At 38.6% G+C, this 239,047-nt stretch overlaps 14 protein-coding genes and 1 long non-coding RNA gene across 23 annotated transcripts; 7 read left to right on the top strand and 8 right to left on the bottom strand.

Moving 5' to 3' along the window:
• Positions 1 to 15,174: 15,174 nt before the first annotated feature.
• Positions 15,175 to 16,528, top strand: LOC122660863 (the record flags this gene model as incomplete). The annotated part of the gene is made up of 3 exons (XM_043856117.1): positions 15,175 to 15,359; positions 15,662 to 16,174; positions 16,496 to 16,528. Coding segments are annotated over exons 1-3 (708 nt in total), but the record flags the coding sequence as incomplete, so codon positions are not given.
• Positions 16,529 to 20,792: 4,264 nt separating this feature from the next.
• On the top strand, positions 20,793 to 33,508 carry LOC122663276. Its single transcript, XM_043858960.1, has 4 exons — positions 20,793 to 20,987; positions 21,075 to 21,573; positions 32,386 to 32,392; positions 33,487 to 33,508. The coding sequence occupies exons 1-4, from the start codon at positions 20,826 to 20,828 to the stop codon at positions 33,506 to 33,508; spliced, it is 690 nt and encodes a 229-aa protein (XP_043714895.1). The 5' UTR covers positions 20,793 to 20,825.
• Positions 23,505 to 25,433, bottom strand: LOC122660860 (salicylic acid-binding protein 2-like). Its single transcript, XM_043856113.1, has 3 exons — positions 24,942 to 25,433; positions 24,734 to 24,853; positions 23,505 to 24,049 (listed from the first exon to the last, which is right to left on the bottom strand). The coding sequence occupies exons 1-3, from the start codon at positions 25,416 to 25,418 to the stop codon at positions 23,669 to 23,671; spliced, it is 978 nt and encodes a 325-aa protein (XP_043712048.1). The 5' UTR covers positions 25,419 to 25,433; the 3' UTR covers positions 23,505 to 23,668.
• Positions 33,509 to 33,562: 54 nt separating the features above from the next.
• LOC122660861 (salicylic acid-binding protein 2-like) lies at positions 33,563 to 35,806 on the bottom strand. The gene is made up of 3 exons (XM_043856114.1): positions 35,277 to 35,806; positions 35,019 to 35,138; positions 33,563 to 34,010 (listed from the first exon to the last, which is right to left on the bottom strand). The coding sequence occupies exons 1-3, from the start codon at positions 35,766 to 35,768 to the stop codon at positions 33,639 to 33,641; spliced, it is 984 nt and encodes a 327-aa protein (XP_043712049.1). The 5' UTR covers positions 35,769 to 35,806; the 3' UTR covers positions 33,563 to 33,638.
• A 2,695-nt stretch (positions 35,807 to 38,501) lies between these two features.
• On the bottom strand, positions 38,502 to 42,566 carry LOC122663277 (protein ACCELERATED CELL DEATH 6-like). Its single transcript, XM_043858961.1, has 3 exons — positions 41,978 to 42,566; positions 40,246 to 40,799; positions 38,502 to 39,128 (listed from the first exon to the last, which is right to left on the bottom strand). Exons 1-3 carry the CDS (start codon positions 42,564 to 42,566, stop codon positions 38,502 to 38,504), a joined length of 1,770 nt encoding a protein of 589 aa, XP_043714896.1.
• Positions 42,567 to 47,757: 5,191 nt separating this feature from the next.
• On the top strand, positions 47,758 to 49,769 carry LOC122660865. The gene is made up of 2 exons (XR_006332795.1): positions 47,758 to 47,889; positions 49,369 to 49,769. It is a non-coding gene; the product is annotated as an uncharacterized LOC122660865 (long non-coding RNA).
• Positions 49,770 to 53,194: 3,425 nt separating this feature from the next.
• Positions 53,195 to 78,016, bottom strand: LOC122660864 (cytochrome b-c1 complex subunit 8-2, mitochondrial-like). The gene is made up of 4 exons (XM_043856118.1): positions 78,009 to 78,016; positions 68,465 to 68,475; positions 56,910 to 57,098; positions 53,195 to 53,390 (listed from the first exon to the last, which is right to left on the bottom strand). The coding sequence occupies exons 1-4, from the start codon at positions 78,012 to 78,014 to the stop codon at positions 53,342 to 53,344; spliced, it is 255 nt and encodes an 84-aa protein (XP_043712053.1). The 5' UTR covers positions 78,015 to 78,016; the 3' UTR covers positions 53,195 to 53,341.
• Positions 78,017 to 79,557: 1,541 nt separating this feature from the next.
• LOC122660862 (myb-related protein 308-like) lies at positions 79,558 to 81,099 on the bottom strand. 2 transcript variants are annotated; one of them, XM_043856116.1, is made up of 4 exons: positions 80,616 to 81,099; positions 80,378 to 80,507; positions 79,946 to 80,267; positions 79,558 to 79,915 (listed from the first exon to the last, which is right to left on the bottom strand). In XM_043856116.1, the coding sequence occupies exons 1-4, from the start codon at positions 80,746 to 80,748 to the stop codon at positions 79,658 to 79,660; spliced, it is 843 nt and encodes a 280-aa protein (XP_043712051.1). In that variant the 5' UTR covers positions 80,749 to 81,099; the 3' UTR covers positions 79,558 to 79,657. The 2 variants fall into 2 exon arrangements, with proteins under 2 accessions (XP_043712051.1, XP_043712050.1); XM_043856115.1 differs by having other exon boundaries at positions 79,558 to 80,267; positions 80,616 to 81,095.
• Positions 81,100 to 87,366: 6,267 nt separating this feature from the next.
• LOC122660859 (zinc finger transcription factor YY1-like) lies at positions 87,367 to 114,449 on the bottom strand. The gene is made up of 6 exons (XM_043856111.1): positions 114,242 to 114,449; positions 113,575 to 113,633; positions 103,623 to 103,822; positions 90,464 to 90,553; positions 88,703 to 88,846; positions 87,367 to 88,114 (listed from the first exon to the last, which is right to left on the bottom strand). Exons 1-6 carry the CDS (start codon positions 114,325 to 114,327, stop codon positions 87,581 to 87,583), a joined length of 1,113 nt encoding a protein of 370 aa, XP_043712046.1. The 5' UTR covers positions 114,328 to 114,449; the 3' UTR covers positions 87,367 to 87,580.
• Positions 114,450 to 119,685: 5,236 nt separating this feature from the next.
• On the bottom strand, positions 119,686 to 182,722 carry LOC122660856 (DEAD-box ATP-dependent RNA helicase FANCM). Of its 3 annotated transcripts, XM_043856108.1 has the most exons (24): positions 182,546 to 182,722; positions 182,015 to 182,348; positions 181,654 to 181,797; positions 179,159 to 179,241; positions 178,908 to 179,022; positions 174,711 to 174,802; positions 174,537 to 174,591; positions 174,335 to 174,456; positions 174,121 to 174,234; positions 161,665 to 161,858; positions 161,169 to 161,299; positions 152,205 to 152,265; positions 152,021 to 152,091; positions 146,243 to 146,292; positions 146,003 to 146,168; positions 145,693 to 145,820; positions 145,256 to 145,588; positions 145,097 to 145,169; positions 139,329 to 140,606; positions 139,001 to 139,055; positions 138,701 to 138,847; positions 135,534 to 136,142; positions 126,866 to 126,870; positions 119,686 to 119,699 (listed from the first exon to the last, which is right to left on the bottom strand). In XM_043856108.1, exons 1-22 carry the CDS (start codon positions 182,591 to 182,593, stop codon positions 135,542 to 135,544), a joined length of 4,395 nt encoding a protein of 1,464 aa, XP_043712043.1. In that variant the 5' UTR covers positions 182,594 to 182,722; the 3' UTR covers positions 119,686 to 119,699; positions 126,866 to 126,870; positions 135,534 to 135,541. The 3 variants fall into 3 exon arrangements, with proteins under 3 accessions (XP_043712043.1, XP_043712042.1, XP_043712044.1); XM_043856107.1 differs by lacking the exons at positions 119,686 to 119,699; positions 126,866 to 126,870 and having other exon boundaries at positions 135,046 to 136,142; XM_043856109.1 differs by lacking the exons at positions 119,686 to 119,699; positions 126,866 to 126,870; positions 178,908 to 179,022; positions 182,015 to 182,348; positions 182,546 to 182,722 and having other exon boundaries at positions 135,046 to 136,142; positions 181,654 to 181,783.
• Positions 121,844 to 127,127, top strand: LOC122660858. Its single transcript, XM_043856110.1, has 5 exons — positions 121,844 to 122,834; positions 123,393 to 123,854; positions 124,039 to 124,416; positions 124,502 to 124,569; positions 126,904 to 127,127. Exons 1-5 carry the CDS (start codon positions 122,157 to 122,159, stop codon positions 127,115 to 127,117), a joined length of 1,800 nt encoding a protein of 599 aa, XP_043712045.1. The 5' UTR covers positions 121,844 to 122,156; the 3' UTR covers positions 127,118 to 127,127.
• On the bottom strand, positions 128,262 to 131,542 carry LOC122663278 (cytochrome P450 89A2-like). Its single transcript, XM_043858962.1, has 2 exons — positions 131,090 to 131,542; positions 128,262 to 129,324 (listed from the first exon to the last, which is right to left on the bottom strand). Exons 1-2 carry the CDS (start codon positions 131,515 to 131,517, stop codon positions 128,262 to 128,264), a joined length of 1,491 nt encoding a protein of 496 aa, XP_043714897.1. The 5' UTR covers positions 131,518 to 131,542.
• Positions 182,723 to 187,533: 4,811 nt separating the features above from the next.
• On the top strand, positions 187,534 to 197,682 carry LOC122661056. Its single transcript, XM_043856368.1, has 2 exons — positions 187,534 to 187,711; positions 197,446 to 197,682. The coding sequence occupies exons 1-2, from the start codon at positions 187,639 to 187,641 to the stop codon at positions 197,658 to 197,660; spliced, it is 288 nt and encodes a 95-aa protein (XP_043712303.1). The 5' UTR covers positions 187,534 to 187,638; the 3' UTR covers positions 197,661 to 197,682.
• Positions 197,683 to 205,269: 7,587 nt separating this feature from the next.
• On the top strand, positions 205,270 to 214,704 carry LOC122660929. Its single transcript, XM_043856187.1, has 2 exons — positions 205,270 to 205,430; positions 214,300 to 214,704. Exons 1-2 carry the CDS (start codon positions 205,358 to 205,360, stop codon positions 214,512 to 214,514), a joined length of 288 nt encoding a protein of 95 aa, XP_043712122.1. The 5' UTR covers positions 205,270 to 205,357; the 3' UTR covers positions 214,515 to 214,704.
• An 11,384-nt stretch (positions 214,705 to 226,088) lies between these two features.
• LOC122662482 (transcription factor TCP8-like) lies at positions 226,089 to 228,441 on the top strand. Of its 6 annotated transcripts, none has more exons than XM_043858127.1 (2): positions 226,089 to 227,947; positions 228,021 to 228,441. In XM_043858127.1, the coding sequence occupies exon 1, from the start codon at positions 226,412 to 226,414 to the stop codon at positions 227,903 to 227,905; it is 1,494 nt and encodes a 497-aa protein (XP_043714062.1). In that variant the 5' UTR covers positions 226,089 to 226,411; the 3' UTR covers positions 227,906 to 227,947; positions 228,021 to 228,441. The 6 variants fall into 6 exon arrangements, with proteins under 6 accessions (XP_043714062.1, XP_043714061.1, XP_043714059.1 ...); XM_043858126.1 differs by having other exon boundaries at positions 226,089 to 227,942; positions 228,016 to 228,441; XM_043858124.1 differs by having other exon boundaries at positions 226,089 to 227,928; positions 228,101 to 228,441.
• The last annotated feature ends 10,606 nt before the right edge of the window (positions 228,442 to 239,047 follow it).

A 239,047-nucleotide genomic window follows, 5' to 3' on the forward strand; every position in this document is an offset into this window, starting at 1 on the left:
TCACGGGTCTTCTCCAGGATGCGAACCGCCAAGTCCGAAGAAGTCAAGACGCTAGGAATGAAAGCCAACTTACTCCTAAGGTCACCAACAGAAATAGAAGCTTTGGAGGCCCTACGACCCCTACTAGGGGTGGAATCTCCAGAAACCTCCTCCTCCCCTTCACTTCCAACAGGAGAAGGCAAAGAAGAAAAAGTATCCGCGGGGGAAGAAGACTCCTCAAGGGATCCAACCACGACCGCAGTCAGATCAGAGTCATTAGGTGATGACATGGATAAAATAATGAAGCAGACTAGCTACTTGCTCAGAGCAACGATCTCCCAGACAAGAAGCCAGCAAGAAAAATGAAATGAAGACCACCTGCAAAGTATAAACAGCAGATCCATCACAGACAAGAAGAAGGGGAGTGGACAAGCATGAGGGTCCATCACACCCACGCCGTGGCCACCATAGGCGCGGCCTCACACCCACAGCACAGCCCATCCCAGCGCAGCCTACACACCGCAGCGGCGGCCACCCAGCGCGCCTCACGCAGCGGTGACCCAGCGGCCTCACGCCCACAGTGCGGCCACCCAGCGCGGCCTCACCTAGGCGCAGCCCTGCATAAAGAAAAAAAAAGAAAAAAGAAAGAGAAGGGGTCCGAACTTACCTCAAGGGGAAGGCGATCGCACTGGGAGGCAGGCACACGATGACGTGGCCACACCACTGGGGCACGATCAAGTAACAGAGATCACAAGAGGGAAGGCACTCAAGCCAAGCACCACTCAAGCTTTCCAAGCAAACCAAGGCACCAAGAAAACACAACCCCAACACAAGGACCCAAAATCAAGCAAAATGGATACTAGTGGAGGTGACCCAAAAACAAGCACATGGTGGGCACCAAAGAGAAGACAAAAGATAAAAAGGGGGAATTAAAGGAGAGCAAAAGGGGAGACAAAAAGTAAGAAAGAGAAATGAGAAGTGAAAGGAGAAGGGAGAGGAAGGAACATATACCTACAAAAAACAAAAAGAAAAAGTGTAGGAGGTAAGGTTTGAACCCCCAACCTCTCCTACCTCATTAGTGGATTTACGGGCAAACCCCACAGGAAAGTCTATTCGCAGCGGACCCCTCACTATGCAAAGACACCTACTCTCTTGGACATCCTATCCCAAGAGAGTGGGGGGCAAATGATACATCCAATATTCACCGGGCCAATCAATGGCTGCCACGTGTCACAGACTACCCGCTCCATAGCTAAGGGGAACGAACCGGGGTCCCAGCACCACTCGGGGGCGCAGCCACCACTCGGGCGCGGCCCCGCATCAGAGCGCGGCCTCCTCACCCAGGCGCGGCCTCACCCAGGCACGACCTCCTCACCAGGGCGCGGCCTCACCCAGGCCTCCTCACCAAGGCGCGGCCTCCTCACCCAGGCGCGGCCTCCTCACCAGGGCGCGGCCTCACCCAGGCGCGGCCTCCTCACCCAGGCGTGGCCTCCTCACCAGGGAGCGGCCTCACCCAGGCCGCGGCCTCCTCACCAGGGTGCGGCCACCACTTGGGCGCGGCCTCACCTAGGCGCAGCCACACATCCAGGCGCAGCCTCACCCAGGCGTGGCCTGCACCCAGGCACAACATCGTGGGCACGTGAGGTGGGGGCCACCCATCTCCGATCCGATCGTATCGCTAAGACTCATGTCAATACCAGGACTCTAGACCGCCGCTTAGAGGTCACGTCATCCAGACGGATTCAAGCACCAAGGACGCTATCACCACACGCAGGTATCTATCCACTAAGGATCCTGATGCCACCAGGACACTCCCTCCCACGGGGAGATGGCCAATCAGGATAGAGCCCGTTACCCAGGGCCTCTATCCACTCAACGGCACAATCGTCAATCAAACGGGGACTCTCCACACCGCCATATGCTACTATAAAAGGCAAAGGTACACAACCCCATAGGGGACATCTAATCTCATATTGAATAATCACTATTCATCTATTTGCGCCAGGAGATCTAACTTTGGCATCGGAGAGCCCTAGGCCGGGACCACACCGGTTCTCTCTGTTGACCCCTTGGTCCACTTGCAGGTGACGGCACTCGCAGGACCGCTCGACGATTTCTTGACGCAACAGGAATATATTAATTTAATTGTATACAGGGTTTTAAAACATGGAACCAGAGATGGAATGGATCATTTTTTGATTTCGATCGAGATCACATTGGAATCGGATCGAAATTGATCTGAATCGATGCTCCAGAACACTAGAATTGATCCTCAGATCGAAAAACAGAGAAGTTTCTACAGTTTTGCATGTGAATCGGCCTTCTTTCGAACGATTCCAATCCGAATTCGTCTTTCAAAATTTCTAGAGTTTTTGTTCTTTTGCTTTGGATAATTGGATATAGTAATTTGATAATGCCTTGTATCTAGGCAACGGTGTAAACATGTAAATTTAAAACTAAAATTCTTTTTTTTTTTTGGATAAGAAAACTAACATTCTAAGGATCTAATTTTCTGTTACGGACCAATGGTGCTTCCCGACCTTACTCTTCAGTATACACTGTATTATACTAATATAGTTTTTCCATGCCTATTGTTGCTTTCTCTTAGCATTATGATCACTTAAATTTTTGTACTAAACAACTTATGACCTGCAAGAAAAGCTCAACTTAGTTCTTGTGGCAGATGGGACAACTTCAAGAGCCACTGTATACCTTCCCTATGCCCGACGAGTGTAGGAGCACCCCATGTGGGTGCCAGTTCTCAAGCCAAAGACGTGTGGATGGACCATCATCGATACTGGATGTGATCTCAATTATTTTTATCTACTTCATTTCCTGCCTGGATAAAGTTCTGTGATCACAACCCTCACAAGATGATTATCACCATCTACTTCTACATTGAAAAGGAATCGGGGCACTCATGACGGTCCATATTGATTCTTTTTTGAGAAACATATGAATTGATATCATTTACATTTGAAAATTTCTAAACAACCGGGTCGTCTTGGTTTGATTTTTTACTAGTTACATGTTATTTATGGGCAAGAGAATGATAACCGATCATGTAGCCTACACTAGTGAGGGGGGCTGATAAGAGCGCATGCAAGACCTGAAGACCATTTAAGTGAATGAGATTTTTTAGTTCATTGAGAGCTGAATGGTAATTTCGTGTGATCCTGTCTAGGCACAAGGGACACATGACCGGTTAATGTTCTTTTCATTATTTTTATTGAATGTATCTAACTACTCAAGTTGCCCATCCCCACCTTTCAATGTGGATAAAATTTGAGGCAGTTTGGAGATCGTGTAAGAGGGGGAGAAAAAAATTAAACCATTATTATGCTCACGCCAAATCTCATGTCAAGGATTTAAACCACGTAACAAAGGGAAAATAGGGGTTTTCGATTTTTCCGCACCTCAGAGACTATAACCTTGGTGTTTTTGTGTTCGTATATGTTTAGTGATCTCCAAGACGAGCATTTTGCAACTTCGAATGACCAAAATGGCCCTACCAAAATAAAGGAATTATGGTAAGAAAAAAAATAAAAAACGTTTGGTTAATGGCTGAGTTTGAAATAGAATCTGGGCGATGGTGTACATATGTGCGTGCAGTACTGTATCAACACTTGATTGGTAGAGCGCCAGTGCATCGTATGTCGCAGCAGCATCCATTGGATTAAGATCTCTGGATTACGCATTAAATTGCGACAGTAAGATGTGTCAGAATGTTAGCGCATATCGTCCTTTATCGGGACCGTCCGACCTGGATCTTGTGATGATACTAATTTTAACAACTAACACGGTCAAAACACGTTTCTTATTTTGATTCGTCATATCAGTATGACAACTTGTAGGCCTTCCGATTTGCAGGGAGAGAGTGGAAACTGTCTCAGTCATCAGTCTTCTTTGATTGGCTCTCGCGATCGTGGATTCTATAAGATTGATCAAAGTGGAATCTTCCAAGTCGTGCATGGTGCTCTACTCAACACTTAAGCAAGATCATGGGGTGTACGATTGACAAGATTTTTAGCTGACCGACATCACTGTTCCATCACGGGACACACAAAGCTAGAAGATGACGGAGAAATAGTATCTTCAAACGGCCTTCATGCATGGTCGTCCTACTAGATCAGGACATGACTTAGTGAAGCATGATGCACCCGTTCTTTGTCTACCCAACCAACCAGAGGCTACGTGATGGAATCTTTTCTGTCATCTATTAGGCTACTTAAGCATGCCTTCACTTCTGTTGTCAGATGGGAATATTCTCTGTTTGATATCCATTGCATGGTTCATATAAAGTCTGACCCGGTCAACAGGTTACTCTGGTGTATGATAAAACACAATTTTCTCAGTCATCCCATCCTACCATAGAGCTTGAAATGATATCTAGGCCATATCTCACTCCTCCAATCGAATATTTGGATGTGGTTTGTAGTGCCGCGCTTGTGACGAGAATAAATATCACTCAACAGATCCAAAATCATTCAAATGTTCTAGATTGCATCTGAGAATTCCAAAATCTCTCCCATTTGCTTCTAAATTGTGCGACTGCACAGAAATTACGATATTTTCATCATCTGGCGTCAAAATGAGGCGCTTCCAATTGCATTAGAACCGTGACTCGACCCTCTACATTTCTCATGTGGATTTCTCCGCTTAGTTCTGACACTGTGCCTCAAAAAAATGCCGACAAATACATTGCCAGTATGTGATCTTATGAAACTGGCACTTTTACTATACTGGGCCTGCATTTGCTATGCCAGTACACTGCCCAACGCTGTAAAACAATAAGATTTACCATTCCACTAGTTTGAGAGTTCCACCACAATGGCTTGACTTGACTTGACTTGACAAAATGACCAAAATGCCCATGTTTAATGCTCAAATGCCCCAATTGATTATCTGTCTTCCCAAACACCTCCAGGACTAATGTGGATAAAATTTGAGAAGAAAAACATTATTTTATGGTTATGCCAAATCTCATGACAGCCAATCCCGTTAAATTTTTGAGAGTTAAGCTAAAAAGTTGACCTAACTCCTTAGCATTGTCTGCTGGTCTGAGAGCTGTCTCTCATTATTTAGATTAGAAACTAACCATAAGTTTCCATGTCTATTAATCTTGCTTAATTTCCCTTATTAGCATTAAGCGCATTTTTTTTTTGATGAAACAACAAAATGTAATCACACAAATCACACATCAATCCCAAAAGGTTAACCGACTTTTGGGACCGTGGAATGATGGACATATACAACACACACACCACATACACTCGATGCGGGACAAAACCTACACATCCCCTTTTTTTTGATGAAACAACAAAATATAATCACACAAACCACACACCAATCCCAAAAGGTGAACACACCTGTCCTCTAATTCATCCAATGAAAGGGAATGAAAATTGGATCCTCCTGGTGAGCCATGGTAGTGGAACTATACCTGCCCTCTTCTCCTCTTCTCTTTCTTCTTCCCATTTCCTTTTTACTTTCTCTTATACAACAGATCACATAAAACATACAATGCAAACATCCGTGCCCTCATTCCATCTTCCAAGAGCACCAAGAATGCAAGCTAGGGCATTAACAAGTCAAGGATTCAAAGCACATAACAAAAGGAAAATAGGGGTTTTTTTTCTTTTTCCGATTGTTCCGCACCTCAGAGGCTACAACCTAGGTATTTTATGTTGACAGTGTTTAGTGCTCTCCAAAACGAGCATTTTGCAATTTGGAACGGCCAAAACGGCTACCAAAATGAAGGAGTGGTCAAAACAAGTTCGGTTAATGATAGGGCTCAAAATGGAATCTGGATGATGGTATACACATGTGCGTGTAGTACCGGATTGACACTTGATTGGGTAGAGTGCTAGTGAATCGTACGTCGTAGCAGCATCCGTTGGATTGAGATCTCGGGATTACGCATTAAATCGCGACCGTGAGATGTATTAGAATGTCAATGCATATCACCCTTGATTGGGATGGCTGATCTGGATCTCGTGATGATGATGATTTTAACGACTGACGCAGTCAGAATATGTTTCACATTTTGATTGGTTACATCAGTACGACAACCTGTAGGCCATCCGATTTGGAGGGAGAGAGCGAGAAACTGTCTCAGCCATCGATCTTCTTCGATTGGCACTTGTGATCGGAGATGCTATAAGATTGATCTAAGTGGAATCATTCTGGGGTGCACATAGTGCTCCACCATCCAATTTGCAAGGAGAGAGTGAGAAACTGTCTCAGGCATCGATCTTCTTCGATTGGATCTTGCAATTGGAGATGCTATAAGATTGATCTAAGTGGAATCTTCTTGGGTGCAGATAGTGCTCCGCTCAACACCGAAGCGAGACCATGGGGTGTACGATTGGAGAGATTTTATGCCAACCAATATCACTGTTCCATCACGCAACACGCAGTGACGCAGAGGGTAGTAGATGACGGAGAAATAGGATCTTCAAACGGACTTCATGCATGAGCGTCGTACTGGATTAGATCATGATTCAGTGAAGCACGACTTACCATTTCTTCATCCACCCCACCAACCACAGGCAACGCAATAGAATCTTTATAGTCTGTGCATCATGCCCCTTAGGCGTGCCGTCACTTCTGCTGTGAAATGGGAATATTCCTTGTCTTATACCCATTGCATGGTTGACCCCGTCAACTAGTTACTCTGGTGTATGGCAGTGCACCATTTTCTCGATCATCTCAACCTACCATAGAGCTCGAAATGGTATCTAAGCCATAATCTCACTCGTCCAATCGAGTTTTTGGATGTGGTTTGCAGTTCCGTGCTCATGACGAGAATAACTATCACTCAACATATCCAAAACCATCCAAATGTAATTACTCAAGTTGCCCCTCTCCTTTTAATTTGAGACTGCTTGAAGATCCTGTAAGGGAAAAGAGAAAAAACATTAGGCCGAATGTTCTCTGTGCTCGGGGCGCAGGGTGCACCCAGACACGTGGAAGTGGGCAAAATGATCACCCTGCACCCCTGAATGGCAGGCCCATTTGTCTGGGTACAGGTTGCGCAGCGGTACACGAAACATCAGCCCAAAACATTATTATAGCCAAATCTCACGACAGCCCATGCCTTTAAATTCTTGAGAGTTAAGCTAAAAAGTTGACCTAACTAACTACTTATCTGTCTATTTAACCTTATAATGTTCTCAACCAACGGTCCCTCTTGACCTTATTACTCTGTTATATATATATATATATAGAGGGAGAAAGTTTTCTGTCCGGGAGTGTAGCCTATACCAGCATTCCCATATGTTTATCTTTCTTCTCCTCAAAACAAGGGGATAGAACTGTCTTTTTATATGAGGAGGAGAGAGACAGACTCCTACGCCAGCACTCCCGGACAGAGAACTCTCTCCCATATATATATATATATGAGTTTCCATGGTTCAGCATTAATGTATTTTCAATTGCAGGGACGACGCAAGGAAACTCAGTAGCATAGTATACGCTTTGCCGAAATCGGATTGCATGTCTGAAACATGAAGCTGAAGCCACTGAACTCATCTCATCCTCCTATTTTAGACATGCAGTCTGGCATCAGGAAGGTGCAAATTTCTAATTTATTGCTGCAACTTTGCAGCATTCATCAGGTACCTCCATTTGTACGTTTCTCAAAAACCATTCTGGATTTTCCTTCTTTTGATTTGGTTTTAATTTAATTTAATAATTCATTGGATATAGGGTTTTAAAACATGGAATCAGTGATGGAATAGATCATTTGCGATTTCGATCTGGGTTGCATTGAAATCGGATCGAAATCAGTCTGATTCGATGCTCAAGAACACTAGAATTGGTCATCAGATCTAAAAACAGAGAAATTTTTAGGGTTTTGGATGTGAATTTGCCGGATCGAATCTGTGGAAATCAGGATCGATCATGGATGATTCCTATCCCAATTCGTTGATTCACCGATCTGATTCTCGATTCTTAAAATCTTGATTGTATATGAACCAACGACAGATTAATATGATAAAATATTCTTTGTAACAACTCATGTCCATTCCATTTAAGAAGCCCAGCAGAGCAGACGTCCATAAATCTTTGCTGCGGGATCTTCAATTCACTTAATCAATTAGCCAATGCTATAATGTAATTACAAATTGTTTAACAAGACTATTTTTGTGAGAATGACAAAATTGATTAGCAGTCCAAGGATTCTACTAATTAGGTCGGATTTGGTATGGTTTCTATTTCACTTTTGGATTGATTTAATGAAATAGTCAATAAATAGATTTTTGGTCAAGAAATTGAAATTATTTTAATTGCATCAATTTAAAATATCTTAAGAATGAGAAATCCATTTGGTAGTTCAATTTCTGAGAATAGATTCTTTATATTTCTTTGGAAGAGGGTGGTGGTGGTGGTAGGCGAGGGCGAGACATGGTTGCATTTTCTTGTTGTACATATGCCAACGGTGTGGAAGAGAAATACGAAATGGCTAGTGCAAGAGAAAAAGGTTGGAGAGGAAAATTTATCTTACTCATTCTACGTAATCCAGGATGCAGACTCAAAGGTAATGTTAAAGCATCAATCACCTCACCCCATTCTTAATTGCTTTTGTTCAAACCAAAAATTGCTAGTATTGTATATTAAATAAGGGAAAAAGATCTCTGTCCAGGAGTGTGGCCTACGCCAGCACTCCCATGAGTCTATCTCTCTCCTCTCCATGTGAAAAAACCCCTCTGCCCCCTTGTTTTAGGGAAGAGAGAGATAGACACATAGGAGTGCTGGCGTAGGCCACACTCCCAGACAGAAAACTACTTCCCATTAGATAAATAATTTCATTTCTTCACATTGTTCCCTCTTTAGAGAACCTTGAATGATTTAAACATGTCGAAGGTAGACGTTGTGTAATATTTTGGAGTTTTTGATGCATGGGTCATTCATCAAGGCTAGACCCTGACACAGGGGTAAAACCTTGATCTGGTCTGACTCTGACTCAGGGCTAGAAATTTTCAGTTCTGACTGGCTCTTAGGACCAGAGTATCTCAACTTAGACCCTGTTTGGGCTCCGGGTGGATTTGGGTTGACAGGATCAAACTTGTACCCCTAGTCCTATGTCTAGGCACAAAAAACCATGTGACTAGTTAGCGTTCTTTTTCCAAACTTGTAAACATGTGGTCAAGTGCCTAGCGCACTTGATAGCTAGTGGTGCGTAAAGGCCCACTGCTATCAGGAGGTCTTGAGTTCAAGCCTCCTGGTTCACATCCTACATCCCCCCTACCTATCAAAAAAAAAAAAACGAAAATTTGTAAACATTATAATGCTTATGCCAAATCACATGACAGCCCATGCCTTTAAATGCTTGAGAGTTAAGCTAAAAGTAGACCAACTCTTCTGCGTTGGTTGCTTGCCTGTGAGCTCAATGCTTAGGTGATCCGGCTCCTCTCTAGGGACCAATGAACACCCCTCACATATATGATATTATATATGAGAGCAGTGGCAAATGAGAACTTCCCCAACTGAGTAGCCATTTAACTAAAGCTTTCTTTGACATAAAGTATATTTATGTTTATGATCTATTTATGAATGATCAATTATGATAATAGATTATTGTGGGCTGTAAACAATAATTATTACTAGACCTAATATATTATATAATGAAAAATAAGTTTGGTCTACTTACATGGAGAATATATATAGGAAAAAAGAACTCTGTCCGGGAGTGTGGCCTACACTAGCACTCCCATTAGTCTTTCTCTCTCCTCTTCATATGAAAAGACACCTATGCCCCCTTGTTTTGAGGAGGAGAGAGACAGACATATGGGAGTGTTGGTGTAGGACACACTCTCGGACAGAAAACTACTTCCCATAAATTTATAATATGATATATGTTAAGGGTGTTAATTGATCCTAGAGGGAAGTAGATGACGGAGAAATAGGATCTTCAAATGGACTTCATGCATGAGCGTCGTACGGGATTAGGTCATGATTCAGTGAAGCACGACTTAACATTTCTTCTTCCACCCAACCAACCACATGCAACGCAATAGAATCTTTTTAGTCTGTGTATCAAGCCCCTTAGGCGTGCCTTCACTTCTGTTGTCAAATGGGAATATTCCTTGTCTTATACCCATTGCATGGTTGACCCCGTCAACTAGTTACTCTGGTGTATCGCAGAGCACCATTTTCTCGATCATCTCAACCTACCACAGAGCTTGAAATGGTATCTAGGCCATAATCTCACTCGTCCAATCGAGTTTTTGGATGTGGTTTGCAATTCCGTGCACATGACGAGAATAACTATCACTCAACATATCCAAAACCATCCAAATGTAATTATTCAAGTTGCCCCTCTCCTTTTAATTTGAGACTGTTTGAAGATCCTGTAAGGAAAACGAGAAAAAACATTAGGCCAAATGTTCTTTGTGCTGGGGGCGCAGATGCACCCAGAGACATGGGGTGGGCAAAATGACCACCCTGCCCCCCTGAATGGCAGGCTCATTTATCTAGGCGCAGGCTATGCTGTAGCACTGGGAACATCAACCCAAAATGTTATTATGCTTAATCCAAATCTCATGACAGTTCATGGCTTTAAATTCTTGATAGTTAAGTTAAAAAGTTGACCTAATTCCTTATAATTTTCTCAACCAACAGTCCCGCCTGACCTTATTACTCTGTTATAGATATATATATATATGTGTGTGTGTGTGTGTGTGTGTGTGAAAAAGTTCTCTGTTCGGGAGTGTGGCCTATGCCAGCACTCCTAGAGTCATCTCTCTCCTTCCCATGTGAGAAGACGCCTCTGCCCCTTATTTTAATGAGGAGAGAGATAGACACATAGGAATGCTAATGTACTAATGTAGGCCACATTTCCGCACAGAAAACTGCTTCCCATTAATGTATATATAAGTTTCCATGCTTCAGCATTAATGTATTTTCAATTGCAATGACGACACGAGGAAACTTAGTAGCACAGTCTACGGTTTGCCGATATGGGATTGCATGTCTAAAATATGAGGCCGAGGCCACTGAACTGATCTCATCCTCCTATTTTAGACATGCAATCCGGCATCAGGAAGGTGCAGATTTCTAATTTATTGCTGCAAGTTTGTAGCATTCATCAGGTAGCTAAGTTGCTCCATGAATTTATTTGTTAAAAACCATTGTTATTAGGATTTTTTCTTTTGTTTTTCAATATATTAATTTAATGACTCATTGAATGATATACAAGGTTTTAAACATGGAGTCTTCTACCAAAAAAAAAACATGGAGTCGTGGATGAATTGGATCATTTGCGAATTCAATCCGGTTTGAATTGGATCAAAACCGGTTTGAATCGATGATAAAAAACCCTTGAATTGATCCTCAGATCTAAAAACAGAGAAATTTTTAGGGTTTTTTTTATGTGAATCGACAGTGTCAAATCAAGATCGACGGAAGGAAAACTCATGTGCATCCCATTACAGAAGCCCAGCAGACGTCGTTCATAAATCTTTGCTGCAATGTCTTCAATTCACTTAATCAATTAGTCAATCCTATAATGTAATTTTGATTTGTTTTATAACACTATTTTAGTGAGAGAGACAAATTGATTAGCATTCCAAGTATCTTCTTGACTGTGAAAAATTCCACTATTTAAGCCGGATTTAGTATGATTTCTATTTCAATTATGGATTGATTTCTTGAAATAATCAATAAATTATTTCATGAAATTGTGTTTAAGAATGTTTTTTTGGAAGCCAAACCATCGATGTTCATTCAACCATGGGATGCCTTGAAAGGACTAAGTTCTAAACAGAGGCAAATGAGAACCTCTTCGACTGAGTGGCCATTTAATTTAGGGATGTAAACGGATCGGATTCGGCTCGGATAGTGCTATATCCACGTTCGCATCCAATTAGCTTTCGATTCGATTCGGATAATGCTAAATGGATACGGATCAGATATTTTATTCGTTTACATGTAAATATAGCTTTTGGATAGCTATAATATATCCGTATCCACATCCTTTTAGCTTTTGGATGGATTCGGATAGTGCTATACAGATACGGACACGAATACAGAACGGATTTCAGCTATTCAATTACACCGCTAATTTAACTAAGTCACTACTACGATGGGACCTCCTTCTTATGGAAGGGAAGGCTACCCAAGCAGCTTGAACAAGAAAGGAAGGGACAGGGCCAGAATTTCACAAACCATCAGTCACAATCAACGATGCAAATGCCATATGGTTAATGTCCTTGTATTGTATCTCATTTGGTCGCTGTTGTAAGAATGAGAGAGAAGTCCATATATGAGAGTGCCAGTTAGGCATTTATCAAGTCAAAGAAGTGTGGATGCACCATCATGGACACCGGATATGATCACAACCTTCACAAGGTGATTGAGTTTCACAATCTACTTCCACAGTGAAGAGGAATCGGGCGGCACTCGTAATGGTCCATATTGAATCTTTCTTGAAATTTTCTAAACAATCCGTCTTCTTGGTTTGAACTTTTTACAACTAATAATTCATCGTTACTTACACGCAAGTGAACGCTAATCGGTCATGTAGAACCTGCATCAGCGATGGGGCCAATAAGAGCATGTGCATGAACATTTAAGTGAATGAGATTTTTTAATTCACAGAGGACTGAACGATAAATTCACATGGTCCCGTATCTAGGCACAACAACCACATGACGGATTAGCATTATTTTTCCCATTACTTTAATATTGAATGTATCTAATTACTCAATTTGCTCCTCCCCTCTCAATGTGGATAAAATTTGAGGCAGTTGGTTGGGACTTGGGAGATACTGTTAAAGGAAAAATCAGTTGACAGCTCATGCCTCTAAATTCTTGACAATTAAATCAGAAGCAGACTAACTCCTTATCATGCAGGCCTGTGAGCTGTCTGCTGTCTCTCGTTTTGTTTTTGGATATATTAATTTAACTGTATACAGGGTTTTAAAACATGGAACCAGAGATGGAATGGATCATTTCCGATTTCGGATCGCAATGGAATCGGATCAAAATCAATCTGAATCGATGCTCAAGGACACCAGAATTGATCCTCAGATCTAACAACAGATTAATACGAGAAATATTATTTGTAATATTAACTCCATAAAATGGTGAAGGGAACAACTCATGTCCATTCCATTAACCGTACGAAGCCTAACGAAGGTTAATGAACCCAGCAGACGTCCATATATCTCTGCTGCTACCATGTAATTAGTCAATGCTGCAATGTAATTTTAATATGTTTTATAAGACTATTTTTGTGAGAGAGATAAAATTGATTAGCATTCCAGAGGGATCTTCTTGACTGAATATTTCTACTAATTAGGCTGGATTTGGTATGATTTTTTTTTTTTTTTTTTTAATCTAGATTGATTTCATGAAATAGTCTACAAATAGATTTTTGGTCAAGAAATTGAAATTAATTTGGTTGTATCAATCTGAAAATTTTTACGAATGAGAAATCCATTTGATAGTTCAATTTCTGAGAATAGATCTTTTATATTTCTTTAAGTAGAAGAGGGTGATGATGGTGGGCCGGACATGGTTGCATTTTCATGCTGTACTATGACAGAGGTGTGGAAGAGAAGTATATGAAAAAGGTTGGTAGGAAAATTTATCTTCCTCATCCTACACGTAATCCAGGATGCAGACTCAAAGGTAATGTTAAAGCATCAATCACCTCACCCCATTCTTAATCGCTTTTGTTCAAGCCAAAAATTGCCAGTATTGTATATCAAATAAATAATTTTTTTTCTTCACATTATTCCCTCTTTACAGAACCTTGGATGATTTAAACATGTCGAAGGTAGATGTTGTGTAATAATTTGGAGTTTTGATGCAGGATCATTCATCAAGGCTAGACCCTGTCATAGGGCCAGAACTCTGACCCGGTCTGACCCTGACTTAGGGGCAGAAATTTTCAGCTCTGACCGGCATTTAGGTATTTCAGCTCAGACCCTGTTTGGGCTGCGGGTGGGTTTGGACTGAAAGGACCAAACTTATACCCCTAATCCTGTGTCTAGACACAAAAAACCATGTGACTAGTTAGTGTTCTTTTTCCAAACTTGTAAACATTATTATGCTTATGCCAAATCACATGACAGCCCATGCCTTGCCGATGCTGGATTGCATGTGCAAAATAGGAACAAGAACACCTACAATATGAGGGAGGGAGGCACTCATCCATCTCCTATTTTATCCATAAAACAAGAACTCCTACAATTGGTTCAAGTTTGTAGCATTCAGGAGGTACCCCCATTTCTACGTTTCTCAAAAGTCATTCTTAGGCTTTTTCCTTCTTTTGTTTTAGATATATTATTTTAATAATTCATTGTATAATGGGTTTTAAAACATGGAATCAGGACGGAATGGATCATTTGCGATTTCGATCTGGATCGCATTCAAATCATATTGAAATCAGTCTTAATCAATGCTCAAGAACATTAGAATTGGTCCTCAGATCTAAAAACAGACAAATTTCTAGGGTTTTGGATGTGAATCTACCGTGTGTAGCAATCAGGATCGATCTCGAACAATTCCAATCCAAATTCGCCGATTCACCAATCCGAAAAGAGGGATCAAAACACTTGGAGAAAATAACCTATATATTTTCTCTCTCTATGACAATAATGCAGAAATGAGAAAGGATTCTCACCAGTCACCACCACATACTTTCCATAAGGGATAGGTCATTTATGATGTTTACATATATAACATTCACATAATTATTATTTATTTATACCAAAAAAAACATAATTATTATTTATTTATTTTTTTAGTTATATTATCTTTTATTATTGTAAGGAAAATCCTGTAAGTTTTTTTTTTTTCTTCTTTTTTTCATTTTATTATAACTTTTTTTTTTTCCAATAAAAGAATCCAGTCATTTCACATACCTAATAATGATACTATAAGATCATTTTGATGACCTAAAAACCTTAAAACCTAGGCTAACCTTGCCAGACGATTCAAGAATTAGGCCAAAAAACAAAAAATTATTCGTTTTGTTCCTAAGCAAGATCTCCTTTAATTGCAAAGGGCGTGGTATATATGCCAGCTTCGGGAAACGTCCGAAAATTTAATATCCATTGAGAATAAACCCTATAAAGCCCCACTATGAGGCTATGACCCTTTAACCTTCCCTACATCTTCGTTTTCCAAAGCAATTCATATAAGTAGCTCCAACCCTTCAAATTTGGTTCCCAAAGCCCTTCTTCAGAAGTGTGAAAATCACCAAAATGGAGAAACAAATCCTTGATTTCTCTCTGGTTCCTTTAGGTCTTTGTTCGCTTCTAGCTTACCACATATGGCTTCTCCATCGAATCATAAATCATCCAACCAGCACTGTTATTGGCATCAATGGCATCAACAGACGCGTATGGGTCCGAACCATGATGGAGGTAAGCTCTCTTAGATCATTTGATTATTATTATTTTTTTTTTTGGAATAGGAGGTGTCTGGCCTTTGACCAACTAAATCCTCCAGGGCTCGTGCATAATCCCGCAACACCATAAGACCAGAGATATTGGACCCCATGTTTACCAGAGACTTTCCTCTCAGGCGGGTGAGCCCAAGGGGGGAGGTGGAGCCGAACTCAAGACCTTCAGTTTTCTTAGGCCCCGTCCCTTACTAACTGCGCTGCCTCTTGGGGTTCATTTGATTATTATTATTATTATAATACTGTTTGATCCAAATATTGTAGGAGTCTTCGAAGAATGGAATTCTTGCAGTGCAGACACTGAGAAACAATATAATGGCATCGACAGTTTTGGCATCTACAGCGATCATGCTTAGTTCAGTGGTTGCTATAATCATGGCTAACTCGAAAGCTCGACCATCGGATGAAATTGTTTTTGGAATCCAGAGTGAATTAGGGTTTTGGATCAAGTTCTTCTCCATCTTGGTTTGTTTTCTTTTAGCATTCTTGTTTAATGTACAGTCTATAAGATATTATAGTCATGCAAGTATACTGATAAATGTTCCGGTGAAGAAGATGATAAGTCCACATTTGATGGTAGAATATGTGGGGAGGACAGTTAATCGAGGGAGTTGTTTCTGGTCACTGGGATTAAGGGCTTTTTACTTCTCATTTCCACTGTTTTTGTGGCTCTTTGGTCCTATACCTATGTTTTTGTGTTGCGTTGTGCTGGTTTTTATGCTTTATTTTCTGGATGTAACTTTTGACTTTGGAGGGGCTATTGGTGTTGTTGATGACAAGGACGAGGAAGCAGGGAGATAGGTGTGGATCTTTTCTGGTTTTTTAATGTATTTTTAGTATTTGACACTTGACATGAGAGAGAGAGAGAGAGAGAGAGATTCAGATTCAACCCAAGTTGAATTGAGTTGTGTATTGTCACAAAGAGTAAGAAAATTATGCTTTGATGATTCCATATATGATGTGTTTGTGCTAGTGCCATCTTTTTTTGGTGGTGCCCTCCACACAGCTAGTGAATGCAAAGAAGATTGAAGAAGAAAGATTGCATGGAATGTAATTTGGTGGGGTGATGCAGTTATGTTTCCATGTTTCCATATACTTGAAGAAAAGGGGAGAGAGAAAGAAAGAGAGAGAGAGAGAGAGAGAGAGAGAGAGCAACATTCCTTTACACAGTGGTGTGCAGGGAATGTAAACGTACATAAGTGTATGTGAACAACTCACAGCCGTTCAGATGGAATCTATTCTGTGGGAATGTTCCATCCGAATGGGTGTGAGTCTTTCACATATTCTCACGTACGTGAATATTCACTCTCCCTACACAGTGCTAGTAAATAGAACGAAAAATAAAAATTCTTGAAAGCTTGACGGTCTTTTCGAATGGCTCTCGGCGCAAGGCGCAAATAAGAAAGGATTCTCTCCACCTACTTTTATAAGTGATAAAATATTAAATATGTTATAAAAGGAAAAGAGGATCAAAACACTTGAGGGAAATTACCCATTCTCTCCCTATATGACAATAATGCACAAATAGGAAAGGATTCTCTTTACCTACTTCTCATAAGTGATTTATGATGTGTACATCTATAACATGCACATAATTATATTTGGGGAGAAAGAACGTTAATCAGTGTTGTGCATTGGCATGTACATGTGCCGAAGCACAACTGTGCACAAAATGCCCGGTACAACCCCCTTGAAAGGCGGAAATGACTTGGGGTGCGCAGGTTATTTTGCATGCGGCTGAGCCTAAGCGCAGGTACACACCGAAGCACAACACCGGTTAGCATTCATTCTCCATTATATTTATTAGAAAAAAAACGTTCTTCAATTCCTTTATTATTTTAAATAAAATCTTGTACGATACTCACCAGAAGGTCTTGAGTTCGAATCTCCTGGCTAGTACCTTACCCCCTCCCCATGTCACTCCCCCACTATAGATAAATATATATATAAACTCTCAATCCCAAAATAAAATCTTGTACGATACTTTTTCGTCCTTTTATTATAACACATGTTTTTCCCAATGAAGATAAATTTGAACCAGATCTTCTCTCATGTGCGTGCCTTTACGGTGCGCATTCGACGGCTGGGCTAGCATGATAAACACTCCAATACACATCATGATATGCATCATGCCAATCCGGACGTCGATGCGCATTGGAAGTGCACCCACATAAGAGAGGATCTAAGTCCGATAAATCCTATCATTTCACGAGCCTATTCAAAAAATGTGCAACTTTTACTATAAGATCATTTTGGTGACATAAATTCCTTCAAAACATAGGCTAATTAAACTTGCCATTCGATTCATGAAAAAGCCAAAAAAGAGAATATTATTGGTTTTGTTCTAAATCAGGATCTCCTTTTAATTGCAAAGGTCGTGGAATATAAGCCAGCCAGCTTCGGGAAATGTCCCAAAATTGAATGTCCATTGAGAATATACCATATTAATGCATTAATTATCGAAGTCGAATCAGGTTCATTAATGCTTCCCTGGCCCTTGCTCCCTCCCCTACAAAGCCCCCTATGACCCTTTAACCTTCCCTACATCTTCCTTCTCCAAAGCAATTCATATAAGTAGCTCCAATTAAGCCTTCAAATTTGGTTTCCCAGGCCTTCCTGACAAGTGTAAAACATCAATTTTTTTGTTTTTTTTTCCTTTTGGCTGACGATGTATTTATATATATGAATGCATCTTCCAGGTATATCTCAAACTTCAAGGCCTTTTTGACATTGTTCAAAAAATTATCAGGGTAGTCGGTAAACCTGGAGAAGAGTAAGTTGTTTTTTGGAAGAGTTTTCTCTCTAAGGAGACATTTTATTTCAGAGCAGTTGGAAATTCCTGAATGTTCTCTCCCAACTAGATATGTGGGTATAAAGATTTTCAAAGATCGTGTGAAGCGTGATCATCTCGTACCCTTGATGGATAAGATAAGAGGGCGTCTTATGAATTGGAAAGATAGACTTTTGTAGATAGCGAGACGAGTGGAGTTGGTTAGATCAGTTATAGTGGAAGAAGAATAGGGAAACGAGAAAGGCCAAGCTCGTGGGAGCAGCGATGGATGATACCAGATTAGATCTGAGAATTCTCAGTTGTATTTTCATTGATTGTAAAGATATATTTATACATGAGATTAGGGTAAGCCTAGAGATCGGATTCCCTACATATGATAATGGAAAGAGAAGAGATTCTATACATGTGATCATACGAAAGTGAGAGAGTGAATCCTAAACAAAATCAATCATATAGAGTTTCTGTTTGAATGAAACTCTATATATGTAAATTCCCTCTCACAATTAAAGAAGAGTTATTAGTTGATGCTCAGTGTAGACCGAGATATCGTTGTACCAGTCTGTAGATTTGTTTGGCTTGATTTGATCAGTTTACTCTTTGTTTCGTATATATTTGGCTTCTTTTCAATATAAATGATCCTTTTAGACAAAAAACTTGAAAGATAATGTTCTTAATTTGCATGGTAAGGAAGGATACTAGGACACTACAAACAAAGCACCACTAATTACCGATACTAGAAAGAAGAAAATCAAGCACAAACCAAAAACTGAAACCAAACCCTAAAACAAAATTCAAAATTGCAAATAGCAAACAACCAATCAGCACAAACCAAAAACTGAAACCAAACTCTAAAGCAAAATGCAAATAGCAAAGAACCAGAGAAGAGACACAGCAAAAGAAAAGAGAGAAAAAAAAAATAAAAAATCAGAAACAAACAGCAAATCAGAATCAAGAAACAAAACACCAAACCCTAGAGATCGTCTCCGTACAAAACAATCTCCGCCGTGTAGAATGAATGAATGATCGTAACAAATATCAGAAATTGAAGCGAAGAACAGCGCACAATCTCCAAAGAGATCTCACTCCCCCTCACTAGAGAATGATCTCGCTCGAGATGAATCCAAACCCTAATGCGAATCGGAATCCAGCAAGAACACTCGGACAACTATTTGTAAAAAACATTCGTCATAATTAATAGTAATTTTTTTCTTTTTGCCTGTGCGAATGGGATCTTTATCCCCCCAGTACTACTGGAGGTGCTGTGCGCATCGTGCGGCGCAACACCACCCATGGGAATGTAGCCTAACCTTAACATTCTCTCCCCCTCCCCCTCACGGGTCCCGTTGTGGTCTCACCATCGGTGTAGCCCCTCTATTGGCATGATATTGTCCTCTCTGTCCCAATGGGCCTCAAGACTTTAAAATGCATCATACCATGTAGAGAAGGTTACTCTTTATTAATAGCGCAGGATCTCCCACCCTAGCCGATGTGAGATTAAGTTTACACCCCCTCACCGATCTCCCCAACCCCCTGGTACTCAACTGTGTCTTGATGGAGACACCTCAACGATCTCCCAAACGGACTGATACTAGACCGTATTCTTAGGGCGTTACAATTTTTTTTCTTCATTTTGTTCTATATCAATATCTCTTTTTAATTGCAAGGGGGTGGAATAACGTCCTCTAAATCGAATCACCTTAATTAATGCTTCCCTACTCCCGAGTCCAGATCCTCTCTAACGACTTTCAACTATTAGAGTTGATCTCACACCATTCATACTTCATAGGGTGTGGACCCACATGTGGTCCCCAGGCCCCATAAATGGTGTGAGATGGATTCTGGTGATTAAACACTTAAATGTCATTGAAAAGAAATGATGATCCTCTGCGGCTTGGGATTGTGCGACCATCGTGCTATGCTCAATTCCCTGGTCGCCATCACAACACAAATGCCCATCCAATGGTTGAGCAAAAAATCCTTTGCAATGTACTGCGGTGCGGCGGCCTTGCGAGCTCCACACCGTGGATGATGCGACATCCAACGATGCGAGCTCGATTGCACTTATTTTTTTTTTCCTTCTCAAACTTGGCACGGTTGGATGTTACATCATCCACGTGTCAAGCTCATAAGGCCACACCGTAGTACATCGCCAGATCGGTACACTATAGACGATTTTTATCTACATCGAACTCCTCAAAAATACCGTTCAAAATTCAAATTTGAAAGGAGCTCAATGCCCAACCCATTGGATGGGCATATGTGCTGAGATGGCAAACTAGGAATTGCACATAGCATGATGGCCACACAACCACAGACCGCAGAGAATCCAAATCCCCCTAGCTATGAGTCTGACGAGAAAAGATCTTCTCCAACAGACATTTAACCATCAGAGTCGATCTCACACCATCCATGAAGTGTGGTCCCCACAACCAGAGGTGGTCTACACGCCCTATGGATGGTGTGTGAGATTGAGTTTGTCATTGAAGGGATCTGAACACGTCTATGAATGACCCTTTAACCTTCCCTATACATCTATGTTCTCCAAAGCAATTCATTCATAAGAGTATCTCCAACCCTACCAAATTTTGATTTCCAAACACTTCTCCTTCTTCTTGAGAAGTGTAAAAACACCAAAAAATGGAGAAACAAATCCTTGATTTCTCTCTAGTTCCATTAGGTCTCTGTTTACTTCTATCTTACCATATATGGCTTCTCCATCGAATCATACATCATCCAACCACCACTGTCATCGGCATCAATATCATCAACAGACGTTTATGGGTCCGAACCATGATGGAGGTAATTAATTAAGCTCTTAAATCTCATTTAATTATTATGATTTAATCAAATATTGTTCTTAATTTTGAATGGTAATGGATATATTAGGACACTTCCAAGAATGGAATTCTTGCAGTGCAGACACTGCGAAACAATATAATGGCGTCGACAGTATTAGCATCTACAGCAATCATGCTTAGTTCAGTAGTTGCAATGATCATGGCTAACTCGAAAGCTAGACCATCTGGTGAAATAGTTTTTGGAGGTCAAAGTGAATTAGGGTTATGGATCAAGTTCTTCTCAATCTTGGTTTGTTTTCTTTTAGCTTTCTTGTTTAATGTACAATCTATAAGATATTACAGTCATGCAAGTATACTGATAAATGTGCCGGTGAAGAAGATGATAAGTCCACATTTGACGGCAGAATATGTGGGGAAGACTGTGATTAGAGGGAGTTTTTTTTGGTCACTGGGTTTAAGGGCATTTTACTTTTCTCTTCCATTGTTTTTATGGTTATTTGGTCCTATACCTATGTGTTTGTGTTGTGTTTTGCTTGTTTTTATGCTTTATTTTCTGGACGTTACTTATGACTTTGGAGAGTTTGTTGGTGTTGTTTATGAGAAAGATGAGGAAGTAGGGAGATAAGTGTGGGATTTTTCATTTTTTCAAGCCTAGAAGGACATGTGTTCACACTTGGCATGCATTTGTTGCGTGTGTGAGTGTTTTGTGTGTGTGTGTGTGAGAGAGAGAGAGAGAGAGAGAGAGAGAGAGAGAGAGAGATTCAACCCAAGTTGAATTGTGTTGTATATTCTGAAAAAGGTTAAGAAAATTATGCTTTGATGATTCCATATATGATGTGTTTGTGCTAGTGTTTTTTTTTTTGTTTTTTTGGGGTAAATTACACGTCACCCCCTAGTTTTCAAACAAAACTCAGATCACCCCCTTGTTTTTGAAAAAACTCAAATCACCTTCTGGGTTAGACCCCAATATGACAAATTAGTCTCTACCGTTAGTTTTATGCTGTTAAGTGATGATGTCCGCCAGTTAAATAAATTTAAATCCTTAAACTACCCTTGACCAATGTTGAAAATGAAGGAAGGATAATATTTTAACTTTAATTCTAATGTTTTAGTATAAGGGTAAAATAGTCCTTTCACATCAATAACTAATAGCAGACTAACATCGTTATTGTAGAGGGGGTGTTTAGAGTTTTTTTAAAAATCAGGGGGTGATCTAAGTTTTGTTTGAAAACCAGGGGGTGATGTGTAATTTACCCTTTTTTTTATGGTGGTGCAGTCTACAACGGTGAAAAAGGAAAATTATCTCCTCAATTTGCCTGCCCGTCAATTTTGTCAATTCCATCTAATAGGGGGAGGTGGATCCCACCCGGGTAGTGTGTTCGGGCAGGGGGTAGGGTGGTCATTTTCACCCTCTATTAGATGGAATTGAGAGAATTGATAGGCAGGTAAATTGAGGGGATTAAGATCCAGTAAAAAGGTTATCTTAGGACTGTATTTCGCTTCACCATGGTAAAGGAGGAATTCTTTAACCGTTGGCATTGGGTTTTTAAAGGGAAAAGTAGTTTTGATCCCAAATAATAGGGGTGGGAGTTTATTAATGAGTTTGGATCCTCTCCAATGACATTGAAGTGGATATCTCTCCAACTACCTTGTCCTTATGTCACATTTCGTATTCAGAAAATATGGGGTAAGAGTTTGGGTTAGTTTTGATCCCAAAGAGAGAGAGAGAGAGAGAGAGAGAGAGAGAGAGAGAGAGAGAGAGAGTGGGGGTGGGGGGGTGGGGAATAATAACAAGAATAATAATAAAGGTAATTGAGGTTTCTCTCCATGAATGGATAGAAAAGTTGGCATAAGGAGAAGGTAGATGAAGAGGATACCCTCTTCAATGTCGTTGGTGATGAGGGTTTCCTCTTCCCCCAAGTTGTGAAGGAAAACTTTTGCCTTTATACTTATGTCAATTTTGGTAAAAGCGGTTATGATTCGAATGGTCCTTCGTGTTTTTTCCCTTTTTTTTTATGGGCAAAAGATCTTTGTTTGATCAATTGATTCCTGCGCCAATGTAGAGGCCAATGAGAGCATGCTCAAGGGCATTAATATGAATGAGATTTTTTATTTCAAGGGGTGAGGCTGTAATATTCTAGAATCCTCTACGTGTAAGATCCACTTGATCAAGCTGTGTTCTTTAATTTCCCATAATTTTATGGGCAAAGAGATCTCTACTTGGTCGCATGGTCTGTACACAAATGTCTCGGCCAATGGGTGAGCACACCTGGGTATCTACCCAGGGGGCAAAGGTGTCATCTCGCATGGTGCCCTGTGAGTGGGCGTAGGAAACACCACCAAGTAGAGATCTTTTTCCTTATTTTTATTTAGTAATATATTGGCTATTCAGATTTGAGGGTGGCCTTTAGTGTTTATTTTTTGGGGATTGAACTCTTTGTCCGGCTGCTTAGCGTACGAGAGTACGTCCTTGTGTCTATCACTCTCCTACAATAGGGAACAAATATGTCATTTCATAGGATATTCATCATTAACATAGAAAGAAGAGCTATACTGCAATAGTTGGATATATTACAGTAGCATTTGTTGTTCATACTTAGATAACATAGCACACCCAACACACAAAAAACAGGCAAAAGCAAAAGTACATAATACTAAGACCCAGCTTCTATTCCGGTTGGTTCAAGCCCACCAAGCAGCACGCAGGACTGAATTTGGTTTGGGTTTCATCTGGACCGAACCGGCCCAAGTTGCATCTCCAGCAGCATTAGAAGTCACAAAATAAGAGGAATATTGTCTAGCAATATCTAAGATATTAGCAGACAACTCTAAGGGCTTTGATAGCATGACCTCATGACCAGAACTGTTTATCAGCTTCTGCTCCTTCACCGGAAAATTGGTGATCATTTCGTATTGATAATCAGTTGGAACTGTTAAATCGTCTCCGGTTACAATGTAGAATCGATCAATTGAGCCATAACTCTCATTTTTAAGTTGTATTTCAGCAATTTCATTGTAAAAGAATGATCCTGGCCTTTTCTGTGTATGCATTAGAGCAATGTCCTTGCAACCACAAAAACAATAGAAATGTCAAACAAGTCCTTGTTAAAATATGCTATTAAGAAAACTATGAATTTATAGAGAGAATGAGAGAGATTTTGAGGGAATGAATTTATAGAGAGAAGGAGAGAGATGCTGAGGGTAGGCCTTGGTGGAACAATAAAGATTGTTCCATTGTGACCAAATGGTAACGGGTATGAGTATGGAAACAACCTCTTTGTGAAAGCAGGGGTAAGACTGCGTACATAATGACCCACCCTAGACCCGCAATGGCAGGAGCCTCGTGCACTGGGTTCGCCCTATATATAGGGAGAGATTTTTTTTTTTTTTTTTTTTTCTTTTTTACAGGAAAGATGGGGAGAAAATTGCTAGCAACCCCACATACAAACAAACAGAAATCCCCTTTTTCGTGTAATTTAGTTTCGTAATAACTTAAACATCAACAAGAAACTCTCTCTCTCTCTTACTATGTGACCAATATCTTTAACTTAAGCATCACCCGGTATGCACTTTTAGGTCATTCTGACGTGTTTCAAAGACGAAACAGTCTGTCCAAGAATCATCACAGTACTTTCTGAACTGAGATCAGGCTTCACTAATAACAAGTGAGACTGAGGTGGGTTGGAAATGAACTTGGGATTCAGCAAAAAGACATCACCAAAAAACAAAAATGAGAGAGAGAGATACCTCAGGAGGGCACATTTGATAGAGTTTTGATCCCAAGAAGTCATCACCAAAGAAATACCATGTGGTGTTCCCACTAGTCATGATACAAGTGTCAAGCCATTCTGATGGATACTTTGCTCCCTAGAGAGAGAGAGAGAGAGAGAGAGAGAGATTAGAATAGAAGAAGGTAAATGACCAATGAAGAATAAGAATAAGAGGTTAGGGATACCTGATCAAGGACATAGGACATGGTGTGAGCAGTATCAGGCATGTAGGCAGCAATAAAGACAGCTGCAAGTATCTTTGTGGGGTACTTATCCATTGCAACAGCAATATTGAAACCTCCTGCACTGTGACCCACAAGCAAAACCTTGTGGTCTAAGCATTCCATCAGATCAAACAATGGTTTTGAGTAATTCCAAAATGAAACATTTTCTATTGAATCCACGGCCATGGTTACTGAAGGTCCAAGTTGGACTGTTGTTACATTATAGCCTGCAGCTTCCAACATAGGTTTAACCTTATACCAAAACCATTGTCCTTGGCCTGCCCCATGGACAAGAACAATATGACCTAACCCTGTAGGCTTTGGAGGGCATGGTGGGTTTTGGTTGAAATTGCATAATGGTGGGTTTTGTCCATTGGCAGGCAAGAGCTGCAACAACACCACAACCACCACCACCACCATCATCATTGACAAAGCCATTTCAGTCTTCCTAGAGCTACCCATCTCTCTCTGTCTCTCTCTTCTCTTCTCTTCTCTTATTGCTCTACAACTTCTACTTCCCTTTTTCCTCTATTTATAGTGCTATGGGTCGGTGCTTCTTTATCTCAAGTAATTGCAAAATGAAAATTTTGCTTTGTGAGTTTGTTGAAGCATTTAATGACCAAGATAGTGATAAGCATGTGCGCATGCCACGCATTAGGTATGGTATAAAACGGTTTAAAGGGATAGCCGTATGTGTCCCCATTGGGCTCGAATTCAGATCCTCTACTGTCGAGCTGCGTGGCAGGATCTTACTGTCAAGATACAGCAAGGTGGTAATGACCGCCTTCCACCCACTCGGGTAAGGCGCTCTAGCAGGGGTAAGGCGATCATTTCTCGTCTTGCTGTGTCTTGGCAATGGGGTCCTGCCGGGCAGCTCGGCAGTAGAAGATGCAAATTGCATTGGCTCTGGTTTGGGTAACCATGGAAAGGAGTCAAAGAAGTCTCAATAAAATGAAAAATTATCTCTTCCAGCTCCCTGCTTAGCCCAGTTTATTTGGGTAGAGGTAGGGTGGTCATTGCGCCCCCTTATTATAGGTACTGGGAACTGCTTATTTTGGTCACAGTTCTCTGAGTCATTTTTTTCAAAATGTTAGAACGTACAATGTACGCCATAACCTCAAAACTATTTTTAGAAATATTTGGAAAGCTGCCATAATATTGTTTTAGTCGATGGGTTCCAGATTAATTAGGTCCTTCTTGTTTTAATGTCCATGAAAACCTGTTTAATTTTTGTAAGGTGCATTTTGTTATCCAAAAATAGTGAAATGAAAAATTGTAACTGGAGTTTGAGATAGAGATATCGATATTGGATCGGTTGTATTGGTTAATCCATATTGGTATTGGCTGTGATCGATTCTGATACGAAACCTATACATATCGATGGTATCAGATAGAAAGGTACTTTTTTTTGTAGCCGATTCGATGGACACTAGACCAATACTAATCAATATGTATTGGTATCTTATTGGTTTCGAAATTAATCGATACATTCAGATAACATAAACTAGAACCCTGATTGTAATATTATTTTAATTGTTTTTTATTTAATTCTAAAATTAGTGTAGAGGTTTAAAAAAAAGATTTTCAAAATAATCTTGAAAGTAACTTATTATTATGTCATTATCAAAAGTTTTACATTTTTTCAAGTAGGGATGTGGAATAACAATTGATTCACATATCAATACAATTTGAGTTCATACCATTGAACAAGAGAAGGGAGACGAGGAGTTGACGGTTTCTTAATGTATTAGAATACGAATATATTATTTTACTCAACTCAATTTTCTAAGTGAATCAGTTTTATAGTTTTTTAAATAACGACTAACCTTGCCAAGTCTGTAATGAGTCAGGTAAAAATTATGCGTCTTATTTGACTGGGATGATTTATGATCAAGTCTTGTCATTTTCTATGTTGACCTAGTTTACATGATTCTTGATGAAATTTTCCAAATTTTTGATTCAGTCAAATCCCGATTTTTCAACTATGTCAAATAGAACAAATCAAATATTAAGAACTTGAATGAATAATTGAAAATCTATATTTGATTTGTGTTTTCATTTAGGATCCTATCAAATATGAGTTATGATCCGAACCCCATACTTATTTTAATAGGATCAATGCATATTACTACCGCCAGACTTCAAAGCGAGAATCACCTTTCAACATCTCTCCTAAAGTACAGAAGTCCTCGATGTAAAAAGCTCACGTGAAGCACCTGGGCACCAAGTCTAAATGTTGTAGGTTCTAAAAAACAATAATAAATTCTGCCAAAAAAAATTAAAGATAATAAATGCCTTACCAAAAAAAAATTAATAAAGTTAATAAATGTGTCGATTATTGTACACTCATTGAATAGTCCTACTATGAGATTCTTAACTGGACTTCCCAGCTTTCAATGTATCACTTCTAGAATCCATCATTCTATTTTATTCAAATTTCCCTTCTAAAATTATTAAAATAAATCTTAAATCTTTTTTATTTAGGTCTCCCAAAGTTTGGATAATCTTAAGGTTCACAAACCCGGGTTTTAGTATATTTTCAAAATATTCTTTCCATCCCCTCATTTTTGAACCCCTTAAATTGAATCAAATGAAGTGAAAAGACAATCACCATTTGGTTTGTTTTTTTTTAATTTTCTTCTTAGAATTGATAATATCATGGTTTTAATAATGACCATGTGGTTTTAATAATGACCATGACTCGGGGATCTTGAATTGTTGATTTTAGTCGATTATTGTGATTTTCTTTTGAGCCACCCAATATTAATAATGGACAAGTTTTTAAAAGAAACTAAAGGTGTGACAAAACAGTATCATACATAGGAAGGTAGATAAAATCATTTCATAGTTTTACTCAAGCCATGTTGGATGAGGAATTCATTCTTTTTGGTAGAGAAAGCTTTATTGATAAGAATGTAGTACACATGCATTCCGAATTATAAGCGTTAAATAGCATAGAATGGAAATTGGCCAATCAGTCCAACACATCAAGGATAAGCGTTCCTTAAAAAGGAGGTAGCAAAACTGTTTCCCTACCCTTGGAATAAAGTAACAAAGCAAATGATTCTAAACTCAACACCAAATGAGTGACATCCTGATCAATATTAGAAATCACCGAACTTGGTGGGTTGGTGCGCTCGCCGATGAAAATAGAGATCAATACTTTATTGTCATATTCGACAATTAAATGGTCCCAATTAACTTTCTTCAACAGCTTGATAGATGCTTGTGTGAATCGCCCATGGCTCTAAGTATCGGTAACGTATCGCTGTAGCGGGCGATACGTATTGGTTTTACTAGTCGTCAATATTGATACTGTGCCAATACTGTATCAATAGCACGGTATGGACAAGGGGGAAAATGGTCAGAAAACTCATTTTTTTTAAGGAATTTAAGGGGTACTTTTGTCCGATACAACCGATCCAGGCTGATACCGTATCAGTATCGTATCAGTTTTGCGTGTTGCTGATACCCGTTCCGATACCGTGCACTAAAACCATGGAATCAACATTTCTTTGCCTAATATAATACTTGAGAACACATCTGGTTCAGAGGCAACATGTAATGTACTGGTGAGGGGTGATGCGTGATTCTTGAAATTCATTGAAGGTTTGCTGAGCTTGTTGAATAACTTGTACCAGGAACTAGGGGTGTAAGTTTGGCCCGAGCGCCGAGCCCGCCCTAAGCCCGAACAGGGCTTGGGCTGGATTTTTCAACCCTGAGGGCGGGTTAGGGTTAAAATTTTCAGGCCCTGGGTTAGGTTCGGGTTGGGCCGAAGTTGAGGCCTCGAGCTAAGCCCATCCCGGCCCGACCCTGTGTTAGGTTATGCTTTACAATTTATTGTGTATATTTTGCAATTTTTTTTAGTATCTAATGAGCTATTGGTTTTCAAAAAAATAGGATAATTTATCTATTGAGCCAAAAAATTTACAATTTTAGATTGGGCTAAATTTTGTAACCCAAAGAAAAGTCTAATAGTCAATTGGGTATAAAACAAACCAATACCAAGTCGCATGTATCTCTTTTGTTGAATGCATAGGATGACGTAAATAGAAAAAAAGGAGGGCAAGTCCGGGCTAACCAACTGACCAAATCCTAACAAATTTCGGGGTCAATCAAGGCCAACCTAGACCTTGACAAAAATCAGGGTCAATCAAGGCCAACCCCGCCCACTCAGGGTCAATCAGGGCTGGGCTGGACTAGGCTGAGCCTGGGCTGAGATATCTCAGCCTGATCAAGGGCCGGGTTGGGCTTGGGTTGAGCTAAGAGGACTCAGGGTTGGACTAGGGTTTTAAAAAACCCGGCCTAACCCGACCCTGTTTCACCCCTAACAGAGACCATGTATGCGTTTTGAAAATTAAATCATTATGTACCCGCCAACTATACCGTGCAATGAAACTATAAAGAGAAGCGGTTCCACAGTATATTCTCTTCCCACTAACTCCTAAAGCCTCACAATTTTGGATCCAAAGTTGTAAATTAAATTTGATTGTATCCGAATTGAAGTAGGGCCAATATAGGATGGGAGCTACCAAACCGCACTACCATTGCAAATGGGCATGCATGCTTAGAAGGACATGATCAATTGATTCCAAAGTCTTTCCACATTGTGTATATTCCGTTACCAAAGCGACCTTCTAATGAGATAAAGCTACTGCTGTCTCTAATCCATCCACATAAATACGTTAAAAGAAATATCTAATTTTTGGTAGGATTGATAGGACCAAATTTATTTCCACACCGTCGTTGGCACCACTCTTCTTAAAGAAGTCGTTGATGCCCAAACTAAAGCATCACTCATGTTTTTAACACATAGGATATGGTAAGCATACTTGACACGGTAGCATCCATTTGGGACACTTCCCTAGATTAAGAAACCATTCCTCGGAAATAAGGATAGTGGAATTTCGAGTATTGTTAATGTCACCAGGGTTAGACTAGACAAGTTTGTTCGTATTGGAATTATTATTACAAAATCATTGGTTCTTTTTAATTCAAGTTGGGATAGGAATTGTCGGCTTTGGCCCAACACCCTTTTACAGCACAAAACATCCTACAAATGGTGGATGAAAAATATTCCAAGGGTAGTCATGTAAAACATCCTACAAATTGTGGATGAAAAATATTATCACTGAAAGACCTCTGATGCATTTTTTAATGAATCTTTTGGGGACTCGAGAGCTTGCACGTGTAGATTGATCAAGCATCACCCTATGCGAGATTTATTTATAATACTTTTTCTTCAAGTCATGAAACTGCACACTATCGATGTAGAAAACCCTCTCTCTTAAAATATTTAGTGATAATCTCAATCAAAATAATTCATTAACTAGGGGAAACTTGTGAACGATATAAGTGATTTTGCTTAATAAACTAGCTTTGGGATTCAACATACGTGGCAATTCCTTAATTTCATAATTGTTGGGTACTTGTGTAGGTCCTTACCAACTTCAGAGTAAGGACCTCACACTCTCACAGGAGGCTCACTGCCCTACCTAAATCAGTAATGGCCATGGGGAGTTGGGAACCCGTAAAAAAGTGAGCTTAAGAAATAAAAATTAATTCGGCTATGCTAAATACCAAGAGAATCTTCATGGGGAGGGACATTAGTATTCTAATACCAATGCGTTATGGGGCATTGGTATTGTGGTTAAATAGAGTATTGGTAAATTAAAATTATGTTTTTATACAGTTTTTGGATCTGTAGTGCTCCTCTTTCAAGATTCTCATAATGTTATTAGGGTTTTGGAGATTATCAAACACACACAAAAGAGAGAGAGAGAGAGAGAGAGAGAGAGTAATGTTGGTCGATTGGTCTGAGACAAATTCATATCTTTGTACAAGTACCGTCTAAGACCCTTCAGAATTAATCAAATGGAATCCATTGTGCGACCCCAAAGATAGCGTTGTTTAAGTTCTTTCATGGTCCCAAAATGTTTGTCCATTGCGTTTACCCCCAAAAAAAAAAAAAAATGTTTGTCCGTTGTAAAACAAAGATTTGATTTTTTCTTAAATTTCCCATGCTTAATGCCCATATTTAAATCATGGGTTTTTTATAATTACCATCCCAAAATCTTTATTATCTATTATTATCCCCCCAAAAATTTTCAAACAACTGTTACCCCCCTCTTATGCATATTAACCACTAATTGACCCCCACCGTTACATTTCCGTAACGGTGGGGGTTAATCGTGACAGTGTGCCATTGTCACGAATTTTTTAGAACCAAAATACCCTTTGGGGGTGGTAATTGTAAAAAAAAAAAAAAAAAAAAACCCATCACCGTCCTTCCTCCTCCTTCGTCTCCTTCTTCCTCCTCTGCAACCCCAAAGGTGAAACCCATCACCCATTTCCTTATGAATTGACTTTGCTACTGGAAGTTCCCACCTGTTTTGATACATGATTACTCTGAAACTTCTTTCGCCTTGACAAACCTCGAAGACGCTTTGGGATTTTATCATCCAAACTGGTAGAAATAACGCTTAAACTACTCAAATTTTGCTGATTCCCAACCCCTAGGGAATGATCATTCTTCTTCTTCCCCTGAGTCTTTTGGTGTAAAACAAAGCGGCTTAACTTTAATGGCGGTTTGTTGACCGCGGATGATCCCAAACTCAAGCCACTACCACTTACTACATTTGAACTATTTCTACTCTTCTTGTCAGCCGGTTCAAAACTACGAAGGGATACCTCCTTCCAACTCTTCCTTTTCCTCTTCCCATGCCCCAAACTTGACCCCACATTTTCCAACGAAGACTTCCTTTTCCTCTTTAGGACCCTATCTTCGGCCCGTTCCACGGAACCTCTGGACTTCTCAACATAGAGGCTTTGAAGATCCAAAGATCTCGGTTTTTTTGAAATTCTAGGGATATGAGGTTCTTCTGCTAAGCTGTTTTCCATCTACAAACACTCAATTGACAAGAGGGAAACTAATACCCCCAATTTTCATCTTCCATCATACATGTTTCTTTGTTTCGAACCCTAGCATTATTTCACCCAAAAAAAAAAAAAAAAACCCTAGCATTAGATCTGGTAATGAAATTAGAGCATAAAGATCAGATAAACCCCAAAATGAAATCCCAAAAACGTGCAAATCGATTAAAATCCAATTCCTACCAAGATCTGAATAGAGGGAAACTGTTCAATTACCCTCCTCTGCAACCCCAAAGGTGAAATATCCAATTACCCCTTACCGTTAACATGAAGGGTGAAGCTGGAGAACTGAGCAGCCAACGTTTTCAGGCCAGAACGGAGAGGGAGAGTCTGAGCAGATGAGGGGGAGGGGTGTTGGAGTCGGAGAAGGAAAGGGACATAGGGAGATGCCGCTGGTAATGGCCACCGGAGCCTGAGCAGGTGATGGTTTCAAGTAAGGGGTAAAATGGATATTTCACCTTTGGGGTTGCAGAGGAGGAAGAAGAAGAAGAAGGAGAAGGACGGCGATGGTTTTTTTTTTTTTTTTTTTTTTTTTTTTTAACAATTATCACCCCAAAAGGGTATTTTGGTCTTAGAAAATTTGTGACAACAGCACACTATCACGACTAACCCCCACCATTATGGAAATGTAACGGTGGGGGTCAGTTAGTGGTTAGTATGCATCAGAGAAGGGTAACAGTTGTTTAAAAGTTTTTGAAAGGATAATAGTAGATAGTAAAGATTTTGGGATGATAATTATAAAAAACCATTAAATCATTTATACATTTATTTACACACACTCAGCAAAATTGAATGATGGAAGTCAACACCGTGGCGTTGACAACCGACTGTGGCAAAGTAGTAAAATTCGTCATAACTCCTCCGTGGAAAAACAACCATGAAAATCCCCCATGGAAGGAGATCATACTCTAGTATAAATTGTGCAACAACCATGGTTCTAAGTATGGGTATGGCTCGGCCAAATCGGAAAATCTGTATCGGTTTTGCACCTTATTAATCCTGATATTATATCGATACCATATTGGTGACACGGTATGGATAAAGGGTAAATCAGTTAAAATTCTACTTTTAAAGGAAGATCAGGGACAAATTTGTTCGATATGGTCGATCCGATATCGTATCGATTTCCAAACTAACCGATACTGCGATATCCGTTCTGATACCATGCACTAAAACCATGGGAACAACAAATTGCAAATTAGGTCTCAATGTATTACAGTTGTTAAGTTTCTCTAATAAAGATCTTGCAGCTTCCTTCCTCTGCAACTCTTCAAATGAGGGCAACATTGGATTAGGTTTAAAGTAGTGGATGGTTTAATGGTCAGGTGTGCTAACCCATTGGCCCAGACGCTTGTGTAGAGACCATGCGACCAAGTAGAGATCTCTTGCCCTAACAAGGAAAAAAGATCTGTACTTAGTGGTGTTTCCTACACCCTCTCACAGGGCACCGTGAAATGACGGCTTTGCCCTTGGGTAGATACCCAAACATAATCACCTAATGGCCCAGACGCTTGTGTAGAGACCATGTGACCAAGTAGAGATCTCTTACCCTTATAACAATTTGTTGATATAGGTTGGTAGCATTACACTATTGAGATTCACTCATCAACATAGAAAGCACAGTTATGCAGCAATAGTTGATAGTAGCATTTATTCATTGTTAGATAGTAGATATTACAATAGCAAAGTACATACTAATTAGACCGGGTTTTTCCACAGGTTGGTTCAGACCCACCAGGCACCGCGTCGGATTGAATTTAGTTTTGGTTTCATCTTGACCCAATTTGCATCTCCAGCAGCATTAGAAGTCTCAAAATAAGAGGGATATTGTCTAGCAATATCTAAGATATTAGCAGACAACTCTAAAGGCTTCGATAGCATGACTTCATGACCAGATTTTTGTATCATCTTCTTCTCTTTCACCGGAAAATTCGCGATCATTTCACGTTGAAATTCGGTATAAACCGCTAAATCGTCTCCGGTTACAATGTAGAATCGATCAACTGAACCATAACTCTCATTTGTAAGTTGAATTCCTGCCAATTCATTGTTAAAGAACGATCCTGGCCTTTTCTGTGTATACATTAGCATGATAACCTGACAATGACAAAAATAATAAAGTTGTTAATTACACTAATTCGTTGTTAAAACCAACTTTTAAAAAAGGATTAATTTTAGGGACACAAACAGCCACACAGAGTCACAGACAGATATAAGGGAAATTTATCCTCTCAAGGGTGGTGCACTGCCCAGTGCACCACACCTAAGAATCCAACCGTCCACCTAATACTTGAAAGGATAAAAAGATATCATTGCCCATCTTTTTATGGTTGAATTCTTAAGTGTGGTGCACTGGCCAGTGCACCGCCCTTGAGAGGACGAAAATCCAAACACACTCTCTCTCTCTCTCTCCCCGACCAACAAGTTTTGGGGCATTGCTATTATGGTTAGCGGAGAGGTTTCTTTGAGCAAACGGCATAGAGGGGTGTATCAAGGAGGTGTGGTGGAACGGTTTTGTACATAAGAGGGCAGTGAGGTCAGTTCATGTGAGGGGAGAGATAGAGAGAAAGGGTGCTAGCATACCCTCGATCGCCTCACAGCCAATCAGGTGTAAAGATTTTCAGATAAATGGCTTTATCCGTAATGCTCCTCCATCAAGATTTTTATAATATTAGGCCCCATTTGTTTAGAGGGGAAGGTGGGACCCACATATTGGTGGGATTTTGAAGTGCCACATCAGTATTTTTCCACCCCAATTCTCCTAGTGCACCTAAGTCCCCTCTAAACAAATGCGCATAGGATTTGCAAAATGAATGAGAGAGAGAGAGAGGGACTAGCCTTTTGAAACAACGAATCAGTATTTAAATCTGGTCCAGCTGATTTCGATCTGATTCAGTTCTAGATCGGGTGGAATCTGTCCGATTCCACTCGAACCCTAGAAACCCAACATGAATAGGAAGCTTCAAAACAGTAGGAATCGGGATTGAACCCAGCTGATTCTGATTTGATTCGACCGATTTGTCAGATCTGATTCCGATTTTTAAAACACACGCATGAGAGTGGAAGGAGAGGGGGGGGGGGGGAGAGGAGAGAGAGCTGAGGTACCTCAGGGGGACACATTTCATAGAGTCTGGTACTCAAAAAATCATCACCAAAATAATACCAAGTCTCGTTCCCACTAGTAGTAATACAAGTATCTTCCCAGTCCTGCGGATACTTCATTCCCTATTGTACATAAAACAGAAAATAGAGTCAGTGGCATAGAAAAATAAAACCCTAAATTAGAAGAACAAGAAAAATAAAGAATTAAGAGTTAGGGTTAGAGTTAGAGTTAAGGTTAGGATTAGGGTTAGAGATACCAACCATATCAAGGACATAGGACATGGTGTGTGAAGTATCAGGCATATATGCAGAGACAAAGACACCTCCATGTGTCTTTTGAGGATACATTTCCATAGCAACAGCTATACTTAACCCTCCAGCACTATGACCCACAAGCAAAACCTTGTGATCTACACATTCCATTAAATCAAACAATGGTTTTGAGTAACTCCAGAACGTAACATTTTCTATTGAATCCATAGCCATGGTTACTGAAGGTCCAAGTTGAAGGGTTGTTACGTTATAGCCTGCGGCTTCCAAAATGGGTTTAACCATGTACCAATACCATTGTCCTTGGCCTGCACCATGGACAAGAACAATATGACCTAAACCTGTAGGGTTTGGAGGACATGAAGGCTTTAGGTTGAAGTTGCATTGTGGTGGCTCATTTCCATTGGCTAGCAAAAGCTGCAACAATACAACCATCACCACCATAGACAAACCCATTTCACTGATCTTCCTAGAACTACCCATATCGATCTCTCCTGATTTCTAAACCGATCTAAAGCTCTCTTTATCTCTCTATGTAACTTCTAGCTACTTCCCTTTTCCTTTATTTATAGTTCTATGGTTGGTGATTATTTATCTTTCAAGTTGCAAATAGGATATTTTTATTTATTTTTTATTTGTGATTTTGTGGAAAAAAGTAATGGACGCGCGTGGTGATAAATGTGTGCAGTTGAGTAGATTAATTGAATGGATAACCCTAAGTGGAAGTTCTTAGTGTAAAAGCCCACGTGAAGCACCTGAGCACAAGAATTTTTTTTTTTTTTTCTAAGGAATAAAATTAAGGAAATCCTGTTAACAAGAAAATTAATAAGGAATATAATTATATTAAGTAATGCTTTGATAATACAATGGCCTCTTTCTTTTATTTATTTATTTTGGGAGGGGGGTTTAAAAATACTAGGGGTGTTAACAGGTATGACTGGGTTGGGCATATTCAAACCCCAGCACAACCTTAGGGGTCTTAAAATCTGCCCAACCCTAGGCCTGACCTATCAGGGCCTAACAAATCCTCGACCCAGGCCCAATCGTGCTAGGGTTTACCTTAGTCCCGCTCAACTCTAATTGACCTTGATTGACCCTGAATTATAATTGTAAAAGCCCACCCACTAGGAGGTCTTGGGTTCAAGCCTCTTGGTTCTCATCTTCCCTCCCTCCCCATAGAACAAATACGTACCTTTAAAAAAAATAAATAAATAAGTCTTCCACCTTATGTATTGAGTCAACTCAACCTTGTGGAATGGATGGTCGAGATTTGTACAAGTGTCCTCTGATCCAATGGCTAAGATCTTGCCTCTTTAAATATCTTGTTTTTAGAATTCTAGCCTAGTAAAATATCTGATCTCGCTAGAGTCTTCCTCACAAGTATGAAACGTTTTAGGTGTTAGGAAAACAATGCAATCGAATGACGATTTTGCAGAAAAAAAACAAAGAGAGAGAGAGAGAGAGAGCTAGAGAAATCAAGCACACACGACAACGATTTTACGTGGTTCACCCCCAAGAAAGAAGGCTATATTCACGATCGAGCGATAGTCCGAATCCACTATTTCTGTGAAGAAAAAAACAAACCTTCTCTCACACCTGTTACATCTCTCAAAGAGATAACCACAATATATAGAAAACCTTAACCCACGAAAGTACAAAATTGTCTCCAAAAAACCCACCTGATCTGGTTTGAGATACAAACCAACATAGGACAAAATATATATCAAATCAAAGATCTCAACAAGATCCACAAACAATGATTTATGCACTTTTTGATCATTGTGACGAGTTTTGAAGGCGAGCTGAAGAAACACCACAGTACTTTTTGGATTAAAACGGTGATCAGGCTTCACCAATAACATTAGATTACAAGCTTTTGGACCTTTGGTCGGCTTAATGGATCGAGTCCATGATCAAAGTGAGGTTGACTCGTGTGCTTATGTTAGCGGGTCGTGACAATAGGCAGTCACAGTCCTCGGCAATCCATTTGGAACCACGAGTCCACGACCATGAATCTGGTGATACCAAATTTTTCATTGACTTTGCAAGATTATGGTGCATCCAAACACCTAATATTTGAATGTTTACTTGATAATGTAATTTCCAGTTTCAAATTTCTAAACTCCAAATGTATCGTAGGATGTTATCTAGTGGGATCCGGATCCCTACGGAGAGCTCTCTTTCATTTTATTTGATAGTAATTGGATCACCCAATTACATGAGGGAAAAAAGAATCTTGGGGCATTTTATGACAATAATGAGGTGGGTAAGCATTAATACATATATAAAGTTGCCTTCTTATACCTTCACTCATTAAATCGGTTAGGTTCAACTTTGGTTGGCTGAATCATCGAGCTAGTAATGAGGAATTTGGCTCTCCTCAGTCGTGGCGGAAACTGGAGGATCCAGCCCAACCAAAATAGGGGTATTTGGATCATTTAACAGGTGGCCCACCCTATGATCCGGTTTGGTTATATCAAAGTCCCGTTTGATCCAGTTCGATACATTGCTGAACCCTTTATTCCATCCCCATCTCCATCTCCTTGAGTTTGGTTCCTCTGCACGTACATACAGGTGCATGTACATGTAAGAGGCACCACCTGTCCTAGTTTTGCCATTTAAAAGGGGAAGAGGCGCATTTATGAAAACAAGATAAACATGTGATTGACTTTGAGATGTACGTTCACTTGCACATACGTGCAGATGATCCATTCTCCATCTCCTCCCCCTCCCCCTCCTCTTTATTTGAGCTTCTAGTTGTAACCATGGCCTACTTCTTCTACGTGGAATTTTGATGAGATTGAGAATTGACGAACATATCCATCTCAAGGTCCCCGATTCACATGCCAAGTTTCAGCCTGATCGGATTTTGTCATGTCTTAACCTCTACGGAGTATAGACAATGAAGAACCAAAATTTGGGGTTTCAAAGTGAGAATGAAACAAATGAAATAAAGGAAGATATATATCCACTTTCTTATTGTTGTATACATCACTTAAAGTACATCGAAGATTACAAAAGGACAACAACCCAATCTAATTTTGTTATGTCGCTAAGAGACCATAAAAAAAAATTTAAAAAATTTAAAAAGAGATACACGATTAATGTCCAGGCATACCCAGACAAATACAGAAACAGAAGAGCTAGGGAGGACCAACCTTCGACATTGCCATCAACAGGAACAACCCCAGCCAAGGTGAACATTTCTTTCCTAATTCAAACAACAAAGATACCACTAAACTCAAACATAGACACCACCATTCGGTAAAGATGATAGAGTATCAACATCTGGACACGTTTCTGGTGAACATATGGCCAAAGAAGTGGAATTAAGATGAACACCATATATATCAGAGAAATAATGTTCATGACAAGAACAACAATGGCTAGCCAAGCAAGCCCACTTGTTACTAGGCATACACCAGCTCCGAATGCTATGGACATCAACAGAAGTGATAGAGACAAAAAGGGGAGGGCAAAACTGTTTATGGTATAGAGTATCAGCTTAAAATCTCTTATTTTTGCCCAAAGGAGAGTCACAACACAGATGAGGGCACAATACATAGCTAAGGTATCACTAAGCATAAAAACATGAAATGTTGCTTTTCTAAGCATTAATGCCATACCCTTGTTTGGTCCATCACTATTAAGGCCACCAGGCACTGTAAGACCTGCGGTGAAGGTTATTGTTAGAATAAGAGTTGAAACCACCATTAGAGTGTCGATCCAATCTTTGTAATAATCTAGTAGTTCCTTCGGATTAGGTGGTTCTTGTGTTTCAAAGAGGTCTAGTTCCTCAATTTCTGGGGCACCAACAGCAATCAACCTCATCCATGTCAAGTCCTGGATGACAAAATGAAAAAAGATAATCAATCATATTCAAGAACTGTCACATTTGAAAGGAGAGAAACTTCCGACTATTCAGAAATAAAACGACGATCATTAGAGATATAAAAGTGGATGTTGAGGATTTGTGTAGAGTGGATATCCCTAAGAGGTCGAAATCTTCTAGGAACTTGTACTTAGTCCTGAAATGGGGAGTACATCCTAAGTGAATTTTTATCCTCTCAATAACATCAAGTACATCTAATAGAGGGAAGTGGACCCCACCTTGGGCAATGTGTTCAGGCAAGGGGTAGGATAGCCATTTCTGCCCCCTCTGTTAGATGTACTTGATGTCAAGTTGAGCAGGCAAATTGAGAGGATAAAGATGTGGGTTGGGAGGAGTTATAATACCGGGAATGATTGTTGTGAGAATTTGGATCATCTACTGCCGAGCTGCCTAGCAGGACCGTGCTGCCCAGACACAGTGCTGCTCGCAATGTCCGCCATACCCTTGCCCAAACGCCTTGCCCGAGTGGGGATAAGGCGGTCTTTGCACACAGTGCCGTGTCTGGGCAGCACTGTCCTGCCAAGCAGCTCAGCAGTAGAGGATCCAGATCCTTGTTGTGATGGGTATTTTGACTTTTGTGTTCTTGGGGTTTTGTGGGGTTGGTTTGGCTTAGGGTTTTGGTCTTGGTCTTCTGATTGGGAGCCCTTTGAGTCTTGGGCAGTGTAGTCCCAAAAGGCTTATTAGGCTGCCTTTGCTTATGTACTTACATTTTAGCCAAATGTTCTCTATGATGGGGGTGCAGGATGCGCCCAGACACATGGGGATGGGCGAAATGACTGTCCCACCCCCTGAATAGCCGAAATGACCCACTCATGTGTCTGGGCACAGCCTGCACTCTCAGGCGTGCAGAGAACAATCTCCCATATTTTTTTGGACCAAGATCCTCTGCAGTACCGGCGGGGCGGCGGTGCACATCCGACGGCACAGCAGAGACCAGGTGGCACACATGGCACACATGGCCTCTGTCGCCCTGCCAGTACTGCAGAGGATTTTAATACATTTTTTTTCTCTCTTTGCAATACATTGATCTGCTTATCAAAACCAAAAACCAAAAAAAAAAAAAAAAACCCCTTTAGCCTTTAGAGTCGAATGGGAGCCCTGCTTGTTGATGCGGTTTGCTTCACTTATGTTGAGGGCTGTCAATTTATTGTAATTCTTTAGACACAGGTTTACTCTAACATCTCTTGTGAGAACATGAACAACTTTATAATGCCCGGCCATGGCCGCCAGATGCAAAGGTGTGTTTCCATCTTTCTCCTTCTCATTTAGAAGCTTTTCAAGCATGGGATTTTTAAGAATATATCCAACCATTTCTACCTTTCCACTTTTAGCAGCAACATGAAGAGCATTCTCTTGTTCTTGTTCAGTGAGCAACTCCCAAGAACCAGGACAACGTTTGATGAGAAGTTGAAGAATCTTAGTGTGGCCTTCACGGGCAGCAACATGGATTGGGAAGAAGCCTTTATCATCGCTTTGATAGACAGCTGAAGTATCCATGTCGAGCAACACATTCAACCCATCCCAAAAATTTAAGCGTGCAGCATAGTGAAGTGGAGTCCTCTTTTGTGCATCTCTTAGTTGGATGAGTTGTGGTTTGAACTTCAATACTATTTTCATGATCTCTGTACTTCAAAATAAAGAAAGAACCCTAAAACTCCAATGAATTGAAGCCTTAAATAACAACTATTGTACTCTTTCATGCATGAACCATAGAAAACAAAACCTATATCGATGCAGAAAAGAATGGAAATTGCAAACAAACAATTACACAGTGCACACAAGGATTTATGTGGTAGTTCTGCAATATTTCCTAGTCCACGGTAAGATGAGATCTATTTCACTATCAATGGAGAATAGGTTATAACTAGCTGTTTATCCTCAAAACTCTCCCAGATTACATTAGTGAGAAAGAAACCTCGCTTCAAATTTATAACGAAAATCCTATACAGGAATCTTACCAAATATACCCATATAACCCCAAAAATAATTCTTTCGCAAAAATCTTGTACAGATATTTTATCAAAATACCCAACTAACCCTAACAAATTTTCGGGGTTGCTGCCCCGAAACACCCACTAGTTTATCGTGGCCCCACAAGTAAAGGAGATTACCATGCAAAGTGTGTTGATTCCTCCATACAACCTCTTAACTGCCTTTCGGAATCAGCACACTTACGCAAGGGATGGAAGCTCTTTTAAGCATGTAATACATTGAAACTCTTCAAGGTTTCAACAAAGAATTCAACTTCCTTCTATTCAGAAAATCAACTGATAGGATCTTTATCCTCTTAGGTTCCCTACCTGGTACAGTTCGTTCGGTTCTGCTCATAGGGGCAAAAATGACCACCTTACCCCCTACCCTAACACACTGCCCGAGTGGGGTCCACCCCCTCTTATTAGAGGCACTAGGGAACTCTACTGATAAGGCCAAGCTTCAAACCCAACTAACATTCCCAACTGATAAGGGCAAGCTTCAAACCCAATTACAGATATTTAAAAGAAAACCATAATTAATGATTAAAATGATGTCAAGCATTCATCTAACGAAGTTTTTCAATTTCGTACTACAAAAAAGGGCAAGAGATCTCTACTTGATTGCATGGTCTCTACACAAGTGTCTGGGCAAATGGATGAGCACACCTAGCTAGTATATCTACCCACAGGGCAGAGATGTCATCTCATGGTGCCCTGTGAAAGGGCTTAGGAAACACCACCAAGTAGAGATCTTTTTCCCTAAAAAGAAGTTATCAATTTCCCATTAAAAAAAAACACTTTCAAATCATCAGGTAGTAGGTAATTACCACGATGCTTCTTGATGATGGCAACATGAAGAAGTGTCTTTCCTGATCTTCTCCAATCTCCTGGGTCGTCACTGTCAACAAGCAGCCCCAACATGTGCTCAAGAAGTTGTAGATGGCCAGCTTCTGCAGCCAAATAAGCTGGAGACTTCCCTTCTTTGTTAACCAAATGTGACAAAACTGGATCTGCTGTAACTAGGGTTCTAGCCACATCTTCATGATTGTTTTCCATGGCCTCATGCAAGACTGTATTTCCAATTGTATTTTGCATCCTCAAGTACTGTTCTTGATTATTTGCTTCATCTCCCCTTTCGATGTCTTTCGAATTACAATCCAAAAGGAACTTGACGATGCTTAATCGACCGGCGGTTTCGGCGACATGAAGAGGGGTGTTTCCTTTTGAGTTTGGCTTGAAGAGAAGAGTTGGGCATCGCTGTAATAGAAGTTCCAAGATGGAATTGTGTCCTAAGCTCGCTGCCATGTGAGCCACTGTGTTCCCTTGAGGGCTCACTTGTTGAAGAAGTTGGGTTTCCATCATGGAGAGGATATGTTCTTCCCCTGCAACTGCGGCTGCGTATACTTGTGGTTCCATGGATTTAGAGTTTCTCCTTCATAATCACAACCAAGACACCAATAAAGATTGATATAAAGCCTCAAATGGAAAGAGTAATATGCAAGGTTAAGCATCTATCTACATATCATAAACACAGATGCCATTCTACCTGACCAATCACTACTTAGGTGAGTGAGTTGGTACTAATGCTGTCTGCTAAGGAATCTTTGTGTTGGAGTCCTAGAAATTTCTCAATTACAGTTGAAACTAGGGCTGCAACGGGTCGGGTTGGGCCGGCTTTTATAGAACCCTAGCCCAAGCCTAAGTCCCCTTGGCTGGGCCCAGGCCCGACCCGACCCGGCCGTGACTCAGGGTCAGAAAAATCCAACCCTGACCCGCCCTCAGGGTCGGGCCAGACTGACCCTGATTGGCCCTGATCCTAGGGAGGGGGAAGGAAAGGCATTGGCTGGAATGGCCCGGGGAGAAAATTATCAATTTTACGTAAAATAACACTGTAATAAAATGTATTATATCACTTATTATCTTTATATATAATATATTTTATAACAATATATGGGTGACGTTTAAAGTTTATAATATATATATTATATTAATATATATTTTATAGTACAACTTAAAACAGGGTCGGGCCGGGCCAGGCTTAGCCCAAGGCCTCAACCTTGGTCCAACCCGACCCTGACTCAGGGCCAAAAATTTTCAACCATGACCCGCCCTCAAGGCCAAATATCTCAGCCCAGGCCTTGTTTGGGCTCAGAGCGGGCCAGGGTGGGTTCGGGCCTACAGGGCCAAACTTGCACCCCTAGTTGAAACACTGCTTTGCACGTATGCCTGTAAATGGATAACCGAAAACCTGAATTTGATTCACATCCGTATTCGTTTAGAGATATCCCGAAAAAAATCCAAATACTCCGATAAAAATCCGTTTGAAAAAAAATCCAAATATTTAATAATAAAAAATTAAGTAAAGGGTAAATGGCATCTAAGATACCTGACGTTTTGTGAAATTATGGTAAATGTGTCTAATGTTTCATATATTGTGTTTGGGATACCCAAACCAATATAACATCAACCAAATTTATAATTTTTTTTTGAGAAAATTACATTGCCACCCCCTGGGGTTTGTAATAAATACAGAGCAACCCCTGTGTTTCTAAATTATACAATCACACCCCCTGAGTTTAGGTTAGTTATTACAACCAGCCCCACTCTATTAGAGCATTTCCGTTAGTTGCTGATGTGTTGGCCATTGATGCTTTAAAATGAGAAATATACCCTTAATGGGGTGTGAGCTTACCATTTCGCCCATAAGGCATCCCTAACTTTACACCCTCTTCCCCTGCTACTCGAATCAATTGCAGGTTTAGGGTTTTAGCGACCACCATTCCCTGAACCAACGAAACCAACCACTGTTGGCGACACCACTCACCATATACTAAATCATTTGTCTTATGCTCCAATTATGGACAGAAATTTAGACATGTTAAGTAGGCTATATGGTACAATGTTTGGTCCTGAAATCCACCCCGGCTCTATTTGTTTCGGTGTAAAATTTTACCTGAAAGATTTTACTTGAAAATTTTCACTTCAAAAAATTGATTTATAAATTTACATATATAAAACATTCCTTTTTTTTTTTTTTTTTTTTTTTTATGGAAAAAGTTTACTTGTATAAAAGTAAACCATGGCCAATTTTTCCTAAGGTTTACTTATCTTTCATCAGTTTGGACTCGTTCTAGGCAAGGTGAGTTATAAGCTAGCCCAAACCCTAATTAAGCTGCCAAACATAGCCCAATATCATGACCCACCATCATGAGCCCACGGGCCAATTGCACTTTTCGGTCCACAACCGTAAAGATGCACCTATTAGGGTTTCCCTTCTCAACTTTTAAGCCCATGATACTCCCAAAGGTTGGTTGATGTGGGAATTGGGGGAGGGGAATCTGTAAGGCCATGACAGTTGGATCCGGATCCTCTCCAATGAGGGGATTTTTCAATGAGGCATCCAACGGTTGGGCTGCTGCACACACATTCCGGCGCATGCCAAGTCAACATGCACGGCTCGCTGGGATATGTGAATGGCAACCCAGCCGTTGGATGCCTCATTGGTCGATCCCCTCATTGGAGAGGATCCAAATCCATGACAGCTGCCCCGCTCAATCTCAGACCCAGATCCTCTCGAACACTCCAATGCATCCTGCGCACATCAAACGGTTGGTGTTGTCCTTGGGATGTGTGCCAACCCACTCAGCTGTCTAATGCACGTTGACACAAATAGTTAGTTTGAGAGAAAAGAAGTGTCGGAAAAAGAACACTACCTAGTTGCATGGCCCCTATGCCTTGACACAGAAGCACATGAATTTACCGCCCGCCCTCCATGAAATTAAATATCTCTCATGTTGATGCTGCTGCATACGCTCCCATTGGCCAATGTAGGGACTACATGCCCAGACAGCGATCTCTTGCCTGAGAAATATATTGCACTAAAAAAAGTTTGTTACAATGCTTGTGTTTTGGTGACGGCAAATGAGTCCACCTAATTTATAAGCTCAACTATAGACAATGGATGGTCGAGATTTGTACTAGTGTCCTTTGATCGAATGGCTAGATCTTGCCTCTCTAAATATCTTGTCTTCAGAACTCTTCCTCACAACTGTGAAATGTTCTAGATTATGGGCTTTGGACCTGCGGTTGGCTTAATGGATTGAGTCCATGGTCAAAGTGAGGTTAGCCCACGGGCTTATGCTGACAGGTCGTGACACTAATAGAGAATAGGGTTACAGCCGCTCGTCCTCACACTTCTTTTAGATGGATTATAGAGAAAGAACCCTTGCTATAAATATGTAGTAAGCCCTATACAGATAATCTACTCAAATACCCATATAGCCCTAAAAATTTTAACCTCAAGTCCTCGGACCCTTCAAGACCTAAGCCTCTTAATGGCCCTTCGGAATTAGCCCACTTATGCAAGTGACGGAATACAATCATACCCCAACAACTAATGGTTTTTTATCATTTTTTGGGTGATCGATTCAGTTTCTGATTTCAGTCAGTCCATTGCGGTTCCGGTTTCATAAAACCCCAAACCGAAACTAAATCGATAAGATTTCAATTCAATTTGGCATGAACCGGTCGGATACAAACCGATTCAGGCTGGAAAATGACACCCCAACTCCTATGGGATGAATTCGTTTTTACTAATCTGTTGCCTGTTTACAATGCTCAAACACTTGTGGAGATCCTAATCTAGCTAATCACAGTTCTTAATAGGATTTGGTTATTAAAATAACTTATACTCCAACATGGTAGAATCCACTTCTTTTCTTTAGGCAAGCAGTGTAAACCCTAGCTTTGATATTTATGGGGGACCTTTTTAGTTTTGTGCAATAGAAGAACAATACCAGATTCTACCATAAAATGGAAGTATTCCTTTCTCATGTGACAAATAGTAATACCTAAAAGATGGAATCAATGTGTCATCTCTATAACGTAACAAAGCCAAACTTAGAAATTAGAAATAGCTTTGTCTTTTAAAAAAATAAAACAGAATAGTTAATAACACTTGCAGTATATTTCTTGCAGTATAGAATGAATTATATTCTGTTTACACAATCCTAAACAGTTTCTTAGAGAGTGAAAAATGCTTCAGAAAAGATTGCTTAGATCATATGTTTAATGATCCTCCAAGCTGATTTTTGGATAGTGTTAGAGTAGGTTCACACTAGAAGTTTAATAAGGATTAATCAGAACTCAACCTTTTTAAAGGATATTCTCAACTTTGGAATTTGGTTCTTGATCTAGATTGGAATCAATTAATAAACTGAGGAGAGGAAAGGAGTACAAAAAAGGGGACTACAGAAGGGTAAAAATCAGTTTTATTTTTTTATTTTTTTTTTTATTTTTTTTGGAGGGAAGGGGGGTGGGGGAGGGTATAACTAAAATCAGGTTAGGTTCTTTAGCTTATACCTACTGTGTACATAAGTCGAAATTTTGTAAACAGATAAACTCCAAGTTACCTAGTCACATGTCATGTTTTAGTCCAATTGAAGTTTGCCTAGTGACAAAATAAAGCATTGGACACTCGAGACTTATAGTATGTACACAATAGTGAAATGATGCAAAGACATACATGAATGGTCACCATTACTGGGCTCTGTGTATTAAAGAAAAATTATAGTTATAGGTAATGGGTTTATGCATCAATCTTAATATTCACTTGGTCGATTTCACACAAACTACAAAATAGAATAAAGAAGACAAAAAAAATTATGCCATTGGTCAATTATCCCATTTCTCTGTTAGTATCACCATAGCAATTTTATAAATATAATATGATAAAAAGTGTCTACTTCCCTCTCACAATCTCTCCACTCTCCTCATTCCATGGTTTTAGGTATTGAGATCAGATTGGTCATATCGGAAGCCAATACCGAGGGCAAAATGGTCCAAAAAATCTTATATCGGTATTTTTTAAGAGGGAAAATAGTCTGACTTGGCTTAATACAGTTGATCCGTATCAGTATCAGTGGTAATTGATACCACTAGTGGTGGCGATCGATACCAATGGTGATACCATGCACTAAAACTTTGTCGTACTCGCCTCTCTCTCGCTCTCTCTCTCTCTCATTAAATATGTGATTTCTTTTTATATTTTCATTAAATATATTATTTTATTCATCACTATTGACTTTACGTGTAAGATGTCAGTCACCGTTCCTCTTTCTTTAATTTTTTGGAATAGAATTTCCCTACTTCTTTCAATTCAAGACAATGTTGTCCCACAGCTCAAGCAAACGGATACTATTTCATATCATAAACAAATTAATTATTAATTACCATCATGAGAAGCATGTGGGAAGATGCCATTAGGGCCCCAAATGACTATTTATTATTCAAATCACGTTTTATATTAAGCACATAATCATAAGCATAACAGAATAAAGCTTTATTCTTGTTTATATTTGTGCTGACTTTGTTCGAACTCTCAAGTCTAAAACCCTTGTTCAGCCGACAAATGAAAGAAAAGGAAAGAAAGAGAAATCTATGACCAACAGTCATTATTCTCTTTTCCTTTCTTTTTCCTTTTTTTATTGTTCAATCCTTCTGTATTACAACCAATTTTGACTAATTTATGAGAATAAATAGCTTCCCACCAATGCATTTCTGGACACCAAGGAACACCATTCCATTGTTGTTCCCTCTTCTTCTTTTTCTTCTTCTTCTCTCTCACTCTGTCTCTCTGGTTGCTGTTGCAGCTTCTTCTCTCCTTGTTACAAGACAATGAACAAATCAGGGGCGCTTGTAATGTGCTTTATCGTTCTACTCAGTCTATTCTATTGGCTTGGTATGTCTTTCTTTAAGAATTGAAATTGTTTTTGTTTTGTTTGTTTTGATTTTGAGTATGATTATGATTTGGGAAGGTAATGGGTTGGTTAAAAGGATGACCAGGTATTGGATTACTAGACCAGTTCTGTTGATGGATTTCCTTATTGGGTTTCCTTCATTTGCTAGACCAGTTGTGATGACATCATATATGACACGTATCTTTTTCTTTTACAAATGCCCTCTAAACAATCTTAATGGTTGCATGGAAGAGCATTTCATTGGAAGCAAAAGGACACATGTTATCACGAAACCGTACATATTAGAGTCAAATAAAAAATTATAAACTATAATAATTCCCCTTTTCAGTTAAGAGAGAGGGTTGATACCCGAGTACTAATTTGGGTATGGGAAGCCTAGATAATGAATCGTAAATAGAGAGAGAAAGAGAGAGAGGCTCGCCCTAACGCACCCTGAACCCGGACAGGGCTGGGTCGGGCCGGGGGTTAACATAGGGTCAGGCTGGGTTTGCCATTTCCTTGGCTCTGGGAAGGCCGAGCCTGGTCTGGGTTGAGACATCGGGCTGAACCCAGCCCTGTATATTTTATATATCAATATTACAAGGCCCATCTATTATATATCAATATAATATATTTCAAGGCCCACCCGTTGTATATTATTCATAATCAATCAGGACCAGACCGGCCCTATCAGGGTCAATCAGAGCCAGTCCGGGCTTGGGTAAACCCTGGCAGGGTCGAGTCGGGTTGAGGGTGTGTTGGGCCCTGACAGGGTCGGACTGGGCTTGGACTGACCTTAAGAGCCCTAGACAGGCAAGCCCGGCCCAGTCCGGCCCGTTGTCACCCCTAATAATTGGGTAATTATGCGAGTTCTTGTGGGTCTGGGCAGGAAATTGATAGATTGGTGAGATTGGGCCATAACAGATGGGTATTCATCAGCCCATTAGTTCTGATAGTCATGCTGGACTTTAGCCTATTTATAGGGTTAATAGCCCATCTATGAATCCAGATGGGTTTGAGGTAGGAGCGGCAATGGGTAGGATGGGGTTGGGAGATGGCATTCCCCTTAGTCCCTCAATCCCTTGTCTTCTTAGGGATGTAGGGGTAAGGATGTCAATTTGGAATCGAAACCGGGAACCATTTTGGAATTAACCCGCTTAAACTTAGGACCAGACCTCTCATTCATAAATGGGACGGTTCTTGGATCTGATTTTGGAACCGATTAATAAACATGTTGGGCCAGTTCTAAGATGGATCCCCCAATGGTTCCAGAACAAAAGACCAATAAGGATATGACCGGATCTGGTACCACCTAGACCGGTTTAAAAAGTACATATAAACCTAGTTTTAAGGGTTATGTCATTATTGAAGATTTTTATTTGAATGATTTGGTGTTGGTATTTGGCGTTTAGAATTTTGAACTTATTTGTATGCTTATGAATGGATATTTGAGTTTTTTACTCTACTTGCGATACACACAGGGGAGAGCTGTGAACTTCACAACGACGAATTTCCGATGGAAGAACAGTGCACCACCGTAGCTTGCAAGGACTTCTGCGTCGAAAAATTTCAATTAAGAACCATAAGGGCTGGATGTGATTGTGTTTCAACAGAAGCACAAACCACTTGCAAATGCCTCTCTTCTTGCCCTTCCTATAGTGAAGGTGAAACGGGAAAAGCTCATATATGTCCATACCAATTGCTTAGCACATATATTGCTTTGATGCTAACATATCTCTACCTTTAGCTACTTAATATACCTATATGAAAACTGTTAATTTATGGGTTAATTCATTATTTCCCTAACATTAACCCATGATTGTTGCCTTTTATCCTCTCTTTTTTTTTATATCAAAATGCTAAGAGATACAAATTTCTTCAATGCTAATAAGAGAGATTAATTAGAGGGTAGTTATCTCTTGTGCAACTTGCATTTTAAGATCAGATGATCTGATTTTTTTCTTTTTTTTCTTTTTTTGAAGAGAAGATAAAATTAACTAAGCAGAGAGATAATATTGTTTACAAATCAATAAGAAGACGTAAGAATCCCCATCGTTACAAAAAATAATTGTTTGAGAGTACAAATCCAACTAAGAAATATAAACTAAGTGCCAAGACCTTATAGATCCAGGGGGTTCCTTGATCGTGTCCTGCAATTCCTATGACACATTTCACATTAGTATGTTAATCCAACCTAGCTTATCAATGGCTTTTAAACCTTTAAGAAGTCCACGAGCTTCGGCTTCTATGAAATTGTCTGTCAAAATACTGTCTAATTCAACCAAAACAAATGAACTTTGATGCAAAATACAAACAAGCCCTGCCAGACTTGTTTCATATTTGATAATTGTACGTTTCAAGACAAGGCATTATATATATCAAAAAATTTCGTACAGTCAAGAGTCAAGACCCAAGACAACTAAGCAAGGTCAGGGCTAGTTTAAAACTGAGCAAAAGCTAATCCAACCTGAGTTTCAACTTTGCTTAAGTGGCTTATATCCTTCCAGATCAGTGTTCCAAATATTGATATCGGATCGGCCTTATCATCCAATACCAATACATGATCGATACCATATCTAAATAAGAGTAAAACCATTCAAAAATGAAAACCAAAGTGTCCAATGTGGCCAATCCTTATTGTATCGATATCGATCGAGACCGATACCAATATTTAAAACCATTTTCCAGGTAAAGGTCAGCTTGGGTCGAGAAAATGCAACCTTAAGACCCATTTGAATGAGCCCTACTTTAACCAAACAAACCTGAACCCTAGCTCAACAATGAACCCATGCAGCATGCCACATGGATATGCCCGGAGAATGAAACTCTTGGGATTTAAATTAATAATAACTAAAATTTAGAAAGAAAACTAATAAAATATCTGTGCAAAAGAAAAATAAAATGCATTTTGGTTAAGTTACAGTATTATACTTCTAATTGAGAAACACAAAAGGTAAATAGATTGAGAAAAGTATTCGAATTCAACAAAATACCACAGTTTCCATTCAATGCCAGAAATTAAGTGCAAATATACCACCTCCCATGTTTTTGTTATATGGCTAATGGGGTTCAATCTAATATATGGGTAATAGATGTACCAACCTAATATAAGATAGATTAAAGGGCTTGATTTAATGCATTCCCATAATTCTGAACCTTTTGACATATATATCAAGTACCTAACATTTCATATCAAAATCAAGCACCACATAGATTTGAGTAACGGAAAAGACTACCTAGGAGAGGAGCTTCTCTCTCTCTCTCTCTCTCTCTTAAGAAGAAGAAGAATTTTCAAGGGTTTTTCAATTCTTAATTTCACCACTCGACAAATTTCATTGGTTGAAACTTGAAATGTGAGTAAGAGACCTTCGGGTATTTGAGAAGTCGGTGTATAGTTTAACAAAGAATGAATAATATATGCGACAAACCCAAAACTTGTAACCAATACCTGCAATAGAAGATAAAGAGGAGAGAAGAGAGAATAGAATAAAAGAAAAACGAGGAAGAAGCGGATGAGACTGCACACGAGCAGAATCGTTTCACTGGCAATCCCCTATACCACTATCATATAATAACCAAACAAGTTGCATCTAAACAAAGAAAGTGACTCCTTGTACAACAAGAGAAAATAAATCCTACTCTAAGTAGGGAATAAAAATCTAACCTAACTAGAAAATAAGACAAATTAAAACTAAGAGATAATATCCAGCCTCGATAGGAACACTCCCCCTATCGTGGTATACATCAAACACCCATTTGTTTTTTTTTTTTATCAAATCTTGAGAAACTGTTTAAGGCATGATTCGCAATCTCCTATCTTACTGAACCCAACCGGTAGTCACCCAAAATAACAGGGATGAAATCCCACTAGAGGACTGAACCTGTCTCTGGCAGAGACCTTCAGGTAAGAACTGATAGTCACAGAAATACTCGCAGCACAGACAAGCTGATGGTTGCAGACTTGGCAGCTTGAGTCGCCCCCAAGAGAGGAACCATAGCGCAAATTCTCCGGTAGGAAGATCGATTCACGTCCTGTGGAGCTTTTATGCACCGGTGAAACAAGGAATGGGGACTGGGCTTAAGAAACTCAAACAGTGAAGGAGCAGGAAGAAAGAAGACAGTAACTACACCATGATAGGGGCACTCCCCCTATCGTGAATCGCAGAAACATACATTTGCACTCCGTGGAAGGATGATGTGGCAATTTTGAATGTTGGATGTTTAGAAATGATTTGGATTGACCACGTGTTAAATTTTTAACCCAAATTTATCATTTACCCTCCATGTAAATGTGTACCTTACCTTGAAGGGCCATGCATCACCACATTAATTTGTTCACTCTCTTGGTAGTTCAGAATTTTCAAATGCTTCATTTTCCATGTGGCAATCTCTGTGCAGAAACTAGACATTTGCGCAGAGAGCTCTGAGATTTATCTGTCCACCAAATTTCAACCCCATACAATTTGCCACGTGGTATAAATTGGTTTACCAAACCAGAGATCCTTCTTGGTTGGGCAACCTGCACATTTTTATGGTGTATGAGAAAAAAGTCAAAAAATCTGCAAAGTTTTTGACCCTGCAAGATTGTATTACTAGAATGGAGATAGATGCAAAAATAAAGCATATATGTACGTACAGTATGTAAAAAGGGAGAAAGCTCAAAGAAGTATTTTAGATAAAGTAAGCTGGAGGCATATGCTGCAATTTCAATGCTTTACAGTGTATATCTAATCCAAGCACCAAGCTTAGTAGTTTCTCAGATATGAAATTGCCCTTTATTCTTCATTAGGTCAGCCAAAGATCATTCTATCTATCATTCTCAGAGCAATTACACTCATACTTGAGTTTGGATACAAGTTATTCCCTACCATCAAGGCCGACTCAAATGCCAAAGCTCAAATCAACTGGGAACTACTGATTTGGGTGTTGGATCAAAGAACCTTTATGCATCAAGGAAATTACTGGCTTCCCCCCATCCAACACCAATCTGACTTCTATGGTTAATATGAGTTGAAGTTCATTCAGATTAATGATGTGCAAGGAAAACTTTTAACTACCAAACAGAAAGTCTATTCAACAGTTCAACTCTTAAAACTAGTAAATCATTACATTACCATACCAAACACACTGTTTTCAACTTCTGATAGACCACAGCAATCATAGAAAATTATTTCTCATTCTCCCCACCATACACTGCTGCAATTTCTCTATATGAAAGAGTTTTAAGGGTTTTCTTTTATGGTTTTCTAAGCCACTTCCTACACATATATACCCAAAAATTTATTAGAATGGCAAAAGCATGGACAATTTTGTTTGTAACATATCTTCAACACAAATTAAATGATCCAGACGTCGTAACTAAAAAGTCACAAAAACTCATTTATACTTCAACAAGAGTTTTATTGAGGTGCCCACAAAAGCAGGATGAGTAAATTTAAGACAGGTACTCGCATCTCAGTATCTGTGAGCCAACTTCTCCTTCTCCTGATAATGCATTGCATACCTGCATCAAATGGGTACAATTAGACCACCAAAAAAGCAAAGCTGGAAAACCAGGTTTTGACTCGGGCGAGTCAAGTAAAAAAATAGCAAAACCTTGACAAGAGTCATGTAGACTCGCTCAGTAGAAAAAAATATCAGACTCCGGCCCAGTTTGTCCGAGTCACGAGTGACTGTTTTTATTAAGTCAAAACAAACCTGCCCGAGTCTGGTCAGTTTTAAACTCTCTCTTTCATGGCAACAATGGCAGCAGGAGGTTACTCAGAGAAGGGAAGAGAGAGAAGCCGGATCCCATGTGCACGGCAGACTGGTCGACCACCGGAGAAAGAAAGGCTTTAAAATCTGATCTGCTCACTCTGGCTCTTCGCCTTAGAGCTCATAGGGCTGCTGGTTGTCTCACTTAATCGTCTTCCACAATGCTCGATCAAGACGCCTCTGTAAGGCATTGGTTGGCTTCAAGGACAGATTCCAAGATTGGGAGCCAGATTGAGAAGACAATCCTATATTGAAGAGGCGAATGTATGTTTTTATCAAGGCGTTCTTGTGGTTATCCCTATAATTGTTGGGATTTGAGATTTTCGGCTTACATCAAGGGTAGGCTTTTTGGGGCTCCCTATTGGATCCAACTGAAGATCAAACCAGTCCTCAAAAAGACGATATTGAATCCAATGCTGGCAATGCAGGGGATTACTTCCCCATGGTTCTTGTTCAGAACTTCAGATTCCAATGTGCAACAATGAGGTAAATTTGAAGACTCCCCCGCCCATAGTTTGATTTATTTTTGCTTACCTACCACCCGGGAAAATGCTTTCTAAGTTCCAGCTGAGTAACCAATCTCCGGCGGGTATAGTAGGAGCTGCAGTCGCTGAATTTGTTGAGAGCGGAAGAGGCGTCATTGTAGGAGAAAGAAAGGGGATGGGGATTAAGGAGGTAGAAGGAACCTAAATTACCTTTCTATCCTCAGATTAATTCCTTATTTCAAGGTAATTTCTGTCCTCTGTTGTGAAATGGGGAAAAAAAAAAACTGAGTCACCAAGTTTTTGAGAAGGGGAGTCGAGTCGAGTTGGAAAACCTGGTGTTCCAACCATGCCAAAATGTCATAGGTGAGAGTTGAGTTCTAATAACATGGCAATAAAATGCATGGACTCCATAACTCTAAAGTTTTGAAGGAGACAGGATGCTCAAATGGAAATTAGTGGATACACTGATATTGATCAAGTGATAGAGATCCTGGGAACAGAAGTTTGTAAGGGATTCCTCATTCCAACTCTCTTATAAATTTACAACCTACTAGACCAGAGGTCGACCAGAAAAGACTCCAGTTTCCCTTTTCTGGTTCTTGCAAACCAGTAAAAAACCAGGAACCAAAAAAGAGGGGGCAGTTCCAGTTTGACCACCATTTCGGTAACGGTATTAAAGAATATCTTTACATCAACATAGTTTCACTTGATCAAAGATACCAAGATCAGGAAAAACGACCAACCAGCACAATAAATAATCAACAAACAGGCAACTGTACATTCAAAATAAAATTCTATACATAGTCAAAAGTAAACAAACATACATGGGAATTTAAAAAAAGCTAAAGATGATGAATGATGTATTGATACATGTGAGCTAGTCAAACACACCAAACAATTCAATGGAAGTTCCATTGTGAGCTGTAGCATGCTTTTTTATGAATTACTAAGTCATGGCTGAAAGCCTGAAGTTACAGTGTTCCTTCATATCCACTTTTATGCGTACTTCAATATTCTCACTAAGGAAACCTCAATAAACAGTTACGTCAATGCTTGTGTATATCTAAGCAGTGATGAGCTTCAACAAGTGGTCAACATGAAAAATATGTCACCGTGCCCGTGTTTGTTTTTCAATGGAAACAAACATTGGAAAACTTTTCAACATGTAAAAAACAAACAGAGCCTAAGTGTTTTAATTAGGTTGAAATACGTCACTAAGAGTCCAGCCTTATTTCAATCTTTCCTTCATTATTTCAATTTCCTAGTTAGTTTAATTTTCCTTATCAGTTCAATATTGGTTTAGTCCTTTCTTTTTTTAAGTTTGAGGTTTGGTTTTTTTTTTTTTGTCACCTATATAAGTTTGTAAAGGGCTACAACCTCGTATACAATTTGATGAATATGTTTGGCTTTTGCCTTTGGCTCTGTGGTGATTCAGTATCTCCCTGTTGTGGTGATTCAGTAGAATCCATGCTATGATGATTCAGTAGGCTCCCTGGTGGTTATTCTAGTCCTGCAGATCAAGTGGTCTGATCATATCCTTTCTATCTTCTCTCTTATTTATTTTGTATTTTAGTTTCAGTTTCAATTTTGTTCATCCCTATTAAATCCTAATTTTTAGAGAGAAAAATTTAAATCCTGTCTTTCCCATAGAATTCTAGTTTCCTACTTCAACTTGGATTTCTCCAAATCTCTTGTTTTGAAATTGATCTCTGAATTCTGATTTCAGTTCTATGTGTCGTTATTAGTCTGAATCTTGTGACGGTTTCAAATCTGAAATTTGCAATTAAAATGAGAAATCTTGCTGCAACAAGGATTCATACAATTTTCAGATTACTGTTTAGGCAATTCTGTTTCTATATTCGATTATTGTTCAATCAGTTATTACAGCCTTAGAACCCAATTCTGTCCATTATTTGGCAATTGTTGAGACGTCCTTCCCCAAGTAGGATTACTCCTAACTGAGACTCTAACCCTCAGATTCCAGTGTCACTTTGCAGGACTGATTCTCAGTCCATATAGACCGTTGACCAGAATTTGAGTATAATCTGACAAATTCTCTTTGAAATATTTAAATTTATCCTAATCCAGTTTGTCCTTTTTTATTTGTGATCCTATTGCAAGCTGATCTCCCATTGGATTTCACTGGTTCGGGATTAGCACGGCATTAAAAGAGGTCAAATTCAGTGGCAAATGGTCCTGATTGCTCAATTTAGAGAATGTGGATGACCGGGGAGGGGTAGTTTCAAAAAACATCATTCTAGATCTTGCTCTAAGAGGAGCTTTCCAATAACATGATGTAAAAGTTTGTGATGTTTAACTCCACACATATGATGCACAGTGTTCCCGTAAAATAGAAAAAATAATAAATAAAACCTTTCTCAAGCTGTGCACTACTCTCCTTCCCCAGGTTGGTGATCAGAAATGGTGATTTTATGTAGTTTCTCACATAAGGTCCTCCCCTATAATACTTATTGCTTACTAAAAATAAAATATAAAAGGTGGGTCCTAAGGTAATAGTAATCTCAATTTATATCTGTTATAAAGAAAAGCATATTAGTTTCTCAAATGCAAAAATAAAGATTAGACTTCACCTTTAACATGATAGTACCAAAGTCAAAGTGAAGCAGACCAGGCAATATGACAAACACACACTTCAAAGATTTCAGCTTCAACCATTACATCTACAATCATTAATCTTACAAGAATCTATAATTTTTTAAACAGAAAAGGTTCATATTAGCATGATCAAATAAGAGAGACAGAGAGGAGGAGGAGATACGAACGTGTAGGTGCCGACGACAGGAGTAATTAAGAGGACAGCGTTGATCCAGTTCTCAGATACCTTCTGCTGAATCTTCCCGGGCAAATCCTTCCACAGCCCTGTCATCACCTGCTGTTGGAATGGTGACAGTGCGTATACCACCACCTTCATGCGCACCGGTGTCTTCCCCATTCTATCTCTCTTTCTCTCTCTAACACCCACTTTGATTATCTGTAAACATCACAAGTGAATAGAAAATCTGAATGGGGTTCAATTGCTTAACCCTAATTTGGGTGTAAGATCCAAAATTTATAGAGTAGAAGAGCCAAAGGCTATGAAACAAAGATCTTAAACAAAACAACCACTACACCGAAGAGCGAAAATTAAGAATCAAATCTCATAAACCAAAATAAGTCCAAAGCAGAAGAGTATAGAAAAAGGAATACTCATACGAAAAAACATATAAGCTCAACAAATGAAGAAACAGGAAGAGAAAACTTGAAGAATCGTTCGAGAACCAGAAGAAAAAGGGCTCAGATATTACCGAAGTGTTTATGGATCTCCAACTTTTATTCAATTTGACGAATATGCCCTTCGGATTTGTCTAGAAACTCCATTAATTGAATCGCCAGCTAATCCGACTGCATAGGCGATCTGGCCGGGTTGAAAAACGAGTTAATAGGAAAATAATAATTAAAAGAAGAAGATGAGCCACCGATTCTCAACTCAACTCACCGAGTTTTAAAACAATGTTTATCAAAAGACGATTCGATCCCTACAAATGATAAGATTGTCATCGTAGACATAATTGTGTATGGTATATATTTCCGGAGAAGTAGTTCTCCGTCCGGGAGCGTAGCATACGATAGCGTTAGTTTATCTCTATCCTCTAACAATAAAGGGGTAGATATGTCATTTCATTAGGGAGAGGAAAGAGATAGACTCGATAAAACACTAGCGTAAACTGCGCTCTCAGACAGATTTCATTTTCCATATTGTATCTGTAATAACAAAAAAAATTAAATAAACTTGGCAAAACAACCCACCTTAATAAACTTAACAAAGTGGTCTAAATATTCAAATAGTGGATTAGATAAAACCCAAATTTTGTAGACAAGAAAAACCCAAAGTCCTTTGTTTTTTACATATGAAATTTTAATCCATGTAGAGTTATTAAATGGCATGATAGAGGTTTGAAAATTCAAAATTATAGAAGAACAGACTGTAATTGTTGGAGTATCATAGGTGTACATAAACATACACAAAGTGTATACCAATAAATTAGAATATTTGATTGAATTAAGCTATGAAATTTGATGATAACAGTCAAAATTGTCACGATCATCTTTTTCACATAATCAAAGTCTTTATGCTTAAATGAGTTTTTCCCCCCTTTTCTTAATAGGTGATAACTTTAAAACGTGAATTACTTGTTTTTCTTTCATTTTAGAATAAATACGACTGAATGAGTTAATTCAAATCTTTCAACTAAAGTAAGAACAGTCCTATATTGCAAGCCTTTTTTAACTATTAGGAAGGATGCGCTTCAATAGCATTTCACAAGGATTCTAATAACTATTTCAAATACAATATGAAGAAGTATCACTTGAAGAACCCCAATATCCACGGGCTTATTAGTGAAATGGCAAATGGCACATACAATATCCCAATCTCTTCTTATTGATTTTCAAAATTTTAGTATAAAAAAAATGGAACATGCATTTGAAATGAATGATCGAGTTATTATATATTTTTTGCAAAAGGTCAATTTGTATTAAAAAGAAAAATTAGAGAAATAGATCAGGGCATATGTGCTCTTATCCAACAGAAGATGTATCTATTTTGCATGGTAAATCATTGATCTCGAAAATTATTACAATATGTCTAATTTTGGTTTTTTCATGTCAAAAGTTACGAATATTATGATTAGAATAATGAGGATGGACCACTTTTCATTCATTCATTGAAGTAGGCAAAAAAGTCTGCCACCTAAAATGAAGAGAAAATCTCTTCAACAAAGGTGATTTAACATTGTGATTGGGCTCCGAGAATAATAAATGACAACATTAATTCTCAACCCATAATTTACAAAGGCCTAAAGTACCCTACCTCGGTCCAATTGAAGGGTCAAATCCTATAGATTAAGAGGTTCTCTCTTAACCATGGGGTGATGTAGGGGTGTCAATTCTAGGCCCGGCCTAGCAGAACCGATCGAGCCCTCCCGACGGGTGGTCCCGGTGTGAGATTTTAGCCCGTCGGGCACCCGACCCGACCGATCGATTTCAGGTCCGACCTAGTCTGACCCTTTATCTTTAAAATTCCCCTCCCTTCCCTCTCCCGGTCTCCCCTGTGTGGTTGTGTCTGATCTTGTTATATATACTTGGATTATTTGATGGAATTTTCTAAAATTATTTATGTTGTATATTGATTGGGTTCTCCAGAATTTTTTTTCGCCCTTTTTAGGGATATAGTGTATTGTAAAACCTACCACGATGCAGAGAATAATGGAAATTGCAAACACAATCACACAATGCGCACAAAGATTTACGTGGTTCGGCAAGGTTGCCTACGTCCACGGTGAGATGAGATCTGTTTCACTATCAATGGAGAATAGATTACAGTCGCTCGTTCCTTACACCTTTCTCAGATTTTTCAATATACTGGGAAAGAACTCTCGCTATAGATTTTAGCGAAAACCCTAAACAGGAAATTTATCGAAATGCCCATATAGACCTTAAAAAAGGCTCCACACAGCAGTCCATCCTCAGAAATCAAGACACCAAAACCTCAACAATCTCCACCTTGGCTTGAATTCTGACTAGCCACCTTGAAGATAAGTTGTATATGCCTCCATCTCCTCCCTGATCTTATGAAATCTCACATCAATATGCTTTGTCCTTGCATGAAACACCTGATTCTTTGCAAGATGGATGGCACTCTGACTGTCACAGTGTAGCACCATACCTCCTTGCTCCAACCCTAACTCACGAACCAGTCCAGTCAACCAAAATCCTTCCTTGGCAGCCTCAGCCACTGCCATGTACTCTGCCTCTGTAGTGGACAATGCAACTATAGACTGAAGCATCGCCCTCCACGAGATGGGTCCACCAGCTAATGTAAACACATAACCTGTAGTAGACCTCCTCCTGTCTAAATCACCAGCATAATCAAAATCTACATATCCTACCAGCTCTGTGGAACTTCCCTTACCACTGAACATAATACCTAAGCCTGTAGTCTTGCTCAGATATCTGAAGATCCACTTAATTGCATTCCAATGCTCCTTCCCTGGATTGCTCATGTATCGACGAACAATACTGACTGCATGAGACAAATCCGGCCTGCTACATACCATAGCATACGTGAGGCTACCAACTACGTTTTCGTAGGGAACCAGAGACATCTGGTCCACCTCCTCATGTGTTGTAGGGCATTACTTTTTAGATAACTTGAAGTGGCTAGCTAATGGAGTGCTAACCGATTTAGCCTTTTCCATGTTGAAACGCTCCAACACCTTTTCAATATATCTCTTTTGAGTTACCCAAAGTTTACCTGCACTTCTATCTTTATGGATTTCCATGCCAAGGATCTTTTTTTCACAGCACCAAGATCCTTCATATCAAATTCAGCACTCAACAAAGATTTTAGGGAGATAACATCATGTATATTCTTGACAACAATGAGTATGCCATCAACATAAAGCATCAAAAGAATAATGGAATTATCACTTGACACCTTATAATACACACAACAATCATACTCACTTCTTGTGTAGCCAATCTGCACCATGTGGGAGTCAAAGCGCTTGTACCACTGCCTAGGAGATTGCTTAAGACCATAAAGCGACTTCTTAAGCAGACAGACATGATCTTCTTTTCCCCGCACCTTGAAACCTTCAGGTTGCTCCATGTAAATTTGTTCCTCCAAGTCCCCATGAAGAAACGCTATCTTTACATCAAGCTGTTCAAGCTCAAAATCAAACATAGCTACCAAAGCAAGTAATACCTGAATAGAAGTGTGCTTCACCACTGGAGAGAATATTTCATTGTAATCCACCCCCTCCTTCTGTGCATAGCCCTTGGCTACAAGTCTGACCTTAAACCTTTCACGCTCCTTCTCCGACGCTGCCTCTTTCTTACGAAAGACCCACTTACACCCAATGATTTTTCTTCCTTTGGGTTTTTGAACGATCTCCCAAGTCTTGTTCTTCTGTAGAGACTCCATTTCCTCCATCATAGTTGTCATCCATTTATCACATTGCTCATCATTTATAGCATCCTAGTAGGAAGATGGGTCACCTGTACCTACAGTGAGGGCATAAGCAACCATGTCCTCAAACCCGTATCTCACAGGTGCTTTGTGAGTACGTTTCCCTTTACCCTTTGCCACGGTATAGGGATCATCTACTATTTCGTGCTGTTTTGGTAAGCCATTGGATGACCCTTTTTCTCCTGCTGTTTCTGACTCACCTAACTCCACCTGCACAGTAGACCTTTCTGTCTTTCTGTCATCTTCTTTTGACTTCATCATGTGAGACTCATCAAACACCACGTCCTTACTGATCACAACTTTCTGTGAACTAGGATCCCATAGCTTGAATCCCTTTACACCTTTCTCAAAACCAAGAAAGATACACTGCTTAGACTTTGAGTCTAACTTGGAACATTTCCCACTTTGCACATGAACATAGGCTGGACAGCCAAATATTTTCAAAACAGAATAATCTACTGGTTTTCCTGTCCATACCTCTTCGGGAATTTTGCAATCAATTGCCTGTGATGGAGACCTATTGATGAGAAAACATGCCATGTTCACTGCTTCTGCCCAAAAAACTTTGCCCAGTCCTGCATTCAGCCTCATGCTCTGAGCTCTTTCTAGAAGTGTCCTGTTCATTCTCTCAGCTACACCGTTTTGTTGTGGTGTATTTGACACCGTGAAGTGATGTGTAATCCCTTCATCCTTGCACAGTTCTAGAAATGGCTTGTACCTGTTCTCCCCTCCATTGTCTGTTCTCAAGTACTTGATTTTCTTTCCTGTCTTCCTCTCTACCTCAGCCTTCCATTCTTTAAATTTTGTGAACATCGCACTTTTATGCTTCATGAAGTAGACTCAGACTTTCCTTGAGTAATCATCAATGAAGGTCACAAAATATTTTACCCCACCTATAGATTTGATTGGTGAATGACCCCATACATCACTGTGTACATAATCAAGCACACCCTTGCTCATGTGTTTTGCAGTTCTGAAACTAACCTTGCACTGTTTCCCGAACACACAATACTTGCAGAAGTTCAGTTTGCAAGTTTTCACCCCCTTCAACAATTTCCTTTTATCATACCTCTTTCACTCATATGCCCTAACCACATATGCCACAGATGAGTGTCATCTGTATCAGACTCTGCAACTGTAGTCACAGATGCTCCACCTGTCACTGTGCTCCCTATGAGCCTGTATAGGTTTCCTGTTAACTACCCTTTCATGACAACCATAGCTCCCTTAATAACTTTGAGAACTCCACCTACTGTTGTATACCTGCAGCCGTTGGAGTCTAGTGCCCCCAAAGATACTAAGTTTTTCTTTAATTTTGAATATGTCTCACATCTGATAGGGTTCTTACTATCCGATCAAGCATCTTAATTTTAATAGTGCCTATCCCAATGGTTTTGCATACTGCGTCATTCCCCATTAGGACAGATCCACCACTGTATGATTTGTATGTATCAAACCAAACCCTGTGTGGACACATGTGATACGAACAATCAGAATCTAAAATCCAAGAATCAAAAAATTGATTCTTACCAGATGATATAGAGAGTACATCTCCATCATCCCCATCCGAGCTATCAGTCACGCTGGCTTCTTCAGATGCCTTATCTACACCTTTCTTCTTCAAGTCCGCCTTCCTCTTCATACAGTCTCTCTTCAGATGGCCTTCCTTTTTGCAGTAGTAACAGGACCACTTTTGTTTCCCCCCTTTTGATTTCAACCGACCTCTGTTCCCAGATCCCTTCTGATTTGATCTCCCTCTTTCCTGCTCCTTGACATTCCTAAAGAGACCTTCTCCTTGTGATTTAGTACCGTTGGCTTTCTTCTTTGTTTCATTGGACATGAGCGTAGCCATGACTTCATCCGTCCCAAGAGTCTCCTTCCCGTACAAGAGAGTCGTCACTAGGTGATCATACGACGCTGGGAGTGACTCTAGCAACAATAATGCTTTGTCTTCATCCTCAATCGAAACCTCCAGACTTGCAAGCTGACTTATGATCTGATTGAACGTATTAAGATGTTCTAACATATCCGTACCTTCCTCCATCTGTAGAGAATATAACTGCTTCTTCACGAATAGTTTGTTCATTAGGGACTTCGTTATGTAGATACTTTCAAGTTTCGCCCATACCTCCGGTACAGATTCGAGATCCACCACATACTGCAGGGCGTCATCTGACAGATTCAGACGAATTGTGCTTACCGCCTTCTCCTCCATATCTTCCCAGTCTTCATCACTCACCTTCTCCGATTTCTTCGACTTCCCCAACAGGGTTTTCGCCAAACCCTGTTGTATCAGAGGATCCTTCATCCTTCGTCGCCAGAGAGTGAAGTTGTTCTTCCCATTGAACTTATCAATGCCGTACTTGACACTCGATCCCTTCCCTGACATCGTGATAGCAAACCCCAGAAAACGAAAAAACCTAGAAGCTCTGATACAAATTTGTAAAACCTAACACGATGCAGAGAATAATGGAAATTGCAAACACAATCACACAATGAGCACAAAGATTTACGTGGTTCGGCAAGGTTGCCTACGTCCACAGTGAGATGAGATCTGTTTCACTATCAATGGAGAATAGGTTACAATCGCTCGTTCCTCACACCTCTCTCAGATTTTTCAATATACTGGGAAAGAACTCTCGCTATAGATTTTAGCGAAAACCCTATACAGGAAATTTACCGAAATACCCATATAGACCTTAAAAAAGGCTCCACACAGCAGTCCGTCATCAGAAGTCAAGACACAAAAGCCTCAACAATGTATCAATGTTACTTCCCTATTGTGAACTGTCTGAAAACAAATGGTGGTGTCCAGTCCTCTCTCTCTCTCTCTGTATAAACTATCTTAAAACAAATGGTGGTGTTCAGTCCACTCTCTCTCTCTCTCTCTCTCTCTCTCTCTCTCTCTCTCTATTCACAGGTAGACCCCACATCCACATCCACATGGGAAATGGTAGTAAAAAAATAAGAAGTTTGTAGTCTTGGAGTCTGAGCAATGGAATCCAAACTTAGAATTAGAAACTGGTTTTGTAGTTGAGAAAATTAAATGATTCTGAGACCATATAGGTTGTGGGTTCACAGAGGAATCTGAGGGACCTTGAGAACAACTGATTAATTATGGAAGTATCACCCCAAAATTTTGTCAAGTAACTCTCAAGTGTGACTCTGAACAAAAAAAAAAAAAACCTCTCAAGTATGACTTTAAATGCAAGTCCAGTATCTACTGAAGCATATGATAGATAATAACATTCTTGGTCTGTTGGCAGAGTCTGTGGAAGCCTGATTAAGGCTTGTTTAGAGGTAAACATGGCCACAACCGATTATGGTTCGATTATAGCAGCCCGACCGAGCTCAACCAGGTCCAGCCCGAAAACTTAAATGGGCGGTCATGGTGCAGGCTTTAAGCACCGTGAGACCTGGCTAGGTCTGACAGAGCCCGACCGATTAACACCCCTAGGGTGAAGGGAAACTCGATCCTTCATTAAATGACAATTATCATGAGCTCTTTTTTTTTTTTGGTAAATATAATGAGCTTATTATTCTTTTTTGGTAAAAATCAGCATGTTGTTCAATACATGTTTTTCACATGCTTTGTTAACAAGACAAATTTAATCTTATGATATATTGTGATAAAACGAAATCATACTTATGATTGAAAAAAAAAAATGTCAAAGATGTTATGGTTTTACGATTATTTTTTATATAGAATTTGAACGGCACAACTTTGGTAAGTTTACCAAAGTATAACTCATTTTCATTGTGCCATGTAGAATGATGATGTGTCAATTTTGACCATTGGATAAATTCATGGTTTGGATTAACCATATATCAAATTTCGTATCCTAATTCAATCAAATATTTTCTCGTATATTGACTTATAATCCCATGTATATTTATGCATGACGATGTATTCCAGTTACTATATTGCACTATCTCATAGTCATGAATTTTTAACCCTCAAATTTGTCACCTGGCAAAGTCTATTTGGCTTGAAATTTTATATATGAATAAGGGATCTTGGGGTCAAGCTATCCACATAATTTGAGTCTCATTTTTTCTACCACATGAAAGATATTTGGGTCGGTTGGCTTGATCAGTTTAACAGAACGGGTCATTCAAGAATGGTTTACCCTTTTGACATTTATTATTTTCTCTCATGCTCTAAATATGTATGTCACATATAAATGATACATTTTTCATGACAACCATTGGTATGGTATATAGATTCTTCCCCGCATTAGTATTGAGGTTCTACCCCAAAACTGCATCTGTTGAGATAGTGAGAATTATAGAGGTATAGTCTCACACCGATTAAATTCGATCATTAGTGCCTTCATATACTTGAAGAGTTATCTCCACCTAATGTCTTACACTCTGTTTGTTTGACAGATAAAAAAAATGGAAAGCTTGTGAGAGTAGGTTACACATGCTATAGGTTGGGTTGACAAGGGAATGGAAAGAAATGGAAGAAAATAATGGGATATATACTTTTTAGTGGGATAGGCTATGGTGGGAGAGAGAAGAAATGGAGGTGAGGTGGAATTCTATGAGAACGAGAGGAAATGAGGGGAAAGAGATAGAAACAAAATGAATTCTTAATGGGATGGGATTTGGTGGGAAAGATCGAGAAAATGAGGGAAGGTGGGATTCTATGGGAGAGGGGAAATGAGAGGAAGAGAGAGATAAACACAAAATGAACTCTTCTATGAATAGTACCAAAGTTATACCAAATTAGTAGGACTTGAAAAATGAGCACTGAGTAGGGTAGGAAAAAACGTAGTGCCACATCACCGGCAAGAATAAATGTATTTAATGAGATTATCTGGTAAGTTTTCCACCTCATCTGACTAAACACTCATATTTTGTGGTAGTTTATGAAAAATAAGTATAAATTTCTCATCTTTTTTTATCTTTTTCATTTTTCTTTGCCAAACAAAGATCTAGAGGTTTTACGTTGGACCCACCAATTTGGTATCAGAGCATAAGTCCATTTGTTGTCCTCCTTAATTATCTATCCAAGTGTAAAGTTAGGTATACTGAAACTACACGTTAGAGGGAGTATTGAGATATTGGGAATTATAAAGTTATAGTCTTACATCAATTAAGTTCGGCTCTTAGTGTCATTGTGTACTTGAAGAACTATCTCCACCTAACCTTGATACACTTGAGGTGCTATCTCCACCTAATGCCTTAAGGTTTTTGGTTAAACTCTCCAATTTGGTATCAGAGCTCGGGTCCATTTATTATTTATCCGCGTATAGAGTCAGGTATGCCGAAGCTACAAAAGATGAGTATTAAGATTTTGGGAGTTATAGATGTATAGTCCGACATCAGTTAAGTTCAATCCTTAGTGCCTTTATATACTTGAGGAGTTATTTCCACCTAATGTCTTCAATTGTGTTTGGTTGCATTTAGCAAAACTTTTGCCGCACTGTATATCGATCACCCCTCTCTCTGCTACTCACCTCATCGCATCTACCCTCTACGCGAACTCCGTTGCCCCCTGCTACTCTAACCGATGGGTTCCCTCTACTATCGCAAGAGGGTAAAATTTTCTTTCTTCCTAAATGCTCTACAATGACAGAAGGAGGAAGAGAAATTCTACAAAGCAATCAAGCAATTAATTCGAACAAAATAAATATGAATATAATTATAAGGTTCATCAAACCCAAGCCAAGTACATGGAACAAAGGAATGAGATTCAGCCGTTCAGAAAACAAAAGTAAAAATTAGAATCAAAACCAATATCATAAAACCTTGCATCATAGGCAGCAGCGCCAGACACCATATCCCCTCTCAAAAGCCCACCAAGCGCTTCTTCCAGCAACCCAACTCTCAATCCCATCTCAAACTTACTTTTCGGCAGCTGTTGCTCCATTGACGAATAGCTACAACCCAGTGCCCGTGGATACCTTTACAATGGTGTAAGCGACGGCTATTGATAAAACTCATGTTGTTGATTCTCATCAGAAGATTATTGGCAAATAACTTTAAGTCTCTTTGTAACTTTATTTGCTGGTGCCTATGGATAACAATGAACTCTTATATTTTTGGAAGACACTAGTGAACACCAGAGGAGGTATTCCACAAATCTAATGAAGCATTTATAGAGTTCCAATCATCTCTTTCTACGAATCTCCATATTTCAGAATCAATGACTTCCATCCCTATTTTTTGGAGTGCACCATTACCAACTGGTTATGTAAAAGTTAATTGTGATGCTAGTCTTATACCTACCACAAACAAAGGAGAGATCGGTATTATCTTTGGAAATTCATTGGGTAATTCTCTATTCACTATAGATTGACTGGGAAACACTATTATGTTACATGAGTTGTTGAAGTTGATGTGCAATTTTTCTCAATGACTCCTGAAAATCGGTCACACTTGTTTGTGCAACAACTTTGGTGGATTCAGCTCCTTTGCATGTTTTTGTTGAGACGAAGATACGGAAACAAGATCCAACACCTATCTTTGGTGTGACCATCCTTATTACAATGATCACAATGATAAGGAATACGAGTTCCGGATCCACATCCTCTCCCCCTGCCTCTTGTAGACTGAGATCGCTCACCATGTCTAGTCCAATGAATTTTCTTGAACCTATTGAAGGCGAGACCTTGACGATTTGGTTCTTTTTTAGCCTCAGTTTTAGCCTGCTCCATTATAGGGTTTGAATTTGGTACCGGGCCCTCTTGAAGCCCATAGCAAGTTTGTTTGGAATTGGATCTGAAGCCTTCTCTAATGGCCCCTTAAAATAAGTATAATACATGTCGTTTGTTTGCTTTCTAGTATAGAAATTCAAGAGCCTAAACCGGCCAAAAGAAATACAAAACTACCACTGTAAAATGTAGACAAGTCATAATTTTTTATTATTTTTTTTAAATATAGGAAATTTGTTAGAGGGTTGAGATAAAGATTACGGATTAGTTTCTCTTCACCCATGATGGTGAAAGAATCTCTTCAACCATGGAATCTTACCCTCTAATTGAACTAGAAAATGGTATTTTTAACCTTATATAATAGGGAGTGGCATCGTTAGTGATGAATTCACCCTTCGTAGAGTTCAATCGTAGGGTCAAATCACCCACGGTGAAGAGATTCTCCCTTCACTAGGGGTGCAGGAAAACGTAATCCCTTACAAGAAGGCCATAATCTTAGCCTAAACATCTAAAATATACAAATAAATAAATAAATCAGAGAACTATTCCCAATCAAGTTTAAGGGTCAAATGTTGTAGCTTAAGATATTCTCTCCTCATCGTGGGTGAAGGAAAACTTGATCCTTTAAGAATAGGGAGATGGTTTCCTTTGACCCTCGTGTGCAGTTTTTCACCAATGGGCATCACGGGTTTATAGTAGCCAAATAGAAATTTTAATGGAGGAGAGAGAATGTTAACCCGCAGTTTTATGAGTAGCGTACAAAAGAATCTACACGACGTCACGACGGTGTCGTATAGTTCCTTTTCCCTTAAGAATAATACCTCTAGCTTTATATTTTAAGTCAACATGGGCCTGACACATGATAAATTCTCTATAACCCAGCCCAAGGAATATTAAGTGCCTGAAGTCCTGGGCCTAAATTTACTATTAATTAAGAAACTGAGCTTGGGGCTAAAACTATGAGCCCCATCTTCTCTTAGAGAGTGATTGAGAAATCCACCTTTCTTCACTTTTTTCAACTCTCTTCTATATAATAGAAGGGGAAATGTTCTTGAGGGGAGGGGGGTGTGCAGGCCATGCCCAAACACAATGGGGGCAATATGACCGCCCTATCCCCCATGAAAGGCGAAAATTCCACCCCCAGATGCCAGCACGTTCTCATTGACTATCGTGTGCACGTGTTCCTTTGCACTCCCCCCCCCCTCCCACAGAGAATGGTCTAGTTTTCCTTTTTTCTTATCCGCTCAATCGTTGATCAATCTCTATATCACATCACACAAATAATAACAAAAATTGGAAGATATGAGACAGATATTTCGAATAATTGATTATCTAATGTAATTCTTTGCCAAACACATACCAATCTTCAATATCATCAATTTGAGGGAGAAAAAAGTAGAACATCTAGATTAAGATCAATTAAACTAAGTATTATTCCAAACTAAGGATGTAATTAGGATTGTTTTATCATGATATAATAAAAAAAGTTTGTATAACCGACCTCACTTAGTTGGGATATTGAGACTTTGTTGAGTTCCGTAATAAGATTTTTAATCATGTTTAAATTAATTTAAACGTAACCCACATTAAGAGCTATAATCATCCAATCGTCATCTTATGATAGTAATGTTCTTGGATATGCATCCCTAATGTTACCTAACAAAAAGTTATTATGACGTTTAATATAAAAACTCTTTCAAGATAAGAAGTTGTTGCCATCTCATTTAATAGAGATTTGAACTTGAACTCCAATGGAAGGATAAGAAGAAAGAGTCTTAATCGTTGCCTTAAGACAAAAAGTGAATCAAGATTAAGACCAAGAAAGGGGTAATGTAAGTGTGAAAGAAGAAACAGACTTTACAAGTTTTTATGGAAGCTTTTGCTTTCACTGGAATCGAATCGATACGGTTGATATGTATCAGTATCGACGATAAGCGATACCGTAAACTAAAACCCTTGATCCATAATGAGGCCGCCACAAAGGTAAACGTCAATTATAATTTTGGAAATTCATGTCAATCTTGTCTTTTATCATAAAAAATTATAAAAATATGGGAGCTGTTTTTCTAAGCAAGTAGGGTACTCTCCATCCTCTCACATAAACACTGTTTATTCATTTATTGACGGAAAGAAGAAAAACAATAAAAAATAGGATGTGAGGAGACACAGTGTGCACCTTAGGCTCGGAAAGCCTTTTCCCTAAACATATTTTCGTATTGATATTCTTTAGGCTATGTTTGGAAGCTAAGAAAAAAAGAAGAAAAGAAAAGTAAAATTTGAATTTGAAGAGAGATAGACTCATAAATAAATTTTTTAATTTTGACTGAAAGAATTTTTAAAAATAAGACAAAAGAATAATTAAAAGAAGGTTATAAATTCTAAATACACCCGTAGAGGTGTTATATAGATAATCCAAATTATAAATGAGATGGGTTTTGGTTAAGGATTGTTTCAACCACAAGACATATCTATCAAACTATAACGTTAAAAGTCATTTTGGATTGAGAAATTGTAACCATCTAAATCAAAATGTTACTATCATAAAGGTTTCAATTCAATTGTACCTAACCATGACATGAGAATCCAACCATCCATCCATGACTTGTAATGTGTCTCATTTTGAAAAGATCAAGATTTAGGATAGACTACCAATGGCAATGTGGTCAAATATGGAGATTGGGGAAATAAAAATAAAAACTATTTTTCAAAACAACAAATTGGGTGTTGTAATGCTTTTTCATTAGAATGTCAAATTGAAACTAAAATAAAAAATTGAAATTGAAACCTAATGAAATAAAACTTAGGATCAAATTTTCTTTCACCCACAGTAAATGGAATCTCATTCACTAAGGGACGGGAATGAGTATCAAAAAGATATTTTGAAACATGCTTAAACCCTAAAATGGTGGGTGAATCGTCCTCTATAGGTAGAGGAAAGCTTTGTCCTAAAATTTAAGTCTATTGTTAAGAGCGTTAAATCAATCTCATTTTAGAATTAAAAACATTTAAAATTCAATTAATAAATTAGCATCCTTGAGTTCCAAAACACTTTAGTGTTGTTTCTTCTAAAAAAAAATCCTGGGCCATCATTCTTGTGTAGTCACTATATAACTATAGTCCAGTTTTTGTCCTTTACGATAGATTACAAATTTGAATATTTCAAAATAACAATTTAAAAATTTTAGGAACCCTACAAAAGGTACTCTAGAACCTAACCCTAACATATCCTGTTAACACGGATATGAAACAATGGAGAATTTTGGATGGATCTAACATCTCTTTCTCCATGGACCCCCTTAGACTAATTCTGTTGGCCACAGGTGTCACCTACACATATATTTTATATGCCATATCCAGCCAAAATTAATTATCATATGCTCCCCCTCCCAAAAAACAAGGTCAATGGTAAAGATAGAATCTATTCAACCATTGGATCTGATTGAATTGGGAAAGAGTTTTTGACTTTGGAGTGGGAGTTAATAATGGTATTCATCGTTACATAGTTCAATCACAGGGTAAAATCACCCAAAAAGAAAGATTAAGATAAAATTTTTCTTCACACATAGAGGACAATTCACGCACCATCCTAGGGCTCATAAACTCCTTTTAAGATTTTTGTATGTTCCAAAATATCTTTTTGATACCCATTTTCGCCCTCTCGGCTCTCATTGAATGAGATTTTATACATTATAGATGAAGGGAAACTCAGTCCAAAAACTTAATCCAAAAAAAAAAATTTAGGTCAAAGTGCTTCGATCCTCTTGTAGATCTAGAGAGCCTCTTCTTGCATCTTAAGGTCACTATTCAAATTCCTTAAATGGTGTTAGTAGCTGTTGCAAAATATAAAAAAAGGATTCTTACAACACAACCAAGGGATTCCCTCTCACATTCTCTCTCCCTTGCCTCCTATAGACAAAGAGATTCCTTGCACCCCCATTGATATACTGGCGGCGTGGGAATCCTCTCCCTTTGGACTTTTTTGGCCTTTTGTAGTAGAAGACCTACTTGTGATTCAAAGCATCTTGGGTTGGAGTCTATGATAAGGACCATCTCATCATCTATCCATTCCAATTCATTTGCTTCACGGAATGAATAACTAAATTAATTTAAACTTAAGGTATCAAAAAAAAAAAAAAAAAAAACATCACCTCTGTTCATGCATTAATGCATCATTATTGGTAATGCTGATGAAGTTAAGATACTCTACCAAAAATTTTGTATCCATTTACGATGGCAATATTAGAATAAAAAACCCACTATTTTAAATTCCCTACAAAATCCTTCTTTCCCTTCAAAGAGGGATCTGGCTCCTCTTCAGGGAGCTCAGTGCCCAGGGAGTACCCAGGGGACATTCAAGGACTAGATTGTACCACACACATCTTAGTGTGCGTCTAGTCAACCATCAAGATGTTTGCGATACAGCCCAACGGCTGGATATTCCCTGGGCACTCCCTAGAGAGGAGCTCAATCCTTCAAAGAGGACCCAAAACTTATAGTACTAATATTGCATGAGAAGGACCCATTAAATAAGGACTATTGAGAAAACCTCTTTCCTTATCTTAAGCCTTGAACATCTCTACCTAAATCTTATAAATAAAGACAAATAGGTAGAGAAGAAGAAGAAGCTTATGAGAACAGAAAAAAGAACGTAAGAAAGAACAAGGCCCACGTTATCTACTTCACATGGCTAACAAGGAACAAGGAGATCTATCCATGAGAGATTGGTAGGGAAGTCAACAAACCAAAATCAATCCCTACCCAATAAGTTACTTCACAAAAAAAGAGGAAAGAAGAAGAAAAATACTAAATTAAAGAAGAAAAAAATGCTAAACCCATATGGGTTCATCAACTCAAATCTAAAATTCCCTATTGTCCATCTCACACAAAAAGCCAATAAATACACACAATATGTTACAATTATTGTGATTATTTTATTTCAATCTTTAATTGTTGATATTGATAGTTTCCTGTCTCTTAAAGGAAGAAGCCAATGGAATTAGGTACCACCATATGCTAGTAACGTGGGTTCTTGCCTGGCCTTCCACAATAAAGTTTACTTTCTTTTTTGAATGAGAGAGAGAGAGAGATTATTATAGAAGTGAATAAAATAAAGAGAAGACCAAAACCCCAAATTTATGAGAAGAGACAGAAGTAGTTGTCTAAGTGATGTCATTCAGCTACCAACCTCCAACGACCACTTCTTCTCATGTTCTTTCCAAATCACAATCCAACAAGTTCCTTTAAAACTGTATCTATATGGATCTTAACAAGTTTGTAGGGTATCTCTTTTGGGTTATTTTGCCCTTAACAGTTATAGTTAGGAAAAACTTTAATTTTAGTTTTTATTGTTTGTTATGAGAGAATCCAAACTCCAACAAGGGATAGGTAGAAAGTAGGAGGAGAAGGCATCATCATCATCACCATCACCTTCCAAACTCAATGAGATTGACCTCACATGAGAAACTACTTCTTAACCACGTCTTTATAAAAGATAAGATTTCTTCCAAGTTGACACCACATGTGAATTCCTATCATGGTCACTATGTGTGTCTTCCAATTTGGTAGGATTTCTCCATTAGAATTACTTTGCCTTAATGTTGGTTTAATTTTTTAAATAAACTTTATTATTGTGATTGTGAGAGAACCCAAAGGACAGGTATATATCAAAACAAGAACAAACTTAAGTGAGTCTAATTCAATGAGGTTGCCTTCACATAAGGTGTTGTTTCTTAATCATTGGATTAATCTCATAAAGGAATCAGTTAATTATAGATTGAAACCTACCTTTCACCACTAATCAATGTTCTAATAAACACATCTTGTAGAAAAACGTGAACCAAAAACGATGCAGAAAAGAATAGAAATTGCAAATATACAATTGTACAATTTAAACATGAAGATTTACATGGTTCGACAAGATTGCTTACGTCCACTGTGAAATGAGATTTACATCACTAGCAATTGAGATTTGGTTTACACTCAAGAACCCTTGCTACAAATATGTAGGTTCATTTTACGTAAAATACCCATATAGCCTCCCAAAAAAACTCTTTACAAGCTGCCACCCCCGAACATCTAAATGGACCTACTAGTTCATTGAGGCCCCATTAACAAAGATAATGAGCAAGGTGGGTTGATTTCTCTACGCCTCTTAACAGCTCTTCGGAATCAGCCCACAAATACAAGTGACAGAATACAAGACATCATACCCTCAACACACATGATGTGATCAGATCATTCAGGTACAACAGCCAATGGTCTGAATAATCTGATCATTGATCAGTCTGAAGATTCAATCAGGATAAATATCGACGGTCTGAACAGTCCGAACCCAAATATTAACTACTAACCATCTTACTAATCCAAAAACTCTTTTGTTTTTGTGTTAGGGGGGGGGGGGGGGATAGGGGGGGGGGGGGGGAGAGAGTAGAGACACCTTCCCTCATTTGATACATATCCCTTTCAAGTTGGTAGGACTGAAAATTTGGAATGATAGTTTAGGTAGTTAGAAGTAATTATTTTTTCAAGAAGATCCAAATTACAAATAGAAAGAGAGAAAATTGTTAGCCTTCACTTCACTCCTTGTGGTTTTATTTTTTGTGGTTATTGCATTCCAATCAATTTGGGCTTATCCTTACTTAATTCGAAACTGGGAAAATTTTGATTATTGGGCCCTCCTGAAGTCATATCAAGTCGCCAAATTTGACTTATTTTATATGCTATATTTATTGTATGAATTAGGGCATTATTTTGGACTTATAAGAAGTTTATGATTCTGAATATAATCTTTAAAAAGTGGTGAGGTTGGTTTTTAGATTATGTTCCAATGAAATAGAAATCAAAGTATACAAGAATTGTTCAAGAATGACAAGATTCCTGTTGAAACAGCATGAAACACACACATACATTTATTTGTTTATTTTCTTACTTCTAGAACTCAATAATTAGGTCAAGTTTTTGGCTGAGTAATTTGACAAACTCAGCCAAGTTGACTCGTCCAAGGACTTAGTTTCCAAGTTGAGTTCTTTTCCCCTCTTAAATAGCTTTTCTAATTTTTTATTTTTGGGAAAATGTTTCCACCACGCCAAATTCAGATTATTTCCACTATGGAATAATTCTCTCCAATGCCCTAAAAGTGTTCAGTGCGGCAGTTCAGGATAGAGATATCGACACATGGCAGCTTGGACATCCAACGATACTGAGCTCAAGAAAAAAAAATAAATAAAACAGAAGTCAATGAGCTCGGACCGTTGAATGTCCGAGCTATCACGTGTCACCTTCTCCACCCTGAACTGCCGTACTGCACACTTTAGAGAGTTGGAGAGGATTAAAATCCCCTACATTTTATCATCACGTGGAATGATTATTATAAGTAGTCAGGTTGTTGGATAGATGAGGGAAGCAATAAATATAATAATACTAAATTTCAAATTTGGTGGATTAATTCAACTATATGACTCTATATATATATGGGGTTTTCTCCCCTTTACCTTTTCAGCAATTCTTGCTGAAATAATTTTTCCATATTGTTTAAAAAAAAATTCAAATCATCTTAAGTGGTGTCAAATTTGTTTATTTCAACAATAGTTATATGATGATGTAGATAATATGTCTACCAAATTTTAAACGCAACTAAAATGTCACATAACAATTACTTAATACATTATAAAAAGGATTTTTGGTCAAAGCCTCGTGGAAATTCACTCCCTTGTTTCTGGAATTATGTGTGTGTGTGTGTGTGTTTTTTTTTTTTGTTGGTAAGTCCAGATTTATTTACTTGTAGTTTCTACTATTAACCTATATTTTTTAAAATAAGTTTTTTTTTTTTTTTTTTTTTTGGGTTTAATAATTACAAGCATATGTCTTATTTATCCCACAAACTTCATCCTAAAAATTTTTGATTATCCTCTCCATAGATGGAACCAAGTTAATTTCAATTCAATTTAATTAATTAAGCAATGTACAAAATTGAAAAAGTATAAACTCTTGTATATTTTTATTATTAACATATTGTTTATCTAAACATTTTTTTTCTTCTAATTATAAGCACATGTTTAATTTATCTTGTAACAATCCATATTCCCATGTTTATATTAGACTAAGCTTACTTCCTTTCCTTCTTTTTTTTTTTTTTTTTTCTTTTCAATTTTAAATAACAAAAACTATGCTTTCTATTGATGAAATTAAGATATCATTGGTTTGACTAAAACAAGAATCTAACATAGGGTTTTTAAAAGAATATAAAATGCTAGGATATTGAGTAGAAGAGGCAACCTTGGGATTATTCTAAGGTTAAGCCTTGAGGATGGAGATATCTCACCTCAAATATTGCCTACATAAAAAAGATTCAACATCAAAGATTTCCTAGAGAAAAAAAGTAGTTTGATTATTAATTAATGACTAATCTTAACCATCCAAGTTTAATCCATTTTAAAGATTTCCTACAATAAAATTACTCTCTTCTCCTAATCATAAATTATAAAACATTCACAAGATCTATGTGCACCAATTATAAACAAAATAGCTATTTGAAATAACTCAACCTTTGCTTTTATTGGTAATATATGAGCATTTCCTTTAACTAAATATTTGAAATCATATCATAGCCTTTGTATTTTTATATGTTTGATAATCAATCAACTCACTCTGAAAGGCTTATCTGAAAATATCTTTTGTAATTTTTGTCACTTTTTCTACTCATTTTAAATTAAAATTGTACCAATGAGATGCTTGTCTAGTCCTCAATCATATTAACTAGCTCATGTATTGTCATGTGGCAAATAGTAAAACGCGTTATACTTTACTAGGTATAATGATGGGGAAGAGAACCCTTTAGAATATTACTTTCTAGTTTGTTTTAAGTCCGTAGGATTAACATAAGCATCGAAGGGGTCTCACCCTGAAACTAAGCTATACCTTGGTCATGTTGATTATACGTAGCATATTTAGGTTAAATTTCCTCTCAACATCTTGTCATTTTTGGACAAATTTTTTGATCCATAAGAAACCTAAACTGAATCTCAATCCTCTATGTATGACATACAATGCAAATTACAAATTATGAAATTATTGGGATCTCGAATCTAATCTATGGTCCTATGGCCTACAATTAAAGTTATTTCCTTTAAGATGGATTTTTAAGCTTTGCACCTCACATACACAAGAGAGAGAGAGAGAGAGAGAGAGAGAGAGAAAGAGAGAGAGGAAGGAGTTCTTTATGGAATGATACTAGAAGTTGGGGACAATAATAACATTGTCTAGTGGGAAGGTGACACAATATCTATTGATCATTTCTTCACCTGTTTTTTTTTGGTAGGAAGATGATCATTTATTAGAACGTGAAAAATGCAAGGTGTCTAAATTACATAAACTAGACAACTAAGAAGTGGAATAGACTAATTAGTCTGGCAGGACCGACACGCTTGGACAAAGCCTTTCAGGCCAGAGAGTCAACCACGCTGTTAATTTCTTATCAAGGAACACTCTTTTACAAAAGGAAAAAAATGTGGCAAGGTAATAGACTGATACCATACAACTTCTTTTGAAATCATTTTAATAACATTCTATTCAAACATGTATGTAATTTGGAAACCCAACAAGAAGACATAGAATACAACTTGATGACCTATTTAGTTTAAGTAGTAGGAGAAGGATATCATGTCATTATAAATTTCAAGGGTTCCTTCAAAATACGAATCAGAAAAGGCTACTTCACCTTGTCAATATTCTTTTAAAGAAACATAGATGAAGATATATGTTATTATAAAATTTAGGGAAAATCTAGATGTCACTATGCCTAGTGAAGTATAACGCTTTACTATTTGTCATATGACAGTACAAGGATACATTCATGTGAATGAGAATCAAACAAACATCCCATTGGTAATCATAATTTGAGCCACTATCTTTATTGATTTTAGGTTAAAATTTAACCATTGAGATATATACGGGTGGGATCCTTTATCATATAGACTAACTCAGATGCTGTCAAATATATAGTAAATAATGAAGCATTTTACTTTATTAAGCATAATGACACTTAGAAAAACCCTAAAATTTAACATTATTAGATGATGATATGGACGTAACTTTAGATTTATGAGCTTGATAAAACTATCATATATAAACAACATATTAGAAAAGGCTCCCCCACATGACATGAAAGAATGCACTAAAGATTGTTATTAAAGTCTCATGTAGAGTCGATTCAGGGCTTGCCCTAGTGGTTCGCTACGCCCCTGGGAGAACTGCATCAGGAACTGATTGGTGGTTCGAGTCTCCTTAGCGACACCAAGTTCATATTTACTTGATTTCCAAGAAATGGAGCCCATATGGATACCATATTAATCCCTTGTTGGTCTTCTTTTGCTTCTTCGTGGGTCTTTGATTGCCAATAGGCCCTTGACAACTACACCCAAAAAAAAAAAAAAAAAAAAAGGTCTCATATAAAGATAGAGAGAGAGTTATGACCCCACATTCCTCCAACTGTGGTAGATAAAAATGCCAAAAAGAGGAGTAGGTAGGTGGGTTAGTACAAGAAGCAGAGAGGTCCACAACTGGTCTCTGAACAAACCAAACCATCTGTACTCTTTTTTTTTGTTTTTTTTGGGTAGAAAAACCATCTGTACTCACGTGTACCATAAATGGGGTTCGTATGAAAGTATACTCTAAAGCATGAACGTGAGCTTTTCCCTCCATATCCTTACTTATATTCATATCATTTTTAATTTCTTTATTTTAAATTTAAATAGTTTGAAAGAAAAAAAAAAAAAAAAAAAAAATAGGTTGATTGCACATGACCATTTCTGACTCTGCTTAACTACCAAACTGCTTTCTTTCCTTTATTTAATCCTTTGATTCGGTTACCTACCACAACACCTCACATGCCCTTCATGCTTTCCGTCCCCTACTCCACTCCATTAGGGAAGGTAGGAAAAGATAAAGATATGTGATTCCATAAGGTGGGCCACCCTTACAACCCTCTTATTGGAAGTTAGGAACATCTGATTGGGACCCACCAATGCAAATAAGAATCCCAATCCAATAGTAGTACTTACCCTGGTTTACGCATCAGATCATCATGATCAGATTTGTGAGTCAATTTCCAATACTAAAAGGAACCCCAAATTCCCCCTCTTTTTAGTCCTTAAAAATAAGTTATGGCCATTCAATCACTCTTATCAATTCTTTTTAACTTATTTTTGCTCACATCCCTCATATAGGAAGATAAGAACATCTGGTGGTGGTGGGACCCACCTATGCAAATTTACACATGAGACCATACTTTCTGAGTCAATTTCCAATACTAAAAGAAACCCAAGTCCCCCTTTTTTATTTTTCAAGTCCTTAAAAAATAAGCCATAGACATTCAAGCACTCAATCAATTCTTTTGGACAATCTCCACCACCTGATACTATGCTTTCATCATCATGGCCTCATTAGTTTTGAAGCTTTTTAACAAATTGCAGTCTTATCAGACTATCACATTCACTGGACCCCACCAGCACCATTGCAATTCCATCTAGGCTGTTGAATCAGAATATCAGATGGGCCCACCCACCCCCCTTTAGAACCTTCATAGAACTTCATGAGTAATAGTAAGCCCATGAAAATGGGATTGTCCCCAGTTCCCACAACCCAGCAAATCTGCTGATTTTTATCATTATAAACAATTGTTGTGTGAGAAAATAGTAACAGAAAAGAGAGATTTGATTTTGATCTTTCTTTCAAAAATCAGAAATCAAAAATCAAATTTTATATATTTTGAATTTTTTGATAAGAGGAAGAGAGAAAAAAGATGGATTACATTGAAGGAAAGAAAAAGAAACTATACTTTAATCTATGAATCTAATGGACTGAAATATCTGTCGACACCATTGGGTATCATGGTGGCTTGGCAATTGCAAGCTTGACTACTTTGAAGCCCTAATCGATAACACAAACAGATTGCTTGAGTGAAGACTGGCTGTGGTGCTGTAAACACCTGGTAGTTAGACAATATTTGTTGCTTCGATTCTGCTGTATTTGTCGACGGTGGCTCTGGTTGGAACGGAAGACTTATAGATAGATCAAGATTGAGATCTGGGTACTGTTGTTGTGGTGGTGGTGGTGGTGGTGGTTCTTGTTGGTGTTCTTCTGTGGTTCCACTGCTGCTCTGTGCCTCTTCAGCCTTACTATGGTTAATATTCATGATGACAATCTCCGGCGTAAGCGCATGTGCCGGTGAAGAAGAGTTGATGACCCCATCGGAGTAAGGGGTTGTGGGTGTGGTGGCAGTAGTAGTGGTTGTGGTCGTGGTGGTGGTGGTGGGGTTGGCGGCGGCGCCGATCGGTCGGTGTGTTTGAGGGTCAATTCCACGGCTCAAAAGCTTGCGTTTGATGTGGGTATTCCAGTAGTTCTTGATCTCATTATCTGTTCTTCCGGTTAATCTTCCAGCAATGAGAGACCATCTAAGCATTCGAAGAAAGTCCCAAATGAGTTCATACTGTTCTTGAAAAAGCTTTCAGATCCTCAATTGAAAAAGAACTAATTAAAGGAAAAAAAGAAGAGAAGGGCTTACTTGTTTCCAAGTAAGCTATGGAGTTTAATGATAAGCTCATCTTCTTCTTCGGTAAAATTGCCTCTTTTGAGATCAGGCCTTAGGTAGTTTATCCATCTAAGTCTGCAACTCTTTCCACAACGCAGCAGACCTGAAACCCAACAAATATATTTAGATAAAGAGAAAGAAAAAGGAAGTTATGATCTAGGTTTTCACTAGTTTTGCTGATTTGGGTTGGGTTAAGTCCTAAGTAGGTTACCTGCAGCTTTGGGGAGAGATCTCCAGCAACCCTCACCATGGGCTCTGATGTAGTTAATTAGACGCTGGTCTTCTTCTTTGGTCCATGCACCTTTGTTGGTGTGAGCTTTCTCACAGCAAGGAGAACGACCCATATCTGTCTCCCTCTTCTTCTCTGTCTTCTGCTTCTTTCTTGTGCTTGTGCCTTGTCAGTTAGAGATAAGAGAGATAAGGGGTCTTTTTGTGTGGAGAAAGAGAGAGAAGAGATAGAGAGAGAGAGGTTACGAAGGGAGAAGATGTGGATTGATGGAAAGTGGAGGAAGAAAGGGGGAGGGAGGATTTATATGAGGCAAAAGGGGGTGGAGGGGGGAAGGGAAGAAATCCGGAGTCCCAATTGACTCGATCCCTTTTGTGGGTATTTGACCGAGTTGGTGAGAAAGACGAGTGGTTACAAAAGAGGAGAGAGATGCTCAGTGCTGGATTTGGTAGGTAGGTCTACTACTTTTACGTGAGAGTTATAGCAGAGAAAATAAAATTTGAAAACAAAATCTCATCAAATAACAGAGAGAGAGAGAGAAGAGAGGGAGAGAGATTTCTCATCTTACTTCTCTTCTTTCTTTAATATTGTCACCGACATCTATCACTGCTCTCCTCCTTCTTACCCTCTCCAACCCATCTGATTAGTTCTTAGTTCTTCTTACCCATACCTTCTTCCATCCACAGTTACAAGTTTGTTGTAGGAGGAATTTGATCATATGGAACAGGTTTTATTGATGAGTGGGCTTTTGAAATCGTTGGATATGGATTGAGATTGTGATGATTGTGAATGTGGGGATGGTTAGATTAGTATTGATTGGGGAAAAATATGTAGGACCCACATGAGTTGTGTTTGGTTTATTAATTGGGATCCTATGAGGACCCATATGAGTTGGTAGTTAGTAGGTCCCGGTCTGGTGTTAAGAAGGGCCCTCTCACATTATGGTGAGTAAAGTAGTTCATTTTCTGGATTCAATGGGTGATCTTACTCCTACCAATTCAATTTATGTTCTATGGATGATCTTTCTCCTACCAATTCAATTTATGATCTCTCTCTCTCTCTCTCTTCAAAACCCAGAATCGGTTTTGATTAAACCGGTCCGAATAAACCTTACCCTAGTTTCATGCAGGAATTGGCTGATCCGGATCGATCAAAATCAAGATTGATCTCAACTGATCCCTATTACAATGGGATTTCGGATTGGTCCTAATCAATTCCAATCCAAGGATCGGAGAAGAACCGGTCTGAATCAATCCTAAATAACCTAACCCTAGTTTTCAAATAGGGATCGATCGATCAGAATCGGGATTGGCCTCGACAGATCTAATCTAAATCAGCCGATTCGGCCAATCCCGAATCCCAATTTTTAAAACTCTCTCTCTCTCTCTCTCTCTCTCCATGGTAATGCAATGTAAGACTTATCAAAACCATCCAATAGGAATAAATGGAGTGAACCATGAAACACTATTGTTTCATTGGAACATTTCCCACAACATAATATGTGGATTTCAATATCAAGTGGTAGGTCGCCATTCAACTTTTAGCCACATCTTTTGCTCTCACCTGACAAGAGTATCATGTTTCTAGAAACTTATATGGATGGAGAGAGAGAGGAGAGAGAGAAGAGAGAGAATCTTTTAGGTAGGTGACCCATCTCCCTTGTTTACCTCACATTAAAGGTACCCCAAGTGGGCCTTTTCCTGGTTTGGTCCTCTCATGCTATTCTCATTCCTCTTTGTATTGAAATTTTTTGGGTCTATGCGTTCTCTCTCAGATTCTTTTTGACCTCCCCAATATCAATTCTATTTCTAATTCTAATAATATTTTTTCAAACTGTAGGATTTAGGTCATGGGATCCAGACCATGTTGGGGTTCGCCACACAACTTAAAAAGTGAAACCCTATTCTAGGGTTCTATTTAGTGGCTACCCTCTTTTTTTTTTTTTGTAAATGGCTAGCCTCTTTCATACTATAATTAATCTACTTTTAATAATTTTTTTTAGAAAAAAAAATTCTAAAAAAATATTTCTCACAATATCAATATATCACCTTCTCACATAGATTTTTTATTATTATTTTAATGTGAGCTCAAGTGGATTATTTCATTTCTTGTGCTATCATTGGTGTGTCGTGAGAAATCCCCATATAGATATATAGAAATCCTTTCTCCTAATCGTTGGTTAATTTTATTTGATAGATGATTATTAAGTCTATCATATTAGTACTCGATTCTAATTTTTCTTTTTAAGGTTCAAATAATTTTATGGGTGACGAAGGATTTTGAATTTAAGCTTGTGGAATCCACATATTGGATGCGATGTCACAAGCAATAAGCATAATGGATTAGCACTTAACCACTAAATGGGTTCCACCTTGAAAATGCTTAATTATGGTTTTTAATCAACTTGATTTGTTGTATCTACTATTCTAGAAGAATATCTTTTTGGCAATGGGCGGTGCTTTCCTTAGGTGACATTCTTAGTAATTTTATGGTAAAGAATACTATTATCTCATCACACCACGTGTTGCTTCCTATCAAAGAGAAATCATTTGAATATTGGTGACAAATTTGGCTCTTTTTTATTTGGGTACCCTTTTTGTTTTTTGGTAGAATTTTGGGTATCCTTTGAGTACATGAAAAATGAACTCTATTCGGGAGTTTGCATCGTGTGCTCAGACATATGGGGAGTGAAATGACCATCCTACCCCCATGAAATGCATCAATGGGCACCTCACTTGATGCCCCTGTGTGCTCTCCCATTGGTCCTCATGTGTGTGCAAGAGATGCACTTTGAGACAGAGAACACTTATCTTTTAGTATAATACATTTTTTTCTTCAATGAGGGCAAATCTTATCATTTCACAAGTTTATTCGAAAAATATGCAACTTTTAATAATGGTTCAATGATAAATTATTTTTAAATTATTTTAAAAAATAAATGGAAATTATCCCAATATTCGCAATGTAATGGTGGATTGCACTTGACCACCTTCTCATATCTCAGATCCCTTGACAAATTTGTGGATGCCCTTCATGGGCTTAAAAAACAGTAGGTCTAACAACCAATCAAATGAGGGGGAAATGGCATTTTAGGGTTCTTTTGATAAATATTCCATTTGTTTTGACTTCTTTAATTGTTCTGAACTTGAGTTGTAGCTACCGCTTCATGGTTTCATGATTCTTAACATCCAATAATTGTTTTGACTTCCAATTGAGGATCAGGGATTTAGTAATCGGAATCGGTCTCATTCTGATTCTGATTTCGCTTTGACACGGTCGAATCGGCCTAAATCGAGAGCTCCCCCCCCCATCCGACATCCCACATCCCACATCCCACTGGTCCTTTTTTTGGATCGGTTGTAGAATCAACATATTACGTGATAAAAAGAAGGAAAAAAAAAAAAAAATACTCTTCTCTCTTAGCAATTCTATTTCCCTCTCCCTCGGTTTTTTCTGTAAGTTTACGGGTTTTTTTTTCTTTCTATCGTGAGAAAATTCCACGATAAAAAATTGTGAATTTGAATCTAATTGATTCTGATTTAATTCGATTAAAATATATGATCCAATTCTGATTCCTTAAACCATGATTTGGACTAGACACAATACCTAAGTAGTGTTATTAGAAAAAATAATCCATTTTTTCAATATACCATACTTGGAATTCAACTTTTTCAAGAAAAGGGTTGACAAGAAAACAGTTTAAATTGGTTACAAGTCAACATCCACCAGCAGTGTTTGGTTATGGTTTGGCCTCAAACATTAATCTATTTCTTGTTGGAAAACAAACTTAAAATAAATTGGTGGGTTGCATGAGGTACCAAGCACGCTAAGGTGTTCTTGAGAAAGTAGTTCCAAATCATGTGCTTCTTGCACACATTCACTCTCAGTTTCAGGTCGGGTCAGGTCGGGTTGAGTCTTAATTCGTTTTGATCCAACTCGCCAACTTCTGGTTCTGAATCGCAGCAACTCTATCATCCTTGCTAAGGGTGTCAATGGGTTTGGTTTCCGTTATTCAGTTTGGTTCAAGGTACAAAATATAGAAATCAAAATCAAACCAACTTCATTTGTTTCAATTTGGTATTTATTTGATTTAGGTCATTTTTCGGTGTTTGGGCTAACTTTTTATATTTTCACCAACAAAAAAAAACAACTTTATTTGTTAGGATCTTAATTGACCGAACTTTTTCCAAAGATTAAGACGGAATAGAATTTATCATCTACATTGATTGAAATATTAAAAAGGAATTAAATTTTACTAAGTTCCTTATTTGGTAACTTTTTCCTTATTGTAGGACGGTTTTGTCTCTGCAAACAATCTGACAAAAGTCTGAGAACGTGTGACTGTAACCTATTCTCCATTGATAGTGAAGCCTATCTCATCTTACCATGGACTTAGGTAATCTTGTCTAACCACATAAATCCTTGTATGCATTGTGTGGCTATAACTTATTCTCCATTGATAGTGAAGCAGATCTCATCTTACCATGGATATAAGCAATCTGACCGAACCACATAAATCCTTGTATGCATTGTGTGATTGTTTGTTTACGATTTTCATTCTTTTCTGCATTGTTTTAGGTTCTCGATTTTCTACACTTCGCTCTGTTGCAAGTTAATCTCTCAACCTTGCAACCAATGGCCATTTTAAATCTCAACCCATTCAAACCTGAACCTTTCTACACAACACTGCTTCCTTGTTCTTCATGAAGAAGTCACTCTTCCACATCTTCTCAAGAAGCACCTTAAAAGCCTGAACATTCCATCCAAGATTTGGAAATGCAACTTGATTGCTTTGTGGAGATCTTAATGAAATCTTCATTAATCTCACAATCTAGAAGGAGAACAAATAAACCGATGCTCATCTTCAATTGGGTCTGAACTTTCCTTTGGATTCCTGGTCTTATTCGATTCAAATCTCAGGTTATACTTTCTCCTGGTCCAATCTGCATCAAAGAAAGAACAGAATTGAAGAAAAATTAGATCAATGTTTTGGCCTTTCAAAACTGACTGCAAAGGTTTCTAGATTCTCAACTCTCTTTCTCAATTAATGGTGCATTTTCTGATCATCTCCTACTCTTGATGAATACTGAAGGTCTACCTTATAAAAGGAAACAATTCAGATTTAAAGCATTTTGAACTATTGAGCCATCTTTTTATCCCCACAATACCAGATGCTTTGGAGCTCCTTCACTCATTTTCCCTCTCCAAGCTCTCTGTCCTCTTTGTTAGGGGAGAAATTAAGATCATTATCTCACACTCTCTAGCTATCTGGAATATATCACTACAAACTTGGGGGTTCAACCCAAAAGCTTAAGCTGTGAAATATAGAGTTAAGAGGTTGTTCATATACAGAGGAATCCACGTCATTAAATTAAAAGAGAAAAAAAAAAATCTTGTGTGCGGGCATGTACAACCGATTAAGAGGAATCAAGATTGCAACAATAGCCTCAGCTTCACTTCTCATAAAAAGTCTATGAATCAAATCATGCTTCCAAGACTTTTGATTAGAATCATTAAGATCTGCAACAACATAAACAGAACAATCATCAAGCCCAAAGGAACTAGTAGCAAAGTTCTCCAGGCTTGGAACCCATTCAGAATCGCAAATAGGAATGCAATTGCCATCACCAACAGACTATCTCAACCCCTCACTAAGCAGCTGGTATACATGGAGAATGCTTCTCCAAGCCCAAGAAGGCTTGCTACCTAGTTGAGCATTAAGGAAGTTTGAATTAGGATAGTAGATACTCTTGATCAGCTAAGCCCAGGTGAATCAGTATTAGTAAGGAGCTTCCAAGGAAGTTAAGCAAGATAAAAGCTTGGTTCTGAAAGCGCAAATCCCTAAACCCCATACCTCCACAAAGCTTGCTAGTACACAGAAATATACGTAATTTGAATAAAACTATCAAATTTTGAATAGTACTTCTGTTTTACATTAATAAATGTATCTTTTAACCAAGGATTAAAGAATCAGATTGGCTGAATCAGTCAATTCGGATAGAAATCAATCGAGGACAATCCCGATTCGGGCTGATCTGGCTCGGCCAGGACAGACTTTGATCCACATTCTATATCCTTGATCCTTGCTTTTAATTGAATGTGCCAACTAACTGGGCTTGTTGTAGCCATAGATTGGGTTTGGCTCCCAAGTGATGGCTGTTTCATGCAACAGTAAAAAAAAATCTCTTTAATAGCTGAAAAATATGAATAAATTTGCTGTACTACTACTTTTTACTAAATTTCTCATTTCCTTGGAAAATTTTTAATTAGAAATAATAATATTGAATGTTCAAAATTGATTTTTTTTTTTCCAATATCCAAATCGATTACTAATCATAGATTGCAGCAGTCACAGGATTATTACAGGTGATGAAATCATCTTTAGTTGGGTTGTAATCTCACCTTTTGAAATGCTATTTTGACATTACAGAGAACAGCATGGATGCTCTAGCTGAATAAAATTGGAAGTTTCCATCTTTTGTAGGCTGCATGGAAGACAGAATTATGGACACAGGAAAAGGGATAATGGAGCCAACTTGATGAAAGCGGGTAATGCAGCTAACTGGACAAATCATATGAACTTGAAAGAATGGATGACAGAGGTTGGAAGGAATTACATCAATCACTAATCTTCTGTACAGTTAACTGAAACTATTCCACCAGATCACAATACAAAATTCAGTTGGAATAGAATCCACACCCAAGCCTACTCATTAAAATATAATTGACAGAGAGGTACTAAAAATTGATGAATCATCTGAACTTCAAAGGATAAAATTTCAAGTTCATTGCTCTCTAAATTACTGGACCACATCCAAAAGAGAAGAAAAACACTAACAAGGAAGATCAAAGAAATTACATCGATCATTAAGAATTTTATTGTATGGCACAGAGTTGACATAAAAGATGGAGCGCATACAGGGCATCATCAAAGATAATTAAAATTAAACTTAATCCTCATACTCTGTCTCTTCATCATCCTCATTGTTCTCTGTGTATCTCCATCCATCTTCAACATTATCACGATCCTCCTCAGTTTCCTCACTATCTTCTTCCTCATACATGTCTTTGGTTGGCCATTGTTTCTTCACTGTGTTCAAATTTGGAGGAGTCACATTTGAGCTTTTCCGCTGTTGGATTTTTGAAGATGGCATCTTTGAGGTAGGTTTGTTGGGTTTGCTTCGCTTAGGATTCTTCCCATTGCTACCTTTTCCAGCATAAGCATCTTGGTCACTGGCATCATCCATCTCATGATCATTATCAGGGGCATTCTTGCCATTCTCTTCTGCATTATGACCAGGATGCTCCCTTTTCAAATGAAGATTCAGCTTATATTCATGAATGTAGCACTTATCGCATCCTTCATAAGGACAGGCATAAGGCCTGTCAGAGGAAGCAGAGCCATAATTCACTGCAGAAGGCTTTGCAACACTTGGTACCTTATCAGAAGGTGGGGTGTTTTTCATCATATCCATCGTCATGCTCTGTGAAATATTAGGGAAATAAATTAATAAAAATTCAGAAACAATCTTGTGTGTCTAAAAGATCACCAACATCAAATGTTGTGTACTGGCTCATTCCACTCGCACAGTACAAGTGTTAGCAATTAAAACCCAGGACACTAAAGTCCTTGCAGAAGTTGTATATTTTCAAAACACGTAATATCCAAATCGGATCGGAATTGGCTTGAATCGGTCTGAAAAAGCCCTAGAATTGGAATATTCCAACGATTCTGGTGTTTTTATCCAGGAATCAGCCATATAGACTCATCAGAAATTGGGATCGGTGACCGCCAATTCTGATCTGAAACAGACGATTCCCAATCTGATTCTTGAAACCCTGGACTTGAGTTACGACCCTAAAATCTCCATATATTCCCCAACCCCAACCAAAGAGAAAAGTGAGTTACCCCCTAAAAATGGATTACCTGAAAGGACCCCAGATTTTTATTCTAAAATGTCACTCTATGAGTAAATATCTACTGAGAAATCAGCCAAAGAATGAAAAATGAAATAACACAAACATATGACTATACCAACAAATAACTAAGATTGAGAATTAATAGCACTGACCTTTTCATGGTGAGCCTTGATGTGAGTTTTTAACTTATATTCATGAGCGTATCTCTTTCCACAATCTACATATGGACAGATATGATAGTTCTCTTGTGAATGTGTTCGCATATGTGCCCGTAAGTTGAAATCCAGGGAGAAAGCCTGCATTTTGCAGATTGCAATTCATTATTCTCAGAAGAAAAAAAAGGGGGGGGGGGGGGAAGTAAAAGAAAATTTGAACAGCATAGATAAACTAAGACTTAACTGAAAATTCTATAGAAGACGTGATATCTGGGATAATAACTTTAACAAAACAAATAAAATGAAGATGAATTGACCAAAAAATCTCCCCAAACTCTACCCGAGCTTGTAGCAAAATACCCCAGATGACAGTGAAAAGAACATAAATTTCAAAAGACATGGGGAAAATGTAAGCAAAACGCCCCAGATGACAGTGAAAAGAACAAAATTTTCAAAAGACTTGAGGAAAATGTAGTTTAATCAGAGAGCATGATAAGTTAATAACCCATCAGTATGAAAAAAATTGAGACAAAAGAAGAATTGATTAGTCATCTACTTAATAGACCACCATCCCACGTGGGAAAATTTGCTGCATTCAAATAATCTGGCTCTATAATCTCTTTCCTCTAAATACTCATCATTTGAAAAGGACAAAAAGTACTAAAGAAAATTGAAGGAGCCAAAGTTTGATATTAATGTGAATCATACTAACTCAGGACTCAAGTTTCAAAACATGCTGGCTCAGGTCTTGCATGTGATTTGCAACTAAACCTTGGTGACAACGTCCCTCATGATTTGAAAACCTTTCTGCCCAGACCAGTTTTTACTGACAGAGAGATTATTATCTATTTAAACTTATGATGCAGCCAATGTTTAAACCCTGCTTGGTAAAGCCATTCAGCCTGTGTCACCTGGGCCCCACTTTGGGTTGGATGGACAAAAATGACCCACTTTACCTTTCAAAACAGAAATATTCCACTGTCTTCCTGATCACGAAACCAAAGGTTTGACCCTGACCCTGACCCTGACCCTGACCATAAACTGTTCGATCAATAATTATCCCTTCTATTGGTTGGAGAATGGACTGGTTTAAAAAACAGTGAAAACCCTTTTCTTTTATTATGCAATGGTGACAACTTTAGATACCCTGATAAGTTGAATAATTTTCAAAACACAGCTAGAGAACTTCCATGCAAGAGATGGTATAGGTTGACAGAAGCGGGAACAGAAAAAAGAAATAATATTCCAGACACAAAAGGAAACAAGCTGCGCATATGCAGACCCTCCCCTCCCCTCAAATATATATATATATATATTAATACATGGCTCTGCATGTGACAGCATCATGTGGCACCAAGGGTACAAGGCGTAGGGGCACACAACACACAACACAAGCCCCTCACAAATACCAGGGATCGAACATCTGACCTCCTAAACCTGATAGCATGTTACAACCACCTATCACAAAAACTCAAGCTGTTAAGTAAGGGCTAAAACGATATATATATATATATATTTTTATACATGCCTCTGCATGTGACAGCATCATATGGCACCAAGGGTACAAGGCGTAGGGGCACAACAACATACAACACAAGCCCCTCACACATACCAGGGATCGAACACCTGACCTCCTAAACCTGATACCATGTTACAACCACCAATCACAAAAATTCAAGCTGTTAAGTAAGGGCTAAAACGATGTATATCAACAATAACAAATTCTAAAATGTAGCATAGAGTGGGTAAGAAAATTACTTTACCACAGCCTTCGTGAGGACACACAAAATGTCTCTCTCCTGTATGAATAAGAAAGTGTCTTTTCAACTTGGAACTATCCAAAAATTTCTGCAAAAGAAACACATGGTCAAATAATCAGTGGTGAAAAAGAATGTATTGCAATAAATTTCCAAGAATTAAATAAGATGTGGCAAAACAAGGGTTAAGTATATGATGATTCACCACCAATAACCCTTGCCCTCCAAAAAAAAATTCACAATTGGTCTTTTCAAAAAATTACAATTGGAGCCGAATCAGTATTGGTAGACCAACCCTGAAAACCATCAGGTAATGGGCCCAAGCTAGTTATAAGAATTTTTTTACAAAAGGGTTAGATTTTGCTTATACTCACAAAATTACTGAAGCTTTTAGAGTCAATTCCAAGAAAACCTTTTTTGTGTACGATAAAAACCAGATCAGACAAATAAAATCCACATGAAAGGTGACTTTATGATAATAGTATACTCCTTTACAAACAATCCACCCAAGTAGCTTAAAGTCAGCGAAGGATAACATCCAAAAACATTCCCATTTATGTAAGCCGAAGAACCAGGGTCATCAGATCAACTGTCAAAGAACCTATTCCAACAATCTTCAAATTTAAGGGAACTTTTTCTGTCTGCTTCCGAGAGAGTCTACTAGAAGTACAACAAATTCAAGGCGATTGGTTGACCCTAGAGGAGTTCTCTTAAAAGGATGACTACACTGATTTCTTAACAGAACCAGGATCCATGTAGCCAACCCCATTTACTTGGATAAGGCTATGTAGTAGTTGTTGTTGTTGTACTGATTTCTCAACAGAACCAGCAGCACTCTGAACAATCAATGAGAGAACTTCAAGATCTAAAATATTTGCCAGAACCAAGAGCCTTCAATATTTATAGAACTCCTCTTTTCAGTAGTTCAAGAACCAGCAAAATGATTTCTTGAACTACATAAACTAAAAAAAACACAGGAAGAAGAATCCTCGTGCAGCAACAAAGATGTGTTTGGCCACGCAAACCTAAGAGGAGAACCACTCTCCAAGAAAAGAGAAAAATCACACAAGAATCAAAATTTCAAAACAGACTTGTCCCAACTAAATGGGGTCGGCTACATGGATCCTTTCAAAACAAAGTAGGGAAAATTGAGGTCCTCTCCAAGGGAAAGGAAAGTAATATAAATGAAGAAATGAGATACAAAAAGTAAGAAGTGAAAAATGAAAGTAAGAGGAAATAGGATAGCCCAGGAAATCAGGAAAATCTCAGTTACATGGTGTCGACAACGTGGATCCTTGCCCTCTAATAGGCTCTATCTGAGGTCATACTTGGCATAAGACCCAGACTATGCATGTCACTCTTCACAACCTCACCTATGGTCATTTTAGGCCTGCGCCTAGCTCTTTTAGCTCATTCAATTGGAATCAAATCACACCTCCTTAGTTCTTACTGGGGCTTCCCCTGGCTTCCTTGCACAAAGCCAAACCACCTCAGACGACATTCTCGGAGCTTGTTGCTGATCGGGGCAACTCCCAAATCAGCTCTAATACGTTTTGCCGCACATCCATCTTAACATCCTCATCTCAGCAACAAATACTTTCGCTATATGGCACTTCTTAACTGCTAAACAATCCACCCCATACATCATAGCAGGTCGGACAACAGTCCTGTAAAACTTACCTTCAAGCTTTAAAGGAATGTGTCGGTCACACCTCTCCACTTCATCCATCCAACTTAAATTCTTTGTGAATCATAATCATCTATGTCACTTTCTTTATGTATGATAGACCCCAGATATCTGAAATAGTCACTTGACATTATCTCTCTCTCCTCAATTTTCACCATGTCATCATCCATGATAGTGTGACTAAAGTTGCATATCATATACTCCATTTTTTATCTACTAATCTTAAAACCTCTTGTTTCCAAGGTCGATCTCCACATCTCTAACTTAGCATTAATCACTACTTTTGTCTCATATACCAAAACGATCATCGGCGAAGAGCATACACCACGGTACCTCGGTCTTGGATGTTATTGGTAATTCATCCAAGATAAGTGCAAACAGATAAGGGCTTAGGGCTGATCCTTGATATAACCCAACCGCAATTGGGAATTCCTTACCCTGGCCTCCCACAGATCTCACACTAGTCACCACACCCACATGCATATCTTTAATTACATCTATATATTTACTCGACACCCCTCTCTTTACAAGAATATACCGGATTAAATCTCCAGGGACTCGGTCATAGGCTTTCTCCAGGTCAATAAAGGCCATATAGAGATCCTTCTTGCTAGCTCTACATCTTTCCATGACCCTCCTCAGTAGGTAGATAGCTTCTGTCGTGGATCTACCTAGCATAAAACCAAATTGATTCTTCGAGATATGAGTCTCTCTTCTCAGATGGGCTTTAATAACCTTCTCCCAAAGTTTCATAGTTTGTTTCATTAGTTTTATACTTCTATAGTTAGACTAATCAGTTTTAGACAGAATAGTAATAAGAAATCCAACTTATCTCCGATTTAAATCAAATTAAAAATATGAATGAAACCCATAACTCCCACATGAACTAAATCTCCTAGTATTGCTCAAAGGTACTCGGGTGAGTGGTGGCAGGACATATGTGCTGCCAACGTATCCTCTCATCTATTAATTTCAGACGCAGATCTGATATTGAAAAGAATTATATAAGTCAATTTAATTAATCATTAATCGAATGCGTTCACCGGTTCCCGACTGTTACTGTGACAGCCAGTTTCTGTCCACTGGGTCTTATATTTGTTTATCGGATTTTGAATCATTATATTAAATGTTTGAATAAGTAGTTGAGGTACGAATAACAGGGGATTTGAACCAACGTATTCACTGTCATTTTGTGCTTCACAGCCGACACCTTCCTCCCTCTCTCTCCATCATGTCCCCTCTCTCTCATGTACATTGCAGGGATTATGTGCACTTTCAATTGATGAGTACCTAAACAGTATTCAGGCCATAAACACCAGAAAGATTATACATGGGAGGCCGGGGGAGGAGTGAAGAATGCATCATCACCCACCCATACACCCCTGAGAGGTTTGTTTCTGCTACAATTGGAGAATGCAGACAATTGATTCCCAAACGATTTGCTTCTAGTGTAATGAACTTCTGAACAGACTTCATTAGCAGTAGCAAAACCAGGACAATAATCACTTTACATTTACAAGAAAAGGAGAAAAAAGGAAAGAACCTCCACCCACCAGTACCAACAAATCAATATCTACACAAGGATATGGGCATTACTCATTGGTACTATTGTTTGTAGCTTTTTAATGCATCACACCTCTCCAAAAGCAGAGCAAACAATGATAAAGGGTACTACAGAGTTTTTAAAACCGATGTCCCCTTGCCAGCAGTGGCTGCAAAAAGGAGGAAAAAGAAAAAGAAAAATATATCTGAAGGCCTTCCCATAATCCCATCCCATCCAATCCAACCAGAAGGAGAAGGGGGGGGGGGGGACCCTTTAAAAAAAAAAAGAGGTTAACACTCATAGTACTGAACAAGGGACAATGCATTTTACACTCCTCCTCCGGCCCCCCCTATATATAATCTATATCAAGTATTTTTTGCCAGAATGCCCTTCAGGTACTCATCAATTGAATGTGTGCATAACCCCTGCAATGCAAGTGAGAGAGAGGGGGACAGAAAAGGAGAGTCTCCTGTGAATCACAGAATGACAGTCCCCATTTATGGTGAAAGATCCTGGGGCCTGTACACACACTCTCTCTCTCTCTCTACAATCTTCTTCAAGTTGCCATTGTCGTTTGTTCTAGGTCTAAAACTGTCAAAATAGTGAATACGATGGTTCAAATCCCCTGTTATTTGTAACAGAACTGAAGCTAAAACTAACCTGCAGCAAGAAAACTAGAAGAAGAAAGCATAGAAGAGAGAAGAAGATCTGAGAAGAGAAGAAAGAGTAAAACCGAGAGAGAGAGAGAAGACTTCTCACGATTTAGTTGAATTCCTAAATCGTGAGAGGCAGTTTTATTTATAATAGAACTTAAGTGAATTACAATAGAAAACACCCAAAATACCCTTGAGACATAAAACTAATTAGAACTAACTAGAAAGAACCATAAAGACATAAATAACCCCAAACAACTAAACACGATAATCTTAACACTCCCCCTCAAGCTGGAGCGTAGACATCACCAAGATCCAGCTTGGAACAGCCACTTGCAAACTGTGGTCGAAACAAAGCTTTGGTAAACATATCTCCAAGCTGAAACTGGGATCGAACAAAAGGAGTAGTAATCAGCTTCTTTAGAATAGCATCGCGAACAAAATAACAGTCAACTTCAATGTGCTTGGTTCGTTCATGAAACACAGGGTTGTTGGCAATATAGATAGCAGCCTGGTTATCACAGTACATCTCCATGGGCTGATCACTGAAATAACCAAGCTCATGAGTAAAGGAACGAACCCACATCAATTCAGCAGCTGTGTGAGCCATAGCTCTATACTCAGCCTCTGCACTGGAACGAGCAACAGTAGTCTGTTTCTTGCTCTTCCAAGCAACCAAGTTACCACCAAAGAAAGTACAATAACCTGCAGTAGATCTACGATCACCATCAGAACCAGCCCAATCGGCATCAGAAAATCCAACAATGCTAGTGTGTCCATGACGGCAATAGACAAGCCCCTTGCCAGGAGCACCCTTAAGGTAAAGTAAAATACGACAAGCAGCCTCCCAATGAAGTTGCTTAGGCGTTTGCATGAACTGACTGATAACACCCACAGCAAAAGAAATATCAGGACGAGTAACTGTAAGATAAATAAGTCTACCGACCAGGCGTCGATACTGGTGTGGATCACTAAAGTCTGTGTCATCAGAAGCACCAAACTTGACATGAGGATCCATAGGAGTATCAATAGGTTTACAACCCATCATACCTGTCTCATCAAGTAAATCAAGAACATACTTCCTTTGGGACAAGCTTAGACCGCGAGAACTGCAAACAACCTCAATGCCAAGAAAATACCTAAGGTTACCCAAATCCTTAATCTAAAAATTGTCAAGTAGATATGTCTTCACCTGGGCAATCCCAGAAGCATCATTACCAGTAATAATAACATTATCAACATATACTGCTAAGATGACCACATTAGACCCCTGTCGTCTAACAAAGATAGAGTAATCAGAATAGAACTGAAAAAATCCACAACCAGCAACAACACTGCTAAATTTATCAAACTAGGCACGAGGAGACTGTTTCAGTCCATAAATAGCCCTATGAAGGCGACAAACTCGGACACTATCCTCCCCCTGAGAGGTTGCTCCATATACACCTCCTCCTGCAGGTCACCATATAAGAAAGCATTCTTCACATCCATCTAGAAAAGGGGCCAGTCAAGTTTAACAGCCAAAGAAAGCAAAATATGAACTGAATTTAGCCTCGCAACAAGAGAGAAAGTCTCAAAATAATCGACCCCATAGGTCTGGGTAAACCCCTTGGCAACCAAACGGGCCTTGTGTCGCTCCACAGTACCTTCGGGATTGTACTTCACTGTGTACACCCAACGACACTTAACAAGATCCTTACCAGGTGGAAGATCAACCAAAGACCAAGTCTTACGAGAGATGAGAGCCTCCATCTCCACATCCATAGCATTTTTCCACTCAGGGTGAGACATAGCAATGGTATAAGAAGTGGGAATATAAGTAAAATGTAATGCAGTAGCAAAAGCACGATAAAGAAGGGGAAGATGAGAAACAGACACATAATTTGCCAGAGGATAAAGAGGACGGGTAGTGCAAGTACAAGTACCTTTTCTCTGAGCAATAGGGAGATCATCAACATCAACAGTAGGATCTGCAGTCGAAGAATCAGCTGGTGGCGGTAAAGGTGTGGCCGCAATAGGTTGAAGTGGGAGCAGCGGCTGCTGTTGGTAATGACGCACATAAACCTGTACAGGTGGGGCAGCTATCGGCAGAGGAAGAGGAACAGGGGCAGCAACCCGACCAACTTCATCAAGAGTAACATCAACGGAGGAACCAACAAAATAAGGGGAACTCTCAAAAAAGGTAACATCAGTAGAAATAAACTGTTGGCGGGTAACAGGGTTAAAACATCGATACCCCTTCTGGGTACGAGAATATCCAAGAAACAAACACTTAACAGCCCGAGGAGATAACTTATCAAGTCCTGGGCGAAGCACATGAACAAAACACTGACAACCAAAAACACGAGGAAGAGAGAAAACAGCCGGATCAGGAAACACTATTTTGAAAGGAATTTGATTATTTAGAACAGATGAAGGCATATGATTAATCAGAAAACAGGCTGTCAACACCGCATCTGCCCAATAGAGTTTGGGAACATGCATATGAAACATCAAAGAACGAGTGACATCTAACAAATGGCGATTTTTGCGCTCTGCCACACCATTTTGTTGGGGTGTATAAGAGCAAGTAGTTTGATGAAGAATACCATTGTCAGAACAAAAATGAGAGATCTCACACTGAATTAATTCAAGTGCATTGTCAGTACGCAAAGCTTTTAAAGGAACACCAAATTGAACTCGAATTTCATTATAAAACTGTTTGAAGACAGATACAAATTCAGATCGATCCTTCAAGAGGTACAGCCATGTCATCCGAGAGTGATCATCAATAAAACTAACAAAATAAGAAAACCCTAACCGACTTTTGACCCTACAAGAACCCCAAATATCCGAATGAACCAACTGAAATAAAGAAGTACTCCTAGACTCTGGACTCAAAGGAAAAACAGTACGATGATGCTTGCCAAGCTCACAAGCTTCCCACTCGATATGGGAGACAGACTTGCAACTGGGAACAAGGTGTTGCAGCTTAGATAGAGAAGGATGTCCTAACCGATAGTGCCAATGTAAAGGAGATACGCCAAGAGAAGTAGCAACCGCTGCAGTGGATGTAGTTCCCAAATCAAAGTAATAGAGGCCTCCCTTCTCATACCCGCCACCAATCTTCGTCTTTGTTGTAAGATCCTGAAGGACACAATAAGAGGGGTGAAAGGTTATAGAACAATTCAAAGTTTTAGTTAATTGACTAACAGACAAAAGATTAAGAGGAAGCTTGGGAACATGGAGAACATTAGTTAAAGATATGTCAGAAGACAAGGAAACTTTCCCATGACCAGTGACAGGTATGGAGGATCCATCTGCAATAGAGATCCGAGATGACATAGAAGGTTGTGTGTAAGATGAAAACAAATTAGGCTTACGAGTCATGTGAGAAGATGCTCCGGAGTCAATGACCCACGGAGAGGATGAGGACGCGAAGCAAGCAGTAGTACCTAAGTGGGCAAGGACAGCTGTACATGTAGAAGAAGAAGTCTCAAGTTGCTGGACTCGTTGTAAGAGTTGAGAGACTAAATCATTAGAAGAGTTACCACCATCAGTAGAGGATCCCAGGGCAGTGTCGGAAGAGTGCACAGAATCAGCCCCTCCATCAGAAATGACAGAATTAGCAAATTGCTCACGGGCCCACTGTGGTTTCCCATGTTTGAGCCAACACTTATCAACAGTATAATTAAACCGATTACAATGAGTGCACCATCGAGAACTAGCATCAACAGAACCAGAACCAGCAGTATTAGACGTAGGCCCACGACCTCCAGAACCAGCTCCACGACCACGCCCAAAAGTACAACCACGACCGCGAGAAGAGGTACTACCACCACCACAGCCACACCCTCCAGTAGAAGTGAAAAGGGCAGAATTATCTTTGTTGGTAGGAGCTGAATCAAACTTCACCACTGAAGGGGATACAACTCTCTGGAGCCAACAATAAGCTTCATTCATAGAGGGGATCTTCTCTCCAGTCAACAATTGACTTTTTATGGATTGAAGATCAGAGTCTAACCCAAAGAGAAATTTGGCAACCAAAAATTCAGATCGTTGGGACTTAATTACAGCAGCATCAGTAGAGATAGGCTGGTATACATTAAGTTCTTCCAACATCCCCTTCAATGAACTGTAATACTCACCAAGGGATTTTCCATCTTGTTTAAAAGAGAAGAATTTCTCATAGAGATCATAAATTCGGGACAGATTTGTATCTTGAGAGTAGCTTTCCTTGAGTTCTTCCCAAACACCCGTGGCAGTTTTATGAAACATAACATTAGAAGCAATGGAGGGTTCCATGCTATTCCAAATCCAGCAAAGAAGGGTTGCATTCTCAACCTTCCAATCATCATATTTGTCATCAGCAGATTGCAGAGGTTCCATGGTAAGGTATTTCATCTTCCGGCGAGCAGTGATATAGACCTCAAAAGCTTGAGACCAAAGTAGATAATTAGAAGCACCATTCAGCTTCACACTGGTAATCTGAATGTTAAAGTTGTCGGTAGAAGACTTAGTATCAGCCATTAGGGAAATTAATAGATGCAAACACCAATATCGATAACAGCCCAAAGGAAAAACCCTGATCAGGGTAAAATCGATAGCCTTGAAGAATAGGGCAGAACAGCCCAATACAGAAGTATAATCTTTGATGAAGATAACCAGCAATAATGATGTATAATCACTGTAAATCCAGCAGCAAGAATGAAGGACAGATCCCAGAAGAAAAACAAATCGATTTCCACAGGGTTTTGGAATATCGATTGTCATGGTTTAGGGACAAGCAAGGAACCAATCTTCAAGGGCTTCGAATAGCAGCAGGAATACACAATCAGTTGCAGCATAGCAGGGAACTCTAGTCCTTCATGAATATATGACTAGAGTTGAGATCAATATAAGCGACATATGGTTGTTTGAGACCACGATATAAATAAAGAGGTGAAAAACCCTTCAAAACAGCAGCAGCAAGGAGAATCTCGTGGATCAGAATTCAATGCTCTGATACCATGTAACAGAACTGAAGCTAAAACTAACCTACAGCAAGAAAGAAGAAGATCTAAGAAGAGAAGAAAGAGTAAAACCGAGAGAGAGAGAGAGAGAGAAGACTTCTCACGATTTAGTTGAATTCCTAAATCGTGAGAGGCAGTTTTATTTATAATAGAACTTAAGTGAATTACAACAGAAAACACCCAAAATACCCTTGAGACATAAAACTAATTAGAACTAACTAGAAAGAACCATAAAGACATAAATAACCCCAAACAACTAAACACGATAATCCCAAACAACTAAACACGATAATCTTAACATTATTCATACCTCACACTACTTATTCAAACATTGAATACAATGATTCAAATCTAGTAAACAAATAATAGTCGGAAACCAGTAAACTCATTCAATTAAAAGGTAATTAAATCGAACGATATGATTCTTTTCATGCCAGATTTGCAGCTAAAATTGATAAATGAAAGAATAAGTGGGCAGGGTATATATACCATCACTCACCCATCTAACTTACTTTAAAAAAAAAATTTTAAAAAGAGACTCACCATAAGATAATTTTTATACCCATGATAAATATTAAAAATCAAGAGTTACTAAAAACAATATATCTTGTAAATCTTTTAACTTCTAAAAAATAGATTGAAGCTACAAATTAAAATTACAATAAGCACCTCCAAATATCAAGGATCATCTCCTCCACCTGACGGGATTCTCCCTCGGCCACCTCCCTGTCAAATATCTTGGTCTCCCCCTCATTCCCTCTAGGTTGACTGTCCACCATTGTTCTCCTATGTTAAATCTCATGAGAAAGCGTCTCCAGCTTTGGAAGGGCAGACTTCTCTCCTATGCCGGCAGGCTTGGGCTCATTAGATCCATCCTACAATCCTCTTACATTTACTGGTGTGGCATCTTTGGGCTTCCCAAGTCGACCATTTCTGCCATGGAATCCCTTTTTTGTGCCTTTCTTTGGAAAGGCAAAAAATGCACCAAAGACATCCATCCTATCAGTTGGACCACCATCTGTCTCCACAAATCCGAAGGCGACCTAGGTATCCGTAGGATTAGTGATTACAATAAGGCTGGTATTCTCAAGCTCATCTGGAAAATCATAACCAATCATGATTCTATCTGGGTCCACTGGGTTCACTCCCATCTCCTCAAAAAGGATTCCCTGTGGACTGTCCCCTTTCCGACGGACACTTCTTGGGTTTGGCGCAAAATCCTCCTCCGGCCTCTTGCCCTTCGTGCCATCTCCCTCAAGATTGCTGACGGCTCCTCCTCCTCTCTTTGGATGGACCCATGGCACTCTTCTGATGTCCTTTTTAATCTCCTTAGAGCCCACTCTGTTTACTCTTCCGATATCCAAAGCTCTCCCCTCTCTCATCCATTATTGTTGACGGTTTGTGGTCTCCCCCCTCCCCCTTTCCTCCTTGTCTTGCCCAGGTGTGGGCCTCCCTTCCCCCTCCTCACCCCCCCCCCCTCCTCTCAATCGGACAAGACCATTTGGATCCCCTCCCCTAATGGCCTCTTTAGCTTCAGATCAGCTTGGAACTTTGTTCGCCTCCAAGCCCCGACGGTTCTCTAGCATAAGCTCATCTCGTTCAAAGGTCATATTCCTCACCATAGCTTCAATATTTGGCGTGCCCTTCATAATTGCCTTCCCACCCAAGCTTTTCTTCTGAACCGTCACATCCATGTCTCCCCCTACTTGTATCCTGTGTTGGAATGGTCTTGAGGACGTCGACAACCTTTTCTTCTCTTGCCCTTTCTCCTCCCCTATTTGGAAGAAAGCCCTCCAATCCATTTGGCCCCCTCCAAGAAGGCCTGTACCCTTTTCCCGTGAGTGGCTTTGGATGGATATGACTTTTTCAGGCAGTTCTATTTGTAATTCAGCAGGTAAACTAGTGCTAGGGGCTGTCATTTCCCATATTTGGATGGAAAGAAATCTTAGAAGATGGACCTCCAATCCCCGATCTTTCGATAAGATTTGGAAAGCCATCTTCTTCGATGTTAGCTCTAAGCTGCAGATTGTTCGTTTAGGCTCCCTTGAGGACTCTCCTAGAAATAGGGACATTGCTTCTTTTTGGAGCTTAGATGTTTCTTTTAATCAGACTCTTAGCCTGCCCCTATAGGACTTGTTAGGGCTTGGGTCTTTGTATAGCTTTCCCCTCTCTTCTCCCTGTGTATTCTCCCCTCCCCCTCCCCTCCCCCTTTCTTCTCCTTCCCGTTTTTGGTAATGCATTTTTATTCACCAAAAAAAAATTACAATAATAAATTCACATAAAAACCTTAGAAACATAATATATATATATATATATATATATAATTGAGACCTAAAAAATAATCCTCAAAAAGGGCCCTCACATGATTCATCATGAACTGGCTTCAACTTCCGAGAATAGAAGTCAACAGACACATACACTTGAACGTGAAGATGTGCCCTCAGGACATTTAGGTTTGAAATCCTTTAAGAACTCTTATTGTAGTACAAATAGAGGCAAAGGTACATCGACGGCATGGACTTATGTGCAAGTTTCAGATTCATAAAAACAGCTCAATAATAGGAGACTTGGATCAATCAAGTCCCTGTGTGATGCTTTGAACATGAAAGAATAATTCTATTACTTAACTGATGAGACACACTGATATGCACTAGGGTTAACATACAGGAAGCAGTTCGGATTTATCTTCTTTTTTTCGGCTGAAGCGTCAACTGATTAAAATTATAGTTACATTTCATAACTCAATGCTGCTTTTTTTTTCTGTAGTCCAATTAATTAGTATTTCTTTTATCATTTTTAAGAAATACTAACTAGTGACTTTTTTAACTACTAAAAAAAAAAAAAACTTGTGACTTTTTACTCTTTCATGGTGTTTCCAGAAGTGGTTTTTACACATCCACAATATGTATCGCATTGTAGAGGAGCGAAACATGGTCTGATACTAACGTTTTAAACATTTCAAAGGTTTATGATGTTTCACCGATCCTACTATATAGGTTCCCCCACCCCTTTTTCTCTTTTTTCAGAAAAGTATAAGAAGATTGTATTAACATTCAAATTCAAAAGAGGCAATCTCAATACTCAGGATGCTACACAGTTGCCAGACAGTCCACCAAGGGACCTACAAAAAGAACCAAACTAAATGACCCTCTACTAAAAAAACTGCATCCTGCCTTACAGTAATAATGATAAACCATTATTATTAATTTGTCTGGGGTCCCCATTTTGGACTCCCCAAGGAACAGGCATATTGTTGTTTCCTGGGGTCTTGATTTGTCTCTTTTGAGGACCCCCTCTTCTGCGTAGGCTGGGCTGGTCGTCTTTCCTTCCCCCCTCCCCCTCTCTCCTCTCCCTTGTATACCCCCCCCCTTTGTTTTCCCTCCCTGCCCCCTCCTGGGGTATGGTAATATATTCATTCATCCAAAAAAAAATAATGATAAACCATAACCTAAAACCACCCCACCCATTGACAAGTCTACCCAAATATCCCATATACCATAAGTAAAAATTCTGTCAATATAGTTCCACCAAGGTTCAAACCTCCAATCCCTTAACTAATAAATCATCCCATCACCACAAGTTAATTGTTTCACTCTTCAAGTCATCAATATTTTCTGTTGTATCTGTTTCTGTCAAATCAATAGAACAATTCATATAAAATATCCGACCATAGTTGTCAAGGTGGCTAGGCGACATAAGGCAGTGGAGGGGGGGAAAACCAAGGCGCCTTTCAAGCAAAGGGAGCTTGGACGCCTAGGCAACACCTAAGCGACACCTTGACAATTATGTAACCAACTAACTCATCATGATCGGGGATCAATACCCTGACACGAAAACCATAATTAGCCCCATAGTTCTACTCCTTTTTAAGTATTGCAGAGAATCGATTTATTATAATTACACACATATATGACACATATTTGGTGATGTTTGGCATTAGGTAGCGAGTGACACGACGTCCCCAATTGTTCAACCATTGACTTTCAATCTTGAATCACATGAAGTGAGGTGGGGAATCTATAACTATCTAATGTGATTATTTATATGTGAACTGTGAGTGAAGTGTATGATATGCATCGATATGGTGTAATGTATCTACTGAATGGTGTATACTATACTTAATGTTATATGTATGATGATAATCGCATGCTTGCATATTTGATGATGCATACATGTTTTGGAAAGGTGTTATGGAATAGGATTTGTCTCATTCGTTTGTTAATTAAGTTATATGAATATAGCTGTTCTGAAAAACAATAATAGAAAATGTAAATGTGGTAAGTTACCCTTCCACATCCTTCATAATGACAAACATATTGTCTTTCCCCGTGGATGTGAGAATGCTTCCTCAATGCTCCAGCATCAATAAAAGTTTTTCCACAGCTTTCAAAGCTGCAAAGGAAAAGAACTTCTGTAGTAGGTTCTGGTTCTGGCTCTTCTGGCTCAGGCTCTTTAGACTTCTCTTTCAAGGCCTTCAAGGTGTCCTCTAAACAGAAAAAACAACAAAAAAAATGAAGGTGAGGCATCTGACCACAATCACATGACAAACACTCCAATTTACTAGATTTATTTGTCGTCAAGTAGAATAATTAGATTGAGGTTGCATGTTTGAGTAACTAGAATGAAAAAGGGATACAGCAGATCCATGTATGACTTTCATAAAATACCTGATAAGGAAATTCTCAAGGAAAATGAAAAGCAAAAGCAAACTAGATCATAAATGGATCATATAGAGTGAGATAGTCAACTGGCATAGTTTTTCCAGTAAGACAATAATAATTCTGCACCAAGGAATATAAAATTATGAAAGAAAGTTTAGTTCCTCATGCTGCATCATGACATGTAAGAAGATGTACAGAAGGTATCAGGTTACCCCACAATTGATTTTGAACTGACAGTCCCAAAGAAAGTTAGGAAGATGGATATATTAGATTACTAGCCAGTGTTCAGACTTCAGACAACTATCAAAAAAAACTTTTAGCATGGCAACCTCGAGATATTTGGCAGAAGGCTTGGCAAGTGAAATTTGTTTTCTAGGATTTTTTTCTATTGGAGACAACCTTTGATTGGAACAATGCAACCCACAAAAAAAATTTAATCAATATGTCCGTAATGAAACTTTATCCTTTATGTACATAAGCCTGAATATCTTGAAATTGGTGCTCCAATCTTTATTTGCCAAACCCAAAACCCAGCCACCAGCTATGATCATGAGACATGAATTGCCAACAGGGCAGCATTCCATTAACTGGTCACATTTTAAGACAGTAAAAAGGGTTAGTGTTGATAGTTTAGAAGGCCCACCTCAAACCATGATTCAGGTTAATTAAAGCAACTGTATTGACTGGGAAGAGGGAAGTTTACGAGATAGTGTGACAATGGTAGTGAGACTATAAAGGTCAAGGCATCCACCTAGGCAGCGAAGCATTTTTCAGGACCTAGGTGTGTGAACACCTTAATATTTTGAACGACCTTTATTTGGGGTTATATGATATTAAAATCTTTTCTAACATTTTGATTGGGTTTGTGCACATTGTTTATATACAGTGTGATGCATGGGATTATGCCTTTCAATTGGGGAAAAAATTATAATAAAGGAAGGAGGAGAAATCATGGAACGACTATGACGGAGGAACCAAAAGGTCAGAACCTGTCTTGTGACTGTCTGACGGCCTTGGCCAACAGGTAAGTCGTCGGCGATAAGATGCTGGGGAAAGAGAAAGAGAGAGCTGAGATTATCAAGATGCTGGGGAGAGAAGAGAGAGAACTGAGATTACCATGAAAGATCTCTTTATCACAGTTGGTAGGTGATATTTATCCACTTGTGTTGTGCCCGAGTGTCCTGGCGACAAAGGTGGGCCTGTACTACTACATACTCTTTATTTTCGTTTGCTTGTAACAAAAGCAAGCATCTTTGTTACAAACAGGGCCCTTTATTTGCTTAGTACCTATTTTGTTGCTATTACTGCAGGGTTTTAAGTATCTTACGTATCCACTGATACTAACCAGTACGTATCATATCTTTAAGGTACCGATATGATACCTAAAAAAATTTGGTATTAGTACATGTAAGAAACCTCATATATAATCAATTCAATGCATGGTAGGGGGCCGGTAGGAGAAGAGGGGAAATCTGAGAAGAATCAGAGTTGCAGGGGGAGAGAAGAAATCACATAAGAAGAAGAAGAAGTGGGGGGGGGGGGGGGAGAGAAGAGTGCACACGCCACGCAGGCACAACCAAACTCAGTTTTCAATTCATCTTTTTCCATCTCCAACGATGGGGAATTACATCATATATAAAGAGAAATAAAAGACTCCAAAAAATTAAGACTCACTCTCTAACTAGGAAACTTATTCAAATAAGGAAACTAAAAACAATTGGAAACCAAATATCCTACATGGCTAACTTCTAAAATAAAGAGAGAAAAAAATAAACTAAAAGACATTATTTTCCCAAAGCACACAAATTCCTAAAAATCCTACTAGATCCAAGAACTCAAACTGGACCCGGTTCATCTTCGTTTGGATACGCAACTGGGTTTGGGTCAGTCCAAGGTAGTGCACCAGTTGGGTCGGCCCGGTCCAAGATTCTCCTACATCAGTTCTCCCAAAGTAGAAAAAAACTCGACCACGAGTTTTAAAAAATGAAAAGATCAACATCACTCAATTAGCATCCTCAAACATCAGCTTTGATGGGGCGATGATCCAACGCTCCTCACGATCAACCTCCATAATGTAACGGGTTTAAGATAACAATGGTGGATTTGTAATTTATTGAACTGCAAACTAAAGAGAAGAAAAGAAGTGTGGTGTACAATGGGTGGGGAGGGGTAAACTTGGAAACTAATAAAATTAAAGGAGAAAAGGAAATGAGAGAGAAAGACAGGGTACTTTTGGGGGAAAAAAAGGGGGTTTGGAAAAAAGAAAACTTGTTGGGGAGGGGAGATGACTTCGACTCGAAGTCTTCCTTCTGAAACTAGAGAAGGAATCCAGCGAAAGAGTTGCAATAGAGGGGTGGACCACTGAGGCTTTGACTGCAATGGGGGACGGAGGACGCCAATGTGGGAATTGACGGCGGCGAGGGCTTTGTTGCAACCAGGTACAGGTTTTTTTTTCTTGATTCAAATCTCTGCTTCTCGCTCTTGCTTCTTTTCTTCTATCTCCCTGTTTTTTTTTTAAATACAGAAAGAATAAAATAAATTAAAAGACATTATTTCTCAAATAACATTAATTCTTAAAAATCCTACTAGATCCAAAAACTCAAACTAGACCCGGTTCATCTTCGTCTCGATACGCAACTGGGTTTGGGTCAATCCAAGGTAGTGCACCAGTTGGTCGGTCCGGTCCAAGATTCTCCTGCATCAATTCACATGTCTCTTCATACTTTTTCCTCCTTTCAGGGACCTCCTTTGAGAGGAAATTTCATGTCATGTTAAGTAATACGACCCAGGTTCCCAAAACCTTGCTTTCATTGTGTAGAAACCGCTTCCTCTAAAAGGCCGACCTTGTAGGAAAGGGAGGAAACAATATGTATATCATACAGGAGCTCTAACACGGCGAACTATGCAAAGGGGGACACGGGTGGATAAATAATTTAACACCTGCCTGCTCCCAGGGGGACTCGATACTGTGACCTTTGCCTGCTCTGATACCATGTAGACAACCTAGGACCTGTAACCAGTAACTTTAAAGAGGAGAAAAGAGAGAAGAAAAGATGGAAGAAGACTGTGCGATAGAATACTATACCGCTCCAGCCAATGTTCCTTCATATAATAGCCTTGGACAAATTACATACTTAAAATAGAACTCTAGTCTAACTAGGAAAGAAACTAAACTAGGAAACTAAATAACTATGTCACGTCGGACACATCCCAACTGACTCATATTTCAACACTCCCCCTCAAGCTGGAGTATACATATATCAAAAGAAAGCTCCAGCTTGGACCATTAAGAATAGAAAAAATAAATGCTCCACTAGTCTTGAACAGTAGTCGCAGACTCCAGTGAGCACAGAGAGAACTCCAAAACTCCAATCAACCACCATAAAGCACCAAAGTGAAGGAATTCTCAAATGAAAGGATGAGTGGCAAGTGGCAACTTTGTAATTTCTAGACCAGTTCAGACCCTTAAAAGTGAAGTAATAAAAGAACTGGAGCAAACTGTAAAAGGAATTTTAAAAAGTTGGGCTTTCTAGCAATTAAAGTGAAAAAGGGATTTTATGGAAATAACAAAATTGATGTCTTTACTAACAAATAAGAAGAAGATCTATTCTTCCTCATGATATGAGCAGTACCAGTGGAACGGTAATCACCTTGCGATAGCAACAGCCCCACACCCAAGGCTTCAAATCAACAATGGATTTAGGGTTAAGATCGTAACTTACCCTCTTAAAAACATTTGAAATCATGTCAAGCAATCCACCAGGAAATTAATATAAAAATTCTGCAATCAATCCAGGCGAAAAGTGCAGAATCGCACCTGAGTTTCAGTTCGAAACTCTCTAATCAGTAAGGTTTCCCAACAAGGCTTTTGTGGGTAGGATCACCTAAGAGCATGGATCAAGAACTCGACCGAAACCTATCGAAACCACCGAGTTAACTCAGTTTCGCAGGTCTCCAAGACGAGTTGAAGGGTGACTATTAAAAATGCAGGGTTTCGACCAAAACTCGATGGTTTCAACCAGGTTTCGACCAAAACTACTGTTTCGGGCGAAACTTGGTTGAACCACTTGGAACCAAGTATATAAAATGCCAAAACTCAACCAAGAAAGCCATTTCTTCCCAAAATTTTAACAAAAACCCTCTGGTTTCAGTAGTTTCGACCTGCACAACCATTTTTCCACCTATATTTTTGCATTTTTACACCAAACTTGCCACAAAGCTGGTACAAAAAGCTTGGATTTGCATCTTGGACTCCAAAGTTGTCTGGAACTATGGAAGCCATGAGTTTGGGGGAGACTAGAGGATCTGGATATTGGCGTGTGCCATCCTTCATAGCATTGACCCTTAGTCTAGCGCAACATCATGATAGTGGCTTCAAGAGCATCGGATCAGCATCACATGCTGGGTATGGACCATAAGGGGTGGATATGCTGGTGGACCATCCTTTAAGAGCACTAGTTCTTTTGGATATGGGAGTGGTCATGATACATCTGCTGCTACATATGGATATGGGGATGGGTCAGGTGCCGGGTCATCTCTTGTCGACAGTTTCTCAGGTATCCATCCCAGCCATGTGTGCCGACTCCACCTTCTTACACTCTCGATGAGCCCTTCCCTAGATTGGGATATCTCAGACAAGTTGATGATGGGGCTTATCAATGGGCAGTTATGGACTATGAGAACGATTGGTCCCATAACATGTCATTGGATACATATGTGATGCATTCAGAGGAATAGCTTTGCAATCTTCAGTGGTACGCAGCTCGTGGATTAGACCCACCAAGAAACTCCGTATGGAATTGAGAAAGGAGCAGCTTAATGTTTTATTTGGATAATCTGTATTATTCAGGGTTCTTGTACTTTGAATTTATGTGAACTAAGTATTTAAAATACCAGTTTAGTGTCTGAATCAACGAGTACATTAGTAACCTTGGGTCAATAACCACAAGCACCATTTTGAGTGATTTTTTTGTGAAAATAATTCATGCATTGTGTTTAAAATCTCAAAAATAGGTCAGATGCAAAAAATCAAGCATAAAAAACATTTTTGGGCACCAAAACCAAGATTTCCCCATGTATGGGAGAAAATACCAAGCTTCGACCAAAACTCGGTTTCAGCCGGGTCGAAACCCGAGTTCTTGATCCTTGCGAAGAGTAAGGGATGATCTCCCAAAGCTTTAAGAAGAACAGAAAAGAGGTGAACAGGAGAAGGAGAAGGGGAAGAAACAAAAGAGGAAGAAGGACGAAGGGAGATAAGAAGGATAGCTATTTGAGTTCAAAATTACCGCAAGCGTACGGGTCAATCGTAGCTACAAGTCGAACATAAGGAGATATACGCCACTATTTAACTAACTTAAAAGTAATGCAAAGTGAACCAGATTAAAGTGTTAAATTAAACTAATTAAATTAATGAAAATTAATGCATCCTAACTCATAAGCATCTAACAAAACTAAGGGATTAAATTGACGTCCTAACACATGAGCATCTAACCTATCAAACTAACGCAAATTGGAAGGAATAAAAATAAACTATAAAACTAACGCAAATTGAAAGTAATGAAAGTGCAGGCACACATCCACAACCACATAAACAAAATAACCACATAAAAAAAAGAAATAAAAGAAATAGAGGGAGAAGAAGAAGAAGAAAGAAAGAATAAGATAGAAGAGAGGGAGAATGAGATTGAGAGTTTAGATAGTAAAACCTGGATGTGATTGCATGAATGTAATTGAAAAGCTTGAATACTTGCATAAACTTACCATGGCCTCCTCTTCAAAATCTTCAAGTCTTGTCATCAACTTAAGAACTTAGACTAGAAGGCTTAAAACCTAAACTAGAATTAAGAAATTACAACCCAATTGAAGACTTAAATTGAAATTAAAGCATAAACTAAACCTATTATAACCATTAACTAAAAATCATAAAAGCAAACTAGAACTTAGAAAAGCCAAAAATCACAAATTAGAAGGAGAAGAAGAGAAGAAATTTCACTAAGTGAATGAGCCAAAAATTACACTAAAAACTGAATTAAAATTGAACTAGAAACTAATTAAAAACTGAACTAAAAAACTAACTTCTTACAACCCAAAGGGCGAGGGGGATTTATAAGGGGAAGAGATGAGAAGAGAGAAGAGGGAAGTGTAGGAGAAATATTCCCTAAGAAAAGAGAATATTCTCTTCTCCTTCCTCTTTTACAATGCCTTGAATCCTTAGGAAAAAAAAGAAAAAAAAATAGAAAGAAAAAGAAGAGAAGATTGTTTACATAGGCCTTCTATTTCTAGAAAAGTAAACTTCCAATTCTGACAAATGCTTCCTTTTCTTTGTAGATATCTTCTCCAAGCAATAAAATCAAAGCATTTTTGACTTTTCAACCTTCCATAGGTGATAGAATATCTTTCAAAATAAATCTATCCAAGTAGAATTCCAGAAGTACCCTTGAGAAGTTGGAGGAGAGAGAGAGAGTAAGGGTGATGACTAGGATTCCTTCAAGAATAAATAAAATACCCATTCTGTCCTACAGAAAACGTGGAGCATGGGGTGCTTATATAGGCCTCACCATTGTGTTCCTTGCGAAAAATCACCCAAAATAGACCCAAATTTTGTCCAATTTGGAGTTCAGGAGCCCAAGATATCTTAAGTTGAAGTTGGACTGTCCAAAGCCCTCCAAATGGAATCTCTTAGCTAACAAAAAAGCTTCTCAGAATTGCGCTAAAGCCCCTCGAATCCGAACTTCCGCTTTACTCTGTCCCCGGCCGACTGTCAATAATTACAAATAAACCCTTGCAGACCATTTTCGCGCGTCGTTACGAAAACGGCTGTAACTTCTTTGTTTCAACTCGGAATCAAGTGTCGTTTGAACTATTGCGAAGCTGACTCGATGGGCTACGCATCCATACTATTAACATCTCTAAAGAGCTTAAAAACATTTCTTTAGCATCATCTCCTCCATTTTCACAAGAATTCACCTAAAACCTGAAAAGTACAAGAAAGCACCGAATAACTCTGTCCAATGTGGTAAAATGTATGCTTTATGCCCTAAGATTTCACACATAAATGTGCTCATCAATAGCTAAGAGCTTACCTGATAGGAGAGATTCAGAATCGCAGGGAAGAAGAAAAGAGAGAACCAACAGCCAACAAACAGTTATTAGGCCACGCTGCCACACCCAAAACAAAGAAACTCAATTTCATTCAAATTACTGAGGGCTTTGAGATTGGGATCCAGGAAAATGATTGGCATCGACTGATCCAGATCCCAATGGGCCAATCCATGGAAGGATCAGTCAATCCTTGGCAGATCCCAAAGGATACAAGCCAAGTCCGCTGGTCCTAGCTGAAACTACAATCAGATCATCCAAGCCAATCTCCATCTGCTCTAGGAAACTTGTGACAGATCCCTGATCCTTGAATCCTTGGTTCTACCTGCTTTAGAAATGCTGAATTTTGTTAGGAAGGTTTAATTTTAAAAAGAGACAGCAAGGGCCAGACATAGGACTGTCTAATCAGAATGTCGCGGAGGTGAGAAGTTCATAAAGTTAGCTACCTTTGACCTGAATCCTGTTGTTGTTGGGAGCCAGGTAGATAGCATACTTCCACCCAAGGATCGAGGTTTCGGTTTCAAGGCCGCTTTCAGGCCTGGCCAAAACCGAGATATCTCCGGTTTCAATTGAAACCTAGTCAAAACCTGGGATTTTTCTGGGCCAATCAAAATCTAGGTTTCGGGTTTTTTGAGCATTTTTTCTGCTTATTTTTACCATTTTACACCTATTCCATGAATTAGTTTCACAAAAAAAACACCCAAAATGGTACTCATGGCTTGGACCCAAGTTTGCTAGTGTATGCTGACATGTTGAATGTTGTTGTACACTAGCCCTATTATAAACTGACTACATATAATTTAGCTATTGGAAAAGTATATATGCAAATAAAACAGTCAAAACATACATTGGGTTAGGAAAATACAAGTACAGAACACTCACCACTCAATACATGGAGTGTCTTGGCGGATCTATCCACGAGCTGCAAACCACTGAATATGTCGATAATGCTCCTCAAAATGCAACACATATGTATACCATGACATATTTTGTGATCAACACTATGTCTATGTACTAATTCTTCTAAAAATAGATTTGGAGGAAAAAACCATTACCTTCAAGCTCCAATCACACAAATCCAAGCTGTAGAAGGGTTGAATGAGTAGAAGAATGCAAAAAAGTAGGAATAAACCAAGTACTTTGGCAAAACAACTACAAGCTTTGGGCAAAATCCCACTTGCAGTGTCGAAACTTGGGAAACTCCAAGCTCCTGATCGAAACCAAGTGTTGAAACTTGCGAAACCTGTCGATTTCCCGGTACGAACCAGTTTCAACCCTAGGTTTCATCTCGATCAAGGTCGAAATCGAGTTATCTTGCAGTTTCGACCGAAACTTACAACCATGCTTCCACCTCTAGAATACCCAGACACTTAGACTGTAAAGGCAAAGCAGTCACGTAAACCCATTCATTTTGTAGGAAAATATTAATTTTAAGATGAAATATTGACCACCAAACTATAGCCTAGGTTACATGTTGCATGATGAACCCATCTGCTTTGCGTGTATGCTTCAACTGAAGTCTTATTATCTATTGGTTTCCTGGATAAATAATGATTTGGAGAAAAGTGTACATTAGAGGAGCCCTGAGTGGCATATACAGTTGCATATGCAACATCTAGATTGCCAACCAGTGGCCAAAACACAGAAGGAGAAATCAGCCTGAGGTTACAGGATCCATGAACATGGAAAAACTAGCAACATATTGCTTGGCTAAGTCATCAACTAGGAACTTGAAAGATCTAGACCTCTGCACCAACAAAGCATTTGGTGAAAACAAGTGTCACGCCTACTGGATGAGAGAGTCTCCATAGACCTCTAGGACTAGCAGATAGCCAGATAACCACCTGATTACCAGGGCTATTTACTCTTTTAAAATTCCTACGACTAAACCAGCCTAAGTCCCATAAAAATAATAGATAAAAACATCCCCACCTAAGACCATAATATGACTGAGCAATTGAGCCTGTGCTACCTCTAGAGACAATATTGATTCTATCGCCCAATGGTTTCTAATTGGGCAACATAGAAGTTGATTGATGGAAAAACCTAATGGAGGAAACCACTAGCCAATATAAGGAGGGAGAAACAGAGTATGCAACCGCACTCCAGCATCTTAATATAAATTCAGGAACATCGTCATTATCTAGCCAGCCAGTTGACCATAGGAAAGGAATGCTGAAATAATAAGAAAGTAATTGGAGGGTGGAGGACATAAAGATAGCTTTATGCAGACCTTTACCAAAATCATACCAAACTAAGTGGAGGATAGACAACCGATACAAACAATTGCTTTATGCAGATCTTTTTCTTCTAGAGAGAAGGTGGGAAGAGAAGAATCAAGAACTTTGTTTGAAATGAGGGAATAAGATTGTACACAAAATTAGTTCAACTCAAATGCCAGAATGTACCTATAGAAAGCTTGCCGCATGTAGAACTGAAGAAGTCTCATAAATGAATCATAAAAAGCAGTTAGACTTGCCTGTAACCCATTTCAAAAGGAAGCACTTCCCACCAGTAGAAACAACATCCTGAGGCACCCTGGACATAGAACTAGGTTGTCAGCAAGATTGTACCTTGAAAACTGGAAATAAGATGCATAATAACATTAATATCAAACTCGAAACAAATCAAAGGGGGAAATGAATTCCATTAGTTTTCAACCCAACAATCAAGAGACAATAAACTTAGAGACAGAAAATACAATACAATAACCCAGGCTGCAACTTTCCAATACTCTTAAAATAATGCCACAATAGTGAGAACAATAAACTAACTCGATAAGAACTTCCAGCCCACCCCACGAAAGAAGGGGGGGAGGCTCTTTATTGGAACCTCAACCAGAACCGTAGCCTCGTCTAACGATAACCAATTCAGTAAAAAGAAGACGAATCCAAACTAGGAATTAAAATCTTCACGACAACCATCAAGAACGCAGTAGCTACAACTTCCACTTCCCAATTACGACCAAAACATTAAATCTTGTTCACCTACTAGAAAAATACGAAAAAGAGAGGAGAAGAAAGAGGAATGCCAGAATCTGAATCACAATCAATTATGCAGCACTAAATTTGAGAGGTAAGAAAAAAAAATGGAAAATTTAATAAACATAACAGAAGTTCATGAGGAAACAAAAGCAGAAATCTTACCATTCCTTGAACCATCTGACAGCAGGAGTCTTGGACTTGAGAATCGGGCGTTTCTCGAAGAGATGAGCGTTTGCCTGTAACTCCATATCTTTCTTCAAGATTTTTCAGGCCAGAAGACAAATCATAGAAGAGATAGTGATTCCGGGCTAGGGTTAGGGTTTTGAGAAGAGAAATATAGAAGTTGGAGACATGATAGAGAATGGAAAGGAAGGAGACTGGCGAACGTACATAGAGGAGAGAGCGATTATCTTACAGAGCTTGGTTTGCTTGTATTCAGTCTTTTACTCTGCTACGGGCCTACGGCCACATGTCGAGATTGGACCGCCCCAATCGGCCTGGGCAGTTCGAGGTCAGTTGGGTAGTTGGTCGTTACGACAAAGGGCATTGGTTCTCTACTGGTTTAACTGTCACTCACCTGAAAGAGGCGGCTCTGGGTGGACCGGTTCAAGAGGTTTTGTCAACTAGGACCATGGTTCGTAATCTTGGATCGGATCAGATCAGATCGGCCGGATAGGATTTGTATCGGCCAAGATCGATACCGATCCATTTGTACAAATAAGGGTAAAAAGGTAATGAATCTGATTTTTATTAATAAAAAAAAAGATAAATATATCCAAATCAGTCTAATTCTGGACGATACCGATACCGATCCGATACACCAATACCGAGATTAAACCTTGACTAGGCCAGATAATGGAGCGAAAGCCTCCTCGGTCTTCCATTGACTACATTGATTGTTGGACATGAACAAACAAAGTTCAAAAGATAATGGAAGGAAAACTGGTAGGTGGACCACAGTTAGCAAAAACAGAATGGCAAGAGAACCAAAAGAGCTGCGGTATGCGTAAATTTGAATGGTACAGTAAATAAATAGAGAATCGGTGAAAAAAGGGAAACAAACAATACGGGTTTTAAATGTGTAGATTTAAAAAAGAGGGACCAAAAAATGACAATGTACTCTTATAAATTGATGAATTATTACCAGAATACATACATTTAATGTTTAAAACAACTATCACATACAACATTAGTACATATATTGTCATTAAGCAATTGATTTGATATGGTTATATTTTAGTTAAGACATGTGCTAGATGAAAGTATGAGTCTTATGTTCCATTATTGGTAAATATTCTATACACGTGAACTACTTTAGAATTTTTTTATTTTTTTTTCTCTCTTGTAATATTATTTCTCAAGTGAGGGTGGAATCCGAAATCTTATGCTCTATACATGTCTCAGATGAAAGTATGCGTCTTATGCTACCTTATTGGGATTTGTTTTAAACATGTTTAAAACGCCAAATATTGGCCTTCTTTTTTTTTTTCGGGTGTTGGACGGGAGGATTCCTAAAGTAGATGATGAACAAGAGATCTCAAACTCAAAATCTCATGAGAGTTGGGTTCTACTGCACCAGTCACAAGTCAGCTGCATTAGCAACTATCCTCGAAATTCTTGAAAAATTGTCATGGTTGTTGTTAACACTATTATAGATGAAAAGATTTTCGTGTCTTGTAGAAAGGGATTCACTAAAATCTCTAAAAGTTTACCCATCTCAATTTTTGACTCCATTCTAGTGAAGTGATGGCTATTGATGAAGGAATATCTCTTCCACCATGTATGAAGAGAAACTTAGTCCATTATTATAAATTGGAAAGGGATTAAGATTTTCTTCAAAATTGGTAAAGAGAATCTAGGTATTGGGTATCATATTCTCCCTCGTCTATTAAATTCGAAATGGCCTTGACATTATTCATGAGTTCCATTCAATCATTGGAACCTATGGATTAAGAGATTCTCTTTTCATGTGTTAGGGTGAATATGACTAATTTATTATTTTTAAAACATCCTTGTACATACAATTCCTTCGATATGCTAAGCTTTGGATTGTTGAAGTCAAAAATCCCTTTTGATTTGGTCTCTCTTTTTTATAATATATGTTTATAACCTTTAAGATGGGAGGTGCAAATTAATAATCAAGTGTACTTTATTTTGCTTCCATGCCTCTCCTAATTTTAGTTGTCATTTGATTGTATGATTCTCTTTTCCAGGTGACTGCCTTTCTCTTGATCATGTATGTGTAGAGCCTGGAACTTGTTTTTGGTTTCTTTTTCCGGGTAGAATTTTTGTCACCTGCGGTTCCCTTGCCCAGTACGGTTCCCTAGTGCCTTTAATAAAAGGGGGGTGGATCCCACCCGGGCAGTGTGTTCGGTCAGGGGGTGGAATGGTCATTTCAGCCCCTCCTATGAGAGGAACCGTATAATCATACCGGTCAGCGAACCTCAGGGGATAAAGGTCTCCACTGGGTACCACCTCCAAAAGAAAACATTTCACAAGGTAAATCCAAACCATCCATTTTTTTTTCAGTTTTTTATAAAGCCTATACTGTTTTGATCCTACTCAGAGGTGGGAGAATTTGCAATGTTGTCTAGAGTGGTACACATGCATGAACATACATAGTATGCATAATAAAGAGTGTATTTGATTGTATTAAATTATGAAATTTGACACCTGACTCATCTAGACCATGCCTTCTTTATCCAATGAAAGGGTGTCAAAACCTAAATAGAATCAGTCAAATCATCCTGGATGACCCGTTTGAGACCGACCCAAACTGAACCAAGGCCTTATCAATTCGATTTGATTTACGGGTTAGAGTCCCATTCGGTTTTGGCTCATTCGGGCTAAACTAATGGGCCACCGATTGGTCCAACCGATATGACCAACCCCCAAACCCTAAAAACACTGCTTAATCCCTACCCAAAACAATCTATACCTGGTTTTTAAACCAAACCGAACCGAATTGAAACTGATAGCACAAACTGAACTGAAACCGAAAAATCCTTGAAACTCACACTTAAATCGAAAAAATAAAACCGCTCGATTGACACCCTTAATCTAATGGTTGGAATGAATAACTCATTTGTCCACATGGTGGAATACAAGTATCGTTATGTTTAAAAGGAAAAACAACCCTTGTGGTAATAAGAAATATGCCTACGAAATATCTATTCATTCTTATAGTTTTGGTAACTGTTGTCAGGGAAAAAGATCCTCATGCAACCTGTGTTCAAACACAAGATCATATGAAATGATCATCTCATCCTACCCCCCATTGATGCCCTTACGTGCATTCTCATTGCATCCATGCTTGTGTAGGGGCCACACAACCTATCAGCGATCTTTTACCATTGTTACTATATTATACATAGCATATATTATAAGACTTAGCAAATTTTCTTATGGCAAAAGATTTTCTAAATGATCATATATGTATCCATATTCCATCCAACAATTGAAGGCACAACCATATACGACTCACGTGTAGTAAAAGTTGGGTCCTTTTCTTATTATTTAATAAAAATCATGGGAAAAAGAAGGTTGTTTGATCATGTGACTTCTGCATCCAAGTACAACCCCCCTGAAATGACCACCCCCAAAATGTTGGGTAGTTAAAAAGTGTCATATTGATAAGCTTTGTATAGCAGAGATGAAGATGTTAAGATTGATGTGTGGAAAAACAAGAAAGGATAAAGTACGAAATAAACATATAAAAGTGGACTGTGGAAGGGTTCCAGGGAGAAATTTTCTAAATTTCGTGATAGCTCTATTTCCTACTTACTAAAATTCAATATCTTCTAGTGCAGTGATAGTCAACCACCCCCCTAAAAGATAAGAGAAAAATCTTTAGGGACGAAAGAAAACTGCACCTAAAAGAAAAGAGAAAAAGCTTTAGGGGTGATAGTAAATTACCTCTAAAAAAAAATCTTTTTTCAGTTAGTTATTTCGATATTAGTAGTGGCAGGGGAATGCTTTAGAAGCACTTATGCAACATTAGTAGAAAACGCCCCTAAAAGTATTACATCAGACTTTGTTGTAGTGAGTTGGGTATTTCCATTATTTTATATAAAAAATTGGACCATTTTTTTTATCAAAAAAAAGGAAGCTTACTTTATTTGCATACTATATAGAAGTCAAACTCTAGGGAGCCTTGTACATTAGCTTGCAAAAGTTTAAGAAAGCTTCAGGTGAGAAGATGGGGCAAACTCAAAAATAAATACCTTTCAAGACCCACATGGAGGACTAAAGTTGGGTTCTTTGATTTACACAGAGAAACGCTTTATAGATTCCATTTCTAATCACATAAAAAAGACTTCCATGTTGGCATGGGTCTTTTTCCTAACACAAAATCATTTTTGGCATAGAGTACCTTAGCGGCTTAGAGAACCTTTGCCTATTTATTAAAGAAAAAGAACACTATCTGGTTGCGTGGCCAGTAAGGCTCATGTGCCTATACATAGTTCCGCCTTGCTCCCATGGAAAGTACATGCAGATCATTATCCTCTCCAGTTCTCTGCCCGATATAATAGTTCGGTTCCTCTCATAGGGGGCCAAAAATGATGACCTAACCCCTTGCCCGAACACACTGCTCGAGTGAGATTAAGTCGTCATTTCCGCCTCCCTATGAGAGGAAATGGACAATCGTACTGGGCTAGGAACCGAACAGAAAAAAGATTCTACAAAGCACCGCATGTTAGGGTTTTGGGTTTAAGCACAAGATTGCTTAAAGCAATACACCATGCATATCAAGTTTGGAATAAACAGGTTGCTGCCTCCAGCTAGTATTTATAGGAAAGACTAGGATTTTATGTTAGATGGATTTTATCAAGTGGGGCCTACCATAGTTTGATTCTTTATTCAAGTAGACTTATATTAGAACATATATTAGGATTATAGAATATACCCAACATCGTACTATTCCTATAGAAAGGCAAAAAATTTTGCCCAATTTAATGTTTGCGCGTTCCAATTGACTAATGCGCCCATATGAGATCTAGAGGCTTACGGAGAAAGTGTAATGGCATTTCCCACATCATGTCAATGGGCATAAGAAAAAATATGTCACATCATTCTTACACAAAGAACCCATATGATTATTGAGGAAAAACAAATATCACAAGAAGAGACGATGTGAACGATACACATGACACTGCATGCACATCTTTTCCCAAAAGGAGAATTCTATCATTCCTCGATTTATTTTTCTTTTTTCTTTTTTACAAGTGTCATAGGAATCTTTTATTATATTTTTGTTTATGTTCTCACACGTTGGTTGCTATACATCATTAATGGTCAACCACCAAAAACATTGTTTATGTTGAGACTTGAGACAAGCTCGGTTTAGGAGTTTTTGGCTTCTTGTGACCTTAGGTTTTTATTGTTGGTATACAATTGTAGATAGATTCCTAAAGGGTTGGGAAAGCTTGGATTTTTTTTTTTTTTTTGTTTCCTAAAAGGTTAATCGATGACTTTTAGGACAATAAAATGGTGGATATATACAATACACATTGAACTTGATCTATTATCTCTGAACAAGAAGCATCTCTTATCACCCCCAATGGATTAGCTCAGTTGATAGGGATCAACACTTCACAATTAAGAGGTCATGAATTCAACTCTTCTTGGGCTCTAACTATTAAAAAAAAAAAAAACAGAAGCATCTCTTAAAGGTCTCTTGTTTGCATGTCAAATTGCAGACAATCCAAATGGTAGATATTATATCGGAGTGTAAATGGTAAAAATTGAGGCTTAAATTGACATATGGCTTTTGATACCACATCTTCTACGTTTTTAAGAAAATTCTAATTAGAAGGATATGGATATGGATCACACATTATAATTGAGCTAGAGCCTTTGATTTAAATCATGACCGCTCATTTTGCATTAAATTTTGGCATATGTTATACTACAGTCTGAACTAAGATTAGATCATCAAATGCTTCTAAAATATTTTAGGGAGAAAGAACGTTAATCAGTGTTGTGCCTCGGCATGTACCTGTGCCCAAACACAGTCCAACGTAAAAAGACGGGGGCACTCTTGGTCCTTTCCGCCTCTCCAGGAGGGTGCATCGGTCTTTTAGTGTTAGGTTGTGTTTGGGCACAGGTACACACCGCTCCCAACCGGGTTATCTTTCCTTTTCCCAATATTTTAATCGAAAGAATTTGATTTCACTATTATGATTCAACATTTTTTTAAGCCTTTGATTTGAATCACGGCTATTCATTAACATTTTAAATTATAAGAAACATATATATACATTTCTATCTTAGATTAGATCAAAAGCCTCTAAAAGATTCTAATTAAAATGATACAGTTCAACTCTAAGATGAGGTCAGACTTTACCATCTCGTTTGCTATGATTTAGAGTGAATAAAAGCTATGAACCAAATCAAAGGTTTACAAACGTTGAATTATGATTATTGAATCATATCTTTCCAATTAAAAATGATATTTTTATTATGTACCTTATTGTAATTTTTTTTACACAAAATTCACCCTTAAGTTAACCGTATCTCGATTCGTGATTATGGTTAATAGATTATAAATCGGGATACATCATATACAATATTATCAAACAAAACACCTCCAATATCAATTTGCCAAACGTAGATACTTGCAATGCTATATTATCCAAAGGATTGAGTTTCCATTCACCCACGGTGAATGGGATCTCATTCATCAAGGGGCAGGAGAGGACAGGTATCACGAGGATATTTTGAAACATACAAAAACCTTAGGAGGGGTTTGTGAACCCTAGGATGGTGGGTAAACCGTCCTCTATGGGTGGGGAAAAACTTTATTCTTATCCAAATGATTTACTTAGTCTATAAATCTTTTATAATTTTTTTTTTGGATAAAAAAGAAAGTCTGAGTTTTCCTCCACCCATGGTGAATGTGATTCCATTCACTGTGGATGTTGGATGAGCGGGAGAAGGCATCATGAGGGTGTTTTGAAAAAAATACTAAAACATCATTAGAGTTTGTGAACCCTAGGATGATGGGTGAATCATCCTCTATGGGTGGAGAAAAACTTTTACGATCACCATTTGTTAATATGAAAAAAACATGAAGATCACAAACTAAGGTTATTATAACAATGGTTCAAATTAGGGGTGCAATAACAGGCCCTAAGGATGGGTCCGGATTGAAAATTTTTAGCCTTGAGTCAGGATCGGGTTAGGTCAGGATTGAGACCTTGGGTTGAGCTCGGCCCGACCCTATTTTAATTATACTGTAAAATATATATTGATATATTATTATAAATAAATATCACACTTATTGTGTTATATAATATATTATATATGAAGATAATAAGTGATAATATATTTTATTATAATATTATTTTATGTAAAATTGATAATTTTATCTCTGACCCATCCCAACTTAGTCTCGTTCATACATCTCTCTTTTCCCCTACTCTATGATTAGAGCCAATCAAGATCAACCCGGCCCGACCTTGAGGGCAGATCAGGATTGGATTTTCTAGGCCCTGAGTCAGAGCCGGGCCAAGCCTGAACACAACTAAGGAGACTCAAGATTAGACTGGAATTTTAAAAAGTGCGGCCCACACCGACTCTATTCAGCCCTAGGCCAAGTCAAACCAAGCCGGTCCTTGAGTCTAGAGTTCCTCTATGTGGCTACACTTGGCCTGCAGCCTGGCACAGTTGGGAGTTGGACGTTTGGTCCCCCCAAATTGACAGTTTGTCATATCCACCTTACAAAATAAAAGATAAAAAATAAACTATAAACCCTAAAAATCTCCCCGTCAGTGGCAATTTGGTATTCTTCTTCCTAAACCCTAAACCATCCGTCCCTGGAGTCCCCCTCCCCATCAAATTTCAAACCCTTTCTGCAAAGAAAAGAAAAATTAAAGAACCTTCCCAAGTCTCGACTTAACTCCCGCTCTCTGTTTTCCTTAATCCCGCGAATTCAGATGCCCAGAGGATTATAAAATGGCAATTTTTAGTAGCAGAAGCGTCAACGGCTAATACAAAGGCAAGAGCAGCCGCAGCAGCAGAAGACACAGGAGAGACTAGAAAGGGTCTGTGTGAGTGAACTCTGAAATGCTTAGGGATGCAGAAGCTCTTCCGTCGAAGCCCTTCAGCCCCCATACTCTGCATTTCATCAAGCCCTTGTCCTTGGGGCCTTGACAAGGGGAAGCGCAAGAAGAGTTACAACAACAACAGCGACTCTCTCTCTCCCTCTCTCTGCAACAAATTCTCTTTCCGGCCGAGACGCACAATGCCCAGTTCCTCTGCCTTCCACCTCCGTATCTCCCCCGCTGCTTCTCTACTCAACAAACCCACTTCAGCTTCCGCTACTGCCGCTGCTCGCTTTGCTTCAAGCAGGTCTGCCAGCATTTGTCGCTGCTCGCTCGATTCTGGAACCCCAGCTAGAGCCTGGGTTGTCTATAAAGAAGGGCGTTCGGCTTTAGGGACTGCTTGGTTCCACACAAAGACCGAAGGTGGACTTCCTGTGGTGGTCGCCGAGAGTTCTAAAAGCTCTACGAATGATGGGTCTTACGGTGATGGTACCTCTGGTGAAGGAGTAAAAGAAGCGTCTTCGGTTAATAGTGAGTCTCGGTCGTTAAGTTTTCAGAAGAGGCAGAAGGGTAGTTCTAGTTCTGATTCTGCTCTGCCTGGGAACCCTGACCTCTTAACGATTCCTGGAGTTGGGCCTCGGAATTTGAGGAAATTGGTTGATAAGGGTATAGCTGGAGTCGCTGAGCTCAAGCAGCTATATAGAGATAAGGTAATAATCCAACCTTCCTTTTATGGGTTTCTTCTATCTCGCTGAATAACATTGTAAATACACAGAAAAGCTTGTATGGTAAACTGCTCTCAAGATTGTTATTTATTGTAGTAATGGGGTCCAAGAATGAATTTCTATGACGTGAAGCCTACCCAGATTCTATCTGTGCATAAATAAATGAAAGGCTTTATTGAAGAAGTGAACTGGTAAAGTGTTCTTCTTTCAGGAAAATTCTAACCCACCAAACTTAGAGGAGGGGTTTGATTTGGGGGAGGGAGGAAATTTCAGTTGGCGAGGGTATATGTCTTATGTGTAAGAGAGGAATCGGAATTTGGTGGCTAATCTTTCCCACTATATATATATAGGTATATTGATCATCAGCACTTGGTTATTTTTATGCATTCTGTATTATGTGCATGTATGTATCTTGGGCTTACATGTTTATGCTTGTGGAATGCTTTTTCCCTCTTCTTTTGTCAATTTTATGCTTCCATTAACCCAAGAACCTGTTACCAATTGTACCCTTAATGAGGCTTTTGATTTATTCCTTTTTTGCAGTTTTTTGGAAAGTCTAGTGAGAAGATGGTTGAGTTTTTACAGAGTTCTGTAGGGATATTTCACAAAAGCCATGCAGAGAGCATAACTTGTTATATTAAGGAAAGTGTGGATGAAGAGTTAAAGGAAGAAGACCCAAATTCTGTGCTTGCTCAGAAGAAAAGGCTAACCTTCTGTGTTGAAGGAAATATTAGCGTTGGAAAGACCACTTTCCTTCAAAGGATAGCTAATGAAACCCTTGAGCTACGTGATCTTGTTGAGATCGTTCCAGAGCCTATATCCAAGTGGCAGGATGTTGGTCCTGATCACTTCAATATATTGGATGCTTTCTATGCTGAGCCACAGAGGTATGCTTATACCTTCCAGAATTATGTGTTTGTGACAAGGGTCATGCAGGAAAGAGAATCTGCTGGTGGAATCAAACCCCTTAGGCTGATGGAAAGAAGTGTATTCAGTGATAGGATGGTAAGCATTAAACTCTGCATCATCCTGATTGAACCTAAAAAATAATCTTATTGCATGTTATATTTTGCCATATTCCCTCTGATTTCAATAGGTCCAACTTTTCATCTCATATTTGAGGAAAATATAATTGCTATTTTAAGGGTTTGGAAACTAAGGCCTTTTTCTTTGTCATTGCATGATTTAGGTATTTGTACGTGCTGTTCATGAAGCAAACTGGATGAATGAGATGGAGATCAGCATTTATGATTCATGGTTTGATCCAGTTGTTTCATGTCTGCCTGGCCTTATACCTGATGGATTCATCTATCTTAGAGCGAGCCCTGACACATGTCACAAGCGGATGCAGCTTCGCAAGAGAACCGAGGAGGGTGGGGTCTCTCTGGATTATCTGCGTGGCCTACATGAAAAACATGAAAGCTGGCTATTCCCCTTCCAAAGTGGCAATCATGGCATCTTATCTGTTAGTCAGCTACCCCACCACATGGACAGCTCTTTACATCCTGTTATAAGTGATCGTGTGTTCTATTTGGAGGGTGATCACATGCATTCAAGCATTCAAAAGGTTGTCCTTATCAATATCTTTTCAATATCTTCACCACTAACTTCTTTTTGAGGTTATACCTTAGTAGTTATTTGGCTTATGACAGGTCCCTGCTTTGGTGTTGGACTGTGAACCGAACATTGATTTCAGCAAAGACATCGAAGCCAAGAGACAGTAAGATTATAACAACTTTCTTTTATTTTCTTGGCTATTTGATTTGCAACCTGATATATTAGTTGATTTACAAGCTCTGGTAATTCTGCTTATCCTCATAACATCTATCAATTCTAGACTCTTACCTGTTAGAGATCCTATGTTCCAAGATGCTAATCTAAACCTACACTTATGGACTAGCTTCGTTACCTGCACTCGTCCATGGTGTGAGAACCCTTGTTGCCTTTCCTACTTGTCGCTGCATCCAGGCACTAATGCGGTGCGTTGCGTACAGGAGACGCCATAGCTAACCCTTGCTCACTATTCACTACACACTGGTCAAAGTGTAGTGCGATGCTTACAGGAGACGCTGTAGCATAACCTTGAAAATATAAGGTTCTGGAATCCATATAAAAAAGGGTTTGGCTAGAGGGGGTTTTTTTTTTTTTGGAAATATCGTTAACCTATGCTGCAGTTAGGATTAATAGGCTGTACAACAGTACTTTTGGAGGTAGCAACAGGCCTTTGAATGCTTCTCAGGAATAGGTTGAATCATAGACCAGTAAAATAGAACAAAAGAGTGGACAGAAAATAGAGAAGAAGGAAAGAAAGGATAGGGATGGGTCTCTCACCAATGGCCTCTCACCACTCTCTCCCAGAGCAACAGTTTTTCACAAGAACATGGTTGTAAAACAACTCTTTTTTTCTTTCATTCAAATTGTTCAGTTGGACTCTCAATCGCCCATTACATATATAGTGATAGCTATTAGAAGAAAGGAAATAAAGCAAAATAGGAAGTCTCTTACAAAGCAATATTGAGACTTGTGCAAAAAGCCAAGACAAATAAAATCTAAAGTAACAGTAAAATAGAAACTTCTAAACTTAGAAATAGAAACTAACTAAAAAAGCAAACTTCAAAAGATCTTTGCTCTATCTTTCTTTCAGCACAAGCTGGCTTTGTGTCCCACAAGATCTTCTAAGAGTCTTCCTGCAAGTAACAAATACTCAAACAAAACCTCCATGCAAGCTGTCCATATAAGCCCACACCACTGTCCACGTAAATGTGAACAGTGTTCCATGAACAGTAATGTGAACTGTGTTTTGGTCCTTTCTTCTTCATGCTTCGATCTACATCACCATCGCTTCAATTTCCAAGTCTCTTTTCATTTCTTTCAAATAAAATTATTCTGGTGAACATCAATGACAAACTTAGAAAACCTCTCATAATGGGCAGGTTGGGCATTTTGAAACCTGGCTTTTCAACCGTTCTTTTGATCTGGGTATTGATACATTCATTTGACTTAGTATTCTGCACAAAGTTGCTTTGCACTAATGAATAAATTGTGCAGATGAATGTTTTTTTCCATCTCCTAATCCAAAAATTACAGGTTGGAAGAAGGATTGTTTGAACATTTTCTCACGCAGAGCAGAAATAGGACTGCAGAATGTTTAGGCTCCATAAAATATCTACCTTTCTTCTCCAAGCTGATACAGTTGAAGGAATATGGTCCTTGGGCTGTAAGACATTTTAACAATAAACAAATAACCATCCTCTACATCTTCTTGGGACTTGGCCTCCAGTCAATTTGTTCTGTTCAATGAGCTTGAAGACCGGCCCAGAAGAACCCCAGACCAGTTAAAACCCTGGAAGATTTTGAACCAACAGAAACAAAGTGAAACCTTTCATCATCATCATCATCACCACCACCACCAGATTCTTCAAGATTGATATCCTCCAAGGCTTCTTACTGTCTTTCACTTGCAGCATTCACCATCGGGTAAATGAAGACAGAGGATATGTCAAGCAAGACAGACTTAAGCATCTGGCTGGTTGACTAGTTCCACAACTCTCCACCAAATCAAGGGGAAGGAGGGAAGAAACTGAAAGGTGACTTTTTCCCTTTAAGTCGCCCCCCTGCCAAAAGGTTTCCATCTTCAAGAAGATGTGAGAGGGGGGCCTAAGTTGGCTAGTTCACATAGGAAGACGGAAAGTAAAGATATGATAGTTTGTAGGAAAAAGAACCTAAGCTGGCTATTTCACTTGGTTGTCAACATAGTTGTTGCATTGGCATCTGATCCTTTTACACATGTGCTGCAAATCTAATTGAGACGGGGATGCCCATTGAGTATCCATCTGCTACCAAAACATTGATTGAAGCATCAATCTGCATATTCAGATATTAATGTAATAGTCAAGTTTCTGCCACTTTCACTCTCTTTCTTTCTTCCTGTATGTAATCAGATTTGGGATTTTGTGTATGTTTTTCTCATTCCATGTTTAGTGCATCTGTTGTCTTGCTTGGGTCTAATTGCAGACTATGCATTTGCTGAATGTGGCATGTTACGTTTGTGTAGGTATGCTCGCCAGGTTGCGGAGTTCTTTGAGTTTGTGAAGAAAAAGAAGGAAGTTCCATCTGCAAAACCTAGTGAGGTACCAATGAATTCAAACCAACATATGCTGCTGCCTCATAAAGGTGGACTCTGGGTACCTGATGGTAGACATTTTCCAGAGTCTGCCCTAAAATCTCTGGATTTTAGACGAGCCATGTCTTCGTTCTTATCCACCTAGGCGCCCTATTCCTTGCCCTTCTTTTTAAGGTAGTTGTATCTGACTAGTCTATGCACCACTTCGACTTCTTTTAGCATGTAAAAAGTGTGCTCTTTCACAAATAGAGCCGGTTTTGGATTGTTTTTATTGGTATCATTTGTGACCCTTTAACTTCCTCAGATGCACTAATGTAATGGAGTCCCATTGATGTGTACATGATCTTGTGAATCTTAGAACCTCAGCTTTTATTCTTAAAATGTATCATTATGTGCATTGGGATGCCTGTGATGGTGTTACCTGACAAGTATGGCAGTGAAATGTGAATGCTATTGCTGTGGCCTGGTGTTGCAACATTGTTGCTTGTAATTACATTTGGAAGTTCTGTAAGAAATTGTCCAATTCCTTTATCCCAGATCATTGTTACAGGCTTAGTAGAAACTCTTTATTTGTTCTAACCTGGTTTCTTTGCCTACTCTTATCAGAAATTTGCTGTACTATTGGATATCATCACTTGCAACTTGGTGGATTTTTGGGCATATTTTCTACATTTTTTTTTTTGACAATCAGATTATTTCAGGTATTGAAGATTATCATAATCTGTTCAGAGTGGATATGTATACATACAATGTCAAGTCAAACCCAAATTGGACTTGAACCAAACTGACCCGATAACAAACCGATAAGAGAAACTGTAATAACCCGATTCAGCTCGAATTAAGGGATTGACATCCCCTACATCTAGTGGAAGGCCGGTAGGGAGTGGGAAGAAATCTGAGACGGGTCTCAAAGTTGCAGGAGAGGAGAGTAAATCGCATGAGAAGGGGGGGGGGGGGGGTTTACACATGCACAACCACACTGACTTCAAACCACAACTCAATTATATCATATTCAATCTACTCAATACATTGGTTATAAGCATATAAATAATAAAAGAAATAGAGTTCAATAAGGAAACAACTATACTAGAACCCTTGACAATTTAAAACTTGCTAAAACTATGTCTGCGTATCCTACCCAAATTAAAGATCTCTTTACATAATTATCCCAATAAAATAAATAATAAAATCTTAAATATCTACAGGACTAAAACCAATATTTGGACCCGGTTTTCGATTTGGGTTCCCAATCGGGTTTGGGTCAATCTAATGTAGTGCACCTGCACCATCTAGTCTAGGATCCTCCTTGGAGAGATGTGGGCCCGTAGTGGAGTTTTCATCATTACTGCTACCTCTTGCTTCTCTGACAAGTCAACTTCTTCTCCATCAACAGCCACCCATTTGAATTCTTTCACCATATTAGCTACGAAATACTCTAGATGAAGCAATGCAAGGTTTAATCCAGGGCAAATCCTCCTCCCTGCACCGAATGGCATCATCTTAATCTCCCTGCTCCCGGTTATATCGAATCCTTCTCCTCCATCACTCAAAAACCTTTCAGGCCAGAATTCCATTGGATTCTCCCAGACTTGTGGGTCTCTCCCCATCTCTGCAATCATGAAATGTACAGAAGCATTCTTGGGTATGACATAGCCGTCTACGTAGGACTCCTCTGTCACTGTATGAGGTAGCCCAAAGTGCAATGGAGGGTGAAGCCTCAGACCCTCCATTACTACTGCTTTCAGATATGGCATCTTTTTCAAATCCTTCTCTGAGATCTCTTCTTCTAGTCCCACCACTCCTTTGATTTCAGAAAATAGCTTTTCTTGGATATCTTGATGCTTCACCAAGTTGGCCATGATCCACTCCATTACCGTCGCTGTTGTGTCGGTGCCGGCATTGATAAACTCAGAGCATAGAGCTCTGATCTCTTCCTCATTGAAATTTCTCCCTTCTTCTGGGATCCAAAGCTTGAACAGTGTATCAACATATGAGGCAACCTGTTTCTCATTTCCTTCTTTCCGTGCTCTTATCAAGGAGTTAAAAAAATTTGTGTGATACGTTCGCAGATGAATCAGTTCCTTCCACAGCTTCTGAAATATGATCTTCCCCAGCTTTGGCATGAAGGTTAGTATTCTATATCTATTGATACTGGAAATGAGTAATCTCTGAACTTGTATGGCTTCTTGGATAACCTTCTCATCCAATTCTTGACCCAAAGACATGAAAAGTAGTATGGAAAACATGGCATAGCGAAGGTGCTCGAGTACTTGAATGGGTTTGCCTGATTCAGATTGCTCTTTTAGATTGCTGATTAGTGTCTTCAAGACCCTCTTGCGCGCGCTGCTGTAGCTGAAGAAGATAAGATAGAGAGGCTGTTAGATAAATTTTAAGATAGAACTTTACTATTACTGGTGATTTTCTATGTTAACTTGTAATAGAGAATCTTACATCCATTTCACAGGTCAAATTTCAATCTCAAACAAGCATGGGTAGTGGTTGAAAATGGTGTTAATAAAAATTGGAGAAATGTTCTCTGCGTGGGATGGAGGGGCCACGCCCAGACACATGAGGGGGGGGGGGAATTAATTGTGCCCCCATGAATGACGGAAATTCCGCCCCCAAATGTGCCAGTTTGTGAGCTCTCATTGGCTGCTGCGCGTGATCCCACTTAAAGAACACTCTCCCATAAAAATTAGGAGAGAGTTTTCATGCACCCATGCTGCTAAAAAAATACAGCCATCAATGTCTGTTCTCTATATATGAATTATCAATAATACCCTCACTGTTCTTGTATCCTATGGACAAAATCCGAATCCATCACTCCCTTAACCGTGGTCGTGGGAAAACTCGATCAGATTTTATAGGCAAAAGTATTTTTAGTTTAGTCCCACCAATTCTTTTGCATATTTTGATCGATTCCTTCGTATTTTTAGCTGTCTTTTTTTCTTAAGAGAATTCTCATATTTTAATGAATTTTCAAAGCCTTATCTTGTCACTTAGTCAACTCCGTTTTAGGCAAAAATTGACATGGAATAAAAAGACCTTGGGACTAACAGCTACCTAGTGCAGTTGGTGAGCCGTGGTGCGCTTCATGCTCATGCTTACCAGGAGGTCTCGAGTTCGAGTCTCTTGACTGGTCCTCCCTATTCCCCCCCCTAGAAAGTAAAATATAAAAGTTCCCAATTCAAAAAAGTAAAAAATAAAATAAAAAAAAGATCTTGGGGTCTAATTATCCACAAAATTTTGGATCCGAATCCTCTTCAACTACTTGGACGTTCAATTCATTTCCAACCATCCATTTAACAGTTGGGAAGATACCATGAGATGCGTGTCCACGTCCTCTCTACTGTTGAATGAATGGTTGGAATTGGAGTTGGAAATAATCTTTTTCCCAAAATTTCTGCTCTGTCCAATTTGCCATATGACAATTTTGTATGTCCAAAGATAATTATAGATCTTCTAGATAAGAAAAACTACTCCCAATCACCAAAAATGTCTATTTCACTGTATTTGAGTTTAATGGCATGTATATAATTAAAATTGTCACTTTGAGAAACTTTCCTTATTTCTTGTCATGAAGTGTGGTGGGTTTGGAATCTTCTACAACATAGACGTTAAGACAGTTTTCTTCCACCCATAGAGGACGGTTCACGCACTGTCTTAGTCAGGCTGATTTAGGTTCAGAAGCATCTAGTACACCCCTGAGGAATAGAGTAATTTGAAACATTCGAACAAGAATCTGTATTTATAGGAACAAAATATTCTGATTCCTAGACATTTACTTGTCTACCAAATGGTAAAAGAGGAAATTTCCCTTTTGGATTAAAATTCTCTGCAATTACCCCACGGTGCAGTTTGGGGTGGAGAGATCGAGACCTGATTCTTTTGTTTTCTTTCTTTCTTCTCGACATCATTGGATGTCGTGCCTATTAGATGTCACATCTCCACACGAACTGCACTTTTAGGGAATTGGAGAGGTTTTTTTTTTCCATCTAATCCAAGTTACCCATTATCCAATCTCTACATTGTAAAGAGTTTTAGATTAGAACGATACAGATGCACCATCATGAATCTGAGTTGGATCGGAACTCTTAAAGCATATATGGACTCATACCTGTTCAGCCGTGAAGGGTGGAGTATCTCGGAAGTGAGATTCCGGCGGAGGAGTCGCCAGAATGGACCATAAGTAGAAGAATTAATGGCTCTCTGCTTGCTAAACGCGTTTTGGCTAGGTGGACGAGCGGCGAAGATGGATCCGTTCTGGACAAGTGCCTGATGAGCGAGGGAATGGCTTCTAATGAAAATGTTGGGGCGAGAGCCAATTGGGAGAGAGACGATGGAGCCGTACTTGGCATTGAGGTTGCGAAGGATGGGGTTAAGATCAAATAAGCTCTTACGGAGCCATAGGAAGTTGCCAATTATAGGTACTGTCCAAGGGCCTGGTGGGTGTTTGGGTTTTGTCCTGTGAGAGAGCAAATCGAGGAGAGGTTTCAGGGCTGCACAGAGGCATAGGGTGCCGACGATAATAAACCAGATCTCCATGATTGAATGAAAATGGAGAGAGAGATGTGTGTGTATTACAGCTTGGAAAATGGTTTAAAACTGAGATATATATACTCGATATCTGTTGGGTTCATGACAACAGCACAAACGTCACATGACATGCACAGATAGAGATTACTTTGGAGGCCCGTAATGATTGCCTTGATTCCCTTGGCCTTCTTACTTTTCAGTTTGATAATCCTTGGCCTTAGCCGTCTATGACTTTTGATCTTTGGGAGGGTTAACTTTTAGAAAGAAAGTTCTCCATAGGGGAGTGTACGGCCTTACCCAGACACCCTGTTCAGACATAGAAAGGGTGAATTGATCGTCGCATTCTCAATGAAAGGCAGAAATCCCATCCCATAATGTTAACACATGCGTTTACATTGGTCCTATTCACACGCTGGGGCCATGCTCCCCTGTAAAGAACACCAACCTAAAGTTCTCTTATAGGTGAGGCAAATGTACTTCAAGCCCAGAAAATAATTTAAACTAAAGTGTGGTAAATATTTCTTTCACCTGTGGAAGTTAAGACAGAATTTTAGTTTCATAACTTGAATTTAAATGATTGAAAAACTGAGAATCTTTAACCATTTCATTGGTGACAATAGCATTCGTTGTCTCTTAAATGATTGAACACACTTTTATCCATTAAATGAAGTAAAAATAATGTTCCCCTCTCCCCAATATCTCGTGGCCTCTTGCTCGTGGGAAATGTTTTGTCAAACTAATTAATAGAAATGTGGGATTAAGTGCTTTGATGTTGGATCCTCCTCACTTTAAAGACTGTTAAGGAATACAATTCCAATTCCAACTCTTTAATGTTGAGTTTTGAATTTTGAATGTTAATCGTCTTGAATTCAAATCCTTTTGAATTCAACATACGACTACATCAAACCCCTTATAGGTAGGAGAGTTTCTATGTAATTCAAACTCTTCTCTTGTTGAGTTTGAAATTGAAAAAACTCAATTATAAATACAAGTATGTCTCACCTCTTCAAATGAGAAAGACAAACAACATTCAAATTATATCTTTACATGGTATCCGACGACCACTCGATCTCCAAGTGAAAAATGTCTTCGTCTTTTGCTACAGCTCTTTCCCACTTCCCTATTCCTAATTTCCAGCACTATATCACTTTGAAATTATTTATCGATAATTATCTTGTATGGCTCCGTTTGTCTCGACGTAAAAATTTCCATGTAAAACTTTAATAGAAAATTTTACATGTGAAAATTTTCATATTGAAATATTTTCCCATGTTTGTTTCTAGGTGGTAAAATACGATGTAAAATATTACCGTAAAATTTTTCAATGTTTGTTTTTTCATTTATAATGTGCATTATTCCAAAATTGAATTAGGCCACCATATGGTTGTGAATACAATGTATTGACATAGGGCTCACAAATACATAAGCCTTATGTGATCCTTTTGAGATAACAAAATTTCCAACATGAGACATGACAAACCTTTATAAATTCTAAAAAAATATTCTAATTTCTTAAAAATCATGTTTGGCCAGACCCATAAGTTAAACAACTTTAAATTGATAATTTTGAGAAAGGAAAAGTCTCTCTGAACATAAGATGTAAGAAAAACCCACTCCCATTTGATTTTTTTTTTAATAATTTTTTCTCTCAAGAAAATGAATTAAACAAATCCATGTATGTAGTTATTATCCACATCTCATTTTCAGAGAACCCATTCTCTTTTGAAAGAATTATAATCTATATCAAAACAAAGTTTAAGCGCTTGTATCTTTTATCAAGATGTACCAATTTTGACTTGAGAATTTAAACTTGTATCTTACATTATGTCATAAATGCATGAGGAATTGAATTTTGCTTTTGTTGGATGTTGAAGTGATGCTTATGGTTAAGGGTGTCAAAACCTAAATTGAACCGGTATGACCGATCAAGTTTGACCCGATCGAGCCCTATCCAAACCAAACCGAGGTCTTATCGGTTCGGCTTCGGTTTAAGGGTTAGAGCACAATTCGTTTCGGCTTGGTTCAGGCTAAACTAACGGGCCACCAATTAGCACTCAGTTTTTCCCTTAATTGTGCAGCTATGATCTGCTAGATTTCGTCGATGGGACCAAGTCAGCTCCACTAGCTTACATTCTTCTGGAGGAGTCTACAACTCCAACATCTGATGGCTCTACAATCACTGCTCCCTCTACAACCACTGATCCCTCGACAACCTCTCCACCGATTCTTGTTGTCAATCCAGCTCATGTTGATTGTATGTGGAAAGATCAATTAGTTATGAGTTGGCTCCTAGTTTCTCTCACACCTGAAGTACTGCCATACATGGTAGGTCTCACAACAACAACCGAAGTTTGGATGAAGCATCTTCCACATGTCGATCTCTCAAGTCTGAACTGTAGAGGATATTTTTCCTATCATTTTGCTTCTTCTTCTTGTTTTATACACATAAGGGAAGTAGGAGAAGGGTGTTAGTAGGGTTGCAGTATGACAATGTTCCATCTATCAAGGGAAGAAGGAAAGGTGCTACAACTTTTCTTGTATAAGAGTACGATATTCTTTATGGATTCACCTTGTCTGATGAGTTATTTTGTTATCCAAGAAAACTTATGTGGGAGGCAATCCTATCCTACATACATCGACCTTGTGGTGTTTCATTGAATCAAGGCTAAATTGGAGCCAATTCAAGATATACGGTTGGACCAAAAAATTGTCTTGGGACAAGTGTTTAACATTTTTCTATTTTATCATGTTTCATTGAAAACCAATGGTGGTTCACCACTTTTGGTTGGAGCATAAGTGTCCAAGACAGCTGTCCAAGTGTCCAATTCAATAAACAAGTAAGCTCGAATCTTGGTTCCCCAGTCCAGAGTTGGATCAATATGTTTGGTTGTATTGGTTTACTAAATCAAGGCCAAACAAATGTCAGGTCACCACTTTTGGTTGGACCATAAAAGTCTAGGACAAATATTTCATATGTTTGTTTTAGTGAACAAATTGAAATCTTGGTTTCCCATTCTAGAATTGGAACAATAGGTTTGGTTGTGCTGGTTCACTGAACCAAGGTCAAACCAACTTCAGTTCACCACTTTTGTATATAAACTAACAACTTTCTTTGAGAATTTTAAAAATAAAGTTTTCATTGATGGACTCTATTTTGAGAGATCTTTCAAACTATGAATTTCATAATTTTTTGAGCAACAAAAAATTTGTGCATAATGAGCATAAATACCCTTGAAATGTCCCACTACAATGGTTTTGTCCTTAAAATTTTTTTTGATCAGGATCCAAATCATATTTCTTCAAGTAAGATCCATGATCTTGTCCCACATCATGTTTAATGAAGACAAATTGATGAAAGACCCAGATCATGATCCACCGCAAAATATCCTTCATTAAGGGTCGAGATAAAGCCACCAAAAAGTATAGATAATGCAACTTAAGTAACATTAGATTCTGTCCACTCCACTCCGTGACACTCAGCTGGACCCTTGGTTTTCAGTTCTTTTCTCTCTTAACACTGGAAGGAATGCATACACAAAAGTATAAAACATAATTTCTGATGCAAACTGTACAAAGTCCAACTATACAAAAAGTCTGGCCCAATTGACCAATCAAAACTTTCTTTACAATTTGCTGTTTCTATAACTTTATAGAATGACATCTTTGCTGACAGGATACAATTGATGCTGTGAATTACATATACAGTGCAGAAATTGGGTTCACCAACATTTATATTTCTCAATTGTGCCACACTGCCATCCATTATATACTATAAATACAATATTGCACCACTAAGAAGCTCATCCCATCACTTCATTGAACTGCATGGATTATTGATCTTGCCAACTATCATTTGATGTGAGTCCTTTCTTGACAATATGCAGCACCAATCTTTTCAGAGGTTCTTAAGATCGCAGTACTCTAAATAATTATGTTATGATACCCCGACACTTCATTTACAAGTTCAAAATGGCGTACCCTAGTCAATCCTTGCCGTGCTTCAGCAGCATGAGCTCTATTCATATCACAATCATCATATTCCAAGATCAAATGATGGAGAATTCAGACTGTGACCTTCCTCAATGCAAGGATTGAGATTAACCATTTGTCTTCCCTGTGATGGAACCTCTGGCTTTAACTGCAGAAGTTCGGCGGCCTGTGCCTCCATTGCATCAAAATCAAGACCCTCATAAAATTGATCATCATCAAAGGTATCTCCGTTTGTATCATCTCTTGCAGCTTGAACATCAAGAGATGTAGTGCCAGTGGCCAATGACTGAAACAATCCTTCTTGCTGTAAGCAACTTTTAGTAACAGAACCAACTTGGATAAAACTTAGTTTTCGTTTTCTCCTCTCAATCTTGCTTTCTTCTTCTCTTTGCATGCTGTCTGTTTCACCAGGCACAATCCCTAAGGAATTCTTCTCTAAGCCCATCTGATAAGAAACAGAATTGCTCCCATCCGACAGATTTCCAGAATGCAAGCCAGTTTGAGGAGTCTGCAGCGAATATTTGACCTTTCCCGAAGAACAACTTCCAGATTCAGCCGCTCTGGGAGATTGCAATGAATCAGGACTAAAGTTGGTCAAACAGTTTAGCTGATTCTCTCTTGGAGATTGGCTGAGCAAAGAACGCCTGTTCATTAGGATTTGTTAGTTCAATTATCAGATACAGCACAAATCAGAATAAAACAAGCAACAAGTATAAAGTAATTCTATTTATTAAAAAGTTAAAAAGACCATCAAGTAATTGCACGAAGTGAGAAATTGAAGGAAAATGATCTGTAGCAGTGTCAGGATTACTATACTAGTACAGTAGCATTAAGCTGCATGTATCTTGGGATAATACAAGACCAAGAACCACTCAGAACTTCTACAGAAATATCTGGTAAGTCATAATCTTAGTTAAATTGTAAAATGGATAATTAAAGAGGGCCTTCTCAAGAGTACGACCACTATGCTACAATAGTAGAAGTACCTGACACCTTCTGAAGAGAATGATAAAGCCCAAAAGATTTTTTTTAAAAAAAAAAAAAACAGAGAATCAAAACTAATCCAACTCCATGAAACAGAGATTAAGCATTGAGGTATCTTCTTAAGCAATTGGTAGAAGTTTAAGAGGGAAAAATCTCCATATGGTCTTCATTGACCTGAAGAAAGAATATGTTATATTATAAAGGAAATTCAGTAGGCTTAGGAAGGAAGAATCCACAGATTGATTGGCAATTGGATTTAATACAGGAAATTGAATTTTAGTCAAACCAGCAGTATATGAGTTACGGCAAACACATTCCTAAAAGCATCCATTTAGAAATCTTGGCTCAATTATTAATATATGTTATGATGGTCACAACTAGACATTCAAATGTCAGTCCTGTGTAACATTTGGCTCGTAGAAAGACTTTGTAGAGATCTAAGACAAATTCTCGACAATATCTACCAATATTTCAGTGTTTGCATGTCAGAACAATCAAGACGTCTAAATATTTTATTGTTTACTACTTTTAGTATATATACTTAGAATTACGTTATAGGTTATAGATATTTTACTTTCACATTACTGGGTATCACAACAGAAATGGATAATAGCAAGTATGCAGATTTGGCAAGTCACATCTCAGCACAACTTAACAAGCTCTTCCGTCCTTAAAATTTGGGTTAGGAAGTGATTGTGGGATTTGATACCATGCCTGCAGTACAATACCCACTGGCTTTACTAGCTCTCCATGCCGATACCTTCAAAACCTATCACTGACAGCTCACGACCCTTACCAAATCCACATAAATAGCAACAAAGACAGCAAGTTGCCTTGGCCTCCCTACCATGAAAATCCATTGTTGTAGAGCCACTCCAAATCAATCTTGCATTTCAACCTTTCTCAACTTCTCTAATCCACGAATCAATGCATTCAATTCAGTGATCACTAATGAGATCCTTTGCCACAAATGCATCTTGATTAGCACCCATAATATTCCCCAAACCTTTACAGGCCTCCATCAAGTATCACCTCGAATAGCCAAATTCTGACCAAATAGGGCATTTAAGAACTAGGGTTCAACTCTGACTCAAAATATGGCAACCACTCAATTGTGAGCACATGGCTTATGTGTAGGCTTTATGATGAAGACACTCACCCTAAATGAGTTATGCTTTAGAAATTCATCTTGCAAAAATTGGGTTCAATTAGTGACCATAGTTATCCATTTTAATGAATCTCGAATTCGAAGCATTCATAATGTATATACATATAACATGGACAGTAACACTGGGACTAGGAAACCACAGCAAAAGCATTGCTTTACGATCCACACCTTTGTATTCTAATAAATTTACCATTAATTGTTAATGTGACTCTCAGTCCTTACCTTCTGTACCTGTGTTTTAAAATGGCGGTTTCTTTTTCCAAGATATCAAATTATCCTTGTAAATATAAAATTGTTCAACGATTTGTTCCCAATTCTTCAAAGAACCATTAGCAGCCTCTGTGCATGTAAACATCTTGAAGAGAATACCCAAGTTCAGGTATATATCATCAGACATTCTAAAAAGTTAATCTCATCACACTCTGACGCAAAAGAGTTTCTTCATTTCTAACCATTCATGCTCTTGTAGTTTTGGATAAAAGTTTATGGTTTACTCCCAGTTCAGGTATATCATCTAACTACTTGGTCATGCAAAATTCAGATTTCACAGTGATACTTAACTCAACTAAGCTTTCCCCCAAATAAATAGGGTTGGTTACATGAATCCTATCTTGCCATTCAACACTGTTTAAAGCCATATCTATTGTCTTATCCCCAGGTAATCTTTGGCCTGCCCTTTGTTCTTTTAGCTCATCTAATATTTCGCAGCGAGACAACATACCAAATAGAAATCAAAATATATCTACCTGTACCTTTTCTGCTACTTTCATCAATCATGCACAATTGCACATGATGTCACTTTCTCAGTTTTGCGATCAAACAACACCATTTCAGCTCCTTTTGCCTCCCGGATTTTTTTTTGAATATTTTCTATAAAGAAATTACATGTTACACCAGTCATGCTCCGATAATCTGCTTTCTCTTACAAGGTAGGTTATGTTTACTTCAACTTTTAGTCGAAACATATATCAATTCCTTAGTAACAATCATACAAGAGACAGTTGACTGAAAAGAAAAGGACAAGATCAATAGTCCCCTATCTTTTCTGACCTGTAAATTGCCATCATATCGACTCCAACAGCTGCTTGAGTACTTCCTGCTGTAGGATTTATTCTATCATCTATGAAACTATCATCATAGGAACTGTTGTCCCGATCATCCTCTTCGTCATCAAATACTTCTACTTCTGAAGATACCCTGAGAAGAACCAAACTGAAAGAAGTCAATTGATTGTAATTTTTGTTATGTCTATCTCCTCTAGCCTCAATTCCATTTAGAATGAACACAGCAAAATCAAATATCTTGTTTGACAACATGAAAAATCATATAAACAAGTGATAATGATCTTACTCAGCTTCCTCCTCGATGAAGTCTTTGGCATGAGTGAATAACTCTTTCTGCTTACCTGGATGCAGTAACGACAGCTCAGTGATGCCAATAAGATCATGACATAATATCTACTTCAATGGAAATAATATCCATTAGACTACTTTAAATTTCAAGAACTATCATTATCAGGACTCCAGCTCAGAGACGAACGAAATGGGCTACTCGGTTGGAGAAAGGATAAAACTAGAAGATCTATATTGTCTTTCTTGAGCAGCATCTGAAATAAAATACTCCACTAAAATGAAGCACTATGTTTTATAAAATAATCAAAGCAAGAAATTGTTGTTACCTTTGATGTGCTTCGGTGGTCTAGATTTGCTAAAGGATCTACCGAGGTTTTTTATAGGTCCTTTGTAATTTTCTTTTGTAGCTTTGGATGGCATCTTTCCTCCAAAGTCCCCATACTTGCGCAACCTTTTAAACTTGCGTGTTTGCTGAAAATTCTTGGATGCCTCTCCAGAACTCAAGCACCAATCTTTACTACAGCTGCTGTTGGTTAGTTTAACTAACGGAGTATGAATTGCCTCGTTGACTGGAGAACCTGACATGCATCCTTCAGCATTGGTACTATTTCTCATTTTGCATACTGGAGTTTGTATTTTACTATCAGATGAAGAAGCAGAGACATATGCTTTCGAACTGGGACCAATGTTCATCTTGACCTTTAAATTCCCTTCAAAATTTGAACTTTTGGATGAGAAGTCAGTACAGAATTTTGCAGGGGAAACACATTCCGGAGCAAGAAAGCAATTCTTTCTCCCTTCGCAATCAGATATCTTTGCAGAGAGAACAGTACTATTGTTAACAGTCTTCTCCTCTACATCTGGAGAACACTTACGATGTCCACGACAGAATTCATCCTCACACTGGAAATTTATGCAAACCATATTCTCTTCTAGATGGGAACAATCACCAATAGGAGACTCTGGAACAACCCCTCTCTCCATCAAATTAGTAAGTCGGGGACTCAGCTCCACATCTCTGCAATCACTTGAAGACTCGTTAGCAGACAATGTTGGTAGTCTCTTTGCCGTATCAGGTGTCACAAGAGTGATGTCTTCTGAATTTACCGCAAACATTCTGTGTGGTTTTGGTGTCCTCAAAACAGTACTCTTTAATCCATGCAGCGAGTTTTCCCGACTGTCATTAAAGTTGCCCAAACAAGAATTTAGCTCAGAATCCTGGTTTATGCATTTAGTCTCAGCAGAATTTATAAAGTTTGGCTTAGTCTGGATATGTGCTTCACTGTGATCACCAGAAGCTATCATATGAGAGGGATCTTGCTTCATGCAACTTAACAGCTCTTTGCTGTCTGATTTGACAGTCTCACTAGATGAAGCTTTTCTCACTAAAGGAAGCACAGGGACAGATGCTATCAGGACCCTCCCATGGGCATCAATAGATACAAAATCTGCTGCAAATAAGAAGCAATGAGGAGGAGGCTTCTGGGCTAAAAAATCTGGTTTATAAATCTCCTCCTTTCTCCTTGTGGTTCCCTGAGGTGAAGCTTCATCAGAAATGTCTGTGTGTGTGTGTGCTTCTGGATAGATCTGGATGCTAATCGAATCTGTAGATGCATTTGGAATTTTCAGTTTATTAGAAGGTAGTGAGCCATAAAAGGAATATAAGTTCAGGATTATCATTCATAGTTGCAAGATTAGTATGGCATTAATATAAGTTCAGGATTATCATTCATAGTTGCAAGATTAGTATGGCATTTGAATATGTATCAGGATTCAACAATTTCAAATTACTCAGAGCCTAACGTTGAGTATTAACCAATGGTTTTGCCTGGATGAAAAACTCCAGTGTCTGAATTGGTTATCGTAGATCAACACCCAAGTTGTTTGCTAGTCTCTGGATCACCAAAAGGGTCACAGTGAAGAGAGTACTAACTTCTGGTCAAGGCCCCAGAGCCATAATTGTCCCGGTGTGTAAGCAACCCAAGTCAGTGGGCTTGGAGGTCAAGACGATACCAACATGGCACCTACACAACACAAAGGGCGCCTGAATGCCTGTGTTGCCTAGGTGATGCCTTGACAACTACAACCATGCCCAGAATCATGCAACTTAGATCAGACTTGTACTGCTATCTCATATCCCTCATACAGCACATATGTTCTTTTCATTTTCTTTTCCCTTCACTTTGGTCTGTATTTGTTTGGACGCACATGTCCAAACTTTGAATCAGACCTGCAACTTCATGAAAGGGTTGCAACCTCAGTATGCACGTTGCTGCCAGTTACCATTCATAGTTGAATTTTTAGTGATAACGGACCAGATATGCTTGAGAAATTTATGATTCAAGGTTTTGGGATAAAATTGTCTACGGTATTTTATGTGAATGAAGAAAAAAAAAACAAAAAATAGTGTAGGGATTTGATCTCTGATTCAAAGAAATCTCAAGTTGTTATTGTAATACCTAAAAAGTTTTAGAAACCCTGATGGTGATAGACATGCTAAGGTACAAATGATTAAAATATTGTGTAAACTAAGGTATGTAATGTTATGTTGATGCATGCCTGTGTGTGGTTCATTTAAGAGAGGTTGTATGGTTTAGTGGTTCAAGTGATTTTGGTTCAGCAGGATGGGTTCAGTAGTAGGTTTGAACCAAGTATATAGATCATGTTAGACATAGATTCGGCCAGCTGGTGGAGGTATGGTTTCAGCAAGTTTCTTAAGATGATGTTTTGGCCAGTGGTTAGTTGATGATTTGGACAGAAATCTGAGAAGCCGATTTAGAAGGGAAAATATGCTTTATAATATTCAGGAATTTCATTTCTATGGGATTTTCAAGCTGAACTTCACTTGTAATTTGTTAAACCTTAAAACAAAAAGATTGTAGCCTTCAAGTCCTATTTCAATTGGCCTTGGAATCAGGTCAATCGGACTTCGTATGAGGGAGATATGACATGAACATTATCTGTTGCGCAGAATTTCCAGAATTCTATTTTGCATATGTGCAACGGAGGTCTGGGGACGCCCCAGTAAGGAGGAGTGATCTGATTCCGATTGAAGGAGCTAAAAGAGCTAGGGGCAGGCCTAAAATGACCATAGGTGAGGTTGTGAAGAATGACATGCATAGTCTGGGTCTTGTGCCAAGTATGACCCTAGATAGAGCCTATTGGAGGGCAAGGATCCACGTTGTAAACATCATGTAGCTGAGATATTCCTGATTTCCTAGGTTATCCTCTTTCCTCTTACTTTCATAATTCATTTTCCATTTCTCACTTTTCTTATCTCATTTCTTCATTTTTATTCTCCATTCCTCTTACTTTCATTTCCCTTTGTGTGGATCTCAGTTTTCCTACTTTGTTTTAAAAGGATCCATGTAGCCGACCCCATTTAGTTGGGATAAGGCTGAGTTGTTGTTGTATATGATGTTACTTTAAGGGAATTTTAAGGTGGCTATTTGGTAGATTTCGGAGTAGCTCAAAACATGAAAGTTGTATAATTTTAAGTATAGCTTCATACGCAAAAAGAATCAGGGCAATTGGAGTTTTACACAGGGAGTTATGCCTTTCGGAATGAGCAAAAGTCTACCAGGCTCAGAATCGGTCCGACCAGCAGCGGCGTCAAGCTCACGAATGCAGGATCTTTTTGGGTTTTTGAGTTGGGGGTTTTCTATATAAACCCTTGCTCGTCTGACAGACTATTAAGGGAGGTTACCTGTAGTTAGAAAATGCAAAGAACTCTAGAGACACAGGAAAGAGGAGAAAAGAAAGAGAGAGGGAGTTAGAGAGAATCTAGGATAGAGAGAGAGAAGCCGTCCGAAAGGAAGAAGGAAAGAAAAAGAGAATCTGTGTACGTATAGAGAGAGAGAGAGAGAGAGAGGAAGAAGGAAGAAAGGGTTGATCGTACCAAGCACGCCGTATCAGGTTAGTGAATCTCAGATTTAGTTTACACCATTACAAGTAGGTTACCTTGCTGAAACAAGGAAAGGATCCTAGATTTCGTTTTCATGCATTGAAACCCTAAACTGTCAAGAACAGAATCTGTTCATCGATCGGAGATCAGGTGTATCTCACGATGGGGAAGGAGTTTGGACCCCAATTAGGATTCCATCCAAGTTCGTTTGCTATGCCTACTATATGCAAACTCGGGTCTGTTCTACTGTTGGGACAGAATCTCCTGAACTTAGGGAAGAGAAAAACCCGACTTAGACTTGGATTTTGGATGTGCAATTTGGTGTGCATGTTTCGTTTTGAGTGTAGAATCTATAGATTAATCCTGGAAAATTTGAGAATTAATTGATTTCGGGAAGATGTACTTATGTATTGTTCTTCATCAGGGCGCATATTTCTGTCAGAATCCATCCACCGATTGGAAAATGTGGATAACTCATATTGGGGAAGGATTTTGAACTCCAAATTTTGTGTGATCATGGATGACTCAATGATGGATGATTTCACCAAATTGGGGCTCCATCCAAATTCAGTTGGTACCCCCACTCACTGCATACTTGGATCGGATGTGCTGTCAGGGACAGAATGAGAATCCGAAAAAGGGGAGAATAGAAACATGACTTAGGAATTGAATCTGGACTTAAAATATGGTGTGTATGAAAAATTTTTTAGTCCTGTTTAATCCTGAAAATTTGGGAGTCATTTGAATTCGGAAAGTATAGTTTTTGTGTCAATCTTTTTTGCGCAAATTTTTGACAAAATCTGTACATAGGGTTTGTGACACATGAATTAAATAACAAAATTGGGAATTTGAATTTGGTTTTTGGAGGAGATCATGATCAATGGGTTAATTATTAGCCCGTAATATTTGAGAATCTCAAGAGTTCCCTAAGGGAAGAAACTGTAGTTTTTCTAGACTGCTACCAGTGAACCCTAACAGGGGGAAACAAACATAGTGACCCAGAATAGAAATTGGGAGGGAAAGTGTTGAACATTAGTTTATCATATCAAATAAGGTTATTTCGGAGCACTACATGAGTGTTTAGGTAGCACTAGGGCGTTTGGATCGTCAACGGGATATTTGATCTAAGTGCCGCCGAGGTAAGTAGAATATGGCATAATGTCTATATATATGTTCGGGTGTTTTCATATGCTTTTGTAAATGAAGCTCGGCATGACTACAGCTATGTATTTTTGTAAAAATTCATATGCTTTGTTATGTTGCATCAGATTACTTTCCTTAAAGAGTTGTCAATTGAAATGTATTTGAGCATGTGCTTTTCTTTGTGGATGGCATATGAGACTGTTTTCATGATTTTGGACTTGATTGCAACCCTACCAACAGGGGGTTATGTGTTGGTTTAGGCCCATGCACAAGGTGAGTAGTGAGAGGCATTGTGATTTCCTTGCCTAGCCCACGAGATGCACCGCTAGCCACGGGATGCTCCACCTGGGGTGGAATTCATTGTTTTGTCCAGCATAACCCATGGATGATGGCTGGTCGTTGTGATTTTCCCACTAGCCACGGATACCTCGTTTGACCAAGGGATGCCTCACTAGTTGTGTGCAATGGCAGTAGTCAATCATACCTATGTTTCAGTCATATTCATGTTTTACTCGTACTTGAATGACATAATATGACATAACAGGGCAATGATCATCATCCATACATCCCTAGTATCTCTGTCATACCCAAGCAGATTGATATAAGATTATCTCAAAGATAGACCAATTCCAAAAGAATGGACTAATGGGCCCAGAAGGAATCAAAGAAATCAATCCACAAGTATAAAATTTGAAGCGACTCGAACAAACAACGCAGACAGAATCAATTTATGCAATTCCAGGATCAATCAATTATCGCATCAGAATTCCTATATAATATCTCCATTCTAGCAGCATTTCAAAAATTACAATATAACAAGAATTAAATCAATATTAAAACCAGATGGAAAAACAGCAGCATGACTATTAGAATAGAGCTAGCAATATTGCATCACAAGACTAGTAGAAGTTATGTTAGCAAAAGAAACCTTCCTGACATATTAAGAAATAAATCATAAATTCCTCCACTCAATTAATCTCGGAGAGCTTTCACAATAGCAAAGTTTGTGCTAAGCAAGAATTTTTATCAGTTAAAGATTGGTGATACCTTTCCCATCCTTCTCATATTCTGTAACTGTAACATTGTCAGCTTTCAACAATTGACATGGAGAGACTGCACCCTAAACCAAACAAAAAAACACAGTTATATGAAAATCTTTGAAATAACATTGAAGGAAATGACTCTAGAGAAAAATATATCCACAACCTCATCCAAAGGGGTTTTGATATCCTTTGAAAATGACAGTCCTCGTAAATGTTGCATGGCATCAATCAACATCCCTGTTCTGAATGAGTGCATTACTTTATTCATTGGGGAAGGAAATGCCTGGAAGTTGGGAAAAGCGATAAGCGATGATCTCCATGTACCCATTGTGGAAGCATTGAAGTACTTAGCAATTAATTCAGCCTCAGCATCTGATATTTTGTCTATAAATGAGGAGGTGTGCTCAGGATCATCTTTCACATTCCTTCCACGGGGAACGTATTGTTCAATTGATAATTCGACAAACTGAACTTCTGGTTTGCAAATATGCGGAATCTAAAACAAGAAATGATTTAAGTTTATAAAGGCAAGAATCATTTAACACCCCCCCCCCCCCCCCTGCCCCAACAAAAAAAAAAAGAGGAACCTCCTGTAGTTACCATCCTGGGACTGGAGTGGAAATCGAAACTGTGCATTCCCCCATTGCGCATGTGTTTCCTTACAGTCTTGCTGTTAGCTTGCTTTCGCAAGTATCCCTTCAGTTCTGATCCTTCACAAGCTAAAACTAGTACCACTTGTCAAGGAAGCTATATTAAGAAGCATAAAAGAAATCCCATGTGAGAGTTGAAGACTGAATTTTTTTTCTTCCACTCTTTTTTGGGGGGAGAGGAACACAACCGAAAAGCCCATGCCAATCAATTTAACATTCCATTCCAGAGGAAAGCGTGCAACTTTCAGCCAAAAGGATATCAACTCTTCCATCTTGTTTCCTTCCTGTCCTACCCATGCGCTGGATCATTCTCAGAGGCGAGATATTGGCATCAAAGCATATTACAAGATCAACTTCCATGATATCAAGACCTTCTTCACCAATTGATGTTGCAACAATTACATTGTATCCACCAGCACGGAATTTCTGTAAGTGAACAATGAAGCAACTTTACACAGGTACCTAAATGAGAAATAGAAGGCAGGACTTTGCAAGGTTACCTGTAAAACAGCCTGTTGTACTTTCTGTGTCTGACCTTTCAAAGCCTTTCCTGTTAAAATGTTAAAAATAAGAAACTTCACCAAAAAAACATTTTTGAGAGTGACCAATATTCCCTTAAACTCTTCTCACAGAACTATTTTTCATGAAAAATTAAAAATAAGTGGGAGGAAATGGTTAATGAATTTGTGAATTCTATCAGAGGCTATATGTACAAAAGGTTTGACTTTCCTACACCATTTTATGAATATCAAGGTTAAATATTTTCAACATATCAACCAATATTTTTTTTTGCAGAGGTTGCAAAAGAATTTTTGAATCTAAATGTAGGGATTGTTGATTGATACCAAGGTTTAAAGTATCGGTATCGGGTATCGTATCGGTCGGGCGATTTTAAGAGACGTATCGTATCGTATAGTATCGGAGATATGTATTGATCAGTGCAGAAACGCATGAAAATGATCAAAATACACATGGAAATACATTTTTGGACACAAAAATAATATAAACAAGCAATATATGTCATATATCATGCATATACACTAAGAATTGTGAATAATGTATAACCAGACAAGTGCGGAACTTCTAAATTGTTAAAAAATATGAGATTTCTTACATGCAGAGTCACTCTATTGCCATGAAGAATGTCGGGTGGATCAAACTCATGTCTGTAAGGATCTTCAAGAATAAGATTCACTAGGATGACGTTGTGTACTGACCGAACATAAGCATAATATTGACCCTTAAGGAAGCCATTTTCAGTTTTTGGTGAAAAATGGTGGATTTGAGTTCAAATCTTTGCAAATGTATACAAAGCATGAATCTAATAGTTAGTTGAACCTATTCTCCTTGAATCATAGCAAAAAAATAAAAAAAAAAAGAACTAAAATGCAAGATTTGAAGCAAAAGATAAAGTTTTTTGAAAAAAACCTACCTTTCCCTTCAAGTGTTGAGTATGTCTTGTATTCCAAGGATTCGAGTGCGATGTGGATCCGACCCGACCCAACATATTTTGTGGTGCGACCCGAAAGGAGAAAAAGTTGAGATTTAGTTCGTGAAGCGGAGGGTTGAGCCGATAGGTTCCGGTTCGTGTTTGCTGTAAAATGTGAAAAAAGGTAGTGTATCGATACGTATCGATATATTTAAAAACCCAAACAAACTACAATATTAGTATGTATCAAGTGTATTGATACGTATCAGTCGATACATATCGATACATTTGATATAATACATTTTTTTAAAAAAAATAGACATATCGGTCAGTATCGTATCGATACCGACCGATACTGGGCCGATACGATACGGACCGATACTTTAAACCATGCACCCCATAATATAGTGTGGCAAAAAGAAAGAATCGACAATTAATGGATGTCACACAGTCTCTTTTATTTGGGATGAAGGTGACCAAACCTTTTTGGGCTGATGCTGTGTTGACTGCATGTAATCTCATTAACCGCATGTCTTCCTCTGCTTTGTGTGGTGGTACACCCCCATTCTTTGTTATTCCATTTTGATCCTTTATTTGCCTTACCACCACATGTGTTTGGTAGTGTTTGTTTCATTCATGATCATCGTCCAGGTTCTAAGTTGGATCCTAAAACTCTTAAATGCATCTTTGTTGGCTATTTTCGTACTCAAAAGGGTTATCGTTGTTATTCATTTGAATTACCAAAATATTTTGTCACAACTGATGTTTCCTTCTTTGAGTCAACCCCTTATGTTGATTCCTCTTTTGTTGTTTATGAGTTAGACGATGATCTTCCTTTATATATTGTTCAATCTCCTACTTCATAGGTTCCACCACCTCCACCGCCATCGCCTCTGCCGTCAACGCCTCCTGTTGTGTACCAGTGCCATCTTCGAAATGTTTAGGCCCCACCCCTTTCATCAACCTTTGTCTCCTCTTCTTCGTTGACTGATCCTGCTCCAGGTAATCCTTCTTCTCTTGATGTTTCTTCTGATCTTGATGTGCCTACTGCTCTTCGTAAGGGTGTTCGGAGTTGTACCCAACATCCTCTTTCTAACTTTGTGTCTTACTCTGGTTTATCCTCTACCTTCCATTCCTACTTGAATATTATTGAGAATCATCCTATTCCTAAGTCTGTCACAAAGGCATTAACTAGTCTTGGTTGGAGGGCTGCTATGACCGAGGAACTGTCAGCGTAAGAGGAAAATCAGACATGGGATCTTGTTCCGTTACCCTCTGGTAAATTAGCTATTGGTTGTCGATGGATTTTTGTGGTGAAGGTGAATTTTGATGGTTTGTTGCCATGCTTGAAGGCCCGCCTTGTGGCCAAGGGCTATGCCCAAGTGTATGATGTTGATTACTTGGACACTTTTTCTCTTGTGGCTAAGCTTACTTCTGTTTGTATATTGATTTCTCTTGCTACTACTGACCATTGGCCCCTGTTTCAGTTGGATGTTAAAAATTCTTTCTTGCATGGGGATCTCCATGAGGAGGTTTATATAGAGCAACCTCCTGGGTTTGTTGCTCAGGGGGAGTATGGGATAGTGTGTAAGCTCAAGAAGTCTTTGGATGGGCTGAAACAGTCGCCTCGAGCTTGGTTCGGTCGGTTCACTGAAGCTGTTTTGGAGTTTGGATTGACACATTGTAGTAGTGATCATTCTATATTTTCCGACATTCTGATGCAGGAAGAATATTTCTTATTATATATGTGGATGATAATGTTATTACAGGAGATCACTCTTCAAGAATTGAGAAGTTGAAGATGATTTACAACAGAAATTTCAGACTAAAGATTTGGGAAGATTGAAATATTTTTTGGGTGTGGAAGTGGCTTAGTCAAGGAAAGGAATTTCACTTTCACAATGGAAGTATGTTATTGATCTTCTTTCAAAGACAGGATTGTTAGGCTCTAAACCTCTAGATACTCCCATGGATCCTAATTTAAAACTTACAGTTGATGGTGGTGATGTACTTAGTGATCTTGAGAAGTATCGGAGACTTGTTGGGAAACTAAATTATTTAACTGTGACTCGACCCGACATTGCCTTTACTGTCAGTGTTGTGAGTCAATTTTTGTCTGCTCCTTGGACATCTCATTGGGATGTTGTCATGTGTATCTTGCGGTACCTCAAGAAGGCTCCTAGACGTGGTCTACTTTACTTGGATCATGGCCATGGACAGGTTGAGGGTTTTTCAGATGTTGACTGGGCTCGATCTCCTGTTAACAGAAGGTCAACTACAGGTTATTGCATATTTGTTGGAGGGAATCTTGTGTAGTCGAAAAGCAAGAAACAGACAGTTGTAGCTTGATCCAATGCAGAGTCAGAATATCAAGCCATGACACATGTTACATGTGAGCTGATGTGGGTGAAACAGTTGTTAGCTGAGCTTGGATTTACAGATGATTCACCTTGCAATTATGGTGTGATAATCAAGCTGCTGTCCATATTACTTCAACAAGGGCTCATTTCTCCTAGTTATGTTTGTACAGGAGATCAAATTGCAGATTTGTTTACAAAGTCTTTGGGGAGTGCTAGAGTGGATTATATTTGTAACAAGCTGGGCATGATTAACATCTATGCTCTAGTTTGAGGAGGAGTGTTATTAGAGACTATGTTTTGAGTCTCGATATTGATTAGGGGTAGTTTGGGTGATGTAGATCAAAACCTGAAGAAGAGGCCAACACACTGTTCACGTGAACAGTGTCACACCCCCTTAATTTGGCTTGGTGAAATAATTACTAGAAGAAATAGTGGGGGCAGTTTTGTCAATGTCTTAAAGTCTTTTAAACTGAACCGATGGAGACAACTTAAAGGGTGGGAACCACAGACTATGGAGTTCGGCTGCACCTATTAAGCCATCTAAAGTGGGGTCCACATGATTCAGTTGAAGAAATTTGAAGGCTTTAGAATCAGTTAGTATTTGGTAGTTTCTATTCTCATGTCAATCCTAGTTACTATTTTATTTCAGTCAAGTTAATTAGGAAAGTTTCTATTTTTTTAGAATGAAGTTAATTAGTTAAGTTTCTATTTTCTGTTTTCTTCTTTCTTGAGGAGCAAGCTTTACCCTCCGTATATTTGTAATGGCTTTTAGAAGCCCCCCACGATTTGATTATGATGAATGAAAATATTGCTTTGCTTTGCTGCAAGTGTGATTTCTTCTCAAGTTGAGTGATTGACTTGAAGGGCTGAAGAAGCCTGGCTGAGAGAGCCTAATCCATCTATCCCCCAACCTTCTATTTTCTATTTCTCTATCTCCTCCATAGTTGTCACGGCGTCACGGTGATCCAAGTCGGTGGAGGGGTGTCACGTCGATATATCGACTGTCGCCCGCCATGGCGTTGCCATGGCAAGCATGTCGTTGCCATGGCGAGCATGTCGACCATGTTTTATTTTTTATTTTCTCTATTTTTAATGTTTTAATAGATGTATACTCAAGCCATGTTTTATTTTTTCTCTATTGTTTCACAAGTTTTAAGAAGAAAATTCAGAAATCGAAGAAGAAATCGAAGAGGGAAAGAAGAAATCGAAAGAAATCGAAGAGGGAAGAAGAAATCGAAGACAGGAAGAAGAAATCGAAGAGGGAAAGAGAGACAGGAAGAAGAAATCAAAGAGGGACACCATGGCGTAGGTCGCCATGCAACCTTCTCCAGCGCCAGGACGCCATGGCGTCGCCATGAAAACTATGATCTCCTCTGTCCCTCCATCGATCCCTGACTGCTGCTGTGTTATTGCGACTACTCCAACCATTGAGAAGACCATCCGAGTGCTACTGCTGCTGCTGTTCTTCAATTAAGGATCGAGCCATCTTGTTGCTGCCCAGTTTTCTTCCATATCTGGTGCTGGGATTTGTGAAGTTCATATCTTCCAGCTCAACCATCAGAATCAATTGAAACTTTCAGCAGTTTTCTACCCTATACAAGCATCATTCAATCCAAAGCTGGGAGAATTCCTTTGGCTGGTTTGGTTGATTTCACATACTTTCTAAGTCTGCCTCTTGTTTCTATTTTGGATTTATGGGTTTATCGATCCTACAATAGAGTGGTTCTTAACTGAACCCCTTCTACATTATTGGGTATTATGTTTTATTTGCCTTCTTTCTTATTTTCCTATTGTGTCCCTTGGTTCCTTTAAGTGAATATATATTGAATGGAGTGGGAGCTCCAACTCTGAGTTGAAAACTCCCAAGGTTACACAAGCATATCATTCTCATTGTTCTCTTCTGCCTCTCTTCTTCTTCTTTTCTCTTTTATTATTACTTTCATACAATTTCATCTTTCATATATTCTTCAAATAAAGCATATATCAGAACTCTAAATTTACAATTTGAAGAACAAAGCAAACAAAGATGTTTGATTATGCATCTAGTTAAAAAAAATGGATAATTGACTGTTGAGTCTCAATTCAATGGGGGACGTACATATGAGGCTCCTTTTAATCATTTGGTTGGTGTGACAGGAGACTCCTACCAATGAATGGTGACGTATAAAGTGGATTTCATTATAGACTCTCTCAAAAAAAAAAAAGTGTGGTTATACACAAAACAGTGAAATAAGCTCTTAGATTCAACAAGGGTCCATAATACGAAGACGCACTTTTTTAACTTCTGGGTTGGTATCAGAGGGGAATCTTTCCAATGCAAGGTCAAGTGTAAGTCAAGTGGTTTCATGAGGACTACAGTTAATATTAATAGTGTCTCACTGCCACTAGGCTGAAATTGAAATATAAAGAATGAAAAAAGGACCAGTATATACTAAAAAAGTCTATTTTCTGGTAAAGAGAGAAGTTATTTGCAAAATATAAAATCAAACCTGAGCTTTGACCAATAAATTGTGTAGCTTTGACTAACTCCCCAATCTTTGACAGCGAATCCATTATGTCCCTAAATGTATGCAAGTGTGGTCATGAACTCATTTAAATGTCATCAAGCCCAAGCACCTGGTTTCCTATTAAAACAGTGGTTTCATGTTTTATTGGGTTTATAAAATATTTCACCTGACACTTCCCCTGAAATTTGAGAATATGATCACTCTTGAGTTCTTTGGATCATTGGATTCTGCAACCAGATACCCATATAAACAATCAGGGGAGGGAAGAAAAAGTCAAATAACATCAAGTAAACATAAGATCCAAAAAGGAAAATGATCATATAATTTATTTTTGAAAATATAATCAAATTGAACTTTTCTAACAGAAAAAGAAAAAAAAAATTACGATTGAACACCTTGAAAGATAACTTTCACCAATAATAGACCGCCTTAAGTTTCTAATTCCAAATAATCATGACAAAACCTGTAATACTTAACAAATAACAATTTCACCCATGATTGACCAAATTGAGCAATTTAATGACTAAAAAATTGTAAGAATCAGAATGCTTTTTCTGGGACTAAGAACATGTGTGGACTTAGTTTGAAAAAAGAGAGTGGGGCCAGATGTGACATAACAATAAAAAGTTAATACAAAAATATAATTTCTGGTATGCATCTCTCCTTCCACCAGTAGAAGCAGAATCAAAAAGTTCAGTATCAATATGTTAGAATATGCACCAATTCATAAATTAGCGTGTCATTTGGTGCTTAAACCCCAATTGTTTTAGATTTCTCCAATTACTTCCGTTTCATCTCAACTTCATTGCTCTTCCACTACTCTCCACACTTGCCTCCCATACTTGGTATAGCTCTTCTAACAGCCTCGAACAAACCACATCCCTCCCTCACCCCACGCCAACAATAAATCAAATGTATATGAAGGATCCAAAATTTCCAACAGTTTGGATTCACTCTCATCCATCCCAAAATCCTCCATACTCCTTGAAGAGTTCAATATCCTACTTGTCTATTTGAAAATGTCAGAATCTTACACTTGCCCAAATTCTGAAGTCTTCTGTTATATACTTAACCTGATTTAAGCAGTTCAGGCCTTCTGGAGGCTTGCAATTCTTCACCATCAAGGAGGACCAGCAAAGAACTTAACTAACAATATCCTCTTTTTTAGAAGCATTGGGTCCCCTCTCCACCACTGGAAGAAATGAACAAGGCAGCAAAAGCATTCACTGCCCAATTCACTTTTTGGTGCTAAAATATTCCTTCAAATTATCAATTTTTAAGGTCTACCTTTTTCAATGGCACGATATTACTACAGATGACTAATTATTTGGTGCAAATTTTTTCCTTTTTCTCTTTTTGGGATTTTATGGAGCAAAGTTATGGAAAACCGGTGCCCTCTTTGCAAGATAATGCTGAGCTTACAGCTCACCTTCTCAATTTCTGCTTTAATTTGCAATTATGGCTCTGTTTTGTGGCTTCCCTTGCGGTAAACTCACCTCATTTACTGATGACCTTGGAATACTTTCACAAAGTATAGTAGAGTTCAGATCGTCTACCTAATACATTCCAACACTCAGTTACGAAGGAGAAAAATAGGCCGATATAGAATAAGAGAATGGTTCCATGAAGGCATCCAAAGATTGCGTAAGGAGATTACTTTTACTTCTAAATCCTTGATTTGGAGTTAAGAGAGTTATATTACTTAGATCAAGTCATATTATATTCATCATCTAAATTTGAAAATGACTTGCGATGACACTGGAGGATACAGAGAATAAGGTTCTGTTGAGAGAGTTAGAATTAGAGAATAATGCTTAGATGGTCTAAGGTAGACCCTAAGCCATATATTTATAAGATGAGATTGAAACTACATGGACAGAATTATCCCTAACTTAGCCAACATGGCTGTACATGAAATAAAGAAAGGAAAAAGACCAGAATACCCCCACGGTATTCTGGTGTACATACTTCAACACTCCCCCTCAAGTTGGAGCAAATATGTCAATCATGCCCAACTTGACTAGATTAGGATGGATCAATTTCCCAGACAATCCCTTAGTGAAAATATCAGCAATTTGATCAGTAGACTTCACAAAGGGAACACAAATCAATCCTTCTTCCAACTTCTCCTTAATAAAATGTCTGTCCACTTCAACATGCTTGGTGCGATCATGTTGTACTGGATTATGTGCAATGCTGATTGCAGCTTTGTTGTCAAAGTACAACATCATAGGAAGATGAACAAGAACCCCAAGGTCTTGTAGCAAGCCTTTCAGCCAAAGTAACTCACAAATGCCCTATGTCATAGCACAAAACTCGGCTTCAACACTAGAACGAGCCACCACATTCTGCTTCTTACTACGCCAAGTGACAAGATTGCCCCCTACAAAAGAACAATACCCTGAGATAGACTTCCAATCTGCAGAACCAGCCCAGTCAGCATCGATTATGCCTCTCCCCGTAGGTGACCATGAGGAGACAGAAGAATGCCTTTTCCAAGAGCTGACTTCAAGTAGTGAAGAATCCGAAGAACAGCCTCCATATGAGAAGAATAGGGGTCATGCATAAACTGACTCACAGTACTCACGGCAACAACAATGTTTGGACGTGTGTGTGAGAGATAAATTAGCTTCCCCACTAGTCTTTGGTACCGGCCTTTATCAACAGGTTCACCCTCCTTTTCTTTGAGACGGAAAGTAGCCTCCATAGGAGTATCTGAAGGGTGACATCCTCACAAACCAGTTTCGACCAACAAGTTTAGGACATACTTCTTTTGGGCGAGAAAGATGCCTTTAGAAGACCTGGCAACCTCAATCCCTAGAAAGTACCGTAGTTTCTCTAAATCTTTAATCTCAAATTCCTGCCTAAGAAACTTCTTCAACCGGTTAATCTCATCACCATCGTTGCCAGTAACCACAATGTCATCCACATAGACTATAAGAACAGTGAATTTTTTACCAGCCCTCTTTATAAAGAGAGTGTGATCAGCATTACTCTGCTTATAGCCCACAGAAATCATGGCCTTGTGAAACCGACCAAACCTTGCTCTAGGTGACTGCTTCAGCCTATAAAGTGCTCGCTTCAATTTGCACACTTTACCTTGATTACTGTCACAAGAAAACCCTGGTGGAATATCCATGTACACCTCCTCACCAAGTTCTCCATTTAAGAAGGCATTCTTCACATCCAGCTGTTATAGATCCCATCCAAGATTGACTGCACAAGATAGCAAAACCCGAACTACATTCAACTTTACAACAGGAGCAAAGGTCTCTTGGTAGTCAATCCCATATGTCTGAGTGAAGCCTTTTGCAACCAGACGTGCCTTGTGTCGATCCACAGTCCCATCAACCTTTTGTTTGACCACAAACACCCATTTACATCCCACTGGTTTTTTCCCTGGAGGAAGATCAACAAGATCACAAGTATTATTTTTTTTCAAGGCTCTCATTCCTTCCAACATAGTTGCCCTCCACTTTCCAACTGCATAAGCTTCCTGCCATTTTTAGGAACAGAAACAGAAGAAAGAGAAGACACAAATGCACAAAAAGACGGAAAAAGAGAGCTATAAGAAACAAAGCGAGAAATGGGATGCAGGGTGCAAGTCCTAGTACCTTTGCGATGAGCAATAGGTAGTTCGGAAGGAGAAGTCTCACTAGTAGGAGGATCTGGATCCTGAGCTGGCAATTGGATAGGTATTAGTGCCACAGTGGATTGATGTTGCCCTCTTTTGGAGCATCTCTTTTGGTAGGTGATAACATCTGAGTTGTCAATTCTCTTCTAAAACTCACTGATGGTTCCCTGGACTGGAGTCAACTCCCCTTGACTAGGAACATGACCATCATTATTTTCTACAAGCTCCCCCTGTAAAGGAATCCCTGCAGAAGAAGGGGCAGCAGCCAAAGGAGATGGGGCAGCAGCCAAAATAGGCTCCAAAGGTGGCTGGGCAGCAGCCAAAGTAGGCTCCAAAAGAGGCTGGGCAGCAGTCAAAGTAGGCTCCAAAGTAGATGGGAGAGGAGGAACCTCAAGGGGAGGAAGCACAAACACATCTTCACTAGAACCAGAATTCTCCCCCTGAAGATGTGGGGATGGTTAATAGGAAAGACGTTCATGAAAAACGACATCTATACTGACCAGAGTACAACGGGAAGGGGGATGGTAACACTTATAACCTTTCTGGGTTAGAGAGTAAAAAAAAAAAACACACCGCAACCCACAAGGGTCAAGTTTGCCATGAAATTTCGTGTCTCTAGCATAGCACACACAACCAAACACTTTGGGAGGAACCACAAGGGTGGAATTCCCATGTAAAAGTTCGGCCGGACTGCGGGAGTCAAGAACACGAGAAGGCAACCGATTAATGAGATAGGTTGCAGTGAGGACAGCATCCCCCCAATATTGGGAGGGAACATGGCGCGAAAACATCAACGCCCTGGCCACTTCCAACAAGTATCGGTTCTTCCTTTCAGCCACACCATTTTGGGGTGGGGTATCGACACAACTAGTCTGGTGAATAATCCCATTATCAGCAAAATACTTTTGAAATTGGTTTTCCCTATACTCGGTGCCATTATCACTTCTCAAAACCTTGAGAGTAGCCTGGAACTGAGTTTGGATCATTTTATGGAAATGCTGAAAACAGGAAAAAACTTGACTCTTGGTGTGCATAAGATAAACCCATGTATGCCTAGAATGACAAGCAATAAAAGAAACAAACCAACAATGACCAGAAAGGTAAGTTTAACGACTAGGGCCCCAAACATCAGAATGCACCAATTGAAAAAGTGAAGAACTCCTTTTATTTGAAATCGAATAAGTAGAACGTGTCTGTTTGGCCAGAACACAAGCCTCATAAAAAAAATCGGTCTTATCACATGTTTTGACCAAAGTAGGAATAGAGATGTTAATATTCCTAATGGCGGGTGACCTAATCTAGAGTACCACTGGTAAATTTCAGAAGAGACTAAGGAATTATGATGTGGAGATGGTAATGAGGGTGGAGTGAGACGACCATCATCAAGCAAGTACAAGCCACCATGCACTTTACCTAATCCAATTGTCTTCCCAGAGGCCAGATCCTGAAACACACAATGGGAAGGAAAAAAAAGTCACATTACAGTTAAGATCACGAGTAAGACTACTAATGGAAAGAAGGTTAGTGGTAAAATTAAGAATATGCAAAACTGAAGACAATAACGGAGGAAGTGCAGTTGATGATTCCTTTTCCAGATATGGAGGAAAGGGAACCATCAGCTACTTTGACCTTGTCTTTCCCAGAAGTGGGAGAATACCGATGGAACAAGCTAGAGGAACCGGTCATGCAATCCGTAGCCCCAGAATCTATGATCCAAGGATGGGAAGCTACAGAAGCACAATGACCACCAAATGGAACACCTGACCGGGCAGAGTGTGAACCTGAAGGAGCAGAAGAGGTGGTAGGAGCTGATGTAGTAGAAGCAGCAGCAGCGGAAGACCTTAGCACTCGTAGGAAAGCCTGTAGATCATCCTGGGATAGACCAGTGTCAATAGCCAGGGCTGTAGTAACAGATTCAAAGTGATTTGCTTTATTTTGTCTTTTTCTTGGCAGCCCATTTAGCCTCAAAGTCAACTGGTTTCCCGTGAAGTTTCCAGCACTTCTCTTTGGTGTGGTAAGGCTTGTGACAATGTTCATAAGTAACAGCCCCTGTAGTAGAATCACCAAGAGAAACATGTCCGACAGGTGCAGGGGTAGCCTGGGCAGCAGACTGGAGGGCATATCTGTCAGTAACAGGAGGATGGAGCATAGCAGCCCGATAGTTCTCTTTAGAGGAGACCCAAGCATAGGATTGTTCGAGTGTGGGAAAAGGGGAATGACCCAACACTGGAACACGAATCTGGTCATACTCCATGTTCAAACCAGCCAAAAAATCATACACCCTAGTTTTGTCCAGATGCTTCTTATATGTAGTGATATCAGCAGCTGTACTGGGATGGTAATCAGAAAAGTGGTCTAGTTGCTGCCAGAGACTGCACAAAGTTGCATAGTATTTGGAGACAGATAACTCCCCCTGAGTAGTATTATTGGCCTTCTTTCGGAGTTCATACACCTGTGCATCATTACCGAGTTGTCCATATGTCTCCTTACAAGCAAACCAAATCTGATGGGCTGTATCAAGGAGAACGAAACCACTGGCAAGGTCTGATTGCATTGAGCCAATCAAATAGGACATAAGTATACCATTGTTGGAGATCCATCTGGTCAAAAGAGTGTCAGGGGCAATCGGCATGGTAATAGTACCATCAATACGGCCAGTAAGCCCACAGCCAGCAATAGCAAAGTATGCCGAACGAGACCAGATCAAATAATTGCTCCCATCCAGTTTGATAGGATTAGGGAGGAGATCATGGTTGTCATTCCTACGAAGCAGAGAAGGGCTGTGGTGATAAGAAACCCAAGAAATCCTTCAAATTAAGGGCTGAAAATCGGAGGAGAATCCCCTTTCAATGTGAGAATATGTGTCTCCAAAAATCAGCAGCAGCAGACAAGTGTAGCCCCTAGATCGATATTTTCAGGGTTTTGAAAAAAAAAACCATGTTCCGCTGAAATCGATGTAGGGAAGAATGGGTCCAAAAACTGAACTGTTGAAGCTCAAATTGCAGTCGAGTGCCTTTATAAGTGAAGAACCAGCCCTCAAAAAATCAGAACCAATAGAAGGCACAAACTCCTAGATCGACAATTGTCAGGGTTTTGAAAAAAAACCCTGTTTTTGTGAGAAATCGATCTTAGGAGGTCTTGAATGCAAGGGCAGACAGGAACAGAATCTGAGGAGAGAGCCTGCTGCAGTTCTTGGTCTTCAAAGAGGAGGATTGGTCCCTTGTAGTAGAGATGGAAGCAATCCAAAAAAAAACTGAAGTTCCTAATATCGTAGACAGGTAGTTGTTGTCCCTATCGATCAAAAAATTGCAGCATGGAAAGAGGTAATTGAGGGCAGCATCTGGATCTGTAGATCACCTCATCAGTGCTGCCCTAGTGGGAGAATGGAAGCAAGGGGATCAAGCTAGAGGAAGAAGAAGAAGAAGAGAAGAAAGAAAATCGAAGGGGAAAAAAAATCGAGAAGGGGAAGGTCCCTAATCCATAACCTGCTCTGATGCCATATTGAGAGAGTTAGAATTAGAGAATAATGCTTAGATGGTCTAAGGTAGACCCTAAGCCATATATTTATAATATGAGATTGAAACTACATGGACAGAATTGTCCCTAACTTAGCCGACATGGCTGTACATGAAATAAAGAAAGGAAAAAGACCAGAATACACCCCCACGGTATTCTGGTGTACATACTTCAACAGTAAGACACAATTTCAGACATGTAGGATTAGAACTCGGTTGGCCCTTTTCCTTTGCTTCCTCTCAAAGAGAGACTACAACTCGGACAGGGAGTTCATTTAATGACGCTCCTGAACCAATTAACTTGCAGTGAGTGAAGTTTTAATCTATGTTAAAAGATTAAAAATGGGAAAAAGGAAAAAAGAAGAAGAAGATCTGAACCCATATTGATTGGCCAAATCAATCGTTAATCAGCTCAGATCGATCTAGTTCATGGTCCCCATAATGTTGGCAATCTCCAAATTAACCCATGGTTTTAGTAGTAACAAACGGAAGACACGATAGATTCAAGAATCCGGCGGTAGGGCCATGCCTGGCTCTGATACCAAGTTGATACGTGCACAGGAAGGAGATGAGATAAAATAGAAAAAGAAAATAGGGATGAAATAAAGAAGAGATAAGGAGATAAAATAGGAGTAATTGGCTTTCCAGACGAAGCCATAGTGCCTGGCTTGAACCATGCCATAAATCCTATGGCCACAATACTAAAGTTGGGAAAAAATTGGGCCCGTCCTCTTTCTAGAGGGAGAGGAATCACTGATGAAGAATATAAAAAAAAAAGAAGGAGAAATGGGATCCAAAGGGAGATGAGGGTCGAGTTCTCTAGTATAACATGCTCAACAATAAAAAGAGGATGAAGGCCAACATAGGTGATTCAATGAAGGAGATAAGGCTAACACAGGTATTGAGGGTTTTGACGTTTTTCAGTTGTCTCTGGTGAAAGGTATCATCATATTTTCTAGTTGAGAAGGGTGTGGTTTCTCTCTTCTTTAAGGATCAGGATCTGGATGCTTTTTTTTTTTTGCCTTTGTTCTTTCTTTGCGTTTCAGAGTTGTGTCTCTGCCTTTTCTAGAATATCATAGTGTTAAAAGAATTTTTTGATGTACATGGTCTAAACTTATTATGTAAACTGTAGAATGCAACAAAGGCAAAAACCTTCAGGATTATTCCATAATGTGGGTGGACAATCCCCTATTCATGCTATGAGAGTATTATACAAACTCAAGGAGTGTGTCTGAGCTGACAAAGAGTTCAAATGCCCAATCCTAATTCTGTGACTCTTAAGTATGCAATACATGTGAGAACTCTGCTCTTGGCTTGCAGATTAATTGCCTCTCTAAAATTCTCAATGACAATCTTAACTTAGGGCCATGTGTATTAGCTTCAGCCATGAGTGAGGGAGTTCGAAATTAAGCAGGGAATGCAAGGTGGTCAGCAGGATAAGCCTCACCAACTGCTCATACCAATGGCAATGCAATGTTATTTACCTCAATAGGGCAGCAATCAATCCAGCATTTCTTATTTTGGCCACAAGTGAAGAACTTCCCCTTTCATCGTCTGCACCCCTGTATGAAGCTATCCCTTCATCCCCTCAAACCCATGTGAAACTAGTTTAAAGTATAGGATAGCAAGGCTACCATCCAAGCAAAAATTTGTAGGCATGCAACATTAGGCACTGACAATAAAACCAGGTTTTGGCTAGTTAAATAGTATCCTTATGCATCGTAACAATATGATATCATATCAGCTTCCCAATACAGGCCCTGCAGTGCATAGTAATGGGACCCAGTATGTAAAACCCACCATCTAAGTCTGTTTCGCATTTTTTCTCCTACAGGTTTAAAAAGGGTAGAAACATGTCCTCGTAAATCACAATTAACTATGAAATGCATGCAGGAAAAAATATAAAGAAAAGGGAGTGATTATATGTCATACAGATTAAATGAGAACTCTGAAAATAACAAAACAAGAACAATATTCATACTGAAATGATCGGTCAATATTTCCATCATTTTTGACAATTTGGGATTTGGTGCACCATGAGACAAACTTCGCTCCATTTGGAGTTTTGCCTTCCATATGACTTCATTCCTACTTAGAAGTCTCGAAGAAGCCCTGGAATTTAAAAGGAATAAAAAAATAGTTATTACTAGTTACATGATTTCAAAGACCGGTATCAGATCATCCAGATCACGTGATCTAGACATTGGTAGGAAAATCCAATCTGGGAAGGGAGTGGATTGCCGATCTATGTTATCTTAATAATTTCTTTTCCATCTGGATCGTCTGGATCACCAATCCAGATTGGTATTCCCCAGGAACAAACCAGAATATGATACCAATCTTTAAACCTTAAACCCCAATTGGAAAAAAAAAAAAGAATTAAGTTTTTCACATCCATGGACATTAACCTGAGGTAGAAGAATGAGAAAGGTCATTTCTCAGTGTATAATGTTTTAAATCGAGGCACAAGCACATACCCATGTTTCAACTTTTCTTCAAGCATCTCATATGCTGGCCTTATTCCATGGCTTGAAAGTAATTTTCTTATATGGTAAAGAGTAATAAGAACTCCAAAATATCCTTCTACTTCACCATATTTCGTGTGAGGAACAGCTGTTGGAGGTGCTTGACGGAACTTGTCCCTCGAATTAAGTAACTCGCAGGGACTCAACTGTCAATAATTAAGGATGAGTTTCAATAAAATGTAAAATACCTGAAGTTCACGAGAGAATACCAGATAAAACATGGAATAGCAGTCTCATCTGAAGATAGGAACCACAAAAGTATCTATGCAGTAAATGATGAGAAAGGAAGGGAACCAAGCTGGCTTGAAGTTCTCATCAAATTTTCACCAAACCAATCAAAGTATTGCTTCACCATATAGTTAAAATACAGAGTCTAGTTATAATGTAATTGTTGATGGCCTCATTGTTTAAACAAGCTCTCCTTCCACACATTTTTCCTCTCTGTAATTTGTTCTACCTCTTCTCCTTACAGAAACCCCAGATAAGAATGTACATTTAACAATTCAAAACCAGGGCATGCATTGATCCTAGGGTAGCTCCATAACACTCTTGAGCATCTAAGGGGCTCAAAAAGTCACCAGTAACATATAAGCATACTGCTAAAATTACAATTCTGCAATCTGCTATGTAAGACTACCATCTGGCAGCTAATGATTTTAAGGCATTTCAAATCAATAGTCATGAAAAATGGCTTTGCCATTTAGTTGTTAAAAAATACAAGAAAAGAGCACCATCAGAATTCAGTAGTAAGTATCATGAATTGTGGTTGAGTTTTCATTATTCAATCAATTAGATTTAGGATCATTTATCAAGACTGGCTGATAGGGTTAAGACTTTCGGTGATTCAATGACATACTGATATAACAGTGAGCAGATTTATGTATGTTCACGCTCAAAGAGTTCGTTGGCTAGAATTTTATATGCGGCCAATCTGAACCATATACTGATGCTGAGCATGCTTCTTCTCTCTGCTGTTTGATATTTAATGTGTTGGGGAGATTAGGTCACTGTTAAGTGTTAAGAGTGTTGTTAGTGTGATAGTGCTACCACGGGGTATTTTGGGTATATAATTCTGGGTTTAATAGTCTATTATGTAGGGATGTAAACGGATCGAACTCGGTCGGATAGTGGCATTATCATATTCGTATCCGATTATATTCGGATTGATTCGGATAATATCCTATCGGTTTTCGGACGAATTCGGATAATTTTTAGATAGTGATTTTTTGAATACGGGTTCTCCTAAATGAATATGAATACAGATCGAATATGATTTTTCGACTATCTGTTGATATATTTACCGTTTTTATGATGAGGGTTAGGGTTGAGACTTGAGAGTTCAGTAACTACCATTTCTTCTACTCTTCTTAGTCTTTTATTCTCTTACGTTTTTTACTATTGATTTTTTAATAGATATGTAATTCCATGTATCACATTGCATAAAATAATATATATAAACCAATAGCAAATTTAGAAAAAGAATCACATTATCTTAACTTATAAATTTATAAAAATAAGATAACAAAATCCAATAAGATAACTTAAAAGGATAGACAAACATAGAGTTATATTTCAGATATTTTATTAATGTCAGACTGCTAAACGAATTGGATAATAATCGGTCGGATAGGGGGATTATCATATTCGTATCCGATTAGTTTCGGACGGATTCGGATACTCCTAAACGGATACGAATGCGGATCGAATACGGATTTACGAATATCCATTTACATCCCTACTATTATGTAGTGTTTAGGTAGTCTGGGGTATGCTTGTAATTTCCTGATCTCACTACATTATATAATGCATCATAGTGGTCACGGTTTGGTATATTGACCAAACTAGGTCTATTTTCTTCTCAAGACTTGCAGCTCTCTCTCTCTCTCTATCTCTTCTTCTTCTTCTTCTTAACACTGGCTTCTTGTATTTAATATTGCTTCATGATATCAGAGTGGGTTTAATCAGTGTCGGCCATTTTTTCTTTCTTTGCTCAGAGATACTCTATTTAGGGTTTTCTCTTGTGGTGTGCAGCCACCTATATAGGCTGCAAGTTTCTATTATGAAGACCTAGTTTATATCAATGAAAAAGTAGGGTTTATTTCGTACATATGCTATCTACATGAAGGAGAGTTCCTGCTACAAAGATCTCAGGGAGTTATTTATATGCAAGGAGCGATCTGCATCACATTCCTTTTTTATCCACTGGCCTAACCCCGTTTTATGGGTTCTTTTGACAGATTTGAGACCTGTTAATACTCCTGATCAAGTCATCAACTTTATCTGAGGTTTTTTGGGCATCACTGGCTCTACTGGTATTCTTTATTGATCCCATCTTGAAGCTGATCTAAGTCCCAATTTACTGAAGTTTTCTGCAGGAACAGTCCTTGGCGATACCCTGTTTATGGGGTGCTTTTGGCAGAATCAATTTCTGCTCCCATTTTGAATCTGTCCATCAGATTCCATTAGTTTTCTAGGGCATTGTTGGCCCTCCTTGGAAGGTCCTTCGACCTTAGACAATCAGACCTCTGGATTTGCTGCAATCATTAATCACCCAAATTCTGGCTTTTCAAGTTCAGAATTCAATCTATTTATTGCTGGTTGTTGGCTCTTCATGATTTATATCCCTTATTACTTTGCTATATATCTCAGGACCTTGGAGACCAATCAACAATTGAGTTATATTGTTTTTTGGTGGACTGGTGTTTGCCGGCCAGAGGTGACCTTACCTGGCTTTATCGATTTCTATATTGGCTGTCTTATCTATCTTCTTGAATCAGATTCTTATTGGTGAAGTTGCCGTCATGCATGAAGGCTGATCCCAAACCTACAGTGGGTACTGTTAACATCCAGATTCCTTTTATCAAACTCAATGGAGTGTCTAATTACCTATTATGGGCCCAAGCAATAAGGTCTATATCAATGCTAAAGGCAAGACGGAGAATCTCAAATCAGATCTGCGTTCTTCTGACTCCAAAGACTATGAGGAGTGGATGCGTGAGAATGACACTCTTCTTATATGGTTGTGGACAACATGGAACTAGACAGTGCAGCAAATGTTATGTTCTACACTACTGCCAAGGGAGTTTGGGATGACTTGAAGGAAAGCTTCTCCCAGGAAAAAAACATGACACATATTTATAATCTGTATGACAAAATCTTTAACTTTAAGCAAGGGGACAAAATTTTTGAATTAGTACTACAGTGTTTTTAAGGGAATGTGGGAGGAGCTCAATATTCATCAACCTCTCACTACTGATTTGAAACAGTTGAAGATTCAGCGGTCAGAATTTCAGGTTGCAAAATTCATGGCCAGGTTAAATTCTGATTTTCAGTCAGTTAAGAGCCAGTTACTTGCTGGGGAAAAGGTGTCTTCTCTCAATGAAGCCTTCTCTCATCTTCAATGGATTGTTTCTCCTTCTAGAGCTGACATCTCATCCTGAGGAAGGTTTAGCCTTTGTTGCTGGTCGTGACTGTGGTTCTACTTTTCTTGGGAGAGGTTGTGGCTCAGGGGAACATTGTGGTCGTGGGGCAGGTGGTCATGGTGGACAATAGACAGATAGGCCTTTCAGACAGTGTATTTTCTGTGGCAAGCCTAATTATACGGTTGAGACATGTTGAGGTAAACATAGTAAAGCAGAATGGGCTCAGCAATCAGTTAATACTGCAGTGTCATATACTCATGATAATACCAAAAATGTGTCTCTTGGCTACACCAAACTTGCCACTTCACCTAGAGCTTCTCCATCAGGATATGTGTCTCGGGACGACTATAATCAGATACTTAAACATCTCCATAATCTTGAGTCATCCTCTACTACTTCCCCATCCACAGCTACTCTTGCATACACAGGTATATCAGCCCTTCTTACTAGTTACTACCACATCTTCTACCCCTTGGATAATTGGTTCTGGTACTTTTACTCATATGACTTGTAAGTTAGATTTGCTTTCTTCTTTATATCAAATTCACAATCCTTCACCTTTCATTCTTGCTAATGGGTTGTCTACCCAAGTGACTAGTCATGGCACTGTTTCACCCAGAGTTCTAAATTTCGTCTCGTCTCGCAATTTTGGGCTGGTCGAAATTTTTGAAATTTCCGAAATATTCCGAAATTCCGGTGAAATATGGTATTTTTCTGTCATATTTTGGCACTCCATCTCAGTGGGTTTTTGGCCATATTAAGGCCTGATACTTCATGTACACCCTTATTTAAGCTAAATAAACACATTTAAACCTTCATATTGCAAAAAAATGAACTCAAAGTGGTGTTTTGGGTTTGCACCCTTGACTGATAGTATGCGGTCGGACACTGATGTCTAAATAGTTAAATACACATTGTTTAAGTAATATACCGAAATTTCACGAAATATACTAAAATATGAACATTTTTCATTTTGGAAGCCCATCTCGTCTCGGTAGTGTCGAGATTTCCGAAATATGCCAATATATCGGCGATATATCACAAATTTTTTAACCATGGTTTCACCTACCCCCACCATGACTCTATATTTTGTTCATGTACCACAATTACCTTTAAGTCTTTTATTGTTAAGTTACAAAATCTCTAAATTGTTTTGTGACTTTCTATCCTTCTTATTGTATTTTTCAGGTTCTTTAGACAAGGAAGACGATTAGTGGAGGGCTTAAGCAAGATGGGTTGTATTATCTTGATGGTGTTGCGTCCTCTTCTGCTGCTACTACTACTTACAGTGGTGTTTCTCCTATTTAGTGGTACTTTCAGTTGAGACATCTATCTTTGTCAAAACTCTAGCATGATTCCAAGTTGCAAGTCTATGTATCACCTCAAATGTGAAGCATGATCATCGGTCCTCTTTACCTATGCGTAGTGTGTCTAGAAGCCTCTCTTTATTTTTTCTAATACATTCAGATATTTGGGGTCCATGTCGTGTCAAACATAGGTCAGGTTTTCTTGTTTTGTCACTTTTGTGGACGATCATTCTCGTCTGACTTGATTGTATTTCATGTTCCCAATCTTTGTGCCAACTTGCTCTCCATTCACCATCTTACTACTGACCTTAATTGTTCTATTCACTCTTTTCTTCTCATGGTGTTTTTTGCATAGTTCGAAAACTCGTCTTCACCAGGTCAAGATTCTCGAGATCTCAACAAGACAGTGCTTCTTTTTTTTTTTTTTTTTTTGTTTCGGTGGGCAAATGGCCATAGTTCGCTCCGAAACTTTAAGGGAAGCTTGTTTTAGGCTTAATAAACATATTTAAATCTTCAAAATGAAAAAAACAAACAAAAAAATCCCAATTTTGGATTTGCACCCTTGGTTGACAGTAAAGGCCAAACCCCTAATGTAATATTGCCTATTCTACACATTGTTTGAATAATATGAGACATAATTAGCAAGTAAAACAAGTAAATTATGCGATAATGGTTGAAGACACATAATATTGAGTAATTATTTAAGAAATAGTTAAAGACTTAAGTTTCTCTACAAACTCCTCCACATGAAGTGTTCACAATGCATATAACATAGACACCCAACAATGAACAATACATTAGTCATAGACACCCTACTTCACTAGTCTTCCATGTCCCAACTCCCAACAATACAATCGACCTCTTCGTAGTGATGTGGCAACCTCCACTAGTGTATCCCAATTGTATTGAGTGATGATGTGGCCAACAAGTCAAGAAACAAGGTTTTCCCTCTTCTCTAGAAAAAAAAACCCCTTCTTTGTCAAGTTACTTCAAAATTTCAAAGTGTGTTCTGGAGTTGGTGCTTTTTTTTAATGTGGAATGTAGTAGTTTACCGAAATTTCGGTGAGACGGTACAAAGTACCGAAATTTCGGTCGAGATATTCAAGTTAGTACATATTTTGTATCTCGTATGTAAACTCGTCTCGAGTAGCTCGAGATTCTCGAGTTTTCCGAGATCTTGGCGAGATCTCAGCGAGTTTCAGAACTAGGGTTTTTCAGGACCTAGCGATGGGGACAACAATTGGATATGGTAGAGTGCAGGTTCGTCTTTACTGCTTGGAACCAGGTCTTACTGCTGCTCCCTCCCCGGTTTCAGCTCATATTACCCGTGAAGACAGTGCTTTCCACCTGCTCCATCACTGGCATCGTCATCTCGGTAACCCTTCCTTTTATATATTACATCATTTGTCTCCTTCTTTAGACAAACAATGTAACTTGGATTACTTTAACTGTGATATCTGTGAACTTGCTAAGCACACTCGGTCTCCATATTTTTCTAGTGATAATAAAAGTTTGATTCTTTTCTCTATTATTCACTCTAACTTATGGGGTCCTTCTCAGATAGTTGTTTGGGGTGGGTTTCGATGGTTTATCAGTTTTATTGATAATTGTATTCGGTTAATCTAGGTCTATCTTCTTCAGTCCAAATCCGAAGCCTTCTCCTATTTCCAATCATTTCACAGAATTATCCAAACTCAGTTCAATGCCCAAGTTATAATTCTCCACAGTGACAATGGGACGGAATACATTGATGGTTCTTTTCTTCAGTATTTTGATACACATGGTGTTCTCTCCCAAACCTTTTGTGTTCGCACACCTGAGCAAAATGGTATCCCAGAACAAAAGAACCGCCATCTTCTAGAGTTCACTAGCTCTTTAATGTTTACCACTCAGGTTCCTAAGTATTTTTGGGGTGATGTTGTGCTTACAGCTGACTATTTGATCAATAGGGTTCCTTTTGTTGCCCTTGATTTCCAAACACCAGTTAGCCAGCTTCCTGATCCTACCATTGCTTCTCATCTTCCTCCTCGTATTTTTGGGTGTGTCTGCTTTGCCCATAACTCTTTCCCTTCTCAGTCAAAACTTGACCCAAGGGCTTTCAAGTGCATCTTCCTTAGGTATTCTGCTTCTTAGAAAGGTTATAAGTGTAATCATCCTCCCTCCAAAAAATTGTTGGTACCATGGACGTGACTTTTCATGAGGATGAACCTTATTACCAGTCTTCTCTTCAGGGGGAGACTCTAGAAGAAGAGAATCCTTTGTCTCCTTTGTCATTGATATTGTTCATCTTTAGGGGGAGCAAGATCTTCAGGGGGGCACGCTGATAAGATTAATGCTAAATAAAAGGATTTCATCCCCTACTCCAGACATAAGAGAAAGACTATCCCAAACATACCGTGTTCATCTACGCCTCCCGAGCAAGTTCTACCAATCCCAACAACTGGTAATGAATCACCTCCTAATCTTGATGATTGCCCAATTGCTCTTAGAAAAGGAGTAAGGGCTTGCACCAAACACCCTATTTCCAACTTTGTATCTTTTGAGGCATTATCCCCTTCCTATCGTGCCTTTGTTTCTTCTCTAACTTCTATGTCTGTTCAACAGGGTTGGAAGGAAGCCATCACAGACCCAACATGGAAGAATGCCATGGTAAAGGAAATTCAAGCCTTGAAGAAAAATGACACTTGGGAACTCGTGCCTTGTCCTAATGGAAAGAAGGCAGTTGGATGCAAGTGGGTATCCACAATAAAGCAAAATGCAGATGGAACCATTGCTCGTTATAAGGCCAAACTAGTTGCCAAAGGATTCACTCAAACCTATGGCATTGATTACCAAAAGACTTTTGCCCCAGTAGCAAAAATGAACTCTGTTCGAGCCTTGTTGTCCTGTGTTGCAAACATGGGATGGGACCTTCAACAGTTGGATGTGAAAAATACCTTCCTCAACGGTGATCCAGAAGAAGTCTATATGGACATTCCTCCAGGATTTGAATCATCAACTACAATCGGGAAAGTGTGTAAACTCTGAAAATCACTCTATGGTTCAAAACAGTCTCCATGTGCCTGGTTTGGCAGATTTCAGAAGGCTATGCTGAAGTTTGGTTTCAAACAAAGTAATGCAGATTATACCCTATTTGTCAAGCACAGAATTGGCAAAGTGTCAGGGACTTGACCGATATGCCAAAAGCTCCGAAGCTTATGGAACGCGTTAAATCAAGCCCTTTAACCTATCCATGCTAGGCTGGCCCAATCTAGCCCCCATACACTAGAGTGGGCCCCATTAGGCACATAACAGACCACCACACTTTCGCAACCGACGTCCTCGGCGGTTATCACTTTAGGCAACTTTCACTCTGGCAATAGATAGCCATTTCCAGGGTTTTTTGCCTGGCGGCAGGTAGCCCTTTTAATGTAGCCTAGGTGAAATAAATCTCACTTAGGACCAGGTTCTGTTTTAGGGTTGGCCGAATGGGCAGTTTAGGGTAACTAGGGCAAAATTAGGGTTAGGAATGGGAGATTGAGTTAGGGTTTTATTGGGTAATGGTCTGCAGAATTTTAGGAGTCTATTAGAATAGGTTTTAATGAGGTTTGAATAAGAAATAGAAATTCAGAAATATTAGGGTTAGGGTTTTGGGTTTTCAGATTTAGGATCTAAGCTGAAACTAGGGTTTAAGAGCAGATTTAGGGGCTGGGCTTTAGGTCGAGTTTTCCTAGCAGGGAGGGGGTGGTTCGGCTGGACTTTGGTGGGGGTTTTGATGGCTGGTTAGGTCTAGGCAGATTTTAGGGTTTCTGGGTTTTTATGTTGAGGGAAGTATTTAGGGTTTGTAGTGGATAGGTGAGGCTGCAACTGAGATCGAGTGGGAGGGTTACTGTGATGGACCTGTGGTTAGGTTTTGAGTGTAATCTGATGAGGGAATAGGGCTGTGATGAATGTAGATGAAGCTAGGGTTTGGGGAAGTCGATTAGGTTAGATGGAAGTAAGAAGAAGAGATGATAAAGTTGCAGGAAATTGTAACTCTTACTGGAATTGCAGAATTTCAGCAGCAGCAACCTTGAAGAACTTGAAGGAAGAAGAAGACGAACCTCCCGATCTGCAAGATGCAAGGAGTCGCCGGATTAATCCAGCCCTAGCCCTTGATATTACTCACAAGGGGTCTTGATATGACACACAAGACAGAGAAGCAGCAGCAGTCATGGCGGCAGCAAGAAGAAGAAACAAAATTTCAAACATAATAGGTGGGGGAGCCTCCCACGAAATATCTATTTATAATAAAAGGGGGGGGGCCAAAAGGCCTTACAAATAATCAATATAAAAGCAAATCCTAGTCAGATTAGGAGTGGGAATTCCTAATCTGAATCCTAATCACAAACATAAAACATAATAGACTTATACTCTAAATAGGAGTATAAGCTTAAACAAATAAAATAAAAAAAACACCTATCCCTCTAAAATCGTGGAGGGAGAACTTAAGAAAATAAATAAAAAAAAGACTGTTTTAACCCTATCATAAGAAAAGTAAAAAGCCTCCAACGAAAATCAAAGAACAACCAATTAAATCATGGTTTCGGCTTCTGCATCACCTTTCTTGACGGCTTTCACTCTATTCCAGGTAGCCCTCTCCTAGGTAGCCCTTTCCGTGATTCGAACTTGTGACGTGGTGCCCAGCTCTAATACCAAATGTTTGGTACTTAACCGATACGCCAAAAGCTCCGAAGCTGATAGAACACGTCAAATCAAGCCCTTTAACCTATCCCAAACTAGGCCGGCCCAATCTAGCACCCATACACTAGGGTGGGCCCCATTAGGTACATAACACAAAGTCACTGCTCTTATTGTTTATGTAGATGATATAGTAATCACTGGAGATGATAAAGAAGAAATCTCCCTTCTAAAGACTTGACTGGCAACTGAGTTCGAAACTAAGGACCTAGGGCACCTCAAGTATTTCTTGGTAATTGAAATGGCTAGATCCAGCAGAGGAATCTTCATTTCCCAAAGGAAGTATGTTCTAGACCTTCTTGAAGAGACTGGGGATGCTCGGTTACAAGCCTGCAAACTCTCCCATTGAAGTTAACCACTAACTTAGCAGCACTGGTGGTCACTCTGTAGGAAAGGAGCGATATCAACGTCTCTTTCGCAAACTTATATACTTGTCTCACAGCAGGCCAGATATTGCCTATGCCATAGGAGTCAATCATTTTCTTCATGATCCGAAGACTGTACATGTTCAGGCAGTTTACAGAATTATTCGATATTTAAAATCAGCTCCTGAGAAGGGTATTCTATTCTCAAATAATGGGAATCTGAAGTTAGAATCCTTTACTGATGCTGATTGGGTGGCTCCATTGATGACCGAAGATCTACTTCAGGCTATTACACATTCCTTGGAGGGAATTTGGTAACTTGGAGAAGCAAGAAGCAATCTATGGTTTCCAGGTCCAGTGTTGATAATGTAGTTCTAAATAGGGTAAAGCCCTACTAGAAGCCAATTAAACCGGGACCAAAAACAAGTAACTAAGGGGCTGTTGGTTCTGCAGTTTCAGTAAGACAGAATTGCAGTTTTAGGTCAAATCTAGGGCTTAGGTTAGGATAATGGAAGGGGGACTTAGGGGGTATGGCTAGGCAGGTTTATAGGACTCTAATGATGTAGGTATTAAAGAGTTTTAACTGTTTTGAAAATTCTGTAAAACTGGGCAGTAAGTCAGGATCGACTATGGGTTTTGGGGAAATTAATGAAGGATGAGCAACAAGATCTAGAGTTTAATGGAATTAGGGTTTAATGGAATTCAAGCAAAAATAAAAGGGGATCGATTGGGGGGAAGGAAAAGGAATGAAAACAGAATTTAAAAATTCAAACTTACAGCAGGAATCCACCGGCAGCAACTTGAACAAAGAAGGATGGAACCACCTTCAGTGAGAGATCCTCCCAGCCGTCACGGTGTAAGGAGTCAACCGAAATCCACCGATCCCTTTCCACCTTGAGATCCACAAGGATGCTCACTCACAAGGAGCAACAGCAGCAACAATGGCAGCAAGCATAAAGCTGAGTTTTTATTAATCAAAATTCGTATTCAAGGCTTTGCCCCCTTACAACCTTATATAAAAGAATCAAAAATAGACTCCTACTCTAAAAAAGAAAGGCCTAACCCAATCCTTAACCTATTAGGTAACTTAAACTGACTAGGAAACTAAAATACTAAAAGAAATAGACTCAAAACATGGCTGGACTTAGAGTCCTAATGCAGCCCAACTTACATCACATGACCACTTAACCAAGTCACATGATCACTTAAATTGAACCAATTGGATGCAACCAATATGAACCGGTTTAATTAAAAAACATAAAAATAAACTAAGTATTGGACTAATCCCGTATGCAACCTATATACCCCTAGTTTAGGCTCATTAAAGTGGCCTATTACATAGAAAACCCTTGGGATCAAAGGCCCAACATATATATATCCCAACCCTAGACTTATTTCTAAAGAAATAAGCCCATTTCGGTGATGAATCTGCATCAGTTGAGGCAGAATACAGGGCTATGGTACAAGGGATTTGTGAACTTATTTGGTTGAAGAAACTTCTCTAGGATAATAGGATTTGGGAGTTGCACCAGAAATCTATGAGACTCTACTATGATAATAAAGCTGCAATCAGTATAGCTCATAGCCCAGTTCAGCATGAGATGACAAAACATGTTGAAATTGATCGATTTTTCATAAGAAGAAGATTGAAAAAGGTCTGTTTTGCACTCCATTTGTTACAACTCAGAACCAATTGGCCGATGTTTTCACTAAAGGCTTAACAGTCAAATCCTTCCATCCGATCGTCTCCAAGTTGGGCGTGCGAGATATCAATGCACCAACTTGAGGGGGAGTGTTGAAGCTCTCTCTCTCTCTCAACTTTTAATCACTCCTATGTCGTTTTTTAGTGTCGATGGGATCCACTGAGGTTTTGGCCGAAAAGGCAGAGCAGGAAGAAGTTCTCTTTCACAAACTGGGATATTTGGCTTTGGCAGCCTGTGCATAAAGCATATTGGTCCGTATCAGTTCGTATTGCTTCGATACAGTTTTGACCATAAATATCTTTATGTATTGTATCAAGTCGACATGGCCAATCTCGATATGAGTCAGACCATATCAGTTTATACATATCAAGAATTCAAGACTTGACACCATGTTAGTAAGCATCTCTGAAAGCTTTTAACAGATGGACCAGGGTATGCCAACACTTCCTTAATTGAAACATGTTATGAAATCCCTCAATTCGCTTGAACTGAAAACAATTTCTCTTTCTGTTTTTGGTAGATTTCTCTTTCAAAATTCTTTTCCCTTATCCATTCTGTAAATTGGTGCCGCATCACCTCAATTATAACTTGTTAGGCTACAGTCAGATACTTTAGGTTTAATAGAGAAAATTGAAAAAGGGAGAGGGGAGGGAAAAAAAACACACTCATTACTAACTAACATGTCTCAACAAAACATGCATCATAGCGTATCACCAGAAGTACTTCAATCTTCAAGAAATCCTCACAGAAAATTCTGATATGCTACACAAGATGCACAGCTCGCACAGGTGAAGAAATACTAATAGACATATTAAATTGTTAACCTCGTTACGTTTGGAGCAATTTTCAAAACAACAAACTTAACAAAGAAGAATATCAAAGGCAACCTTACCGTTTGAAAATCTCTGTTATAGAGTACCCCAATCGCACAAAGCCTAGCTACAAAAGGCCGTATAACTTCCAGGAGCAGATTATTTATTTCAGTTGCATCTTTACCCATTGCAACCTAGGAATATTGCAAGGAATATGTTCAAACAAACTAGACAAGGTAGCAGCATTTTGCGTACGCTATAGAGACTGCAAAGAGGAAACGGAATGTCATATACCTGTACTAATTCCAGCTTCCGATTGTGCACATATGGGCTGACATCAGGGTCACTTTCATTGCGATACTCTAGTGTTGAGATATTCAAGTTATCAATAACCTTCTGAATGGTTTGCTGTTTTGCTGAAAGGTCACACTGAAAAGTAAGAATCATAAAATCTACGGAAATCTTTGTGGACAATGAATAAATATAGATATCTTACATCCAGGAGTCGCTGTTAAAGCTAATATCCTCAATTGAACTGGAACAGCCATCAACTACAGAAAAGCACAGTTAAGATCTTGGAGCAATAAACTCATCAGTTTGCCCCTCATTAATACATACAAATAACAGATGGACAATTGAGATTCAACTGAGAAATAAAATTAAAATGCACCTCACGAACTGCCACACAGTAAGAATAGTTCCCCATTGCTCGATGAGCCTCATCAATCACCAAGCACACAATGTGTTTTACAAAACATGTGCCTGTAGTAAATTACTGCATAAGTACAACTAAATGAAAAAAATAAAATAAAACTAAAGCACAATGCATAAACAGGAAAGGAGAGGAAGGAGGAGTTAGGGAAGGGCAAATAGGTAAAGGCAAGGAATATGGGCTGAATTTCTTAAAAATAGCAAAGGCAACATCCTTTAACGTCATTTTATCACACGTGAAATGCTAGAATTACAACTTTAAGTTCTTTTACAATTAAGAATGGAAATTTTTATAGAAGGATAATTTTGTAATTTTATTTTTTTTATATACATAATGAATTTTCCTCATTTATGGGCCAAATGATAGAAAATCATAGATTACCCAAATTAATGGATGGACACCATTCTAACTGACTGGATTCACATAGGAAATAGGAATATGGTAAATAAATGTTACAACCGCTTATTCTAAAAGCTCAAGCTATTAAGGGCAACAATAATGTATATTAGCACCCCCACCGCACGTGCAGGCCTGTATACACACGGCCTTGCACATGGCACACACTCACGAGGGGTGAAAGTGCCAAGGAACCCCATTGCACTTTCTAGGGATCGAACACTCGACCTCCCTGCTTTGATACAATGTTACAACCACTCATCCTAAAAGCTCGAGCTATTAAGTAAGGGCAACAACAATGTATATCAACAATAAAAGTGTAAAATCCTGATCCAATGCCTGTAATGCCCAAGTTTGGGCTAGTTGATAGTTCAGGTAAAGCCAATGGATACCCAACGAGGCAACAAGTTATCTCCCTCTGATATCCCCTTTTTTTCACATCACTATTTTGCACACAAAATGAGCACAGTGTCCACTGAAAACAAAATCAATGTCAAGCAATGTCAGCTTGATTAGTTTTGCTACATATCAGCCTGAAAGCTTAAAGTTTGGGGTCTGAACAATGAAATATATATATCATTCGCAACCCATGTATGCATAAGATACAGAGTATAAATTGTCTTTATACAGACAAGCATTAGAACTTTGATGGGACAACCTTATCAAGATATAAGTTCTCTAGTCCATCTCATATTAAGCTTACACTAGCAAGGAACCCATGACATGCAAGGGATTACTAGGGATTACCATAGTAAAGATAAGATGCTTATAGGTAAGTAAAATATGTTATTTAAATGTTTTAAAACAAATGTAAATGATTGAGTTAAGAAATTCGAGTTGTACTTTAATGATTAAAATGCCAATATACCATAAATAAGGAGTATGCACAATGATCAGCGGCATCAGCCGCAAATGACAAAGACTAGTATCACACTGAATAGGTTGCCATAGGATTGATTTCTTATTTTAACTAAGTGATCAGGAAAAAACACACACGCACGTGCACGGACTCCGGATTAAGTTTTGCAAGCCCTGTAAAATGTACATAAAATGGCAGTTGTTTCATGTTTAACCTCGATCAAAGATTATATCATATTGGCTTTCATTAGGTCCTGTTGGACCTCCGCCATTGGTCAGACAAAGAGTGTTCATGTACATGAGAATCAATAAGAATATATATATAATTGTGCCAAAATGTTGGAGTAGGGTTGCTCTGTGTTTTATTCATGTAATATAATATAGAAACCACAACTGTCACTATTTTTTTATTTTTTTTTGATAGGTAAGGGGGAGGGAAGATGTGAACCAGGAGGCTTGAACCCAAGACCTCCTGGTAGCAATGGGCTTATATGCACCACAAGCTACCAAGTGTGCTAGGCACTTGTTCAAAACTGTCACCAGTTAACCCAAAGCCTATGTCATTTTACTACACCCAGACCTAGGTGGAGACTAAATTACACAAAAATTGTGTTTTGATCATTTAAGAGTCAAGATACGTGTAACAATTAACGACTATCATAGTTTCGCGAGTTCTCGGCGAGTTTCTCGATTTTTTGAGAAACCGAGACGAGTTGGGATATGATACAAAATAATACAAGATCTCGGGTCGAGATCTCTGGTTGACCCATGGAAATGACCCATCTACTATGTATTTACTTACCTAACTCGACAAAACTCTTATATGGTTGTTGTGGAGCAGTACATGCAACATTACAGCAACACTATGTCATGGGAAGACTATGTGACACTAGCGGGGACTGAATACTTGATTCAAAGTCATTTTATGTGATGATAGTTGTAACATTGTGAAACAGTTTGATGCATCACTTTAACATTTCTAATTCTTATTTAAGTTGTTTAGCTATTAATTGAATGTTTTGCTTGTTTTCTATTACTAAATTATGTGTAGAGTAGGTTATTTTAGTACGTCATCGCCTACCACCCTATGGTCCGAATTGAAACTCATATTTGGACTTTATTTTTGCAAAATCTGATAGTGCCATTGTGTTTAAATGACCTAAAATAGGCTGAATACCAAGTTTCAGACCCAAACTAGGTCTAAAACCCACCGACTTGAGGCTTCGAGTCGAAAAAAATAAAATGCACCAACTCTGCGAGATCTCGACTAGACTCGGTTTTCCAAGGGCCGAGTTGGTACCGAGACCTGAGTTTTAGTACCTTGACGACTATACGTTCTACTGTTGTTTTGATTAATTTAAGAGTCAGGATATGCATAACAACCATTCGTGCTGCTTTGATCACACATTACATTAGTAGGTTCGAGAGCATGCAGTAGGTCATTTCTTAATGGGGGTAAGAGAGAAAATTTTGCTCTTCAAGTCGATTTCCCACTGGATGGACCCAGTGGGCAGAATGCATCAAAACTGGAACTTCACCAGGGCACTTCCTTCCCAACCTCACCTCTTTTCTCACTACTTCTAGCATTCCACATAATCGCATATACTCATAGTTCGAGAACTCGCGAGATCTCGACGAGTTTCTCGATTTTTTGAGAAACCGAGACGAGTTGGCATACGAATTGCAAAAGTGCAACAACTCGACCGAGATCTTGCCGAGTTCTCAAGATCTCGAGAATCTCGACCCAAACTCCTTTATATGAGTGCCAGATCTCGAGATCTTGGTGGAAAATCTTGGTATACAGACACTTATCTATGCAAACCTTGGTTTACAGACACTTATTTATGCCTAATATCATTTAAGTAAATGTTTTCATTTACTTAAGATATTATTCATAAATAAGCAAATACCCCCCTATTTGAATCCAATAAAAATAGTTAAAAAATCAAATTCCAAAAAGAAAAAAAAGTCAACCCCCCCAGTTCAAGAATAAAAACTGGATTTTCGGCGGTAGGTGCAATTTTCAACTTTCTAATGCTGAGGTTTTTCTCAAATCTAAAAATTACATAAATCTTAATATGGTAAAACATTGTTAAAAACCAAAAGTGCGGTAAAATATTCATTTGTTTTGATGTCCAAGAAAATATTTTCATTCAGAGAGATTTTGACAGCATTCGTACACACCAAATTAAGTTTGACCAGTACATAACTCCTATTTGGACTTTGTTTTTGCAAAATCTAATAGTGTCATTGTGTTTAAATGGCCTAAAGTAGGCTGAATACCAAGTTTCAGACCCAAACGAGGTCTAAAACCCACCGAGTTGAGGCTTCGAGTCGGAAAAAAAAAATGCACCAACTCGGCGAGGGCGAGATCTCGACTCAACTTGGTTTTTCAAGGGACCAAGTTGGTACCGAGTTCCAAGTTTTAGTACCTTGCATATACTTTGACAGTAAATTATGAACATGTTGACTTTAACAACCTGTTTCCCCCAAATGGAAAATTGGAAGATACATATCATTATTAAATAACAGATTTGTTACTATATGTATATTTCCCACCGCATTAGAGATCCTCCCACCATGTAGGATGGACAAAAAGCTAAACAAAAATTATAATTTTTAATCCTCTGCAAAACATTATAGGGCTGTTCAGCTGGAAAACAATAGTCCTGTTCAGCACCGAAACTTGCTTTCATTATGCACTGAATTTTGTGACTCCTCACATTTCAATTTAGGTGAATGCCTTTCTATGAATCTTGTAAAGTATATTATAGCATAACTATTTTAACTCCAAATATTTCACCTTATTAGTATTAAAAGACGCATCTTGTCTGAGGACATGCACAGGCACATCCACACCAACACACAAACTGAACATAAACCACAAATTTCTCCATTTACCAGATTGAATATCCTTTTCGAGCACTTGCGGAGTAACAAAGAAAACTCGCTTAGTTTTCCAAAAGCATGATCTTTTTGAAGGGCTCATAAGACCTGTCATATCAGTTGTCCATTCCTGCAATCAGTTTGATCCCAATATTTTTAAAATAAGCACAAGAAGTGAGGGACGAATCTTTACCATGAATAACTTATATATTTAATAAACTATTGTTAGGGATTCATTCAAAAAAGTTTAAAAGTACATTCATTACCTGAGGTATCCCAACAATATTGTGGCATGCTTCAATCTGTTGCATGACAAGAGGTCGAGAAGGAGCAACAAAAACTATTTTCCCTGTCATGAGATTCCATCTTCTATATAACATCAATCAGAAAAAAAGAACAAACAAAACAAATGGCTTCATGCCCCACCACCCAAAAAAAAATAGTAAAAATTGATCAGAAGGTCAAGAACCAATTAAAAAGGATAAAACAGTAAAAAAAGAATGAACCTTCACATTCGTCAATGACAACAACAGGCTCCAACGCATGAATTCAACAAATGACATCTTAATAACCACAGGTTGTGAATTCAAACTTGGGAGAAGTAATTAACAATAGATTGTGAGGAGATTGATTTTGAAGATCATTTCTTTCCTCTTTTAGTTTTTGGCCACCTCACTTCTACCATGGATGAATAAACAAATAATAAAGGTTCACGCGTGATGCATAAATGAGGTTCCAGAAACAATACTAGAGGAGAAAGAAGCCATCACAGCCAGCTTGATGGCCAGTTTGTCAGAGTGACAGCCACCATGACAGCCTATGGTTACTGTTCATATCCAGATTCTGTTTTGGATAAGATTCCAGACCTTATCCTTGTTAAAGAACCCAATGTGGGGTTCTTCTATAAAATTGGTTTCTTTAATTTTTTATTGTAAAGATATCTTGGTATAGGATTATTTTATTCCAAGCTGAGTTGGCTGCCCTTTCCTTATTGGTTGTTACTATAATAGGTTAATTTGGACCTTTCTTTGTGGTTAGATGATGGAAGCTCTTATTTCCTATTGGTTGGATGATGTAAGCTCTTATCTCTTTCTATTCTAAGCCAATCACAAACTTCTGGAGTAGCTATAGATAGATGTAAGGCCTTCAGGCTATCCAATTTATTTGAAGAAAAAAGGATGTTTAGGTTCTGAAATCTACTTTTCTGGATGCAGTAATCCTGTGGAATCAGTGGTTTTTACCTGGTGGAATCTTGGTGTACTTGGTGGATTCCAAGTGAAGACTAAAGTGGACTCCTTAGTGGAAGAGTGGATTCTCTTCTTTTAGACTTTGGTGGATTCCTAGTGTTTCTTTATCCTTCTATTTCTCTATCTATTCTTTTTATCTTTCAATCAAGTTACAAATCAGATCTACTCTACTTAACTTCCTGCGGTTGCACTGTTCTTGCTCTCAACTTTCAGACTCTGTTATTACCTTTAAGACCTATTTCTGGTCACTTATTCTAACTTCAATTTGATTGATATAGCCTGGTTTAGTTCTCTTTGAATTTCTAATTAGACTCTTTAAATACCCTAAGCGAAATTTCAGTTTGTTCTTACTTTCAAGCTTCCTAGTTGCAGAAGTATCATTCCACAACTCACAATCAAGATGTTAAGTTTTTATCAAAGCTTGCAGGCTGATTCTACCCAGTAAATTAGGCCATTGAATACAGTTTCAGACCTATCTGATCTCAATTGCTGAAGTTATTAATTTTTGTTTGTTTCTGGTTCTATAACCTATGATCCAGTTAAGCTCACCTCCTACCGGATCTTCCTAATTTGGGATTAGTCTTCATTAATTGGTATCACTGCTATGGATTCTACTGAAGGATTGCAGAGCCATCACTTTTTTGACAAGAGGGGTTCAAGAGTTGCTGATGTTCAACTTATTGTCGAGAGAAGCCAAAATTTTATTTGAAGGTTGACTGTGTGGTTCTGATTTGATGTCAAAACAATACTCGTGCATGAGTTTTCTCAAGCCAGGGAGAATTGATGCAGAAACAGCCAGTGTGACTGCCAGTTTGTCAATGTGACAGCTACCATGATAACCACCCTAGCTGTAACATGACAACCAGGGGTTACTGTTCACGGTTACAATTCATGTCCAGATTCTGTTTTGGATAAGATACCAGATCTTATCCTTGTTAAAGAGTCCAGTTATGGGCTAAAAGATTAGTTTCTTTAATTTTTCATTGTAAAGGCTATCTTGATTTGGAATTATTTTATTCCAAGCTGAGTTGACTCCTTTTTTTCTAATTGGTTATTATAGTAATAGGTTAGTTTGGAGCTTACTTAAGGGTTAGATGATGGAAGCTCTTATATCCTATTGGTTGGACGATGTAAGCTCTTATCTTCTCCCCTAAGCCAATCACATGCTTCTGAAGTAGCTATAAATACATGTAAAGCCTTTAGGCCATCCAATCAATTTTAAGAGAATGATATTTAGAGTCTGAAATCAGGTTCTGTGGATTCAGTACTACCCCCGTGGATTCAGGGATGTTTACCTAGTGGATTCTCGGTGCATTTGGTGGATTCCAAGTGAAGACTCTCATCCTGAAGTTTAGATGGATTCCTAGCATGCTCTATCATTTTATCTCTCTATAAATGTTTCTATTTTCTACATTCATCTTTGCAATATCCTCCCAAGCATGTAAAGTGTCAAAAGAAGAATTTGGGCTTGATATAAATAACAGGAAAAAAAATTTCAAACCGAAAGAACATACCTTCAGGAAACCACCTGAAGTAGTTGAACATCACAACTGCAGCAATAAGAGTTTTCCCAAGTCCCGTTGGCAATGCCACCAAAGTATTGGTGAATAGAGCAGTCTTTGTAATTGAAAGCTGATAGTCCCGGAGTGGAACATTTACTGAGCAAAAAGGGGAAAATATGAGGACTTAATCTTTACTGCTGCAGAACTCTTATTAGGAATAAAATGTTCATAAACTCAAAACTCTACAATCCATACAAATACTAAAAGAACCCAACAGGGGCACTAATTTACGATGTTAAGCAACCCATGTCTAGGTTATAAATTGCCCTGCCAACAAGAAAATGACAGAAAAAAGGGAGAAAGCAGCTTAAACCTGGATAGATCCATGTTTTGGCTGCCTCAAGATCAATGTTCACGCTGCAGAGCACTTCATCAACCGCATCGTTATCGTGGACTGTAAGAATGATAGGCCGAACATTTCTCTGATTAGCTGCACCAATAAATTTATCAAGGGTAGATTGGCGGGCTCCCGCAGACTTCTTCAGCTTAGAAAGATTATTCCCCAGCATCCCATTATTGCAACTGCGCTCCAATATGGTATCAGAGCGAAATGGATGAGCAGAATCCCCTGCGTTGCGTGATGTAGTAGCCGGCGCACCCTGGCACGCAACGTCTATCTCTTTGACGGCCGCCTCCCAATCAAATTCCTGAAGAAATTCGTCAAACGTAAAATGGGTTTTTTCAATATTGAAATCTGAGATGATAATAAGACAAATCGTGGATTTAATTTAATTATTCTCTTCAAATTCATGCATTTTGAACAAACTGGAGGTTTGGGGGAGGACAAACAAAAGAACTCAAGGAAACGAAGGGCAAGAAGTGACTCAGAGCATCTGAAACTGACATCTTCGTCGTCGTCAATCACTTCGAGAGGGATGGATGAAGAAGCCATTCTGAGATTAGTATACTCAAAATATCTCGTTATTCTCGTTTAGGTCGCTCGATCGACGAAGGGAAATTAAAACTTGGCGGCAAGCTTCAAAGCCCTCTTCGTCTAGTTTTGTAAGTTCCGAGTTCTAACCAGGTGAGCCTCGGTTAGGTCCCGTTTGGATGAGGTCATTATTCGAACTCCAAAAATAAGGACAAGGCGGGAAACGTTGCTGGGACTTCGAGTAGAGATACAATTGGGGGCATACTGTAAAAAAATCGGAATGGGATCGGTTGAATCGGTCGATTTGAATTTCCGTCCTTTTGTTTTTTGAGCAAATTGCATGCATCCCCTGTAGTTTGAAACAATAACAACATACCCCCTTAGTTTTATTTTTACAAAAAAAACCCTAATGACTAACGGTGTTAGTAAACTATTAGTTTTTAAAATGAAAAGACCATTTTATCCTTTTAGTTTAGTGACTTATTTTTAAGACCATTTTACCCTTTATTTCCCTTCTTCTCCAAACGCGAAAACCCCTTTAAGGATTTAGGGTTTTGTTACACCCAAAAGCTCCATGAAGAGGTTAATGCAATATTCCAAGAGACCTGTAATCTATAAAATGCATTTCGTTGTCCTTGTTAAGAGAACTGTTCAAAGTTTTTTGAAATTCTCTGATCTATTCAGTTCAAACTCTAGTTGTAATAGTTATGTATTTGAATTCTTCTCATTACGTTCTTCATTTCTGCGATGAGGTTTGAGGTATTGGAACCTAAATCAAAATCAACAATTTTATACTTATTTCTAGAGTAATGGCTAAATCAAATTCGTTGCACAAGGTCCTTTCCATTTTCTTGAACAATGAATGACTGTATAACATAGGATAAGGAATGATGGAATCTTCATCCTTCATTTTAATCCCAAATATTTACAGGTTAATCTTCATCCTTTTGTTTCACTAGTACTTTGAAGTGATTGGAGTGATTAAATGATTTGAGTTGAAATTTTCAGAATATTTGGTTAACAGGGATTTAAAGTTCAGATTGCAACCGAAGCTGATTTATGGGTTCCATATCAAAAAGGTAATCCATTTCAATTTTCTCTCTTCAATAGTATCAGCAGCAGCATCGATGAGAACCAGCGAAGATTTCAAGCAGCAGCACCTGCGATGATTTCTACAAGCAGCACCACTACCGGCGATGATTTCTACAAGCAGCACCACTACCGGGGTTGATTTTCCTCTGCATAGTTCGTCGGAGAAGAAAGGGAAAGGTTAAGAAGATGAAAAGGTAATTTTATTTGGGGGGAGAAGGGTTTGGGTTTACACTTATGTCTCATAAGGGTAAAATATGACCCATAGGGAAAAATTTAAGGGTAAAATAGGATTTTTAAAAAGTTTAACTATAACTAACGGTTTACACTTGACGGCAAGGGTTTGCTTATAAGTCGTCCACAAATCCAAAGGGTGCACATAAATAGTGAAACTAGAAGAGTATTTTGATATTGTTTTAAACTACAGGGGTGCATGTAATTTGCTTTTTTTTTTTTTGTTTTTTTGATTTTCTTCAAATGCCCCCCTCAAATTGCCTAAACGTACAAATACACCCCTAAATTTTCATTAATCCCAAATGCACCTCTACTTTCCAAACTATGTAACAGTTTAGTCTAGTCCGTTAGTCTGAGACGTTATGTTCAAATGTTTGGCATTTTTTGTACATGGTTAGACCATTTTGCCCTTGATAGGGTAGAATGACCAAGTTGCCCTCACTAAAATAGGAGAATCAAACAAAGAATATTCCCCATATTCTTCCCCAAACCGCTAACAAATGAATGCAGTGTATTAGGGTTTCAAATAAACTATTGTCGCCGCCTCTTACGGTGGCCAAACCAAGAGGCCGCACGACCTTGAAAATGCCGGCAAAGAATCAGCGTCCACCAGCGACCATGATGTCGGCCTTAGATGTTGGTGTACCAACAAAAACAGAGACCGAAACCCCTTTCACTGTTTGGTGAAGAAAACCCTTCTGGGGTTTTAAGCTCACACTATCGCCTCTGGTGGCGGCCAATGCAGGCTACCGGAGTGCCCATATGCCCTGGTGAACAACCAGTAGCCTCTAACAAATATTGTTCCAGCCTCAAATGCCGGTGAAGCTCAACGGCCACCATGAAATGGGCGAGAAACCCTTTTAGGGTTTTAAAAACAAGTTGCCGCCCCTTGTGGTGGTCCAACAAGAGGTAGGGAACCTCGGAAAAAACAGGGCGAAGGCTCGCCAGACTCTGGCAATCATAACCCAGGGTCCCAACTTTTGTACAACAATTGGTTTACCACGCATAGATGTTGCAACCATGGTTTCAACCATGGCCGCAACCTCCTTCGACCTTTTTTTTTATTATTTATTGAAGGGTTTTTTTTTTGTTATAACCACACGGTATTGAGGCCAACTTGGTCATTCTACCCTCTCAATGGCAGAATGGTCTAACCATGTACAAAAAATACTAGACGTTTGAACATAACGTCGCAGACTAACGGACTGGACTAAAGTGTTACATAGTCTGGAAAGTAGGGGTGCATTTGTATGTTTGGGCAATTTGAGGGGGCATTTGAAGAAAACCCTTTTTTTCAGGTGGGGGGTTGGAGTAAAGGATTTAAGGGTAAATTATAAATCACCCCTTGGTTTTCAATCGAAACTCAAATCACCCCCTGGTTTTTGAAAAAACTCAAATTACCCTCTCTAAAGTAACGTTGTTAGTCTGCTATTAGTTATTGGTGTGAAAGGACTATTTTACCCTTGTACTAAAATATCATAATTAAATTTACAATACTACCCTTCAAAATCTATGTTTGGATGCCAAGGGTAGTTTAGGGATTTAAATTTATTTAACTGGTTGACATCATCACTTAACAACATAAAACTAATGTTAGGGACTAATTTATCATTTTGGGGTCTAAACTAGGAGGTGATTTGAGTTTTTTCAAAAATCAGGGGATGATCTGAGTTTTAATTGAAAACTATGAGGTGATCGGTAATTTACCCTTTTAGATTTTATACTTTAGACTTGAGGGGGTGATTCTAGGATTTTTGGGATCCTTGGATGAGGTTAGACTTTAGAGTTAAACTTTACCAACTCTACTGATCTTGCAGTGAAGATTATAATATTTAATTACCTTATATGGCTATTTCTACCACTTGGAAGTAGTACAATTATGTTCTTCTCCCCTTGGCCCTAGTCAAATACTGATGCCATTGAATTCGAACTTAGGCAGGGGTGTCCCCTTAGTCCATACTTATTCATTATTTGCCAAGAGGCACTGTCTTATGCATTCATTTAGATTGAGTGATACGAGTACAAGGGAGGGAAGAGAGACACTAAGAAGAAAAAAGAAAAAGAAAAAAAAGGCAAAAAATAGATAAAATCAAATAAAAACATTCTTAAAACTTAAATCTTAAATTGACTCAAGAAAAGGACTCCTAATTAGTATATTAATACTAATTTAAAATAAATAAACTCAAAAGTAAAAAAACTAAAGCTCTTAAAAAAATATTAAATGTCATAATCTAAGTTAAACACTTAACTACTGATCATATGCACTGTTGCGGGTGAAAACCTCCGATGCACCGGTTTGCCCACGGATGAGCCTGCAAAAACCAAGCGATGAGCAAAAGAGAGCCGGTGTGGCTCCGACCAAGGACTCTCCGACGCTCAAGTCAGGTCTCCAATGCAATAGCGTAACTGCGTAGTCAAAGCAAGATGAGGAGTGGTGCTCCATACCTAGGTATTTATAGAGTGAAGATGAGATGAGGCGGATGGGAGAGTCCTCGTATAGTAGGAGTCCTTCTTTTGGCAGGTTCTCTCGCGTAGAGCGGAGTGGAGAGCTATTTTTGGGGTCGGGCTCTTATTAAAGTAAGAGTCCATGTAGGGTGTGATTCCGTGTTGCGTTGGGATCGTGGCTCGATCCTTATCCCACGATTCTCGGGATGCGCTGATGTGGCCCGGAGATCCCCGGTGGGGCGCTATGGCGGCTTCAGTGGAGGAGGGCTCGGCCTCGGAGGTCGGCCTAGGAGGGCGGCATGGTAGGTCGGCCTTGGCCGTCCCCTCGGCCTGGGAGGTCGGCCCGAGAGGTTGGTCTCGGCAGTAAGCTCGGCTCAGAGCTCGGCCTCAGCCACCAGCTAGCTTGTGCGAGTCTGGCTCTGTCAGGTGACTTGTCGGAGATGGGGTCGGCCCGATTTCCTGCTCGGCTCAATTCGGTTCTCGGATAGAGGTCAGGTCAGCCATGTGGCAGCCTCTGATAGGTGGGGTGTTTTATGCCTCATCATGCACAAACTCTACTTTTTTGTTTTTTGGTTTGAAATATATAATAACTTTACCATACTTATACACAACAGACACCACACTCACACACCCGATGTGGGACTAAACCCACACATCCCTTCCTGTTTTTTTTTTATGAAAGTCGGTTAACCTTTCGGGATTGGTGTGTGGTTTGTGTGATTACACTTTCATAAAAAAAAAAAAAAAAAAAAAACTTTACCATACTTTATAGTCTAATATAATTGCATAAAAAAAAACCAATTTCCAACTGGAGGCACTTCAAAGTCTCAAACATTAGCCTATTGTTGGATTTCAAGAAAGAAACTCAAATGTAAATTAGCCCACGAAGAAAAAGTAACCCCAAAAGTTCTTAATTGCATGGAAAAATCCATGAACACAGTTGGATTGGAATACTTAAGCTGTGTTTGGTATGTATTCTATGTGGATTTCATATTCTCGGACCATAAAAACATATCCAAGAATGCAAAATCTACATAAAATGCATTCCAAGATTGCATACCAAACATTGCCTTAGAATTTGTGTTGATTAATATACTTATTCCAATCCAACTTCAAGTAGGGTGTCCCTCGTTGGAAGTCTGTGGCTCCGAGTACTGGATCAGCGCCCACGATTTAATAAGTTGCCGGATAGCTCTCGCTTATTCGTAGTACTAGGGCAAGAGGAGCCGGAGCTTGCAAGAGAGAGCGATCAAAGCTTAGATTTTTCTGCTTTTTGGTTTTTGTTCGTGTTTGGATCCATGGCTTTGAACAGTGGAGTAAGGTCGGGGTTGAAGTTATTGACCTCTTCTGAATCTGCCCTATCGAAATCAGGTCAGCCTTCTTTCTCATTTTGCGATCCATCGATTTCTGTATTGCTTGAAACCTGTATTTACTGATTCTTTCTTATCTCTCTAAATAGATTCATTTTTTATCAATCAAAACACTAGACCTTTCTTGTTTGGCTTCTCGGTCCATGTTTAATTATATTTGGTTTTACTTTCTTATTTTTGAAATCTCAATATTGTTGCTTTTGACGAGGACCTTCTAAATTCTAATTGATCTAGATTGGGTTATAATGTATGGTTTGATCATAGATATAAATATCAACTGGACATAAGAGGTCAACAATTAAAACAGCTGAAATTGACATTGGCCCTTCAAGCTGACTGAACTTAATAGGACTCCTGCTGGCTCAACAATTTAAAATAAAAAACGATGTTCAAGGATGCGTCTTCATAACAATCAGTACAAATTTTAATTTGCACTATATACTAGTATACCATAACAAATCACATATCAGAAATTTTATTTCTTTCTATGTTATTTGTACATGTGGATTAATTAAACCGGCTCCGATTTTGTTGAATTTGTATACCATGTGATATGAATATAGTCTTCTATCCTGGTCTTCCTTGGTATAGAATGAGTTGTCCATTTTTGGCTATCAAGGTATTTCTGGGATTGCCATGGTGGTAGGTACCTGTACATAGCCTATTTTGTCTGTTGTAGGGGGGATTCTTGGTTTTGGGTGGCTGCCCAATTAAGTTTTAACTTGGTGTCCATGATTCTTTTGGTTGAGGGGAGGGTGATTGTTTGCTTACGTGCAAATAATTTGTCCATTCTTTCTCTTCTAGATCTGTTTTTTGGGTGACAAGTTGTGACTACAAATTTGCATATGGTATTATTATTCTCTGTTTAATTTGTTCTCTACTTCTGTCCAATATCTTTATTGCTATTTTAACCTTCTTGGACTGTTGCTTGGATCCTCCAAGCTTTGGGGCAGGGTTGTCAAATCAGAAATGTTCTTGGGCTTGTTGTCTTGAGCTGTCAAATCCACAATGACTCTTGGGCTTGTTTTCTTAGCCTCTCGGACCTCCTAACAGATTTGGATGCTCAACTTCCCCCCACCCCCAAAAAAAAATAAAATAAAATAAAAATTTCCTCCTTGTTTGAAGCGTTAAGGTAAATCGTGTCCTCATCATAGTTGTCAAGGTGTCGCCTAGGCGTCCAGGTGCCTTGGTCGCTTAGTTGGTGTTGCCTTGATTTTGGACCCTCTCCAACGCCTTGGGTCGCCTAGACGCCGTGACAACTATGGTCCTCATCAATCTCCCCTCCTTGAATGGAGCTTGACCTCAAGCTTGCGTCTTCTTCAAAATATGGGGGTGAGATGTTGAACATGTTTGTAATGCTTAAACCTTTGGGAAGTTCCACTTGGTAATCATTTTCTCCCATCTTTTCAAGAACTTGAGATGCCCCGACCTTCCTTGGCTGTAACTTATGATAACCCTCCAATGGGGTACCTTTCTTTGGATAGATACACCCAAATCAGATCTCCAGCGTCAAACTGAATTTCTCTCCTTCCGTCCTTCGTCTGTCAACAAACTTCTTTTCCTTTTGGTAGGTTCTCTCAAGGTTACTCTTCACTTGGGCATTTATAGATTTCAGATTCTCCAACCGGTCTTCTACTTTCTTTGGGCCTTTGTTGAGCTGGTTGGCTTCAGGTGGGAGATCTATATGGTGCTGTATTTCTCTTCAACGCCTTGGGTCGCCTAGACGCCGTGACAACTATGGTCCTCATCAATCTCCTCTCCTTGAATGGAGCTTGACCTCAAGCTTGCGTCTTCTTCAAAATATGGGGGTGAGATGTTGAACATGTTTGTAATGCTTAAACCTTTGGGAAGTTCCACTTGGTAATCATTTTCTCCCATCTTTTCAAGAACTTGAGATGCCCCGACCTTCCTTGGCTGTAACTTATGATAACCCTCCAATGGGGTACCTTTCTTTGGATAGATACACCCAAATCAGATCTCCAGCGTCAAACTGAATTTCTCTCCTTCCGTCCTTTGTCTGTCAACAAACTTCTTTTCCTTTTGGTAGGTTCTCTCAAGGTTACTCTTCACTTGGGCATTTATAGATTTCAGATTCTCCAACCGGTCTTCTACTTTCTTTGGGCCTTTGTTGAGCTGGTTGGCTTCAGGTAGGAGATCTATATGGTGCTGTATTTCTCTTTCTGGTGGGAGGCCAGGGGTTAGTACCGCTGGAAATACATTTGTGGACTCACTCATGACTTCCTTAACAGTTTCAGCTAAGTCATTCTTTGGGCATGCATCAGGTTATACTCGTGATTTCGAAATCAAGGCAAACACAACATTGTTTCCTCAACGCCTGCGTCAAACTCAATTATATATAGGCCTGATGTCTTCTTCTCAAGAGTGGACTGTTCACTTCCTCCTTTAAAAGGAAATAGGAGTAATTTGCTTTGATCCTTACAGAAGGTTTAAGTGTTTTTTCTACCATAAAAAATTACTTCTCTATCATGTTGCCATGGTCTTCCTAACAATACGGGGCATGCATCCATGGGTACAACATTAAAGTGAATCGAGTCTTATTCTTTTCTCCAACAAAAAATGCAATGAAGCATCTATGTTTAACCCTTACCTCATTATTCTGATTCAGCCATGCTAGCTTGTAGGACTTTGAGGGTGGTTCCACCTTTAAATTCAGTTTCTGGACAGCCTCTTGAGAGACTACATTCTCACAACTTCCCATCTCAATAGTGAATTTGCAAACCTTCCCATCGATGTGGCAACTGGTGGTGAAGCTTCTTCAGACTTTGGGTTCAGACATATCTGCCTGGCAACGAGGCACTCACCATGGACTTCTTTCTTCCCAGACAAAGTCTGCTCATCATTGAACTGCTGCTTCTCATCTTCTTGTTGCTCACTTTGCAACTCATCACAGTACCCTTGCTCATACAACTGCTGCTGAACCTTGGAGCATTCATTTGAGTAATGACTCATGATATGGCATCTAAAACGCTTTACATTGGCTCTGTTTGCTTTAGGTCTTTGCTGGACAATTTGTGCAGCAGTCTGAGATAGAGTAAAACAGGCCTGTGGGGGTGTGTTGTAGGGTCTGAAACCATTTGAGGTGTTGTAGATACAATGTTGTTCTGCATAAGAACTGTTGGAACTGCCCCACTTTACAGGCTTATAAACCCAAGAAAATAAAATGCCTAACCTATAATATAACTACCTAATACTTAATTTCAGCTCATTAGATTTGCACCAAAACTTTTTGAACCTCCCAAGTTTGTGGCTAAACTTTCATCCGGAATCATAGTCTAATACAGCTGCATCAAAAACCAATGACTATTTAAGTTTAGTATCACGTTTCCTTCTCGAGGCACCTCGAACATTTAAAATTTAAAATAAAAAATAAAGCAAATTGTGGTGTGGATATCATTAACGTGGAGTGAAGGTAACTTGGGTATAAATATCCATCGACCATTTGAATTTTATGAAGCTAGGTGCAAGGTGGATCGTCTTCACCAGTAACCACCAATTTGAAGAAATAAATAAAGAAAGAATGATGGTGGGAGTAGAATATCCTTAATTTTTGCTTGCTCTCTATCTTCTCTCACTGTCATCGTCTTCATTGACACTTCACATACGATTACATTCCCTCATTTCCTACTGTGGGTGGGCTCGAGCTCGACTATTGGATCGCCAGCAACATCAATGGGCTGGCAGATTTCGGTCAGAGTACAACGAGGAGTCTTACGGGAAGTGGTTGGCCTTAAAGTTGAGGTGGGTTCCTCCAATTGGCTTTGGATAGATTCAGCATAAAACTCCAGATGATCTGAGCTTGTAGTCACCCATTTTCAAATAGGTTCAAAGCAACAGAGAGGATGGAAGAAAGGAAGCACGGGAGGTGGGCTGCTGAAGGAGGGCTATGGGAAAGGAGAGGGGACCAGGGCAGCCCGCTTCGGTAAGATTGTCAAAGTAGCATGCAGTTAGGAGTTGGTTTAATTAGGGTTATTTATTTAAATTGTAAATTTTATTTTATCTTGTTGGAGCTGGTTAACGATTCTTGGTTGGATTTTAGAGAATTGAATGAAGAAGTTGGTTTATGCTTACCTGCGTGTGCAACCGTGCGCTCTTTTGCTCTGTTCTCTCTCCTCTCCTTGATCGACCCAGTTCTTATTCCTCCATCCAGTTTTGGTCCGTTTCCAATTCTATTTCTTGTATTTCTTCTTCTTCATCTTCTTCTTCTATTCCTCTTCCTTTGTGTTTGCCATTGATACTCTGTTCTGGGCGGTACTTGCAGCCCCTAGTTGTTGACACCGATCTCTCCTGATATCCTTCGGATCAGTTTCAGATTTAAGGGTTCATCCCTCTAGTAGAAATTACTCACACCGCACAGTTTCAAGTCAAGGTTTGACCTTTACTGGAAGTTCTAACCAGAACTTCAAATCCGGTTCCATTGTTCCGCCAGTATCTGTTTCAGAAATTTTTAGACAAATCTCTAGCTGTTGGTTCACCATATTGTGGGCTGGATTCAATAGAGCATTGAGAAATCGACTTGTTACTGAAATTTTGAGTCAATACAAGTCAATTTGGTAGAGAGATCGAACACTCCTTATGCTGGTTTATCGCTGGATTTTGTTTCCTTCGTGAGGTTGAATAAGCAACCCGAATTTACATATTTGCCCCTCTATATGCTGTCCCACTTAAATACCCTTCGTTCTTTCTTATCTTTATCATTACCTTCCTTATTATAATTCCAGAAATACCCTCACACATGATATTTTATTATACTTGAGTCTTGGTTCTGTTTTATTACAAAAAAAGAACTACACTATTCACAGTATTTACAATTCTGCCACTTGGTCCTTGACTTAGTTATTTAGAGTTTGGGTGGACCCATAAGTGATCCATTTTAAGGTTTTCGGAACCCGGAATTGCATCATAGCCTTTTTTTTTTTTTTTGGTAAATGAATATATTACCGAACCCCAAGGGGGGCAGGGAAAGAGAACCAAATACAAGAAAGGAGAGCGGGGAAAGAAGGGGGAAAGGGGAAAGAACGACCACCCAGCCTACGCAGAGGAGGGAGGCCGCAAAAGGCTGGCATCAAGGCCCCAATAGGACACAATATGCCCGTTCCTGAGGTTATCCAAGGAGTGCCTTTGACGGATACACCTGAGCTTGGAAGAAACATCAAAGGAGATGGCTTTCCAAATCACGTGACATCATAGCCTTATTGTGACATCAAACCTTTTTTGGCCACTTAGAAAACTGTCGAGTCTGAATTTTTACTTGCCTGTAGGAACCTTGGGTCTACCTGACAATTTTTTGTTCTCATCCAATCTGCCACGTGGTAAATATTTAGGCCACATTGATAAGCTTATCAAATGGGTTGGTCTGAAAAGTTTTACTCAATTTATAATAGATAATAATATCTTGAGGAATTGTCGACCAATTTGGTTTTGCAGTTTGTAACAATTACATATTACATCCTGTAGGCACTGTCTATAATTAATTTTCATGAGCGATGCAAAGGAATTTTACTCGTTACTCTGTTATAGTGCAATAGCATGCGGTAGGTAAGAGGTTGGGATTTATTTAGAGAGAAGGGAGAACTAGGGGATGCACTGATTTAGTGGATGATATAAAGGACCTAGAAATTGTTGGAATTAATGCCACACAGGAGAACTCTGGGACCTTGGATGATTTCATCTACTAGTTGGGCCTCTCCATTTAATAACTTAAGCTTTTGGGTTGGACACCTCAACATGGTATCTGAGCCATCATGACTAACTATGTTTATTATACATCTATGTACACCCAAAAGCAGTGGCACACCTGCCCGTGTATTGCCACCCAAAAGGAGGCAACACGTGAGGGGGAATATTGGGAGTATTCTCACATTGGAAAACTTTGGGACCTTGGATGACTTCATATACCAGTTGGGCCTCTCCACCTAATAGCTTAAGCTTTTGTGTTTGACACTTCAACAGAAATATTGGTTAATATGGAGTAGTTTGGCTGGAGATAAAGATCCCATTCTCGTACGAGAACGTACGAGAATGGGTTCCAGTCGCCCAGATGGCATCCACTATGTGGGGAGAACGTATAAGAATGGGAACCTGCCTCTTTGGTTGGTGTGACAGACAAAAAACAATTTCAGGATCCAAAATAGAGCCAAAAAATAATAGAAGAGCAAATGTGAGACAAGAGAGTACCGATTATACTAATTGGTAGAACTAGGGCATGTCCCTCGGTTCAATAGGTTAACCAGAGCTTTTGGGTTTTTATTAAGCACTTTGTGCTTAGAGGCGTCTTGTTAAACTCTTTAATCATTAGATGAAAAAGATTTTGTTGTTAGTTCTTGTGTAGTACATAGCTTTGAAGCATGAATAAACGTTTTGGGGGTTAGCTTGGTTGTTTACTATTGCCTGTAGTACTGGAGGGAAAGTTGAAGTATTCTGGATACATGCTTGTAACCCAACATTTGGTATAAAATTGTCCTTAAGGTATGAGTACCTGTAAACATAGTTGTCAAGGCGTCAAGGCGACCTAAGGCAGTGGAGGGGTGCCTAAGTGCTTAGGCGACAAGGCGCCCGCCTAGGTGTTGGCTAGGAGACCAATGCACCCAAGTGTTATTTTTTTGCTTAACATTATTTAGTACGCTACAATATGTACCTTATATCATAAAAAATCAACATTAAGCCACACTCAAGTCATAAAAAATCAATATTAAGCAACATCAAGTCATCAAAAATCAACATTAAGTCGCATCAAGTAATCAAAAGTAAATATTAAGCCACATAAAGTCATAAAAAATCAACATAGAACTAGAAGACAACAAAAATGAAGAAGCAAGCTATTGGAAGTTTGAAACAATCAAAACATACATTTGGTTTGTACTTTTCTTAGAAAATATGATCTTATCAATAAGTAATTAAACTGCTCTCGATTTAAAGAAATGTTCTTGTTCTCTAAGAAGTTTGACTGATCAAATGATTTTATTTTTACATGAGACTTTTTGTATTAGGTAGAACAAAAAACCAGCTTTCCAACAAATCCAAGATTGCTTAAATTTGATTTATATTGAAGGAGTTATGTTCCGGTCAAACCTTATTTGGTGTACGGGAATACTGTCAAAATTGCTTTGAATGAAAATATTTTTTTAAATATCAAAACAAATGAATATTTTACCACACTTTGGGTTTTTAGCAATGTTTTACCATATTAAGATTTATGAAATTTTTTTATTTGAGAAAAAACACAACATTATATAGTTGAAAATTTCACCTACTGCCAAAAACTTAGTTTTGTTCTTGAACTGGAGGGTTAACTTTTTTTTCTTGTGGAATTTGATTTTTTAACAATTTTTATTGGATTCAAATAGGGGGGTATTTGCTTATTTATGAATAATATTTTAAATAAATGAACTACAATTATATTGCATTACTTAAATAATATTTGGCATAAATAAGTGCTAGAACCTACTCTGATACTAATTAACCTAGTGCAAGGCGCGTTGCACTAAGGTGGCAGTTGCCTAGGCCCTTAGAGATCAGCTTGGACACCTAGGTGATGCCTTGACAACTATGCCTATAAAACCACATGCCATTTTGAGGGCCTTCTGTTTACTGAGCCAAAAGTTGCATGAACAATTATCTAGGGCAATCCCAATTTTTTGGGAGCATCGCATGATCTTGTTGACTCCAATCAATGTTATTGGCTATGATATGTTCATGGTGATGAGAGCCCATCATGGTTTGTCTTCCTTCGACCAGAGTTCTGGAGTGGATATGGAGGATTTGGTGGAAGACCTCTTTCACTTTTGGAGCTGTGGGTTGTTTAATGATATTCAGGGCTACACTCCGCATATACTGTCTGTTGGTTGGTTGTATTTGTGTCCTTTTCTTTTCAATTTTTAGTATAGATGTTATATCTTTGGGTTGCTTAGTGACATTGTAGACTTTCCCCAAATTACAATTTATAGGGGTTTTCTCCATCCAGGACTTGACCATCTTGAAGAAAATCTCTGCAGTCCTTTCCTAATATACATTTTTCTAGACCGTGAACGATATCACGTTAAGTTCTGAATTAGTCCCTTTCAAGTTAATTGTAGTTCACTTTATCTATATATTCTCCTAAGAAATGCTTTCAAATTTACTTTTTATGTAGATTTGTATGGAGTAATTGACCTCCTGAAGAGATGCTTAACAGTTATTCAGCAAGGCAATTATCTCTTGGGTGCTTTGCAAGCCATGAAATTTACCTTCTGAAGGGATGTGTAACAATTATCCACTTAGGCAAAACCTTGCAAGCAATGGAATTTTTCTGTTTTTCTTTGATTGGTCTAAAATTTTTCAAAAGAACTCCAAAAGATTAAGAAGTAGCATGCACAGATCAGATGGTTGTCAGTCATCTGATTTTATTTTTGTGCATGAGATCTTTTATTGTGGGTTACTGTTTCTTTTCTTTGGTTTTTTGTGCTTTGTTTCTACTTAATGCCTAGTCATTATGGGACTTGTGCTTGAGCTGGTGTTAAGAGAAAATACTTTAGTGGACCTTCCTATCTGCTAGTCATGTCATATGTGGCAGATCTATTGGGATCTCAAACACATACCCAAACTTAACCAAATGCCAACAGGTCAAGCTTTTGTTCTCGACCGTCCTTTGTTCCTCACTGCTGAGCAGTGCGCCCTAGTTCATGAGGATTATTAGCTGCTTTCCATCTATGCCTGCAAATTGTTACACTATTAATGCATTCAATGTGTGTACTTTCCCTTTCTATATTCTTGTTACTGTGGATGTTGATGTGATTTTTATTCTCAAAATGTGATCCTTGGTTTTATTTTTCACACTAGACAAGATATTCATGTGGAAAGAAGAATCTGCATGATTCTTTAAAGTATTGTAGTTCACCTGATGTTGGATGTATCTATTTTTTTATTCAAAATCAACTATCCTGTGTGCTATTCCTTGTTTCTTTAAGAAGCTTGAGAGATTGACATTCATTTCATACACAATTAGCCCCTTTTCTTTGGCTTGGTAAAGATTTGCATCTAATATTTGCTTGAAACTTAACTTTGTTTTGAATTTTCTATTTATATGTTGAAGACTCCAGCCATTTGCTTCACAAGCTCGTTTAAGAATTGAACTATCTTTAATGTGGAGAAGGGTCATGCTTGATTCAAAATGTTGGTCTAATCAACCATAAATGCAGCTCTTCCAAGGCAAAGCAACCGACTCACGTTCTCCTGTAAAATAACCAAGTTTCTGTTTGGTTGCAAGGGAATTTAAAGGGAAGGGAAGTGAACATTTTTAAACCTAAAAAAAGAAACTTTTGTAATCATTACCCCACATGATTATATTACCAACTCTAAATCATTCCATATTTGGTTATAAAAATTCGCTTTACTTTGCATTGAAAAAACCTAGATTTGAAAAATAAAATAATAACATCTAAAAAGCATCATTACTAAGTAAGATATTTAAGTAGTTTATACAATCGTGTTGAATAAGTTACCAAATCCCTTTAATTTCCCTTGCAACCAAAGGGAGCCCTGTATTTGATTATGTACAAGGCTGAAATTAGCATGCAGAATCATTCTTGCTCCACCAACCATTGCACCATAATCAATATCTGATGTTTTTCCTTTTTATTTTTCTTTGATAAATGTCTGATGATTTTCTGTTATATGCTTATTCATGTTATACTAGTATTATGCCCTTACAAGAAGTAGTGATATTTATGTTGTGGACAGTCAGTCGAGGATTCCACTCAACTGGAGTGAAGAGAATGGGAGGACATGGCCATGATGAGCCATTCTACATTCACGCAAAGCACATGTACAACTTGGACAGAATGAAGTATCAGGGATTGAAGATGTCTCTTGGTGTGTTTACCGCCTTCAGCATTGGCGTCGGTGTTCCTGTCTGGGCTGTCATCTTCCAACAAAACAAGACTAAATCTGGTTGATTTGTCATGTATTGGTTGAAATAAGAGAGACATGAACTGTGTTTTTCCTCCAGCAGAGGAATTCAAAACTGTATGTTGTTTCTTACTTTGTCCAGAAAGTAGGACTTTTAGCTCCAAGGGAACTGCAGTATCCTGTGAGAGACCTAAAGGCAGAAAGTCTCACATACTCAGATCTCATGATTTTTGAACAAATTATAATTCTCTTTTTGATTGATTATGAAATTTTGTGGGTGGTGGGTTTTTCAGGTGAGTCACTTGGAAGCCTCACTAAGGCTCCACAAGGGTGATGTAAATGTTTTAAGAATAAATAACAGCAAAACAGAAAATTGCTCTATTATATATCTAAGGTTGGAAAGTGAATTAAAATTTAGTCACTATGTTAGAATTGGGAAAAGAGTGGACACAGCGCTAGTGTACCATAAGCTAGCACCCACCCTCTCTCTTCTCCCTTTGAAATGAACCCCCATTGGGATTTCTACTAAAAAAACCCCATTTGGATGTGCATGTATAATTAAATTTAAGAGGCAACAATTAAAAAGATTGGTGAATAGTTGTTTCTAATGAATAAATTAAATTGATGTGTTTATTCAAATGGACTGAACTTGTATTTACGGACACTGAATGGCATATAATGGTAGTCCCATGATAAGAGAAATAAATCATAGATGAACTACAAGAAACAAGCAGTTAGAAAGAATCATCACTTTTCAATAAAAGATCTTTCCTGTGATTTGCTTTACCTCTTTTCATATCAGAATTCAAACCCAATTAGCATTTCCATTATCCGCATAGGAATCCACAAAGAGTTGGACATCTAAAATCAAGCATTTCCACACCTGAACAAGTTTTTTTTTTTAATAGAATTAGTTTTTTAGGATATATATAAATACTGTTAAAAAGAAAAGAATATCTTATGACTAAATAAATAAATAAATATAGAGTTAATCATAAATTTTAAAATTTTTATGATACTTAAGATACTTAAAGTAAGATTCCATTTGGACTGTTACTTACCAATTGATATATTTTGGGCTTGGAGGAAAAATTTAAAGGGTAGAGTCGGTAGACACCTTGTTAGTGATATCATTCGTTCAGGCATTGATGATTTGTATGATACTTATCTGTGACTTGAAAATTGACATTTTAATGGAGTTCTCATTTCTAGATATGGAAATCGAATAAGATATGACGTTTCATCTGATAGGATGATAAAAGTCTCATTCATTATCCGAGATGGTATTTGGTATCCAAATCCTAGTATTTTCAATAATTTAATTGAGGTCTGGTCTAATATTTCTTTTACTTTGTTTAGACCAAGACGGATGGGTCATTTAGTTATATGGCTTCCAAATTCTTCAAAAAATATTCACCTCTACCCTACATGGAATTTGATTAGATTAAAATCTCAGAAAGTCTCTTGAACATGAGGTTGTTTGGATTAATTCAAAAGTCTCTTGACCAAAGTCTCATGTATAGCTTTACTGTCTCACGTGCTTTGACTTTATCTCTCCCTACTCAGATGTCTTAACAACACGTAACACTGAGGCTTCTAAATCCATCTCAGGCACCAAGACTAGTCTTGTGGGTCCTAATGTCTCCTATCTTTTTTTCATTTTTAATTTTTTTTAAAAATTTTTTGCGGACGAATGTTTCTTCTTCTCAAGAGTAAAATTGGGGGAATGCCATAATATTTTTGAATTTTGAGGAGGTACTGTGAGGCATCTGATCAAGAGATTCATTTAGGGAAATCCAACATCAGCTTCAGCCCTTTAACTACTCCATCCACTAGATCAAAAATCTGTAGGATTTTTTTCTCTTTAACCGAGGTCAATGATCATGGAAAATACTTAGGTATTCCAACCCACTTTGGTAGATAAAAAATAGCTTGTTTTCTGATATTGTGAACCGTGTTCACTCCAAACTTACTGGCTGGGAGAGTGCCCTCCTATCATAGGCTGGGAAAGAGGTCTAAGTTAATGCAGTGACAACCAGCTTACCATCCTACATGATGTCCATGTTTCTTCTTCTAGCCTCCATTTGTTTCATTTTAAGCAAAGCAATTAGTCCGTTTTGGTGGAAAAACAGTAATGATAAGGGCATCTTTTGGGTGAAATGTGCCTGAGTAAAAATTCTGGTGGGTTAGGATTTAGAGGCTTCAAAAATTTTAATTTAGCCTTACTTGCTAGACAGAGCTATAGGATATTACAAAACCCTAATGCTTTGTGGGTTAGGGTTCTCAAGGGCAAATATTTCCTTAAATCGACCTTTCTATAAGCCTCTCCTAGGAGCTCAGGATCTTGGGGATAACATAGCAATTTTTATCACCTGTGGTTCTCCTGCCCGGTACGATTCCTTAGTGCCTCTAGTAAAAGGGGGGTAGACCTCACCCGGGTACTGTGTTCGGTCAGGGGGTGAGATGGTCATTTCAGCCCCCCCCTATGAGAGGAGTCGCACAATCGTACCGGTCAACGAACCTCAGGGGATAAAGTCGCTCAAAGGTAGGGATTTACTCCTTCAAGGTTTATGCGTGAGGGTGGGGAATGGCCAATCTATCAATATATACATGATAACTGGGTTCCCTCCCTACCCTCGGGACGTATTTCTAGTACTCAGATTCCTAGCATTTCTAAAGTTTTTGATCCTATGTCAAGACAGCCCCTATAGTGGAATGTGAATCTTGTTTTTCACCCCCCGCCTAAGCCAAGGCTATTCTTGGGAGTCTTTTGAGTTTATTCCCTTAGGTTGATTCCTATGGAATCTTCTCTGTTAGGATAGCATATCACTTGGCATTGTTGCCAATGGTTATACTCATTCCAGTAATTCTAGTACGGTAGTACCCAAGTTGTACTTGTTGAACATATCATCTTTCCAAAAAGCTAGGTGTCTTTGATTCATTGATCTCCAATGCCAGGCCAGAACGATTAAGAGGCTTTTCCTCTTGCACGAAAACCCTCGCCAAGCTTAATGGGTGAGAGATGAGAAAACGAAACTAAAGAAGATTCTCTGAGGTAAACTCCGGTGACGTCTGGGATGAAAGAAATTTTTATTGTATCCGATGGACTCTCTGACGTAAACTCCGGCGATGTCTGGGACGAACACGACCCCCCTTAGTCGTTGTGCCTTCCTGTTGTGGCCTCTCTATCGCAGGTAACTTCGACTAGTAGGGGAAGGGAAGGGGTAGGGGAAGGGGAAGGGGTGTGAAGTTCGGGCTTCCCTAAGGGCAAAATGGTAAACTCACACCCCATTAGGGATATATTTGTCACTTTAAGGAATCAAAAGCCACACATTAGCAACTAACGGGAATGTTCTAACGGATGGGGGCTGAGTGTAATAAGTACCCTAAACTCAGGGGTGCTGGGTGTATATTTTCAAAACATAGGGGGTCGCTTTGTATTTAGGACAAATCTCAGGGGCTCGCTCTGTATTTAGGACAAACCTTAGGGGGATCGTAGTGTAATTTACCTTTAAAACTTTGAGGATTGCGCAAAAGGTTGTTGGGAGCACAGTAGCAAAGGTGGGCGCATATAGAAGTTTGGACGAATTGTCAAGAGGCCGTAGATTGGCTAATGAAGAGGTCGAGTAAAGGATGATCGTGAGAAAATTACTCTTTGCTTTATGATATTTCTATGACCATGAAAAACTTTGGATCCGTAAGTATTATTAAGAAAGATAAACAAGTTATATCTATTGCCCATAAATAGGCAAGTAGCACGACAGAAGAGAATGCAAGTATCTCTTAAGAAAGATGTTCCTAATTTTCTTTTAATTAGTTGGCTTCCATTAAAAAAAAGTTGCACCTTGTTGCAACTCCCAACTTCTACTTGCATAGAAAAGGTAGAAATTAACCAAAATTAATTTTGAAAATAGATTTTTAACACCAATAGACAACAACCTCCGAAAGCTATTCTACCATATTGACATATAGATCACCTAGAAATTCAATTACTCCATAAACTAAATGCAACGTTGAATAAAAAGATGAATTCTTATTGTCACAAGGTCTGCTATTTTTTCAAATGTCATAAGACATTTATTTTGCTAATTACAACCGTTGGATAGAGAGGACATGACCTAGATGAGCTACATGTCAAATTTCAGGGTCTAATTCAATCAAATAGCCCTTTCTGTATTGGCACAGATCCCTATTAGACCAATAGAGGAGTCTGGTATAACTTAGGGTAATGGCATTACATGTAATTATTCTGTCATTCAAGGGTTAGGTTGTAACCTATTTTTACATATATAAATATATCTCTCGTGGATGACTCTCTCAGTTGAGAGAGATCTGATCTCACTTTCATCTTCTTCTCAGTTTCCTTTTATGGTATCAGAGTTGCGAGAAGCGGACCTCTCACAGTGTTCGTCAATGGCGATTTCTGATTCCTCAGTTCAGTTTCTGTATCCTAGCAACCTCAATGTTGCGAACTTCGTCACAATCAAGCTTTCTTCAAGTAACTATCTTCTCTGGGAGACACAGATTCTTTCTCTCATCGAGAGTCAAGATTTGTTAGGGTTCGTAAATGGTGAATGTCCCGCTCCTGCTCGTGAGATCGTAGACTTGGAAGGCAAGATGATTGTGAATCCTGCATATCAGTCGTGGATTCGAACGGATCGACTTGTGAAGGCTTGGATCACAGGAACCCTCTCTGAAGAGGTTCTTGGACTCGCAGTAGGGATCAAGTCCTCCGTGGCTTTGTGGAGTACACTTGCTGCAGCTTTTTCACAAGCGTCCGAAGCTCGCGAGTTCAAGCTGCTCTCGAAATTACATTTTCTAAAGAAAACAGAGTCTTCATCTCGGTCTTCGTTCTTGATCGAGTTCAAGAACGTGTGTGACCAGTTGAGTTCCATAGGCAAACCAGTTCCAGATCAAAGCAAGGTATTCTTGCTTCTAACAAATCTTGGATTGGCCTATGAGACGTTTGCAACCACTATGCTTAAGCCTCCAGTACCAAGCTATCAAGATCTGATTCCTTTGCTGCAGAGTCATGAGCTGAGAAATCGAGGTAATGGTTCAGATTCCCCTAGTCCACATCTTGCATTTCTTGGAGCTAAAACTCCAAAATCCGATGGTCAATCTAATAAAGGACGAGGGAAACACAACCATTTTACCTCCCGTGGCAGAGGATTTGTTCAGAATTCTTGTTCTTCTGAAGATAAGGAGAACAAAGGTACTGGTTCTGGATCTCACTCTTCTCAGAGCTCTAAAGGCTCAAATCAATACTATCGTTCCACTATCAAATGTACAGATCTGTCACAAATATGGACATGGTGCATTGAAATGTTATAGCCGATTTGATAATAGCTATCAGTCGGATGACATCCCTCAGGCACTTACTGCTCTTCACCTGAAGAACTCTCAAGACTCAGAATGGTTCCCTGATACTGGGGCCACTGCGCATGTCACAGAATCTCCAGGTATACTCCATTCACTTACTCCTTATAGAGGTTTCAACAAAGTTATGGTAGGTGATGGTAATCATCTCTCAATTACACACACTGGCAATAGTTCCATATCTACTGGTACTACATCTCTACCATTGAAAAATGTTTTGCTGGTTCCTTCTATTAAGAAAAATCTATTGTCGGTGTCTCAATTAACTCATGATTATCCATGTAGCTTTGAGTTTGATAAACATGGTTTTGTGGTTAAGGATCTTCCCACCAAGAGGATACTGGCACCGGGGAGTAACATTGGTGGTCTCTATAAGTTTCATACATCTTCTGGATCTCAGTCATATACTGATCAGGATCCTCAGGTCCATTTCTCTTCTCGGTTTCAATCTACTACTACAGATATTTGGCACCAGCGGCTTGGGCATCCTCAGAGCTGTGTACTATAGAAGAGTCTGGTATAACTTAGGGTAATGGCATTACATGTAATTATTCTGTCATTCAAGGGTTAGGTTGTAACCTATTTTTACATATATAAATATATCTCTCGTGGATGACTCTCTCAGTTGAGAGAGATCTGATCTCACTTTCATCTTCTTCTCAGTTTCCTTTTAATCCTGTGTATGTACTTGCAAGTGAATCGGTTTTAAGCACCCTACCATTTGTTAGTGAGAATAGATGATTTAGATTTAAAAAATTGTAAAAATTAATGACTCATATTTATCTTGTGACTTTTGCAAACATCACAATCCATTGTTACATGGTTAACTTCCCCCTAATATTAAAATAGAAATCATATCAAATCAGGCCTTAGAAACGAATACTTAAAAATTGATAAAACTAATTAAACATCAAACTTGTACTAGAAAAATAAAGAGAAATCAGTTTCAGGTTAGAATTTTGAAACCGTAAGAAGGTGCAGAACAAAAACCAATCGCTAAATGAGCAGAAATGAAATCCAATAGTTAGACTTGAAGTTTTAGAAAATTTCCACTACTTGAGGAATGAAGTCATGAAATCAGGAAAAAAAAATATGATTTTTATGCTAGTAACAAAATAAAAAACTAGAAATTGATGTGAAAGAGAGAAAAGAATTGCTAAAGCTAAACTTATTATCAATAGAGGAGAAAAAGAGAAAAGAAGAAATTGTGTTTGGAATACCAATCTAGTATGCTGAACAGTTCCAAAACTTTCAATAAAAATTCAAATTTTGTACTCCAATCATCTCCAATTGATGTGTGCGTATTACATATAGAGTGCATCTTGTTGTCATCAAAATGGTTAAATGAGAAGTTATAACATTCTTTTGATTGTCCCTTGTCTTATTCCCGAAGGTTATTTATTGCATATGGTAAAAAAAAGTTTCAATATAATTTGAAAGTGATTTGTCATTATGTCATTATTACAAGGTACAAAATTTTTTCAAGTAGGCACGTGAAATGAGTTGATTTACCTTAATTAAAATAAAAAATATATTATACTAAAGAGGGCAAAAAAGTAAGATTATGGTTCCCCCCCCCCCCCCCACCAACCTTAGTTACAAATTACAACAAGATTTTCCTTTACACATATAAAAACATTCTAAAATCTTAGATTGACTCAAGAAAAGGACTCCTAATTAATATATTAATATTAATTTAAAATAAATAGACTCAAAAGTCAAAATAAAACTCTTAAAAATTATTAAATGTCATAATCTATCTCAAACATAATCTAACTTAAAAACTTAACTGCTGATCATATGCACTAACTTTTACCATACTTTATAATCTAATACATTTGCATCAAAAAATCAAATTTCCAACGTGGTTCCAACTCGAGGCACCTCAAACATTAGGCTATGGTTGGATTCCAAGAAAAGAAACTCAGGTGTAATTTAGCCCAAGGAGGGAAAGTAACCCCAAAGGTCTAATCGCCTTGAAAAGTCCATGAGCACAGTTAGATTGGAATACTTGAGCTGTGTTTGGTATGCATTTTATGTTGATTTCGCATTCTCGATGATAAACACAACTATTTTTATCATCCGAGAATGTGAAACCGACATAAAATGCATTCCAAGAATGCATACCAGACGGTGCCTTGGTATTTGTGTTGATCAATATACGTATTCCAATCCAACTGTAACTAGGGTGTCTCTCGTTGGAAGTGTGTGGTTCCGAGTACTGGATCGGCGCTGAAGGTATAATAACTTGCCGGATCGCTCTCGCTTATTCGTACTAGTAGGGCAAGAGGAGCCGGAGATTGCAAGAGAGAGCGATCAAAGCTTAGATTTTTCTGCCTTTTGGTTTTTGTTCGTGTTTGAATCCATGGCTTTGAACAGTGGAGTAAGATCGGGGTTGAAGTTATTGACCTCTTCTGAATCTGCCCTATCGAAATCAGGTCAGCCTTATGTCTCATTTTGCGATCCATCGTTCTCTGTCGATTGCTTCAAACCTGTATCTATCGATCGTTAACAAGATTCATGTTTTTCAATCAAAACATTAGGCCTTTCTTGTTTTGCCTCTTTAGTCCATGATCAATTATATTTGGTTTTACTTTCTTATTTTTGAAAATTCAATTTTGTTGCTTTTGACAAGAACCTTCTAAATTCTAATTGATCTAGATTGGGTTATAATGTATGATGACGTCTTATGGTTTGATCATAGATATAGATAACAACTGGACATAAGAGGTCAACAATTGAAACAGCTGAAATTGACATTGGCCCTTCAAGCTGACTGAAATTAATAGGACTCCTGCTGGCTCAACAATTAAAACAAAAAAAAAACGATGTTCAAGGATGCGTCTTCATAACAATCAGTACAGATTTCAATTTGAACTATATACCAGTATACCATAACCAATTACATATCAGTAATTTTATTTCTTTCTATGTTATTTGTACATGTGGATTAATTAAACTGGCTCCGATTTTGTTGAATTTGTATGCCATGTGATATGAATATAGTCTTCTATCCTGGTTTCCCTTGGTTGAGAATGAGTTGTCTATTTTTGGTTATCAAGGCATTTCTGGGATTGCCATGGTGGTAGGCACCTGTACGTAGCCTATCCTGTCTGGTGTAGGGGGGAATCTTGGTTTTGGGTGGCTGCCCAATTAAATTTTAACTTGGTGTCCATGATTCTTTTGGTTGAGAGGGGGGGGGGTGATTGTTTGCTTACTTGCAAATAATTTCTCCATTCTTTCTCTTCTAGATTTGTTTTTTTGGGTGACAAGTTGACAATACAAATCTGCATGTGGTATTATTATTCTCTGTTTAATTTGTTCTGTCCAATATCTTTATTGCTATTTTTCGACAGGGCAACAGTTCCCTTATGTTGTATTCAACTAGCCAGTGTACCATCTTTACATAAGTGAAAAATTCTATTGCCTCCCCTATACCTACCCTATAATTACTTGAAATCCCCTACTCATAACTTTTTTTCTTCAGATTTCCTTTCCCTACTAACCTGGTTTCTTTGTGGCTTCCAGTTTTTTAACCTTCTTGGACTGTGCTTGGATCCTCTAGATTTTGGGGCTGGGTCAGAAATGTTCTTTGGCTTGTTCTCTTGAGCTGTCGAATCCACAGTGTCTCTTGGGCTTGTTGCCTTAGCCTCATGGACCTCCTAACAGATTTGGATGCTCAACTTCCCCCCCCCCCACCAAAAAAAAAATAAAAATCCCTACTCCTCCTTGTTTAGAAGTGTAAAGGTAAATCATGTCCTCATAATACTGGTCAAGGCGTCGCCTAGGCTTCCAGTCAGCTTGGTCGCCTAGGCGGGCGCCTTGGACGCGTTGTTCGCTTAGTTGGTGTCGCCTTGATTTTGAACCCTCTCCAACGCCTTTGGGTCGCCTAGATGACGTGACAACTATGGTCCTCATCAATCTCCCCTCTTCGAATGGAGCTTGTCCTCTAGCTTGCATCTTCTTCTTCAAAATATGGGGGTGAGATGTTGAACATGTTTGTAATGCTTAAATCTTTGGGAATTTCCACTTGGTAATCATTTTCTCCCATCTTTTCAAGAACTTGACATTGCCCGACCTTCCTTGGCTGTAACTTATGATAACCTTCCATTGGGGGTATCTTTCTTTGGATAGATACACCCAAATCAGATCTCCAGCGTCAAACTGAACTTCTCTCCTTCCGTCCTTCATCTGTCAACAAACTTCTTTTCCTTTTGGTAGGTTCTCTCAAGGGTACTCTTCACTTGGGCATTTATAGATTTCAGATTCTCTATCCGATCTTCTATTTTCTTTGGGCCTTTGTTGAACAGGTTGGCTTTAGGTAGGAGATCTATATGGTGCTGTATTTCTCTTTCCGGTGGGGCCAGGGGGTAGTTCAGCTGGAAATACATATGTGGACTCACTCATGACTTCCTTAACAGTTTCTGTTAAGTCACAACCCAAACTTCCATTCTGATTCGCCTAGAATCTTTCTCCCTTGATAATTCAAAATCCCTAAATTACCCCTCCCCTCTCCTCCTGCAAACCACTCTGTATATCTTAGTTGCTTTAAATTGGGCTCCAGATCATCATGGAAAAAAAAAAGGTTAACACACAGAAGGGTCAAGGGAAGGGAATCATGGAATTGGCTGCTTTTTTGTTTAGTGGCTGATGATAATCAAATGGCAGATGCGCTCTATCATTTGGTGCATCCAAGGTTCCAATTCCTCTGATGGATGGCTTCATGCTTCATGGTGATAAGCAACTGAGAGATAATGAAGTGGTGTTATATTTAGACGAACGATATATCTCTCTTCTACTCTTCTTGAGTTGGTTTACCACTCTCCTTAATGATTACAAATATCCATCGACCATTTGACTTGTATGAAGCAAGGTGCAAGGTGGATCGTCTTCACCAGTAACCACCAATTTGAAGAAATAAAGAAAGAATGATGGTGGGAGTAGAATCTCCTTAAATTTTGCTTGCTCTCTATCTTCTCCCACCATCATCGTCTTCATTGACACTTCAAATACGATTACATTCCCTCATTTCCTACTGTGGGTGGGCTCGATTTCGGCTATTGGATCGCCAACAACATCAATGGGCTGGCAGATTTCGGTCAGAGTACAACGAGGAGTCTTACAGGAAGTGGTTGGCCTTAATGTTGAGGTGGGTTCCTCCAATTGGCTTGGGATAGATCTGGTATACAACTCTATGGATAAATCCGATGATCTGAGCTTGTAGTAACCCATTTTCAAATAGGGTTAAAGCAAAAGAGAGGATAGAAGAAAGGAAGCACGGGAGGTGTGCTGCTGAAGGGGGGCTATGGGAAAGGAGAGGGGACCAGGGCTAATTTAGGGATTTTTTAAATTATCAAGGGAGAAAAAGGGGTGGAAGTTTGCTTTTTAGATGCAATTAGAAAAGAATTTTGAGTATAGGACAAGTGTAGGGGAGGATAACCCCTTTAATCAATATTTTCAACAGCTAATCTGCAAGGAAAAAGCTTATTTGAGCAGCTTGTGATGCAGATTCATCACCAAATAGGGCTTGTTTCATTGGGAATAAGTCTAGGGTTGGTTTACATACATGTTGGGCCTTTGATCCCATGGGTTTCTAATGTAATAGGCTACTGTTATGGGCCTAAAATATGGGTATATAGGTTGCATACGGGATTAGCCCAATACTTAGTTTATTTTTATGTTTTTTAATTGAACCGGTTCAAATTGGTTGCATCCAATTGGTTCAATTTAAGTGATCATGTGACTTGGTTAAGTGGTCATGTGATGTAAGTTGGGCTGGATTAGGACTCTATAAGTCCAGCCATGTTTTGAGTCTATTTCCTTTAGTATTCTAGTTTCCTAGTCAGTTTAAGTTACCTAATAGGTTTGGGATAGGGTTAGGCCATTCCTTTTTAGTGTCTAAGTCTATTTTTGAGTCTTCTATATAAGTTTGTAAGGGAGGCCAGCATTACATACGAATTTTGATTAATAAAAACTCAGCTTTATGCTTGCTGCCTTTGTTGTTGCTATTGCTCCCTTGTGTGAGTGTTGCCTTGTGGATCTCAAGGTGCTAGGGTGGGTGGACTCCTGCGACTCTTTGCGTCTGTCCAGTCCCGGGAGGTTCTTCTTCTTCTTCAATCGAGCTTCTTTAAGCTGCTGTTGCTGCTGCCTTTGAAGGAGATCAAACCAATAAGTAATATTAGTTCCCTACATATATTCTTCTTCTTCCCCTCTTCATCCTCTAACCTACTCCACACCCCCCTCCATCCATCAAACCCTAATTTCCATTAGACCTGCAACTCCTACCTTAACTAGGACTCCTTCATAACTTCAGATCTGTCCATCAGTTTCAAACCAAACTTCCAGCATACAACCCCCACACTTCTCCCTACACTCGATCCTAAACCCAGCTCATAACTCCCACTCTATCCTCTCCATTCCTCCACTCCATTAAAACCTAAAACCTGCAACTCTGCAGAATTTTAAAACCTTCCCGAATCCAATTATTTTTATCCCATAATAACCCCCTACACCTGCATATTAAAGCCATATAAGACCCATTCCCAAATTCCCATCCAATACCCTAGAATTAACCTAAATCCTAGTGCTGTCCATTCGAACCAGCAACCCCTTTTGCGATTGATCCTGTTGTTTGGCTCCTGGTAGGTCTCCTACCTACCTAGGACTACATTAGCCTGCTTCGGTAAGATTGTCAAAGTAGCATGCAGTTAGGAGTTGGTTTAATTAGCGTTTTTTATTTAAATTGTAATTTTTATTTTATCTTGTTGGAGCTGGTTAACAATAGGAGTTAGTATGAAGTTGGGTTCGAGTTATTTTGTAATTTTCTTTATTCTTGTTGATGGAGTTAGATAGAGTCCAAGTTAGAGTCAAATTTTGTTTCAATTTTAGGATTGGATTAGGACTTGTTAGTTTGCTTCTACATAACAGCATGTACCCATTGATTCTTGGTTGGATTTTAGAGAATTGAATGAAGTTGGTTTATGCTTACCTGCGTGTGCAACCGTGTACTCGTTCACTCTGTTCTCTCTCCTCTCCTTGTCGACCCAGTTCTTCTTCCTCCTTCCAGGTATGATCTCTTTTCTATTTCTTGTATTTCTTGTATTTCTTCTTCTTTTTCTATTCCTCTTCCTTTGTGTTTGCCATTGATACTCTGTTCTGGGCGGTACTTGCAGCCCCTAGTTGTTGACATCGATCTCTCCTGATATCCTTCGGATCAGTTTGAGATTTAAGGGCTCATCCCTCTAGTAGAAATGACTCACATCGCACAGTTTCGAGTCAAGATTTGACCTTTACTGGAAGTTCTAACCAGAACTTCAAATCTGGTTCCATTGTTCCGCCAGTATCTGTTTCAGATATTTTTAGACAAATCTCCAGCTGTTGGTTCACCATATTGTGGGCTGGATTCAATAGAGCATTGGGAAATCGACATCTTCTTGAAATTCGAGTCGATACAAGTCAATTTGGTAGAGAAATCGAACACTCCTAATGCTGGTTTATTGCTGGATTTTGTTTCCTTCGTGAGGTTGAATTAGCAACCCGAATTTACATATTTGCCCCTCTATTTGCTGTCCCACTTAAATACGATTTGTTCTTTCTTATTTCCATCATTACCTTCCTTATTATAATTCCAGAAATACCCTCACATATGATATTTTGTTACACTTGAGTCATGGTTTTGTTTTTATTACAAAAAAGGAACTACACGATTCACAATATTTACAATTCTGCCACTTGGTCCTTGACTTAGTTATTTAGAGTTTGCGTGGACCCATAAGCTATCGAATTTAAGGTTTTCGGAACCCGGAATTTCATCATAGCCAATGCTCATTGTGACATCAAACCTTTATTTTGCCACTTAAAAAACTGTCTAGGCTGAATGTGTACTTGCCGGTAGGACACCTTGGGTCTACTTGTCCACAATTTTTAGCCCCCATCCAATCTGCCATGTGGTAGTTATTTAGGCCACATTGATAAGCTTATCAAACAGGCTGGTCTGAAAAGTTTTACTCAAATTATAATAGATAATAATATCTTGAGGAATTGTCGACCAATTTGGTTTTACAGTTTGTAACAATTACATATAACATCCTGTAGGCACTGTCTATAATTAATTTTCATGAGCGACGCAAAGGAATTTTACTCATTACTCTGTTATAGTGCAATACCATTCAGTAGGTAATGTAGTCCTAGATTGGTAGGAAACCAACTAGGAGCCAGTAAACCAGGATCTGATATGAATAGGTAGTCCGAATTGGTCAAAATAGGGTTTTAGGTCAAAATTAAGGTTAGGGTTTGGATCGATTATTCCTAGTGTAGGGAATGAATTTCGATTCAGTTATGGTATGTTTCTGATGGTTGGATTGGTCTGTGAAGAATTTGGGTAGTAGGATGATATCTAGAAATAGTTGGGATGTTGTGGTTTGATTGAGGTGATGGGAAAACAGCTTGGTTTGAGAATTTCAATTGGACAGGAGAATACTCGATCCAATTATATGAAGGTGTTGTTAGCTGAATGGTTTGTTAAGAATTTTGGGAGATGGGATTGTTTTAAGAGATGGGTGGGAAATTAGGGTTTTGGGGTGGTTTGGAGGATTAGGAAAAGAATGGGTATTGATTGGATGGTTCAAACTTCTTCTTGTTGTAAGGGCAGCTCAGTTGGTTAAAGGTTCTTGAATAATTCTTGAGTTGTGATTTTGAAATTGAAGGAGATCTTCAAAGAACTTGAAGGAGTGCTTCAAAAGAACTACTCGGGCTTCACACCGCAAGGTGTCGATTGTATCAAAAACCAATTCCACCGTCGAACCACCTGGGCTTCCCACCGCAAGGTGTCAATTGGATCAAACACCGATCCCACCAGCCTTGATCAAACACAAGATAAAAATCTTCAATGGAGAAGAAGAGCAGCCAAAGCTTTCATTAATATCAAAATTCGTGTCAAATGTTTGCCCCCTTTTCAACCTTATATAAAAGACTCAAAAATAGACTCCTACACTAAAAAGGAATGACCTAACCCAATCGTTAACCTATTAGGTAACTTAAACTGACTAGGAAACCGAAATAGACTAAAAAAACAGTCCTAACCCAGCCCAACAAAACACATAAAAGAAAACTAATAAAATCACTTAAATTGAACCAGTGGTTGAACAGGTTCAATTTATGAATAAAAACACCAAAATAAAACTAAGTATGGAACTAAAACAACTAATCCCGTATGCAACCTAATTACCCATAGTTTAGGCCCATAGAAGTGGCCTATTACATTGAAAACCCATGGGATCAAAGGCCCAACATGTACACAACCCAACCCTAGACTTATTCCTAATAAAAGAAGCCCAGTTTGGTGACAAATTTGCATCAGTAGGTAAGAGGTTAGGATTTTATTTAGAGAGAAGGGAGAACTAGGTGATGCACTGATTTAGTGGATGATATAAAGGACCTAGAAATTGTTGGAATTAATGCCACACAGGAGAACTCTGGGACCTTGGATGATTTCATCCAGTTGGGCTTCTCCATCTAATAACTTAAGCCTTTGGGTTGGACACCTCAACATGGTAACATGGTATCTGAGCCATCATGATTCACTATGTTAATCCCTTTCAAGTTAATTGCAGTTCACTTCTATATATTCTCCTAAGAAATGCTTTCAAATTTACTTTTTATGTAGATTTGTATGGAGGAATTGACCTCTTGAAGAGATGCTTAACAATTATTCACCAAGTCAATTATCTATTGGGTGCTTTGCAAGCCATGAAATTGATCTCCTGAAGAGATGTGTAACAATTATTCACCAAGGCAAAACCTTGCAAGCAATGGAATTTTACTGTTTTTCTTTGATTGGTCTAAAAAATTTCAAAAGAACTCCAAAAGATTAAGAAGTAGCATGCACAGATCAGATGGTTGTCAGTCATCTGATTTTATTTTTGTGCATGAGATCTTGTATAGTGGGTTACTGTTTCTTTTCTTTGGTTTTTTGTGCGTTGTTTCTACTTAATGCTTAGTTATTACGGGACTTTTGCTTGATCTGGTGTTAATTTCCTTACATCTACTCTCAATAAGATTTCAGGGTTCCATAAAATGATAATACTTTAGCGGACCTTCCTATCAGTTAGTCTTGTCATATGTGGCAGATCTATTGGGATCCCAAACTTAACCAAATGCAACAGGTCAGAGTTTTGTTCTGGACCGTCCTTTGTTCCTCGCTGCTGAGCAGTGCGCCCTAGTTCATGAGGATTACAGGCTGCTTTCCGTCTATGCCGGCAAATTGTTACACCATTAATGCGTTCAATGTGTTTTCCTTCCCTTTCTATATTCTTGTTCTGTGGATGTTGATGTGATTTTCTATTCTCAAAATGCGATCCTTGGTTTTATTTTTCACACTAGACAAGATATTCATGAGAAAAGAAGAATCTGCATGATTCTTGAAAGTATTGTAGTTCATATGATGTTGGATGTATCTTTTTCTTTATTCAAAATCAACAATCCTGTGTGCTATTCCTTGTTTCTTTAAGAAGCTTGAGAGATTGACATTCATTTTCATGAACATTCATTTCATACACAATTAGCCCATCTTCTTTGGCTTGGTAAAGATTTGCATCTAATATTTGCTTAAAGCTTAACTTTGTTTTGAATTTTCTATTTATATGTTGAAGACTCCAGCCATTTGCTTCACAATCTCCTTTAAGAATTGCACTGTCTTTAATGTGGAGAAGGGTCATGGTTGATTCAAAATGTTGGTCTAATCAACCATAAAAGCAACTCTCCCAGGGCAAAGCAACCGACTCACGTTCTCCTGTAAAATAACCAAGTTTCTGTTTGGTTGCAAAGGAAATTAAAGGGAAGGGAAATGAAAAATTTTGAACCTAAAAAAAGAAACTTTTGTAATCATTACCCCCACATGATTATATATTACTGACTCCAAATCATTCTATATTTGGTTATGAAAACTCACTTTGCTTTGCATTTAAATCCCTTAGATTTGAAAAATAAAATAAAATAAAAATCACATCTAAAAAGCATCATTACTAAGTAAGAAATTTAAGTAGTTTATACAATCGTGTTGAATAAGTTACCAAATCCCTTTAATTTCCCTTGCAACCAAAGGGAGCCCGGTATTTGATCATGTACAAGGCTGAAATTAGCATGCAGAATCATTCTTGCTCCACCAATCATGGCACCATAGTCAATATCTGATGTTTTTCCTTTTTATTGTTCTTTAATAAGTGTCTGATGATTTTCTGTTATATGCTTATTCATGTTATACTAATATTATGCCCTTACAAGAAGTAGTGATAATTATGTTGTGGACAGTCGGTCGAGGATTCCACTCAACTGGAGTGAAGAGAATGGGAGGACATGGCCATGATGAACCATTCTACATTCACGCAAAGCACATGTACAACTTGGACAGAATGAAGTATCAGGGATTGAAGATGTCTCTTGGTGTGTTTACCGCCTTCAGCATTGGCGTCGGTGTTCCTGTCTGGGCTGTCATCTTCCAACAAAACAAAACTAAATCTGGTTGATTTGTCATGTATTGGTGGAAATAAGAGACATGAACTGAGTTTTTCCTCCAGCAGAGGAATGCAAAACTGTATGTTGTTTCTTTCTTTTTCCAGAAAGTAGGACTTTTAGCTCCAAGGGAATTGCAGTATCCTGTGAGAGACCTAAAGGCAGGAAGTCTCACATACTCAGATCTCATGATTTTTGAACAAATTATGATTCTCTTTTTGATTGATTATGAAATTTTGTGGGTGGTGGGTTTTTCAGGTGAGTCACTTGGAAGCTTCACTAAGGCTCCATAAGTTTGATGTACATGTTTTAAGAATAAATAATAGCAAAAGAGATAATTGCTAAATTTTGTATCTATGGTTGGAAAGTGAAGTAAAATTTAGTCACTATATTAGAATTGGGAAAAGACTGGGCGCACCGTGTGTACCATAGGCTAGTACCCACTCTCTCTCTCTCTCTCTCTTCCCCCTTTGAAATGACCCCCATTGGGATGGGTATGTTCAATTAATTGAAGATGCAAAAATTACAAAGTTTTGTGAATAGTTGTTTCTACTGAATAAATTAAACTGATATATTTCTATGGCTTCCAAATTCTTCAAAAAAAATTCATCTTTACCTTTATCTTTACTTGGAATTTGATTAGATCAAAATCTCAGAAAGTCTTTTGACATAAGATTGTTTGGATTAGTTCAAATATTTCCCATGCATAGCTTTACTGTCTGACATGCTTTGACTCTATCTCTCCCAACCTAGGATTTCCTACTCAAAGGAAATATTTTTATTGCAAATTGTTGTCTATGTTGGAATTCTCAAGAAAATGTGGACCACCTATGATTTTATTGTCTTTTTTCTATATCTGTTAGGAAAAGAATCCTTAGTAAGTGTTGGTTTCATCAAAGAACTATTTTTCCTTTTAAGAGAAAATAGATGTGGATTTTAAAAAATTTAAGTGGTAAGTCAATTTGTGATATTATTGGTAAGTTTACCTTTAATACTGTGAAAGAAATAAAAAAAGACGAACCTCCTCGTCCTGTACTATAAAACAAATCTATGAAGTTAGTTCTTTTAAGATAAGAAATAAATGTCTCAAATATGTTATGTGAGCCAAGACACTTTAAGGAATAGACATCTTGCCATTGGTTAGGACTTAGGAATTAGGACCTTTCACCTTTCTCTTATTTCTCCTCCAGCCTTAGGTTTTTTGATGTATCCCCCTTTTATTGATGTTTCTATCCATCCCTGGCTTTTATTGTATTATCCTTGGATTATTTGTTCCCCCCCCTTTCCTGGTTTCTTATGTATTATCATCTTATTAGGTCAACAATCAGATAGGGGTCTCCCCTTCATCTTGCCTTTTGGCTTTGTCTTAGTACTATACTCTTTTTTCTAATTTAATTTTTCATTCACAAAAAAAAAAAAATCATAAATTTTAATAATTATCTATAACTTACTATTAGGATATACCAAAATGTGTTCAAGTTTGCATTTGCATTCAATATTGATTTTGATATATGACCAATTTAACTTACTCCTCTATATGTCTCACATCACATCAACCACTGAACAAACTCAATTATTGGATGCTTAAACAGAAAATTTTCTTTGTTATCAATATTATTGTTATGAGTGAGTGGTTTTTCTAACTTGATGGGCCATGAATGGCTTCCCTTGTCTACACGTGCTTGAATATTTGCAACACAAAAAATTAGTTGGAAATGAAATTTTGTGCCCTAGTGATTATATGATTATTTTTTCAGTTTCAACCCCATTAGCATTACACCAAATGGATAATTCACATTATTCTCTATTCATCAAATGTCATAATCTTCATTGATTGAAAAGTTAGATGGTGGGACATATGATTGAAATAGATCTTAAATTATTGAAGGGTTAGTTTCATACTTTCATCCTTAAATTTTCACCCCAGATTAGACTGGTCAAAAGTACTCTTCCCCAGTGCAATCTAATGCTCAGATGCAGTGGCTTAAGAGCTTCTCTCTTCATTGTCGTTGAAGGGAAACTCAATCCTTATTGCAATATGCATTTTATTGAATTATGGAGAAAGTTTTCTTCCACTCATAAAGGACAGTTCACCCACCATCCTAGGATTCACAAACCCATCCTAGGATTAGTATCTTTTTGATGCCCATTCTAAATGAGATCCCATTAACCGTAAGTGGAGGAAAACTCGATCCATAAATTATAATCCATAGTAGGATGAAATAATTTCAATCCCCTCACATAACACTGAAAACTGAGCTGTAACTATTTTAAATAATTTTCAATCATTATAACATTTGTTGGATTCTAGATTGATTTGTCTTGCAACAAAAGACTAGGTGATGAGATAGCCTATCCTCACAATTTTGTACTAACTAATAGCTACGACATGGTGGTTGTAGGGTTCACCAAAAAAAATAAAAATGGTGGTTGTAGGGTGCATGTGAGAAAAGGTTACTAGATTGGACCCATAGTGCTTTATTTACAGGAAGGAGGTGGGCGAAACCACCAGACCTAAGAAACAAAAAATCTCAGTAGAAGTGGAGGGTAAAACATGAGCCTCTTTAACAAGGTCATGCACAACATATGTGAATCAAATGAAAGAAAAAGAATTAGAAAGTAAAAGACCATCCTCACCTATAGTTCTAGTATTGTCCTTTTTCTATGCAATCAATATTCTATCACCAATTCAATTTATCTTACTCTGTAGAGGACATTTTAACAAGAAACTAAATAAAATAGGTTGGGTTTTTGAATTTTGATAGACATTAGCTTTATATTGGTATAATTAGGCAACATCAATACCCTCAATCACCTTGATACTAAAGCCAAGGGACTTTTTGAAGGATTGACATTTACATTCTCACAAGAATGGAGTGATGTATCAGTGTGGAAGACATCTAAGAAGTTACAACAATTGATCAAGGAATCGTTCCCCTTTCCATATCTTTGGAACACTTCTCATATTTTGGAACAATTACAGTCTCTCATTAGAACAATTATGTTTTGTAATATTGGGGATTTTGGGACATCTATTCTTCTTGATAGGTTTGTTATCAAAACCAGCAACATACATGGTGTGACTTCTATTTCTGATGTTGTAACCGACATTTTATCTTTCCTTTAATTACCATTTTTTGTTTTATTTAAAAAAAAAAACCTATAGTTCTAGTAGCCAAATCAAGTGATGACTCAAACTTATTTAGGCCTCGGATAATAGGTAATCAGTTAGAGGTGATAACTAGAGATGAAAATTGTAGGCTCTTGGTCAATAAAATTGCGTCGTGAACTACTTCGACTTCCATACCAGAGACAAAGAGCCCCAGCCTCAAGAATGGTTGGTTGTGAAGAGTTTTCTTGGTAGGATCTCGTAGCATATCTCTCATTGTTTCATAAAAATAAATTTACTGGTAGACTCTTTAGCTAAACATGCAGTGGCCACAAGAAGTTCTTCTGGTTGGGATGTAACATCTCGTTTTATCTCAGACGATGTTTCTTAGGATGCTCAAGGAAGACCTCGTTATTGCTTTTGTTGAGGATGTTGCCTATTTTAATGTAGCTTTTAAGTTAGATTGCTCCCTTTGCTAATGGCCATGCCGAAGGTAAAGGTGTGATCTATTTTTTTGTTTTCATGTTTTGTTTGGCCTGTATGTTTTATTCTGATTTGTTGTTTTGTTATTCTTTTATTTATAGAAACACAAGAAATATATTAGATGGAAACCAAAAGACTTACATTAGACCAAGTATTTACAAAATTACGCCTTTCTGATGAGGCTTGAAGGGCTAATTTCCTAGTTAGCCTAAGTAAGAGGGGGTCCTTGTTTTAAAGTTAAAACATGTATAGTGAAGTTCAGAGTTGCTTTTGATAGTTCGAGAAGCCAAGGAAGGCTATTCCAAGGCCAAATCCCACCTAACACTACTTTATTTAGAGGTTAAGATGTGGACCATCATGTTCCTCATATAAGAAATATTGTTTAGATTCCATCAAAATTGGATAATCACTTTAAGTACCATCCTGGGTCTTTTAGTAAGTTCTCCAGCTGTAGATAGGGAAGACTTAGAATCAAATCATGAAGACTTGGGATCAAATCATGCCTCATGTGGATGGTTGAATTGGAAAATTTTATAAGTTGAAAGAGAAATTTCCAATGTACCAAAAAAACACTTAGAAATGGTTTCAGACCAAAAGGCTATGTCCAACTTATATTTGCTAGATTTCTCATAAAAAAATAAATTTATATTTTTTAGATTTCATTTCAGTTGTAAAAAATTTATAATAAAGACGGGCATTGAAAATTGCCATTTGTTAGGAATTAAAAACGTAGCAGAACAACGATTTGCAAAAGAAAAACGAAAAAGGAGATGACAAACACATAGAATACAGATTTACGTGGTTTACCGAAGGTGAATTACATCCATAGCCGAGTGATAAGTAGAGTTTCCACTATTCTGATGATAAAATTACAAACCCTCACACCTCCTATATGTAGCATCTCACGCAGTACAATATAGAGAAACCCTAATCCCTGAAAGTACAAAATTCCCCCCAGTATAAACGACTCGAAAAAATTCCAAAGAAGAATCACCAGCATTTCTTAGATTAAGTTGAGATCATACATCACCAACAACACCATTTCCTCAAGGAGAAAGTTTTCCTTTACAATGCGGTGAAAGTTCACCACACCATCCTAGGTTCACAAGCCTCTATAGGGATTTAATATGTTTTCCAAAATACTTTCTCAATACCCTCCCCCTGCACATCTGAATGTGGCTTAAGGAAAAAACTCTATCCCCTCCTCAAAAACCATTGTCTAAGCTACACACTTTTCCCCTTCAAGTCTCTCTCATTTCTATCATGTGTTACTTGTAGAGCAATTAGGTATTGGTTAGGGCTAAACTTTAAACTCATGAATCGGGGATCGTATTGGTCCTCTTGGATTGGAATCGGTCTCAAAAACCTTAGAATTGGTCCCTTAGATCTGTAACTCAATGATTTGGTCTCAAAATCCTTAGAATTGACTGCTCTAATACGCGATCTGAATTCACCGATTCAAACAATCCAATTCCAATTTTTGAATAAGTGGCTTGATTAGAGGACCAACTAAAAAAAACCTCAAAAGCCTTAATTGACATCTCACGGGGTATACACATCTATTAATACCCCACATCTATTAATCTATATTAGTGAGACCACCACCAGACAAGTGTGCAAGTTAAGAAACCTAAAGCTCATGCGTGTGGGAAACACAAAAAAAAAAAAAAAAAAAGGGTTTGAAACTGCAAGGTTGTGGTGTGGGGTGGTGTGTGACCTGTGAGAATCTGAGGTGAAGCAGTTTTGAGTCCACAACACACACAGTAAAAGATTTTCACCAAATCTGTAAAGTGCCGGTTAGACCAGGAGGACTCAGGGCAGAACACGTGAACCGCATGTGGGGGCAAAATAGTGATAAAAAAATTCCCCCAACAATCATTACATCACGGCCCCCCTCGGGCCCCACCAGACCCCGAAAGGTCCAAACCCCACAAAGCTGGCTGCCCCTCATGGGTGATGGGACTCATCCATTACGACCTCTCCTATTTTTCCCCTTCCCATTTCTAACCCTCCATCTTTTCCCTATTTACACTGTACTCCTTCCCTTTCCCGCCAAAATTCTATTATTATTGTTTTTTTTCTCACCACCCTCCTGCAGTTCTGGAAAAATTGGAACCGAATTGGTGGAATTGAATTTGGCCATTTTGAAAAGATTAAATTTAGAGATTTTGGCATTGGATAGTTGGCTTTTCAGATCTAAGGAGTCCATTCTAGGATTTTTGGGACCGATTCTAGTCAGATCAAAATTGACAAGAACCAATTGGACCCTCTCTCACCTTATAGTACTTCCACCTGCTTCATTTAATCCTTTTTTTTTTTTTTTTTAATTGTATCAATATTGGTATCGACTGTGATTGATATTAGTATAAAATTGATATTTTTCGATTGATTTTAGTAGAAAAAATAAAAATCGATACAATAAAATTTTTTTTTTTGATAAAAGATGATTTTTTAATAAAATTTTTTTTTTTGAGGATTGAAAGGCCAATATGACTGATCCGTATTAGTTTGTATCAATATCGACGATCACCAATACCGACACCGATATAGTGAACTAAAACCTTGAGAGTCTGTCTCATTTTATCCCCCTAGTTATTTTTTTGGTAAAGTTTTATCCCTTAGTTGAAATTAACTAAGATTACAATTGAATGGAGCCAATTGAAGCAGCTCTTATTAATTATTATGATTATTATTTTTTTTGGTAAACATTTATGATTATTATTAGTGGGGCCAAATAAATTTATTAAGTTGATATGGAGTTGGGAAGACTTGACCCGACCCATCAATATTTGGAACCTGTTGTTCTACTAGAAGAAACCCATTAATTTATTACATGGTATAGAAACCCCACTTATAATAAATATTTGGGAGGGGGATTGCTACTAGGCTGCGTGTGTGGGGTTGATGAGAGCACCCGCAGAGGCATCTAATTGTGATTTTTCATTTCATTAGGGTAGGATTTATTTCACGGATCATTACTGCTCCATTTCCCTACCCGGTTCATTTCCCCAAGTCCCTCTAATAGGGGTTGCGATGGCGGAAATGACCACCTTGCCCAGACACATTGCTTGGGTGAGGTCCAACCCCTATTAGAGGGACTTGGGGAAATGGACAAGGCAGAAAATGGAACAGATAATTTTCCCTCATTTCACCCTTTCTAAGTTTAGGATTAGATGCCACACAACCTGGGAGTCTTCTATTTCCAAGGATATGGTGAATTGATTGTTTTTTAGGGCAAGAGATCTCTACTTGGTTTTTCTTAAGAAAAACACAATAATTTGTAATTTTTTTTCGTCCACCAATTTTAAAAGAACACAAGAAGTTACCGTTCCACCCTGTGGAAGCTAACATTCACAACCTAAACTTCCATGATCCACTTAGTAGACCCAATGAGACTCAAACGAACAAGTCCTATCAAAGAATTAGAAAACCACTAACTGTACATGTGTCTTTGGGTTGTCGGTAGCATTTTAGGGATTTTCATCCTTTCAAGTGCAATGCACTGCCCAGTGCGCAATTAAAATCCATCCGACGATGACCACTACATTTGAGAGGATAAAAATTCAAGAACATGTTCTTGGCCACCGTCAGATGCACTTTAAAGGTGCACTGGATAGTGCTCCACAATTGAGAGGATAAAAATTCTCATTTTAGTTAGTAAATTTGGGAATGAGAAAACCAAAAATTCTTGTACACAATATTGATTGTTTTGATCGGTTTATTTGTATTACCATTAATGATGTGGCGTGTTCGTCTCTCTGGTGCCTTGTATGCTTGTATGCCCCTCCCAACCCTGCGGACAGGGGATGTTTCTGGAATATTCTGCTTACATACCTTTCGACTTTGCCTCACCCTTTTATTATTGTTGGTGATTTCAATGAAACTCTGGAACCAAAAGATAAATTTGGAGGTAAGGATTTTTTTACACCACGGCCCTCGGCGGATATCCTCTCCCACCTCATTGGTGACAGGGACCCTAAGGAAATCCACCCCACTGGATCATGGTATACATGGTCCAATAAAAGGAAGCCCCCCAACACCATCTTAGCCCATCTGGATCGTTGCCTAGGGTCAAAAGATTGGCTTTCATTATGGCCCAATGCTGAATTAAGGACACTACACTCCCTGGGATCCAACCACAAGCCCCTCATCCTAAATTCCAACCCGACCACAACCTCATACCGTAAATTTTTTCATTATCAGGCGGCATGGAAAAAACACCCAGACTTTGACCCCTTCTTTGAAAATGTTTGGGACTCTAGTCTCTATCACAACCTGTCTGCAAAGCTAGGAACCCTCTCTGTCTCTCTGGCTCGTTGGAATATTTCCACCTTCCAAAATATTTCAACCCTAAAGCCCTCTCTCATTGCTTCCATTCACTCCCTTGAATCCTTGCCCCCGGCCAATGATACTATCTCCCTCTTAACTATGACCGAGGCAAAATTGTTCGCCCTCTTGGAGGCTGAGGAAATTTTTTGGATGCAGAAATCTAGAGTTTCCTACATCAAAGAAGGTGACAGGAATACCAAGTTTTTTCACTCTGTTGCACGCGGGAATATCCGTTATCAAAACACTCTGTTCCTTCGTCGCCCTGATGGGGATAAAATCTCTGAACCTCCCTTAATTGCTGGCGAATTCACTGAATACTCCAAGCAGATCTACTCTACTATGCGTCCTCTAGATCCTGATTTTGTTAGTAGCCTTTTCTCCCCATGTATCTCCACCTCCCAAGCGGACGAACTATTATCCTTGCCACGCGAGGATGAAATTCGAGCTGCTGTTTTCAGCCTGGGAGCCTTTAAATCCCCTGCTATTGATGGATTCCCTGCTTTCTTCTACCAACATCACTGAGAACTGGTAAAGAAGGATGTGTGTAAATTGGTTCAAGATTTCTTCACAATCAAATACCTCCCCCCTGGGGTCAATCACACTCTTCTACCATTGATCCCAAAAAAAGGCAAATGCTTGCTACGTCGAGGAGTTTAGACCAATCAGCCTTTGCAATGTGTCGTATAAGATCATCACCAAACTCCTGGCCCTGCGACTGAAACCTTTTCTTGACAATTTTATCTCCCCCGCTCAATCCGCCTTTGTGCCAGATAGACAAATTAGTGATAACATTATCATTGGCCATGAAAATTTTCACTACCTGAGGCGGAAAAAGAAAGGTAAGACTGGTTTTATGGCTCTGAAGCTGGATATGTCTAAGGCATATAATCGAATTGAATGACACTTTATCAAAGCAATCTTTGGGTTCTTAGGCTTTCCGCCTGAATGGGGAGACATGATTACAACACTAGTAGCGTGCACCTTCTCCATCAAAATTCGGGGAAGTTGTTTCAACATGTCTGAACCAACAAGAGGGTTACGCTAGGGATGCCCAGTTAGTCCTTATCTATTCATTATATATATATATATATATATTATTGGATGTGTTAGAATATAATTTAATTTGATTATACAATGAAATTATCAACATTCAATACTAAATGTTGATGTATCTTATGGGGACAAGAACGCTGCTAGTTTACCCAAAAAAAAAAAATGTTGCTTGGTAGTGTGGTCTTTGTGTTCAAAGATAGGAGTGTGTGAAATTACCACCCTATTCCTATTGGATGCCTGTGCATGTGCTCCCATTGGCCCTCACATTTGTGTAGGGGCCACGCGACTTGATAGCCTATTTTCCCTCATTTTTTATATACTATATTGACTATTTATTAAATACAATTATACATAAAATATTGTAACAGTTTAAAATAATATGGGAAATTTCAGCAAAGGTTCACTATTAATATAGCAAGATACACAATACAAAAAAAAAAAAAAAAAAAGCTGATAGGTTCTTATTTTTTATTGGGAAAATGTTCTCCGCAACTGGCGCAAGATGCGCCCAGACACAAGGGGTGGGTGAAATGATCACCTTGCCCCCTGGATGGCTGAAATGATCGCCCCACTCCGTCCCATGTATATGGGTGCATCCTGCACCCTCATGCGCTGCAGTGCAGAGAACATCGCCCTTTTTTTTTAATTTATATCATCAAAGAAGCCTTTTTTATGAGTTCTATCAAAGGAGAATTTTTATCCTATGCAGTTATTGCACGGTGCAGTGTAGCATTGTGCGGCCGCTGCAGAGGCCATGTGACCCGCTGTACCACATGGCCTCTGTTGTGCCGCACGATGCAGTACTACACCGTACAGTAACAGGGGAGATAACGATTCATCAAAGGACCCAGTCCACTAACCTGAACGGGTCGGATTTGGGAGCATAGTATAGGCTATCTGGAATCTTGAACTGACCCATTATACCCGGGAAAGGACAAGTGACAAGTGAATGAATAATGAAATGAAAATGCTGCATTAAGTATTGTTTTTATTAAAAAAAAATTTATAATCATAAAATTATTAATTAATTTTCCTTTGGTTGATATGGGATTGAAAAGGAAAAGGGCATGGGAGAAGTCTCAATCAAGAATCCTTATATGGAGAACCCAACAAAGAGAGCGATGCATCTACAGTTATTGTCCTGACCACAGTCAGCAGATTCAACAGTAAAATTTCAAACTATATAGAATATTATCAGATAACTCAAACCCATAAAAAAAATATTCAATTTAAGTATGATTATACCCTCTGCAACTCTGGAAAGTCTTCCATGCCATGCATATATTTTGAGAGAAAGAGAGAGAGAGATTTTCTTTTTGAATTCTTGAGATGGGGATAAGAGATGGTGATATGGCAGAGGAACAATTTATATGAGATTATACTGTAAAGGAAGAAGAAGATATGGTGGGTTGCTGCAGTTGCAGGGTTGGGGTTGTAGAGATTTGTTTGTTTGGATGGATTCTTTAGGTTTTTTTTTTAATTTTTTTATAAAGAATCATATAAAGAACTGTTTATAGAGAAAGTGGGGCTAGGTGGAGTTGACTGGCTGATGAATATTAAACTATTATCTTTATTTATTTGAATTATTAAATAAAATTAAAAAAAGGGCAGATATTTGAAACAGGTCGTAGTGTTGGGATGAGCTGTTCTTCAGCATTAGATGCTTACCTGACTATTACCTGTGCTGTCTGGCTGCTGCCCTGGATACCCACAAAAAATTTACCACCTTACTCTGCTTCTTCTCTCTCATCACTGACTTTTTCCTGACCCATTTCAGTAACAAAGCCAATTGAAACACTACATGGGATTCTCTCCTTTCTCTCTTTCCCTCTTTTCCCTTTCTTGGTGGAGTTAGGTGGGAAAGATTTTTAAAGTGAAACTGTGAAAGAGGTAAAGAGAGAGAGAGAGAGAGAGAGAGAGAGAGAGAGAGAGAGAGGAGAGAGAGAGAGAGAGAAAGAGATGAGTTTTAATGGTTAGGGTTCAAAGAAAGAAGGGAGATTTTTGGGTTATATAGAAGCTAGAATATAGAGAGGTTAACTTATAGATGTAAATTATAAACCCAAAAGAATTAAGGGTTTGTTTTCTGCAATTTCTTTTGTCTTCAACTGCTGCATATCTGTTCTCTTCTTAATTCATCAGAGGAAGAGAACAAGAGAAAAAGGAGAGAGAAAGACAAGTGGTTGGTTGGACTTGATTAGAATCATCATCAATTATTAAGAAAATAGACAGAGAAAGGGACTGGTGAAACTGTGACTCTGTGAGGGTGGGAAGATAAGGGAAAAGATGAAAGAGTAGACAGTGAAGAAGAAGAGGGTTTAAGAGAGCTAAGAAGGGTAAAACTTGAAATTTCTGTGTTTCATAGTAACATTCTCTTCTGTATTTGTTGCAAGAGAAACCCCATTTAACATTCCTTACGAGGACCCACGAGCGGGTTACTGTTACTTTTCCAGTCCCCACCAGTTTAGACTTGGACCCCAAGCAGAGAAGGTAAGAAGAAGAAGAAGAAGAAGGAGGCTCGAAGCAGCAGGAAAAGAAAAAAAAATTTGTGCTTTTTTAGGTCCCTCATAGCCTCTGTAACCCTATAGCTCTATACCTAAGAACCCAAGTACCCAACCCTCTGTCTCACTCTCTCTCAAGCACTAACTCGCAGGACCCTTCTCTAATCTCTTTAGTCTTTCCTTCCCCACCTCTCTCTTGCAGAGGGGGGGACAACAGTCAATCAGAAGGAAGATAACCCCACACTGAGTCTAAGATAGCATCAGACCTGCACGTGTCTAGACCAAATCTAAAAGCCCATTAGTGTCTCTCTGTCTCTCTTTCTCTCTTTCTCTCACGAGTGAGATGATGATGCAGTAGAGGATATGAGATGGGTTTGATCAATCAAAGCAACAAAAAGGAGAAAACAAGTGTCTTGTGGGATTTTTGAAGAAGGCCAATATGGAATCAACAGACTCGCAGAGCAATAAACAACCACACTCTTCTTCTTTGCAGTTGGTCCCATTTGAAAGCCGTTCAGGGCCAGGTCCCAGCCCCGTGTCAGGCCCATTCATGGGCTCCATCTCCATCCAAGCTGGAGCAGCAGTAGCAGGAGGAGTAGATGGTGGTGGTGGTGGAGTTGGGTCTTCCACATCTACAAACACTACTTCCGCTACTAGCCCTCCACCACCCAGACTCGTCGATGCTTCCCTCGCCATTTCCACCAAATCCACCCTTCTCGTCGATTCCTCCAAGAATAAGCAACAGCAACAGCTTTCGATTGCCACCACTACCAAGCGATCATCGAAAGATAGGCACACGAAGGTCGATGGTAGGGGTCGCCGCATCCGTATGCCGGCCACTTGTGCCGCTAGGGTTTTCCAACTAACGCGTGAATTGGGTCATAAATCCGACGGTGAGACCATCGAGTGGCTCTTACAGCAAGCAGAACCTGCAATCATCGCCGCCACGGGTACCGGTACAATCCCTGCCAATTTTTCAACCCTTAATGTCTCTCTCCGAAGTAGTGGCTCTACCCTTTCAGCTCCACCTTCCAAATCTTCTCCTCATTCCTTCCATGGCGCATTAGCCCTCGCACATCATCCCCATCAGTACGACGAAGGTGACACCGGTCGGAGACTCATCGCAGGCGGGGAGATGCTAGGGTTTCATCCTCAACAACAGCATATCTTGACTGGGGATCAGATTGGTGAAGCTTTGTCTGGTAGTGGTGGTGCTGGTAGAGATACTACTGATAGCTATTTGAGAAAACGCTTCAGAGAAGATCTGTTCAAGGAGGAAGCACAACCACAGCAGGAGACTGGCGATACGACGTCGCCTTCGGCGAGTAAGCCTCGGCAAGAGCTAGAACAACCGACGACAGCTGGGCTGCTTCGGCCGTCGAACATATTGCCGGCGACTGCAATGTGGGCTGTCAGACCTGCCCCAAGCAGCGGTGGCAGCGCATTCTGGATGCTACCCGTCACGGGCGGCGCCTCCTCCCCTGCGGGTGGTGCCGCTGCAGCCCCTGGGGCTGGACCTTCGGAACCCTTGTGGACATTCCCTACTGCAGGTGGGCAGTATAGAGCAACGTCAATACCAGCGGGTGGTGGAAACACACTTCAAGCACCTCTGCATTTCATGCCAAGAATTAACTTTTCTGGTGGGCTTGAGTTCCCCGGTGGTCGTGTTAGTACGGTTCCACTTGGGTCTATGGTAGCTCCTCAGCATCTGGGTCTAGGCATCGCTGAATCGAATCTGGGGATGTTGGCTGCTCTTAATGCTTACAATAGAGGTGCTGGGTTGAGTATGAGTTCAGAGCAGCATCAGCAGCAGCAGCAACAACATGGCATGGATCATCATCATCATCATCATCATCAACATCAACAACAAGTTCATACCCACCAGCCTCAAGCCAATGATAGTGGTGATGAACATCCAAACAGTTCACAGTAACAAACTTCATAAAACCCAAGGTGGTTAATTGCTTCTTTTTATAAAAAAATATATATAGATATACTTAAGAATCATTCAACTGTTATTGTTATTGGAGTTTTAAATGGTCCTTTTATATATTTCTTCTCGTCTTCCAAGCTTTTGTATTTGTGTTTGATTTTTTTTGTTGTTTATTTGTTTTGGTTCTTTTGGTAGCAGGGAAGAGAGATTGTTGGTTGGTTTTATTGTTGAGATGAAGGAGTTGAGTATTAATTTTGCGTTTTGAGTGCTTTGAATCCCCACCTCGGTCACTGGTTGGATGATCCAAGAAGACAATCCCAATTCTCTTTTTCTGTGGCTTTTGTTATTTATTTCTCTTTCTGTGTTTCTCTTCATTTTTTTTTCTTCTTTTAAATTGACATGAATTTGAAATCTTATTTGTTTGGTCCAAAGGGATTACTAAATGGGAACAGCAGATAGACAGTGAGAGGAATAGAGGAGGTTTGTATAGTGAGTATATTTGTTTGTGAAGTTATAATTCTTTGTTTGTATGAGAAGAAAACTTTCAAGAAAAAAAACAAAAACATTTTACAACAAAACCCATATATCAATTTCCTTTCTTTCTTGTCTTCTTTTTTCATGTTTCTTTTCTGCAACATATTTTTTCCTCCTTTTCTTGTGAAGCTGTTAAATCTGTTGGGCATACTTTCCTATATGCTGCCCTCCTCTTCATTTTGACGATAGCTCATGTTTTCTTTCTTTTGAGTTAAGAAAACCAAGTTATTCTGAAGGTTTAATACTCTCTCTCCATAAGACTGATGGGATATGTTTATATATTAGTATCTGCTTATCCTGACTTGCTTGGCTTCTTCTAGCATTTCTTCTCTTTTCTATTCAAAGGAGGGGGGGGAGGGGGGAGGGGGGGAGGAGGGAATAAAAAAAGTGAACCGCACACTAATCGAGGCTTCCCTTCATGGAATCATTGCAACTTGCAGAGCAGCAACACCACAACTCCTGAAATTAATTTTTGGAGGCAGTTAAGTTAATTTCTTTCACTTTCAATTCATTGGGGGGTGAGGGTTTGTTGGTTGTTTTCAGACTTCAATGGTGTTTGAAAGGCAAAGAAAAAAAAGAGGAATCTACTGGATTGGTGTCTCTCTCATTTCCAGAATTAGGAAAACATGCTTGTGTCCTTTGGAGTTTTATAACTTTCAAGAGCTACAGATTACCATGCCTTTGATGGGTTTCTTTTCTGACTGAGATTGGGATACCCTCCATGTTTGAGCCTTTTTTGTGATTTGTGTTGGGGACTGGGGACTTGGGTTTTGGGGATTTGAGTTTTTTACTTGACTCACCGAGTTAGAATCTGAGTTGACTCGGAGCCTTATTTCTCAAGTCAAGTGTGTATATATTATTATGAAGTATTTTTTTTTTTTTGGTAAGTTATTATGAAGTATTTATTAATCAACAATACACGAGGGTGACTTATGGGTTTGACTTGGTTTGAACAAAGTGGAATCCAATAAGTTTATGCCATGTGTCCCTTCTCAGGCTTGGTGTGCTTGACTGTTTCTCTTTTATAACCTGTTTGGCTGTTTCCATCTTCTTTTCCTCCCACTTTTCTAACAAAGCCAAAGTTAAACAGGAACACGCTTGCAATGAAAATAAGAGAGGGGCCCACCGACCTCACCCTCTAATATTGAAAGGACAGATGATTATCTTATAAGTTAAATAAGGTTGTCTTTATTTTCTAAAGGTACAAGGCTTATCCATGTCACTTTTTCCCTTTCCCTTTCCCTTTGCCTCTGCAATCCCTAGCTGTCTAGAATCCCCAAACTTTCTCCTGTTTTCCAAGACATTTCACTAGTTTTTCCCATCTCCCACTTTCCATGAGCCCTTGTTTTTATTTTCCCACTAGGTTAGTTTTCCATTTCTCCTATTTACCTGAGCCATTGTTTTCATTTTTAAACTAGGCAATGTTCGGAAGTAAAGAAAAAAAAAAATCAAAAAAATTTAAATTTAAGGAGAAGTAGAAACATAAATCAATCATTGTTTTATCATAATTTTTATTTTATTATGTTTATTAATTTCTTGGCATCCAAACATAGCTTAGTTTGACATATTGTTTAAAAGAGAAAGGTTTTTCATCCAAGTCATCTTTCACTATTCCATATCCCACGGTCGAACAATAATGACCATCACTGAAAGAATTTTAGGGTGTATGGTGTGATTTTTTACACATAAAGCTTGACCCTTGTTTTTGTAAATTTTAGGGTGTATGGTGTGTTTTTTTGGAATGCATTCTAAGAAATCATATCAATTAGAGTCTAAGAATACAAAATCAACCTAGAATGCATACCAACACAGCCTAGCTAAGGTTGGTATGCATTCTAGGTCGATTTCGTATTCGGAGATGATAAAAACAGTTGCTCTTAAATTGACCTAAATGCATACCAAAAACAATTTTAACCTTCCATCCATGCTCAAATACAGTTTTAGGCTATAGTTGGTATGCATTCTAGGTCGATCCCACATTTTGAGATGATAAAAATAGTTACTTTTAAATTAAACTAAATGCATACAAAAAACAATTTTAGTCTTCCACCTATGATCTTAAACAATGGATATACTATTTATTTAACATATATTTGTAATCTCATTTATTCAATCTCAAGATTTTGTGGGTCCCAGGCATCCCACACTTTTTTTTTAAAAAAAAAAAATCATGGTTAAAGAGAATATATTGCACACCTATACTTAAAGCATTTGAAATCGTATAATCTTACCCCCCAAAAAAAAAGGAAAGAAATCATATAATGGAATTTTTGAAATAAAGGTTGTGTTTGTTATGAGTTCTTGGAATGAATTATTGATCTACAATGCATTCCAAATAGGGATGTAAATGCATCGGATTCGGCTCGGATAGTGCTAAACGGATACGGATACGGATGCAGATCGAATATTTTATCCGTTTACATGTAAATATAGCTTTTCGGATAACTATAGCCTATTCGTATCCATATCCGTTTAGCTTTTAGACGGATTCGGATAGTGCTGAACGGATACAAACATGAATTTGAAAATGGATTTCAACTATTCATTTACATCCCTAATTCCAAATGTAGCATTTAATTCCAAAAATTGAAACCATTGGCGGGAGAAGGGCTTCTAGCTGTATGGGGCAATAGAAGACTTTATAGGTAACCTATTGGTTACTAGTTTCCCAACAATTTCAACAATTGGATTGGTTCATCAAGTTCAGTGAAATTAGGACATCCTAGTGGTCGGCTTGGTAGGCCATATCTGGTCAGACAACAACTGCTCGAATGACTCAAAATGGATGAAAATGGCCAAAGATGAAAAATACCGTGAAGTAACAAAAAACAAAAAAAAAAAAAAGTTCTCTTTCCTCTTCGTATAAAATGATCTCATTGGCGTTCAAAAATACCGTGAAATAACAAAAAACAAAAAAAAAAAAAGTTCTCTTTCCTCTTCATATTGTTTTATTACACTTCCTTGATATGTTCATTTATGTATAAAATTAGTTATTGATATCGAATCGGGCATATCGGCTAAACCGGCTAAGGCTAAACCGTATTAGCTGATGTGTCATACCTAGTTGATCCCATATTGATGGAATGGTTCTTATTAAAAACAATCCTATCCCAAAAATTGAATTTTAAGAAAATTGATTGTAAGACCATTCAAAATGATTAATAAGTTTTGCTGATGGTCGAGACTGATATAAGTTCTGATACCGATATTGATAACCATGCTATGATGCCCCTTGCCGAAGAACCCTCTCCCTTCAAAAGTTGGGGTTTCCAATGATAAATTTCTTGGTTTGAATTGGTCGATGGAGGAATTAGCTATGGAAATTCCAAAGGTGTGTTGGTTATTTTGCATGACTTTGTGTCTAGGTGCAAGGGCAGCGTGTGCTGCGTGAAATCTAAAGAGGGTAATTTTGTAATTTCAGGTATGTAGCAATAAGTGTGGTTAGGTGACATTTAAGTGAATAGTGATAGAGAAGGACTTGGACGGTAAAGATGCCCTGTACTGAAAAGGCTGCAAATGGCTCCTGAGAGGACCACGGCAGAGCAGAGTTTCCAGACTACAGTCCCATTAAGGTCATTTTCGTCATTTGGACGTCACTTTCGTGTTCTGAGAGAGGAATCCATATTATATTATTGAGCATTGCGGTGGTTTTCCGAATTTCCGTACCCGTAAGGGAAAGGGAGAATTTTGTCATTTCACCTTCCACATGACGAAGAAGGAAAATTTAGGACCTTCACTTATTAATTACCTTTCTAGGAAACGAACATCAGACAAAGCTGTTTTGATGGACGGTCAGGATCTACTGATGTCTAATCTTCCATTAATTATAATTTCCTATTAAGGCTAATGGAATCCATCCTCATAGATCACGGAGCAAATAGTCTTTTTCCTATCTTCCACCAACTTGACACGCGTCTACTTTCTAGTGGTCTATGTGGGCTCCACATGTTGAAAGAATAAGAATTTTGTCTTTCTACCCTAAGAAATTTTTTTTTTCAATTTCTAAATTACATTTTTTTATTTTTTATTTTATTTCTTTAATATTTAATTTAATTTAATTTTACTAAATCCCTCTTTCCCGCGTCTTTTCTTGGAGAGAGAGAGTGTGTCTGTGTAAGGAACTGCTGGATTTCCTTTTTCCCACGTGGTAACAGTGTAAGTACAGCAGATCAATGCCGTACACGTGGGGTGCACGTGGGACTGGGAATGCACTGATTGTCCTGTTTTTACTATCTCTGGAAAAAGATGCTTATTCTTCTCGCTCCATCTCACAACTTCCCCCCTTCATGCTCTTAAACCCAGCTCCCTCATGGTTTGAGGTATCGGTATGGGATTGTCCGTATCAGGCGATACGTATTGGTTTTGTAAGTGATCAATCCCGGTATTATGCCTATACTGCATCTATGATACGGTACAGATAAGTGGTAAAATGATAAAGAAACCCCATTTTTAAAAAAGAATCAAGGGCAAATTTGATACGATTGATCCGTGCTGAGATTAATTCGATATCGTATTGGTTTCTGGGTTGATTGATACCCATTCTGATACCGTGCACTAAAACCATGCTCTGCTCCGACTATAGACCGGTATTGATGAACCAGATTTGAACCGATGATTGGCTTATGCTAACAATTACATACATGGGAAATTATCGGCTCCACCCATTGAATTACACCCTTATTTTAATGCAACCTCACTAAATATCCAAATATCAGATCCATCCTAAAAATTAATGGGGTTAAAATTTTTCCAAAACCCTCAAGACCTACGACCTCTTAATAGCCTTTTGGAATCAACCCACAAATCAAGCGATAGAATATAAGACATCATTCCCCCACATTACTATAAGCTGGGAAGAAATGGAAAATGGAGCTGATGTGGGTTTTAAGACATGGAATGCCAAATATATTTACACGTGGCATATGCAGTAGGTTGGGTTGGCTTTGGTTTTTTTTTTTGGCTCTAGAGTCACAATCCATCATTAAAGCCCACTAATGTGGGAGCTAAATGGCTCATAAGTAGTAGCTAGGGCCAATAACTTAAAAACCATTTTATGATGGAAATACCTAATCTTGTTAGTGGTGTTTGGTCTCATCTAAGGAATAACAATAGTATTTAATATGACCATCATTAGTTCTCCTTTAAAATGCAAAATTTACAAACTAACAATGAACAAGAGGAAATGGCTATTTCCACTTCTTGTATTGATGGTTCTTTCATTCTAACCATGCCTAAGTCTCTATCTTATGCTAATCATTTGCATGAATTATTTAAAGCTGGAATAAAAAAAGTTTTGAAATACTATTTGAAAGTGATTTGTATTATCTCATCATAAATGCTGCACATTTTTTGAGATTAAGATCCTCTATTGCCAAGCTGCCCGGTAGGACCGTGCTGTCAAGACACAGCGATGTGTGCAATGACCGCCTTATCCCTACCCGAGCGCTTTGCCCGAGTGGGGGTAAGGCGGTCATTGAACGCCTCGCCGTGTCTTGGCAGCACGGTCCTGCCGGGCAACTCGGCAATAGAGGATCCAAATTGCTTTGAATATAAGAGAAAGTTTTTAGTGATGGTTCAGCCACCATACTAAGATTCACAAAATACCCTCCCGATACTCCTTGTGTGCATCTGAACCATTCACCGTGGGTGTAGACGTATAGTAAATTGAAACTTGGTTCTTTTGAATATGCATATGACATAGCACGATTTAACCTCAATAAAAAAATGTGTTATAGTAAAAGACAAATAAAAAGTAAGGTTACAATTTATTTTTCATCAACCTTGGTTACAACAAGATTTTTTCAAGATTAAAACTTCAATAAAATATACCACTTACTTATTAAACATCACCAAGATCAATCAAATTATGGGGTTTGCTGGATAGAGGATCATACAGTCTGAGCATTCCTTGTTCAACATCTACTTAGTATTGATCCATCCTCACTCTTGAGTTTGGATCAACTACTCGTATGTGTATGCTATAATTATGGTTACATAATGATACTTCCATAGACATCCCTCATGCATGTATTCGGGCTCCTCTTAATGGCAGCAAGTGGAACACATGTCATCACCTATTTGTACACATAGCGTACACCTACGGGTAGGTGGTCCGGTCTCCTCTTAATGGCAATATGTGGAACATATGTCATCATCTATCTGTATATAGAGGGCCTACATGATAACATTTTTGTTTCTCTATTTTTCTATTTTTTTTGTTCTTGAAAACAAAATAAGAATAGAATATGTTTGTTAACATTGGTTTTTCAAAAAATTTTTTTTGTTTCTGAGAATGAATTGTGACAAATTAAAAAGTTGCTGAACAATCATAAAAAGAAGCTCCAATTTTAAGCTTCTTTGTCCCAGAAATAAAAGAAAGAAATAAGGGAGGACTTGGTTAATTTGATGGGCAAAACAATAATTTCAAGTTCAAAATAAAACACCACCTCCAATGCAACTTCAACCACCACCACCACTGCCACTACCACCACCGCCAACACCATCGCCACCACCTTCACCAAAATTTTGAGTATTCAATGATATTTTTGAAAATATAGAAGTTCCAGAAACAGAAATTATTGTGTATAACATTTCTGTTTTTTTTTGGCCAAAAAATAGAAATTACCATGCGTTACCAAACATGTTTTTTATTCTAAAAAATTGACCCAGTAACAAAAGTATAAAAAATCATTCAGGAATAGAAACATGACCTAGAAATAGAAATATTATTAGATGGTTCAATCTCTTCTCTATTGCAGAAGGTGGAACAGATGTCATTACCTATTTGTACAAAAAACGTACATGTACAAGTAGGTGGTCCGGTCTCCTCTTAATGACAACATACAGATGAAACAAATGTCATCATCTATCCGTACATATAATGTACACGTACGGGTAGGTGGTCCAGTCTCTTCAATCTCAAGCCTTAACCATTTACAACAAATATTTTAATGTGTTTTAATTTATTTGTTATAAATGCCCCTTCAATTAGATACCATATATATACCTTTCTCTTTTATCCTTTCATTGATGCTATTATTGTTGTTTACTCTATGGTCCTAGAAAAGGTTGGACCTGCTAGTTACTCTACATTGCTTTGGATTCTCAATACATACTTATATGTATTTATTATTGGTGAAGTAACTTTAATGAGGAATTAAGGAGTAACAAAAGGGGAAAAGATAATTTTAGTTGTGGAATATTGCAGTTGGGAAATAAAGTCACTCCAACGGCTATATAACGACTATATAAACAAGTCTAGGGGACAGTTTTCATATACGGCTGTGTAAGCCATGCATGTGAGAGGGTGAGAGTTCCAAGGCATTAAATAGGGGTGGGGTTTTATGACTTTTCTAACTCCTTGTAAGAGGGGACACGATTGTGCATACTTGCACGGCCGTGTATGAAATCTTTGACCATAAGTCTATACGTAGAATAAGTGAAAGCAAGTAATGAAGAGTCTTCTACCTTGATATAAACATTACATATGTTCTTCCATCCATGAGAGGGAGACACCACATGCCCCTCAACCCATAAGAAGAGGGTTTCTTCCCTTATTTTGATGGTGTTTATGTTACTCTAGAGCTTTGTGATCTTTGAATTACAATATTAAGGCAGTATTTGGTATGTATTCTTGGAATACATTTGAAGTCAATTTCGTATTCTCGGTTGATAAAAATAGTAGGTTTTTATAGCCTGTGAATGCAAAATCAATTTAAAATACATTCAAAAAATGCATACCATACACAACATACGATACGAAGACTTGTTTGTCATATGGTATGAGAACATAAAAGTGAACAAAAAGTGACTCTAAAATTAATGTTTGTTGCCTTTCTTTCTTTCTTTTCCAAAAGGAGAACAGAAGAAAAGAAGAAAAGAAGAAAAGAAGAAAAGAAGAAAAGAGAGATCCTTCGAGGCTAGTTCCTCACCACATTACGTGTGGTAGGATGTTGGCACCCATAGTTTAAATTTCTCATTCATATTAGTAATCCAAAAAGGACAAAAAAAATCTAATTTTAATGGATTCTAGTGTCTTAAACAGTGAGGGACAAAGCTGAGTTCATTTTCTTTTAGTGGTCTCTCTCTACATGTAAAAGGCAATATTTGTTTCTAAATAAAAATTCTAAATGATTAAATTTTCAAGGCCAAATGTTCTTTGTGCCAGTTGTGTCCAGACCATGGGGGTGAGTGAATGATCGTCCTACCTCCCTGAATAGCAAAAATGACTTTCCCATGTGTTTGGGTGCAACTTACGCTCCGTCCTAGGTAGAGAACAATCACCTAAATTTTATGTATGGATCCTTTTATGTATGTGATTTAACATGAAAAGAAAGAGCTATAACCTCTAATGTCCTAATACTTTGAACAAAGAATATGTTTAATAACTCATTTCTACTGGATGACACAATATGTATGGAATTTCTTTAGTTTCTTCGAGAGTCAATGTTGTTCAGGTAATCCAATTTTTTTAAAATATTAATTATAGTGATAGGTGGAGAAATTTAATACTAAGATTGTTGAAATTATTTTAGAATACATGCTATCCAAAAAAATTTATATTAAAAAATATATAAAGAAAATTCTTCCTAATCGCCAAAATGATTTGTAGAAGTCTTTGCTATCTCTTGTGGAAGTCTAAAGTTTATCTTCAGTTTAAACTTTTTACGTAAAAAATTCTTAATAAAGGTATTGCTACTAAAACGTATTTGTTATCTTCTTTTTATTAATACATACTTGCTGACCTTTAGCAAAAACTAAGACGTATTTGAGTCATTTTTTAAATAATGATAATCGATGCATTTTTTATGCTTATGATACAAAGACTGATTGGCATATTGTCTTTTCTCAAGAAGGATTTAGGTACATAAAAGGATTTTTGGGGCTATGGCCAGAGTATCTTCAAACTAGCTCCTTCATTGTCTATAATATTTGAAAATTTAGTGCCCACTTGAAATTTTATTAAAAAAAAATTTGTCTTTCATAATTTTTGTTTTTCCTCTATTAGGTGTTATTTTATATGGATGGCTACGAAACAATGTTTTCTGACAAAATGTCAATCTAATCCCCATACTAATTATAAAGAACATTGATGAATGGGTCATAGACTTAAACTTATTGCAATAATCCTCATCTATTCCTAACATGATATCTCTAGTCTACGATATTGATTTGACCTAACCTAAATATTTGAGCTGTTCTCATCTGAATCTTTCATAATTATCTGTAATGGAAGTTTCTCTACTGTATATAATGACAGAGGATTGGTATCTGTGATTGTTTGTGATAAAAAAAAATTTTGCTACTCACATGGACTTTGGATAAATTGGAGCATATTAGAAACAAGGGCAAGAGAGTGCTTCAAGGAATGTAACAAGCAAAATTGTTAGAAGTCATTTTAATAAGTATTTGGACTGATTGTCAGAATTTGGTATACTTATTATAGCAAAACATGGATTAGTTAACCATGGGACTTATTTACTATCCTTAATGATATTAAGAATGTTACGAAGAACAATTTTCTTTTCTATATAGGATTGAAGGGTAATATCCTTAAACCATAATCTGACTTAATGAATAAGCATAAATTAACAAATTTCACGGTCTTAAAAGTCGATTAACCTTTTGGGATTGGTGTGTGATTTGTGTGATTACACTTTCATCAAAAGAAGGAGTGTGTGGGTTTAGTCCCGCATCGGGTGTGTGAGTGTGGTGTGTGTTGTGTATATTTGTCATTTCATGGTCTTAAAAGTTGATTAACCTTTTGAGATTGGTGTGTGGTTTGTCTGATTACACTTTCATAAAAAAACAAAAAACCATAAATTAACAAAGATGATGAGACTCTTATTTTTCTTTGTAGTTCGTTTAAATTCTTTTAATTATATTTAATAAACAAAAAACATATGAACCTTTGACTAATCGTGGCCATTTTTGTCATAAACTGTCAAACTTTATTCATGAATTCATTGCTTATATCATCCAAAACAAATGTCTTTATTGGATTTATCCCCAACTGTCCACTCTATTGGGTTGTAACGCATTAATAAGATGGTCACCATTGTCAAAAAAAAATATAATGTCAATAGGGTTTCTAGAAACCCAACTACAGTTGAAAGGGTTATTTATTTATATTTTTTATGTGTTCTTTCGCCTCCTCATGGTTAGGGCCAATCAGTGTTGGCCCAACACTACATAAAATATTCAACTAAAGTAGATGATGATATTGATGATCTCCTTAACCAATTCACACCAACCTAAGAATTGAAAAGACCACCAAACAATAAAAGTCTCATGATCCAAACAGACTTCCAAGGTACTTTTTTCCCTTGATGAGTACAAGTCATAAAACTATCATCTTATACACTAATATGCTTTAGCTTTCTTAATTATATGGTTTATGGTGAGGTTCTTAATCATTCAAAGGGGAAAAGAATGAATTTATAAATACATATTAGTTAGGGTTATGATTTATGTGTGTGAATTTTGAAGAGAAACTGTTTACTGAATCGAATTGGATCATTTAAACTACAATCAATAAATCGATTAATAATCGGTTCGTTTTGGTTTAATCCGTTTAAAACCAATAAATCAATTAACCCCAATACTTTT

The sequence above is a fragment of the Telopea speciosissima genome, chromosome 5 (assembly GCF_018873765.1).
Source record: "Telopea speciosissima isolate NSW1024214 ecotype Mountain lineage chromosome 5, Tspe_v1, whole genome shotgun sequence".
NCBI lineage: Eukaryota > Viridiplantae > Streptophyta > Magnoliopsida > Proteales > Proteaceae > Telopea > Telopea speciosissima.

Coding starts and splice junctions, on each gene's coding strand:
- LOC122662482 (XM_043858127.1), top strand. CDS start 226,412: ATGGAATCAACAGACTCGCAGAGCAATAAACAACCACACTCTTCTTCT.
- LOC122660860 (XM_043856113.1), bottom strand. CDS start 25,418: ATGGCTTTGTCAATGATGATGGTGGTGGTGGTGGTTGTGGTGTTGTTG. Junction 24,854..24,941: donor TGTCCTATGTCCTTGATCAG/GTATCCCTAACC, acceptor CTCTCTCTCTAG/GGAGCAAAGTATCCATCAGA. Junction 24,050..24,733: donor ATCAAATGTGCCCTCCTGAG/GTATCTCTCTCT, acceptor TGTGGTTGCAAG/GACATTGCTCTAATGCATAC.
- LOC122660861 (XM_043856114.1), bottom strand. CDS start 35,768: ATGGGTAGTTCTAGGAAGATCAGTGAAATGGGTTTGTCTATGGTGGTG. Junction 35,139..35,276: donor TGTCCTATGTCCTTGATATG/GTTGGTATCTCT, acceptor TATGTACAATAG/GGAATGAAGTATCCGCAGGA. Junction 34,011..35,018: donor ATGAAATGTGTCCCCCTGAG/GTACCTCAGCTC, acceptor TGTCATTGTCAG/GTTATCATGCTAATGTATAC.
- LOC122660859 (XM_043856111.1), bottom strand. CDS start 114,327: ATGGAGTTACAGGCAAACGCTCATCTCTTCGAGAAACGCCCGATTCTC. Junction 88,847..90,463: donor CTCACGAAGGCTGTGGTAAA/GTAATTTTCTTA, acceptor TGCAAAATGCAG/GCTTTCTCCCTGGATTTCAA. Junction 88,115..88,702: donor TCAAGGCTCACCATGAAAAG/GTCAGTGCTATT, acceptor AATATTTCACAG/AGCATGACGATGGATATGAT.
- LOC122660856 (XM_043856108.1), bottom strand. CDS start 182,593: ATGGCTTCTTCATCCATCCCTCTCGAAGTGATTGACGACGACGAAGAT. Junction 152,092..152,204: donor AATTTCAGGGGAAGTGTCAG/GTGAAATATTTT, acceptor GCATACATTTAG/GGACATAATGGATTCGCTGT. Junction 146,169..146,242: donor TACAACAGGCTGTTTTACAG/GTAACCTTGCAA, acceptor GTTCACTTACAG/AAATTCCGTGCTGGTGGATA.
- LOC122660858 (XM_043856110.1), top strand. CDS start 122,157: ATGCAGAAGCTCTTCCGTCGAAGCCCTTCAGCCCCCATACTCTGCATT. Junction 123,855..124,038: donor GTGTATTCAGTGATAGGATG/GTAAGCATTAAA, acceptor TGCATGATTTAG/GTATTTGTACGTGCTGTTCA. Junction 124,570..126,903: donor GACATCGAAGCCAAGAGACA/GTAAGATTATAA, acceptor ACGTTTGTGTAG/GTATGCTCGCCAGGTTGCGG.
- LOC122663277 (XM_043858961.1), bottom strand. CDS start 42,566: ATGGAACCACAAGTATACGCAGCCGCAGTTGCAGGGGAAGAACATATC. Junction 40,800..41,977: donor CATCATCAAGAAGCATCGTG/GTAATTACCTAC, acceptor TTTGAAGTACAG/AGATCATGAAAATAGTATTG. Junction 39,129..40,245: donor CGACTCTAAAGGCTAAAGGG/GTTTTTTTTTTT, acceptor TTTGTCATCCAG/GACTTGACATGGATGAGGTT.
- LOC122660862 (XM_043856115.1), bottom strand. CDS start 80,748: ATGGGTCGTTCTCCTTGCTGTGAGAAAGCTCACACCAACAAAGGTGCA. Junction 80,508..80,615: donor ATCTCTCCCCAAAGCTGCAG/GTAACCTACTTA, acceptor GTTGGGTTTCAG/GTCTGCTGCGTTGTGGAAAG. Junction 80,268..80,377: donor CATAGCTTACTTGGAAACAA/GTAAGCCCTTCT, acceptor TCGAATGCTTAG/ATGGTCTCTCATTGCTGGAA.
- LOC122661056 (XM_043856368.1), top strand. CDS start 187,639: ATGGCTTTGAACAGTGGAGTAAGGTCGGGGTTGAAGTTATTGACCTCT. Junction 187,712..197,445: donor ATCTGCCCTATCGAAATCAG/GTCAGCCTTCTT, acceptor TGTTGTGGACAG/TCAGTCGAGGATTCCACTCA.
- LOC122660864 (XM_043856118.1), bottom strand. Junction 53,391..56,909: donor CCTGTCGTCGGCACCTACAC/GTTCGTATCTCC, acceptor CATTTGATGCAG/GTATGCAATGCATTATCAGG.
- LOC122663276 (XM_043858960.1), top strand. CDS start 20,826: ATGGAGAAACAAATCCTTGATTTCTCTCTAGTTCCATTAGGTCTCTGT. Junction 20,988..21,074: donor GGGTCCGAACCATGATGGAG/GTAATTAATTAA, acceptor TGGATATATTAG/GACACTTCCAAGAATGGAAT.
- LOC122663278 (XM_043858962.1), bottom strand. CDS start 131,517: ATGGAGATCTGGTTTATTATCGTCGGCACCCTATGCCTCTGTGCAGCC. Junction 129,325..131,089: donor CACCCTTCACGGCTGAACAG/GTATGAGTCCAT, acceptor TATCTTCTTCAG/CTACAGCAGCGCGCGCAAGA.
- LOC122660929 (XM_043856187.1), top strand. CDS start 205,358: ATGGCTTTGAACAGTGGAGTAAGATCGGGGTTGAAGTTATTGACCTCT. Junction 205,431..214,299: donor ATCTGCCCTATCGAAATCAG/GTCAGCCTTATG, acceptor TGTTGTGGACAG/TCGGTCGAGGATTCCACTCA.